We start from the raw sequence: 271,436 nt of genomic DNA, 5'->3' as shown, positions 1-271,436 counted from the left end.
GCAGAAAGCTTACCCAGAAGCTTCTCTTCCACCTCTGTGAGTCCAGATCTTCATTCCCAGCAAGTTCTATTCCCCATCCTTTTCCGTTTTCCCTCCCTTCATTTTTTCGCTGTTCCTGCTAGCTCCCAAAGGCAGAGCCATTTTGGGAGGAAATCTCTGTCTTTTGCTCTCTTCTCTTAGGTCTCTTTACCTATCCAGAGCTCTAGACCATACCTGTTCCTTATTCCCAAGCTCCTTGATTTTCAGCTGTGTATCTTGCTGCTGTAGGTCTGTGTCCACACTCCTTCAGAGCTGAAAGCGATCTGTATTCCTGGGGCTCTGCAGGAGATGAGGAACCTCCTGCCTACAGCAGAAATAACAGGCAACTGCAATTTCCACAAGCCTTTACTGAGCCCTTAGCTGCAGTTTTTCCTTATTCTGTGATCTGGCCAAAGCTGGGTAGATTTTAATAGGGATAGACACTTTACTATCACAAAGGCCAAATTTCAGAATTCCACTTCTGAAGCTGGAAATCCTCATATAAAAGGTTGTCTGGATTTATTTAACATGTGCCAAGAAGTATATTTCCCCCTTAATAATATTCCTGGAAATGGCTGAACTGTTTTGACTAAAGCAGAAGCCAAACTGTTTGGAATCAAATTCTCAGTGCTAAACTTTGGCAAATGAGTCACATATCACTCTCTGTCATTGACAGGCTGAGCATCATGGCAGAAGGGAGCAGAAGTGGCATTGCTGATTGGCAAGCCGACTTCAGTCAACAAGTGTTGCTTTAAGAAACTGCCTGCTTGAAGCCAGTGAGGACCATCCCTGTGGTCATTAGCCCAATGTGCTGTGTGGTTTGTACCTTTGTCTTAAATAGTGAACACAGCAGCCTAGAAGCATTAGTGCTGCTACCAGCTATCTTGAACTGCTTAAATCTGCCCTTCAAGCCACCAGGCTCCCTCTTCTCTTTCTTTATCACTCCTGGGCTTGAGGCCGGGTCTGTATGTGGAGTGTATAGAAATGTATTGGAGTTTGGCCTGAAGTCATTTATATTGCCACCTTGGTGCTCATCTCCCACTTTGGAATTCCATCTGCAGAACCTCTCTGTGTCAAACAAGAGTGTTGTTCATGGATGTTTCACCACAGTGTTCTATCTTTTGGGTTGAGGTCTTACTGTTGTGATGTAAATGAGGACAAGACTCCTTCTCTTTTCTCTCCTGTAGGCCCTGGCTACTTCCTCTGCTTTTAGGCCCTGAGGCATAATGACATAAAGCTTCTCCTCTTCTTCCTGGGAACATGTCCAGAGAAGGGCAAAAAAGCTGGGGAAGGTTTTAGAGCACAGCCCTATGAGGAGAGGCTGAGGGAGCTGGGGGTGCTTAGCCTGGAGAAGAGGAGGCTCAGGGGAGACCTTATTGCTCTCTGCAACTACCTGAAGGAAGGTTGTAGCCAGGAGGGCATTGGTCTCTTCTCCCAGGCAACCAGCACCAGAACAAGAGGGCACAGTCTCAAGATGTGCCAGGGGAGGTTTGAGCTGTCTGTTAGGAAGAAATTCTTCCCAGAAAGAGAGATTGGCCATTGGAATGTGCTGCCCAGGGAGGTGGTGGAGTCACCATCACTGGAGGTGTTTAGGAAGAGACTGGATGGGGTGCTTGATGCCATGGTTTAGTTGATTAGATGGTGTTGGGTGATATGTTGGACTCGATGATCTCCAAGGTCTTTTCCAACCTGGTTAATTCTATTCTATTATATATATAATGCTTTGGTACATAACTGGACTGTGAAATACTCTGGCACTTACCAAGCTGGCTTTGTCGCAGACAATACTGTTTTATTTTGGGAGCAGAGATGAAGCCTCTCTCGCTAGAATTTCTTAGTAATTTAAAATAAAAATGAATAAACAAATGACTGAACAAGAAAAACCTATTATACTCTTAAAAAATGGTGTGCCTGCTGACCTCAGCACCCCAAGCTAGATTATCATGCTCTTTCCAAGCTTGTGCTGTGCAAGTCCTTTCCATAGCTTCGCTTGCTGCTCAGCAGTTTTCTCTGATACTGGTACCAGAGCATGGGCCCAGTACTTTCATGAGCTGCAGAGCTGCCAATACATCTTCTGCTGGATGTGGTGTTTGCATGCTGTGGCTTTGGGCACAGGGTACCTCGGTGTTAGTGTGAGGCTAATAATAGACAAAGACAAATTCAGAAGGTACTTATTTTTTTCCCTGGGGAACAGGACAGGTCTTTGTATTTCCTACCTTTAAATATGCAGTTCCCTTGTGGGCTTGACTGCATAGCAAATACAGTATGAGACTCATCCTTGCCTTTTTTTTTCCTTTTTTTTTTCTTCTTCTCTCCTTGATGTTCTCCTTTCCCTTCTCAGTTGTTTTCTGCCTGTTCTCTCCAAGGCTCATGTTTTTGCAGCACATTATTGTTTATCACTAAGGCAAGGTAACGGGCAAGAAGCAACTGCTGTGCTAGGTAGCCTAAACTGACCCTGCCGCTGCTTTGGTAGGAGAAAGAAGCTGTTTCAGAACAGCACAGCTGTCCTGAGTGTGCCTCTGGGCTTCATGCACACAAGGACTGCTCAGAGTTGCTCCTTGACCCTGCGCCGTCTCTGTGACCTCTGCCACTCTGACTGATAACAGTGAGTGCAGTTTGTGTTGGGGCTTTGTTCTCCACTCTACAGAGAGAAACATTAAACTGCAGAATGACTAAGTGCCTATTCAAAGGCCACATAATGAATCAGGGAGTGAACAACCCCCAGCAGCTCCAGGCCCCCTTCTCTCTGCAGAACAATGCCTCTTTTCCTGTATCAATATGTGCATGTAGTGTATGTTGCGCAGATAATTATGTATTTTGGAATAAATCTGAATATTAATATTCATGTGGTAGTGATACCACTATCCTCTGGGCTCTGTAAATAGCAACACCATAGTAATGTGAATTATTCGTTTTATGCAAGCCCCTGGCCAGTGAAATGGCTTGTCAAAGCAGCAGAAAATTGCTTCATAAAAGTTTGACAGCTACATTAATTATAGATGTCAGTCAAAGGATCCTAAGGGATTTGTTGCCACTGTTACAATGCCTGAACAATTTAATATGCTGCAAAGTTATTTTCTTGCCACTCCTTTCACTAAAAAAATGGCCACCAATAACTTTTGTCAAACAGTCTGAGAAAATTGTGTGAACATCTGGGATTTTCCTGGGTGTCTGGGCTGGAGGTGTTCCAGGCTCACTTGGCTGAGAGAAGTTAACACAGCACTTACAGTAGATGTGGTCAGAAACACGGGGCACACAAACTTAATTACTACATAATCCCCAGAGCAGGCTGAGGCTGTGAACATGGCACAGTGAGTTAAAGAGGAAAGGTTACACTAAAGAGAAGGAATTCAATCACTTAACCTGCTTTTGGTCTGCTTTTGCCAGATACCAGGTATTTAGGCTCCTCTGTCCCAGGTCTCCATCAAGGCTGGGACTGGCCCTTTAAATTATCTCAGTTATTTTCTGAAATATGGGGGTTGGTAAGGTCCTGCTCTCAGTGGACTAGCTTGAGAACTGGGGAAGAGTTCTCTGTTTCATGTTCTTTTTTCCAGCTTGCTCTCCTTTGTGAGTGTGTCAAAACTCAGGCATCAGTTATCACTTCAGTCTGGTGTAACTGGGGACATGGGAGGGCGAGCGAGTGACCGTTTCCCCAGGAGGCTTGGAGGATAGGGAAGAAAGTCTAAAGCCAGAAAGGGTTGAGCAGGGGACTTTGACAAGAGCAACAGAAAGGCAAAGGCTGACAAATACAGCAACTCTGTCAGCCTCAGCCTCTACTTTGTTACCCTCCACTGCATCTAAACCCAAAGCCCCATTATCAGGGCAAGAGGAAGGCCACGTGGCTGGGGGGAAGTGTGTGAGAAAAGTGTCTCCACAAATCTGAGTCAGAAGAAAGCTTGTGCAGAAGGACAGGCAGGGGTAGCTGGCCCTTATTTTATCCCTCTGCAGTAAGAACACCTCAGAGGCAATACAGATATTAATGTTATACTTAGAGCATTGCACCTCTGGGGGGGAAACCCCAGTGCTTAGCATATTACTTTTGTCTCCCAAATGGCAGAACATTGTTTAACTCTGTCTAGTTTCAGGGTTGTGTGAGCATATACTGTGTCTACTCAGAGGAGGTGCTGATTGTCAGCAGGATGATTCTGGTTATGAGCAAACTATTGGGGTCAGACCTGAAGCAAAACCTGAGGTTCAAACACTTCTAAATCTTAGGTGAGCTCAACCCTACATCCAACTGCAATAGTAAAACATTTCTCAGATCTGAACAAATGGCACAAGAGGGATGTCTGGAGTGGGTTCTGATAGGACAAGGGGCAATGGGTGCTTCCGCAGCGGCGATACTAATCCCGGGCTGCTGCCCTGCGAGAGAGAAACCCCAGCGCCGACAATCCTGGCTGTGCCCAGATGTGAGGGCACAGATGCCAGCGCCGGGAGTCTCCTGCGCCTTGCCAGCAGAAAGCCGAGCAGCCGCGAGAGGGAGCCGGCACCGCTCCGGCGGCGACTCCCCGCTCCCCGCTCCCGCTCCTCAGCGCTGCCAGCCCAGCAGCTTCGTTTGACGCCGTGGTGGCAGCGCGCAGCAAGAAAGCTACCGTGGGAGTTCACCTCCCCATGTCCTCCCTGCAGATGAAACTGCGTCGTGGTCTTGTGCCACGAAGGACCATATCAAATCTAGTTTATGGGGGTGTTGTAACTTGAACAACTTTTATTTGCTCTGGGATGGAGCCTAAATTCAGTTTCCCAATTCAAAATATTTGGGAGGTTGATTGGTTGTTTCCTCTAAACAGTCAACTTGGTTCTTGGTGTGTGCTGGTGCATGGCTTTGCTTTCAAACCCTGCTCACAGGTGCCACAGCAAAACCTCAGGATGGTGCTTCCTGCACATGCCTCTGGCTGCACCTTTCTGGTGGCAGCACCTAGAATGAGATGCTGCTTTTGGCCTGAGCTAAAGAGTAGAATATACAAGAGAATAAACCAGGTTAGAAGAGACCTTCGAGATCACTGTATCCAACCTATCACCCAACACCATCTAATCAACTAAACCATGGCACCAAGTGCCCCGTCCAGTCTCTACTTAAACACCTCCAGGGATGGTGACTCCACCACCTCCCTGGGCAGCACATTCCAATGGCCAGCCTAAACCTCCCCTGGCACAACTTGAGGCTGTGTCCTCTTGTTCTGGTGCTGCTTGCCTGGGAGAAGAGACCAACCCCCACCTGGCTACAACCTCCCTTCAGGGAGTTGTAGACAGCAAGGTCTCCCCTGAGCCTCCTCTTCTCCTGCCTAAGCAACCCCAGCTCCCTCAGCCTCTCCTCACAGGGCTGTGCTCCAAACCCCTCCCCAGCTTTGTTGCCCTTCTCTGGACATGTTCCAGCAACTCAACATCTTTCCTAAACTGAAAGGCCCAGAACTGGACACAGGACTCAAGGTCACTTCTCAGCTGCTGAATTAAAAGTATTAATAATAGTCCTGCTCATATGTTTGGGAGTGAACCATGGTGATGCTCTGTAAGGATGCCCATGGAGATGTTGCAGCAGGAATGCTGGCTGTGACATCTAATTGTTTCTACTGAAAAAGCATGGGGAAGAAATGAAAGTTTTAAAAGAATTGTGGTGTTACTTCATGTGCTGAGAGAGCTGTGCTGCCAGCTCACCACCCTAAAAACTGTGTGACATTTCCCTGAGGTGCACTGCTCGCTGCTGCATCATGAGCATGTGTTTGATGATAGGCAAAATTAAACATGTTTTTTTTCAGTCAACAGACTCCACAAGTATCTTTGAGGTACATGGGAGTAAAATACACACACCAATGGTTTTCACAGCATTAAAGTTTGCACTTGTTGGTTAGTTCTTGCCTCACTCAGTGTTTCTGAGGACCTGCACAGAGAACTTTTATTAGGAGCAGATGTTGATCTGTTAGAGGGTAGCAGGGCTCTGCAGAGGGACCCTCATAGGCTGGACAGATGGGCAAAGTCCAACAGGATGGCATTCAACAAATCCAAGTGCTGGATGCTGCACTTTGGCCACAACAACCCCATGCAGTGCTACAGGCTGGGGTCAGAGTGGCTGGAGAGCAGCTAGGCAGAAAGGGACCCTGGGGGTGCTGATTGACAGCTGGATGAACATGAGCCAGCAGTGTGCCCAGGTGGCCAAGAAGGACAATGGCATGCTGGCCTGCATCAGAAATAGTGTGGCCAGCAGGAGCAGGGAGGTCATTGTGCCCCTGTACTCAGCACTGATTAGGCCACACCTTGAGTCCTGTGTCCAGTTCTGGGCCCCTCAATTTAAGAAGGACATTGAGACTCTTGAACGTGTCCAGAGAAGGGCAACAAAGCTGGGGAGGGGCCTCGAGCACAGCCCTGTGAGGAGAGGCTGAGGGAGCTGGGGTTGTTTAGCCTGGAGAAGAGGAGGCTCAGGGGAGACCTTCTTGCTGTTTACAACTCCCTGAAGGGAGGTTGTAGCCAGGTGGGGGTTGGTGTCTTCTCCCAGGCAAGCAGCACCAGAACAAGAGGACACAGTCTCAAGCTGTGCCAGGGAGAGTTTAGGCTGGAGGTGAGGAGCAAGTTCTTCACAGAGAGAGTCACCATCCTTTGAGGTGTTCAAGAGGGGATTGGACGTGGCACTTGGTGCCATGGTCTAGTCATGAGGTCTGTGGTGACGGGTTGTACTTGATGATCTTTGAGGTCTCTTCCAACCTTTGTGATACTGTGATTCGATGTGATTAATGATTTAAGTAACTGCCGCTGGTGTGGTGATGGTTTCGAAGTCTTTCAGTGGAATTACTTTGTGGTGAACACCAAATGACCTGTGACAGAACTGATGGCCAAAATGACTAACTTTCACTTCAGCTTTGCAAGCCTGAAATCAGTATAATTAGGTTACACTGACAGGGTGCAAAAGGCTTGCCATATGCCCAGTGAGTTGAGCTTTTGCTCACTAGGCCACCTCCAGCCAAGGAGAGGCTTCATAATGTGTGTTTTGGGCCCCTCAGTTTAGGAAAGATGCTGACTTGCTGGAACATGTCCAGAGAAGGGCAACAAAGCTGGGGAGGGGTTTGGAGCACAGCCCTGTGAGGAGAAGCTGAGGGAGCTGGGGTTGCTTAGCCTGGAGAAGAGGAGGCTCAGGGGAGACCTTCTTGCTGTCTACAACTCCCTGAAGGGAGGTTGTAGCCAGGTGGGGGTTGGTCTCTTCTCCCAGGCAACCAGCAGCAGAACAAGAGGACACAGTCTCAAGCTGAGCCAGGGGAGGTTCAGGCTGGATGTTAGGAAGAAATTCTTCATAGAGAGAGTTGTTAGCCATTGGAATGTGCTGCCTTGGGAGGTGGTGGAGTCGCCATCATTGGAGGTGTTTAGGAAGAGTGCTTGCTTGCATGGTTTAGTTGATTAGTTGGTGTTGCTTGATAGGTTGCATGCAATGATCTTGAAGGTCTCTTCCAAACTGGTCTGGTCTGGTCTATTCTATTCTATTCTATTCTATTCTATTCTATTCTATTCTATTCTAAATGTGGATGCAGTGATAAAGGCCTTGCAAACATTTTTCCTGCCATGGTAGAGTTGGGAGCATCAGTCGCTCTGTTTGGTGCTGTAGACAGAATAAAACCTTACCGAAGCATGAAGCCTCAGCCAAGACCATCAATCCTCAGTTTGTTCATTTTTACCCCAAAGAAAATCCTCCAAGAAGGACCTGGGAGATATATCAAAACAAGCAGTGAAAGTGAGGGGTACCCAGCCTCTGCTTCTGTGAATGCAGAGGTAGCAGTGACTTCCCAGGGTAGGGGTTAAACCTGCCTGTGCAGGGTGCTTGACTGTGTTTCACTGTCTTGGAGGAAAACATTATGACTTCCTCTGCTTGAACAACTGCTCACACTTCTGCACCTGCAGGGTTAGCTTACAAACTGCACCAGAAAATATCTACTGATGCTGGGATGGCTTTTGCCAGATAGGAGCTGTTTTCCAGCGAGTGTCACTGACTTTTAGCTGTCGTGTGGAACCACTGCGGTGTTTTCTTAATATTTAATGTGACCTAATTGTGCACTTCCACTGTCAGGGAAGATCAGCTCTTCTGCTGTGACAGTTGCTGTAAAATTGGTGACATTCAGGAGCCTTTCCAGCACTCACAGCTGGATGCAAGGTACAAGTGCTCGATTTTGCTGTATCAGCCCAGCAAAACATTGCATGGCTGCGTGTGCAGTCAACTGCTTCATGTTATGTCCAGTAATGGTTTGTCAGTGTTCAAAAGAAACATAACCTCCAGCTGTCTAATTTGCTCTAGGAAAGAAGAGGGAAAGTTAAAAAAAAAAAAAAAGAAAAGAAAAGAGGCTTTTGAATAATCTTCATACTCAGCACATTTGATTTGAAGCAGATGTAGATAATGGAGATGTAGATCTACATGATAAATAACAAAGCAAGAGAAGAAAAGGTGTGTGAATGGCTGCACTGTGTGGATGCAGGTGCTTTTGACACTGAGATCTCAGTACTGGTCTTTTCTGTGTGGTTTGGGTTGGTTGGTTGGTTTGGGTTTTTCTGGCAAGTCAGCTCATTGAAACTGCTGCCCACCAGCTTGCTGCTTTGAGCACTGACAGCTGTTTCCCTCATGTGCCCTTGCTGTCTTTTGCTGTCGTGTATAGTGGAGGGGAGGGTGCAGAGCCCTAACCAGGGCTCAGCCATACTGTGTCTTCATCCAGCCTAAACTTGGGGTGCAGGAGCCTCCCCCACTGCACCACCTACCCACTCTCAGTGGCTAGATAGGAGAGTCCCTGCTTCCTTTCTGCTGAGCTGGGAAATGGTCCTTTCTGAACCACTGCTGCAGGTATTGGCCCCTAGCAGGCCTGGGTCCTCCAGGTAGGCTTGTGCTGGGGCTCTGCCCTACCTTCCAGGACCACGCAGGCTACAACCCTGGCAGGCAGCATGCAAATTGCAGCATGCACATCAGCTTTTTGTTTTGTTTGGGTTTGGTTTTGGGTTTGTTTGTTTGTCTGTTAATTTTTTTTTTTATTAACTTGTGCAGCTGTCCTGGAAAGGGTTAGAAATCAGTTCTGGAAAACTCTGCAGTAGTTTTGGGTGGGGTTTTTTTTTTTGTTGTTTTGGGTTTGTGGGTGTTTTAAGAGTTCTGCTCTGTCCTTAATTATTTATAAGCATCAGAATATAAGGACATCATGTTCACCCTCCAGCAGTGAGCAAGACTGCAAATAATCTACTAAATTACACATACAAGCGTAAACTTTGAGTAGGCTTCATTGCAAGTTCTGAGACTCAAAAGCAAGGAAATATCAGGAATGAGGCTACTGCATAGTATTTTGTTTGTCAGGCAGCTTGTTTGGTCAGGTAGGTGACCTAGATCTTTGTACGTCTTTCCAGCTGAAATACTCCTGTTTTGTCCTGTCCTACGTTCCTGATGGCACAGCTTTCTCCTACAGGGTCACAGATCAGCTTCCCACCCCTGCCCAGTTTCTCCCACCACCTTTCACTACAGCAGATATTGCACAGGGAATGAAGCAGAGGCAGGGTGCTGCCCTCAGAGCCCCTGCCCGATGGCCTTGGGGCCAGGCAGGGCTGCAGAGGGCGTTCTGGTTTAGGCAGCTGGTTGCTGTCAGGAAAAGCAGGCTTCTTTCCTGACAGGTTTCCAGGGGGCTGCCAGGTAAGGGAAGCCCAACCAAGGCTCCTTCTTGGTCTCAGAAACCTGTGTTGTATGAGATGTATTAGAAGTAGTAGTCCCTACCCAGAAGGGCATCTGGAGAGACTTGCTGAAAATGCCACTTGTCAAGTCGTCAGGGAAATGAGCCTTGTGGCAGCTTGCTGCAGGGGTGAGGGTGTTTTCAGACCACTGGTATGCATTGTGCCCTGGGCATCTTTGCTCTAAGCATGGAGCACTGAATCCCCGATGCATCCTTGAGACTGTTATGCTCCTCCACAATTTAATCTACTGTGTGTCAGAAAATCTTACAGGCTTTAACAGATTTTATTTATTTATTTATATTGTCCTGTTGTGTCCTGAGTTGAAAGATCTTCATCACAAACTAATTCAACCTCAGCAAGCTGGAGTTGTATCAAAAGATACACAAAGATGTTCCATCAGTCTCAAGCTAGAATGTGGAGCACCAGCATACAGAGCTCAGTGTAGTTTATTTTAGCAGGTTTCTGAATGATGATGGTGTCAGTGGCTGGACCTGGCAGTCTTGCAGGGCTCAAACTACTGCTTCCACCTTAACAAATGCAGGTTTAGAGTATTTCTGAGGTGTTCTGCTACAGTGAGAAGAAGACTTTGGAGGTCACAGCTGGAGAGAGGGAGGTGCCAGAGGAACATCACCCTGAAGTGGTCTCTGCTCTGCTCTCTGATGATCCATGTGGTCAGGGTAGGGCAATACCTTGCTCCTCACACAAGTTAGGAAAATAGGGAAAGCTAATTTCCAGGTAAGGTCATTAAGTATTTTGTTCTCAACTGAACCAAGACATATCACTTCCAAACTTAATAAAGTCAGAAGCTCCAAAGCAAAAGCCTTGTGTTCTGTAATACCCTGGAGAAGAGAGGTGGGGATTAAAATAGACATTAGTCTACATCGTATCTTTGGAGCTGGATGTGTGCCCATAACTGTGGTTCTGAATTGCTTCTCAAGCTGGAAGGCGTGTGGATGGGAAATTTTGTGACATACTAAATCTCACAGGAGCTCTGCCACTTGAAATTAGTCATGTTGCAACAACTGGGCACTTTTGAGACTCAGTCCCATTTTAAAGTGAAGGCTACGAAAATCAGCCTAATGGTTAATTTGAACTGGATCTTTACACAGCACCTCCTCCAGCCGCTGCAATAACACCTGCTAGTGCAGCTACAAACTTTCCTGGGTGTCTTTGGAACTTACTCAGTTAAGACTGCAAGTCAAACCTCTGTTTCTGCGCATTCTTTCAATGTATTTTAGCATGTACTTACTGTTTATGTGTTCTTAGAATGAAATGTGGAGCTTTGCTGAACATAGACACGAGTTTGATTGTTTTCTTATTTTCAATATTGCAGCTGGTTGGGGCATTTTGAAGTAGGTGTTGTACACAAAACGATGGAGTGCTGCACAGTCTATTTCTGTAGGGAAAGGAACATGTTTTCCTACCTATTATAGGGCGCTGTGATGTAAACGACAGTTTATTTCTAGCTGTAGCTTTTTCTAGTGCTTTTTTTTAGTGCCATCAGCCTTGTCCTGTGCTATTAGGACAGTAGTTTTCAACACCACCCACTCTTAGTCATAGTACAATGAGATCATTCAGTTTCCCATTTTGTGGGGAGATTTGCAGTTTCAGATTTATTCCCCCATATAGGATGGAAAAAACCCCAGAAAGTGTCACTAATCTTGCTAATGAAGTGATGCATAGTGGCTTTTACTGTATTTCATGGAATTAAAACCAGTATTTTAAAATGTAAAATGGATCACTCCATCGCAGAAAGGTTGAATCAGTGCATTGAAATCTCATTAAATCTCTCTGTTATCAACTTGTAAACGGATTCTTTCCCCCGAAGCTACCACATTTTGTTTTCAGCTGTTCGGCGTTTTCCAGCAGCTTGCAACAGCCTTATTTGGGTGCCATACAAAGCTTCCTTCCAAATGAGCAAGGACTTCACAGGCAGCAAACTGCACCTATTCCATCTTCAGTCACTTTTGCCCTGCTGTGTTTTAGCTGATCTGTCTGAAATATGCTTTCTCAACACATCCCACAGCAGCTGATCTCTTCCTAACCTTCTTTCTACTTAACAGACATCGCATGGAATCTTGCTCATGCATAGTGTGGCCAGCAGGAGCAGGGAGGTCATTTTGCCCCTGTATACTGCACTGGTTAGGCCACACCTTGAGCACTGTGTCCAGTTCTGGGCCACTCAGTTTAGGAAAGATGTTGAGTTGCTGGAACATGTCCAGAGAAGGGCAACAAAGCTGGGGAGGGGTTTGGAGCACAGCCCTGTGAGGAGAGGCTGAGGGAGCTGGGGTTGCTTAGGCAGGAGAAGAGGAGGCTCAGGGGAGACCTTCTTGCTGTCTACAGCTCCCTGAAGGGAGGTTGTAGCCAGGTGGGGGTTGGTCTCTTCTCCCAGGCAAGCAGCACCAGAACAAGAGGACACAGTCTCAAGCTGTGCCAGGGGAGGTTTAGGCTGGATGTTAGGAAGAAATTCTTCATAGAGAGAGTGATTTACCATTGGAATGTGCTGCCCAGAGAGGTGGTGAAGTCACCATCATTGGAGGTGTTTAGGGGGAGACTTGATAGTGTGCTTGGTTGCACGGTTTAGTTGATTAAGTGGTGTTGGATGATGGGTTGGACATGATGGTCTTGAAGGTCTCTTCCAACCTGGTCTGGTCTATTCTATTCTATTCTATTCTATTCTATTCTATTCTATTCTATTCTATTCTATATTCATTGTTGCAGATGTGTAGAACACATCTGCCTTTCAACAAGTAGTTATGTTTATGGAAATTATGCTCTCTGGAGCTGGAAATTTAGGCTAACAGCTTCATGACCCTTCACTAGGTATTACATAGTATGACAGCACAGCACTTGTAAGTACAGCGCCCAAACATGCAACTTGGAAGCTACTCAGGAATCATATAGAGCATGCTCTCAAAGTTTGGATAGTGTAACTCCTGATTCCCCAAAGGGATAAAATGGTATTTCTTCTGTGCTCTGACCATATCTTTAAACCACTTAATATAAATTCTTTACCTTGCCTTGATATGTACGCATCCATTTTGAGAGGTAGAAAGAAGGCCCAGAAATTAGCTGAGTAAAGAAATGCAATTAAAGCCAGCAAAGGCTGAGCAGGTCCTTGTGGCAGAGTTGTTTTTTTCTACCTCATGCCTCTTTTTCAAGAACTTCTATCTTTTTCAGCCAAAGAGTACTTGGCATTGTCCAAAATGTTTGCATCTAGTCTGAGGATATTTCTGTACAACTGGAGATCTACATCTTTTAGGAATGTCAGGTTTTGACTGTGCCTTACTGCAACACCCCAACGCAGTGCTCTCACTGCAGAGGAGAGCAAAAGTTCTCGTGGATATGCACTCAGCGTTTTGGCTTTACCCAGTGTGTCATACCAACCAAGAGTGGTTTTCAGAGATCTTGGATCTAATTATTACCTTCATTTATAGGATACACATGATACATAGAGTGTTCCAAAATCTCACTGAGAGAGTCACTCAGACAAGGGAAAACAATCTTTCTAGCTCTCTGAGCTTTACAAAGGTTGCAGTATTCCTTCAGAGCAGAATGTGCATGACATCTGGAAGCAATTATTCCTTTAAAAATTACTCTGTGAGTCAACATTGAAAATACACTCAGCATTGAAAAAGGAAACTAATGAACACTGAAGTTTCCAGTTATCCTACACTTTGATTGACCTGCACTGGAACAAAGTCCTTTCTAGACAGCCTGAGCAGAATGGGCACCAAGCCAGTCTTGAATCCTAAGCTGTGCAAGCCATGCTGAGACAGAAATAACATTTGTATGAATTCAGATGGCTAAGGAGGTTTTCTTGATGCTGTATATGGGAATAGGGAGGTCTACAAGGAGCTGGGTTACACTGACAGGCCTTGCCCATCAAGGAACTGAGCACACTTGTGGATTTAGAGTGAAATCGTACTCTTTGGTGATATGACTCATAGTTCTCTGGTACTTTTAATGGTTTCTTGTCTCTCAGCAACATTAAGGTGTGCTTTAATGCAGCAATTCCCAGATAAATTGTTTTATTCATTAACTGGGGAAGAAAATGGGTCCTTACCAGGTTGTTACTAGCCTGGTTTCCCAAGGAAATGTGAGTTTGCTGGTTATGCTGTGTCAGTCTGCCTTTTGGCCACTCTTAAGACAAGACAAAAATATTAAATTGGAATCTTCTGAAAACAAGTGACTGAGTAAAAGAGCTCTCCCTTCTCCACCCAAGACAAGTGGAAACTGGGCCATGCTTATGGACATCAGAGACTGGCCCAAGTAATGGGGCTCTGGGGAGCCCTGAAACACACCAGGGAGCCCCCAGTGACATAGGCAGAGCTACAGGACGCCCTAAGCCAGCAGCTCCCAGTGGCACTGCCTTGTTTTATCCTAGCATTGCCCTCCAAAACACCTTTGGGATCTGGGACTCCCTCCTCCTCCAATGCATAAAAGAGCAGATTCAGTAGGGCATGCAGGCTTCCATGTCAACACAAAACTTGCCTGTCCCAGGGCCTTTCTGTCCCATCCCATTCCCTCCAGCCTTTTGCTGGAGCACTTTTGCACAGTGCTCACTTGGAGCAGGCTGGGATGGCCATGCACAATACTCATCTTGGGAGGTCCTTTTTGCAGTGCTGCAGTGTGTCTCCAGTAACATGCAGAGCTTGCTTAGGCAGAGAAAGGCTGTCAGAGGGTATGCATCACACCTTTATAATGGTGCCCAGTTGCTCTCTTTTCCAATCATGTGAACTTTTCTACACATTCTTTTACTCTGTAGCAGGGGCTCAAGTCCAGAGGTGGTCTTGAAATACCAGTTGAAGATAAAGGCTTTAAGTTCCTCATGTGCCATCTTGCAGGGCATCAGGGCAAAAGTCCTGATGTTGCTGCATCGAATGTATGATAGATGGTTAAATACCCTTTCCTATTTTACTTAAAAAAGGAGTAATATTTATTTTGGTGGTTGCAGGAAACTCAACTTCTCAATGGTCATGAAGATCCCTGACTACCTACTGTTCTCCAGAAGGGCTAGGTGATAGTCCTGCTGAACATACTCGTGCTGATATAAACACTGTGCCAAGTTTGCATGACAGCTGGATCAGCTACTTACTTGCTATTTTTTTGCAACCCTATTTTTTATCACAAATATTTTCCAGGCATACATCAGTAGCTCATAGTGCTTGGCTGGCAAGTCTAAGACAAGTCTGGTTTAGTAAGCCAGCCAGTCAGTCAGTCAGAAAACAAGCTGAATCTGTATCCCAGAAAGTGGTCATTTCCTGGTTCTTTTGGGTCTCTGAGCCCTTGCTCAACACCTATGATGCATCTGCAGGCAGATTATGGCAAGAATGTTGTAACTCCACCAGCATTAATGGAGGAAATAATATTTTACTAGCTTGCATTACAGTGAAGTACTACTTAAAATAACTTCAGGTTTGTTGGGAGTTGGAGGTTAGGACCCCAGTTCTTAGTCTTCAAACTGTAGTTTCCAGCAGCAGTAAAACATGTCACTGAAATGTAGATGTCACACCGTGTTGCACTTGTATATGGAGAAGATCTGGCAGCAATGGGTAACTCCTGTCATTACTGAAATGTGACCCATGTGAGCAAAGGAGGGCAAAAAACAAGCTAGGCTATAAGAAGGGAGATGAGGAAAGACAGGACTGCAAAGCAAGAATCATGTGGTGGGAGGAATGGAGCTGGTGTGCAGGAAAGGCGAGGGAGCAGAGGAGTGGTAGGACATGAAAGCAGAAGAAGTTGTGTAGCTTTGCTTTCCAGCCCACCAAGAGGCCAGAGCCAGGGCCCTGCTGAACAGACTTCAGGAACAGTTCAGGTCTGAATGTTGTGCTACAGCAAGTGAAGGAAAGCAATGGCAAGGGACAAAGCTGCTCCTCCCCTTCCAGGAAACATGTACAAGGGAAGGCAGGCAAAGTGTTTTGCTAGCCTGTCAGATTGTCATGCTCCCATTGAGGGTGGTAATCAGTGACGTCGGATCAGGATGGCAATTCCTCCTCACCTCAGGGTGCTGAGGGGATTTTTTGTTGTTCTCAGCACCCTGAAGCAAGACTAACTTCCGAGAGTCATCAAAGTGTTTTCCCCTCAAATTTCTGAGCTCTTGTAGATTGTGTGATGGCTTGTGATGAGAGCAGGAGGCATAGGTTTTGGGGTTTGTTGGCAGGGGGTGGTGTTTGCTTATTTGTTTTTATCCTCCTGCATTTTTGTTCTTATGATTAACTGTGGTGGTCCCTCCACAGTGATCCTTATGCAGCTAGCAGTGTGGGGCATCCTGAAGGCCCGTGGTAGATGAGTCTGGAGCAGTCCCTGGGCTTCAGTGGCTGTGTGATGAATGAACAGGTAACTCCATTTCAGCCTTACTAAGCAGGTGGTTCACAGACATCTCTGAGCTACAGGGAGAAGTAGAAAGTATAGTGAAGTCCTTGCAGACTTCTGCCCGGTGAGGACTGGTTCAGATTTCATTGTACTTTGGTATGTTCTAACTGCTCTTAGACTTATAAAGGCATGCTGAGAAGTTCTTGAAGGTACAGACAGTTTACTGATATGAGGGCAGAGGATGGGCCTTCCTCTCGCTGCCTTATTACCAATAGGGTTTTTGACTGCAAGAAGTCCTATGTCCAGGCTCCCCAGCTGCTAGTGGAGGGTGAAGAAGACAATACAGTCTCAAGTACCTACATGTTACCTTGATATGTGGAGCCAGCTCTGTGACCTGAGCTGTCACAGACAATCTGTAGTACCTGCAGGCAGTGCAGGGGCTGCAGAGATCCCTCATGATCATAGCACAGGCATCTTCTCTTCCTCCTGTGGCCCACAGCTCAACTGGTGATACAAGATGTATAGCAGGCTGAGTGAGAGTGAGGGAGTAACATTTCTGGTATCTTTGACTCAGATGCTTGGAATATCCTGGGCAGTAATACCCTCATCTTTGAATGCATTTGGTTATACACATGGATGGTTTGGGAGTGGGAACTGGACATACCCCAGTCACCTCTGCAGATGCTGTAGACCCTTTAAGCTGCCAGCACTCACTAAGAATTCTGTTTTCCTATCTGCTTCATTCCTAATTCAGGAATCAAACAGAAGTTTGATTTTTAAGCAGAGACCAGCCCCCACTGAGTTCTTCTCCCCTTTGTATTATGGTAAAGACAGCTAGTTTGGAGGCAAGCTCTTTCCAGAATCTTCTGCTTGTTTAGATGCCTGAAGAGGGGACTATACTCTTCTGGAAATGTAGCCTGCTCCACTGCTGCCTGGTGGTGCGGCCAGGAACTGGTACCCTAAAGAAGCTCATCCTTTCTGGCTTTTAGAGTAGAGTAGAATAGAGTAGAGTAGAGTAGAGTAGAGTAGAGTAGAATAGGAATAGAATAGAATAGAATAGAATAGAATAGAATAGAATAGAATAGAATAGAATAGAATAGAATAGAATAGAATAGAATAGAATAGAATAGAATAGAATAGAATCAACCAGGCTGGAAGAGACCTTTGAGATCATCGAGTACAACCTGTCAACCAACACCATCTAATCAACTAAACCATGGCACCAAGCACCCCATCCAGCCTCTTCCTAAACACCTCCAGTGATGGTGACTCCACCACCTCCCTGGGCAGCACATTCCAATGGCCAATCTCTCTTTCTGGGAAGAGCTTTCTCCTCACCTCCAGCCTAAATCTCCCCTGGCACAGCTTGAGACTGTGTCCTCTTTTTCTGTTGCTGGTTGCCTGGCAGAAGAGACCAACCCCCACCTTGCTACAACCTCCCTTCAGGGAGTTGTAGAGAGCAATGAGGCCTCCTCTGAGGCTCCTCTTCTCCAGGCTAAGCAACCCCAGCTCCCTCAGCCTCTGTTTCAGTGCTGCAGGAGCGTTTTCCTTCTCTGTTCACTGTCAGTCTCCCAGAAATCATCACTTACATCTCTTTCGCACATGCTTTGCTCTGGGCGGATAAGCAGAACTTGTTTTATTTTGGTGCCTTGACCTGAGTGATTCACTGGAATAGTCTGATGGTGCCTAGAAGGCATGATTAAATAGCTATGATTTTTTAAACAACAATGATGGCTCCATCCTTACACTGGCATGGACATTTCTTTCCACTTTTTAAATCCTGGCCCTTTTGATAGCTGATGTGTTATCTAAACTCTTTCACAGGGCTTTGCCAAAGTGCACCAGAGTCCATCTGAGAAATGCTGTGCTTGAGTCATTTTTTCAGATAAGGGGTGCAGTGAAGGAACAGCTTATCCAATTCTAAATATACTGTCCTTGACAGATATTAAAATAAGTCCACTGATTAAAATAGCTGCCTAGCTCCCAGTTCAAGAGCTTGCCATATAACATCAGTGTTTGGCTGCCCTTCTGATAAACTTGATAGGGACTGATTTCCATTCTGCTTCTTTCAAAAGGAAGAGGTTGCAGGGTTGTCATGCAGCAGGAATGCACCAATTCTGAGAATTCCTAAACAAGATCTGCTTTGCGAGTGGCAGCCGGAGCGGGGATTTATGGGGAGATTACTTGGTTAAACGTAGCCTGAAGGGATGAAAAATGAGCAGCCCAAAAAAGAAGCTTGTGGAATATCTTGGCAGTGAAATGAAGTGGCCAGATTTATGAGCAATACTAAGTTATCTTTCTGCAAACAGATCTGTGAGAGTAATTTCCCCCCCACCCCACCCATTCCCCTTGGAGGAGCAGATCTTAGTAAGATGAACAGTTGTATCTATTGCTTGTGAAATGTGACAGGACAAGCTCTCCTTTTCTCTACATGGTTATGTGGAGTGCTTAGTGGACAGTCAGCCCTCATAACAGGAGTGCTGCTGCTTGCTTGCCTTTGGGTCTTCCTCACTTAGTAGCTGTATAGGATGGAAAGGAGGGCCACAGATCTGCAAAGCCCTGGAGGTCCCTGCTGCAGAGGGAGACAGTGAACTGTGGCAGGATGGAGATGTCAAAACTCTCTGCTGCGGCTGAAAAGTTGTCTTGCAGGTTCAAGAAAAGCCCTAGAGATTGAAAGGCATTTTGATCCCTTTGCTATGTCATGCATTTCCAGAGCGGGAGCCTCTCCACCATGTCTGGAGAGGTGCCACCACCTCTGGGTGCCGCCACCACCAGTCACATACATGGCTAGTGTAGCCTGGGACAAGCAATCAGGAGACTTGCAGGGGCTAGGGTGACAAGTCCCAACCAACATGTATAAAGGTTGTGGATGAAACCATGGTTTCATTGGAGGCTAAGACTTCTGCTCTTGTCTTCAGTGCAATCCCTACGTTTCCTCTGATGATACATGCACCAACATACATGTGTATGTGAGTCCAAGATGCACACAAAACTGCTTGCCATTGGCAAGGCATCCTGTAGGTGCCAGTTCCTCTGAAATTTTCCATTTGGCTATCTGCACGAATTTAATCCTGCATATGCCTCCAGGAGTCTTGGTTTTGCCCATGTGAAGCTAACTGTCTGTAATGAAGTCATGAGTTATTTGATAAAAATAAGAGCTCAGACTTCAAAAATAAGAAACCCCAAACCCAAACCCACAGCTATTTAATTTTTTTCTAAAGCTCTAAAAAAAAATGTTCGTAGTTCCTTTTTAAATGAATCTCTCACCACTGAGTATGAACTTGCAGTTCTGCACATCAGGGAGTGCTTTTTTCAGCAAATGCTAAACCCAAAGTCAGTGGAAGACCTAAGCAAGTGGTTAAAGGTGAGCATGTGCTCAGACACTTGCTAAACTGGTACAGAGCATCCAATGTTCTCCTGAGTGGTATCCCACGTTTCAAAAGAAGGACCTTTGTTTTGCCACATGGTTCGGTTCTGTTCCATTATGTGCACAGAGCTCGGCATAATCCCATTTGGAGAGAAGCAGGGAGGAGGGAAGGTTACACTTGGGAAAAGCTATTTTCAGTATCTCTGTTTTCTCTAACCCCATTTTCCTAATTATGAGCAGCTAATGCTGACAGACTGGTTCACAGAGATTAAACCCCATTAGAGGGTACAAACAAATCAATGAGGGCTGAAGTCAGACCCTACTTTAACATAAATAAAATAAAGATCCCCCGTGGCTTTTAATTCCTTTTTATTTAGTTACTTAATTGAACCTGCACTGTTCTTCCTTTGTAATTGATCACCACACAGAAAAGGTAATGAAACAGAAAACTTCTTCTCTCTGGTCATTTTTGTGGTTGTCATAGAAATGTTTATACTGCTTCCTTTTGAGACATAACAATTCTTAATGTAGGCAAAAGGAAATCTATGCTAGTTAATTGAAGGCATTTATAGAATCATAGAATCAATAAGGTTGGAAAACACCTAAGGATCATCAAGTCCAACCTGTCACCCAACACCTCCTGACTACTAAACCATGGCTTCAAGTGCCATGTCCAATCCCCTCTTGAACACCTCCAGGGATGGTGACTCCACCACCTCCCTGGGCAGCACATCCCAATGGCCAATTACTCTTTCTGGGAAGAACTTTCTCCTCACCTCGAGGCTAAAATTCCCCTGGAGCAGCTTGAGACTGTGTCCTCTTGTTCTGGTGCTGCTTGCCTGGGAGAAGAGACCAACCCCCACCTGGCTACAACCTCCTTTAAAAGTTGTGAGGGTTTTGCTTTTGGAGATTTGGGGTGTGGGTTGGTTTGTTTGGGTCTGTGATATTTTTTTCTTTCTGGATGTAAAGAAAAGCTGCTATTAATTTGGCAGTTCTATCATTTTTTCCTCCCCTTAAATCTCATTTCTCCCACACTTCTCTCTTTTGCTTCTCTCTGTTTCTTTAATTTGTGAAGTCTGATTTTCTTCTTTGTGCACATGTGCCCTGTTCTCTATTCTCCCTTTTTATTTGGGTGTCTCAGCTACCTTTGGCAGGGCAACCATCTCCAGAACCCAGCCCTGCACTCTCTCTCCTACCCTTCAAGAAGCTATGGATATTTCTTGATGATGCACAGGGCTGGCTGAGAGTTAAAGAGCTTGAGTCTGAAAGTCTAAAGGAGTTGCCAGCTTTCCCCACCCCTTGCCTTTGTGCATGCAGCTCTTTGCCTTGATGCAGTTTGAATAAAGACTACATAACAACATGACATTGGCATAGCATGAGCAACATCATTCCCTCTGCTTCTAGGGGAAAAGGTAAAAATGTGTTAGTGTAACATTAATGTTCCAATTTTCAGCAGCTAAAAACTGGGCAACCCTCATGTTACAGACTGCTTTTCAAGGCTGTTTAGTGATTTTCATTGCCTTTCTGTTTTTGGAACTTGAGTTCTGATGCCTTTAAAAACATCTCTTATGTTTGAAGACCATTGAGCACACATCCTTGGAAATGAAGGCTATCTTAGCTGTTCCAGTTTGGGCAGATAGTGTTGCAGAGCTGATATTTTAAAGACTATTTAGTCTCTCACTGTAGAGATGGATGAGGGGAGGGCTGTAAAACTGTACTTGCAAACATTTGTCATGACTTCCATGGGAATTAACCTGGTCTATTCTATTCTATTCTATTCTATTCTATTCTATTCTATTCTATTCTATTCTATTCTATTCTATTCTATTCTATTCTATTCTATTCTATTCCATTCCATTCCATTCCATTCCATTCCATTCCATTCCATTCCATTCTATTCCATTCCATAAAATCTTATATTATGGGGGGGGACATGAGCACACTAACTTTAATAGAATACAATAGAATAGACCAGGTTGGAAAAGACCTTTTTGGTCATCAAGTCCAACCTATCATCCAACACCATCTAATCAACTAAACCATGGCACCAAGCACCCCATCCAGTCTCTTCCTAAACACCTCCAGTGATGGTGACTCCACCACCTCCCTGGGCAGCACATTCCAATGGCCAATCTCTCTTTCTGGGAAGAACTTCTTCCTAACATCCAGCCTAAACCTCCCTTGATGCAGCTTGAGACTGTATCCTCTTGTTCTGGTGCTGCTTGCCTGGGAGAAGAGACCAACCTCCACCTGGCTACAACCTCCCTTCAGGCAGTTGTAGACAGCAAGAAGGTCTCCCCTGAGCCTCCTTTTCTCCAGGCTAAACAACCCCAGCTCCCTCAGCCTCTCCTCACAGGCCTGTGCTCCAAACCCCTCCCCAGCTTTGTTGCCCTTCTCTGGACACGTTCAAGTGTCTCAATGTCCTTCTTAAATTGAGGGACCCAGAACTGGACACAGGACTCAAGGGGTGGCCTAACCAGTGCTGCGTACACGGCACAATGACTTCCCTGCTCCTGCTGGCCACACTATTTCTGATGCAGGCCAGGATGCCATTGGCCTTCTTGTCCACCTGGGCACACTGCTGGCTCATGTTCATCCAGCTGCCAATCAGCACCCCCAGGGTCCCTTTCTGCCTGGCTGCTCTCCAGCCACTCTGACCCCAGCCTGTAGCACTGCATGGGGTTGTTGTGGCCAATGTGTAGAACCTGATACTTTGATGTGTTCAGTCTCATGCCCTTGGATTCTGCCCATCTGTCCAGCCTGTGAGGGTCCCTCTGCAGACCCCTTCTACCCTCTAACAGAGCAATTCCTGCCCCCCAGCTTGGTGTCATCTGAAAACTTACTGATGACTGACTTAATCCCCTCATCCAGATCATCAATAAAGATATTGAACAGGATGGGGCCCAGCACTGATCCCTGGGGGACACCACTGGTGCCTGGCTGCCAGCTGGATGTGGCACCATTCACCACCACTCTTTGGGCTCGGCCCTCCAGCCATTTCCTAACCCACCACAGTGCTGCTGTCCAAGCCAGGGGCTGACAGCTTGGCCAGGAGTTTGCTGTGGGGGACGGTGTCAAAGGCCTTACAGGAGAACCAATTTTACCTGAAAATGTATTGCCTTGCAGCCCAGAACCCAGTGTCATGAGGCCAAAGGCCTTGCTGATGTCCAGGCAGACTACATCCACAGCCTGTCCCACATCCACCAGCCAGTCAAGTGGGCATAGAAGGAGATCAGGCTGGTCAGGCAGGACCTGCCCTTCCTAAATCCATGTTGGCTGGGCCTGAGTTTTGCTAAACTCAGATTGGGGTAAACAATGACTTTAAAAGGAATATTGAATGCTTCTCTGAATCATGGCTTTAATTTTCAAATTTGATTTTTCTTTTTTTTTCATGGGAATCATGAAAAAGATGCATCAGGCAGAGTTTTTACCATACATACAGTGATGACAGAATATGCTGTCAGTGTAGTTGTGGTTATTTGTGCCAAAAGTCTCATTTGAAGAGTTATGTTGGTACAGTCATGAAACGAAATGATGCAGCATGTGGCTTCTTGGCATTCATACCCAGTGGGAACAGCTTTCACTGTAAGTGCTGCAAGCTCAAAACAATGCTCATAGAGAGATATCCATCAACACAGAGCAATATTGTCAGAAAGTATGATCCCATACAAACAAGTGATTGAAGTGTGAACAACACAAGGTGCTTTGCTGGACCTCATACAGGAACAAGGAATAGCTGGAGACATGTCGTGAGATGCAGCCTTGTCTGTAGTGACCATGAGACCGTGGAGCCAAACACCTTAAGAAAAGGGAGCAGGACAAAAGCAAGTCCACAGAGCCGTACTCATCTGTTATGGGGTGCTCCCACCCCCCTCGCCCCCCCTCTCTCAGCAGAGGTTTGAATGGGGAAAAACAAAGGCACGAAATTGCCTTCCCCATTCTTCCCGCTGGGGTGGATGTCCCTCACAGGTATTTACTAGTGGGGGAAGCCAGCTGGGATTTGGGAGCTCTGATTAGCAGGGTGCTTCATGCCCAATATATATTGGCCTTGGAGACATAGTCTAGGAATGCCTTAAATAAAGTGACCAGAAAGCAGTCAGGGCTTTCGCCCTCATTTTGCTTGCTCCCATTTTCCACTTTCATCTTGGTCTCACTCTGCATTCGTGGCAAAATTGGAGAAACCAGCCCTGGGACCTGGCTTCCCCCCGCACCTGCCTGCCCTGGGGTGCTGCTCCCTGCCTGCTGCTGGAGCGACCCTGCCTGCCGTGAGACTGCAGCTGTTGGCTGGGACAGACCGGCAGTGCGGCTTGTCTTGCGCTGCTCAGAGAGTGCTACTGCACGAGTTTTCCCTCCTGGCAGCTGTGTATGTAGACACTTTGATTTTGGCGGGTGCCTTTCCTTCGGATTTGTGCCATGTTATCCATAAATGGGATTATAAAACCTGCAGTTCTGGAGCCTGCCACCGAAGAGAGACCCCGGGGACCATCACCAAATTCCTGCTCCGTCCTCATGAATACAACCTGCCATTCTCTAAGGTCCTGGCTTGCCTCTAATTTTATAAGTGGGGTGAAACTATTTTGTGGCTTAGCCTTTCCCATTTTCTGAAGTCTCTACACTGTATTAAAGTTGCCCCTAAGCATCCTGGTAGAATTCATGACCAAACAGAACCTGTAAATCATAGTATCATAGTATCATAGTATCATTCAGGGTTGGAAGGGACCACAAGGATCATCTAGTTCCAACCCCCCTGCCATGGGCAGGGACACCCCACACTAGATCAGGCTGGCCAGAGCCTCATCCAGCCTGCTCTTAAACACCCCCAGGGACGGGGCCTCAACCACCTTCCTGAATAATAATAATTTAATCGGTTTTATACATCATTTTGGAGCAGGTTTTTGGGAAAAATAAAGATAACTATATTTTGGTAATTCCCACCTCATTAATTTAACCCAAATCAAATCATCATCCTTTTCAGAGATCTGCTTCGAAGAATCCTATGGAATATGGCTGGAGAAAAGAGGTGTCCAGGAGAGATGGGTGCTCAGGAACAGACCAAAGAGCAGGAAATGAAGCAAAAGTGGCAGGAAGCCTGTTTTGGATGAACAAGGGATGCCAACATGAATTCATACATACAAGGGAGGTATATGACATTGTAGAAGGCTATTAGGTTGCTCAAGCAAGAATTCCCCTTCATAAATCCATGCTGACTGTTCCAAACCACATTCTACATGCATTTGGAGGTGCTTTACAGGACCACTTTCTCTATCAGGTTCCTAGCCTCAGTCTCCTTTTGAGACCAAGGTGGACATTGCTTTGCAGCCCTTGTCAGCCCTCTGTGAGGGTGGCCACTGGGGATCATTCACATTCCCCAGCCACTGGAAATGGCTGCTCTCAAATCTGCATCTCTTTTTTTTTTCATGGGGTGTGATTCATCAGCATTCTCTAACTGTGACGCTGTAAAAATGACTTTTCTAGAGCCATGGAAACTGCCAGGTCCCATTACAGGCCATTTCATTTCCTAATGGAAGATCAGCAGTAATCAGACAAGAAGAAATTCTTAATTCTTTCTCAGGTTCCCTTTTGCCTCTTTAGTAAAAAAAAAAAAAAAAAAGAAAAGAAAAGGAAAAAGGCACCAATAAATGAAATTCAGTTAGATGGGTGCCCAGTTCTGGGCCCCTCAGTTTAAGAGGGACATTGAGACTCTTGAACCTCTCCAGAGAAGGGCAGCGAGGCTGGGGAGAAGTATTGAGCACAGCCCTATGAGGAGAGGCTGAGGGAGCTGGGATTGCTTAGCCTGCAGAAGAGGAGGCTCAGGGGAGACCTTCTTGCTGTCTACAGCTACCTCAAGGGAGGTTGTAGCCAGGAGGGGGTTGGTCTCTTCTCCCAGGCAACCAGCACCAGAACAAGAGGACACAGTCTCAAGCTGCTCCAGGGGAAGTTTAGGCTGGAGGTGAGGAGGGAGTTCTTCACAGAGAGAGTTGTTGGCCATTGGAATGTGCTGCCCAGGGAGGTGGTGGAGTCACCATCCCTGGAGGTGTTCAAGAAGAGGATTGGACGTGGCACTTGGTGCCATGGTTTAGTAGTCAGGAGGTGTTGGGTGACAGGTTGGACTTGATCTTGGAGGTCTTTTCCAACCTTATTGATTCTATGGGTATTCTTTATGCACACTTTGCCAGTACCTGGTTAGCTGCGAGAAGACTGCCAAACATCTGTTCAAGTTTCTTCCTGCAAAACTTATATATTTCAAAGGCCTCAAACCAGCTCCTGCTTCTTTCCTTCCCTCCCCCCATTTTTTTTCCATTTTCTTTCTTTTTTTTTTCTCCCTTTTCATTTCCAGTTGTGATTTTATAAATCATACAACTGAAAATGATGAGCAAAGTACCAAAGTTGCAGACTGGGGCAGGTAAGCAGACCTTCACAGTCAGACAGTAGATCAAGCCAGTGAAGTCGGTGTAACCCAGTTCTGCAGTTCAGATTGCAGAGCTGAGACTCAGGAGGTCTCACTCATTAATTTAATTGTATCAAACACAAGCATTAATTTAGTTGTAACAAACAGATGCAAACTGCTGCTTGAGCTTACAAAAAACTTGAACTGCATCTACTGCTGGCCCTATTAATGTGATTCAACGCAGAACAACCTTCAGACCTATGCAGAGATTGTAAAATTAATGTGAGCAGTATGCTCAAAAATGTAGAGGCATGGGACTCATAAGCAAGGGCTAGGAACTGAACTAGTGGTTGGTGGTTGGCAGGACGGGCAGCACATGACTGGAAAGTGGTAGGCTGTGGAGCATCATGTGCACTTTAATTTTCAAGTGCTTTTTAATGTCTTTTGGGGGTCTGTTCAACTTAAGACACACTATATATAAATATATATAGTGCAAAGAGTCTGTAGTGTACTGGGTTCTGCACTGTGCTGAGGAGGGCTGTTGCTGGGATCATAGTCCTACCCAAGCAGAGCTATGTTGAGTGACCCTGAAGTCATCATGAGCATGTGTAATAACATTATAATGTAAAGGATTATCTGTCTCAAATTTTTCTGCCTGTTTCCCTATATTGCTTTTTCCATGTTGTTATGTCTGTTTTCAGCTCAGTGTGGGCCTGAGGGATAATGGCAGATGAGTCATGGACTGGACACCAATGGCAGCACTTACCCCACATCTGTTGGCTACTGGCTGAAATCAATGGCTCTGCTTCAATTTACAGCAGCAGATTATCTGGTAATGCTCAGATCTGCTTGAGAAATGGTACTTCTCCTTGCTCTCACCTTGTAATATCTTCAAGGGTATGTCAAACTCACGCATAGCTTTTTCTCCTTTATAGAGGTAAACAGATTTGGTGAAGTTCTAAGCAGGGAAGTGATGTGATTTTTATTTTTTACTTTTTTATTTGCCTTTGTGTAGAACAAACTCTGAGAACAGCTTAGAGTTGCAGGTGAGGAGATAACTGATAGGGGTAAATGAGCAGAAGCACAGTTTCCCCCCGTCCACAGACTGGGTCAGTTTAGGAAACAATGTAACCTCGGGGATGTTTCTTTTCTCCCTCAAGCAGCTGGTGCCATTACAGGATTCATTTTCTAGACTTTGGCCAATGCCTCTTGTAAACATTTTCTATGTGGCAAGTAAAAAGTGCAGTCTTTTCATTCTAACACCTGAACTTTACAGGGTCTGAGATGGGAATACCCCACAGTTCATTATAGTGCCTGGGTTCTGGTCACCTGGAGAGGCCCATGCCAGGCAGTGTTGTCCCAGGTGTGGGAAGAGGCTGCCCTTTCCATGCCCAGTGCCACACCCAGCTGGGATCTCCAAGCTGATGAGGTCTGGTGGATACTGTGGGAAATCAGTGAGTCACAAGAGTAATTTCCTGTAGCATCACATTGTGTGGCTTCTCACTTTGCCCTGTATAGAAGCAAAGGCTGTGCCGTCTCCAAGGACACACATGATGGAACTCAAGAGACTGATCAGGTGGCTGCATCTTCAGACAAACCAACTAAATGAAAAGAGCATTACCAGAAGGCCTAAGTCCTTTGGAGGGCCTGCTCAGTCATGCTGTTTAGTATCTATGTGCCTTTCATTTTACTGTAGTTTCATCAAGTAAGGAAAAGTGATGAAAACCAAGGAAATGAGTAAAAGTGACCCCTGAATATGAATATGAATAGGGTGACAGACTACAGACAAGGGCAGGCTTCTCTGACTAGAGCTGCTGGATCTGGTGAAATATACAAATGCTTGGAATGTGCTGCCCAGGGAGGTGGTGGAGTCACCATCACTGGAGGTGTTTAAGAATAGCCTGGGTGAGGCACTTAGTGCCATGGTTTGGTTGGTGTTGGGTGATAGGTTGGACTTGACGATCTCAAAGGTCTTTTCCAACCTGGTTAATTCTATTCTATTCTATTCTATTCTATTCTATTCTATTCTATTCTATTCTATTCTATTCTATTCTATTCTATTCTATTCTATTCTATTCTATTCTATTCTATTCTACCCTTCTACCCTACCCTACCCTACCTTACCCTACCCTACCCTACCCTATCCTATCCTATCCTATCCTACCCTATCCTATCCTATCCTATCCTATCCTATCCTATCCTATCCTATCCTATCCTATCCTATCCTATCCTATGGATTATACTGGAGTTAAAATCTTTCCTTCCTGTGGCAAGTGATTAGATTTTTTTCAGGTTTCTTATCTGTAAAATCTTTTATAATGCAGACATCTTCTGCATGGTGCTCAGTACCAGAAAAATAGGTGTTTCTTAGAAGCTGTAGAGAGAACCATGACAACATTTCAGCAAAGTAATGACTGACATCATTCTCTTCCCTATAAGTTGTTATTGATCCTCTTAATGGCCCTCATTTATTGACCTTTTTGTAGTACCAGGGGAGCACTGACTGGACATTCCTTGACATTTTCAGTCTGGAGGTTATTTGGCTAAAGATCCACGTAGTCAGACTTGCTTCTGTTGTTTTGCTTTTCACTGGCTGGGAATTTCCAGTAAAAAAGAAAAAATAAAATAGATTCTGTGTCCCACACACTGTGGTGATGAGTTCTGAGGAGAGAAGTAGAATCATAGAATCATAGAATCAATAAGGTTGGAAAAGACCTCAAAGATCATCAAGTCCAACCTGTCACCCAACACCTCATGACTACTAAACCATGGCACCAAGTGCCATGTCCAGTCCTTTCTTGAACACCTCCAGGGACAGTGACTCCATCACCTCCCTAGGCAGCACATTCCAACGGCCAACAACTCTCTCTGTGAAGAACTTTCTCCTCACCTCCAGCCTAAACTTCCCCTGTTGCAGCTTGAGACTGTGTCCTAAAGCTGCATCTTTTATTTAGTACAGAACATAAAGACTTAATTTAGAGATGCTCAAAGATGTGCCAGGCTGCACTAGAGCTAGAATTCCTCCATTCAAACCTGGAAGGTTAAAGGAGCTTCAAATGTCTGTAAAATGAAGTTAACTGCAGTCAGTGTTCTGCCTGGCTTTAGAATTAAGTGCTGATAAAGCCAATGCAACATATTGTGCTGTGTAACCATTCAAATCCTAGTGCAAATTCTGAGTATTTAAAGACATAAAGAAATTGACATCCTGTCAGGAGCAGAAATGGGGACAACGTCAACACAGAGAGTGTGAACTGGATCCTTTCCTGGGACATTGATTTATGGAGTTCAGACTGGAACGTCGATAAAAGTGACTTAAAAATGACCTCATAGCGATGGATTTATTGTTGTTGGGTCAAAGTGTATGTGTAAATGCACACATAACATATACAGCAGTTGATTAGGGGCTAAACAGAGGAAACTAGTGATGGGAAGTTCAGGTGTAAACCTAATTTCTTGGCTAGATATCTTAGACAAATTAAGCATAATAACCCAGAGACTATTTTAAACACTTATTTCCTAAAATCCTACTTTGTCTTGACCTTTTCAAACTTGCCAATAATTTCAAAATGTGGACAGATATTAGGATTATGAATATAAAATTTTACCTTGGCATTTCAGTTAGGTCATGCAGGGAAATTGTACATGGCTCTAAGGACTATTGTAATAAAATATAATACAAGCCCAGAGTGAATATGTAAAGTTTTGTGACATAGTATTTCATGAGTTAGTGCACAATTTGCACTTATCAGCTGATACCTAAAGAGATGGGTTGGTAGGCATTTGCTCAAGATCACGAGTTTGTCACAGATGTAAGCACCAGACACAGATGAACCAAAGCTGTCCTGTGATATTTAAGAAGCAAACTCCATTAATGACTGCAGGCATGCTCTGTCCATCTGTGGCTTGCCAGAATATACCTGAGGCTGGCACAGCATAAGTACTCATTGGAAGGACTAGCACATATGAGGTTGTGGTAGTTTGAGCCTTAATTGGGATTTCAGGGCTCAGATGGGGGCAAGGCTGAGAATCCCTCCCCTGCTCCCCCCTCCACTTCCCCAATAGAGAGAGAAAAATAGGGAGGGGAGCAAATCCACCAAGAAATAATTTGGAGTCAGCTTGGAAGTAGAGAGGTAAAGAATTTTCTTTAAACAATATATACATATATATATATAAAACAATAACAGGAAGGGTTCACAAGGGTAAGGAACAAGGATGGATGTGGTAAAAATAAGAATACAAAACCAGTCTCTTTGAAGAGGTGTGGATGTAGCAGGGAGAAGAATCAGGCCTGACCACATGGCAGAGAAGCAGGGAGCCAGCAGTAGTCCTCATCCAGGCAAAGGCAGGGACCAAGAGAGCTAATGGCTGCAGTGTCCTTTCTATAGGCTTGCTGGACAGGGAGGGGGAGTGAAACAGACTAACTCAGTGTCCCAGGGGGAAAACCCCCTACAGGGAGGGCAATGCTCTCACAAGCCCTCCCCCATCTGCTTCCAGGATGGGCATAACCCATCAGAGAAGTCATTTTGGCTTTGCCCTTAAACACCTGTTTTACAACATAAACAATGAACTAGACAGAGCTTTTCTTAATCTTAGAAAGTGCAAAAGGAGAAGAGAGATAAAGATGTGCATGAGAGGGTTTTTTTTTTCCACTCTTATCTAAGAGAAGAGTGTGTTAGGCAGAGAATAATTTTAATGTTTTTCTTTATTGAGAAGTTTGCTGTATTTTTAAGTAGATGCTGGAAATTATAAAATCACTTTCTTCCCTCATTTTAAAATATAATACTTGGAGGACACAGTCTTAAGCTGCACCAGAGGAGGTTTAGGCTGGATGTTAGGAAGAAATTCTTCACAGAAAGAGAGATTGGCCATTAGAATGTGCTGCCCAGGGAGGCAGTGGAGTCAGTATCACAGGAGGCGATTTGGAAGAGACTGGATGGGGTGCTTGGTGCCATGGTTTAGTTGATTAGATGGTGTTGGGTAATAGGTTGGACTTGATGATCTTTGAGGTTTTTTCCAACCTGATTCATTCTATCCTATTCTATTCTATTCTATTCTGTCTATTCTATTCTATTCTATTCTACTCTACTCTACTCTACTCTACTCTACTCTATTCTATTCTACTCAAGATAGTCTGAGCGTAGAAATTTCAGCATTGATTGGGTACTGGTACTATCAGCATAGTTCTGCACTGAATCCCACTACCTCTGTCGCAATGGATAGACTGGGAATGTACTTTCTCCTTTTGCACAGAAGCAGCATGGTTTGCTCTCCTGTTTTGTTTGACAGGCCAACAAGTGAATTAAGAATGATGTCAGCTCAGACAACCTCTTTAAGGCCTTCTTAAAAGAAAAGTGTCAATGCTCGCAGAAGTTGTGGCGCTTGATTTGTTTGTCTTGTAAGGCAGACTGTGAACATTCCCTGTGCTCCTCGTTACTGAAAGCCCTGTTTTGTAATGACTGAAGTGGGCTTTCAGGCTGTGCCTCTCCAGTCACAAACAGGTGTCTCCTTTGGAGAGAACATAAACATACAATTGTTCATGGGAACAATGCAGAGTTTTTTCCCCCTACTCTTAACTAGTGTGGAAAATGTGGCCCTAAGCATTACAGTGCACAACTTGTTTAGCAGTACTTGAGGTTTTAAGTCCTGATGTAAGTCTTTTAAGCAGGTGCCAGGTCATATTAATTGCAAACAAAAGGCTTGCTGTAGCACCTATCTGGTTGCATTAGTCAAAGTTAATGAATTCTTTATTTATTAAGATGTGTCCCCCAGTGGCTGCACATAGTACTCCAAACAGTTCAAATGGTAGCTTGGGCTCTTCAACTCAGCAGAAGCATAAATCCAGCAATCACCAGTGGAGATGGGAAGCACAGGAGACAAGTCTTCTATGCTTTTATTTTTCCAGCTCCTTTATCCATTTCTTCTCATGTGAGACTGACCAGTTTTCTGCACCCTTACCCTGTTATCTCCTTGGTAGCACCAGGGCTTCTCTGCATGCAACAGCTGGGGACTTACTGCCTTTGAGTCTTACCCACTTTCACCTATACACAATACATCTTTTTGTTCAATATTTCATAGAATCATTAAGGTTAGACAAGACCTTTAGGATCATCAAGTCTAACCATAACCATGACCACTAAACCATATCCTGAAGCGTCTACATGCTTCTGGAATACCTCCGGGGATTGAGACTCCACCACCTCCCTGGGCAGCCTGTTCCAATGCCTCACCACGCTCTCACTAAAGAATTTTTTCCGAACCTTCAATCTAAGTCTTCCCTAGCACAACTTAAACCCATTCCCTCCCATCTTGTCACTAGTTACCAGCCTCACTACAACCTCCTTTCAGATAGTTGTAGAGAGCAATAGGATTTCCCCTTAGCCTTCTCTTTTCTGGGCTAAACAACCCCAGTTCCCTCAGCTGCTTCTCTTATGGCCTTCCAGTATCTGAAGGGGGCCTACAAGAAGGCTGGGGAGGGACTTGTCAGGTTATCAGGTAGTGATAGGACTAGGGGGAATGGAATGAAGCTGGAGGTGGGGAGATTCAGGCTGGACATGAGGAGGAGGTTCTTCACCATGGGAGTGGTGAAACCCTGGAATGAGTTGTCCAGGGAGGTGGTTGAGGCCCCATCCCTGGAGGTGTTTAAGCCCAGGCTGGATGAGGCTCTGGCCAGCCCGATCTAGTGTGGAGTGTCCCTGCCCATGGCAAGGGGTTTGGGACTAGATGATCCTTGTGGTCCCTTCCAACCCTGACTGATATTATGATATTACGCCCTCCAGTTGCACCAAATAAGGTTTAAATTGGATGTGAGAACAAACTTCCTCAATGAAAGGGTTATCAAACACTGAAATAGGCTCCCCAGGGATGTGGTTGATTCCCTATCCCTGGAGATATTTAAAAGACATCTAGAAGTACTGCTAAGGGACATATTTTAGCACCAGACTCAGTAGACCTAGTTAATCTAATATGCAGGTCACTGTTAGATCAAGGAAAGGTGAGGAGAAAGAGAGATTTCCTGTGGGAAGAGACATTACTGCTATATAGAAGCCTACTGGTGATGCAGAGTGGATGACACTGACAGTTTCTGCTTCATCAGTATGCCAGGGTCATGACTTGCCTTCTGCAGCTGTGGAGAAAAAAAAAAACCAAAACAATCCAGAATGAATTATGTCAAATTCTTTTAATGCAGAGTGGAGTTTGGGATAGATGTTCCCAGGATAGCAGACCAATTGGGTCATTTGTCTGTACTAGTATGGCAGTTCAAAGGTTCTTCAACCTCCTTATTCAGGACCTTTTGCTTACTCTACAAGCACGATGTGAAACTTGTTCCAGTGGCTGGCAAAGGAGCCTGACCTATGGCCCCTGTAACCTCCCACTTCTATTGCTCGACTTCTCAGTGGATTCCCAGAAGTCTGAAGGCATGCACCAGCATGGATTGACCCTTCATGGCAAACAGGGTCCTTCTCCAGAGAAAATGCCTTTCTCCTTTTGTTTGCTAAATGTCTCCCTTTGCTAATTTCTTTACCTACACTGTCGTTGTCTGGAATTTGCTTTCAAGTTAATCTCTTCAGTTAATGTGTATACCACCTTTGAGAAACCTGAAGTACTACAATTTGTTGTTATTTCTTTTGTTTTCTTCCTGATAGTGTCTCCAAGTCAAGATCACAGGGCACATACATCTCCCTCTGTAGCTATTGCCTTAGCTCTGAACAACTGATCCCTGTTTCCAGCTCAGTTGGCGCCTGTGTAAACCCTGTGTTGCTGGAAATATGTTGCAGAAGCAATGCTACTGTGTGCTTCATATTGTAATTGTAGTGCTGGCTTTAGGTGTGCTTGTAAAAGCTTCTGGTTACACACCTACCTAGTGTAGGTCTGCAGTGTGTATATGTAGCACAGTGCTGTTTTCTGGTAAGTGAAGTGTCTCATCCTTTTCTACCTAGCTGTCTGTTGGCTACGGATGCACCCAACCTCACCCCACCCCCTGCCTCCCCCAGGCTCCTCTGTGTTTTTCCACCAGACCATCAGAAAAAAAAAAAAAAACCACCAGGAATGTGCCAAAAGTGGGTAAAGTTTTGGAAAATGAATTTCTGCTAGAAGATTCTTTGGAGCATGAAGTGTGGCCAGCAGGTCAAGGGAGGTGATTCTCCCCCTCTACTCTGCTCTGGTGAGACCCCACCTGGAGTACTGCCTCCAGTTCTGGAGCCCCTATTACAAGAGGGATCTGGAGGTGCTGGAAGGTGTCCAGAGAAGGGCCATGAGGATGATCAGAGGGCTGGAGCACCTCTCCTGTGAGGACAGACTGAAGGAGTTGGGGCTGTTCAGTCTGCAGAAGAGAAGGCTCTGAGGTGACCTAATTGTGGCCTTCCAGTATCTGAAGGGGTCTACAAGAAGGCTGGGGAAGGACTTCTCAGGATCTCAGGTAGTGATAGGACTAGGGGGAATGGAATGAAGCTGGAGGTGGGGAGATTCAGGCTGGATGTGAAGAAGTTCTTTACCATGAGAGTGGTGAAACCCTGGAATGGGCTGTCCAGGGAGGTGGTTGAGGCCCCGTCCCTGGAGGTGTTTAAGCCCAGGCTGGATGAGGCTCTGGCCAGCCTGATGTAGTGTGAGGTGTCCCTGCCCATGGCAGGGGGGTTGGAACTAGATGATCTTTGTGGTCCCTTCCAACCCTGACTGATCCTATGATTCTATGATTCTGTGTGTAAACTATTACAGGAGGGGGTTGGTTTTGCAGTTTCTTTTTCTTCCCCCCCCCACAAAGGCTTATAGTTAGGGGAATTTTTATATGAGTTTTCACTCTTTAGCTGCAAAGGCTGTGTCAGTGATAAATATCTTTGCTCCAAAACATGTGGTTCAGAGTTGCTTGTGCAAGGATCTTAGAAGCACAGAATTGCAAACAACAGCTTCTGCTTTGGAAACAGACCAACTATTTTGCTGAAAATATTCCAAAGAGATTTCAGGTTGGGCAGAGCCATTGGGATCATTTCATACCAAGTGGTTACAGCCTGGCAAAAGCAATAAAAATAGAGCAGGGGCTGAGAGCAGGAAGTCCAGAGCACCAGGCTCCATGGTATTAAAGACATTGGTTGCAACAGTGCTTATTCTGGAGAGCATGGAAGCACCCGACAGAAAGAATCCAGCTAGGGCAGAGAGGCAAACCATCCCCCCACCTTCCCCTCCCCCTGCTTTGTGGTAGTTTTGTTTCCTGAGGGACAGAACTATTTCCAACTGTGATGAATTCAAGTAACCTGCTCTTGTAGTATCAGAGTCAACATTTTTAGTGGGCACAAATGAGCCTGGTTGCAGTGGAAGTAGCAGCTGCCCAAATTTTCTTTTAACGTATTTCTTGCATCTGTCTTTAGTAATGCTCCATGTTAAGGGGAAAGACCCTGTGGAACATAGCATGGCTTTGCTTCTTGTCCTCATCTTTTAATTTTCCAGGCTAAGAAACATGGTAAAGGAGATTCACCCAACAATTAATATTAAGGTTTGTGGCTGAAGCAGCTCAGGTACAGAATTTCCCTGCAATCAAGAGGAGGACTCAACTCAGGCAGAAAATCCCAAGGCAGCCTCTTCACTGGTCTTTGAATCAGCACAGGCCCACTGTGGGAGATGCTTCTCTCTGGCACTGCTATGTCCTGGGTCGATCCACCTCTAAAGGGATGTTTACTAGCATGGGTCTCAACTGTCAGGCCACCAGCCAACACCAGTGAGTCTTGCAAGCGGATGTTTTGGAGTGCTCTTGTTGTGTCCAACATCCTGTCCTCCTGTCTTCTTGTTTCCTTGCACATCAGGTCTTTTTTCTTTCTTTCTTTTTTTCTCTGTCCGTCATGGTTCTTGCTTCTCTCCAAGTTACCAAACATCTGCATCTCACTTTCCCATCTTTGTCCTCCATATCCAGATTCTGCTCACACACAGAAAGGCAACACAGGCCATGAAGCTGTGAGAATCACTGTCAAAATTGTTATCCAGTCTGTGAACTCATTGAGTTTCAGAAGATAAAGAAACATTTTAAATATGGTGTTTGGGAAGATGAGTAGTTGCATAACAGAAGTCTTTGACTGTGTTTCTGGTAGTTTACTTGGCTCTCAGCTGTCACTTCTCCAGTCCCTAGCAACCCATACCTCTGACTTCATTCTTAAACTTTCCTATTTTGCCCACGCTGTTTACTTGCTGAGTAGCTTTGACTGGGGAGAGGACCTGTTTATACTAACACACACTGGACAAGTTTGGTTTCTTCCCAGGAGGTTTGCCAGCTGTGGCTAAAATCTCTCAGTTTGGGGTTTGGGAGATTTTAGCCACACACCATGATCTTCTTCGACCCCACCTGCAGGTCCTTATGCATACATTGCACTTCGGTGAAACCATCTCTTGTCAGACCCAAAACCCCTCCTGCCCTTGTTTCTGTTCTGCAAATGCAACCTGTGCCATTTTTCCATGCTGGGGCTCATAGCCCACATTACTCCAGGCCCTCTCCAGCAGGACCCTCCTGCCCTGCTGAATTTGCTAGCACCCATGGGATGATAGCTGCTCAGAAATTCAAATTTCCACTTTAATGAGGATTTTGAGTTGGTTTCTGGTGGGGAACAAAAGTTCATCAAAACCATGCATGTTGGCTCATTGACCCTTTTTTCCCCCTAAATGTATTCTTGAACCTGAAGCACCTCTAGCATGTAGGAGACTGCTAGAAGCAGCAAAAAATCACAGTGTGTGCCCAGACAGCAACAGAAGAATGCATCAGACTGTCCTTAATATCAAAAGACTGACCAAATCATATCCTGATGAAGCATGAAGTCACTCATGAGTCACACCCCACAATGAGCTAAACAGTAATAGAAAAACCTTCTTGTTTCATTTCTCTGCTGGGGCCAGAAAGTTGATTCTTCACTATTGACTGGTTTCTTTTCTCTCTTCAGTCAGTTACTAGCTGCAATTTATGATGAAATAATTTCTTTGGGAAATTATTCCTTTTGGAGAAAGAATTATGAAAAGGAAAAGAGATTTCCCCATCCCCATTTTGAGCCAGCAGTGTGCCTAGTGGCCTGGATCAGGAACAACGTGGCCAGCAGGAGCAGGGAAGACATTGTGCCCTGTACTCAGCACTGGTTAGGCCACACCTTGAGTCCTGTGTCCAGTTCTGGGCCCCTCAGTTTAGGAAAGATGTTGAGTTGCTGGAAGGTGTCCAGAGAAGGGCAACGAAGCTGGGGAGGGGTTTGGAGCACAGCCCTGCGAGGAGAGGCTGAGAGAGCTGGGGTTGCTTAGCCTGGAGAAGAGGAGGCTCAGGGGAGACCTTCTTGCTGTCTACAACTCCCTGAAGGAAGGTCTCTTCTCCCAGGCAAGCAGCACCAGCACAAGAGGACACAGCCTCAAGCTGCACCAGGGGAGGTTTAGGCTGAATGTTGGGAAGAAATTCTTCACAGAGAGAGTTGTTGGCCATTGGAATGTGCTGCCCAGGGAGGTGGTGGAGTCAGCATCACTGGAGGTGTTTAAGAAGAGACTGGATGGGGCACTTGGTGCCATGGTTTAGTTGATTAGATGGTGTTGGGTGGTAGGTTGGACTTGATGATCTCGAAGGTCTTTTCCAACCTGATCTATTCTATTCTATTCTATTCTATTCTATTCTATTCTATTCTATTCTATTCTATTCTATTCTATTCTATTCTATTCTATTCTATTTATGAAACCAATTAGAACAGCATTCAGAAAGATCTGGTATCAGGACAGGCTAGCCTTTGCTGCCAGTTTTGTTTGGCTGATTGTTCAGAAAATGGATTGAGCAGCACTCTTGAGTCTTTTCCCTCCTTTCCCACTGCACGTTAGCAAAGAAAAAAATGCACTGTGAAAACCAGCTTACATTTCACAGGTGAACTTTTATCTTTGGCAAGAAAAGGTTTTTGCCATATCTTTTTGGGAAGGTAGCATTGCATTATTTATGCTAAGGAGTTAACCAGGAAAACTTTAGGTTAAATCAGATTCTAGCAAAAAAGGTCCAGCTTCTGTGGCTTGAATTCAGTGCTGTCATGGATGGACATGCCTCAGCCAGGGCAAAGGATCAGGATTTTGGAGCAAAAATATCTCCAAGGTTGAGGTCAGAACAGAGATCTGGCATTCCATTCTCCATTTCAAGAATTGGTAGGAGGAACTTGCTTGCTTCTAACACTATTGTTACTGTGTTTGTGGTGGTGTATGTATGTTGAGGGCAGAGTTGAATCTGTATAGGTGAGTATTTTTGCCTGACTGCCTCTAGGAAAAACATAGAACAATAATCATAACCCTGCTGGAATCCAGGCTTCTTGGCAGGTAACAATGCATCTGTGACTTCCATTAATATGTTCAGCAATTAATTCAGTGTGCCTGCAAGATAAGCAATGTATCTTCCTTCATCACCCAGTGTTATGGGAAGCTATTTTGCTGACACCTCATGCAGAGCATGAAAGCTTGGCTAACAGAATCACAGAATATACCTGGTTGGAAGAGACCTTGAAGGTCATCCAGTCTAACCTTCAACCTAGTACTGAACACTAAACCATGTCCCTAAGAGGCAGGTCCACATGCTGCTTGAATATCTTCACTGCTCTGGGCAGACCATTCTAATGTTTGATAACCCTTTCAGTGAAGAAATATTTCCTGACATCCAGACTAAACCTCCCCTGGCACAGCTTGTAACCATTTTCTCTAGTCTTGTCACTTGTCATTATGGAAAAGAGATGGCTGCCTTCTCATTCCAGCTTCAGGTAGTTGTAGAGAGCCACAAGGTCTCCCCTCAGACTAACTTTAGGTCCAAGGGCCTAGAGTAAAGAGGCTGATTACCAGTACTGCAATTGTCATGTTGTTGTATGGTATTAAAGAAGATGAAATCATATCTTCATTTGGGCAGATTGTTTCTGTAATCTGAGAGAGAAGATCAGGTCATTGTTGATCCAAATTTTGTCATAAGTCATTTCAGAGTTCATTGTGAGATCAGCTGAAAAGCATTTCAGAGTCAAGGAAAAAATGCCCATTGATATACCTTGTATTTGGGTGAGCATTTGCTTGACAAAGCAGTGCTATGTGATCATACTGGTCCCATGGACACACCTCATAATGCAGTTCACAATTAATTTGCAAGCTTGGAATGAGTTCAATCACTCCTTTCTGGAGGATTTTTTTTTTTAAGCAACAAAAACCCCAAACCAAACCAAACAAACCCACAAAACCCCCCACAATACCATGACATGCTCAGCAATATGGCATTCAACAAGTCCAAGTGTCAGGTGCTGCAGTTTGGTCCCAACAACCCCATGCAGTGCTACAGGCTGGGGTCAGAGTGGCTGGAGAGCAGCCAGGCAGAAAGGGACCTGGGGGTACTGGTTGACAGTAGGCTGACCATGAGGCAGCAGTGTGCTCAGGTGGCCAAGAAGGCCAATGGCATCCTGGCCTGTATCAGGAATAGTGTGGCCAGCAGGATCAGGGAAGTCATTGTGCCCCTGTACTCAGCACTGGTTAGGCCACACCTTGAGTCCTGTGTCCAGTTCTGGGCCCCTCAGTTTAGGAAAGATGTTGAGTTTCTGGAAGGTGTCCAGAGAAGGGCAACAAAGCTGAAGAGGGGTTTGGAGCACAACCCTGTGAGGGGAGGCTGAGAGAGCTGGGGTTGCTTAGCCTGGGGGGCTCAGGGGAGACCTTCTTGATGTCTACAACCACCTGAAGGGAGGCTGTAGCCCGGTGGGGGTTGGTGTCTTCTCCCAGGCACCCAGCACCAGAACAAGAGGACACAGTCTCAAGCTGTGCCAGGGGAGGTTTAGGCTGGAGGTGAGGAGAAAGTTCTTCCCAGAAAGAGAGATTGGCCATTGGAATGTGCTGCCCAGGGAGGTGGTGGAGTCACCATCACTGGAGGTGTCTAGGAAGAGACTGGATGGGGTGCTTGGTGCCATGGTTTAGTTGACTAGATGGTGTTGGGTGATAGGTTGGACTCGATGATCTCAGGTGTCTTTTCCAACCTGGTTAATTCTGTTCTGTCCTGTCCTATCCTATCCTATCCTATCCTATCCTATCCTATCCTATCCTATCCTATCCTATCCTATCCTATCCCATTCTATTCCATTCCAGGCAACCAGGACCAGAACATGAGAACACAGTCTCAAGCTGTGCCAGGGGAAATTTAGGCTGGAGGTAAGGAGAAAGTTCTTCACAGAGAGAGTTGTTAGCTGCCCAGGGAGGTGGTGGAGTCACCATCCCTGGAGGTATTCAAGAGGGGATTTGACGTGGCACTTGGTGCCATGGTTTAGTAGCCATGAGGTGTTGGGTGACAGGTTGGACTTGATGATCTCTGAGGTCTTTTCCAACCTTATTGATTCTATGAGTCTATGATTCTGTGAGTAGGTCAGTCCAAGAGACTCCCTGAATGCCGTTAGGAGACATTCTGTATCCAGATGCTGTCAGTGTGAGCTGCAACTTAAGAAGCCTGAGCCAAACTGAGACAGACAGTTTTTCCTTCCTTCTTCCATCTATTTTTCACTCTTTTCCTCATCACTGAAACTAAAAATAACATGCCTTGCCTGCCTCATTTGCTAAGGCATGTGTACCTGATTGTTAAGCTGTAATTTTAGCTTCACTTTGATTGACAACCAAAGTAGGAAAGGTTTGAGTTTTCGTCTCGTACAGACACATTCAAGTTGCTTGGCAAGGATGTTGGATGCATTGTCTTTGTAGTCACCACACAGACTGGAGTTTCCCAAGTGACTGAAAAAAAAGTTTAATTTAATGAATTTTGGGTTCTTTGTCTTTTGGCCCCCTGCTTTTTAGTAGAGTGCTTTAGTAAAGCCCTGGGTATTTTGAAATGGTGAATGCATACCTTCTGAATGAAATGTAGCCAGAGCTACAGCTGCTCTCCCTTCCTATACACTGCTAAGTAGGCTTGTGGGAGCTGATGGAGCAGACTGGAGGAACTGCCAGGCGAGATGGCTTTGCTGTTTTTACTGGCTTGGGCCCAGTTTAATACCTTGTGCATAGCTGAATGTAGAAGAGATGTTGAAGAGGTGTTACTAGAAAAATGCTGCTTTAAAATGGGACCCTTAAGCCCCATCATTATGTCAGTGTTTGTTCTAACTGTACACTTTGGAGCATCATGTTAATACCTGAGGAAGCAGAGACTTTATTTTTAATGGTTTCATGACTACAGGCAGCCAGTGGGTTAAGTGCTTTGCATGTCTGCTAGTCTGGACAATTTGTCAACCACATGCACTGCTGTCTGTTGTGGGCTGGTATACCAGACAAGGAAAGTACTTGTGTGACTTCTAATGAAGTATTAATAGTGCTGTGACTGATGCTGTTCCTTAGCTGGGGTAGCTTAGCCTGGAGAAGAGGAGGCTCAGGGGAGACCTTATTGCTGTCTACAACTACATGAGGGGAGGTTGTAGCCAGGTGGGGGTTGGTCTCTTCTCCCAGGCAACCAGCACCAGAACAAGAGGACACAGTCTCAAGCTGCATCAGGGGAGGTTTAGACTGGATGTTAGGAAGAAGTTCTTCACAGAAAGAGAAATTGGCCATTGGAATATGCTGCCCAGGGAGGTGATGGAGTCATCATCACTGGAGGTGTTTAGGGGGAGACAGCACATTCCAATGGCCAATTACTCTTTCTATGAAGAACTTTCTCCTCACCTCAAGCCTAAACTTCTCCTGATGCAGCTTGAGACTGTGTCATCCTGTTCTGGTGCTGGCTTAGTTTCATAGTTTCATAGTTTCATTCAGGGTTGGAAGGGACCACAAGGATCATCTAGTTCCAACCCCCCTGCCATGGCCAGGGACACCCCACACTAGATCAGGCTGGACAGAGCCTCATCCAGCCTGGTCTTAAACACCCCCAGGGATGGGGCCTCGACCACCTCCCTGGACAACACATTCCAGGGTTTCACCACTCTCATGGTGAAGAACCTCCTCCTCACATCTAGCCTGAATCTCCCCACCTCCAGCTTCATTCCATTCCCCCTAGTCCTATCACTACCTTGCCTCTTCATTAGTGATTCAGAAGCACCAGGCTTCGGAATCAGTCTGAACCCTTTCCCTTTTGCCTTTTCTTGCTATCTCTCTGCTTTTTTTCTACTCTTCTTACAAAGGAAGACTTCATACCCCAACAGTACCCCACACCTATCCTGGAAGAATCAAGGCAGTCCTGCTCCAAAAAACAGTCTCTAACTCTTCTGCCAAAGAATAGAATAGAATAGAATAGAATAGAATAGAATAGAATAGAATAGAATAGACCAGGTTGGAAAAGACCTTTGAGGTCATAAGTCCAACCTGTCACCCAACACCATCTAATCAGCTAAACCATGGCACCAAGTGCTCCATCCGGTCTCTTCCTAAACACCTCCAGTGATGGGGACTCCACTACCTCCCTGGGCAGCACATTCCAATGGCCAATCTCTCTTTCTGGGAAGAACTTCTTCCTAACATCCAGCCTAAACCTCCCCTGGCACAGCTTGAGACTGTGTCCTCTTGTTCTGGTGCTGCTTGCCTGGGAGAAGAGACCAACCCCCACCTGGCTACAACCTCCCTTCAGGTAGTTGTAGACAGCAAGAAGGTCTTCCCTGAGCCTCCTCTTCTCCAGGCTAAGCAACCCCAGCTCCCTCAGCCTCTCCTCACAGGGCTGTCCTCAAGGCCTCTTCCCAGCCTCATTGCCCTTCTTTGGACACGTTTAAGTGTCTCAATGTCCTTCTTAAATTGAGGAGCCCAGAACTGGACACAGGACTCAAGGTATGGCCTAACCAGTGCTGAGTCCAGGGGCAGAATGACTTCCCTGCTCCTGCTGGCCACACTATTTCTGATGTAGGCTGGGATGCCATTGGCCTTCTTGGTCACCTGGGCACACTACTGGCTCATATTCAGCTGGCTGTCAACCAGTACCCCCAGGTCCCTTTCTGCCTGGCTGCTCTGCAGCCACTCTGACCCCAGCCTGTAGCACTGCATGGGGTTGTTGTGGCCAATGTGTAAAACCTGGCACTTATGTATGTTAAATCTCATGCCCTTGGACTCTGCCCATCTGTCCAGCCTGGCAAGGTCCCTCTGCAGAGCTCTCCTACCCTCTAACAGATCAGCTCCTGCCCCCAGCTTGGCTGATGATGGACACAATCCCCTCACCCAGATCATCAATAAAGATATTGAACAGGATGGGGCCCAGCACTGATCCCTGGGGTACACCACTAGTGCCTGGCTGCCAGCTGGATGTGGCACCATTCACCACCACTCTCTGGGCTCGGCCCTCCAGACAGTTCCTAACCCAGCTCAGAGTGCTGCTGTCCAAGGCAGGGGCTGACAGCTTGGCCAGGAGTTTGCTGTAGGGGACAACATCAAAGGCCTTGCTGAAGTCCAGGCAGACTACATCCACAGCCTGCCCCACATCTATCTGAAGTTATTTGTAAGCTCTTAAATCCATAGTTTCAAAAATGTGTCAGAATGGGTCTAGACTTTCCTAAAGTTCCTAAGTCTCTGAAACTGTTAACTTACCCCCATATCACTTGTCTAAGTCCACAGAGCATGGACAAACTCCCCAAGAATGTTTGACCATGTTAATGTTAATGGAGAATTTTGTATATCACAAGCAGTCTAGGTATTGCTTACTGGGTATATGAAGTCAGCAGCCTTACTTCATCTGGTTTCTCCAACACATACTAAAAACCAGCAAGAGACTAATAAGAAAGTTAAGTTCATTATGAAAAGAGAACTCTTAAAACACAGCTGTCTGTGAAGGATGGGAGTGTAAAAGCAATTTTCACTCTGAATAAATGATGGAAGGGGGTATATATTGAGGTTGACTTGCTTAATGGGTGGGAGATAAACCTGAATTAACATTTCTTATATCTTCTTTTGCTCAAAAAAGACAAAAAAACATTGTACTGGACAATGTTCTAGCCTTAGGCTCCAGTGAGGATCAAATGCAGTTGGATTTACTTTGGAGTGCAGTATCTGCTGTGGAACTATCTGCAGCTTTGTGTTTCATTATGTGTAAATCCAGCCATACTGCAAAGCTTCTCCTCCTCTTCTCTCCCCAAAGCATTTGTTGCTGTTGGGTGCTCTGTAAATGCCTATCAGAACAAAAATAGCCCATTCTTCACTACATTTATGGTGGTTTCCCTCTGGCTGACCTTGGAGCTGCAGTATCACAGTATCACAGTATCACTAAGGTTGGAAGAGACCTCAAAGATTATCGAGTCCAACCTGTCACCACAGAGCTCATGACTAGACCATGGCACCAAGTGCCTCACCCAGTCTCTTCTTAAACACCTCCAGTGATGGTGACTCCACCACCTCCCTGGGCAGCACATTCCAATGGCCAACAACTCTCTCCGTGAAGAACTTTCTCCTCACCTCGAGCCTAAACTTTCCCTGGTGCAGCTTGAGACTGCAGAACCACTCACTAGTGGCAGCAGCAGTCAGTGGGAGTGTGGTGGATATCCTGGCCTGAAGAGTTGGGCCTTTCTTTTTTTACAGGAGCATCTCTAAAACAATTGCTGGTAGAGGTGCCACAAACATGTTGGCAAAGGTTGAGAGCAGGCAGCCACTCTTGCAAGGCAGCGTAGTGTCATCATTCCCAGATTGGTGCTGCCTGCAGGGTGCTGCCAGGTGCCTTGGGGCAGGCAGAGCCTGCAGGAAACACCCCTGGCCCTTGCATTGTACTTAGTACTGATGATAAAGCTCAACCTGAGCAGGAGAAAGAGCTTTCTCAAGCTCAGTCAGGAGCCACTGAAAAAAATTCCTGTAGGACCTCAGCTCTACTTTAGGCTGATCTGCAATTTGTATGCCCTGCCTTTGCCCTGCCCATGCCAGCACAAACCACACCACACAGCAAGGTGACTAATAATAACTGATCCACACATGGTCTGTCTAGAGATAAGGTGCTTACCATGATTAGGGATGCTACTCAATACTGCAGTGTAAGGATGAAAGCAGAATGGGTTAAAGGATGTAAATGACAAGTAATTTAAAACATGGGCTAAGCTGTGTGCCAAGGAAAGGAGCTGGAAATGTTGCTGCTTGGTTTAGCAGCATGTGCGACCTCATCTCAGGGCTAACAACAAAGGGGAAAATCACAGCAGGGTTTATACTGAGCTTTAGCTCCTAAGTTCAAAGCTTTTGAAAAAGCCAAGTAGTGCAGGTGACAGCAACACAATTTTCTGAAGGAACCTCATTTTGCTAAACAGGGCTACTGAGAATATTTCAAAGTCACATTTGTCATCATTTCAGTGTACTTTTGGACACTAGCTGTCTCCCACTGAGAATATTTGTGACATTTGCACAGCCCACAGGAGCTGGACACAAGAGAATGCAGAGCTAGCTACAGGAGAGCTCACACAGGGGTGTGTCCTTCCCCTGGCTGATGGGTTGGGTAGTGGGACCCTCTCATCCTGGCTCATGAGGATGTGCAAACATTAACATGCTCCAGCTTAATGGAAAAGAAAGCAGGATGAAAAGCAGACATTAAAAACTTGAGCATTGATGAAGACAGAGAAGGTGGTAAAATATTGCCTGCTACAGGGCTAGATGAATGTGCAGAAAAGAGAGGTCCTGTGTGTTTTATATGCACAAGGTTACTGAGGTAAAAGAGAAAAATAAGTGGAAAAAAGTGGAAGCAGTCCACAGATTTTCCAACAGAGAGGAACCCAAGATATCCTCAGGCACAGCAAGGACAAGAAGGTCATTAGGAGTAGTCAACATGGTTTTACCAAGGGGAAGTCATGTGTGACCAACATGATAGCTCTTTATGAGGACATAACCAGGTGGATAGGTGACGGTAGAGCAGTGGATGTGGTTTATCTTGATTTCTGTCTCCCACAGCATCCTCACAGCTTAACTGAGGTACTGTGGTCTGGATGATCAGGTAGTGAGGTGGATTCTGAGCTGGTTGAAGGGAAGAAGCCAAAGTTGTGGTCAACAGGACAGTATGTAGTTGGAGGCTTGTATCTAGTAGAGTCCTTCAGGGGTCAGTACTGGGACCAGTGCTGTTCAATATATTCATCAATGACCTGGATGAGGGCACAGAGTACACTGTCAGCAGTGCTGATGGCACCAAACTGGGTGGAGTGGCTGACACACCAGAGGGTTGTGCTGCCATTCAGTGGGACTTGGACAGGGTGGAGAGATGAACAAACCACCTGGTATAGGTGATCCTGCTCAGGCAGGGGGGTTGGACTAGATGATCTTTCAAGGTCCCTTCCAGCCCCTAACATTCTGTGATTTTGTGGTTTGTTCATGTATTACTTGGGCTGGTATCTCCCTTTTCACACCAATACCACAGCCTGTGTGCAGCTGAGGGAATGAAAGAGTTGCTGAAGATGAGAATGTCTTCAAGCAACTTCAACAATTATGCTTCAATTAGGGTCACAATTAGGGGGAAAAAGAAAAGACCCCCTTCTCTCCACTGTTTTTCTCATTCCTCACTTGGTGTATGCAAACAGAAGACTGGGAATAGTTACTCTTTGGAGTCAGGCTTTACTTTCATGATAGCTAACAGATCTTAGTCCTTGTCTTTCCCCACACTCCATTCTTCATCTCAACCCAAGAGTGCGGTGTGGGCAACAGGTAATGGTACTTTTGAGTGTTCCCCAATACTTGATGCCTAAAAAGGTAACTCCACATGTTGCAGGTTAGTGGAAGCAGTTACTTTGCCTTCAGATGTCATCAAAGAAGCTCTTAAGGAGGCAAAGAAAGAAAGATTTTGAGTGGGCAATCTCTTTCATGACTAGTTTATCTCTCTCTACCACATTTTAGGAGCTGTGTAGTTCCTTCCAGAGTACTGTAATGCAAAAGCACCAGGAATACAAAGGTGACCCATGAAGTCATTAATACTGCCATGAGAATTAGCTAACTGTGATGGACAGTCCCAGCTAAACCAAATGCTGCCGCTGTGGAATTAGACGTGCTGCAAACACCAAGAGCCTGTGATAATGTGACCTTTAAAAAACACATTGCACAAATGGAAAAATGAAATAAAGAAGCTGCTAGTGAAGCTTTCAAGAAGTTGGGCTGCTTTCATTTTTCTTTCCCTTCACTTTACAGGGGGGGGAGAAGGCTGGGCCTTCCCCTCAACCCTCGACACATTTATACATTAGTGTCACACAAACTTTGCCAGCCAAGCCAGAACTGACAGGGGCTCCATGTTTTACTTTTTTATGCAAATCTGCACAAGAGCTGGTTAGCTGGGGGGAGTGCCTGCTGTAAGATGCAATGAATAGATCTGCCTGGAGCTCATAAAAATTGGGATTAATGGTATTACATTCCATACAATCATAGAATCAGTAAGGTTGGAAAAGACCTCAGAGATCAAGTCCAACCTGTCACCCAAAACCTCATGACTACTAAACTATGGCTTCAAGTGCCATGTCCAATGCCCTCTGGAACACCTCTAGTGATGGTGACTCCGCCACCTCCCTGGGCAGCACATTCCAATGGCTAACAACTCTCTCTGTGAAGAACTTTCTCCTCACCTCCAGCCTAAACTTCCCCTGGCACAACTTGAGACTGTGTTCTCTTGTTCTGGTGCTGGCTGCCTGGGAGAAGAGACCAACCCCCACCTGGCTACAAGCTCCCTTCAGGTAGTTGTAGAGAGCAAGAAGGTCTCCCCTGAGCCTCCTCTTCTCCAGGCTAAACAACCCCAGCTCCCTCAGCCTCTCCTCATAGGGCTGTGCTCAAGGCTTCTCCCCAGCCTCATTGCCCTTCTCTGGACACGTTCAAGAGTCTCAATATCCTTCTTAAATTGAGGGGCCCAGAACTGGACAGTAGTGGGTCCAGTCGAGGCACCATTGCTTGCCACTGTAGGGTGTGGGGACAGGTGGAAAAGCACAGACAAGGAAACAGAGCTGTGCCCGTGGAAAACGGGCAGCAAGGGTAGAGAGCAGACTGCCAGCCTTTGCTGGGGAGAAGGTTATTGTAAGCAGGCATGTCTCACCAAGCATGAGGGCAAGGTTTTGGACAAAGGGGAAATGAGTAATGTGTCAATGTGCAGTATTCAATGCGTGGCTTCACCACACCCACCTGCGAGTCCTGGGGCTTTTCACATAGAACAGGGACTGGGAAGGCAGCGGCTGCAATGTTGCTCTGACCAGCTGCGGTAAATGCCGGCATTGTTAGTGTGTGTGGCAAGTTAACAGGAGCTGGGTGTGTTCCTGTGCTGGGGAGCCTAGCACTGGGAAAGAAAAATGAGCTGTGAAGTAATAATGATAACAACATGATTCAATGAGGCAGATGTAATCCACATTTCTTCAGTTGATCCTGGCTTGCAGCACCAACACCGCTTGGCAAAATGTTATTCACAGGGATCTTTTCAGACGTTCATTCCTACGCTTGAGCTGTGATGTGGCTCAGGCTGATCTAGAGCCTTCCTCAGAAGTCATATTTACAGAGTACTTAAGTGAGGCAAGTACCTCAATACAACTGTCCACCAGAATCAGTAGTCTAGGGAGAGGTTTCCCACTGATTTATAAAATCTCTGAGTACATTTTTGCTCTCCTGGTTTTCCGCCAAGTAATCTTCATCGTTCAGAGCATCATGCAAATATGCATTTGCAGCAAGCCCATAGGAACCAGAGAACAGCAAATAATGACCCTCTTGTGTCAACAGAAAAGCAAGTTGAAAACTGACTGTGGGCAGGACAGATTTCACTTTCCAGACAAAGATTTGATGTAGTTTTTCTGCTTTCAGCTCAGCTCGATGTGTTGATGCTAAGAGGATGAGATCCCCCCTGCTGCCATTTGCATCTATGTAAGATGCTGACATGTCAGATTCTCTGGTATGCTCAGGGACCAGGCAGATACCATGCACATTTCATCTGACCCCTGATGACATATCTCAAACTGTCTCGTGCAACTTCTTTGGGGCACATTCCTGTACACTTCGGATATTCTGGGAAACACCATGCAGAGCTTGGGCACTTCTGAAGGTGATCTAGACCTCCAGCTTGAAGATTCAACACACTTTCCTACACCTTTTGGACACAAATTGCCTGTAAGCTACTGTAAAATAATTTTTATTTTAGTAAGGCTGAGGTAAAATGCTAGAACCAGTATTTATTTACCACATCCACAGTAAGCAAAACAGTAACAGACATTCAAGTGAGACATAAAATGGAAAAAAACTACACACATGCTTGGACCTTTGAGAATTTATCTCAGCAGGCTGCCTGGCTCTTCGGACTCACTCCTCACTGGGGGCTTTGCCTGCCTTCCCCATCTGTGGCCATAGCTCTCCAACAATTTGCCTGGGCATTAGTTATCACAGAATCACACAGAAACATTCAGATGGAAAAGACCCTCAGGATCACCAAGTCCAAACAATAACCCTGCTCTGCAAGGTTCACCCCTGAACCATATCCCCAAGAACCACATCCAAGCCACCTTTAAACACATCCAGGCTTGGGGACTCAACCACCTCCCTGGGCAGCACATTCCAATGCCTGACAACTCTTTATATGAAAAAGTGTTTCCTAATGTCCAGTAGCAGCTTGAGGCCATTCCCTCTTGTTCTATCACTAATTACCTGTGAGAAGAGACCAGCACCAGCCTCTCTACATCCTTTCAGATAGTTGTAGAGAGCAATGAGGTCTCCCCTCAGCCTCCTCTTATCCAGACTAAACAGTCCCAGCTCCCTCAGTTGCCCCTCACAAGATTTATTTCCCAGGCCCTTCACAGCTTCCTTGCCCTCCTCTGCACTCACTCCAGCACCACAAGGAGAAATCCTAGCACCTTCTTGCCCCTACCCACAGAGTCCCACCTTGGCAGCTCCCCTCTGGTGGCCTTGGACATGCTGGTGCAGTCATGCAGAGGCAGGGACTAGACCACCTGTCCATGATGAGACTTACATTTATTTTCTCTTACTGTCAGGTTACCTTTCACTGGATCAACTCTTTCACCCTGTGTGGTGTGAGACTGCAGGAATATTTGAGGCAACATCAGCAAAAGGGTAGGTGAGGGGCTGGGGAGGGGGCCACTGGTACATCCTGGCTTAAGGTCTCTCTGAGATAGTGCCTTCATTGTGAGTATTTCTGTCTGAAGCACGTCTTTGTTTGGCACCAAATATTTGAGGGCCATTTATCAGCAGAGATACTTGATACAATTGTCTAAGTAAGTTAGGTGTGTGTAACCCCTGACTGACTCTCTTGACCAAGAGCGGATGTGCCAGTCTGGGGCAGCTTCTTATTCAGAGAAACATGGGTATGATATGATAGATGGAAATCTCAGAATTGTGAGAGCCAGCTGCAGGTTCAGGTTCAAACTAAATATGGCACTTGGACTGTCTGCCTAACCCCAGAGACCTTCCTCTCCAAGTATATGTGAAGCTCACTGGCAGCTGCCACACAAAAGATTGCACAGTTGTACTGCTGTCTACTGATCACTATCTGCACAAACATAAGCATCTAGTCCTTGCAAGATACAAATTGCACTCCACCACATCTAATTTAATTCTCAGTCACTAGCTAGCACATGTTTTAAGTGCTCACTTGGTTTTCCTACTGAACAAAAGCACTGCACTGGTTTTAGCTATATAATTATAAAAAGTCAAGGCAGGCTATTTTTCTAGATCATCTTTACATGGGTAGCTAAAGTCACTTGGCTTCCTAAGTCCTGTCCTTGAGAAAAAAAAATATTTTAGCTTTGGCTAGCTCCACTACACCCACTAACATCATCAACAAGATTTAGCAGTGAAGCCTAGGGAACTTTGCTGTGGACCACAATTTCCTTTTTACCTGTGAAAACATAGAATCATAGAATCAACAAGGTTGGAAAAGACCTGGATCATCAAGTCCAATCTATCACCCAAGACCTCATGCCTACTAGACCATGGCACCAAGTGCCATGTCCAATCCCCTCTTGACCACCTCCAGGGATGGGGACTCCACCACCTCCCTGGTCAGCACATTCCAATGGCTAACAACTCTCAGTGAAGAACTTTCTCCTCACCTCCAGCCTAAACTTCCCCTGGCACAGCTTGAGACTGTGTCCTCTTGTTCTGGTGCTGGTTGCCTGGGAGAAGAGACCAACCCCCTCCTGGCTACAACCTCCCTTCAGGGAGTCGTAGACAGCAATATGGTCTCCCCTGAGCCTCCTCCAGGCTAAACAACCCCAGCTCCCTCAGCCTCTCCTCGTAGGGCTGTGCTCCAAACCTCTCCCCAGCTTTGTTGCCCTTCTCTGGACACCTTTCAGCAACTCAACTGGACACAGTATGGCCTAACCAGTGCTGAGTCCAGGGGCACAATGACTTCCCTGCTCCTGCTGGCCACATTATTCCTGATACAGGCCAGGATGCCATTGGCCTTCTTGGCCACCTGGGCACACTGCTGGCTCATGTTCAGCCTACCATCAACCAGTACTCCCAGGTCCCTTTCTGCCTGGCTGCTCTCCAGCCACTCTGACCCCAGCCTGTAGCACTCCATGGGGTTGTTCTGGCCAATGTGTAGAACCTGGCACTTAGATGTGTTCAATCTCATGCCCTTGGATTCTGCCCATCTGTCCAGCCTGGCAAGGTCCCTCTGCAGAGCTCTCCTACCCTCTAACAGATCCACACCTTCCCCCAGCTTGGTGTCACCTGCAAATTTACTGATAATGGACACAATCCCCTCACCCAGATCATCAATAAAGACAGGATGGGGCTCAGCACTGATCCCTGGGGGACACCACTAGTGACTGGCCACCAGCTGGATGTGGCACCATTCACCACCACTCTCTGGGCTCAGCCCTCCAGCCAGTTCCTAAGCCAGCACAGAGTGCTGCTGTCCAAGCCAGGGGCTGACAGCTTGGCCAGGAGTGTGCTGTGGGGGACGGTGTCAAAGGCCTTACAGGAGAACCAATTTTACCTGAAAATGTATTGCCTTGCAGCCCAGAACCCAGTGCCACGAGGCTGTTGCTGTATAAAAGAAGTGATAGAAAAATAGAGAACTCACAGGGAATTAAATCAAAATACTGGTGAAGTCATAACCCATGTTACTATAACAGAATAAAAATGAGGCCTGAATGTTTGTTGAGAAAAGCAACCCTGACTTTCTTCTTTGCAAAGCTGACTCAGTCTTAGGTGAAACAATTCTGGAGGGGCAAGTGAGTCACTGTAACAAATGTTCAGATTTTCCTTGGGACTTCTTTACAACATCTTTGCATTGGGCAAAGGAGAAGGATGGCAAAAGACTTCCATCAAAATTCATATGGCTATAAATGCAGATGAGATTATGCACCTGCAAGGAAACGACGTGTGTCTCCCTTTGCTTTAAGAACAGGGTAAGAGCCCGGACAAGGCAGTCCGCACTGGAGAAGCAAAGTGTAAGACTGTAGTAAGAAGAAAAAAGCCAAAAGTACTGTGCACATGATATTTGTGAAAATATGACACCTAGACAGTGAGTTTCATTGCTTCAGCCTTTTGGGAAATGGCTGATTCTGCAGCTGTTCAGTGTGTGTTGAGACCAGGCATGTTTGGAGATGTTATTCTCCAGTGTGGTGGGTTTAGGCCATGCCTTTAAAATTGAGTTACAGATTTGGAGCAGAAGAGTAGAAAAATATAAATAAATCACTATTGGGTGTAAAAAAGAGAACAAAAGATTATTCTAAACAAATTCATTGAGTAAATATCTGGAATAAGAGGAGCTGTACCATAACAAACCTTTTCTCTTCTGATCTCAGCTGTTTTGCTTTGCTCAGGCAAGATAACCTGCTTATTCGATAGCTTTGGCTAAGTCTAACGTCTGTGCTCCTCTCTCTTGTCCCTTTTCTACAGGGGTCTAGGGGAGGTAGGGAGGGAGAAGCAGGGAGCTTTCCCTGGTCTCTTGGCGAGGGGTGATTTTGTGTTGTTTGTCAGTTGTAAATATCTGTACAATATTGTAACTCCTGTATATTTTGTACACATTCATTGCATTCCAGTGTAGAGTGTAGCTTTTGCTTGTAAATACAGCTTCATTTGCTTCTAACTGAGTTGGTCTGGCAAAGTTAATGCTGCGAGGGAAAGTTCAAACCACCACATCCATGAGGGCAAATGTTTTCTGCGTGACCTTTGCACGCTCTTCTGAAATAGACACTCGTGTCTGAAAGCTGGCTAGTAAAATTAATGTTGCCATTCCAGGTGTATTTTATGGAGCAAGTACAGACACTGAATTTATACTGCTCTTGAAGGGTGTTTATCTATCTTAAAGCTTTGGAAGATGGCAGCCCTCTGGTTTCTTTTGTTTTGGTGCTCTATCTCTTTTCCTTTCCCTTTCAATCCCCACATTTGGGACTTGGAATATCTCTTTATATTAGAAAACAGTCATAAAGTGGCTTGGGCCACAGCTGAGCCATTTTCTAAAGCTTGCTGGTAAAGTAAAAAAACAAAACCAAAAACCAACCAACACCAAAAAAACCACACCCCCCCAACTCCTCAAAAAAAAAAGGGAAAGTTCCTTTGGGGTATCTCCTCACTGTCCAGCTAATACAAATCAGGCAATTGTAACTTAGTTTAACGTGTGGCCAGCAGCAGCAGGGAAGTCATTCTGCCCCTGTATTCAGCACTGGTTAGGTCACACCTTGAGTCCTGTGTCCCTCAATTTAGGAAAGATGTTGAGTTGCTGGAAGGTGTCCAGAGAAGGGCAACAAGGCTGGTGAGAGGCCTTGAGCACAAGCCCTACGCGGAGAGGCTGAAGGAGCTGGGATTGTTTAGCCTAGAGAAGAGGAGGCACAGGGGAGACCTTATTGCTGTCTACAGCTACCTCAAGGGAGGTTGTAGCCAGGTGGAGGTTGGTCTCTTCTCCCAGGCAACCAGCACCAGAATGAGAGGACACAGCCTCAAGCTGCTCCAGGGGAGGTGTAGGCTGGATGTTAGGAAGAAGCTCTTCCCAGAAAGAGAGATTGGCCATTGGAATGTGCTGCCCAGGGAGGTGGTGGAGTCACCATCACTGGAGGTGTTTAGGAAGAGACTTGATGGGGTGCTTGGTGCCATGGTTTAGTTGATTAGATGGTGTTGGCTGATAGGTTGGACTCGATGATCTCAAAGTTCTTTTCCAACCTGGTTGATTCAATTCTATTCTAATGCACAAATAGGTGTTACTTTTAAAGCTCAAAGCTGATACCAAGTTTTACTTGTTTTCTACTGAAAATTGGTCTCCTATGTCCAAATGGCTGGTGCCTTCATCTTTGCCTGCCTCACCTGTTCAAAATGATGGTCTTGTTCTTCCAGGAGAGCCAACTGCATCCCTGATGAACACTTCTCAGGATCAGTCCTGCTGGTACTTTGCACTGGTCATGACAAATTAAAATTCCTTGTCAGAAAACATCTCTGAAAAGGCAATATCAAATCTACCAGTTATAAACACCCAACAAAACTAGAAAGGAGAGGGTAGGAGTCACATGGAAAGTGTCATTTGGAGGATCTGGATAAGATTTCACTTTTGGTTTTCACTTGTTTTCTAACTCTGAAGAGCAAATGAAAATGTAACCAGTAAAATGAAGTTCCTGGAAAGAGAATCCAATTCCAGATGGCTAAAGCCACGCAGGCACCAGCTGTGAGGAGGTAGTAAACTCCTTTTTTAAGAAGAAATAGGCAGCGCCGAGCAGCTATTGCTGCTCTTGAGGGGTTTATGTCTGCTGAATTCATGTGGTTTTAAGGGCCAGACATATGTAGGTCTTTGGTATGAGTGTCCTCTTTTGGACTGCCATCAGACTACACAATGTGCAGCAAAAGGAATGTTACTTTGGTAGGAGTAGCCAAAAAGTCATTGGGGCACTGGATGTGTTTTCCCTGGAGGCAAGAGCTCACAACACTTGGAGAGAATCCTTGATGCTCTCTACAAGGTGAGAAACAGTTTTACCCAAATTTCACCTCTTTTTAAACAACTACAGTTGCCTTTTTTTTTAATATATTGAAAATGTTTTGACCATAATGTATAAGGACATCCTGTACTTTGGATGTTGATAGGGGCAAGGAGCAGGAGAGGCAGGGTCTGAGCAGCAGGTAGAAACTCTGCAGAAGCACCTATCTACAGCCCAAGGAGGAGCATGGGCTGGGAGGGAAGATAGGTATAGAGAACCACATCAGCTATGGCATAGGGAACAGGAAGCAGCAGAAGCTGAGAGCACAGCACACCACAGGTAGGCTGGACTGGGAATGGCTGTGATTTCAACAGATGAAGGTTTTAAAGGCTTTGTTGCTCAAAAGTGGCACCTTAGCTCTGGCTGTCAGGAAGAGATGAAAGAACCAGCCATTCAGGTCCCTTTTAGCTAATATAAGGTTTTGGATAGCCTATAGCTCACAGTGGAGATAACACTCTATTCCTGAGTCTGCTGAACCGTAAGGAGTCTGTGTTTTCACAGAATAACAGAATGGTAGGGGCTGGAAGGGACATCTGGGGATCACCTGGACCAACTCTCCTGCTAAAGCAGGTTCATCTAGAGTAGGTTGCATGAGAGATATCTCCAGTGAAAGTACTCAGTTCCCAGTTTTGCTAATGCTAGGTTATTACTAGACTATTTTGTGGAATAAAGGGAATGAAGGTATGTGTTAGTGAGAAAAGTTCAATTCTCACACACACACAACCCGGAGCTAACTCAGTCAGAGAAGCAAAATGGATAAGGCTATAATTTTACAAGCAGAATGAAATGCAGTGAATATATACACAATATACAGTATTTACAGTACATACAAAAATAGACATAAAAGAATGTAACACAGAAAACTCCTCCCCCCACCTCGATGGAGGAAGGTTCCCCCCAAGACCCCTTTTCCCCCTTCCTCCTTTTTTCCCAAAAGGATTAAAGAGAGAGAAATGGATATTAAGGGAAATTCTGTTAGTTCAAAGCAGTTGTTAAGGGAAGAAAAAAGAATTAGTCTCTTATCTCATTAGTCCAAGGTCAGGACTGCCAGGAACATAAGAAAGACAGCAGCTGTCCAGACTGAGACTGAAAACAGACTGAACTCAAACTAAAAATCCTTAAAGTTACATTGCTACTAATCTACCAATGAAATTCGTTTAGAATTACCTTTGCTTTCCTTTTTACACCAAAACATTCAGCTAGAGTGTTCAGTATCTGTCCTTTCTTAAAAGCACAGCCTAAAACTGTCACAGTATGGAACAGATTCTTGAAAGCAGAGCAGCTGAGATTAAAGAGGTCATAGGATTCCCTTGCTACTGCTGCTGCTGTTGTCACAAAAAGCGCAAACTACCTAATGCTCGAAAGGATACATTTGTGCTCCCGTGGTCAGGTTAATAATGAGCCTGAAAAGAGAGAGTAGAGTACAACTTGCCCTGTTGTTGTTTGAAACCAGTTTTCTTTGTTCCCTAATTGAAATAATTTCAGTGTTTTAAAAACAAACCTTTACCTTTCCATTTAACACACCAGGATTAAGCACAGAGATTTTGCTCAACTGTCCCCACCTGACCCCCCACCCCCTGCCCCAGATGGTTGAGGGTTTTTGAACAAAAGTTAAAAGCATTTGTAAGTCAAACATTTTTCATTTCAATTTGAGCAACTTGTTTCAAACCGAGCTGAAATGCTGTCTTGTTTTCCTTTTCACATTGTCGAGAAAAAGCATTTTTTGTTCAGTTCCCTCTGCCTTTGGTTAGAAACTTAAAGCTAAGAGTATTTGTCAGCTTTAAGTGGAAGTTAGTAAATATGCTATAGAATAGAATAGAATAGAATAGAATAGAATAGAATAGAATAGAATAGAATAGAATAGAATAGAAAGAATAGAATAGAATAGAATAGACCTTCAAGATCATCGAGTCCAACCTATCATCCAACACCATCTAATAAACTAAACCATGGCACCAAGCACCCCATCGAGTCTCCTCCTAAACACCTCCAGGGATGGTGACTCCACCACCTCCCTGGGCAGCACATTCCAATGGCCAATCACTCTCTCTATGAAGAATTTCTTCCTGATACCCAGTCTAAACCTCCCCTGGTGCAGTTTGAGACTGTGTCCTCTTGTTCTGGTGCTGGTTGCCTGGAAGAAGAGACTAACCCCCACCTGGCTGCAACCTCCCTTCAGGTAGTTGTATTAGTCACTGAATGAGATCTCTAACTGAGTTTGAGCATTATAATCCTCCTGAAGTCAAAGGAATCAGACTGATTTATTCCAGATGGTTGTCTGGACCTCTGAGGGGAATGAAATCATTACCATAGATTAAATTTGCCATCAGTACAAGAAGATTTGTTTGCATTAGCAAGATTGTATCTGTGCTTCCTCACAGACAGATTTCCTCCAAGTCTCCACTCCTGATGTTGTCATCTTCGTGCTGCAGGAGGTGGATCAAACTAGCAATTAGAAGCCCGGGAGGGTTTTGCTGGGTCAATACTTCAGCCTTTGGGCCCAAGATTTGCACCAGTGTTTGTGTGATCTTGGATTATAAGTGGTTTGTTATCATCTGTTCATTGTGTGTTTATGCCAGAAATGTACATGAAGACCAGAATGAACCAAATGAATGGGAAGATAATTTTGGGGTTGATTTTTTTAATAGGATGGACACAGTAGTATAGAATTATATATATTTATTTTTTTTTAAGCAAAGGAAACTAAATAACAGGAGTACTTTGTATGACTACCACCTGAATGACTACTGCTGTGAGCAAGCTGGTGGAGAAAGACTTCCCAGGGTATTGCATTCTAGGGCAGGAGTTGGCAGGGGTCATTGATAGGGCTGTCAACTAGATTTGAAGGGGGAAAGGGTTATTAATCTCAGGCTTGCCTGTGGCAAACACTGGGGCAGCTCACCAGAGGCAGAGGGATGGAGTGCTAGCAAGGGCTCTCAACTTGTTGCCCTGAGGCAAGCCAAGGATGAAGCACTGGGACACCCTAAGGGAGTCAAGGGGGATTCACCTAAGAGGGTGACACTGCCAGCACAGCTGAAGTGCCTCTATGCAAATGCACACAGCTTGGGCAACAAACAGGATGAATGAAGGACACTGTGCTGCTGGAATGATATGACATAGTGGCTATTACTGACACTTGGTGGGATGATTCCCATGACTGGAAGGCAGGGATAGACAGGTACAAGCTGTTTAGGAAGGACAGGCAGGGCAGGAGGGGAGGAGGTGTTGCTCTCTCAGTGACCAGCTGGAATCAGTGGAGCTCCATCTGGGGAAGGATGATGAGCTGGTTGAGACCATATGGGTGAAGATTAAAGGGAGGACCGGGGAAGATGATGTTACTGTAGGGGTCTGCCGCAGGCTACCTGGCCAGCAGAACCAAGCAGTTGAGACCCTCCACACACAGATAGAAATGGCTTCAAGTTCACAGGCCCTGATCCTCATGGGGATTTCAACCACCCTGACTGTGGCTGGAGGGACAACACTGCTAGGTACCAGCTGTGAGTAATGTGAGGCTCAGGGACAACCTTGGCTGCAGTAACCATGAAGCAATAGAATTTAAGATCCTCAGGGCAGCTAGGAGGACATATCTGAAGCTTACAACCCTGGACTTCAGGCATGCAGACTTTGATTGCTTCTGGGGTCTGCTGGCCAAAGTATTGTGCGACAAAGCCCTAGAGGGAAGTGGGTTGGCATTCAAGGATCACTTTCTCTGTGCCCAGGAGCAAAGTATACCCAGAAGGGGAAAGCAGGAAAGAATGCCAGGAGACCTGCAGGAAGGAGCTCCTGGACATGCTGGCACACAAAAAGAAACTGTGCAAGGAGTGGAAGAAAGGACAGCTGGAATGAGGGCATGTAAGGAAGCTGTCCAAGCAGTAAGAGACCTGGTTGGAAAAGCTAAAGCTCAGGTAGAATTAAATCTATCCAGGGAGAACAAGGGGAACAGTAAAAATATCTATAGATATATTAACGGTAAAAAGAAGATTAGGGAAGGTGTGGGTCCCCTCAGAAAGGAAACAGGTGAACTGCTTGTGGTGATAGGGCCAAAAGGGCCCAGTACAAAGCCAGACAGGTCCTGGTATGTCTAGACATGGTCCCACTCTACCCACTGCCTCCTGCAGGAGTCTGGGGAAACATGGAAAAAGGACAAAAGAACAGGCACCAAAAATCTGGTAAAGAAAGTCTCCCTTTAGGGTAAAAACACGTGCACTGTCCATGCTTCTCCTAGACCAGGCTATGCCTTTGCCTTTTATGACCATGGCCAGGCAGGGCTTGTGCTCGAGGCCTCTCCCCAGCTTTGTTGCCCTGCTCTGGACACGTTCAAGAGTCTCAATGTCCTTCTTAAACTGAGGGGCCCAGAACTGGACACAGGACTCAAGGTGTGGCCTAACCAGTGCTGAGTACAGGGCACAATGGCTTCCCTGCTCCTGCTGGCCACACTCTTCCTGATGCAAGCCAGGATGCCATTGGCCTTCTTGAAGCCGTGAGCCCTACTGGCTGCAAGCCTGACAAGCTGTGAGAAATTGTTCTATTTGGCTTTTGCGAGGGGAAGGTGGGTGCTGGTAGGTGCTGGTGGGTGCCCTGGTTAGGCCACACCTTGAGTCCTGTGTCCAGTTCTGGGTCCCTCAATTTAGGAAAGATGTTGAGTTGCTGGAAGGTGTCCAGAGAAGGGTAACAAAGCTGGGGAGGGGTTTGGAACACAGCCCTGTGAGGAGAGGCTGAGGGAGCTGGGGTTGTTTAGCCTGGAGAAGAGGAGGCTCAGGGGAGACCTTCTTGCTGTCTACAGCTACCTCAAGGGAGGCTGTTGCCAGGTGGGGGTTGGTCTCTTCTCCCAGGCATGCAGCACCAGAACAAGAGAACACAGTCTCAAGCTGCACCAGGGGAGGTTTAGGCTGGATGTTAGGAAGAAATTCTTCATAGAAAGAGAGATTGGCCATTGGAATGTGCTGCCCAGGGAGGTGGTGGAGTCACCATCACTGGAGGTGTTTAGGAAGAGACTGGATGGGGTGCTTGGTGCCATGGTTTAGTTGACTAGATGGTGTTGGGTGATAGGTTGGACTTGACCTCAAATGTCTTTTCCAGCCTGGTTGATTTTGTATTCTGTATTCTGTTTCTATAATAGGCCACAGCCCTGCTTCTGTTTTGCCCTATTACGAGTGAGTGTTAAAACCTAGAAGGAAATTATAGTTGTGCCTGGACCTTGTGTCCCAGCGTTGTGTTTCTATGAGAAGTAACATGTTGAGCCTCATGCACTCTTCCCAAACTTCTGTTGAATCTGTATTTTTAGCAGATGAGCCACTGCATTTGTGTTACTTTGAGTTGGTGGTACTGGTGCGGATGGTTCTTGCCTGAGTAATGTGAGCCTTTCTTTCACTACAGCATTCAGCCCCTTTCTGAATCTATTTCAGCTATTTACATGCTTGAAATGATTTTAAACAGCAAGCACAGTGGAAATTTTCTAGGGTATATGATTTGCTGTGAATTTTTGTCAAATTAGAGAAGAAAGTGAAGAATGGAGACTCTCAGCTGTAGTATCAGCATGGTCTCCATATGTCTGTGTGAATTTCTTGGATGAATCCTTTCATAAAGACAAAGACCTGTGCTGCACTAAGGATCCCTTATTGCTTCCCCTCCAAGGAGCACAGTAGAAATCCTTTTTAGCAGGACTATTCTGCTGGCTTCAGGCATCCATGAAACAAGGGTAATCACACTTGCCCATTTCCAAAGAGATCCTCATGTGAAAAGAACTAGTTGTAGCACAGTTACAGTATATAGTTATGTAGCTGACACAGGAAAGTGGGGGAATACTCTTGGGGCAGATTTTGTCTGAACGTTTTGGAGCTGTGTTTGTTAAAGAAGATGACAACTTCTCAAAGTGCATAGTAAAAGCAAGAAGGATTTGAGGTCTTGTTGTTGCTGTTCCCAGAGTGCTGCTCCTTCCTTATTCCCAGGGAGTGACAGAGCCAGCTGGCATAAATACCCCTCTCATCTGTTTCTCTCTGCTGTTTTTTCCCCCCATTTCCTCATTTCACTATTCCATCCATCCACCCTGCAAACTGAGTAATGAGACTTTCCCAAGTCAAAGCAGAGAGTGAAAGGCAGCTCTACCGTCTGTGGGGTTGTTTAGCACTAAGATGTTATGAGGATATGTTTTAACTCAAACGGTGTTTTCCTAACAGGCCTGCTACATAAAGAATTTCTGGCTGAAACGGTAAATTCCTGCAGGGAGATGTTGATCCTTTATCTAATGTTTGTTTTATCTGCTTCCTACCAGAGCATATTGCTGGTATGCAAGTAGATTGCTGTCATATGGCCCCAGATAGTTGCCTCATAGAGGAGTTCTACAGCAACTTGATAGGGAAATTGCATTTGTTTCTGTACTTTCTATACATCCATACTCTTTGTAATTCATTTGGGACAGATTGTTTTACCTGTGAAGCCACTTACATAGGTGGCTCTTTTGCCTACCACATTCTTCAACAATATCAACAGTGTGAAGGAAGCCAAATGTTCTCATATTCACTCCCTTCACTTAGGTAAAGCACTTGCTGAGGTAAAGGCAATACTGATGTGAACCTGGAGTGAATGGGGGTGTTTCTCATAGTAACACAAATTTTGGGCTATGCACTGTCCGCTTCTTTACCTTGCTTAAAAATCAGCGAGGGGACTGTGAGACAGGGGAACACTGCTTCCAGTGGGGTGAGGAGCAGCTGTTTTCCTGTAGGAGTGGGTAACTCTGGGTCACAGAATCACACAGAAACATTCAGGTCGGAAAGGACCCTCAGGATCACCAAGTCCAAACAATAACCCTGCTCTGCAAGGTTCACCCCTGAACCATATCCCCAAGCACCACATCCAAAACACCTTTAAACACATCCAGGTTTGGGGACTCAACCACCTCCCTGGGCAGCACATTCCAATGCCTGACAACTCTTTATATGAAAAAATGTTTCCTAATGTCCAGTCTAAACCTATCCAGTAGCAGCTTGAGGCCATTCCCTCTTGTTCTATCACTAATTACCTGTGAGAAGAGACCAGCACCAGCCTCTCTACAACATCCTTTCAGGTAGTTGTAGAGAGTAGTAGAGAGCAATGAGGTCTCCCCTCAGCCTCCTCTTATCCAGACTAACCATCCCCAGCTCCTTCAATCATTCTTCACAAGATTTATTCTCCAGGCCCTTCACAGCTTCCTTGCCCTCTTCTGCAATCATTCCAGCACCTCCACATCTCTTGTATAGAGGTGCCCAAAACTGGATACAATGCTTGAGGTGTGGCCCCACCAGTGCTGAGTACAAGGGGACAATCTCCTCTCTGCTTCTGCTGGACAGAGCATTTCTAATACAAGCCAGGATGCCATTGGGTTTCTTGGCCACCTGGGCACACTGCTGGCTCATATTCAGCTGCTTGTTGATTAGAACCCCCAGGTCCCTTTCTGCTAGGATCTGTAGAACTAGCAAAAATATTGGATAAAGCCAAACTTTAGTCAGCCTTGTAAATACTTTTGTTGTTCCTACAGTCTGCATGGGGTGATGACCTTGAATTTGGGAATGGCTGGACCAATGTCTGGAGTCTCACCCCATCCTTGGAAAGCCTTTCCACTGACTTGAAGATGACCCAGCAAAAGTCACTGGAGCTTTTTGTTGTGATACGGGCAGGGCTCAAAAACTTTCACTGCTCTGCTTGCCTTGCTACAAACCTTACCTGGCCTGTGAAAGCAGGCAGCATGTGTGAAGGTGCTGTTCCTGACTCCGACAGCCCTTCGGTTTTAGAACCTGCTGCTCAGTCCCTACTTGAGGTCAAGTAAAACAAGCAAGACTTTCCTGAATGTCACCATTTTCCCAGTTATGCTTGTGTTATGATCTTTCCCCAGCAAAGGCAAAGTATCCTCGAGGTCTGACATGTCTTTACTTCCCAATGGACTATTTTGGGCAAGTAATGGCAGCACACTGTCCAGCCTCTTAGACTCTCCTCCTTGAAAAGACCTTCAGGTACTAATTTTCAGGTAAAGGACTGCCTTATGTGGTTTGTGCTGAACCAGCCTTCAAGTAGAAAATATCAAAGTGATACTTAACAGTGGGAGTGACAAAAAGACCAAAAGACACTATAAAAATGTCTGTGAAATTGTCTGGTGGGAACAATGTGATTCTGGCTTGATACTGTGATAACTTGTAATTGCTGTGCTGCTTCTCTGTCTGGTGGCTGCCCAAGTCTTTCAGGAAGGCACAGCTGTCACAGGAGGTCCCTGAAAACCTAGACTTAGGGCTGATCCTGCTCTGTTGAATGGTTTTGCAAGGTGTGCACCCTCTGGGCTCAGTGCTACTGAGAATAGGGGAAGTGGCAAGACTTGGATCTTAAGGTGTTTCAGAGGGGGTATCTTGTACAGTTATTTCCCTATGGTAACTCTGCCCCTATTCAGCACTCTGCTGTGCTTCCCAATTAAACTAAGGCTGCTTTTGATGGAGCATAGTTTCTTGTACCAAGCCCACTGCCTTTCTGCTCTAAATGGCTAATTTCACAATGGAGAAATTTTAAGCATTAATAGCATTTTAAAATAAGCTCTTGATAAAGAAAGAGGAGTCACTTAGATACCATGGTGTCACTGTTAATAAGGTCACTCACTGGGAAAATAGTATCATCCATGGCTTGGACAGCAGCACTCTGAGCTGGGTTAGGAACTGGCTGGAGGGCTGAGCCCAGAGAGTGGTGGTGAATGGTGCCACATCCAGCTGGCAGCCAGGCACTAGTGGTGTGCCCCAGGGATCAGTGCTGGGCCCCATCCTGTTCAATATCTTTATGGATGATCTGGGTGAGGGGATTGTGTCCATCATCAGCCAAGCTGGGGGCAGGAGCTGATCTGTTAGAGGGTAGAAGGGCTCTGCAGAGGGACCTTGACAGGCTGGACAGATGGGCAGAGTCCAACATGATGGCATTCAACAAGTGCAAGTGCTGGGTGCTGCACTTTGGCCACGGCAACCTCATGCAGTGCTACAGGCTGGGATCAGAGTGGCTGGAGAGTGGCCAGGCAGAAAGGGACCTGGGAGTACTGGTTGAGAGCTGGCTGAACATGAGCCAGCAGTGTGCCCAGGTGGCCAAGAAGGCAAATGGCATCCTGGTCTGTGTCAGGACTAGTGTGGCCAGCAGGATCAGGGAAGTCATTGTGCCCCTGTACTCAGCACTGGTTAGGCCATACCTTGAGTCCTGTGTCCAGTTCTGGGCCCCTCAATTTAAGAAGGACATTGAGATTCTTGAATGTGTTCAGAGAATGGCAACAAAGCTGGGGAGGGGTTTGGAGCACAGCCCTGTGAGGAGAGGCTGAAGGAGCTGGGGTTGCTTAGCCTGGAGAAGAGGAGGCTCAGGGGAGACCTTCTTGCTGTCTACAACTTCCTGAAGGGAGGTTGTAGCCAGAAGGGGGTTGGTCTCTCCTCCCAGGCAACCAGCAGCAGAACAAGAGGACACAGTCTCAAGCTGCACCAGAGGAGGTTCAGGCTGGATGCTATAAAGTTCTTCATAGCAAGAGAGATTGGCCATTGGAATGTGCTGCCCAGGGAGGTGGTGAAGTCAGCATCACTGGAGGTGTTTAGGAAGAGACTGGATGGGGTGCTTGGTGCCATGGTTTATTTGATTAGATGGTGTTGGGTGATAGTTTGGACTTGATGATCTCAAAGGTCTCTTCCAACCTGGTCTATTCTATTCTATTCTATTCTATTCTATTCTATTCTATTCTATTCTATTCTATTCTATTCTATTCTATTCTATTCTATTCTATTCACTGGCATCCTACAATACTGCAGTTGTTGGGAAGGTGTTAGTGTAGCTCGGCAATGAAATTCTGTTCTCATGGAACATACTGGTGAAGTCCCTGCTGTGCTTAAATTGGCCAGAACTTTCTTGCTTAGTCTTTGGCTGAGAGGCATGAAATGGACAGCACAATTTGGGGCAACAGTTCTTCCTTTGCACCATGCAATTTATATCTTGTGCTTGCTATTCTCCTGTTGTCTTTGACCAGAAAATCACCTACAGAGTTCCAGGACATAAACCTAAAATATTTGTTGCTCTAGGGTCTATCATACAGTCTTAAAGACTGATATGGAGGCAGAGGTGGTCTTCTCCATTTAACTGATTTACACACCAAAACTGCCTCACAGCTGTTGTGTACCAAGTAGGGAGCCTGGTTTTCTTCAACTGATATTTTTGGCTAACTATTTACCTCTAGGTAGGTCCAGGAGCTATGGAGAGGTTGCCAATTCATAATAGTACCTTCCTATGCTTTGTACTCCTATTGACAGAAAAAACCCACACAACTCAGTATCAGGAAAGGGTTTTGCCTTGCAGGTTTCTGGCTGCTCTCTAAAATGATTCCCAGCTGATGGCTGCTTCAGGAGCCACTGCGAAATGAATTGGTGATTATAGTTCAGTTCCTGTTGACAGGCATCCACCTTACAACCTCCACAGCTGGCGGCATTGATGGCAGGCATGCAGACAGGTCCAGAGCTGAAAGAGCAGGAAAAATAAACAGTGCCCTCATAACAGGATATGACTGCCCTGCTTCCATGATTCATATCCTGAGCAGCATCTCCTGGACCAGTGCAGCCCAACAACAAGGTCCTTGGCCCACCAGTTTCTCTCTGAGGTCCAGGAGGCTTTCTGATACTGCTGCTGTTTACAGGGAAAGTGCTTCTGGCCTGGCTTCTTTTCAGAAACTCCCACTCCTGGCTCTCCTCTGAGATGAAAAGTTCTGCCTCAGGGAGGGCTCTCAAAGGGGCTTTGTAGTACTGCCAGCATTACCTGGGATTTTGATGTAAAAGCCATTTAAAGTTAGAGGCTGCCTCATCTTACAGCATTTCCTGTGGAGCTGGTCTGAGAATTCATCAAGCAGAAATGGTTGTCTTTGTCATGAAATGCTGTCCATTTGCATATGGTGCAAATGTCTGCCTCCCACTGTGTTGTCTTCTTGCACAGCTTTTCAGTTAGCTTTAGCATTTTGTGTCTGCCTAATAGTTAGGGAGATTTGCTGGGGTGCTTTTGGGATGGTGCCCCCCTGGGCACACCGATGTCCTCTCTAATCCACTGATGCCTCTTGCTTTCAGCATCTGAGTGCCTTCTGGGTAGATTTAGGTCCTTTCTGAACAACCAGAAAATTTCCAGCTGCTACTACACAAACTTGTCTGCCAGCTCCATGCCCTTCCTGAATGTTTGTCCTTACTGTTTACAACCCAAGTAATGTCCTGCAAAAGTGGAAGGTGGAAGATTCTTACTTGCAATTGAGGCCTCTGGAAAATGACTCTGGTATACTAACAGTGCCAGAAAAAAACCACAACTTTTTCTGGTGCATAGATACCTAAACACAAGCTCTGAAATCATACAACTGTCTCCTTCCCGGGTGACAGCATGGAAAACTAAGGATTCATCCATTTTCCTAAACATAATAATATAGCTATTTTTCTGATTGCTTGCATTTGTCCTTTTAGGAAGACCAAACCCAGAGGTTTCTCTGAACACGACAACAGTTTTTATAGCCTGTTTCATTTTCCATAGCTGAGTTTGGCTCTTGATTTTCCTCTGTCTCATCCCCTAGACAGACCTTACAAGTAGTTAAACTTGTTTTTGTTTTCTTCCTGGCTGCATCAAGTACTTTGTAGAAACAAAATGAAAGCTTTTAGATAAGAATGGGGGTGGGGGGGGAATATATTAAAAAAAGAAAAAATAAGAAAACCAAAATTCCTTTCTGAAGCTCTCATGCCACTGAAATACTCCAGATGGAGGTTTTGCTGAGGTTGAGTTTTTTCACCATCACAGAAATCTCTGTGAGAACTTGAATTTCTCACATATCTCATGTGAACTTCATTCCCAACCAGTCTCATGTCACTGACTATGCTTCTGACCTGTATTCATGTCCTGGGACTATGCTGCTGACCTGTATTCCTGCCATGAGAATGGAATGGAATGGAATGGAATGGAATGGAATGGAATGGAATGGAATGGAATGGAATGGAATAGAATAGAATAGAATAGAATAGAATAGAATAGAATAGAATAGAATAGAATAGAATAGAATAGAATAGAATAGAATAGTATAAGCCAGGTTGGAAAAGACCTTTGAGATCATTGAGTCCAACCTATGTGCCCTGAAGATCTGCAAGGAGTGTGGCAGTGCACCCAAACCCCCTCCCTCCACTGAGAAGATGGGATGGCAGGGAAACAGAGAGGCTGAGGTGAAGGGAGCCAGAGGATAGAGACCTCCCCCTCCCAACCCTGCAGTGGATTTCACATGGGCCTATCCCCCAAGCCATGTGTCCTGCCAGGCACAGACCCCATGCAGGGTCAAGTCTGGGAATGTTTTGGGCATGTTTGGGCATGTTTAAGCAGAGAGCTGATGGTTATCGGTTCCAGCCTTTGTCTGGTGACAATTCTAACAAAAATTAGCTGGCTGGATAAAAGAGGTAAGCTGCAGAGCATGAGGCTCTTCTCTCTCAGGTGTTTGCCCACCACACACAAGGACTATAAGCAGCAAATCTGTTGAAAAGGATTCTCCAATGAAAAGAGAGAGAAGAGGAATTCCCACAATCGGCACGCAGCAGTGTAATTGATATATTCCTAGTGTCTCCAGGAACTCCCTGCCTTTTGTTAGTAGGGCTAATCAGCTGCTTTTGGATCTATCTTTTTCCAAATACTGTTTCTCAAACCATTTGTAACCATTCCTACATTGTGAAGATATTCTCAACTGAATACTAGACCTTTATAGTCCTTAATAACTTTTGTATATAGTTACATGGGAGGCAAAGCCAAAGTAATAAATAATTTATGTATTCACCCTTTATGTATAATAATAATTTATATACTCACCCTTTATCAGTAACAAAAAAACAATAAAAAGACAGGCTTGCCTTCAAAATTACACAGTCCAAAATACATGAAAATGTGTAGCAGTCATGGAACTAACAGCTATAGACAAGCTACACTGATGGTAACAGAGCAAGAGAGAGGAGAAAATAAAGATGTTGACTGTCAGCCATAGGCTGGCACCCATTCCTTCCCTGTAGGCAATGCTTTGCAGGACAACCAGCAAAGAGAATGCTTTGAAGAACACTGCTTTGAAGACAGAAAGCTGGCATCTGGGCACTTTGGGAATCAATGGAGCTGCTGGTGCAATGCTGCTTGAGGTGAGGAGAAAGTTCTTCACAGAGAGCGTTGTTAGCCGATTTAAGAAGGACATTGAGACTCTTGAACATGTCCAGAGAAGGGCAATGAGGCTGGGGAGGGGTCTGGAGCACAGCCCTACAAGAAGAGGCTGAGGGAGCTGGGGGTGTTTAGCCTGGAGAAAAGGAGGCACAGGGGAGATCTTCTTGCTCTCTACAACTACCTGAAGGGAGGTTGTAGCCAGGTGGGGGTTGGTCTCTTCTCCCATGCAAGGAGCACCAGAACAAGAGGACACAGTCTCAAGCTGTGCCAGGGGAAGTTTAGGCTGGAGATGAGCAGAAAGTTCTTCACAGAGAGAGTTGTTAGCCATTGGAATGTGCTGACCAGGGAGGTGGTGGAGTCACCATCCCTGGAGGTGGTCAAGAGGGGATTGGACATGGCACTTGGTGCCATGGTTTAGTAGTCATGAGGTGTTGGGTGATAGGTTGGACTCGATGATCTTTGAGGTCTTTTCCAACCTTATTGATTCTATGATTCTATGAAGAGCAGGAGTTGACTGTTTGCTTCCAGAGCATTTGGCAGGGCACTAACCCAAACCAGTGAGGCTGCAAGGGTGAATCTCACAGCCTCTGTAGGGTTGTGGGATCTGCCTAGAACCCTGGGGAAGAGTACAATCTTGTAAGGTGATTGCATCTGCACAGCCAAATAATGGGGTAAAATTTAGGGTCATGAAAAGTTCAAGAACTCCTCAGTGAGGTTAGACTGAATGAGTTGGAAAAAACCAAAAATAAGCCTGCCCTGCCTGGAGCAGAGCAGCAGATGAAAAAAATTTGAGATCTCCCAGCAATATCCTATCTCACATGATCTTTTTCCATGCCATTCATTTATTTGGGCAAAAGATTAAGCACTTTTAAATGAATTATAATCATTTTAGTTCTGCTGTCCTTGCATAATGCTGCAATTATCAGTGCAGTCTTTCAGTTGCCCTACTCTCATCACAGAGCTGGAAAGGTCAAGAACAGGTCAAGCAAAAATTTCTGTAACTGTGTATATGTGTGATATGTCAGCATCCCATAAAATGAGCACCTCTGATATTTAGATGGAATTAATTTCATAACTCTGCCCAAGTAAGATCTGCTTTTCACTTATCAAGGGTATTTCAAGGTGAATTTTAGATGGGACTTGTACTGGTTTTTTCCTTTGGGTAAATTCCACTTCACTTGGATGGGTTCCTCTAGTGAGTCATCTAATGGACAAGAGAATATCTTAAAGGCTTCACTGAATTACTGAAGAAAAATTAACTTGATCTGTAGTCAGGTAGGTAGAAATTCAAGGCAACATTCATACAAACTTCCTGGCTGCCACCTAGGCTGAATAAATAAACCCAGGAAATTTAAACCAAAAAGCAGAAATTGAGCAGAGGATTTTTAGTGATCTTTGTGCTATCAGGGCATACACCTCTTTTAAACTGTGTCCCTTGAAAGCAGATGTACTACAGTCTGCAGTAATGCTACACACAGTACTAACAGCTATAGCCATTGGAATGTGCTGCCCAGAGAGGTGGCGGAGTCACCGTCCCTGGAGGTGTTCAAGAGGGGATTGGACGTGGCATTTGGTGCCATGGTCTAGTGGTCATGAGGTGTTGGGTGACAGGTTGGACTTGATCTTGGAGGTATCTTCCAACCTTATTGATTCTATGACTCTATGATTACTCGAGGACTTTCTGCAGGTAACTGAAGGGCAACAAGGCTGGTGAGAGGCCTTGAGCACAAGCCCTACGCGGAGAGGCTGAAGGAGCTGGGATTGTTTAGCCTAGAGAAGAGGAGGCTCAGGGGAGACCTTATTGTTCTATACAACTACCTGAAGGGAGGTTGTAGCCAGGAGGGAGTTGATTTCTTCTCTCAAGCAACCAGCACCAGAACAAGAGGACACAGTCTCAAGTTGTGCCAAGGGAAGTTTAGGCTGGCGGTGAGGAGAAAGTTTTTCCCAGAGAGAGTAATTTGCCATTGGAATGTGCTGCCCAGGGAGGTGTTCAAGAGGGGATTGGATGTGGCACTTGGTGCCATGGTTTAGTCATGAGGTCTGTGGTGACAAGTTTGACTTGATGATCTTTGAGGTCTCTTCCAACCTTGGTGATTCTGTGATTCTGTGCTGTGTGGATCCTCTGCCTGGCACTAACATACAAATGGTGGCCATGATGTCTGGAGGACCTTAATCACCTGACATGCTTGGACACTTTCTCACCAAGCTTTGTTAACTGACCCTCCGAACCGATTGAATTTATTGAGAGTTCTTGCACTGACGTAATTCGCATAATGCATTGTTTCAAAATGACTCTTAATGTCCTTATCCAGTCTGAAGCTCTTCCAAGTTAAATAGGAGCATACAGAGAGAAGGAAAAAAAGCCCACAAGACAAGTTCAAGAGATTTCTGGATGTCTGTTATAGGCAACCCTTGACTGATGCCAAGAAGCAGTAGGAAAGGGTGTATTGTGCCTAGGAATTCAGAGTCTGTGGGACTCTTTACAGCCAGAATAATACACTGCCAAGTTATTTTCTATCAGAAAAGGTAGCCAAACTTCTCATCCGGTAGTTAAACCACTAAGTGGTTAATGGACTAAACCCCTTGTATGCTTATGTTAATTAATTGTGTCAGCCACTGTATATTTCATCAGTTTTTAGTCTGGTTTTCTAAGGAGATGAGGGTTGTACAGTCACAGTGGCTGTTTGTCCATCTGTTGGTTCCCCCGCCTGCTCCTCCCCATAACTTTCAAACTGTCAGCAAATTTCAGCCAATCTGGAAAGAAAGGGGAGCATCTCAAAGACATTACCATTTTTATGAACTTCGTGAAGACTGGTGGAAATTTTCCCAAAGGCTTGATCAATGTCTCCTGACTCTTGCCCTGACACACGACACCATCTGCCCTATTGTCACGTGAATGGCTTTCAATCAGCCACAACCCAGGCTCTTTCTTGCTTACCACAAAGCAAGACAGAGATGTCACTGGAGACTTGCAAGAGAAATGTAGAGACATCAGCTGAGAAACAGAAATAAGTGATGCTGCAATGATGAACAGGTGTTGGCAACGAGGGAGGGATACCTATAAGGCATCCTGCAATGAGAGTGTTTCAGGAATATGACTATTTTAGAAGAATGAGAGTAAACCTCAGAAAACCTGAGAATGCTGTGGCAGGGGAGAAGGGCTAAGCCTGGAGAAGAGGATGCTCAGGGGAGACCTGAGGGTCTCCCTAAAGGGAGGTAGCAGCTGCACCTGGGGAGGTTTAGGCTGGCTGTTAGGAAGAAGATCTTCATAGAAAGAGTTATTGGCCATTGGAATGTGCTGCCCAGGGATGGAGTCACCATCACTGGAGGTGTTTAGGAAGAGACTTGATAGGGTGCTTGATGCCATGGTTTAATTGATTAGATATTGTTGGATGATAAGTTGGACTTGATGATCTCAAAGGTCTCTTCCAACCTGGTTAATTCTATTCTATTCTATTCTATTCTATTCTATTCTATTCTATTCTATTCTATTCTATTCTATTCTATTCTATTCTATTCTATTGTGAAAAGTAAACTCAAAGGTGTGTCAGGGAGGAGATACTGGGCTGTGGCAGGCTAATTTCAATGGCAGTGTAGGGATATGTAACAGAAATCCATAGGAAACTGAATCTCGTTAGCTCATCTGCTTGCAGAAGGTCTTGTTTTATCAACCTATTTGTTGTCAAAGTCAGACTATGGAATAACTGAAATTACTCAGAAACCATGCTTTCATGATTTATTTGAGGCTTTATAATTGTACTGCTAGAGATAGCAACTCTTTTTCTCCATAAATTATGGACAGAAAGCATCCCTACCCTCTGCTGCCTGCATTCCTCACAGCACCCACCGGGTTTCCTCAATTCCAGGATTTAGTTTTCCTTAAAAGAATGATTGTTTTGCTGTGCCCACGCCACTGAGATGGAGCTGTGCTGATTAAATAGAGCCTTTGTTATCAGTTCCTTGGGCTGTGTGAGGAGGATCCTTCCTTACAGCTATGTGAAAGCTTACACTTACTTGGATGGGAACCAACATGCCTTAGTAGATGAGGCACTGGCCGTCTGCATAACATTAAGGAGCTCGAAGAGTCAATTCAGTCCAGACAGTAAACAATGAATTGCTGACACTTTCAGCTCTGCTAGGGCTCAAGAATACCAGCACACACACCTGAGCCATACCACTGGAAATGCACAAGGATTAGGTTCTTTTGGTGGTGGCTGCATTTTTATTGTGAATGATCTGATGACAGCCTGATGATGTCCAACACTTCCATTCTCACCTTGTGATTCTTTTGCCATCTGAAACGTCATTAGTTTTAATGACATAATTATCCTTTATATATTCAGTAAGACATGTGGGTTGAGGTTTTTTCCTTTCCTTTTTTTTATTTTTTTTATTATTTTTTGAGTTATAATTAGTTTCCCAGAGAGGCAGCAGCAGCTTAGTAGCTTTAATGCTTGGATAGTTTTCTGAGGAGCTGGAACTGAAAGAAGCTTTTGGGAAATTACAATTATATGTCCATGGATTTTATTTGGTATGCTTTATTTTAGTCTTTGTCTGGGCTGAAAGCTTTTGTTGACAGGCAGAAAATGGATTCAGTCAGTGAGATTAGGCAATTTCAGTTTCCCTCCCCCCATGTGGTGGGTTGAAATTACCCCCCATCTAATTTGAGAGAATTACCCCTCAAAATAAAATTGCCAGACTAGCTCAGTGGGATGGAAGCAAATGAAGCTGTGTTTACAAGCAAGACTACAATCTAGAAATAGAAGCAATGAATATGCAAAAAAATTCACAATATTTACATGCATTTACAGTTTATAAACAACACAAGAACCCCCCTGGGAAAAACCAGGGGGTTACCAATGGCTTCTACCTCCCCACCTCCTTTCCCCGTGTACAAGGGAAAGGAGAAATGAGAAAAGCAGAGAGTAGCTTGTTAGTACTTAGCCACAACAAGAACACAGCCAAGCTCAGCAACAGCCAAGCAAAAGCTACCAGCTAGTATCAGCTAGAGTGAAGAAGCAGAGAAAGAGAGAAGTTATAGAAAGTGTAGAAAGTATAAAATTAACCAGGTTGGAAAAGACCTCAAAGATCATCAAGTCCAACCTGTCATCCAACACAACCTAATCAACTAAACCATGGCACTAAATGCCCCATCCAATCTCTTTCTAAACACCTCCAGTGATGGTGACTCCACCACCTCCCTGGGCAGCACATTCCAATGGCCAAGCTCTCTTTCTGTGAAGAATTTCTTCCTAACATCCAGTTTAAACCTCCCTTGGTTGAGAGTGTGTCCTCCTGTTCTGGTGCTGGTTGCCTGGGAGAACAGACCAACCCCCACCTGGCTACAACCTCCCTTCAGGCAGTTGTAGACAGCAATAAGGCCTCCCCTGAGCCTCCTCTCCTCCAGGCTAAGCAACCCCAGCTCCCTCAGCCTCTCCTCACAGGGCTTCTGCTCCAAACCTCTCACCAGCTTTGTTGCCCTTCTCTGGGCCAATGGGATTATTTAGACCTTATCATTATTTCCCCTTTACATCCAATGGTAATTTATTTGCTTTCTACTCAAGATCTGTGGAAACTTTCCTAGGTGTGGTGGGTTGAAGTTTCCCCCCAACATTAACTTTGCCAGACCAACTCAGTTAGAAGCAAATGAAGCTGTATTTACAAGCAAGAGCTACACTCTACACTGGAATGCAATGAATATGTGCAAAATATAGAATAGAATAGAATAGAATAGAATAGAATAGAATAGAATAGAATAGAATAGAATAGAATAGAATAGAATAGAATAGAATAGATCAGGTTGTATACAGGACTTACAATATTATACAGATATTTACAATTAGCAAACAACAGGAAACTCCCCTGGTCAGAGACCAGGGAAATTATTCCACTGTCTCCCCCTGTCCCAAGAGGGAAGTGGAGCAGAGAGAAAGCAGTGGGTTAGTCTCAACTAAACAGCTCAGCCAAGGCCAGCCAAAACAGGTTAATCTCTCCTGAGTGAAGCAAAACCAGCAGAGATCAGGAAAGGAAAGAATTGTTTACGTGCAGCCTGTCTTATTCTAGATATTTATACAATGAATTTATTTAGAGTAATCTTTAGTTTTCCTTTCTGCACCCAGTAGTGATTTATTTATATTTGTCTACATTTCTGCTCAAAATCTGTTAGCTAAATTTTAAAGGCATAGCCTAAAACCTCCACACCAGGCATCAGCCTAAAGCTGCCACACCCCACAAACAAAACCATAGAGAACTTGTATATTGACTGAAAGTGCAGTTGGTTTGCTGAATTTACATGAAGTACTGGTGAGAAAAAATGAATGCCCCTTTCCCTCTGACTTCACAGGGTGCTGACTGAATTCACATGGAATATTTTGCTGAACTTTTCTTGAGGTTTATCTCAACAGAAGATGTTGTGATAGATGTTTGTATTGAGGTAATTCCAGCATGATGAGGCTATTTAGTCAGTGCATCTTAGAAAACAAACAAACAAACAAACAATGCTGTTGACTGTTAGATGACCTTGTAACCTTCTTTTATTTTCTCCTTTCCATGGTCAGTGCTGGATGGCCAATGTCTATCTTGGGGACCTTGTGCTATCCCACAGATTCCCCTGAGGACTGTGGCATTTAGAATCATAGAATCGATAAGGTTGGAAAGGACCTCAAAGATCAAGTCCAACCTGTCACCCAACACTTCACAACTAACTAAACCATGGCTTCAAGTGCCATGTCCAATCCTCTTCTGAACAGCTCCAGTGATGGTAACTCCACCACTTCCCTGGGCAGCACATTCCAATGGCCAATCTCTCTTTCTGGGAAGAACTTTCTGCTCACTTCAAGCCTAAACTCCCCTGGTGTAGCTTGAGACTGTGTCCTCTTGTTCTGGTGCTGGTTGCCTGGGAGAAGAGACCAACCCCCACCTGGCTACAACCTCCCTTCAGAGAGCTGTAGACAGCAAGAAGGTCTCCTCTGAGCCTCCTCTTCTCCAGGCTAAGCAACCCCAGCTCCCTCAGCCTCTCCTCATAGGGCTGTGCTCCAGACCTCTCCCCAGCTTCGTTGCCCAGATTTACACAGATGTAGTTAAAGAAAACATTTGTGGAAACTTGTCAGAAGCCATAGAAGCTAGTACTTTTTGAAACTTGATAAGTGCTGTTAGTTACCAATTGAGTTACACCTTGGCTTCACACCACCAATAGGAAAAAACAACAGTGAATGATTTTTAGAGGATTTCTAAAGCTCCTGGGGGAAGGCACTGAGGCAAGGGCTCCCCGACATCAACAAAAATCCCTGTGGGTTTGCTGGTAGTTTATGGTGCTGTTCTGCAGCAACAAACCAGAGGAAGAAGTTTTGAGAGCAACTGAAAGGCCTTCTTATGTTCTGCCTGAGTGGAAAGTTCCATTATTACATTACTGCTTTCTGAGAAGGGCCAGGGGCACATGCCCCCCATCCTCTTGTAGTGCCCAGAGGAGCACTGTCTCCTCCTGTGTTGGAGTAAGGGAGAATCTGTTGTGTGGGGCAGGCTGCCCATTTGGCCACTGTACTCATGGCAAGAGAAACAAGGGAGGTAATGCACAGCTCTTTTTCTCCTCCGCAGCAGGTGCAGGACCCCTGGCGGGGGCAAAGCATTGCCCAACCTCCTCTGCTCCCTTCGCTGCTCTCCCCTTCTGGCCCTGGCTGCTGGGGAGTGAAAGAGCAGCCCTCGGAGGCAGCAGGGGGAGCATCTTACTTGAGATAAGAAGGAAAAAGAATCAGTACTACTTTTAAGTTATTTCACCCATCCAGTTTCTGTAAGCAAAGCCAAGGTTTTCCATCACTTCTGGGAGACAGCAACTGTTTTTTCTCCAAGACAGCCCATAGCAGATAGAAATGGAAAAGCCCTTGTAGGTTTCTTAGTTGGTCTCCCTCTCTCACTAACTTTTTTGATTGATTTGGTCTGTTTGTTTGTTAGCATATCTGAGAATGATGTGTCTGTGCTAGTTTCACCTGTCTCTTGCAAAGGGCTACCAGTCTCTTATTTCAACTGAGGTATTATTCCAAGATGTAAACACTCACCTACTGGCAGTCAGTGATAGCATTGCTTTATATAGATTCAGTGCCATCAAAAAAGAGAGAGAGAAAGAGAAGAAATTTCCTCCACCATTTCATACTTGTTACTTGTCCAGTTGTGTGTACTGTCACAAAAGCTGGGCTCTTAAACAGTCAGAGATGATGTGACCCCAAAAGGCCATTGGTAGGGAAGAGGGGACAGGATGTCTGCCCTTCTGACTTGGAGGGAGTGTGCTACATGGTCTTCATTTTCTGCAGGCATGATTAAAATTAAAGGGGAAAAAAAATCTTGACTCTAGCAGCAGGAACCAAACAGATGTGAAGTGAATGAAAGCTGAGTTTTCTGTGACACAGGCAAAGACATTAATTATTCTTTTCAAGAAACAGTGGAAAAAAAGTTCCATGTTTAGTGTTTCATGGTGTACTTTCTGTGCTTTCCTTTAGCTTGGTCTAACACTTTTCCAAAATCCCAGATCTGTTAGGGATTTTCTTCCTTCCTTTGAAGCTGAGGATCCTGAGCCCTTTGCCAAACTGATCTGTTCAGCCCCTCATTAAACCAGGTAAGGCACACACACAGACCATGGGCCCTGTGTGTCATGTGGAGGAAAGCACAAGTGAACCACATGTATTTATATACTCTGATGATGAGATTTGTACATGCCACCTTCCTTCTCTGTCAGGGGACTTCATACAGCCAGTTATAGTTCTGTGATCAAACATTACACCAGCTATCTATATATTTCTTGGGGAGGGATCCTTCTAGGGACCCAAAGGCTCTCTTATCTGCAGTGGTTGCTTGGTGTGGTGGTATCCTTACCACACAGTGGTGTAAGAAAGCAGCTGGGCCTGACAGAGCATATTTCCATAGTTGTCTGTGCTTCCTTAGACCACAGCCCCTCCTATGTGCATAGGCTCCTACTCCATTCAAGTTACAAGCATTTTTGCCCTCACACACTGTACAGGTATCATCAGCCATCAGCTTGCTGCTAACTGTGTCCTTCAGAGATCTCCATGCAACCCCATGCAGTGCTACAGGATGGGGTCAGAGTGGCTGGAGAGCAGCCAGGCAGAAAGGGACCCGGGGGTAGTGGTTGACAGTAGGCTAAACATGAGCCAGCAGAGTGCCCAGGTGGCCAAGAAGGCCAATGGCATCCTGGCCTGTATCAGGAACAGTGTGGCCAGCAGGAGCAGGGAGGTCATTGTGCCCTGTACTCAGCACTGGTTAGGCCACACCTTGAGTCCTGTGTCCAGTTCTGAGCCCCTCAGTTTAGGAAAGATGCTGAGTTGCTGGAAGGTGTCCAGAGAAGGGCAACAAAGCTGAGGAAGGGTTTGGAGCACAGCCCTGTGAGGAGAGGCTGAGAGAGCTGGGGTTGCTTAGCCTGGAGTAGTCTCAGGGGAGATCTTATTGCTGTCTACAACTCCCTGAAGGGAGGTTGTAGCCAGGTGGGGGTTGGTCTGTTCTCCCAGGCAACCAGCACCAGAACAAGAGAACACAGTCTCAAGCTGTGCCAGGGGAGGTTTAGGCTGGATGTTAGGAAGAAGTTCTTCATAGAAAGATTGATTGGCCATTGGAATGTGCTGCCCAGGGAGGTAGTGGAGTCACCATCATGGGAAGTGTTTAAGAAGAGACTGGATCATAGTATCATAGTATCATTCAGGGTTGGAAGGGACCACAAGGATCATCTAGTTCCAACCCCCCTGCCATGGCCAGGGACACCCCACACTAGATCAGGCTGGACAGAGCCTCATCCAGCCTGGTCTTAAACACCCCCAGGGATGGGGCCTCGACCACCTCCCTGGACAACACATTCCAGGGTTTCACCACTCTCATGGTGAAGAACCTCGTCCTCACATCCAGCCTGAATCTCCCCACCTCCAGCTTCATTCCATTCCCCCTAGTCCTATCACTACCTGAGATCCTGACAAGTCCCTCCCCAGCCTTCTTGTAGGCCCCCTTCAGATACTGGAAGGCCACAATTAGGTCACCTCGGAGCCTTCTCTTCTCCAGACTGAACAGCCCCAACTCCTTCAGTCTGTCCTCGTAGGAGAGGTGCTCCAGCCCTCTGATCATCCTTGTGGCCCTTCTCTGGACACGTTCCAGCACGTCCTCATCCCTCTTGTAATAGGGGCTCCAGAACTGGACACAGTACTCCAGGTGGGGTCTCACCAGAGCTGAGTAGAGGGGGAGGATCACCTCCCTCGACCTGCTAGCCACACTTCTCCTGATGCAGCCCAGGATCTGATTGGCCTTGCTGTGTTGATGAGGCACTTAGTTTAGTTGATTAGATGGTGTTGGGTGATAGGTTGGACTTGATGATCTCAAAGGTCTTTTCCAACCTGGTTAATTCTGTGTTCTGTATTCTCTGCATGGGCACCATACATGTTGCATCTTGCATCAAGAGATGTAGAAAGCCTTAGCCGGAGAAGCTAGGAATTTCACGTGGTGCCTTAATGTGAGGTTACCAGGCTGAATAGAGTTTCACCTCCAAAGAAATATGTTAGAATTTTCAATTTGGTTGCAGAGGCAGCTATCTTTAGACATATTTTAATCCCTTGGGAAGCTTTCCAGTCCACAGGGATATCACTGCTTAATCATACACTCAACCCAGTGCTGGGTCATTCTCAAGATTGGGCTTGTTCAGGGACTTTTACAGATTGTTGTTTGTTTGCTTACTTCCTTTTTAAGTGGAACTATTTTCCAGTTTAATTTAAGGTTGTTTGTGAAAGGTTGTCTGCTTTCAGGGGGCTGCTGAGAGTTTTTTTTAGTGTAGAAATAGTTGAACATTTTTTTTCTGCTGTTAAAAGGTACATAGCACCAGAAAAATGTAACAGAGTGATGGAGGGAGGTGTGCAGAGGAGATCAAGGAGCATGAGCAGCCTGAACCACCATAGTCAGAAGAGATCCAGGTGAATTTCCAAGTTGAAATGTTCTGGATTTTGCTTTTTAAATGAATTATCACATTCCTCCTAGTGGAAGGAGGGAAGAAAGTATCTGGTGTGCACCAGAGCTGATGTAGCTATCTCTTTGCTTGCTTTTTCACAGCTCCTATGCTCAGAGTTGCAGTTATACTTTGAATGAGGTGTGCACCCAGAAACGTAAGGAATGACAGATGTCTTAGCCCCTGCCTGCACCTTTACATTTCAGTTCTGGACTCAGCAGCCCCCATGTATGATACAACAGGAACATATTTTGTTCTGCTCCAGTAGCATCACTCAACTGACTGTTACAGGCTCATTAGAAAATGAGATGATCTGTCTAAAGCTTTAGGCAAGGGACACATTTCTTCAGAAAGCATGGAGTGTTTGAGTGATGCCAGCAATAACAATCTGTAAATTACAGATGAGGTGTACTGAGCAAGCAGTGTGTTATCTCTCTGAATGTTTAAAATTTTGCACATTCTGGCAACTTCTTTAAAGAAGGCAGGAGCTGGACTGTCAGGACTGATTTTAGTTTTGCAGTGCTATGGCTTTCTATTTATAATGGACATGAAAGAGGTCCTGAAGGCAGCATTTCTTGCCAGTGGATTAAAAATTCCCTCACATCTGCAGTGTTTTCTTTAACTTAAGTATTTACCATGGGTAATGAAAGATATCCTGTGAAAGAGGGAGCAAAATGGGTTTGCCAGGTCCCATCCATTTTGTAGTCTTTTTCCTATTTGTAGTCAAAACTACAGCCCTGTATGAATGGCTGTGGCGCTCCATGGATGGCAAAGTGGATAGCAGTTCATTCCTGAGGGGATTTTACTTCATGCTGTTATCAAGCAGCCTTGGATGCCAATGTGGAAACTATACTAGCTTACTTGCAGCAGCTGATCAAATGTAAAGCACCTACCTTGAAAGTGGTGATTCTGTGCTGAGGCAGTTTCCTGATGTCATCCTTAAATGGAAGACATGCCCAGCAAGCAGAAAGATGCAGGGAAGAGCTCCAGCCATGCTTCCAGCTGCAAAACTGCCCACTGCTCTCTGGTGCAGGAGCTGTGTTGTTGCAAAGGAAAACCAGGAAAGCTCAAACCATGAAATGAGCCTTGTAGGCTTCTCTTGTTTAGTTCACAACGTATACCTTCAGGCAACATTCAGACTCTCCAGTGCCTGCTAATTAATTTGTTTTCTTATACTTTGCTGAGATCTGGATTGACATCAAGGCCCCAGAGGGAAGAATCTAGCTGTTAAGAAGTGAATGTCTATAATGAGCATAAGATGTGGATGGAAACCACAGTTGTCACACAGCAACTATGACATAAAAGATGCTATTCCTTCCATACTGTTTCCCATAAAAGAGAGAGATATTTTGGGAGGGCAGAAGATGTGATTGTGGGAGACAGCTACATGGAAGATGTCATTGAATGCTCCATGCACTGCAGTGGAGTAGGGTGCAGGAACAAGGTTGCCAGAAATATTTTAATAAATACTAAGTTCAGGGATGAATAAGAAAAATATGTAAGCATCCATTAAACATGTGCAACATTGTCTGAGGAACACAGGATTCAGAGTGCAAAGCCTTGGTTTCCCTCCTGGACCTGAAACTAGTTTTCCCTAAAACCTCAGCAAGTTGAATTTCCACTCATTTTCTATCCTTTGGACCAGAAACATGTGCCTTAGTTTCCTCATCTCTGCAATGCTGTTTTTTATTAATATAATCCCCAGAGTGTTGTCAGATATTGATTATAAATTTTATTAGGACCCTAGAGTAAATAGCCATGAAAATTTGAGATATAATCATTGTTTTCAGGCTCCTGGCTCTTGGCTGTATGATGGTAGACTTTGCAGCCCTGTAAGAGCCCTATATAGAGACCAGACTTCCATTTCTCTGCCTGGGCCTCCACCACCAGATTCAGGCAAGCCCAGGTACTCCAGGCTTCTCTGCCTGCTGTAGTGCCACCCTGGCTGTTACTTCACTGCTCCCAGGCAAGTGCATTCATGCCTAGTGCCAGGCTCCTGCAGGCAGTGTCAGCTGGTGAAATGGCTTAGTAATGAATCCTAGGGCAGCCACTCTATAACAAGTTAATCTTCGTGCAGTCTGATATCCATAAAGAGTAATCCTAACATGTAGCCCCTCCTTCTGTAGCAGTACAGCACCCTTGGTTCTCCCTGTGGCCAGTATGTAGAGTGAGCACTGCAGTGTTGCTCTTGCAACATCCTATCTTTCCTGTGATGCTTCAAGTGTCCTTGAAAAAAGTTCAAGTGAAGTAAGTAAATCTATTCTTTAAATAGGCTCTGTTACTGAAAATGACTTGAACGATGAAGCAAAAGACAAGAGTGTGCCCATGACTAGTAGATGGCAAAGGACAAAAAATAGGAGGCTGATGTACAGCTCATTCAGCACTTGTGAGTCTTCTGGGTGTGTTGAACAAAGATCCATACTGTGCATTAATTCTTGCAAACTCCAGCAAAGCAGGCACAGCAACCAACATCTCAAACCTCCTTGCAGTCATAGCCATAGGGAAGTGGTGGTGGTGATTTGCATGACTGATTTTTCCAGACCCCATTGTGTAACTGCTGAAATACCAAGCTGTAGTCTCTAGGCATCTACTGGAAATACAGAGACAGCCCTTACATGGGATGCAGTGGGAGGTGTGGGGGCTGCCTCGTGCTCTGTTTTAGCAAGAGAACATCTCTACAGCTCCCCGTACCACCTTCTGCAGAATGACAACCAACATATGACTTGGGTTTGAAATCCTTGCAGTTGATGGAAAAACAAGTAAGACCTCATTAAAATTCTATGTAGGGAGCCAAGAGAAGGAAGATAATATCAGCAGAAAGGTGTTACATAGGACAGGACGGAGAATTCTCTTAGCTTAACCCTGTGATTAGGTGGGAGCACAGAAAGTGCTAATTGTACAGTGCGTTCCATTCATTCCACAAAGAGTAATTAACGCTTTCCCTTCTGCCTTCCCTGTCACTGAAATTAATGGATTCAGTACATGTGCTCTCTTGTTAAGGCAGGAGTTGTGATATCCTGGATCCTTACGTGCAGAAGAAATTTACCGCTGGGTTTCTTCACCTCCTGACTGTTGAGCAAGAATCACTATTAGTCACATGAAGGAATGCTGGTTTCATCAATCTCTTGTGTGTCTTCATCTGTTATTGGTACAGAAACTATTGACCCAAGATGGGAAGCATTGGAACTGGCTTTTAGGTAAGCACATGCTTAAATATTGCCCTAAACAGAAGGCTGAACAGAGATCGCTCATGTCCTGAGAGAGTGCATAACTGTTCTGGTGGGGAAGGAGCACAGTTCAAACAAGCACTGCTTGGTCCCATGTGGGCTGCCAACAGCCTGGCAGGGTGCTGAGGATTTTTCATTAAGATTTATTTCCAGGATGATCCATCAGCTGACAGAGAAAGCAAAGCTCTTGCAGTGTGTGGACTCTGACCTGCCTTGCTGCCCTGATCACTATCAGTCCTGAGCAGTATTATTGTGACAGGAAGACAGCTGCTTTGTAAAGCAAATCTTAGCCTCACCAGGTCCAGCCTGAGTGTTTACACACAGCTTCCTGACCTCCCAAATGCCTCATGAAATTGAACTAGGGGTGACAGTCTTCATTTCCTTTTAAACTGGAAAAGTTATCATTGTTACTGTGTGTACTGGTTTAAGGCCAAGCAGATCCTCTCTTGCCCCTGAGAGGGGCAACACTCACACAAATGGATTGCAGAAGTGATGGGAAGTTTAAATGGAAAAGCAATTAGTGTTTTACAGAAACTACAAGCACAGTGACGAAGATACCCCAAAGCATACAGAGTCCCTTCCAGCACACCCAAAGGTCCCCAACTTTTCCCATCTCCCCACCTGAGAGAACACCCAAAACCCCCAGGGCTCTTTCTCCTCCCCTGCCCCACTGCTAGGCTACGCTCAGCTGGCCAGGTCTGAGACTGCCCCTCTCCCTTCTCCTCCTGGCATTAGGCCTAGCCAGGCCTAGGAGGCATTGTGATGACTCCCCCACTCTTACCCAATAGGGAGCATCTCCCACAGGCGCAAAGAGGGCAGAAAGAGGAAGAGAAGGACTTTGCAGATGGCTTTAGAGGGTGCAGGATATTATGGGCATGAAACATACTGTTTCTTGCGTCCACCTACTGGGCTAGACCCTTGGGACACTGGAGGTGTGACTTATGTTGCAGGAACAGGAGGCACCCAGCCTAAACTGCCACACTATACAGCCGATGCTTTCTACTCCAGTGAAGACTACATTTCAAGGCTGGGATGAAGTGACCCATGTCCATGTGGCCTTCCTATTTCACAGAAGTAGTCTAGTTAAAGGTTACAAAGCACTCTGACATTGCTGGCTGAAAATCCTATCTCTGAAGTATAACAATAATGATACTTTACACCCTTTGATCATTTGACAAGAGTCTGCAACAAAAACTATGCATGTGCAAGCTGGAGTGCTTGGTGTTAACCAAAGTTCCTCCCAGTTCATGCCAGCGACAGCCCAAAATATGACTGTTCCCCTCTCTCTCAACTTGGGCACACCTCACCTGTCCAGTTTCCATATGGCCCCTTCTGACCTACCATTGCATCCGCCTAAGCAGGCACACAAGTCATTTCTAGCTGAAATGGAGCTTGAGAGAGAAAAAGAGTTCAGGGGGATAAAAAGAGATGTTTCAGAAGTGTCAGAAACAAGCTTGCTCACATTTCTTAAAGCACTGAGACTATTCCTAATCTAGGCACAACTAACTGTATATGAAGCCATTTAGGAAGGATTGCTTTTGGACCAGTCTACCTGTTGCAACATAGTCATCACTTGGTCGTAGTCACCTGTTCTCATCCACCAACCACCTATGAAGCTTATGTTCCTCTGAATGATTTGGGAAACTAAAAGGTAACCAAATGTGATAATTGGGCAGGGGGGAAGTAGGGGAAGGAGATTCCTCTGGTGCATTGTAGAAAACCAAAATGGATATGGTTGCTCATGCTGAGAGTAATCAGTGTACCAGTAGGTCCAGAGTACTGTGAGCAAGTGGTAAAAACATGCAGGCTGCCCCTGTAGGAGTCACTTTCTGTCCAGTAATGAAGAAACTCCGTTCTATTGGAGTCAGGGAGCTGTTGCCTTATGAGATCAGGAAAACCTGCAGATATAGATCATCATCTTCATACAGTGTGGCAGAAACAGCTAGGGAAGTTCCTAAGCAAATGAGAAGCCATTACTCATCCCAATCTCTTCAACGGGATGAAGTGCCTGTCTTGTTCCATTCCTTTGTAAATTGAAACAGCAGATAAAGGAAATGAACCCCCAAACCTGCAGATTAATGATACCAGAAGTAGCCAGAAATAGGTCATGGCATTACAAAAGGCCATTGTGATTTTTGACACAAATCCTGTTTGGCTACCAAGAGGTTTTTCTGCAAGAGCTGTGAATGCAACTCAGTCATCAGTATAGGAGAGGGGAAAAATCTCTGTTGGTTTAGAGACAGGAGGCCACCAGTCTCCATAGTTTTGGATGTGTTACTAAATTTCACATGCCTAACAGAAAAAAAAAAAATAATCTCATGCTTGGGCACCTGATTTCTTTTAAACCTTGTTTTGTTTTTTCTGTTTGAAGTAGAATAAAAATCTCTAACATGCAGTCCATTCTTATGGGCATGTTGACTTGCAAGTTAATCATAGCTCTGGCCACAGATGGTTACAGTGCATCTGCTTCTCCATCTGTGGGAGCCTTAAAGGATACTTGATATCTGTCCAAATAAGTGCCTAAAAATTATGTAATTAAGAGACAGATTAATGGGATAGCAGAATCTAGAATGATCTCAGAGGAGATAGAGGTGGAATAAAGGTTTCAATCCCTTATCCATGCCATATAGATTTTTCCTGGAATGCAGATTATTGCATGGTGTGCATGAAGTGTTATTCATAGCAGATGTGCACTATCCCTTAATAGTTATGCAGTTAGGGAACAATGATGTTGCAACCAGAGGTCCCAAGGCAATCAAAAAGGACTTCAAGGCTCTGGGAGAACTGGTTGAGGGGTCAGGGGTACAGATAATTTTTTCATCAACACACTTAGTTCCAGGAAGGAATACCAAAAGGAACAGGTCAGCAGCTGTAATTAACAAGTGGCTCAGAGGCTGGTGCTGCCAACAGAATTTTGGGGGTTTTGATCTTGGGGAACTTTCTATGGCGCTAGGTCAGCTAGCAACAGATGGAGTACATCCATCCCAGAGGGGAAGAAAGATCTTAGTGCATGAGCATGGCCTAGCCCCCAAAGGGAAAAGGGTTCTAGGAAGGGAGTTGGCAGGTCTCATTGACAGGGCTTTAAACTACGTTCAAAGGGGGAAGGGGCTGAAACCAGCTCTGCCAGACAGGAGTCTGGGGGTGGTAAGATGGAGTCAGGGGTGAAGCCAGCAGCCCAGCTAAAGTGCATGTACATTAATGCACGAAGCTTGGGCAACAAACAAGAGGAGCTGGAAGCCTTGTTACAGCAGGAAGGTTACGATGTAGTTGCCATCACAGAAACCTGGTGGGAGACTGGCTGGGGCACTTGGTGCCATGGTTTAGTTGATTAGATGGTGTTGGGTGATAGGTTGGACTTGATGATCTCAAAGGTCTTTTCCAACCTGATTAATTCTACTCTATTCTAAGATGTTCCTAACCAATTTTGATGAGGAAAATACTATAGAAATGCACTTCCTGCTTTACCATGGACAGGAATCTTACAATTAGGTAACCTGTGAACAAATGTAAGCAAAATGTTTTACAGCCATATGATGTTGCATACAGTATTGCAACTTGGTGTGGCTGTCTGTAAGTAAGGTTATCTTGCATATTGGTTTCAAAACAGTCAGCACTCTTCCATACCAGAAGCTCTTGGTAAATCAAGAGGAATGGTGCAAACTATTTAGTCTCCTTCTGCCCTCCCTGTAATCCCTGGAAGATAAATATAGAAATCTTTAGGGCTGAGATGTGAGATGCAGTGTTGAACAAATGTGGAATAGGCCTCACTCAAAACATTATTAGATCAACTGGTGAATTAAGATAGAGACAGAGCTAATTGAAATCCTGTTTGGAGGGATGCTGCTGGCTCTCTTGCAGGCTTGTGGTGAGGCCAATAACACTGAGGTCTGAGACCATGGGAAGTTTCAAGTGACATGAAGCTTGATCCAAAGCTCAGTGAAGCTGAAGAGAATCCCCCATGATGCATGAATATTGCATGGGTTATGAGAATGTCTTTTTTTTGGAAGAACAATTATCTAAAATGCAGAGACAAGAATTCCACTGAACCTCTGTCTTTCTTTTTTAGCATGAGGGTTATGATGGATAAGAAGGAGGAAGGAGCTGCTTTTGCTCTCAAGGTGAATATGATGATTCAGCTTATTTCTGGATCATTCCTCAGAGTCATATCCAAGGGGACAGAGAAGTCAGTAATGCTCTCTAAGTTCACTTGCAAGCGCTCAAGAAGATAAGGAGCCAAGTATGCTACATTTGCCATGAACAAGCAGAGAAGGAATAGAGGGAAATGGGCATGAGTGTTTGCCTCATCCTCACCACATTGCTCAGCAGACGCAAACCATCACAGGCAGTCAGCAAACTGCACGTCTGCCATGGACATGACACATTCCTCTCTTGGAACAAGCTGTGAGCAGAAAGTTTTACAGTGTAAGTAAAACCTCTAATGAAGTTGGAACATTTCAACTATACGTACTAAGGCCCTGTAGTAACAAACAGGAATCATGTGTTTTGCTCTGTCATCAGTGGTACTCAGGAGCTGTTCTACCATCAGAGAAATTCACTGCTGTGGCCTGGAAAATGTTCTCTTTTCAATAAGACTCAAAGAAAGGCTGCTAATCATGTACCTGATCACTTGGCAAATGACATGGCAGAAGCCCATTGATAACAGGCCAAGTGGTACATTCACTACCCTGGGAATAAATACCATGGTGTGTGACACCATTGGACCCAAAATGTTGATGCAAAATGTGTGCATAATACTGTGAACAGCCCTAAGGGATAACTAACTGTATGTACAATACCCTTACTAATGCCACACTCAGCAATTCTATATTAAAATTGTTTTTTGTTGTTTAATAGATTGCTGAGGACTGATTTATGATTGGATTCCAACTTCTAAATGAGTTGCAGTTATTTTGGCAGTTATGAATTGTGTAAATTGACATGCAGGAGTTTATCTCACAGTCCTCAAATCTGTTTTTCATGGCTACTGTTTTATTACTGCGTGATTATTCTAGGATTCTCTTTGCTTGCCAATACTTACAAGTTAAAAACAAGTGGGAATGGAATGGAATGGAATGGAATGGAACGGAGTGGAAAGGAATAGAATAGAATAGAATAGAATAGAATAGAATAGAATAGAATAGAATAGAATAGAATAGAATAGAATAGAATAGAATAGAATAGACCAGGTTGGAAGAGACCTTCAAGATCATTGTGTCCAACCTATCATCCAACACCACCTAATCAACTAAACCATGACACCAAGCACCCCATCCAGTCTCTTTTTAAACACCTCCTGTGATGATGATTCCACCACCTCCCTGGGCAGCACATTCCAATGGCCAATCTCTCTTTCTATGAAAAACTTCTTCCTAACATCCAGCCTAAACCTCCCCTGGCACAGCTTGAGACTGTGTCCTCTTGTTCTGGTGCTGGTTGCCTGGGAGAAGAGACCAACCCCCTCCTGGCTACAACCTCCCTTCAGGGAGTTGTAGACAGCAAGAAGGTCTCCCCTGAGCCTCCTCTTCTCCAGGCTAAACAACCCCAGCTCCCTCAGCCTCTCCTCACAGAGCTGTGCTCCAAACCCCTCCTCAGCTTTGTTGCCCTTCTCTGGAGACCTCCCAGCAACTCAACATCTTTCCTGAACTGAGGGGCCCAGAACTGGACACAGGACTCAAGGTGTGGCCTAACCAGTGCTGAGTACAGGGCACAATGACCTCCCTGCTGCTGCTGGCCACACTGTTCTTGATACAGGCCAGGATGCCACTGGCCTTCTTGTCCACCTGGGCACACCGCTGGCTCATGTTCAGCCTACTGTCAACCAGTACCCCCAGGTCCCTTTCTGCCTGGCTGCTCTCCAGCCACTCCAACTCCAGCCTGCAGTGTGGCCTGAGGTTTTTGTGACCAATGTGTAGAACCTGGCACTTAGATGTGTTCAATCTCATGACCTTGGACTCTGCCCATCTGTCCAGCCTGTCAAGGTCCCTCTGCAGAGCTCTCCCACCCTCTAACAGATCCACACCTTCCCCCAGCTTGGTGTCATCTGCAAATTTACTGGTGATGGACTCAATCCCCTCATTTAGATCATCAGTGAAGATACTGAACAGGATGAAGCCCAGCACTGATCCCTGGGGGGACACCATATTTGTTGGCTTAAACATAAGGCTGGGGGCAGGTGTTGTTTTGTTTGTGATTTGGGGATTATTCCTCTTCATCTTCCTAAGTTTTTTCTATGAATTTCTAATGCAGTTGCTCCAAGTCTGTGGTGTACTGGTCTGTTTCATATAAAAGAACAATTTTTGCTGAATGAGTAACAGCACTTGGTGATGTGGCTTCTATTTAGGCAAGAAGGAATAATTCACGAAGGAGCAATGCTCCCCAGGGTTGGTGAGAAATATCACCCGTGGACTCTCATAGCACTGTTATGTCTATTTTAGCCTAGTGGTGCAAGGGCACAGGAAGACCTTGGCCTATGCTGACAGTCTTTATCCTCCTCCCTCAAATACAATTTTTTTTAATTTCCTGAAGGGATTCCACCACTGGGGAGGGCAGCAGTCAGAATCAAGGAATCAAGGAAACCACAGGAAAAGGGGTCTTTCTAGCACACCTCCAGCAGTGTTGAGAAGGTTGGGATTAGCTGCCCAAGTCAAGGTCAGATGCTCTCTAAAATACATGAAAGGCATAGTCTGTAGGGAGGAAAAAGACCTATTTGAGCAAAGGGCATACAAACAAATGCAATGCACACACCCCCACACACAATTTCTGACTGTCAAAACAGTGACAACCTAGAGCTAGTATGAGAAACGGGAGGAAGAAAGCTACCTGGTTTTAAAGTGGAGCTGAAACAGATAATCTCAAATCTTTCTGGACACTGTGTCTCTGGAGAATCTGGACTCAATACTTGCTCACACTGCTACATGAAGGCTCCCCAGCAGCATGCTGAGGTCCTGGCACTTATGCACTTTCCCACCATCCTGCTTGCTCCTGTGGTGACAATGTCTGGCAGAAAGGATTACCCAGATCCTACCTTTCAAGGATCTTGGGATTATTCTAAAGGGCTCTGAAATGGCCTGATCAAGAGGAGACTGAATTTATAGTCAGCCCAAGCTGAGGCTGAGAAAATCTGAATGTCAGATGCTGGAGATAGTCAATTTCAAAGTACCTTGGAAGCACTCTAGCAGGTAGAGCACAGACAGAGTCTGTTACCCTCAGTTCTTTGTGAGTTTTGCAGTGGTTAATTATGGTGCTCTGATGTTTTGAGTTGTGCTGGTCTCTGTATAATTCCCAGTCTAAAGACTGAATTCATTATTCAGCAATGCACATAAACAGCCTTGGGCTTTGCTAAAGTGCAAAAAACCTTTAAACTAAATTTCTGTAACACTGCATGAGTGTTGCCTTAGCCCTGTGCCTCCATCCAGCCACTAGCTAGGAGTTCTGTGGGAAACAGGATCTTGATGTCAATGCAGAGTGGCAAGTGGTTCCCTAACGTTGTGGGGTGAGATGAGGCTTTGATCATGAAACTTCACAGACTGGAACTTTGAGAGGAAAGAAGGAGAACATGCAATATTTTGCCAAAAGGTGTAGAGTTTCCCTAATGTCTACCCCCTAGAGCCATATGGAGATCTTGCTAAGCCACCCAGATGCTTTCCAGAGCTTTTGCTGCACAGGAGTGTCCTTAATGCTGTATTAAAGGCTTTGGCTTATAGACAAAATTTTTATTTCCAATAATAATGATCTGATTGATTGCTACCATCCATTCTTGGCTGCTAGAAATGATGAAGAAACATATTTCAATTGTTTTCCTAATAACAGGATAGAAAATAAACAAGCCCTGCCATTCTGGGAATAAAATATCAGTTGACCTGGTCCTGTAGAGTGGAAAATTCTACTTTCAGATTCTGAAAAGTTATTTACAAAACATGACTTCACTGTGTAAAAGTTAACAGAGTAACTGAACATAATCTTAGAGGCTCAGAGATACAGAATAGACATGTGATCATAGACTCATAGAATCAATAAGGTTGGAAAAGACCTCAAAGATCATCAAGTCCAACCTATCACCCAACACCTCATGACTACTAAACCATGGCACCAAGTGCCACATCCAGTCTCCTCTTGAACACCTCCAGGGATGGTGACTCCACCACCTCCCTGGGCAGCACATTCCAATGGCCAATCAGGCTCTCTGGGAAGAACTTCTTCCTAATATCCAGACAAAACCTCCCCTGGTGCAGCTTGAGACTGTGTCCTCTTGCTCTGGTGCTGGTTGCCTGGGAGAAGAGACCAACCCCCTCCTGGCTACTACCTCCCTTCCTCCCACTGTCACAGGCAGTCCCAGAGTGGGATGAGAGTGGAGCAGGGAAGGGTGACAGTGCTTGACTCAAGATGGCCCTTTCTTCTGCTGAGGCTCTCAGACATAAAAAACCTGTTCTTCCCCATTGTTAGGAAAGGTGGTGCTGAGGCTATTTGTGGCTAACAGCATCTGCCCTGCTTGGGGCAATTCCACAATAATGTAGTTTATATCCTCCCTTTACTAGCACTGTTGGATTTGTCCCAGAACAGCTGGAGGTAGCTCTATCTGCACAACCTGCTTCCTGACCAATCCCCTCCTGGCTACAACCACCCTTCAGGCAGTTGTAGAGAGCAATAAGGTCTCCCCTGAGCCTCCTCTTCTCCAGGCTAAGCAACCCCAGCTCCCTCAGCCTCTCCTCACAGGGCTGTGCTTGAGTCCTCTCCCCAGCCTCATTGCCCTTCTCTGGACACATTCAAGAGTCTCAATGTCCTTCTTAAATTGAGGGGCCCAGAACTGGACACAGGACTCAAGGTGTGGCCTAACCAATGATGATGTAGTGACTAGTAGCAGTCTTATGAATAGATACCACTTATCTCATAGTATATTGATGTCTCCACTAAGCGTGCGCTTGTTAGACATGACACTTCAATCTCAGAGCAGATTACCACAGTACCTTTTAACATCAAGACATGCAAACTCCATTCTACTAACTTCACCTCAGATAAATTGTCATGATACATATGAATTCCCTATTGTGTACAGCAAAAAACCTGAATGTCAATATGGAGAATATGAGAATGGTTTGCAAATCTTTCATACTGCTGGGCATACTTCTGTTTTCCCACATTTATACATACTTTTTATTCAGGGAGGAAAGAAGCAATAGTCTTGTAGTATGTTGAAAATCAAGAAGACATGAGAATACAACCTGAAGAGAGGTTGTAGCCAGGTGGGGGCTGGTCTCTTCTCCCAGGCAACCAGCACCAGAACAAGAGGACACAGTCTCAAGCTGCACGGGGGGAGGTGTAGCTGGGTGTTAGGAAGAAGTTCTTCACAGAAAGAGTGATTGGCCATTGGAAAGTTCTGCCCAGGGAGGTGGTGGAGTCACCATCACTGGAGGTGCTCAAGAAGAGACTGGATGGGGTGCTTGGTGCCATGGTTTAGTTGATTAGATAGCATTGGATGATAGGTTGGAGTTTATGATCTCAGAGGTCTTTTCCAACCTGGTTAATTCTATTCTATGCTATGCTACACTATGCTATGCTATGCTATGCTATGCTATGCTATGCTATGCTATGCTATGCTATGCTATGCTATCAATATTTGCACTTTTAAATCTAATGTGGTGCAGAATAGCCTTTTAGTCTTGAATAGGACCATACTTTTTTGCCTAAAGCCAAGGAAAAATAAACAAAGGAATATTGGCATTGCAGAAATTATTCCCACCAGCATGAGCTGCCAAGGAAACATAGGCTGAGGAAATGTTTACAGAGGCAGCAAGAGAGAAATCTGTGAATTTTACATGCCTGGAGGAAAAAGTATCAATAAAACAATAAACCACCATCTTCTGCTGAAGGCTTAATCAAGTTTGGCCAGAGCCTCCTGGCTTGAGGAGGTTTGGCTCCTCCTACCCAAATGACTGGTCATTTGCCTAGCTGTAGAGCACTGCTGATTGCCTGGCTTCTTTGAAAAATAGACAAAGGCTCCATTTCAGCATGGAACTCATTCAGTGGTCAAGGTAGTGAAGTGAGTGTGGCTCCAATGATGGTTGAAGGAAAACTGCAAATGATGAATGAGTGTGATGGGTTATGCCCATCCTGAAAGCAGAGAGGGAGGGGTTGTGAGAGCCTTGCTCTCCCTGGAGGGGGTTTTTCCTCTGGGAAACTGAGTTAGTCTGTGCCACCCCCCCTCCCTGTCCAGCAAGCCTATAAAAAGAAAGACACTGCAGCCATTTGCTCTCTTTTGCTTCTCCCTCACTGGGACAAAAGGACTAACAGAGTTACTGCTGGCTTCCTGGTTCTCTGCCACATGATTGGGCCTGGCCTTTCTTCCTGCTGCATCTTCAAAGGACTGTTGGTTTTGTATATTCTCCTTATTCCTTATTCTCCTTGTTCCTTACCCTTGTGAACCTTTCCTGTTATTGTTATGTGTGTATATATATATATATACATATATATGTGTATATATGTATATATATGTATATATAAACATATATACATATGTATATATATGTATATGTATATATGTATATGTATATGTATATGTATATGTATGTATATATAGGGGTGTATATATATATATGTATATATGTATATATATATACACATATGTATATACATATATACATATGAACATATATATGTATATATAAACACTCTCTCTCTCTCTCTCTATATATATATATAGTTTACAGAGAATTTAACCTCTCTACTCCCAAACTGACTCCAAATTATTTCTTGGTAGATTTACCTCCTCCTTTTTTTTTCCCCCTTATCCCCCTTTTTTCTTTTTTTGTTTTTAGAGGAGGGGGGAGGGGAAACAGGGGAGGGATTCTCAGTCTTGCCCCCCCATCTGAGCTCTTAAAACCCAGTTAAGGCTCAAACCACCACAAAGAATATGGGAACAAGGAAGAACCTGGTCATCTCCACTGATTTTTTTTTTTTTTTTGAGAGATAGTAGTTTGTCTGAGGATGGAGAATGTGAGGAGACTTGGAGGCACCAAGAGAAATTAGTCTGTGTACAGAGTTGAATACAGATTCATCTGAGAGGAGCACAGGCACAAGGCGAATGCACCAATCACAGGTTGTATTGTGAGAAACTCTCATTCGTTTTAAAGAAGTTTTTCTCACTGGGAGAGTAGTGCAGCACTGAAATCGGTGCCCAGAGGGTCTGTGGCATCTCCGAGCTTGGACATACCCAGGCCTAGACTATATGAGGCCCTGAACAAACATGACCTCAGCAAACCCTGCTCTGGGCCAGTGGCTGTCCCACATAGCCTACAGAGGCCCCTTCCAGCCTGAATTATGTTTCAATCTGAGTCAGATCCTACAGATGGCAATGAAAGAACTTTGGCTATCATGCTTGAGGATGAGGCAGTGTGAGCCTCTGACTCATGACGAGGCTGGAGTCACTGATGAATTCAGGGTGTTCCACAAGCGTTTGGCAAAATTTATGCTAATAAATGTTGATATTTATCCTTTCCAGTACTGATGACTGATCTCTTCAAACTTTTCATGATGCTTTGGACTAGGGTAACAGAATAATTCCTTTGAAAATACCTTTTCCATGCATGGTCAGGCCCAAACTTTCAAAGCCTCCAGGTCCCCAGCTGAAACTTAGTCTGCAGGGGAAAAGCTTCAAGCAAATGGCTGCTGGATGGATCATTGTGACAGTTTCTGAAACCATGGCACCAAGTGCCACGTCCAATCCCTTTTTGAACACCTCCGGGGATGGTGACTCTACCACCTCCCTGGGCAGCACATTCCAATGGCTAACAACTCTCTCTGTGAAGAACTTTCTCCTCACCTTGAGCCTAAACCTCCCCTGGTGCAGTTTGAGACTGTGTCCTCTTGTTCTGGTGCTGGTTGCCTGAGAGAAGAGACCAACCCCCACCTGGCTACAACCTCCCTTCAGGGAGTTGTAGACAGCAATAAGGTCTCCCCTGAGCCTCCTCTTCTCCAGGCTAAACAACCCCAGCTCCCTCAGCCTCTCCTCACAGGGCTGTGCTTGAGGCCTCTCCCCAGCCTTATTGCTCTTCTCTGGACATGTGATCTGGGCTGCACTCTTGAGAGATGCTCTGGGAACAAAGCTGTTGGTTGGTCCTTCATTGCAACAGCAATGCTGCAGGTTGCAGCAGATTCCTGTATACATCAGTATTCTGTGCAGGAAAGCAACATTCTGGGAACAGGTCTGGTGATTTATGTGCTTTATGTGGAAACATGGGCACCAATGCAAATAATTCATACAATGGTATGATGGTGACACTGGAATGTCACATAGCATTTCAGAAGCAAGAGGGACAACTTCAATTAATAAGCTTAGCTGTGGATATGTTTTGTTAACCGTATGATGTATCTATAACAGCTTTTCATAGCTGAGGAACAGGGATTTGGCTTCTCTGACTGGACAAAAGCTACTAACAAAGAGGCAGATGTACTTTAATTTGGACAAAAAAAACCTATTTCAGTTGTGTTCAAAATGCAGAATTTCATGGAGATGTATTTTCCTTTGCATTTCCATAGCACAGCAAGGAGGTTGCAGGCACTGACAACGGGACCACAGATTGCTGCAGCAGCTGCTTGTATGTGTGTGCCCCAAAACCATTTTCTCATCTTGGCATGATCAAGTGCATGTGGGTGCAGTGCCTGCAGACCATTTGATCACTCCTGTCATTCATAGCCTGGCAGAGACATGGTGTTTCCTACATGAACTGCCATCTCTTCCCAGCTTGTGAGTGAGAGGCTTAACATTAAGCAGAAACTAGCAAGTCTCCAGCTCTGCAGCACATTTTAATTTTCATCAGTTTGTGTTCTGCCACATACCCAACACTCTCTCCTAAGGGGAAAAAACAGCATCATTAACATGGGATAGATTTTGTTCAGTGTATTCTGCTTCCTTCCATTATTGTATTTGTTAGAGGAACTATTTAAAGGGAAGGTTTTTCACGGTATTTTGTATCGTCCAAGGTTCTTTTCCTTGTTCAGGTTTGGGGTTGGGTTTTGTTTGGTTGGTTGCTTTGTTTTTTAAAGCTGGTCAGAGGATTTTTTTTTTTAATGTTGTTTTTAATTTCTTTTGATTTTAGAGCTTACATTTTCAGAAGCCATTGGATTTCAGCCATTTCAGATACACAGTAAGAAGGAAGGAGACATTAAGGACTAAAAAAGATTATTCTTCCTATTACCAGCAGGAGCATCCTCATCTAAGTCCCATTAGATAGGTAACTGCCTATGTTAATAAAATAAACCAATATATAATCTGGGGCTGAATGACCTAATTTAGTAGCTCATTTATGCTGTGTTTTAGTAGTGTGACCTCCCTTGTGTTAGCTGAGTAAATAGAACAGATGCAGATGCTTGCCAGAGGTTCAGAGTCTCATAAAGTTGTCCCTATGGACCAGCTTGAATGTACCTTATAAATTCACTGGTTTTCACTTACTGGACTCAAGCTTCAAAGCAAGGATGAAAGCCAGAAATGCAATATTTATACTTACAGATCTAGATGTTGTAACTCAGATCAGTCATACAGCAAGAATGAGCTGGAGGGAGAAACAAGAGTAGCAAGTAAAACCCTTCTCTTAATTTTTCACTGGCTTTACTGAAATTGTCTTCCTGAGGCATGGTGAAAAGAATTATCTTGGGCTGGGTGTTAGGAGGCAGTTCTTCACAGAAAGAGTGATTGGCCATTGGAATGTGCTGCCCAGGGAGGTGGTGGAGTCACCATCACTGGAGGTGTTTAAGAAGAGACTGGGTGAGGCACTTGGTGCCATGGTTTAGTTGATCAGATGGTGGTGGGCAATAGGTTGGACTCGGTCATCTCCAAGGTCTTTTCCAACCTGGTTAATTCTGCATTCTGTATTCTGCATCTCACTGTCTTTGTAGAAGCATTTTCAGTCTCTTACTGCTCTAACTACCTATGTGGTGGTTTTAGGCTATGCCTTTAAAATTTAGTTACAGATTTTGAGCAGAAAAGTGGAAAAATATAAATAAATCACTATTGGTTGTGGAAAGCAAAAACCAAAGCTTATTCTAAACAAATTCATTGGAGAAATATCTGCTATAAGATTGGCTGTACCAAAACAATTCTGTCTCTCTTCTGATCTCTTCTCTGCTTGCTTCGCTTGGGAGAAATTAACCTGCTTGTTGGCTGACCTTGGCTGTGTTGTTTTAGTTAAGTCTAACCCCTGCTTGGTCTCTGCTCCTTTCTGTCTTGGGACGGGGACGGGGACAGGGGTGGGGGGGAGGCAGTGGAACGACTTCCTGGTCTCTTTGACAAGGGGGGAGGAGGGTTTGTGGTGTTTGCCAGTTGTAAATATCTGCATAATATTGTAACTCCTGTATATTTTGTACATATTCATTGCATTCCAGTGTAGAGTGTAGGTCTTGCTTGTAAATACAGCTTCATTTGCTTCTAACTGAGTTGGTTTGGCAAAGTAAAGCTGGGGAGGGGGGAAATTTCAACCCACCACAACCTAACAGCTAATTTAGAGAGGAACAGGAGTTATGTATTGTGTTTCTTTCTGTGATTCCTTCTCATATTTCTTTACTTTTTCTATATATGGGGAAACCTGTGTGCTTTAGAGTGCATTTGATAAGGATGAGAAGCCATAGCTACTTTGTCAATAGTTGTAAATAAAAGCATAAAGATACCTGCGAGATCATTGAGTCCAACCTATCACCCAACACCATCTAATCAACTAAACCATGGCACCAGGCACCCCATCCAGTCTCTTCCTAAAGACCTCCGGTAATGAGAGAGAGTTGCTGCCGGCTTGCTGCTCCCCTGCCACGTGGTCCTCCCTGCTGCTTCCACACTTTGCAAAGGACTGGTTCTGTATCTCGTATTTTTCTTTTCCTTTTCCCATCCATTCTTGTTCCTTACCCTTGTGAACCCTGCCTGTCATTTTTACATAAATATATATATATATATATATATATATATATATATATATATATATATATCTGTTTAAAGAAAAACTATTTGCCTCTCTACTTCCAAGCTGAACCCAAATTATTTCTTGGTGGATTTGCTCCCCTCCCTCTTTTTCTCTCTCTATTGAGGAAGAGGAGGGGGAGAAATGGGGGAGGGATTCTCAGCCTTGCCCCCATCTAAGCTTTTAAGCCCCAATTAAGGCTGAAACCACCACAATTTTTGGCATGCAATGTGGGACTCGAACCCATAATCCTGGGATTGAGAGTCCCATAAAAAATCCAGTAGCTAATCTAGTTCTCAAAACACAACTGATGGAAGTAAATATCGCAAAGCATGTCACCCTTCAGCCTCTGCACCAGGATGGCTCTCAGGTGAAGGCAGGTAACAACATTTTTCTTGAGCAGGTCTCTGAGCATACGGAGGGCTGTTCCAGTCTCACAGCAAATTAACTGGGCACAGACCACCAGCAACTTGGAGGTCAGTATGGATTCTTCGTGAAAGGTAGGTGGGATGCTGGGGGAGGGAGAGGCACTGCAGCATTCTTCTGCACCTGGCAGCAGTCACAAAACTTGCCAGGAGAATGGAACTCACCAAGGGTGAACACTGTCATCACAGCTCAGCACCAGCTCTTTGCCAGTGGGAGAAATTATGACATCTGTTTTAAGACTTGTCTTTTTAACACCAGCAATATAATTTCTTCCTCTTCCAAAATAGATTCATTTGAAGCCTTTTCAGCTGGTTTTCCATGAGCATTTTTTTGTTTCTGAGAATTAACTCAGTTTTTCCAGTCATCTTCTTGATTAGTCTAATGAATTTTCCTCCTTCTCTTCCCATCATTAAATACACTTTCCCAGATGATGAGACGGCTCTTCTCTGAAAGAAAAAAGATCCTTCTCTGATGCAGAAAAGGTTTTAAATAAGGATTTTTTTTTAAGTGCCTGGTCATGTAGAGGCTCCTAATATTTAAAGTACTAAGTTTGAAACATTGTAAAGTGACAGCAAATACTGGGGACAGGCCCTCTGGTCCATAATGCTACTTATTTGAGGTATCCTAAACTGGCATACAAGATTGTGCTTCATTTTTAGCCCAAATGTATCTCAGGCATTCAAAAATCTCCTTCCAAAACTTCTACTTCAGCCCCAGATCAGGACGCTGGCTGGAAGTTGCAGAATATGAAGTTTAAAACAAACAAATCAATTTTTGGACCTTTTTTGTTGCTTCCTCTTTTCCGAACTTTGGTAGAATCATAGAACTGTTGAGGTTGGAAGAGACCCTTTGAGATCATCAAGTCATGGTTCGTATTTTCAATCTCATTCCTTCTGGCTTTTGGAGAGAGATTTCCTTCCTGGCTTGGTTTCTAAATATCTAGGCTAAGGAGTTACCAGAAAAAGTAATAAATTGCACAAGTGAAGGAACTTTCCTAAACAGGATGTATCTGCCTACAGCCCAGGCTTGAGCGCAGAGCTTAGATCCTGTACCCACCTTAACTCTCTGCATCCAAGCCAACTTGTCACTGTACAGGCATGGAAGCAGATCTTCCCAGCCAGCATGGGTTTAGGAGGGGCAGGTCCTGTCTGACCAACCTGATCTCCTTCTATGATCAGGTGACTGCCTGGTGGATGAGGGGCAGGCTGTGGATGTAGTCTGCCCAGACTTCAGCAAGGCCTTTGACACTGTCCCCCACAGCAAACTCCTGGCCAAGCTGTCAGCCCATGGCTTGGACAGCAGTACTGTGGTGGGTTAGGAACAAGTGGCTGGAGGGCCGAGCCCAGAGTGTGGTGGTGAATGGCGCCACATCCAGCAGGCAGCCAGGCATTAGTCATGTCCCCCAGGGATCAGTGCTGGGTCTTATCCTGTTCAGTATCTTTATCAATGATCTGGATGAGGGGATGGAGTCCATCATCAGTAAATTTGCAGATGACACCAAGCTGGGGGCAGGTACCTCCGTCAGAGGGTAGGAGAGCTCTGCAGAGGGACCTGCAATGGGACCATCCCAATGGGATGTCAATCAACAAGTCCAAGTGCTGGCTGCTGCACTTTGGCCAAGGCAACCCCATGCAGTGCTACAGGCTGGGGTCAGAGGGGATGGAGAGCTGCCAAACGGAGAGGGACCTGGGGGTGCTGATTGACAGCTGCCTAAATATGAGCCAGCAGTGTGCCCAGGTGGCCAAGAAGGCCAATGGCATCCTGGCCTGCATTAGGAATAGTGTGGCCAGCAGGAGCAGGGAGGTCATTGTGCCCCTGTACTCTGCTTTGGTTAGGCCCCACCTTGAGTGCTGTGTCCAGTTCTGGGCCCCTCTGTTTAAGGACATCTAGACATTTGAACGTGTCCAGAGAAGGGCAACAAGGCTGGTGAGAGGCCTTGAGCACAAGCCCTGTGAGGAGAGGCTGAGGGAGCTGGGATTGTTTAGCCTGGAGAAGAGGAGGCTCAGGGGTGACCTCATTGCCCTCTACAACTCCCTGAAAGGTGGTTGTAGCTGGGAAGGGGTTGGTCTCTTCTCTCTAGCAAGCAGCACAAGGGGACACAGTCTCAGGCTGCACTGGGGGAGGTTTAGGCTGGAGGTGAGGAGAAAGTTCTTCACTGAGAGAGTCATTGGTCATTGGAATGGGCTGCCTGGGGAGGTGGTGGAGTCACCATCACTGGATGTGTTCAAGAGGGGATTGGATGTGGCACTTGGTGCCATAGTTTACTCATGAGGTCTGTGGTGACAGGTTGGACTTGATCATCCTCGAGGTCTCTTCCAACCTTGGCGATACTCTGATACCTTGCCAGGCTGGACAGATGGGCAGAGTCCAATGGCATGAGATTGAACACATCCAAGTGCTGGGTTCTACACATTGGCCACAACAACCCCATGCAGTGCTACAGGCTGGGGTCAGAGTGCCTGGAGAGCAGCCAGGCAGAAAGGGACCTGGGGGTACTGGTTAACAGATGGCTAAACATGAGCCTGCAGTGTACCCAGGTGGCCAAGAAGGCCAATGGTATCCTGGCCTGCATTAAGAACAGTGTGGCCAGCAGGAGCAGGGAAGTCATTGTGCCCTGTACTCAGCACTGGTTAGGCCACACCTTGAGTCCTGTGTTCAGTTCTGGGCCCCTCAGTTTAGGAAAGGTGTTGAGTTGCTGGAACATGTCCAGAGAAGGGCAACAAAGCTGAGGAGGGGTTTGGAGCACAACCCTATGAGGAGAGGCTGAGGGAGCTGGGGTTGTTCAGCCTGGAGAATAGAGGCTCAGGGACCTTATTGCTGTTTAAAACTCCCTGAAGGGAGGTTGTAGCGAACTGGTGGTTGGTCTCTTCTCCCAGACAAGCAGCACCAGAACAAGAGGACACAGTCAAGCTCCACCAGGGGAGGTGGAAGTTCTTCACAGAAAGAGAGATTGGCCATTGGAATGTGCTGCCCAGGGAGGTGGTGGAGTCACCATCACTGGAGGTGTTTAGGAAGAGACTGGATGGGGTGCTTGGTGCCATGGTTTAGTTGATTAGATGGTGTTGGGTGATAGGTTGGACTCGATGATCTCGAAGGTCTTTTCCAGCCTGATTAATTCTCTTCTCTTCTCTTCTCTTCTCTTCTCTTCTCTTCTCTTCTCTTCTCTTCTCTTCTCTTCTCTTCTCTTCTCTTCTCTTCGCTTCGCTTCGCTTCGCTTCTTCTGTATACATGTCTTCTCCTCCCTGTCTTTCTGCACAGAGTGTCCTGTGATGACATGTGAGACCCTGTGGTGCTCAGCTGTTGTTTTTTGCTCAGTCATTCTGTAGGACTCTGTTGTCTGCCTTGGCATCTCGTGGGAAAAGGACAGGGGGAGCTGCCTCCCCAGCTTCACATACAAGGTATGAATCACATTGATTTTTGCCTCTCCTGCTTAATACAATTCACATATTTCCATTTTTTACATTTATTATTTACTCTTGCTAAAAACTGAGAACATTAATACAGCCTTTCTTGCTCCTTAGACCTGAAGGCCCAAAGACATGGTGAGTTTTCACCAAGCATTGCTTAAGGCACAACTTAATAGGAGAAATTCTCCTACGAATCCATGTAATCAGCCCTGCCAAATCCACTGCAGACTGCAAACAGACACGGAAAGGATTCCACCCAGCACATTTCTAATAGCTCATTTTCTCTCATCCCCACAAATTCCTGTCAAATTTCTTTGCATATAAACAACTCAGAAACTTAATGACATGCCTTTCAGTGCAAGACTAGTATGGCTTTTCAGTCTGAGCAGATAAACTGCAGTTTGTGACAACACAGAGGGATGCCGTTGGGTTGGAGTTTTTATTCTTCAATGCACTCTGTTTCTGTGCATTCAGGATAAAATATTACATGTGAATGTAAAGCCCAGTTTTCTGCTTGAACAACTTTATTGACTGCTGTGGAAAAATAAAATGCTCATGGAAAATCCATAGTACATAATTGTCCATGTGCTGTTATAGTAAATAAATTTTATAACCTTTCATAAATTTGTTGTACCAGATCAGATTCCAGACCAATGGAAATGGTATTGTCAGTTAAGTGAGGTAATAGGAATATTTTACTTTGGAGCAGGTATTTCTGAATGAATCTTTCAGTATTTTAGGATTATGAAAGGGTCTCCTGCTTTGGTTCCTATATATACTCTAGATGTGCTTTTCTGTTCTTTATATAGGCTGGGGAGAGGTCTTGAGCACAAGCCCTATGAGGAGGGGCTGAGGGAGCTGGGGTTGCTTAGCCTGCAGAAGAGGAGGCTCAGGGGAGACCTTATTGCTGCCTACAGCTCCCTGAAGGGAGGTTGTAGCCAGGTGGGGGCTGGTCTGTTCTCCCAGGTAACCAGCACCAGAACAAGAGGACATAGTCTCAAGCTGTGCCAGGGGAAGTTTAGGCTCGAGGTGAGGAGAAAGTTCTTCACAGAGAGAGTTGTTAGCCATTGGAATGTGCTGCCCAGGGAGGTGGTGGAGTCACCATCCCTGGAGGTGTTCAAGAAGGGATTGGACATGGCACTAGGTGCCATGGTTTAATAGTCATGAAGTGTTGGGTTGCAAGTTGGGCTTGATGATCCTTGAGGTCTTTTCCAACCTTATTGATTCTATGATTCTATGTTTTCACAGGTAAAATGATCTCTATGAAGATCCACATTAGATACTCATGAGCGCAGGTCTGCATTGTGAAAATCTTGATGGTGTGCAGCACTCCGAACTGACATCAGCTAATGGTACATAAGGACCTCTTCAGACAGGGTGGACAGATGGGTAGAGTCCAACATGATGGCATTCAACAAGTCCAAGTGCCAGGTGCTGCACTTTGGTCACAACAACCCCATGCAGTGTTACAGGCTGGGGTCAGAGTGGCTGGAGTGCAGCCAGGCAGAAAGGGACCTGGGGGTACTGGATGTGGCACTCGGTGCCTTATGACTCTATGAAGTGCTGCAAGCACATTGAGGACAGGCACCTTTTTCCTGCCTGTGTTACATGGGTCAGCTGGCACCCCACATTGCAGGCCAGCACCTTTCACAAGCGATTCAGGATTAGCTGCAAAGGCTTGTAACTCAGACTAATGACAAGATGTTTACAGGAGGTCTACTCTTGGAAAAATCAGAGTATAATCTTTTTTCCTGGTATGTGGGTGCATTTTGTTGTTGAATTGGTTTTGATATGTTTGTCTTCTTTTTTGGTTGATGTTTTGTGTTTTGTTGGTTTTGTTGTGTATTTCCATCATGTTTTCCTTTAAAATAGGAAAGAAAGTTTTGTCTGTTTGGTTTTTTATTTTGGTTTTAGTTTTGGCTTTTTTGTGTGTAAGAAACCTGGGAATTATTGCTTAAAGTCAAGCAATATTATATAACATTTTTAAGCCTCGTTAGAAGTTACCTATTCACCCTGTTAATAAATTTAGCTAATTCTAGCACTGTAGAACATGAAGCTGCAGTTCCAATGGATGTGTGAGGGGCCTATCTGGAGAGCTGAAGTAAAGAAAGCGAAAAAAAGAAGAGTACATAGAATCATAAAATCATCGACTCAATAAGGTTGGAAAAGACCTCAAGGATCATCAAGTCCAACCTGCCACCCAACACCTCATGACTACTGAACCATGGACCAAGTGCCACATCCAATCCCTTTTTGAACACCTCCAGGGATGGTGACTCCACCACCTCCCTGGGCAGCACAATCCAATGGCCAATTACTCTTTCTGGGAAGAACTTCCTCCTCACCTCACATGATTGGTTCTGTACTGACACAGCTTTGTTTGCTGCCAAATATAGCATTATGGTCGTGACAATGGGCTTTTTGCAGGTAGAAGCAAAGAATGTAGAAAGTAAGGGGTTTGACCCTAAAGCTTGAAATACTCAAAGGTTAGTGTTTTGAGTAAGGTGATGATCCAAAGTCTATAAAGGCAGAAGAAAAACAGCCTTTGGCTTCAGTTGAGGAGAGGCTGAGGGAGCTGGGGTTGCTTAGCCTGGAGAAGAGGAGGCTCAGAGGAGACCTTATTGCTCTCTACAACTACCTGAAGGGAGGATGTAGGCAGGTGGGGGTTGGTCTCTTCTCCCAGGCAACCAGCACCAGAACAAGAGGACACAGTCTCAAGCTGCACCAGGGGAAATTCAGTCTTGAGGTGAGGAGAAAGTTCATCACAGAGAGAGTTGTTAGCCATTGAAATGTGCTGCCCAGGAAGGTGGTGGAGTCACCATCACTGGAGGTGTTTAAGAGGAGACTGGATGTGGCACTTGGTGCCATGGTTTAGTTGCTTAGATGGTGTTGGATGATAGGTTGGACTTGATGATCGTGAAGGTCTTTTCCAACCTGGTTAATTTCTATTCTATTCTATTCTATTGTATTCTATTCTATTCTATTCTAGTCATTGCATTGGGTTTTTGGATGACTAGAGATCAGCAGACTTCAGTCTGTGTAATTCTGTATGAAAGAAACATAGAATCGTAGAATGAACAAGGTTGGAAAAGACCTCAAAGATCATCAAGTCCAACCTGTCACCCAACACCTCATGGCTACTAAACCATGGCACCAAGTGCCACGTTAGTCCATAAGTCAGCTGTGGAGGAATGAGAGGCTCTGTGTCTTTTCAACTTCTGGTCAGCAGACGTCCCTGTCTCTGAAGGCAATGGACATGTTTTTGCACACCTGGTGGAAAGGCATCTAGCTGTGCTTTTCAGCTGCTGCTTCTAACTAAGCCATCACCAGAGGGAGAACTAGCAGACTGCATCGTCACATACCCCATATGTGAATCCTGAGATACAATGAAATGAGCACAGGAAAGAGCCTGAAGACTCTGTCACCCCAGTGAATTGGAGCATCATTTTTTCTGAACTGGAGATGAATGTCAGGAGCTCAGATTGCAAGTGTCTACCTGCATTTTTGCACTGCAGTGTGGGTCAGCTGGAGTTCAAGCTCTGCAAATCCCAGGCAGATGGTTCCAGAGCACTTCAACAATTTCTAGCATCGGTGATCTCAACATGGGAAGGATTTCACACCATGTCTGGAAGCCAAAAGCCTCTGTGACTGTTAAATTAATAAAGAAGAATGAACTGCTGGGTGAGTCCCTAGAAGATAGACTAAATTGGGGCAATTTGTCACATAATCCCTTTATAATATGGAGAATTAAGGTAATGTCAAGAACGCCATGCGTTTAATTCTCCAAGTAATTACTAGTGAGTATTGACATTAAATATGAGAGACAGCAAGTTAATTTCCACTTGCTGTTTTCAACATGTGCCAAACTCTTACTTCACACCAGTGAGAAGAGGCTGGAAGTTGTGCGTTTCATGTGCATGAAGTAACACTTGGCACAGAGTACTAAGGGGAGAAAAATAAAAACCACTGAAGCCCAGCAACCAAAACTGTCACTTGCTGACAAATTATTCACTCTATGCTGAAAAAAAACACCCAAAAATGGTAAATGAAGGCCTCATGCACAGTATTCCACCTGAGTAAACCCATGTGTCTTGTCATCCTCAAGGCAAAAAACATGCTGAGAAGGCAGCCAGGACCTACGTTTTTCCAACCTTCTCCTCTCCCTTCTTAGAATCAATAAGCTTGGAAGAGACCTCAAAGATCATCAAGTCCAATCTGTCACCCAACACCTCATGACTACTAAACAATGGCACCAAATGCCACGTCCAATCCCCTCTTGAACACTTCCCGGGATGGTGACTCCACCACCTCCCTGGGCAGCACATTCCAATGCCTAACAACTCCTCACCTCGAGCCTAAACCTCCCCTGGCGCAGGTTGAGACTGTGTCCTCTTGCTCTGGTGTTGGTTGCTTGGGAGAAGAGACCAACCCCCTCCTGGCTACAACCACCCTTCCTAGGAAGCACTGTGACAGGCAGTTCCAGAGTGGGATGAGAGTGGAGCAGGGAAGGGTGACAGTGCTTGACTCAAGATGGCCCTTTCTTCTGCTGAGGCTCTCAGACATGAAAAACCTGTTCTTCCCCATTGTTAGGAAAGGTGGTGCTGAGGCTATTTGTGGCTAACAGCATCTGCCCTGCCTGGGGCAATTCCACAATAATGAAGTTTATATCCTCCCTTTACTAGCACTGTTGGATTTGTCCCAGAACAGCTGGAGGTAGCTCTATCTGCAGAACCTACCTCTAGCTCCTCGTGCCTTCAGCACAAGAAGGACAGGAATCTGTCTGAATGGGTACAGAGGAAGGCTACAAAAATGATCAAGGGGCTGGTGCATCTCTTTTTTGAAGAAAGACTAAGACAGTAGGGGTTTTTCAGCCTGGAGGAGACTCAAGAGAGATCTTGTTGCAACCTTTCAGTAGTTAAAAGGGGTCCAGAGGAAAGAGGGACAGTCTTTCTAGCTGGGCCTCTTGTAGCAGGATAAGGATTAATGGATTTAAACTAAAAGAGGGGAGATTTAGACTAGCTGAAAAGAAGAAATCTTTTGCAATGAGGATGGTGAAACGCCAGCACAGATTGCACAGAGAGATAGTGGATGCCATGCCCCATCCCTAGAAAGATACAAGGTCAGGCTGGACAGGGATCTGAGCAACCTGATCTAGTTAAATAGGTCCCTGCTCACTGCAGGCATATTGGACTAGATGACCTTTAAAGGTCCCTTCCAGCTCAAAGAATTCTGTGATTCTAAGATTCTAACTAATGTGTCTTCACACAGGCCTAGGATATCTTTAGCATTTAGGCCATGGCTGATAGGGTCCTGGAAGCCCTGAGGGGCTTTAATGTTCCTGCCCATGCCCCTGCTTATCCTGCCTAAGGCCCAGGAACCTAAGCCAGCTGCCTTATTCTTCTCCTTATTCTCTCTAACATAATGGAAGAAGAGGAGCTGAGGATGAAGTCACGCAAGAGGTGACACTGTACAAATCAATATTAAGGGTTCACTTCAACGTGTTTCCTATGAAATAATTCAGCAATCACACAGATAGAAACTCCTGTTTTGCTGATGGCTAGAATATTACTTTTAAGTCAAAGCCTCCCTGTTCAAGTTGCTCCCTTGTTTTATTTTTAAGAAAAGAAACTGGTTTTGCAGTTTGTCATGCTTCTTGTTTTCAGACTGGGAGGATTTTCTGTGAGGTTCACTCTAGGCTTCCTAAAACTGACAGCTTATTCTCTCACCTTATAAAAATCATGCATAACTTCTGGGAACCACTTATCAAAACCAGAGAACACACTGAGAAGCTGGTACCTTCTCTCTAATTACTCAGGTTGATGGCTGCTCAATGGACCAATTAACTGCCTGAAGTTGCTTGCAGCTTTGCAGGTACAGTACTGCATGATCTTCCTCTGCAATGTTCAAATGGCAAATGCTATCCCTGTGCAGTGTCCCAGTCTTACCTCACCTCTGATCTGATGGCTCCCAAATGCATCTGGCTTCACTCACATTGGATATTAGACCCCTCCTGGTGTCTTCAGAAGTAATGCCTGTAGGTGAACGTTCCCTCCTGTCCTCATCCCCAGTCCTCTAACAGCTGCATCAGTTGAAGGTTTATGCCTTTCAGTGAAGGACTAGAGCACACACTTAGCTCTAAGCACTTCATTCTTGTAATTTCTTTGAATAAGGATGGATTTAAGTGCCTACTGGTAGTTCATGGCTTACCAGCACTTCAACACTTTCTTTTGCAGTGATGAAATAAGTTAAAAGTTAGGAGCCAGTCCTGGACCTGGGGATACAGTTTGCTTTCTGGTAGTGATGGACAACATCATTCAAACCTTTTCATGATACCCTGTAGTAGGGATTGATGAAGCCATAGGTCCAGCTGCTCACTGAGGATGGAAGAAAGGTGCTCTCCAGAAACCTAGGTCCGACCTGCAGAAAATTATGAGAGGGAAAGATTCTCCCACTTTCTCTGATTGTGGTCCACTAGTAGCACCGTGGTCTGCTGGTGCAGGGTACCCCAACAGCACAGCAGAGAGTCAAGGCTTCTTGCTGAGTCCATGGTATCTCAATTTCCCAGCACAGATCTGGTGGAGACAGCTGTGCCAAATCCCTTCCAAATCCTATACCACCATTGCCAGTCAACCACACAGATGTCTTCTCTGCTGTGGCTCCTCTCAAGATCAGCTCACCCATGAGAGTCAAGAGTATGTATGTTTAAAGGCAGCTCAGGAAGCAAAGAGCAAAAGGAAAAAAATCATTTATGTTGTTTAGGGTCTGACTGAGCTAAAAAATCTGAGCACACTGGGATTATGGACAAACTGCATTTGAGCCCCTGTACCACTCTGATTCTAAGTGTGGCCATCAGAGATGGCTAAAAGAAAAACTGGGCAATTTCATTGGCATGAAGCTTTTAAGTTGTGTAGGTAACAGTGGATAGGTTAAGTTGGGGAGGAAAGACACTAGTCAGCCACCTTGGGAATCCCTCTGTTTGAAGGTGGATGCACTCTTTTGTGGCACTGCTTTGGATAGCTGTGTTGTGCAAACTCATGGCTCTTCAGGCGTCATTCCGGGTATGTACTTTCTGTGACTGAATACAAAGATGTATTCATCACTGCTAGTGCTTGCATAACTGACAGATTAAATCACTCTCTGGCTATGAAGATGACAGTGGCCTAATAGCTAATGCTGTCTAAGTTTCCATTAAAAGACCTTTTTTTTCCAATTGTTTATAATTTTGCCAGGCTTCAGATGCTTGAGATGGAATTTCCCATGCTATGTGTCACCAGAAACTGAAGTTTTGTATGTGGAATGGACTAGATGAAGAGTCATGGCATTCACAAGTTCACATATTGTGGAAAAGTCACTTGAACACACCTGTCATGAGTCTGAAGTTAGATGCTGCCCAGTAGTCGGTGCTCAAGGCTGAAGTTAGGGGCTGCAGCTAAATAGCCTAAGTGCAAGACGTTCCGTGTCCAAGGCTCTGAGCTTGGTAGACATTCTTGATAGCTTTAATCTTGTCCAAAATGATCAATGTCTTTGGAGGCTGTACTTTGGTTCACTGACATTCTTGGTCCCATATTGTAGCTCATCTTGCTGACAGAAGTGGTTTTCAGCAGGCTGAGATTACATTACCAGGGAGTATAATTCAGGAAGATGTCATCTAATGATTTAAGTGTGAGCACATCTCAGGTTTTGGTATGTATGATGGCCTCACAACTCTCCTCTGCTCACCCTTTATCTTTTCCACTGCTATCCAGTTATATTTCAGACTGGCATTCCCTGTCACATTGGACCAGGACCAGTTTTTTAGATCTCCTTGCTGGTGTGAGCACCAACCTGAAGTTGCTCATTTCTGAAGATGAATTCGTTTGGCAGCTTTTAGAATAGCTTTAATTTGGTCCACCAATACTTTTTTCTCCATCTTTCCAAACAACACTGGAGGAGTCAACAGGAAGAGTTTCCAGGTGGAACAGTGTTGTTCCCAGGTGAGGTGGTTGTGTCAGGAGGCCATTTGGTAACCAGAATTAAAAGGCATGGGTGTGGGTTGGGCATGGGATGGAGTTTAATGGACTTAAGTAACTGAGGGTAACATGCTACTTCTGGGAGTAGCATCCACAGATGACAGCTTGGTAGCACTTTGTGTGGAAATGTGCTTTCTAATCTGCAGCTTTTATAACCCTTTCTTTACAGATATTTTTATTAGAGTGAGGTTTGCAGGGCCCCAGAAAGGACTAACTGCCATAGGAATCTGAAAAGGCTTGTGCAAGGTCCCTAGAGTTTTTGTTTCAACTGTTGTGCAACCCAGAAAATTTCCAGATCTCAGTAAAACCTCAGTGTGAGCTATATTTTCCCAAACTGGTCATCAGTGTGAATTGTAGGACCTATTGGCTAGGAACTATCCAGAGGCAGACTTTATAGCCACCCAGAATGCTTTTGTTTAACTGCCCACACTGCTGGGCCTTCAGATGATTCAGAGCTGTGGCAAATCCGAATTCCCATTAAATCAGATAGCTTGGGTCCAATTAGTAACATGAGTCCAGAAAGACAGTGTTCAGGATGGCCTGCAAAAAATATCTGACCATTTACTCTACTCTGTTTTATAGTGGGGTTTGTAGTTGTCCTATATTCTGAAATGGCATTTCCATGGTACCTTAGCTGGCTAATTTAAAGCTATTTGGGTGTGTCAAAGCCATGCTGCATTTTTAAGGAGGTCTGTGGTAGAGACACATCTGCAACCAGAAACTGTCAGCATTTTGTACCACGAACACGGTGCAATACTCTGCACAAATCCTCCAGCCAGGTCTGAGGAAATGCATCTGGGTCTTACAAATATTTCAGTGGAAGGAAGCAAAAATACATGCACGACCTGCCAGGTCTTTTTGTCTCGTTGGTAGGACTTCATAAAGAGGAAGTGCTCTTTTCCCTTTGTGATAATAAAAGCACTTTATGCATTTTCTGCCGTTGAGAGATCATGCATTATAGTATATAGAGCATGCTGAACAGTATTCAGTAAACTGCAGATGTCCTTAAGTTTCCATTATAAACCTAATTTTGTTCCTATTCCTTGCTTTGCCAAAATTAGCCCTATACACCTACGACTTCACAGGCATCATCTTATTCTGGAAAAGATGTTTTTGGAAGAGTTGAAGGAAACTAGTCAAGGTGTTTAAGAGACGTGATGGCTAAAAGTAATGAGATCATCTGCTTGGAGAGTTTCCTACACACTTCTTGGCTGATCCTGAGCACTCATTTTACCTAGAGATTCAAAAAGTATTTCAAATCTATTTGTCTTGGCTGGAAATTGTGCCTTTGAATAGTTTTAGGCTGTCTGGTGACAATATTATTTGATTACTGAAAGCAGCTCCTACCTCAGAGTGTGTATGTGTGTATTACGTGTTCCCTGGAGATCTTAGCTCAGCTGGACTGTACCTCTGTGCTCACAGACTTATGGTGGCATATCTAAGGTTTCTAAACATCTCTACATGCATCCTAAGCAGGAATGTGTTTTCCCTGAGACTAGTCCTATCTGCATGTACTGCTAATATCTCCACCTGTATGGCTCCTGACTCCCACTGCACTCCATGCTGAAGCTGACAGCATGGCTTTACAGGTCCCTTCTGTGCAGTCCCTGGAGAACAGCATTCAGATCTCATTCTTCTCGTCCTAGTGCTCTCTCCTGGGTCAAAAAGATCATACCTGCCATGATTTGTGCCAATATGCCAGTCTCTGATGGCTGCTAGCCACAGGGGATGAGACTTAAGTCAATACTTGTTTTTTTTTCAGCATATGTTTTGTGGCCTATTTCTGGTTTTATGACAAAACCAAGTTCTGAGGCCTAATGTTCTGTTCTTAAAGAGGATGTATTTCAAAATATCTGCTTAGGGCTTTCTCATAATTGGGTCATTTTTAAAGAAGCTTCTTGAAGTGTGACCAAAACCAGAGACAAAGAGATTAATTAGATAATTGCCAGTGTCTCTCATTTTAAGTAAGAAGTATGTGACATCTGGAAACAGTACAGTTGTGCTACACAACTGCATTCATGCAGTCTCCTGGGATCGCTGCTTACCCACTGCATCATCCTCCCAGCTTGTGCTGAAGGTTATAGCATAGCAGCATCAACAGTAAAGTCTGCCCAGCATTCACCATGTCCCATGGGATTTGGGGTTTAGTTAATAATGTTGCCAGACTTTAGTATTTTATCCTTGATCTCTCTGAGCCAGTTTTGTGGTTGTTGAAATCAAGCCCCTGACCTACAAATTGCTGGAGACTCTGTGTGTATGACGCTATACTTTCTCTGTTTATTATTCCATCAGCATCTGTTCTTGGCCACTATTTGCAGTAAGCTCTTGGTCTTGATGGGCCTTTGTTTTGACTCAGTGTGGATGCTCTTACACTACATTCTCAGTGTCAACAAAAAGCTGACTATTTGCTGAGAACAGGGCTAAGAATTCACTTTGCCATTTTAAAGACTCTTCAGTATTTTTGCTGTTCTTTGTGTGAAGAAGCTTTAGTATTGCTGTTCTCCAGAGCTAGGACTTGAATCCCAAGCAAAACATGATCTTGGAGTCAGAGACATGCTTTTTCTCCCATTCTGGTTCAGAGCGCTCATTCTGGTGCTTGACAACCACATTTTGAATGTCCCCAGTAGCAACTTAATAGGGATTTGCACTCTGATGACATTGATAGTGAGCATACCCTGACAGGACTGAGCAGGACATTATTGGTTGGAGACTGTTCTGCCACACAGCACAGGAACTGAGTGCAGCAGGACTCAGCAAACAGCCATTGTGTTCTGATGAACTGCCTGCCTGGAAGGCAGAAGTGACAAACAAGTTTTCAGGGGCTTTCAAAAGATAAAACGGGTGATCGTGGTAAGAAGATGAGATGTAAAACTGACAATTAGTTTAATTAAGAGAAAAATGAGTATTGCTGGCTCCGTAAGGGTCTATAAGTATCATAAGATGAGGAAAGGCTTACAGCAGAGGGAGAGGAGGATGGTCAGTGATCTTGGAGAAGAATTCTCTGAGACATGGAACTGAGCACAGGCTTCTACGCTCAGTTCCTGTGTTTGGCTCTCAGCTGGGGAATCCACTGTAAGGCACTTCTCCCAGTACAAGTTCACAGAGATGTTAATGGTGTCTTTGCTTTACGGAGTGAGACAGATGCTCTTCACCCCTTCCCAAACGAGTAAAGAAACTGCTCCACACTGGACTGGAAAGAATTAGATGTTTAAATGGAAGTACTGTTCATAACTACATACAACAGTACAAAAGCATATAAAGTACACAAAGCTTCATAATCCACCTGGGCCACGGTGCTCAAAAAAAACCTCCGTAGGCCAAAGCTTTCTACAACCTCCCTCCAAACGAGGCCAAACCCCCAGGCCTCAGATGCCACCTGCCCCCTGCCTGCCATGCCTCTCTACCCCTCTCTATACCAAACCCGAGTGACACAGCTGCAAATTCAGCTTGCCAGCTCCAGGCTCCTCAAGGCCCCACTCCCCCACATCACCAGAGATAAGGGAGCTTGTGTCAGGAAGGGAGCAGGGAGAAGAGGGGTGAACAGCTTGGGCTGTTCCTTTATAAAGGGGAGATGCAGGCATTATGTGAATGGAATAACACTATTTCCTGTGTCCATGCACTGGGCTGGGCCGTTCAGCCTTTTGAACCCTCTGTACTCTGAAGGAATCATCTGTATGGTTAGGACATAGTCCTCAACCTATCACAACAGTCATAGAATCACTGAGAGACAGGCTGTCACCAGAGGGGATGTGAAGAAGCCATTAACTCCACCTTTCTATCCAAAGACCAAATTATGATAATATTACCCCAAGCTACAGTATATTATTGTTGAAGATTTGACCAATGTCTAACCTAAATCTCCCAAGCTGTTTGGTTTATGTTTTATTCCTCCTGATCTTTCCACCAAGAATTTATCAATTCCCGATTCTTTGCAACAGCTTTTAGTTGAAGACTAAAGAAACCCCTCCTTCTCATTTCTACACCAACCACTCCCCACAACATTTCTTGCAGCCTTTCCTCATGTTTTTTAGACCTCTGGCCACTTTTGCTGATTTCCCTGGACTGCTTGACAGCTAGTTCATATTTTTCTTGAAGTGCTGTGCCCTAAACAGGACATGGTCTTCCAAATGAATCTTTAATGGTGGGGATCAAGCTGTACTGACTCTTTCAGTAATCTTTAAAACCCTTTAGACATCCTGGTGTGAGGGGTCTGCAATTCCCATTCTGCTTGTTCCACCACAGCCCTTGGATGTTTCTCTTGTGAAGTAGTACCTAGACAGTTATGAAAGTGCACATTTTTGTGTCAGTACAGTACAGCACTGTTGCATTCCATCCACTTTAGATGATCTCTAAATATATCAACATAATTTTCAATTCTCATATTCTAGCATCTCTAACATCTGCGGTCCTTCCTTCTTCCATCTGAAAGTTTAATAACCATACTTCATATTCTGTCTTCTATGTCTTCAATGAAAACATCAAATAATATGGGACCAAAGGCCACATAATTCCTTGCAAAACATGTCTATTTTGATAGGTCATACGGAATTAACTTGTGGATACAATTACTTAGCCAGACTTGGCCTTCTGCCCCTTCCCACAACAGGCAGAGTCCAACATGATGGCATTCAACAAATCCAAGTGCCAGGTGCTGCACTTTGGCCACAAGAACCTCATGCAGTGCTACAGGTTGGGATCAGAGTGGCTGGAGAGCAGCCAGGCAGAAAGTGGGGGTACTGATTGACTGCTGGCTGAACACGAGGCAGCAGTGTGCCCAGGTGGCCAAGAAGGCCAATGGCATCCTGGCCTGCATCAGGAATAGTGTGGCCAGCAGGAGCAGGGAAATCATTGTGCCCCTGGATTCAGCACTGGTCAGGCCACACCTTAAGTCCTGTGTCCAGTTCTGGGCCCCTCAGTTTAGGAAAGATGTTGAGTTGCTGGAAGGTGTCCAGAGCAGGGCAACAAAGGTGGGGAGGGGTTTGGAGCACAGCCCTATGAGGAGAGGCTGAGGGAGCTGGGGTTGCTTAGCCTGGAGAAGAGGAGGCTGGATGTTAGGAAGAAGTTCTTCATAGAAAGAGTGATTGGCCATTGGAATGTGCTGCCCAGGGAAGTGGTGGAGTCACCGTCACTGGAGATGTTCAAGAGGGGATTGGATGTGGCACTTGGTGCGATGGTTTAGTAGCCATGAGGTGTTGGGTGACAGGTTGGACTTGATGACATCTGAGGTCTTTTCCAACCTTACTGATTCTATGATTCTATGATCAGTTTTTGACAGGTGTAAACCTATAAATGTGAGCACCATACTAGCAATGTCATTTCAGGCGACAGAGAAGCAAGCCTTGCCTACCATCAGAGTAGCAGTGACGATCTAGAGAAGTGCAGGATGCTTCATCACTCCGAGTTAAATACTGCAGGGAATGAATGCAGTGTCAATACGCTATCTAGTGGCTGTATCAGTTATGACAGTATCCTGAATTACTGTTCCACCTGTGAATTCAGTATAAAATATCTCAGATGGAATTGGGAGTTTTAAGTCTGTAACCATCCCTTAATGTGTCTAAAATATTTTGAGGTTATAGATTATCAATTAAAAAAAAAAAAAAAAGGAGGAGAAGAAGGTAGTAAAGTTCTGTGTGACTATGCAGGCAAAACTTGCTGGAAAGCTCTAGGCACTTCACAGAATCACAGAATCACCAAGGTTGGAAGAGACCTCAAAGATCATCAAGTCCAACCTGTCACCCAACACCTCATGGCTACTAAACCATCGCACCAAGTGCCATGTCCAATCCCCTCTTGAACACCTCCCAGGATGTTGACTCCACCACCTCCCTGGGCAGCACATTCCAATGGCTAACAACTCTCTCTGTGAAAAACTTTCTGCTCACCTCCAGCCTAAACTTCCCCTGGCACAGCTTGGACTGTGTCCTCTCGCTCTGGTGCTGGTTGCCTGGGAGAAGAGACCAACTCCCTCCTGGCTACAACCTCCCTTCAGGGAGTTGTAGAGAGCAATAAGGTCTCCCCTGAGCCTCCTCTTCTCCAGGCTAAACAATCCCAGCTCCCTCAGCCTCTCCTCGTAGGGCTTGTGCTCAAGGCCTCAAGTTGATACTGTAATGAACAGCATTCTGACAAGCACTGGACAAACCATTAAGATCTGTCTCCATCATATACAATATTCTAGACAAATTAATAAAAAAAACTGCTTGGTGTAGGAGTGCTTCAAGAACAACTTTAAGTTGTTCTTTCTTTCCCTGCTACAAGTTACTACTACCTACTAAGCTTTCTTTACCTGCTAATATATGCAGTATTTGGTGAGGTAAAAGCAGATAATCTAAATAAAACTGGGTGCATGGTATACAGTAAGGCAAGACCAGATGTGTTCTCATCTACTGGGGAAAACTAATCCCCACTCCTGAGTTCAGAGAGTAGGAAGCAAAGATCAAGCATAACAGCATTCTCCTGGTTTTATTTCTGCCAGGGATGGTGTTGACCATCAGTAAATTCCATACCCCTTCTGCTATATTATTTATCTGTGAAATGGATATAGTACTGTTCATGTGAGCTAAATGGGATTTAGAGTTGATGAGTAATTCAGCTGTAAAGGCTGTATTTTCTACATTACACAGAAATAGAAAATAGCCTGGAGAAGAGGAGGCTCAGGGGAGACCTCATTGCTGTCTACAACTACCTGAAGGGAGGTTGTAGCCAGGAAGGGGTTTATCTCTTTTCCCAGGCAACCAGCACCAGAACAAGAGGACACAGTCTCAAGCTGCACCAGGAGAAGTTTAGGCTGGAGGAGAGGAGAAAGTTCTTCACGAAGTTGTTAGCCATTGGAATGTGCTGCCCAGGGAGGTGGTGGAGTCATGAACCCTGGTGGTATTCAAGAAGGGATTGGATGTGGCACTTGGTGCCATGGTCTAGTAGTCATGAGGTGTTGGGAGACAGGTTGGACTTGATGATCTTTGAGGTATTTTCCTACCTTATTGATTCTATGATTCTATACTCTGTGTATGCATGATCTGTACCAGGATATTTAGGGTACTACCTGAATTACAAAGTTATATTTTTTAAAACTGCAAGTCTGACTCTCCATTGCTCTCAGCAATTCTGTACTTTCTACCTAATAGCTGAGAGAGTTCCCTAGACAGCTGTTAAGCCATTCATCTTTAAGTGCACTTAATTAAGTACATGTATTTGTTTCAGGAGGCTGAGTAGAGACATGCTGATACAGGTTTCAGCTTAGGAAGAATTTCTTGACCTGTCCTTTCTAAGAGAGCAGAAATTTTGGGTCGATCTTTCTTCAGGCATCATGAACTCAAAGGTGCCAATTTTGTTCTCCATTTTTGGTAAATAATTCTTCTATTTTTATAGAGTTCTGAAACCTTTAAAACAAGTTCGAAATAATAAACAGTGTTCATGTTACCTGCATTTATCATAATTATTTCTGATCTAAAGCTTCTACAGTGTGTGCTTTTTGCCACATGCAATAGCAGTTAGCAAGTATCTATAGAAATACAACATATGTACATATACTGGCCACTGGAATGTGCTGCCCAGGGAGGTGGTGGAGTCACCATCACTGGAGGTGTTTAGGAAGAGCCTGCATGAGGTGCTTGGTGCCATGGTTTAGTTGATTTGATGGTGTTGGGTGACAGGTTGGACTTGGTGATTTCTGAGGTCTTTTCCAACCTGGTCTGGTCTGGTCTGGTCTATTCTATTCTATTCTTTCTGTCACAGGTTGGACTCAAGATCTCAAAGGTCTTTTCCAAGCTATTGTGTACTCTATAAATGCACCCCACAGGCAGCTTGACTATATGTAGAGGTAGCAATTGATAAGAAAACCATGACTTGATAAGAAAACCATGTCTCTTAAAAGCAGTGAATAGAAGTCAGTTCCTTGCTTTGCTTTTTCATACCAAGTAAATCCAAAACTCAGAAGCTGCTGCAATAAGCATGTAAGAGCTCATGAGACTACAAACGTTGTTAAGTGCTGAAAGTTCAGGAGCTTAACCTCCTCTTCTCTCCTATCTGCAAGCAATTTCTATACTTTCTTCTGACTCAGCATTAACTCCAGGTTAAATAGCCTCAACAGAAAGACTTACAAAATGCTTTTAACTGAAAGATGAACTTTTTTCCACGATGACTGCCAGGAATAAAGATAAGCTTAAAAAATACACCAAAAAAATCAGGTGTATTCCTCACTAGGAGTTTGAGCCTTGCGTTTCTAGCTCTAGAGTGCATGAGCCCCTATTTATGTTTATTGCTAACCAGCACAACCCTGGCCATAAAATAAGTAACTATATCAAGAAAAAGTTCTGACACTCAGGATTCATTGCACAAAAATTTAAGCAGAAGAAATAATTTCTTTTACAAATGTGTTTCTCTTGTATAAGAATAATTTTGTACAGAAAATAGCTCTTCATACATTTTACAGTAATATGCTAACATTTAGGTTCTTGATTAATGGATAATGATTTAATGCAGTTATGCTTTTGAGTCACCAAATACTATTAACACAACAAGACATCACTTCTCTAATATCTTTAAACTGCTGGACTTAAGAACTGAGTCAAGACACTGGAAACATTCCCAAAACCCTGCTATTCTGCAAACACTCAAGTGTCTTGAAACTGTTAGCTATGAAGTACTTCCTGAAAGTAATACTGTAATTTAAATGTCAAGGAATATGAACTTAAACCTTAACATGGCAGCATTACTTGTTCACTTATGATTATGCTGCTGGCTAACACTGTGAGACCCAAACTGAACAGAACCTTTGATACTAAACTGGTTTACTGTTCATGTGGCCTTCAAAATGACATAGCAGAAGGTACTCTAATAAATGCAGTTTTAATACAACATAAAAAGGTAATAAAAACATTTTCATTTTCTTAAGAAAACACCACAGAAGGTAAGAGAGGAAAAATAAATCAGTAAATTAAGATATAAGAAGTAAATCTGTGAAGAACAGGAAGCAACTGAAAAACACACATATATATTTGTATGTAAAAACTAAGGGTATGCTAGCAAGTACACACACGTAAACCAACTCCATTTCTTCAAAGACTGTGTTAAAGCCCATGTGGTATCATGTGGACCTCAAACAAACCACATTCAAAAGTTTTTTCCCTGTACAATTGCTGTTTCAAGCACCTGTACTTGTATGCAAATTTCCTTTGATGTAAGTGGGGAGGTAAAGATATTTATCCTTGAAATACAACTATATGCAGTAATCTTTTCTTGCTTTCCAGGTACTTTTAAGTAGAAGCTGTAAGCAAACCAATAGTATATAATCCCATGATGGAAAGCCCCTGAAATTTAGGTTGTGCCTAAACTATTGAAGTATTCATACACAGGTACTTAAAAGAGTTTGCCAGCTGTACTCTATGTACTTCCATGCTTCAAGAATTAAATATGTAGCTACATTTAGTGAAATGTGGCTCTTGCTCCAAGTTAGCCAGTCTCTTCACACATACAACTTCCACAGAAATTCAGGTGGAACTGGTACACCTCTCCTTCTCACTGCACAGTGGTTGATACAAGATGGTAATGAATCACATTAGACTTGTTCGCATTTCCCTGTAGTCAGAAGGAGAAACAGGCCCCCTGCAAAACTTTATTCCAGTGATTTTGCAAATTCTGCATAGTCAATATATCCATCATTGTTCTTATCATCATCTCTTAAGACATCATCTATCAGACTAATCAATTCCTCTTCTTTCATTGCCTGGGTGTGTTCACCACCTTCCTACAAAAACAAAACCACATTGAAGAGTTTAGCAGATGACTGATCACTGACAACCAATTCTTCAGCAAGCTGTTTGTTTGTGGCCTAATTTGGCAGCGAGTTTTCTGTAATCCCTTACACCAATATGAACAAATTCCAGGGGCAAGACAGGAAGTCCAAGTTCTTTGGACTTCAAAACACGTGCAATGTATCCAGCTAATATTCTTAGACAAAATTTCTAAAAGCTGAGTAGTACAGTGTATAAGGATGGATAATAATCTTACAGATGGATTCTTAAGTTGAATCTTGTGTAGTATAAACACTGTATTTTCTATACAATATAGAGTATCTTCCTGTGTGTCAGGACTTGCAAAATGCAGAGCTTGACAGGAACAGAGCAGTGAAAAAATCCAGCACTGTTGCTTAAAGTCAGTAAAATTTTAGCAGCATCCCTTCCAAGCAAAGGGGACTATAAAGCTGTGCCTTTACACAAGGAACAGCAAGTCACTATTCTCTTTTTGAGTAGTTATTTTTTGCCACAGGCATACACAGAAGTTATGCTACTCTCAGCTGTAACTTCCAGAAAGCGTTAGTATTGTCTTCTTAACGATTCTGTCTTCCTACTTTGTCCTTGAACATTCCTAAATGGAAAGGGAATCTGTGTTCAGAAAAAGGGAGACCATGACTTGTGATCAATTTTGTGCAAAGGGTCTTTTAGAGTTTGTGTATCCACAGCAGCACAGCCTGGAGTTGAAAACAGTAGCCTTAGAATCTTAAGTAGCATCATATCAGGTGGGGAGATTCAGGCTGGACGTGAGAAGGAAGTTCTTCACCATGAGAGTGGTGAAGCCCTGGAATGGGTTGTCCAGGGAGGTGACTGGGGCCCCATCCCTGGAGGTGTTCGAGCCCAGGCTGGATGAGGCTCTGTCCAGCCTGATCTAGAGTGAGGTGTCCCTGCCCATGGCAGGGAGGTTGGAACTAGATGATCCTTGCGGTTCCTTCCAACCCTGACTGATACTGTGATACTATAATCATATTGCTATTTCTATAAACTCTCCTGAGCATTATCCCATTTTAGATGATATCCCTTTCTTCCCATCCCTACCTATCGAAGTATCCTCTCTGTCAAGTAATTTTCACTCTGCAGTCCTTCCTCACGAGTAACTTTAAACTCAGTGGAGACTCCCTGAAAACTGCAGTGTGACATGAAAAGCTGTGGTAAAACTATCACATTCACAAATCAAACCAAAACTATCAGGGGGAAAAATGATGTCCTTTTCAGGCAAAACAGTATCTGCACTGAAGATAACGTAGTAACTGTTCTGTGCTATTGTAAAATGCTTTTAGAGAGTCAGAACTGTTGCCAAACACACAGAGTCACAAAATTCCACCTACCTCTTTGTGGACATGTGATATAGCAGTAGCAAGCTCTAACCCATCTAACAAATTATTGCCATCATAATCATGCATTTTGAAGTAATGAAGCTGCAACTCGTGGGGAGACATCTCCGCTTCTGGTTTCTCAATAACACCTTCCAAATGTTCCATGATGTGGCTAAGGAAAAACAACAAAAAAACCCCCACAAACGACATATCTGTCAGTTAATATTTAATGCTCTGTTTACATCAAATTTAGTCTTTGATCAGGCAGTTAAGTACACAGGAAATACTGTTTCTTTAAAAGCACCCTGAACAAGCAGGATAACTGAAAGCTACAGTTTTTACCAAGACGACAGTGATGAAAAGGTTGTTACAAGTGCTGTAATGGCCTCTAATACCTTAGACAGCTATTTCTATTTCTTCAGGCCTACTTAGCAGGTTATCAAAACAACTGAAGCAGTGTCCAAAGATCTCTTTCTGGCTGTTTTCCAAAGCACAGGAACTAGAGGGAGATCTTTCCCAGATAAACATTTAAGAATTCATTTGCTGTTAGCACTGTTTTGTCTGTATGAAGAAGCAAATGAGAAAAAAACCTCAGACTACCTGTTCAGAATGTGATTTTGTCTAAAGTAAGAATTCCTGTAAGAAATTCTTTATAGTAGTGCAGGGCTAAAGGCTCTAGAAAGACCTTTCGAGGTCTGGTATGCCTGCAAACTTACTGAACAATCACGTCTCATATCTGCCTCCAGCTAATCATACAACATCCTAAGAAAAGAGGGCATCCCCAGGCTTAAATCCAACTCACATAACAAGACTTAAGAGATAAGCAAATCAATAGGAAGTAAAGTTTACAGTTTTAGAACATGGAACACATACTCTTTATCTTGTACCAAGTTCTTATCAAGACGAATATTTGTATGTTGACTCTCTCCTACGTGTTCTTCAGTTAGGGCAGAGATGAAGAATGCAGCCAGAATGCAAAACAGGAAACATACTCTAAATATCCTTTGGGCCATTATGATCTCCTAGAAGAATGAAAACATTTCCCCCCCCAAAATAAAAAAATCAAAACAGATGACAAACACAAACTACTTTCAGCAGATTTAGAGAGTGCTTAGAAGTAACACCATTAAGTTGTAAAACAGAAGAATTTACTTCAAGAACTTAGCAAGCAAAAAAAGAGAGCTCTGATTAAGAATTGCTCTGAAGGTCCCAATTTCATGGATGTATGCAGTAACATTCAGAGAATAACTTTTATTTCATGCAACATATGTGCACTCTTCAGCCATGCTTGGATTTTCGTATAGCTTCTAGGCAACCAGCCGTGCCGGCTTCACGCAGACCTGCCCCACAGCTATGGGAGCAAAGGTCGCTTACAGTATCAGAGGGGCTGCATCCAATTCAGACTGCCCTCAATAGCGGTCTTTAATAACGCAGCGCTCACTGCACAGGCAAGCGAACCGCTGAAGCCCTTCGGCAGGATGAGCAAAGCGTCTGCTAGGTTTGAATTCTCTGTTTTTCTCTCACTTCTAGCAGCACCCGCTAAAACAACTCCCGATATGCAGCTAGTTGGGCACGGAGAGGTGCCGGACGCCCTGACAGCTAGCACCGCGTTGGCTGCCCGCCTCCCACCCGCGGCTCCTCGGCCGGCCGGGTCACCGAGGAAAGCCCCATCTCGGCGGAAGAGGGCTGGGCCCGCCGCCCCTCCACCCCAGGGCCAGCACAGCCCGCTCCAGCCCTGGCTGCCAGGACAGAGCGGCCCCCACCGCCGCCAGGGTACGCACCCTCAGGTGGATGGCTGCCGTCCCTCCGACAAGCTGCGAGCCTGGCGCAGGCGGAGCGAAGCCCGGAGCAGGCCTGTCACCATTCCCGGCGTCACCCCCGACCCGGCGCACGCGCCGCGCTCCCGCCCCGCCCCCTCCTCCCGCCCATTGGCTGCGCCGCTCCGCGGGCTACGTCATCGCGTCTCGAGCTACACGTGGAGCTTTCACGGAGGGACAGGTTGGGGGGGAGGGAGTTCTTCCCAGCGCCGGTGTCCTGGTTCGGGCGGCTTCGGCCGGTATTGCCCCTTATTGGGGGCGGAAAACCCTTTACTGGTCTCTGGTGAGAAGAGTCCCCCTTCCAGAAGACGCACCGTGAAGATCCAAATAGCGATGCCCTGGTAGGAGGGCGAGTGCCTCCAGCGGAGCCGACAGGAAGGAGGACGGTGGGGCATGGAGAGCGGGAAGGGAATCGGCGTGTCCCCTGTTGCTTCTGCCCCGTGCATTTTCGTCGTCGCCTTGAAAAAGCCTTCCACAGAGGACTACCTGTGCTTTCCCTGCCCCGCTGCTTGTTTGGGAACCACAGCGCTGTTATCTCTGTAGTTCATGAACTGTTTGCTTCCTCATCTCGCCAAATGTTGAGGGTCTCGTTATTTTTACACTTGCCTAAATAGTACTTGCTTTTCTTGTCTCACATCTCACCTAGCTCCCTTTTCTTCCCAGAACTGGACTAAAACATCTAGACCATGTATGTTTGGGTTTTGCACACCGAGTGAAGAAACCACATTTAGAACAACTACTGTGTCAAGGTTATAACCCTCAGAGCAAATGCCGGCCTCGGGAAAGAATGTGGCTTTTGGCTCATTATGGAGGTTGGTCATTCTGTGCTGAGGTTGTTACTAAAGTGTGTACGGGGTGTATGGCTGTCGGGAACAGCTGACAGAAGTGGCTCGAGGTTTAGGTGGCTTCCGAGGGTCTTGGCAAAGATGCAGCACCGCAGCCTATCCCGCCGAGGAAGAAAGCCCAGGATCTTCAGTAGTAGCGCCACAGCAGAGATGCCAGCGTTCCTCAGGTCCCGCAGGTCCGCCGTGTGTAGCAGGCCGAGGGCAGTCGGGTGGGTGCAGCGCACTTGGAGGGACAGCGGCTCGCCGTGTCAGGGGCACGGATTTGTCACCCGGGCGTCAACAGAAGCGGCAGGAAAGAACCTCTCCCCCCGGCCGCGGGCCTCGGGCAGGGAGTCGCCCCGCCCGCGTACGCCCACCTAGTGGTGGGCGGGGCCGGGGATAGGCCAGGGCCGCCCGCGTGGAACCGTGGTCCCGCACACGCTTTGGGCACCTCCCGGGCGCTGCCACCGGGCACTCCTGGCCGGGCGGACGGGGAGGGCCCGACGCTAAGATGGCTGCCAAGGGCTTACACTCGCACTCGCAGATGAAGCTGGAGGGGGAGATAGAGCGGTGCCGGGCGGAGGGGCACTGGGAGCAACTCCAACACCTAGCCCAGCAGCTGCTGCAGTCAGCACGGCCCCGGCGCAAGGCGGCGGCGGGCGCGCAGGACACGGGTAAGGGGCAGCGGGGGGTGGGCAGGGTGTAGTAGAGCGGCGGGGCAGCCTCCTGCGGGAGGGCTAGCTTGTTGCTCCGTGCTGCCGCCCGGGGCTCGACAGCCCCTGACCTTGTGGGCTGACGATGGCAGCATCTGCGGCTGACCCATCAACCGGCGTTGCAGTAGAGGGCTGAGGAGCGCCAGGGTGCCGGTAGAGGAAGCGAGGTGTTCTCCTAGTGTCCCCTCTAAGCGCTTCGGTCCCGTGGCGTAAGGGAGAGGAGGCAGGAGCCCAGAAAACGGCGTTCAGGGAGGTTACTGCGCTTCCTCTTCATGACAACGCTTCCGAGCTCGTCGGGCTGTGAGGGGAAATGCACTGCTTGGGGCTGTCAGCGGGAGCAAGAGAGAGCAGCGCCTGCTCGCTGGCTTCGGTGCGTTTGGGATGTTGCTGTCATCTCGCTAAGCCCCTGGGCGCGGGCGGCGGCTGCTGAACTCGGTGCCCGCCTTTAATTGAGTAAGCTCGGATGGGCCGCGGCCAGGCTGCCGACCGAAATCTAATGTGTTTGGGAATGTCTCTTCTCAGCTTCTCATACGTGTGGTGCTTATTCCTTCTTGCCTGCTCCCCACCCTCTTCTGGATGCCCTTGCATTACTTCCCTCCGTTTCTGTAGAGGATTGCTTTATTTAAAGGCTCGAGTACCCAAGTATCTTTTCATATGTAAGACAAGTTTCATAAATGGCAAATGTATTCTTTTTTTTCTTGTTTTAATAAGCTGTGCTTTCTTTTAAATGAAATCACTTGTAAGAAATGAGGCAGCCTAACTCAGAAGTATACATTTCTGTATGTAGTGAACAGCAGTAGGCTGTGAAGAGGACCTGATCTTAGCCCCCAGAGTGGTGCAAGAGATTCTGCTGTTGAAAGTCAGAGGAGCTATTTTTATGAAGCAGCCCACTTCTCTAGAGGAGTGTTTCCAGGATGTGGCCTTAAGAGTAGGTTGAAGCTTGCTGAGGTGCAGCAAACTTCACAGTAGTAAACCACTGTGAAAGGAGATGTTAGTAGCTTTGTATATGTTTATATACAAGGCTTTCCAAGTGTGTATGTCATGCAGATTGCACCCTGTGTTGAGAACTGCACAGCCAACCTTTGACCTGTAGTCAGGCAGTACTGTCCCCATGCACAGATCGTCACGCAGAGATCATCATGCAGTTTCAGGGCATTCATAGTTGAAGAGTTCATATTAGTTTGTTCCCTTGTAATTAAGAGGCATAACAACAGTATAATTGCTGTAAAAACATTATGTGTTAATTTGCTGCTATGTCATCATCACTTGCTAGTTATGAAAGCGTAATGGCTTTGTTACTGCCACAGAACTTTTCTTCCAGCAAGGGACTAGCTACAGTTTTGTTTCTAGAACCATGGTGTGTCTGAATGGGATTTTTCTAATAGTAGTGTTTGTTTTGAGTGATTGTCTATATTAGTTTCTTAATTGTGTATGGTTTTATGGGATTCCTTTAGTTTGGTTAAGTGATTAGTGACTACCTGAAAGCCCCCCAGTTCTAGAGGGACAGGGATCTGCTGGAGAGAGTGCAATGGAGGGCTACAAGGATGATCAAGGGACTGGAGCATGTGCCCTATGAGGAGAGGCTGAGAGACTTGGGGCTTTTTAGTTGGGAGAAGACTGAGAGGGGGTTTAATAAATGTTTATAAATATCTGAGGGCTGGGTGTCAAGAGGGAGGGGACCCTGTGATAGGGCAAGGGGTAATGGATATAAACTACAGCACAGGAGGTTCCGCCTCAACATGAAGGGAAACATGAAGGTCACAGAGCACTGGAACAAGCTGCCCAGGGAGGTAGTGGAGTCTCTTCTGGAGGCTTTCAGGACCCATCTGGATGTTCCCCTGTGTGACCTGTGCTAGATTTTATGGTCCTGCTCTGGCAGGGGGGGTTGGACTCAATGACTTTCAGAGGTCCCTTCCAACTCCTAGCATCCTGTGATTCTGTGTCTTCAGTAATGGATGTATAGAATGTGTCCAAATTATTTGTGTTTTTGTTTTTTTTCTGTGAACTTTCAGGAAGATCTTTAGAGTTTCTAACGTGATTACTGTTCTGCAGTGAAATTTATAGCTTATCTGTGGCTTGAAGTGTGCTTTTCATGCTTGTGTATTTGGATGCACTTAAATACTTGCAAAGTTTGTTCTTACACTTTTGAGTGTGAGATTTGTGGTGAAACTTTTATATATTAGGAGCATTCATTAGGGAAAATCTTCAAGTTAAAATGAAATGTTGCTTCATTATTTTCATAGAATCAATAAGGTTGGAAAAGACCTCAGAGATCATCAAGTCCAACCTGTCACCCAACACTTTGTGACTACTAATCTATGGCTTCAAGTGCCATGTCCAGTCCCTTTTTGAACACTTCCAGGGATGGTGACTCCACCACCTCCCTGGGCAGCCTGTTCCAATGGCCAATCAGTCTCTCTGGGAAGAACTTTCTCCTCACCTCAAGACTGAACTTCCCCTGGCACAGCTTGAGACTGTGTCCTCTTGTTCTGGTGCTGGTTGTCTGGGAGAAGAGACCAACCCCCACCTGTCTACAACCTCCCTTCAGGTAGTTGTAGAGAGCAATAAGGTCTCCCCTGAGCCTCCTTCTCCAGGCTAAGCAATGCCAGCTCCCTCAGCCTCTCCTCACAGGGCTGTGCTCAAGGCCTCTCCCCAGCCTCGTTGCCCTTCTCTGGACATGTTCAAGTGTCTCAGTGTCCTTCTTAAATTGAGGGGCCCAGAACTGGACACAGGACTCAAGGTGTGGCCTACCCAGTTTTCATAGGAAATTGCCTGCTTCCTATATCTAGACTTTAGTGGAACCTTTTTCTGTCTGCTAGTTCTTCCTCATTCCCTCATTGGAGTTACTTTGTGTGTGTGTGTGTCAAAGATGTGCTGTTTTGTAATGCTCTTGGTTAGCAGCATGGCACTAAGCAGTGTTTCTTGTTGGTTGTTATGTACTTTCAGAGGACTACAGGAGTATGCTGCTTGCTGAGGCTCTGCTGGAAGAATGTTTGAAGGAAAATTTTGCCAAACTGAAGGACTCCATTCCACTGACAGAGAAGAATGAACCGAAACTGAGTGATGCCAAACAGTATCTGACTAATATCTTAAGCAGAGGAGAACTGCGAGTAAGTGACCTGTGCCACAATTCCTGCTAACTGGATGCTTTTTTAATATGATGATTAGTCTGATACAAGGTACTGGTTTTGCCTGTTCATGTCCCTTATGTGTTCAGTGCTGTAGTGTAGATATTACGAATGGGCTGGTCATTCAATACCCCTTTGCAATGTCTTCTGTTGGGAGACTTCCATATGCAAATGAATCATGGGCTACAAGGATATATCTTGTTTGTTGGGTTTTTTGGGTTATTACTTTTTTCAATTAGAACAAAGGAGGGTAAATATTTAGGCATGGTGTATACCTGGTCAGCTCCAGATCAGAGGTGAAATGTGCCACAAGCTGCTATCAGACACTTAAGGCTGTGGTGTGAGCCCAACATTACCTTTATTAGAATAAACCTTTATTAGAATAAACCAAACCAGGTTGGAAGAGACCTTCAAGATCATCGTGTCCAACCCATCAACCAATCCAACCCACCCAAACAGCTAACCCATGGCACCAAGCACCCCATCAAGTCTCCTTCTGAACACCTTCAATGACGGCGACTCCACCACCTCCCCGGGCAACCCATTCCATAGCGCAATCACTCTTTCTGTATAGAACTTCTTCCTAACATCCAACCTGAACCTCCCCTGGCGCAGCTTGAGACTGTGTCCTCTTGTTCTGGTACTGGGTGCCTGGGAGAAGAGACCATCATCCGCCTGTCTACAACCTCCCTTCAGGTAGTTGTAGAGAGTGATAAGGTCACCCCTAAGTCTCCTCTTCTCCAGGCTAAGCAGCCCCAGCTCCCTCAGCCTCTCCTCATAGGGCTTGTGTTCCAAACCCCTCACCAACTTTGTTGCTCTTCTCTGGACTCGTTCCAGCAAGTCAACATCCTTCCTAAACTGAGGGGCCCAGAACTGGACACAGTACTCGAGGTGTGGCCTAACCAGTGCAGTGTACAGGGGCAGAATGACCTCCCTGCTCCTGCTGGCCACACTGTTCTTGATGCAGGCCAGGATGCCATTGGCCCTCTTGGCTGCCTGGGCACACTGCAGGCTCATGTTAAGCCTACCATCAACCAGCACCCCCAGATCCCTCTCTGCCTGGCTGCTCTCTAGCCACTCTGACCCCAGCCTGTAGCACTGCATGGGGTTGTTGTGGCCAATGTGCAGAACCCGGCACTTGGATGCGTTCAATCTCATGCCGTTGGACTCTGCCCATCTGTCCAGCCTGTCCAGGTCTCTCTGCAGAGCCTCTCTACCCTCCAGCAGATCAACTCTTGCCCCCAGCTTGGTGTCGTCAGCAAATTTACTGATGATGGACTCAATGCCCTCATCCAGATCATCAATAAAGATGTTAAAGAGCACAGGGCCCAGCACTGATCCTTGGGGCACACCACTAGTGACTGGTTGCCAGCTGGATGTGGCACCATTCACCACCACTCTCTGGGTTCGGCCATCCAGCCAGTTCCTAACCCATCGCAGTGTGCTCCCGTCCAAGCCATGGGCTGACAGCTTGGCCAGCAGTTTGCTATGGGGGACGGTGTCAAAGGCCTTGCTGAGGTCCAGGTAGACTACATCAACAGGCCTCCCCACATCCACCAGGGCTTACCAAGGCTTGCGTTACTTTCAGCCTCTGACAGAGAAGTTATGTGAAGTTACAATTTTACTTTGTTGTGTGATCTGGGTGAATGGTTGGCAGCTGCCTATTGACTCAGCTGCAGAGCTTTAGGAGTGTTTTAAGACTGCCTCGACGGCTGTGCTGTGCTGGTGTCCTTAGACACACAGTTCCGTAACTGGCTTTAAAAAGATGATGAATTCCAACTTTCTGTTCTAGGCCTGTATTGCTTTTAGTCTTGAAACTACAGGCTAGTTTCAAGGTGTATGTTACACTTTTATCCCGTTTCTTTCCAGGGTGCAAGCCTGCTGCTGCTTTTCTGGAGCACTTCCTTATTCTTAACTTCTTGAAAGTTGGGGTGGTTTAAGAAGGAGGAGAGAATAAAGGGGATTCCAACCAACCATTTTTTTTTTGCAGTTTAGCCCCAGTTACAGCCTGAACCACTGAATTCTTCCAAGTCTTGGGTGTTAAGTCTGGCTGCATGAATTGCCATTAGTATTTCTTTTGTTGCTGTTGATTTGGCTACTCATGCAGCAGGGACCCTGTGCTGACTGCATGTATTAAAAAAAAATTAGTATGAAGGCTTAGGAAACTTTTCATGCTTTCCAAAGCATAAAAGTGTTCTGGCAGGTGTATTTTACTGACATTTTTTGATATGTATGATATCAATCCTTAAGAAACTAAGCACATCTTAGAAATAGCAGGTGTGTCTTCTCGGTGTTTTTTTCCTGCTGTTGCCAGAAAATCCTTTGATAACTTCAGAAAATATAGGAGCTTTCCTGCTATTTAATTAAATGTACAGGGGAGAGAGGTTCACATGACTAAGTGATGCTTTCTGCCAAGTATAAGAGCATGGGATTTCTTTGATGTGTGTGTAAGTAGTTTTGACAGCGCTAAGCTTTTAAATGCTATCTGTGGCTGGTAAATCAATAGAATAGGTCAGCTGAAACCGAAGAGGCAACTTGGAGGCTGTGTATTTCCAAACAGTTCCAGAGCGGTTGCCTGACCTTTGTCACTTGCTGCTTTCATGAACATAGCCTTAAGATCTCTATGCACTTGAGGTCTTCCAACTCTGACCTTTGGAGCTAGCAGTGTTGAGAGGAAAACATTATGAATCTGCTTAATTTGTTCTGAAGCACCTCATTCTTGCTGCCTGGTGTTTTATTGTGTGAACATTCTTTTTCTCTCTTCCTTTTCAGCCTAAGTATATGGTAGAAGCTATGCTGATCCTAGGAAAGCTTCATTATGTGGAGGGATCATACAGAGATGCCATCAGCATGTATGCAAAAGCAGGAATTGATGACCTCTCAACGAAAGGTGAACCTCTGTACGTGCTGCGTATGGTAGCTGAAGCCTTCGCTATTAAAGGTAAAGGACTACAGATGCATATTCAAAGTGTGATGTGTTTAGGTTGAAGTCTCCAAGTGATTTGATTGCAGCAGAATTAAGACAGTGTTGTATGCTTTAGAAACTCCTGCTGGGTATGGTCTGTGTAGTTTAAGTGTAAAGGCATTATGGAGTCTTAGTCCATGGCTTTTAAACTTGGCTGGCTTGTAAATGAAACCTTGAACTGGAAATCCTGTGCTGCAAGTCAGCAGTACACTTGAGGCTTGTGTATCTGTTTTGGGGAAATCTATATCAAGCACCCAGCTGAGTTTGGGGTCTGTGCTTTCCCTTACATCTATTAGTAAATTTTAATGTTTTGTTTGAATTAGGAAAGGATGATATTTCCAAATTTTAATCTCTGGACTAGCAGAATATGTGCTTTCAGAGCAGGTACTATATTTTTGCAATGCATAGTCACAGTATCAGACCTTACGTACAAGCAGGGATCTCTCTTCCCCTTTGTAATTCTTTAGGCTGAGAGATCCTAACAACAGCTGCCTCTGTGGGCAGTGAACCTGCGTTTCCTTTTTGAGTGGGGCAAAGGAAGACCCTAGTCAGTTTTTTGACCTGGGAGGGGAAAAAAGATCAGTAATCTTTTCCTTCATTTGCTTTCAGTTCCTTTATAAATGTTGCTCAAGTACTGCTACCTATCTACTGCTTTCTACTCTTTTCAGCATGTCCACCAGCTAATTAGGTGAATGAGAGCTCTGATGATCAGATACCTTCAACTGGTATGTAAAAGAGTGAAACCAAATCAACTCAAAATACCGTTTGACTGGCCTGCTAGCATCACTGATAATAACTGGTTGTTTCGTGATCTCACACAGTCATTCAGCTGGTTTTGGAAACCTGTGTGTGCTGCTTTGCTTGCTTGGATTTTGTTTTCTGTAGCACCGTTTGAATATGCTTCATTAAAGAGGACTAATTTGCTTCTAATTTGCACTGGCGCTTGCATGGCATAGAGGAGTGAGTAACTACGAGTGCATTCACACAGCAGTTTAGTTGTGAGCAACTGTTGGTGCACTCCAGTCTGAAGCAGATGCGCTGTCCTCACTGGCACCCGGGTAAGGCCCTCGGTGAGGTGTAATGATAAGGTATGCATGAACACTGATGGAATAACGCTGTTCCTGTATGCATGAACACTGATGATGGAATAACGCTGTTGCTGTATGCATGAACACTGATGATGGAATAACGCTGTTCCTGTAGTGCTGCTTCTGTTGTATTGGCTACCTCAGATACTCTTGAAAATTGTTAGTAGTACAATTTTTGCAGGGATCATATAGGCAACAATCCAGAAAAGCCAAAGTCTTGTCTTTATTGCAGGGCACAACTTGGTTTTCCTGTTGAATTTCTTACTCAAGTTTTCAGTTGGTTTAATTGAATGTCCCTGTTCATGCAGCATTAAACACTGGAACTGTGTGTCACTTCTTAGTATGAACCTGAAACTACCTTGGCTTTGTACAGCTAGTACTGCTGGGCAGTGTGTATATACAAGGCAGGCGCACTCAGGATTATGCTGCAAAAGGTCATGGAAGAAAGAAATGTCAAGTGAAACATACTAACACCTTTTACTATAGGAAACAAAAATGGAATGAGAAAGATAAGGGCTATACTGGAAAGAGCTATGTAGTTGAAATCAGTGATAGAAATGAAATATGAACCAGCACCACTTTGCTTTTTTCAGAGCACCTTTTGAGCGCTGCAGCACTGAAGGTTTGACATCTCTGGGGCCTTCCTCTGGAGATGCATAGCTTGTAGTAGGTTTATACTTTGTTAAGAAGCAATGTGGATTTACACCCTTCTGATTGGACTGCAGAAGTTGAAAGGGAAAAGTTTCCATCTTGTTTTAGTAAAATTCCATCCAAGTAAAGTATCAAACAGTAAAGGCTGAAGTTCTTTACAAGTGATAGGGCTTTAGCTGTTGCCAGATTACAAGAGAACTAGCAGAAAAGACAAGACTTGTCTAGTTTCTCAGATGACTGCTTCTGCTTGTTCTGGTTATAAATCCTCATGTGAGGAGACAAGAAATTCTGTGGGCACTGTGAGTGGAGCTCTGACAACAGTTTGATTTTTCACTATGACTAATCTCAGCGTCTGTGGTTACTTAATAAGTGGTTGGTATGTACTTGCCTCCTTTCTCCTCATCCTCTGTGAAGATAATTCCTCCTTAAACCCTTTGCTCATTTCACAGTACTGCAGGTAAGCTCTGATGTAAGCAGTTCTGTCTGTTGCATAAAGCAAAATTTGAGTGAGTGAACTAAAACCAAATGGAAATCAAGCTTACTTGGGGCATGCTGTGGCTTTGTAGCCTTGTATTGTCCATTTGAAACAAGCAAGCAGAAAAGAGTTCAGAGCAAGGTGTGTAACTTCCAGAGCCCATTGGTTTCCCTCTGGCTGCGCTTGTGGCAGAAAACCTGTAGACATCTCTTTCTGGATAAATCTTCCTGGTAATAGAGTAGGTCACAACCTGATCCTTTCAAAGTACAGTATAGCTCTAGCCAGAGCTTCAGCATACCTAAATTTGAAGTTTGTAGAAAGGCTTCTGTGTTGTTGCAATGTTTGTTGCACAGCCTTTTTTTGCTGTGCTGTGTAGAGTGGGCTTAGAGTTGTGTTACCTGAAGGAGACTCTTGCCAGCTTGGTTGATGAAGGCCCAGGCAGAGCAGATGTGGCATGTGGGTCCTGTCTTTGTCATGACTTGAAAGGTTCTTTCAGTCTTTCACAGTCAGGATCTGTAATGTCAGAGCTGCTGAAAGGTGAGTCAGGACTATGTGGAGGAGCTCCCTGTATCCACTAGATCAACTGTCAGGCCAGGCACTGGAATTCTGCCACCTGGGGTAGGGTAGCCTGGAGATAGGTAGCTATCTAAATCTGTGCAGTGATGGCATGGGACTGCAAATAGCATCTAGCTGGTTTTCTAGTGAGTTAAACTTTTAACAGCCCCGTCTGCCTCTCTTTCTCCTTCTCCTCCAGTCCATCCTGCAGTAACATTTGTGTTATTTGCCATTCTCAGCTCTGGGTGGGTTTAGCTCATGCAGGCTGGAGCCTGCATCCAGGATTCTGGGTTTGGTCCTGTTTATTTGTGATTTTTTTGGGTTTTTTGTTTGTGGTGTTTGGTTGGGATAAGTCTCACTTAAGCATTGGCATCTTTGAGGAGATGGATTCCTTTAAACAGGACCTAAATAATAAAAGTGGTTTTCTTACCTGGCCATTACAAAAATTGAGTCCTGGCCACAAGGATGTGTGATGCAATATAACATTAAAAAGTGAGTAACTGAGGATAATGAGCAGTGTGCCCAGGTGGCCAAGGCCAATGGCATCCTGGCCTCTATCAGAACAATGTGGCCTGCAGGAGCAGGGAAGTCATTGTGCCTCTGTACTCAGCGCTGGTTGGGCCACTCCTTGAGTCCTGTGTCCAGTTCTGGGCCCCTCAGTTTAGGAAAGATGTTGAGATGCTGGAATGTGTCCAGAGAAGGGCAACAAAGCTGGGGAGGGGTTTGGAGCACAGCCCTGTGAGGAGAGGCTGAGGGAGCTGGGGTTGCTTAGCCTGGAGAAGAGGAGGCTCAGGGAAGACCTTCTTGCTGTCTACAACTACCTGAAGAGAAGTTGCAACCCGGAGGGGATTGGTATCTTCTCCCAGGCAACCAGCACCAGAACAAGAGGACACAGTCTCAAGCTGTGCCAGGGGAGGTTCAGACTGGATGTTCGGAAGAAATTCGTCATAGAAAGAGAGATTGGCCATTGGAATGTGCTGCCCAAGGAGGTGGTGGAGTCACCATCACTGGAGGTGTTTAGGAAGAGACTGGATGGGGCACTTGGCGCCACGGTTTAGTTGATTAGATGGTGTTGGGTGACAGGTTGGACTTGATGATCTCAAAGGTCTCTTCCAACCTGGTCTGGTCTGGTCTATTCTATTCTATTCTACATTGTATTGGCAGAACTTGGTTTCTCTTTTGCCTGACAAAAGTGGCATCTGCTAAATGTTAATCCACATCAGAGAGAGAGGCTTTTTTCTATACCTAGTATGTACTTCGAAGTGTTAGTTGTCACAGTTGTGACAGCTAGACAGGGAGCATGCTGTTTGTTCATGTTGGCATCAGAGTAGCTGTTTGATAGGCAAAAGCTGCAGGCTGTAGAAGGTTGTGTCTTGGTAAAAGATCCTGGTATTAACATGTCTTGTTTTTGGATTCCAGAATAGAAGTTTAAGTTTGAAGTTGCTCTCATGACTTTGGAGCTGTTGCGTTTTGGTGAGTTGTGTGCCATGGTGCCATTGCCTCCCATCATGGATGTGAAAGAGTTGTCAAGCCCAGCTTTGGCACTTTCGGTGCACTTAGGCTTTGCTGGTGCACTCCGTGATTTCTCCTCTGCTGTTGGATAGTTTACTTTTCTATCTGCATTTTAGAAGTAGTGTGTTTATCGCTCTGAATAGAATACAGAATTAACCAGGTTGGAAAAGACCTTTGAGATCACCGAGTCCAACCTATTACCCAACACCATCTGATCAATTAAACCATGGCACCAAGTGCCTCATCCATGTTTTTCTTAAACATCTCCAGGGATGGTGACTCCACCACCTCCCTGAGCAGCACATGGTTTAGTTGATTAGATAGTGTTGGATGATAGGTTGGACTCAATGTTCTCAAAGGTCTCTTCCAAGCTGGCCTGGTTTGGTCTATTCGGTTCTGTTCTATCAGGTAAGAGCAGTGACAGTTTAATCAGATCTAATCAGTGCTGTTGGAAGTTCAGTGACACTCAATTCAATACTTAATTAAACTTTTACAGAAGCCCCTTTTCAGATTCTTACATGACAGCAAAAGTCAAAAAAACTCAGACAAACCTTTCATGTGGTATGTGGGAAAACGTGTTCTTCCTGCCGTGTCAAAAGGGCTGACAATACACAGAAACAAGGTGACAGCAAACTAAAATGCATTCCTTTTGAAGGACACATAGAAACCATTGCCAAAGACTTGAGGGAAACAAGCACTAGAACACAGTATTTGGTGTGGAGGCTTAGCTATCCAGTTGCACAAGAGTACATCTGTTTCTAATGACTCTCAAGGAGTTTGGTAGATTCTGGTTCACTAAGGAAATGTGCTAGGAACTACTTAGGAGCAAAGTGGGAGTCTGAAGTGCAAGAGTCATCAATAAGGCTGACTTTGTAAACACGAGACTTCTAAATAAAATCTTTGCAATACTTTGTAATGAGATGGGGGGGGGGGGGACGACACAATGGACCATGCAAATCTTCCATAGTAGACTAGAATAGAATTAACCAGGTTGGAAGAGACCTTTGAGATCATCATGTCCAGCCTATCACCCAACACCATCTAAGCAACTAAACCATGGCACCAAGCACCCCATCAAGTCTCTTCCTAAACACCTCCAGTGATGGTGACTCTACCTCCTCCCTGGGTAGCACATTCCAATGGCCAATCTCTCTTTCTATGAAGAACTTCTTCCTAACATCCAGCCTAAACCTCCCCTGGTGCAGCTTGAGACTGTGTCTTCTTGTTCTGGTGCTGGTTGCCTGGGAGAAGAGACCAACCCCCTCCTGCCTACAACCTCCCTTCAGGTAGTTGTAGACAGCAAGAAGGTCTCCCCTGAGCCTCCTCTTCTCCAGGCTAAGCAACCCCAGCTCCCTCAGCCTCTCCTCACAGGGCTTGTGCTTCAAACCTCTCCCCACCTCTGTTTCCTTCCCTGGATACCTTCCAGCATCTCAACATCTTTCCTAAACTGCGGGGCCCAGAACTGGACACAGGACTCCAGGTGTGGCCTAACCAGTGCTGAGTCCAGGGGCACAATGACTTCCCTGCTCCTGCTGGCCACACTGTTCCTGATGCAGGCCAGGATGCCATTGGCCCTCTTGGCCACCTGGGCACACTGCTGGCTCATGTTTAGCCTACTGTCAACCCATACCCCCAGGTCCCTTTCTGGAGAAACTTCAACCTACCACACATATGTTGGGTGTCAGTGTTCAATAATAATAAATTTTTATTCCTGGGGGAGTGTATGACCAAAAAAGTTTGGAGACTCTTTTATTACAAGTTAAAGCTAACCTTCAAAGATCTACCATGAAGCTGAGCAGCAGCCAGCTGATAGGCAGTAGGTCTTGATGTGCTCATTAAAATGAACATCTTGGGTTTAAAGGTTTCAGATTTCTGCTATGCAGTCAGATATGCAGTGTAATACAGAGCTTAACACATTATTGATTGGGGGTTGGTGGCTGAGGTTCCATCTCAGGAATGTTAGCTATCTTCTGGCTTCATAGCCACTCAGGTAAAAAGCTGTCATAGTTTTAACAGTCAGTTTTAACTGTAATTAAAAATATAACCTGATGGAGTTTTTTGATATCAAAATTACTGGGGCAGTATTAAAATTGGTACATTGCATCTTGTGGGAGGGTTAGGAGTAGGGGTCTTGAGTTCTGCTTTCCTGCAGCTGATCAGCTTTGCACAGGTTATGTAAATTTTCATCCTTCATTCCCAGTTTATGGACAAAAGGGTCTTCAGGTAATTTTATGTAGAGTTACTAGAATTTCCTGCCTTTCTACCTTGGAGACTTTTACATGAAAATACCTCAAGATTACAATGGATTGCTGTGAATATACAATAATCCCATACAATAGGAGGCAATATATGCAGGTTTCTTGAAAAGCAAAACCTCTTCTCCTAACCCACCTGTCATAATTTGCAGTATGAACAAAAGTGCTAAGAATCAAGGGCTTCTAGGCCTTTTTTCTTCCTCTTCTATTTTCAGTGAAAATAAATCCTGATGAAAAAGAATACCTTAATTGTTGTGGATGTGAGTATCTAGACCCATGATGTGAATTTTTTTAGCTGCCATGAATTGTAGCAGGAATAATGCACACTGGTGGGTTTTGCCTCTGGTAACCTAATTCCAGCTGCTGCTTTGATTTATTGAGGTTCAGGCTATTTTGCTTTGCAAGGTGATATACTATAATAGTTTTGATTGAGGGCTGTGCTTCTAAGCTCAAGCCATAGTTGGAGAGGCAGGCTGATTTTAATTCCATCTCTAAAGTGATTTAGTTGTGCTTTTGAATTTTGTCTTTGAAAAATGTTCAGTATTCTCTTGAACTTTGATTAGTTGATGTGGCTGTGTATATATTTGAATAGCCAGTGTTAAAAATAGTCTTGTTTCAATTCAAGTTGATTTGTCTGGAGCCATACTTCTGAGCTAGGCTGAAGGCCACGTGCTAGAAATGAAGTTCACTCTTCCCTTAGGGATGACTGTCCAAAATCACCTGGTATTTGCATAGAGTGAGAACATGCATACAACCAGTTCCCTTGCAGCAATTACCATGCACTGTATTCACAACCAGGTGACCTCAAGACAATTTACTTGTCTGCCTGCAGCTAGAGTAAAAGTACTGCATGCTCTTCATGTTGGAGAACACTAGCTCCTGGCTGGGATGTGTGCCATAGGAGAATAGAAGTTACCAGGTTGGAAAAGACCTTTGAGATCATCGCATCCAACCTATCACCCAACACCATCTAATCAACTAAACCATGGCATCTCATCCAGTCTCTTCCTAAACACCTCCAGCAATGGTGACTCCACCACCTCCCTGGGCAGCACATTCCAATGGCAAATCACTCTTTATGGGAAGAACTTCTTCCTAACATCCAGCCTAAACCTCCTGTGGCACAGCTTGAGACTGTGTCCTCTTGTTCTCTTGCTGGTTGCCTGGGAGAAGAGACCAACCCCCACCTGGCTACAGCCTCCCTTCAGGTAGCTGTAGACAGCAAGAAGGTCTCCCCTGAGCCTCCTCTTCTGCAGGCTAAGCAACCCCAGCTCCTTCAGCCTCTCCTCACAGGGCTGTGCTCCAAACCCCTCCCCAGCTTTGTTGCCCTTCTCTGGACGCCTTCCAGCACCTCAACATCTTTCTTAAACTGAGGGGCCCAGAACTGGACACAGGACTCAAGGTGTGGCCTAACCAGTGCTGAGTACAGGGCACAATGACTCCCCTGCTCCTGCTGGCCACATTGTCCTGATACAGGCCAAGATGCCTTTGGCCTTCTTGGCCACCTGGGCACACTGCTGGCTCATGTTTAGGCAGCTGTCAATCAGCACCCCGAGGTCCCTTTCTTTTTGGCAGCTCTCCATCCACTCTGACCTTAGCCTGTAGCACTGCATGGGGTGTTTGTGGCCAGCGAGCAGCACCCAGCACTTGGACTTGTTGAATGCTGTCGTGTTCAACTCTGCCTGTTGTGGGAAGGGGCAGGAGGCCAAGTCTCTCCAGCCACTCTGACCCCAGCCTGTAGCACTGCATGGGGTTGTTGTGGCCAATGTGCAGAACCCAGCACTTAGATGTGTTCAATCTCATGCTGTAACCTTGCTCTGCACCCTGGGACTGGTGCTGTGTGCTGCCTTGTAATTTCCACTCTTAGCAGTCTCCTGCTTCAGGTTGCTGTACCTGTGTTCAACAGGAGTATACCAGCAGGACACAACCCATAAGGTAGACTCCAAGCTCTGTGTTTCATTTGGTTTCTTCTTCAGACGGCCAGCTATCTCTTTTCTAGGCAATGGGGGTTTAGTAGCCTCAGGCTAACACTGTTGGCGGAAGCAGTCTGCTGCTGCCACCCTGAATTCTTGTGTCAGTGATCCCACCATTCCCCAGCTGTCTAAATCAGTCCAAATACAGGAGGCTAGAAGTCTGTGTCAAGAGGCAAATTCAAAGAACCTGTGAGTGGATTGGTATGTTCCTCCTTCTCACAAGGTGGAATGCTGCTGTATGGTGAACTAGTTTATAAACTGCAGGGAAGAGAGCAAGCTGCCTTAGCCTCCTCTTCTCCTGAGCAGTTGTACAGTTTCCACCTATGCACTTAGGTTTTAAAAACTAGGCTTTAAAATATCCTGAGCTGGCCCAGCTTTGAGCAGCAAGTGGGACCAAAGACCTCCTGTGATTCCTTCCAGCATGAACTTTCATCTAATTTACGTGGCTGAACATCTGATACTGCATGTGCATGTATGCATGTATGTTCCAGTTCTGATAATACCATCACCTTGGAGCATCCAAGTTACAAGTCTTCCCTTGGCAAGGACTTAGAGATGAAAGCGGAAGTAAGCCTTAATAAAATCTCCCCATTCAGGTTTCCATAAATAAGAGAAGTGCATAAATAAGAAGAGGAATGAAAGCCTTTTTTTTATGCAGGAAAGAAAAGTGGTGTATACATAGAAAATTAATGTCTCTGAAGTGGGTAGAAAGATTTTGCTCTTTTAAAAAGGAGAACCTGAAAACATGTCTCTCTTTATATCTTGAGCTTGGGCCATACTGTATTAGAAGTCTGTATCTTCACTATATATTTAAAGCATTCTTGTCATATATATATTTTAATTTGTATACTGGATTCATATGAGAAAAATCTTAGTGTAGGTAAGTTTTAAGTTGGCTTTATCTTGCCATAACTGGTTGTGAAAAATACCCAAGTCCCCTTTACCTTAAGCAGCTACCAAGAAAGCATATGACTGCATGTTTTACTTGGAAGCTAATTCTGGACACATAGAATAAAATAGAATTAACCAGGTTGGAAAAGACCTTCAAGATCATCAAGTCCAACCTATCACCCAACACCATCTAATCAACTAAACCATGGCACCAAGCACCCCATCCAGCCTCTTCCTAAACACCTCCAGGGATGGTGACTCCACTGCCTCCCTGGGCAGCACATTTCCAATGGCCAATCTCTCCTTCTGTGAAGAACTTCTTCCTATCATCCAGCCTAAACCTCCCCTGATGCAGCTTGAGACTGTGTCCTCTTGTTCTGGTGCTGGTTGCCTGGGAGAAGAGACCAACCCCCACCTGGCTACAACCTCCCTTCAGGTAGTTGTAGACAGCAATAAGATCTCCCCTGAGACTACTCCAGGCTAAGCAACCCCAGCTCTCTCAGCCTCTCCTCACAGGGCTGTGCTCCAAACCCCTGCCCAGCTTTGTTGCCCTTCTCTGGACACGTTCAGCAGTGAAAACCTGTACTTAAAGGAACTCAACCTTCTTTTGGAATAGAAAGCTGAGCTGGCATGCTTCTTCTGAAGCAAGCACTTTTACAATGTATAGTAAGGTTTGATCCAAAGCTCATTGAAGTCCATGGAGACCAATGTGAATGAGAGAGGGGTAGGGAGAAGGAAAAACACTGGAGAACTTCAGAAAAAGAAAAGAACTGAAGGGACAGGTTAATTAGAATTTTATCACAGCTCTCTGTGTTTAATTCCCATTTATTTTCCCCACCATTACTGTTGTTTTTTCGTATGTCTTAGCAAGAGAGATACTTTTCTTCCTAAATCCGGTGTGGAAGCAGCATGCACTTTCATGGCTTTCTGACACTTTCTGGGAACTGAACTGAAGATAAAATCCATATTGGGCTCAAAGTTTTTTCGGTGCTGTGAATTGGGGAATGGTGAAGAGTTAGTGGAATTTGTGCTCTCAGGACTGCAGGACTTGTATACAGTCTATCCCACAGCACTTTGAGGGAATCTGTAATTGTTAAAGTTTTGTACTGTTACAGCTGGCACCTGCAAGAGTAGGAGTCTTGTTCTTCACTTTGTCTACTAGATTTGCAGTCTCCTTGCTCTAATGTTTCTTTTCATTGCATGGCTGTGGTAGGGAAGTCTGGCCCTTTTAGCATTCTGCAGAAGATTTCATACTATAATACCATCAGGTCAGTGCATATAGTATTAGCAGAAAGAACCATGACTAACCCCATACCATGTGGGTCACTTTTTGTTCCTACCCTTTACAAGCAGAAAAAAAGTGTCTGCAATGTAGCATAGTTTATGTTTCAGTGCACTCTCTATGCCCTGTACTTAGGTAAGAAGCCCTTCTGGAGATGTTTGTTTCCCTGTCTCTCTTTTTCTGACCACCTGGATGGTCATGTTTGTTATCAGTACTTGGTGCTGGTGAAGGCTGCTTGCTTTTCTCTTCCCATATCAAAGCTTAGAGATAGCAGCTCCTTGCAATGGGCTGTAGCATGTATGTGACTGGCTTTTTATCAGCCTGTTCTCTCTGTGTGACATCTCCCATGATAACCACCCCTGAGCAGACCATTCCAGGATGGCTTTTACAATTTGATTAAATGCTGCATGTGCATGAATGTCAATGGGTTGTGCTGAACTTCTTCCAGGGCCCTCAGCCTCACTTTGCACTTAAGGAGATGGTGACTCTGAAATACTTCTTCAAATATATTTTCAGTTGAGAGGAGTTACTAAAAAATGCAGAGGATGATAAAACTGAAGTAGTTCTAAGAATATTTGTAGACTGATTGTTCTGTCTTCACCAAATGGTTTATTTTCCTGTGCAGAATTAACCTTCATTACCCTTCATTACATAGCAATAGTGTTAGGAAGCTTTGAAATAATAGGAGAACAATTCATACTATAAAACCAGAGACTTCATAGATGGACTCCAAGACAGATTCTGGTTTATGTTGAATAGTATACAGGCTATATGTAAGTAGAAAGGAGAGAATACAGAATGGACATTAATTAAAAGCAACAAAATTATTGTCATCCCTGCTCCCCCCCCCCCCCCCCCCCCCCAGCCCCATGCTGTCAGTTTGAATTAAATCCATTCCACTATACTCTGGTGTGGTGGTTTGAGCCTTAACTGGGGTTTAAGAGCTCAGATGGGGGCAAGACTGACAATCCCTCCCCTGTTCCCCCCTCCTCTTTCCCAGTAGAGAGAAAAAAAAGGGAAAGGGGCAAATCCACTGAGAAATAATTTGGAGTCAGTTTGGAAGTAGACAGGTACAAAAATTTCTGTAAACAATATATATATATATATAAAACAGTAACAGGAATGGTTCACAAGGGGTAAAGAACAAGGATGGATGGGGAAAAATATGTATGCAAAAACAGTCCTTTGGAGTCCTTTAAAGAGGCGTGGATGTAGCAGGGAAGAGGACCAGGCCTGACCACGTGGCAGAGAAGCAGGAAGCCAGCAGCAGTCCTCTCCTCCAGGCAAGGCAGGAGCCAAGAAAGCCTTACTGGCTGCAGTGTCTTCCTTTTTATAGGCTTGCTGGTGAAGGAGGGGGAGTGGAACAGACTAACTCAGTTTCCCAGGGGGGAAAACCCCCTCCAGGGAGGGCAGAGCTCTCACAACACCACCACCACCCCCCCCCGCATAAGCCATCACATCTGGTCAGGATTTTCAAAGGTGACTGAAGATACTAATGGGTTCCTCCAAAGTATAGTCCTTGAGAAAATGTGCCAGGCACTTTTGAGGTGGGAGAGGGCAGATGGAGAGGGGAGCCAGCTTCTGAGCTTCCAGCACTGGGGTGTGTTCTCTTCTCAACACACTGAACTAACCACTTGTGTCTGGCTCAAATGCAAGACATGAGAGAGGGAAACTCCTAACAGCGTAACCAAGGGGACAAAACACAAATGTTGAGCATAAGGAGTAAACATATCCGAGACTGCCTAGGCACTTTTGGTTTCACCAGCATGAGCTGGTTGATGGCATGAGGTTCATTGTGAGAAAACCTGATTTCCCAGTGCTGCCTCACAGCAGTTTGTTGCCAAACTCCTGAAATGAGCTGTGCTGAGTTGCTATGCCCCTCAGGGTTGTGGGTTCACAGGGTAGCGTGGCTTGTGGTATGCATGGTGGCTTCTCACAGGGTGCAGAATCCTTTGCATATGCTGCAGCAGCCTGAATTGCTTCCTTGGAGAGGCTGTCCAAACAGATGAACTCTTTCTTCTTTTCTCACCTCTGTGTATCTGTGTTAAGAAAACTAGGATTTTGAATTAAATCTTACACATTTCTCATTGGCATTAAAGAATGTTGTTTTATATAACATTTATTGGGAAGCATGTGCTGAACTTACTATAACCTGTCGTGGGCTACTAGACATCAGTGCAGTTGTGTTTGGTGTAGAAGACCTGAGTTTCAAAGTGGTGGTGTATTGTAAAGATCCAGTGTGGCAAAAGCTGCTACATTGGTAAAACTAAAATCAATATGTGGATGTGTAGCCTTTCTGAACAGATGTAGAGATTTAAAGGATGCCATGGTGATGCCAGACAAGGATCTGTCAGTAAAAGGTTTTCATGTAGGGACAATAGCCAGGAGTATTCAATTAGAATAGAATTAACCAGGTTGGAAAAGACTTTTGAGATCATCAAGTCCAACCTATCATCCAACACTATCTAATCAACTAAACCATGGCACCAAGCACCCCATCCAGTCTCTTCCTCAACACCTCCAGTGATGGTGACTCCACCACCTCCCTGGGCAGCACATTCCAATGGCCAATCACTCTTTCTGGGAAGAACTTCCTCCAAACATCCAGCCTAAACCTCCCCTGGCACAGCTTGAAACTATGTCCTCTTGTTCTCTTGCTGGTTGTCTGGGAGAAGAGACCAACCCCCACCTGGCTACAACCTCCCTTCAGGGAGTTGTAGACAGCAAGAAGGTCTCCCCTGAGCCTCCTCTTCTCCAGGCTAAGCAACCCCAGCTCCCTCAGCCTCTCCTCATAGGGCTGTGCTCCAAACCCCTCCCCAGCTTTGTTGCCCTTCTCTGGACACCTTCCAGCAACTCAACATCTTTTCTAAACCGAGGGGCCCAGAACTGGACACAGGACTCAAGGTGTGGCCTAACCAGTGCTGAGTACAGGGCAGAATGACCTCCCTGCTCCTGCTGTTCCTGATCCAGGCCAGGATGCACTTGGCCTTCTTGGCCACACTACTGGCTCATGTTTAGCCTACTGTCAACCAGTACCCTCAGGTCCTAACCCAGCACAGAGTGCTGCTGTCCAAGCCATTGGCTGACAGCTTGGCCAGGAGTTTGCTATGGGGGACAGTGTCAAAGGCCTTGCTGAAGTCCAGGTAGACTACATCCACAGCCTGCCCCACAGCCACCAGGCAGTCGCCTGATCATAGAAGGAGCTGAGGTTGGTCAGGCCGGATCTGCCCTTCCTAAATCCATGCTCTTTGTTTGTAATTGGGAATAGAGGATTACAGAAGAACAAAGCCCTGGTATTTTTTTATTCTTTAGAAAAGAGGGTGATCATATTTTCTAAGAGAAGGCTTTCAACTTTGTTTTGGTATCACTTTCCAATGTTTTTTCCCTCCCTCAAAACTGCTGGTTGTTGAAAACTTCACTTGGAATAGAGGATGCTTAGAAATAATCAAATCTAGTCAAATTCAGTGCTGGGGTGTTTCTGGAACAGCTCCCGTGTTGAAGCCTCCAAAATCTATTGCCATCTTTGGAACCAGAGGCCTTAATTTCTCTGTACCACCCCTACCAGGGTGCTTGTATGTGCTTCCTTCATAAAGTGTGTGAAAGGGACTGGAAAAGCATGCTGTGGCACTGTGTGTTAGAGCAGCATGACAAAAATACCTTGCATGTCTAGGAATTGTACTTCCCTAGGGGAAACCCACATGTGGATAGACTTTCCTGTGAATGAAGGAATAACACAGCCATGCTGCTCGTGGTGGGCTTCAGTTAAAGCCAGCGTTGCCCTTTTGCAGGTCTGTCGCTGGAGCGCTCAACCAACTCGGTTGCCTCGCGTGCTCGACTGTGTGAGAGGGAAGAGGAAGTCATGGCTTGTTTTGAAACAGCATGTGTCATTACTCAGGTATACTTGCAGGAGCTTGAAAAGGTAAGACTGAATTTACTCAGGATGTTACCTGGTGGCCTTGGTGGGACTTCCAGGGTTTTGACAGCAAAAATGATGGGGGAAACAACAAGAGATCACAGACTATGCAGTGTGAGAACAAGTTGTTAGGAGTGAGATGTCTCAGTATAAGCAGTTCCAAACTAGCAGCTTCTCTGTTTTCTGCCTCTTTCCTCTACGAATGGTGCCTGGAAACCAGTTTTGCCTGTGGTAAAACAGAATACTGAAAATATGCTCAGGTTGTATCTCAGGTTTAACACTTACTAAAGGGGAAGTACAAACTTTGCATAGCAAGCGGCATCTTGAAAGAGCTCCAAGGCATTCTTTGTGTCTCTGCTGTCTAAATCATAGAATCCTAGAATCAATACACAGGTCTCCAGCGAGCTGAAATTTATCCTTTTTGGGTCAGCCGCAGCAGTATAACAGGCAGTGTTTCACCTTCCTTATGTGAAACTGGAGGCACCTAAAGTATTAGTAGCAAGCAGCAAGATTCCTTATGCCCCTCTGTCCCAGTGGGGGGCAAGGAATCTGGGGCAAGAGTTGGCAGGGCTCATTGATAGAGCTTTAAACTAGATTTGAGGGGGGAAGGGGTTAATAATCTCATGCCTGCTTGTGACGCACAGCAGAGGCAAAGGGATGGAGAGCACGCAGCTTGGGCAATAAACAGGGTGAATTAAGGGCCACTGTGCTGATGGAAAACCATGACATCATGGCTATTGCTGAAACTTGGTGGGATGATTCCCATGACTGGAATGTAGGGATAGACAGCTACAAGCTCTTTAGGAAGGACAAGCAGGGGAGGAGGTGTTGTCATCTACATCAGTGACCAGCTGGAGTCAGTGGAGCTTCACCTGGAGAAGAGCATATGGGTTAAGATTAAAGGGAAGATAGGGGAAGGTGATGTTATAATAGGGATCTGTTACAGGCCACCTGACCAGCAGAACCAAACAGATGAGGCCCTACATAAGCAGATAGAAGTGATTTCATGTTCACAGGCCCTGGTCATCATGGGAAAGTTCAATCACCCTGACATCAGCTGGAGCGACAGCACAACTAGGCACCAGCAACTCGGGATGTTCCTGGAATGCATAGATGACAGCTTTCTCCTCCAAATGGTGGAGGAACCAGCAAGAAAAGGACCTTGTTGTTGGACCTTGTGCTCACCAACAGGGCAGGGCTGGTGACCAATATGAGCTCAGGGACAGCCTTGCCTGCAGTGACCACAATGTGGTAGGATTTAAGATCCCAGGGAAGCTAGGAGGATGTATTCCAAGCTTATGACCCTGGTCTTACACCATGCAGACTTCGATCACTTCAAGGATCTGCTGGCCAAAGTATGGTGGGACAAAGCCCTAGAGGGAAGAGGGGCCCAGGACATCTGGTCCATATTCAAGGATCACCTTCTCTGTGCCCAGGAGCAAAGTATACCCACAAAGAGGAAGGCAGGAAAGAATGTTAGGAGACCTGCCTGGATGAGCATGGAGCTCCTAGACACGCTGTCACACATCAAGAAACTGTACAAGGAGTGGAAGAAAGGACAGCTAGAATGGGGGCCATGTAAGGAAGCTGCTCGAGTAGCAAGAGAGCTGGTTGGAAAAGATAAAGCTCAGATAGAATTAAATCTATCCAGGGAGATCAAAGGGAATAGCAAAAGCTTCTACAGGTACATTAATGGCAAAAGGAAGACTAAGGAAGGTGTAGGCCCCCTCAGAAAGGAAACAGGAGAACTGGTGACAAGTGACATGGAGAAGATCAAGGTTCTCAATGACTTTTTTACCTCAGTCTTCACTGGCAAGAGCTCCAGCCACACTCCCAAAATCTCAGAAGATGATAGCAGGGGCTGGAAGAAGGAACTGCCCATTGTAAGTGAAGATCAGGTTCATGACTATCTGAAGAACCTGAGAGCGTACAAGTCCATGGGATCTGACAGGCTACACCCACAGCTACAGAGGGAATTGGTGGATGAGGTCTTCAACACCAACATGGACAGTGGCACTGAGTGCACCCTCAGCGAGTTCACTGATGACACCAAGCTGTGTGGTGCAGCAGACACGCTGGAGGGAAGGGATCCAACCAGAGGGACCTTGACAGGCTGGAGAGGTGGGCCCAAGCCAACCTGATGAGGTTCAGCAGGACCAAGTGCAAGGTCCTGCATCTATGTCAGGGCAATCCCAAGCACTAATATAGGCTGGGCAGTGACTGGCTTGAGTGCAGACCTGACGTGAGACCCCACCTGAAGTACTGTGTCAAGATCTGGAGCCCCTATTACAAGAAAGATATGGATGTGCTGGAACGTGTCCAGAGAAGGGCCACAAAGATGATTCGAGGGCTGGAGCACCTGGCCTATGAGGACAGGCTGAGAGAGTTGGGGTTGTTCAGTTTGGAGAAGAGAAGGTTCCAAGGAGACCTTATTATAGCCTTCCAATATCTGAAGGGGGCCTACAAGAAAGTTGGGGAGGGACTTTTTAGGGTGTCAGATGGTGATAGGTCTAGGGGGAATAGGTCCAAGCTAGAGGAGAGTAGATTTAGAATAGATGTCAGGAAGAAGTTCTTTACCATAGGGTGGTGAGATACTGGGACAGGTTGCCCAGGGTAGAAGCCCCATCCCTGAAAGTTTTTAAGGCCAGGCTGTATGTGGCTCTGGGCAACAGGATCTAGAGGAGGGTGTCCCTGCTCATGGGAGAGGGGTTGGAACTAGATGATCCTTGAGGTTCTTTCCAACCCTGACAATTCTGTGATTCTGTGAGTTAGCTGCTTAGTTGCTGCTTGGCTGGAGTACAAAATAAGATGAATACTGTGAGCTCTCCACTGAGCTGTAATGTGTGGCACTGGGCACATGATTAGTGGTCTCTGTAACTCTGAGCAGCTGAGTTATAGAATCATTCGGGTTGGAACAGGCCTCTGAGATCATCAAATCCAACCATTGACCCTACTCTACAAAGTTCACCCCTGAACCATACCCCCAAGCACCACATCTAAATGACCAACATCCAAGGGATGGTGACTCAACCACCTCCTTGGGCAGCCCATTCCAAAGTCTGAGTACACTTTCAGTCAGAAAAGTTTTCCTAATTTAACAGAGCACACCATGTGCTTCCATGCCTTTCATTTGCCATGTGTTATGCTTGACACCAGAAGCAGTGATGGAGTGCATGCTACCTTTTCTTCTGTAACTTAATGACCATTGAGCAGGTATTTCTGCTCTTCTCAGCAGCAAAGGTGTGTGTCTGTTCCAAGTTTTAGTTTTATTGCATTACAACAAGAATAAAGTGAGCTTAGTGCATGTACAAAGAATCATTAGGATAGCCAGCTAGCTACCAGCTAGTTACCTGGTCCCTACAGGAAAAAGTTGCATGTTTTTCTTGTTTCAAACAAGGCATTGTCCTTCCCTCACACAAGGATGAGCTCCTGCCAGTACTGGGCACTACAAATGTTTTTATCAACAGCTTGTGTCTGTGAAGAGTGGAAAAAGTTTAAACTGTAATGCATTTGTCTTCTGGACACAGGGATAAGGATGTAGCATTACTGAGAGATGAACTTAAAATCCATAGGCTTTCTCCTTTCCTGGATGTAAAACTTGGATTTGAAGAGTCCACAAAGGGTAACTTCCAGTAATGAGAGCTGTTAGCAGTAAGGAAGCAAAAGCGAGAAGGGTTTGATAGGAGAAACAGAGGGGATACTACACAAGAGAATCTTAATTCTTCCACCAGGACTCCTGATATCTCAGTAACTCTTACAAAAGATTTGGTAGGATAGATGTAACTACTCAAATATTGCATTAATATTTCTGTGCAAGATGCTGGATCTATGTGGTAAGCCCTGGGCTTACTTTATTAAAGGTTAGAGAGTAATAAGAGATGATGTTTCAAAACTCATATTGCATGCAGAATATTACATGGAAGTCACTGTATAGTTTATTTTTAAATTGACTTTGGCATGTTTTTTAATAGCTAATGAAGGAATGTTTTCAAGTAGTCTGTGGAGGAATCTGATCACAGAAGCTACTTTATTTTTTTTTTAATCTCTGGCTCACGAGGAGCTGGCTAATTTCAACAGTTTTCTGTGTCCAGTTCTGAGCCCCTCAGTTTAAGAAGGATATTGAGACACTTGAAGGTGTCCAGAGAAGGGCAACAAGGCTGGGGAGGGGTTTGGAGCACAGCCCTGTGAGGAGAGGCTGAGGGAGCTGGGGGTGTTTAGCCTGGAGAAGAGGAGACTCAGGGGACACCTTATTGCTGTCTACAACTCCCTGAAGGGAGGTTGTAACCAGGTGGGGGTTGGTCTCTTCTCCCAGCAACCAGCACCAGAACAAGAGGACACAGTCTCAAGATGTGCCAGGGAAAGTTTAGGCTTGAGGTGAGGAGAAAGTTCTTCACAGAGAGAGTTTTAGCTATTGGAATGTGCTGCCCAGGGAAATGGTGAAGTTACCATCCCTGGAGGTGTTTAGGAAGAGGGGATTGGACGTGGCACTTGAAGCCATGGTTTAGTAGTCATGAGGTGCTGGGTGATAGGTTGGACTTGATGATCCTTGATGTCTTTTCCAATCTTACTGATTCTATGATTCTGTATTTCTTTCCTCCCCTCACAGACCTTAAACAACACACATTCAAGGAGTATCAAAAGCGGCAATGTGACTTACTCTGAGTTTGAACTGTCCTACTTCCTGGAAGCAGCACTACAGAGTGCCTATGTGACTCATCTGAAGAAGGGGTAGGTGGATGGAGATATTAATAAAAATAAAGTAGCATGTTTTGTTGCAAAACAGATGAAGGCTTACTTCTTTGTGTTCTGTTGTGACTCTTGCTGCTGGCTCACTTCATGTCTCCTCTGTGTTGTTCCATTCCTCCTATTTGTATTTATCTTTCTCATGAACCCTAAGCCTTGTTTTTGCAGGCCCACAAATAGGGTGGAGTATGGAGCAATTTTTTTGTCCTGAGTCAGCTCTGTTCCCTGTGGAGACAAGGAGAGTTTGACTGTAAAGAGAGGGTGGGATTTGTGCTGCTGTGTGCTTTTAATGTGTTTAGCCACAGGGCCTGGTTTAAAGCTCAGTGATGTCTTATGGGTAGGTGTTTGTTTTTTTTCATTTATCTACTTGCTTGTTTGTTTGTTTAAGGTCTTAAATATCTTGGTCAATCCTCCAAATCTGTGTGGTTTTACTAGAGAGGATGCTTATGGGAACAGTGCTCCTCCAGGGTATTTATTATGCCTCTGAAGTAGAGCTCCCAGTGAACCTTGGAAGGGGCAGATGATCTGGTATCTGCAAGCCTACAGTGAATTTCACCTGAAGAAAACCTTTTCAAGAACAGTAATAACAGGCATTGTAAATACCCACTTCCTAAGGCTGCTGATGAAGGCACACTGTTCCCTAAACCATACCATGTCTTCATAATCAACTCTCTCTCCCCAGCCTTGTTGCTCTTCTCTGGACATGTTCAAGAGTCTCAATGTCCTTCTTAAACTGAGGGGCCCAGAACTGGACACAGGACTCCAGGTGTGGCCTAACCAGTGCTGAGTACAGAGGCACAATGACTTCCCTGCTCCTGCTGGCCACACTATTTCTGATCCAGGCCAGGATGCCATTGGCCTTCTTGGCCACCTGGGCAGTGTTAGATGATAGGTATGTGGTTTTCCTGGATGAGTTGGTGTTTGACCAGCTGTGGCACAGCATGTGCTTTCCTAGACTTTTGCCATTCTCATGACAAACAAAAAGCTCAGCTCTTGCCATCAAGAGGTCATTAACTATGTAATCAAATAAAATCTTGTTTAGAACATACGGCTCTGATGTCCTCTAGGCACCTTTTGGATATCAAATGAGTCATTCTATAGGCAGCTTAAGGCTGTCTCAAGATCGCCTGACCTTGTTCTCATGGGTGACTTCAACTTGCCTGATATCTGCTGGGATCTTAACATAGCAGAGAAGAGGCAGTCTAGGAGGTTCTTAGAATGCATGGAGGACAGCTTCTTATCCCAGGTGCTGCGTGAGCCTACCAGGGGTAAGGCTATGCTTGACCTCCTCTTCACCAACAGGGAAGGGTTGGTGGGTGATGTGGTGGTCGGAGGGTGCTTAGGGGCCAGTGACCACGAGATAATTGAATTCTTGGTTTTTGGTCAAGCTTAGAGGGGTAGCAAGAAGACCTCCACTCTGGATTTCCGGAGGGCAGACTTCAGGCTACTCAAGGAACTAATTCAGAGGGTTCCTTGGGATAAAGCCCTTAAAAACAAAGGGGTCCAGGAGAGCTGGACCTACTTCAAGGAAGAATTGTTGAAGGCTCAGGGACAGGCTGTGCCAATGTGCCGGAAGATGAGCCGCCGGGGCAGACGGCCAGCCTGGATGGTTAAAGAACTTTTAATGGAACTAAGGGAAAAAAAGAGGGTGTATCACCTTTGGAAGAGAGGGGAGGCAACCCGTGAAAAATTTAAGGATGTTGCTAGGTCTTGCAGGAAGAAAATTAGGGAGGCAAAAGCGCATTTGGAGCTTAGTCTGGCCTCTGCTGTGAAGGACAACAAAAAGTCCTTCTATAAATACATTAATAGCAAGAGGAAGGGCAGAGACAACCTCCACTCCTTGGTGGACACGGAGAGGAATGTTGTGATAAGGGATGAGGAAAAGGCAGAGATACTTAACACCTTCTTTGCCTCAATTTTTACTAGCAGGACAGAATGTCTTCCAGACAGCTGGCCTCCAGAGCTGGCAGAAGGAGTCAGGGAGCAGCATAGTTTTCCACTGTTCCAAAACGGAGTAGTTGGTGATCTGCTCAGCCGCCTGGATCCCCACAAGTCCATGGGACCAGATGGGATTCATCCTAGGGTGCTGAGGGAGCTGTCAGAGGAGCTGGCCAAGCCGCTCTCCATCATTTTTCAGCAGTCCTGGCTCACTGGAGATGTCCCAGAGAGAGGACTGGAAGCTGGCCAACGTGGTGCCCATCCACACGAAGGGCCGGTTGGATGAGCCAGGGAATTATAGGCCTGTCAGCCTGACCTCAGTGCCAGGCAAGATCATGGAACAGGTCATCCTGAGTGCATTAACACAGCACTTAGAGGATGGCCAAGGGATCAGGCTCAGCCAACATGGATTTAGGAAGGGCAGGTGCTGCCTGACCAACCTGATCTCCTTCTATGATCAGGTGACCCGCCTGGTGGATGTGGGGAGGCCTGTGGATGTAGTTTACCTGGACTTCACCAAGGCCTTTGACACCATCCCCCATAGCAAACTGCTGGCCAAGCTGTCAGCCCATGGCTTGGACAGCAGTACTCTGAGCTGGGTTAGGAACTGGCTGGATGGCCGAACCCAGAGAGTGGTGGTGAATGGTGCCACATCCAGCTGGCGGCCAGTCACTAGTGGAGTCCCCCAGGGATCAGTGCTGGGCCCCATCCTCTTTAACATCTTTATTGATGATCTGGATGAGGGCATTGAGTCTATCATCAGTAAATTTGCTGATGACACCAAGCTGGGGACAGGAGTTGATCTGCTAGAGGGTAGAGAGGCTCTGCAGAGGGACCTCGACAGGCTGGACAGATGGGCAGAGTCCAACGTCATGAGATTTAACGCATCCAAGTGCCGGGTTCTGCACATTGGCCACAACAACCCCATGCAGTGCTACAGGCTGGGGTCAGAGTGGCTGGAGAGCAGCCAGGCAGAGAGGGACCTGGGGGTGCTGGTTGATGGTAGGATGAACATGAGCCTGCAGTGTGCCCAGGCAGCCAGGAGGGCCAATGGCATCCTGGCCTGCATTAAGAACAGTGTGGCCAGCAGGAGCAGGGAAGTCATTCTGCCCCTGTATACTGCACTGGTTAGGCCTCACCTCGAGTCCTGTGTCCAGTTCTGGGCCCCTCAGTTTAGGAAGGATGTTGACTTGCTGGAACGAGTCCAGAGAAGAGCAATGAAGTTAGTGAGGGGCTTGGAACACAAGCCCTATGAGGAGAGACTGAGGGAGCTGGGGCTGCTTAGCCTGGAGAGGAGGAGACTCAGGGGTGACCTTATTGCTCTCTACAACTACCTGAAGTGGGGTTGTAAACAGGCAGAGGTTGGTCTCTTCTCCCAGGCAGCCAGCACCAGAACAAGAGGACACAGTCTCAGGCTGCGCCAGGGGAAGTTCAGGCTGGAGGTCAGGAGGAAGTTTTACACGGAGATAGTGATTGCCCATTGGAATGGACTGCCCGGGGAGGTGGTGGAGTCGCCGTCACTGGAGGTGTTCAGGAGGAGACTTGACAGGGTGCTTGGTTACATGGGTTAGTTGATTAGGTGGTGTTGGATGATAGGTTGGACGCAATGATCTTGAAGGTCTCTTCCAACCTGGTTTATTCTATTCTATTCTATTTTATTCGGTAATGTTTTACATTCAGTCTTTATCAGTTCAGTATTTCCCCTGGGTTGTTCTAGCTCTGACTGTGGCCACTGCTTGCTTCCTTCTCATGTTATTTTAATGACAGCCCAACAAAAAACCCCACAACCAAAACCAACCCACAAAAAAGCCCTAGAGCAGAACAGCTTGGAATAAAAATACATTCACTTTGATTATATGCTGAATTGCTGCAATAGTAGCAAAATGTTCTCTGTAGCTGTCTCAATTCCATGGTTGGAAGGGGAACAGAGCCCCATGCACTCCTCACCTCCTAACTGTGCAAGTGAGAAACAATGCCACGGAAATGCAACATCTGGTGGGTTGGGAATGAAACCAGAAGGACTCTGCAGCTTCTCTGTACCCCCAGCCGGTATTAATGTGTGGTTTCCGCCAGCAGAGGGCATAGACAGCATTGGGATATATTGAAGAGAGAAGGGGGAAGTGGGAAGAAGCTTTTCAGGATGCTTCATGTGCATCATAAATTTCTCCACCCAATATGGAACAGGGCAAATAAATGTTTTTGTTATCCTTGTTGCTTGCAGTGCTTTCAGGTAGGAAATAAGCCTTGGATGATGAATGCTCAAGCTGGCAGAGGGGTAGCTTCTACCAGATGGGATGTACTTCCCCAGCAGCACCTGTCTACAAAAGGAGAATGAGTGTTTTGTCCTTGTGTTGCCAGGTGGAAGAGCAGAAGTATATCAGTGGTGCTGTCCTGCTTTTGTTCCTGCTGGCAGCTACAGCCATGCCCCTACTGAAGCATGATCAGGGATGTCCACTTCTCTTGTAGTGTGTAGTGGAAAGAGGGCACCAGCACAAAACAATGGTCTGTCTCCCTTTCTGATGCCGAGCTGCCAGCTGCAATGACCAGCAAGCTTTGCAGCTGTGGGAGTCCCAGATGCTTTTAAATAAGATGTTTAGTTAAGACATTGTACTGCTGAAGACATGATTCTTGCAGTTGTTTGCCCTGCTGCATCCCAAGAAAGCTTTCTTTTATTCTGGCAGTGAGCAATGTTGATGCTGTGAGTGCAGAATACAGGCAGTCAGTTGCTCTTGTACTGTTTGAGGCAGTCAGTTGTCTTTTGTGTTAGCATCTGCACTGGATTTGGGTTATTTTTGTTCACTTACTTTTGTGGGGTGTGGGATTTTTTGTTTGGTGTTTGTAGATTTTTGGTTTGATTTTTTTCTTTCTGATGTGGGTGTGTGAAGATTAGGCTCATTTCTTAACTGCCTTTCAGTGTGTTGAACAACTATTACTATTTTACACTGTTATGGGGTCTTTGGTCAAGATGCTCTTAGTATTTTCTTGGGGCAAGCAGCCTTAGTTTGAATGAAGGAATGGTTATATGTATGCTACTGTCTTAATGGCAGAAAGAGGAAGACTTACACAATTCTTTATATTCCCTTCTCCTGCCAGTTTTCTGTTGCTTAGTTCCTTTTGGAAATATTTATAGACTTCTGTTGCACGGGAACTTCAAGAGTAGCTGTTTCACAGTAGAATCTGATGTAGAAAGGTAGACTTGGCAATCTCTGACAGACTGATCATCTGTTCTGAGGAGCCCTAATGGCCCCCATCCTGTTCAATATCTTTATTGATGATCTGGATGAGAGGATTGAGTCCATCATCAGTAAATTTGCAGATGACACCAAGCTGGGGGCATGTGTCGATCTGTTAGAGGGTAGAAGAGCTCTGCAGAGGGACCTTGCCAGGCTGGACAGATGGGCAGAGTCCAAGGGCATGAGATTGAACACATCTAAGTGCCAGGTTCTACACATTGGCCAGAACAACCCCATGCAGTGCTACAGGCTGGGGTCAGAGTGGCTGGAGAGCATCCAGGCAGAAAAGGACTTGGGGGTGCTGGTTGATGGTAGGATGAACATGAGCCAGCAGTGTGCCCAGGTGGCCAAGAAGGCCAATGTCATCCTGGCCTGTATCAGGAACAGTGTGGCCAGCAGGAGCAGGGAAGTCATTGTGCCCTGTACTCAGCACTGGTTAGGCCACACCTTGAGTCCTGTGTCCAGTTCTGGGCTCCTCAGTTTAGGACATTGAGATTCTTGAAGGTGTCCAGAGAAGGGCAACATAGCTGGGGAGAGGTCACAAGCACAAGCCCTATGAGGAGAGGCTGAGGGAGCTGGGCTTGCTTAGCCTGGAGAAAAAGAGGCTCAGGGAAGACCTTTTTGATGTCTGCAACTACCTGAAGGGAGGTTGTAGCCAGGTGGGGGTTGGTCTCTTCTCCCAGGCAACCAGCACCAGAACAAGAGGACACAGTCTCAAGCTGTGCCAGGGGAAGTTCAGGCTGGAGGTCAGGAGGAAGTTTTACACAGAGAGAGTGATTGCCCATTGGAATGGACTGCCCGGGGAGGTGGTGGAGTCGCCGTCACTGGAGGTGTTCAGGAGGAGACTTGACAGGGTGCTTGGTTACATGGGTTAGTTGATTAGGTGGTGTTGGGTGATAGGTTGGAGTTGATAATCTCAAAGGTCTTTTCCAACCTGGTTAATTCTATTCTATTTATCTTCTCTTCAGTCCTCACAATCTGCACCTTATCCAGGACACCAGGACACTGCAGCTGTTAATTTGGCAGTTATCCTTACTGCCTACTGGATAGATCCAGCTAAGCATTAAGCTTTTGTTTTGTATTGGTTTTTTTTATAACTCCCTACTTTTGTGAGACAGGCTGGCATTAGGAAACTCTGATGTGCTTTGTTGTAGTTACTTGTCTTCATTCATAGAAATCTGAAGCTTACTTCTTCAGGTGCATGAATTGCCACTTCAAGGAGAGAGTATGAATGAATGTTTAGAGATGGAAATATGTGAAAGGAGCTGGCAGAGGCAATGTCGATGCTGTTGTTTGTGTGCTTCAAGGACCACATGCCCTGGAGAGGTATCTCTGCAAACTGGCCACGTGCTCATCTTGAGCTTAGTCTCTTCCATCTGGTAGCAGAATAAGTGGGGATAAACCTGGGTCTTCTGGTGCCCATGTTTTTGGGGAACTGTCATTGCAGACAGTCTCCTCTGGTTCACTATCAATGTTTTTCTCGGCGATTTGCATGGAAACACAGAGTGTTTATTGTTGTCTATCTTAAAGTTTTGTGCAGTGTTAACCAATCAGTATGACACAAATGTGATACGACTGGTTTGGTTCTTGGACAGCAATTAATTGTCTTGTGTTATTAGCAGGGTAGTTGAACAAACAAACCAGCTTCTCATCCCGGGCTGGACTGACTGGACTCAACATGCCCTTTATCACAGTTTGTGCCTATGATGTTCTGTGTACTCTTTATTGCATTAGTTGCAACTGAATACTAAACTACACTTCAGCATGTTTTATTACATGCCTCTCTTGCCACTTTTGTGGCTAAACCCAAGGCAGATTGCTGAGCATGTGCTTTTCCCTTCGAGTTCTCCTTATTTTGTTTTCTGGCACCTTAGCGGTGCAGTAGGAGTCCATGGACTCTTTCCAGTTCATTTAATTCCCATGATGTGATGTTCACTTACACCGTGGCTTGAGGCAAGAGTACCTGGGATTTCCAGATGGTCTTCTATTCAAGTCCTGCAGAGGCTCAAGATTTCTTAGTTTCTGATCTAGACGAGATCAAATGGATTCACCGTGGATTGCCAGAGGCTTTAGGTTTGCATCCCACCATCCTCTTATCTCCACACATGTATTTCTGTTCAAATACATACCTCTGCTCTTGCTAATTTTTTCAGATCTAACTGAAAAAAGTACTCAGGTTTAGTATAGGAAGGACATCTATTAATGGAAATTAAGTTCCATATAATTGCAAATAGAGCAATTTGTACACTTCAAATGAAATGTGTTCTTGGATGGCCTCCTAGCTGGGAACAGTAGAGCAGAAAGACAAACTCCTGTAGTGAGATACGTTTGCAGACTGCTGACAGGTGTCTGCTTTCATGGCTCAATAATGTTTGATAGAGTTCAAGATACAAAAGCTGCTAAACCAAATCCTCAGTCCTGTAGAACTGGTATTGTTGTCAGATGCTTTCTGAGTGAAGAGTTCAGAGTGTGAAGCAGATGGCTCTGTCGGGAAACCTAATCACTCAAGCAGCTCAGGGAGGTGGTGAGTGCTTGATGCTCCTCCCATGCTGCCCATTTTGCACTCCTGCCTCCTGTTCAAGGTGTTCCTAGGCATTTATCATGGCGGTTTTTGGTTTCAATGATGACTACTTGCAGATGGGCAGCAGTCTGCCATTTCTTATTCTCATTTGCTTTAGTATGTCAAAATTCCTTCATTTCCTTGTTTCATTCATGCCAGACCAAAGTGTTTCTGCCGTGAAGCTTCACTTGGTTTATGGCCTTATCTGGAACTGAAATATGAGGCTGGTGAGAGGCTTTGAGCACAAGCCCTGTGAGGAGAGACTGAGGTAGCTGTGGTTGTTTAGCCTGGAGAAGAGGAGGCTCAGGGGAGACCTTATTGCTCACTATAACTCCCTGAACGGTGGTTGTAGCCAGGTGGGGGTTGATCTCTTCTCCCAGGCAACCAGCACCAGAACAAGAGGACACAGTCTCAAGCTGCACCAGTGGAAGCTTAGACACAGGTGAGGAGAAAGTTCTTCACTGAGAGAGTCGTTAGCCATTGGAATGTGCTGCCCAGGGAAGTGGTGGAGTCCCCATCCCTGGAGGTGTTGAAGAGGGGATTGGACGTGGCATTTGGTGCCATGGTCTAGTCATGGGGTCTTTGGTGACAGGTTGTACTTGGTGATCTTTGAGGTCTCTTCCAACCGTGGTGTTTCTGTGATTCCAGTACTCTGGGACCAAAACTGTCTCTTCTGAGCACATTCTCTAGGTTTTTCATCTCTTAAGAGATTATGTGTCAGATGTAGAATTAATTGGCTTTGCAAGTGGTCACTAATCTTTCTTCTGATGCTAGCTAATAGAATTCATTGATATTTTATTAGGACAAATACCATAACCACAAGAAGAAAGCAAAGTATGCATTTTTGAGAATGTTGTAGAAATGTCATAGACCATAACTCTTCTGTATTAAGGAGCCCAAGGAAGTACAGGGAATCCCAATAGTTCCCAGTAACTGAGGAGAGCAGTTGTGCAGGTGCATGTTATCTAGATGGGGACATTTCTCAGGTTTTAGGACCTGATAGTAAATAGCATGTAAACAGTTCTGTTGGATTTGGTTTAAGAACTACCCATGCAGAAATACCACCATGTGCTTTGTTTTCCTCAGTTTAAGGTCCAGAACTGCATCTTTGTTGGGAACGTTCAACATGACCAAGTGCAGGGTCCTGCATCTGGGTCGAGGCAATCCCAGGCACAAATCCAGGCTGGGCAGTGACTGGCTGGAAAGCAGCCCTGAGGAGAGAGACTTGGGGGTGCTGATAGACGAGAAGCTCAACATGAGCACTTGCAGCCCGCAAAGCTAATCAGATGCTGGGCTGCATCAGGAGAAGTGTGGCTAGCAGGTCGAGGGAGGTGATTCTCCCCCTCTACTCAGCTCTGGTGAGACCCCACCTGGAGTACTGCCTCCAGTTCTGGAGCCCCTATTACAAGAGGGATGTGGACATGCTGGAAGGTGTCCAGAGAAGGGCCACGAGGATGCTCAGAGGGCTGGAGCACCTCTTCTGTGAGGACAGACTGAAGGAGTTGGGGCTGTTCAGTCTGGAGAAGAGAAGGCTCTGAGGTGACCTAATTGTGGCCTTCCAGTATCTGAAGGGGGCCTACAAGAAGGCTGGGGAGGGACTTCTCAGGATCTCAGGTAGTGGTAGGACTAGGGGGAATGGAATGAAGCTGGAGGTGGGGAGATTCAGGCTGGATGTGAGGAGGAGGTTCTTCACCATGAGAGTGGTGTAGCCCTGAAATGGGTTGTCCAGGGAGGTGGTTGGGGTGCCATCCCTGGGGCTGTTTAAGCCCAGGCTGGGCGAGGCTCTGGCCAGCCTGATCTAGTGTGGGGTGTCCCTGCCCATGGCAGGGGGGTTGGAACTAGATGATCCTTGTGGTCCCTTCCAACCCTGACTGATACTATGATGCTATGTTCTTTCCTAGACCCACAGAAAAGGACCTCATGTCTTGGCCCTGTAATTGAGGAGCTTGCTAAATCACATGCAGAAACAACTTCTGGAATAAGCCAAACTGACAGTTAATATACCAGTGCATTGCATAGCTAGTTGTCTTTATTTCAGTGCATCATTGCTCCTTTTAAAATAGTTTGCATTTCTTTGAGTAGCTTCCACCTAGCCTTGAAAGTGAGCACTGGTTTGGCCACACCTTGAGTCCTGTGTCCAGTTCTGGGCCCCTCAATTTGAGAAGGTCATTTGGACACTTGAATGTCAGAGAGGGGCAGTGAGGCTGCGGAGAGGCCTCGAGCACAGCCCTATGAGGAGAGGCTGAGGGAGCTGGGGTTGCTTAGCCTGGAGAAGAGGAGGCTCAGGGGAGACTTTATTGCTGTCTACAACTACCTGAAGGGAGGTTGGAGCCGGGGGGAGGGTTGGTCTCTTTTCCCGGACAACCAGGACCAGAGCAAGAGGACACAGGCTCAAGCTGTACCAGGGGAGAACTGGGCTCGAGGTGAGGAGAAAGTTCTTCCCAGAAAGAGTGATTTGCCATTGGAATGTGCTGCCCAGGGAGGTGGTGGAGTCACCATCGCTGGAGGAATTTAGGAAGAGACTGTATGAGGCACTTGGTGCCTTGGTTTAGTTGATTAGATGGTGTTGTGTGTTAGGTCGGACTCCATCTCAAAAGTCTTTTCCAACCTTGTTGATTCTGTGAACCATTTTGTAGTTACTCTGGTGGTAGGGCCATGTCCTTAGCCTTGGAGAGCTTATGGGCTTCAAATGTATTGACTACTCTGTCCATTGTTTTAATCTTCCCTCTCCACATCTCATTTAGAGCTTAGTCCTACAAGATACCATTTGGCAAGTAGTCTGCTTTAATTGCTTCTGGTGTGTGCAAAGTAATGTGATTGATTTTGTGTGTGTGTGTGCGTGAGTCTAGCCCTCTTTTATTGCAGGTTAAGCTGTGCTTAGAGTTACTGCAACTTAGCTGCCTCACAATAAACTGTTTAAACTACTGTAATTTCATCATGTGTCTGGGCCATCAGATAGAGGGCATTTAAGCACCACCTAAAAGGAATCATCATTTAATAACATCATGTAAGCTCGGTGTAATTCCAACAAGTGCAGTCTGTGTGTACGGAGGAGATTTGGATGCTTTTAGGGAGAAGCATCTGCTTTGTAAATACAAGCTAAGAGAGGCTTCCAAGTATTCCCTGTTCGTTAAATGTGCCTCTCCTCTTCTCTTCAGAAGCCATCTGGAGCAGGCATGCTACAGGCACTGCCTTGCTCCATGGCATTGTCCTGCCTGTGCCTCGGCGTGACTTGTCTTGCTACCGCATGCTTGGTGTTAGCGATCCTTTCAGCGGTTTGTTTGAATGTCAAATTCGTTGCCAAGCTTTGGCACATTGCAAACATATTTTGTCTCAATGTGCTGTCTTTTGGGTGGGGGTTAGGATATATAGATGCATTTTTAATCTCATTTTTATATTTTCTGCTTTGTCCATAGAAATATTGTGAAAGGAATGAGGAGTCTGCGAGAAATACTCCGAACTGTGGAAACAAAAGCTACTCAGACCTTCAGAATGGTAAGGGAAGTGGGAGATGGGAAGATGGGATTATCTGCTCTGCAGGAATTCTCTTTATTAACCAGGGCAGTAGCGCAAAAATGTATTTGTCTTCACTTGACTGGTCGCTGCCTTACCTCCTGCTTGGATTTTTGGAAGTGATGTATCAAGTGATGCACTGAAGTCAAAGACCTGCCTGCTTCAAAACTCCTGGCCATGTGGGTTACTTGTTTGTTATTAGAAAAAGCCCTGGTAGAAGTGCAGATAGGTTTAATTGATCCTGCTGTCCTTAGGTGTCTTGGTTTTGTTATTGCTTTTCAGTGTGTATGCATGCACTCTTTTCTGCATTTGCCTGTAGAAGCATTCAGTTCTTCTGGCTCTTGCAACAAGCAGTGCTTTGTTAGACTCAGGTGCTTCATTGCTCTTCCTGTAAAGCTCCCTTCAATACAGTACACAGTGATTGTAATTTTTATTATTATAGAATTATTTATATATATAAAAATATATATAAATATATATTATGTAAATATATAATAAAATATGTATATATGAATATATATATCTTTTAAAATTATTTATTTATTAATGTTGGCATTCTGCATCCTGTTATCCTAAGTGTCTCTGGTAAAGAAAACGTGGAGGAAATTATTTATGTGCCTGCTTTTAACTTCATTAGACCTTCAACTGGTTCTTCCTTGTCTCTCCTTCAAAAGATCTTATCCTGAAGTTACTCAGGAGGTGACAAGATCAACAACATGCAGAATAGCAGTCTTGGAAACTTGCAGCCCTAAAAGCATTAATTTTGTTACAACTGAACCTGTTTTGTGCTTTTGTGTAATTCCTGAGAATCTTGGCAAGGGAGGTAGGCATGGGCTTGCAGAGGTTTGCATGGGTTTTGGAGATGCAGAGTACCAGGTTCCAGGGGATAGACCACCTATGTATGTAGCTGCCACACAAATGCAGAGCTACAATCAAAGTGCAAGAGTATAGTGGGTGCTTTTTTGCACATCTCTGTGTTTTGGAACTACTGTTACAGTGAATCTTCTTGTTGTTTTGGGGATCACTGTATATGCCTAACTGAGAATTCAGATGCATGCAGAAGTTTGTGCAGGGAATTAGAAGAGGTGGCTTAAACAATTGTCACACTCCCAAGAGCTGCATCCTTTTCCAGATTGAGATCAGAGTTCAGGGGATTTCTGTCGCACGCCCGTTGTAGCATTTTGCTGAAATGAGTCTAACCATCTGCTGTTCCTGTACCACTCCAGAGCATGGCATTCAAATGCCCCTGTCCCTGTGCAGCTGGGGAGATCTCTGTAACACCCCTGAGGAATTTATCCCTTAAGGGGAAATCTGAAGGTATTAATCCAATTCTTCTTCTTGGGAATTCCCTTTTACTAGAATTTTCCTTTTCAGACTTATTTTTAAAGAGCTGTCAGAGAGGGCAAAGTAGGAACGTGCCTAATTAAATAAGTTCTTCAAGCATGAAGGTGAAGCACATAATTAAAAAAAAAAAATAATTCCCCCCCCCCTAATTTATGAGATCACAGTGTTCTTCAAGCATAATGATGCTTTTTTTAGCCTAAGGCAGCAAAAACATAAATCAGAGTCTTGTTTTTTTCTGGTTTGTTTGCTCTTACTCAAAACAGGAGCGAAGTTAATTTACAGAGCTGCTGTACTCTGTGTTAAAATCAAAGACACCAAAGGTATTTGGTGCTTGCCTTTTGAAAGGCTTAGCAAAAATTGTACTCCTACTTCTGCATGAGCCAGTAGAAATCTTTCTGTGGCTGGCATATTATTGTTCCCTCCCTTATTAAACCATAGGAAAACAATATAGGAGAGTTGGCTTCTCAGGGTAGCACTGACTAAATAATTGCATACTGAGATGATAAAATTATACTGGCTAATGTTGCAGAACCCTAGGCCATTTTGCTCGTGCTTACTTGCTATAAAAAGCATAGAAAAGCCCACTTAGTTGGCTTTCTGTAACTTGTCAGTAGGGATGCATGTCTTGGGGTTTCAAGAGAGTTGTGTGTGACAATATTTCTCTGAGGCACTGTTGTGCATTTAGATTGCTTTGCCATTTGCTCGGCACACCTACGAAACCTCTCTTTCTGGTGTTTGATGAACAGCACACACTGCTGTGGCTACATTTTAGACTAATTCAGTGATTGCTTTTGTGGTGAGATGGATGGAATGAAAGGACCTTGGATGGAACTAAAGAACCTTGCACCCAAATAAGTTATTTTTCTGAGTCTGATAACAGGGACTTAGAATCCCAGAATGAATAAGGTTGGAAAAGACCTCAGAGATCATCAAGTCCAACCTCTCACCCAACACCTCATGACCAACTAAACCATGGCTTTAAGTGCCACGTCCAATCCCTTTTTGAACACCTCCAGGGATGGTGACTCCACCACCTCCCTGGGCAGCACATTCCAATGGCCAATTACTCTTTTTGGGAAGAGCTTTCCGCTCACCTCCACCCTAAACTTTCCCTGGCACAGCTTGAGACTGTGTCCTCTTGTTGTGGTGCTGGTTGCCTGGGAGAACAGACCAACCCCCACCTGGCTACAACCTCCTTTCAGGTAGTTATAGAGAGTAATAAGGTCTCCCCTGAGCCTCCTCTTCTCCTCCTCCCAATTTTCCAGAAACTTTAACCTCTGTATGATTCATTTGGTGCTGTAGATGTCATATCTTAAGTGAAGTAATGTAATAATGTTTGTGAGATTGTCTCTGCAGTCTCTGTGGAATTCAGTTGTCATCATTCACCAGTGTCCTTTGCTGTTAGACCTTTTTGATACTTTTTTTCCCCTACAGCGTTGCAGCTAGACTATGTAAATATAGAATACAGAATTAACCAGGTTGGAAAAGACCTTCAAGATCATCGAGTCCAACCTATCATCCAACACCATCTAATCAGCTAAACCATGGCACCAAGCACCCCATCCAGTCTCTTTCTAAACACCTCCAGTGAGGGTGACTCCACCACCTCCCTGGGCAGCACATTCCAATGGCCAATCTCTTGTTCTGTGAAGAATTTCTTCCCAACACCCAGCCTAAACCTCCCCTGGTGCAGCTTGAGACTGTGTCCCCTCTTTCTGTCACAGGTTGTCTGGGTGAAGAGACCAACACCCACCTGGCTACAACATCCCTTTGTGCTGGCTATTTCAGAGGAGGGAGGACTGCCACTGTTGAATTTTTAGCAGCTGTTGAAGCTTTTCTAGCTTTCTGAAAAGCAGTACTGTCATGTTGTTGGTCCACCTCCTTCCCAAGGTGGAAGATGGGAGAGGGTGAATCTTTTGTGTCAGAGAAGGCTTCACTGATGGATCTTTTTCTGTACTGTTTGCTAATCTCTAGACTGCAGCCAAACAACTGGCCCAAGTACTTCTCCATTCCCTCAGTGAAGACTGTTACTGGAGCCCTTTATCTGATCCGCTTCCTGAGTTCATGAGCAAGGAAGATCAGTCGTATGTTAGCAATGTTCTTTGTCGGAGGCCTGAGCTGTACACAGAAGAGAAGTAAGTGTTCTGTTTTTTTATTTCAGTTTATTGGAAAGAGGGAGGAGAGTGTCTGAGTACTGCTAATTATGTCACTGGTTCATGTAATAGTTTTTTGTGTTCCTGCCTCCCCATCAGAAAGCTTGATGGACAAACAAAGCATTAAAACATGAGTGATCTTTATTGTTTTCCAAAAGGAAGAAAATCCAACCAGATAACTTTCTTTGCTATGAAATGGAAATGACCTGTTTATGCTTCAGTGTAGCTCAACTAGGAGCTATTGCAGAGCTTTTAATTGTGTGAACCTGCAAAAGAAGGTATTGCCTAGCAAATGAATTATGCAAGAGACGTTTCAAGTTACTGCTCCTCTTGTGAAATGAGAAAGAGGCTGACGGGATAACTCTTGACCTTCCTCAGAAAAATGTTCTCTCTTCCAGTGCATACTGCCCTCAAGACAACGTAGAAGAGTCTCTTCTTCTCCTCTTAATTAGTGAATCCATGGTAAGCCAAAAATTAGTTTCTAATACTAATAGCACAAAGGAATATCTACTGTTTTCATGTCAGGTCTTCTGGTTGGTTTTGTTTACATAATCTTCTCTAGATAAAGACAAGCAAGGACTCAGCTGCTGAACAGGAAATGCTGTTTATTCCTTCATTAGTGACACTGCAGTTATTAACTAGAACAACAGTGAAGGGTTTTGGTGATTGTCAAGAAGAAAGTGACTGTGTTCACCATAGTTGCATGCAAGTTCTGACATCCAGATATATTGGCAGGAGGTAGATGTTTCCATTCAAAACATCTATGCGGATTTGCAGACCAAGAATGAGAAGAAGGGAGCTTTGCCTAAAGCCAGGAACGATGGTGGTATCCTCTGTTTAGCATTTGCAGGATTCTGCTTGCATTTCTTAGTCTGCAGGGTTGATATTTTAACTGGTTTAGTCCCGAGTGATCTTTAGCAGTTTCTGATGCTGATGGTACAGGGAGCTCTGTCACATGCAGAAACATCTGTAATGAACTACAGTGAAATAATTAGATTTCTTCTATTTATAACATCAGTTGCCTTAAAAAAAAAACACCTTTAAGAGGAAGGGGAAAAGATGGTTAAGGACAACTGCATGGAAGACTGCATGCTAATAGCTAATTTTTCTCATGTTCTGGGAGGATGCAAGCATGAAGAAAATTTGTAAGCTATGTTTTCTGAAAATGTGTAAGGGAAGTTGCTTTGCTTTAAACACTAAGTACTTACAGCTCAAAGTGAGATTTGAAAACCTTGGAGCATCAGTGATCCACTTAGGATCTTTTGTACAGTTTTCAGACAGCTTGCAAAGAGATATTGTAGCAACTGTTTTGTTTTAGTTTTGTGTTTTTATTTCTGGTTCTTCTGTCACAAGCCTGTCCTCTCTTCTGCAATCTTCTTCAGGTCACAGCAATTGAATATTGTTTGCTTTTAAAATTTTGGGGAATTCTGGAGCACCCCAAAATACTAAATTGACATAAACCCCACATACTTCTGAGCATTACTGTGGTTTGTACTTTTCAGTGCTTTCTGGAAAAGCCTCTATGGTACATATGCTTCGTGTTTTCAAGGCCTTTTCTGCCATTAGAAGTTCTTCTTATCGGTCAGAGTGGCTGGAGAGCAGCCAGGCAGAAAGGGACCTGGGGGTACTGGTTGACAGTAGGCTGAACATGAGCCAGCAGTGTGCCCAGGTGGCCAAGAAGGCCAATGGCGTCCTGGCCTGTATCAGAAATGGTGTGGCCAGCAGGAGCAGGGAAGTCATTGTGCCATGTACGCAGCACTGGTTAGGCCACACCTTGAGTCCTGTGTCCAGTTCTGGGCCCCTCAGTTTAAGGAGGACATTGAGACTCTTGAACGTGTCCAGAGAAGGGCAATGAGGCTGGGGAGAGGTCTGGAGCAAAGCCCTGTGAGGAGAGGCTTTGGGAGCTGGAGTTGCTTAGCCTGGAGAAGAGGAGGCTCAGGAGAGACCTTCTTGCTGTCTACAACCACCTGGAAGGGAGGTTGTAGCCAGGTGGGGGTTGGTCTCTTCTCCCAGGCAACCAGCACCAGAACAAGAGGACACAGTCTCAAGCTGCACCAGGGGAAGTTTAGGCTCAAGGTGGGGAGAAAGTTCTTCATAGAAAGAGAGATTGGCCATTGGGATGTGCTTGCCCAGGGAGGTGGTGGAGTCACTGTCCCTGGAGGTGTTCATAAAAGGACTGGACGTGGCACTTGGTACCATGGTTTAGTAGTCATGAGGTGTTGGGTGGTAGGTTGGACTTGATGATCTCTGAGGTCTTTTCCAGCCTTGTTGATTCTGTGATTCTGTGACTCCAGGAATGAGGGCTTGTAGAACACTGCATGCACTTGTATTAAAATCGTAACTCATGTCAGTGGGGCTTCTCGGGGCCAACCCAAGCAGGATGAAAATGCTACTGATAGCAGCGAGGCTGCTGTGCTGACCTCAAGGTTGAATAAATAAGTTTGTCTTTGCTTACGTGCTGTCTTCTATATATATAAACTTTCTGGAAGTGGGTACAAGGCATTTGGATTTTGCCTGCCAGGAGTTTGCTTTAACAAAAGTGCAGGACAATTGTGTAGGAATATAGCTGTGTCTAGAGATAACCTTAGGAACCACAGGAATGTGTTTCATAAGTGAGAGAACACAGGGAGCAATCTGATTCTTACCTGTGTTTGCTATCCATAAATACTTTCCTGTAGTTTTACTGTTACAGTATTAAGAAGGGGAAGTTTTGTCTGATTTATGACATGACACATCTTTTCTCTGATGGCTTTGTAGGCTCATGAGTTTTCTCAGGTGCAGGTTTGTTGTTTGTTTGGTTGTGTTTTGTTTTTAAGACTTGCCCAAACTTGCAGAAAATGGGTTAACCAGCAGCAGATTTCCACTTGAGGTCTCCCTGATGTTATAATGTTAACAACTGAATAAAACATTTTCCTTCCTGGAGAGCATGTCAGTGGCAAGCGATAATGATCTGTTTCTGTAGGCCAGTAAGCAGCATAGTTAGTGCTCTTGGATTTTGGCTGGATTGTGCATTCTTTCAGTATTCATAATTATGAACCCCTTAAAATGAAAGAGAAGCATACAATTAGGTTGGCTTGCTGGGAGCTCTCCTGCTTCTCTGACACTTTGATTGCCCTGTCAGAGCAAAACTTGCCAAAAAGGTACTTTTTCTGTCTGATTTTTAAAGAGACAAAAGAGCAACCATGCCATTATAACTCTTTTGCAGGACCATAAAGCTTAACAGCTGCTCCACATGCCTGCTCTACTTTTGCCACTCCAAAGTGAGCACAAGGGGGACAAAATTGGGGGAGGAGGAATGGAAGAGTTATCAACATATGGAGGGGACACAGAGCAAAGATGTACTGCAGAGTAGCAGAAAACATCAGAGATCCTCAAAGTAAATATGTCATAAATGTAATGAAAAGGAGACATGGCAGCTTTTTCAAGAACTATAGATCTGGAACACCTTTCCCTACTCTGAGACACCCACAGGTAGGGTCTAGGTCAGTGCTAGGTAGTCTGATGATAAAATTCACTCTATTTTTCTGTTTGCTTGTCTTACTAAGTTGAAACTAACATCTACTTCACTAGGATCTGTGTGACTCCGTAGGAGACCCTATAGGGCTTACAAGAACTGTTCCTGTAAGGAGGAGAGGGAGGACAGAAATCACCTGTAAGGTGTTGTGAGTCTGATTCTGCATTGTAGAAAGCCTTCTCTGTTTCTTACTGATGCTGGGTTTTGGCTTATGATGCTGCTCCAGCTTTTCCTCTTATGCCTTTACTGGAAGGGAGCCACTTTGCATGTTCTGATGAAATGAGAGTATCTTTTGAAGGGGTAATTAAGGGTCCTTTCCCCATTTCACTCATCCTGCCTCTAAGCCTGATGACCAAATAACATGGTAGCCTCTTTCACAGCTTTGAAGGTGCTTCTCTTTGGTACATTAGCACAATGAAAGCTTGGGGCCTGTTTCTTCCTGGCACTCTCCTGATTTTGCCTCCTGTGTTCTTTCTGTCCTATTGAAAATGTGAACCTATTTTCATAAGCTAAGGCATCTCCATAAACAATGAAAAGCATCTCAGTTGTTGAGTTTGGCAAGTGTTTCTCCTTCAACCCAGCTGTTATTTCGTCAGGGTGGTTGGCTCTAGAGTTCTCATGAAGGAATCTAGTGAAACAAATCAGGCAGCCTGAGGATTACCACAGTCAGGACTTTTAGAGGGGTTTGTGGCCTCCTGGCTAAATTCTCATTCGTTAGGCGTAGCCTGAGTTATGGCATGGATGGGCTGCCTTTGTGAGAGGAGGAGAACGCTCTGTTTCTGTGCAAGGAGGAGGCCAGCTGGTGACAGCCTTTACAGAGCTCAGGCTGCGGCAGAATGACGTGTTCCTGTCACGTGTTGGAAAAAATCGTCTGGCCTATTCTTAAACCACTAGTCCCCTTTCTTACTGTTTTTAACCCATCAAAATTGGTGTGAGTGTGTTTGGGGGGGGTACTGAGCATACCTTATGATCTGTTGCAGTGCGGTTTCCCTGCATTGCACTGCCAGTGGCGATGGCACTGGCTCTGCCATCAGGAATTCTGCAGGGGAGGTTTGACAGGACTAACCCTTAGATACAGTTTTGTTTACTTTAATAACTGTTCTCAGAAGTGTTCTGAGCTGACTCCACTGCCTCTTAACATTAGCTGGAAGTTTCCCAGAGCCAGAAATAGAACACTTTCTATTACTTTTTGTGCTTACTTTTGAGATAAAGCAGAAAAAAACTGATGTTCTTTATTTCCACGTATAAACTTTCCCTAAAATCCCTTTATTCATCCCTGGCAATGATGCTTCTTACAGCTGGGAATTCTGGCTGATTTGGTCCACCAAATATACCAGGTAGCATGGACTTTTTTTTTCCCTTGGCTTCTGTGTTCACTTCATTCATGCTAGAAATGAAACTCCTGGTATCCAAACCGAATACATTCTATGCCTGTGCAACAAAGCTTAGAAATGTCACCTCCCATCTTATCTGCAATTTGAATCCCTAAAGGCAGTTTGACCTTGGAGAGCCCGAGTGTACAGAGCAGATGGTGAGGGTGGAAGATAGAGGGGCTTGTCCTGTTCTTTTTACTGGTGAGAGGCAAACTCATGGTTGTGAGTGTGCTTTTGAACAGAATAAAATTAGGCTTACGTAGTTGTAAACATAAATATAATGAAAACCTTTTAGCTCTATGGCTCCTAACTTTATAAAATAATGCTGTCCCATGAATGGCTTGGCAAAGGAGAAGGGTTTGTTTTGTTTTGTAGAGTTTATTTTGCGGTTGTTAGGTTTTTGGGGTGGGGTTTTTTGGTGTATTTAGTGACACCAAGCCCAGTGATGATATAACAGCTGAATAACCATCATGAATATTTTCTTGAGAGCTAGTGAACTATGACAGCTGAGAGACAACTGGGGGCAGGATTACCTGCTCCATTGGCTCCTGCCAAATCATGATCATGCACTTAAAATAGCAGACCTGACTGTCTCTTTAACTGCTCTGTGAGGCAAAGCTCTGTGTTTGGGACCTGCAAAGATGCACTAGGGGATGTTTCTAGGGGGAAATAGACCACCTTTGTTAGTTGCTTCTTGAATAAATAGTTACAACATGAGTTGCTGGAGGCAGGGTAGAGAACTTGTTTCTTCTCCTTTGCAATACTAAGTCTTGTTTCCAAACCTTCAAGGGGGATGCAAATTTTGGGAAGACAACTTCATAAATGCAGATTATTGGCAAGAAATATTTAACTTTGTTACCCAAGACAGTATCCATAAACAAACTTCATTACTTTCTCCCTCTCTTCTGTAGGGTTGTTGGACTGTTTTGCTTGGGGGGACAAGTCTGTCTTGTTTTCAGTGATGTTTTCAGAATTAGTTCTGCTACAGTATGTTAAAATATAGAATAGAATAGAATAGAATAGAATAGACCAGACCAGACCAGACCAGGTTGGAAGAGACCTTCAAGATCATCACGTCCAACCTATCAACCAATCCAACCCACCTAAACAACTAACCCATGGCATCAAGCACCCCATCAAATCTCCTCCTGAACACCTCCAATGATGGTGACTCCACCACCTCCCCAGCTGCTGAGATATAAAATATATCTATAAGGTCATATTTGATAACTGTTATCAATGTGCTATTTTGCTGAGACATCTGAATGGGTTACCAGTAACTTGTGATCTGTTGCTTACCAGAAATGAGACAGATGCCACACAGTTCACAAGGCAGTAAGCTTTCATTTGCTGTGCTTCTGGTCTGAAGTAGAGCAAGTTGTGGTATGTCTGTAAGAAGAGTTTGAGAGTGGCTAGACTATGGTATTTCCTCCCTGTCCTGCTTGCTTCCCATTTTCACATCAGACTTGCAGTCAACCCTGAATATTTTCTTTGTATGTGTTAGTGAGGGGAACATTCAAGATCTGTGTAGAGATCATCAGTAACGTAGGTGAAAAGCCCTTTCCACATGAATGGGACCTTGCCATTGTGCAGAACTCATTCATTTTGTTGGCAGTACAGGCAGAACAGCTAGAATGGAGATGCAGAGATAAAAGGCTAAATATGTCCTGTTTCTTTGCAGTAGATGCATCAAACCACTGCATGATTTCAAAGGCTTGTTGTCAATCTTGCACACATAGCATTTGTTTTTCTCTCTTAATGCTAGTATTGAATCACAGCAATTACATTATTACAGTACACTGGGTAAAACATGCTGCTGTTCTGTATAGTTGGGTTGCAGTGGATCTGGCAATTATGTCTATTATGAAAAGACACAAGTTGAACATTAGAATGCCCATGAATTAGGGGGCAGGCAGCAGGCACTCATTAAAGATTTTAATTGCATTATTTTTCTTCTTTGAAAAAAAAAGCAGGGAGAACCATGTTTAAAAGTGAGCAATTGAAGGATACTTCATAGCTAATTACTGTGAGAAGGGGCTGCTATGTGGAATATGCTCTTTGTAATTCATGTGATTGCTTGATATTTTACTAAGAAGCACATCTATGTACTGGGGTAAAATTAATGTTCTACAGTGTAACTGCATGTGTGATGACTCCTGAGGTAATGGCTGCTCAGATTTGCTGTGGCTCTTTTCAACACGTAATAAACATCCCATAAATAAGATTCAATAATTGGGGTCATGATGTACAGCACCCTCCATAGATAGGTGGCACATCTAGTTTGCAGGTAAGAGCCCAGAGAGTGGTGGTGAATGGTGCCACATCCAGCTGGCAGCCAGTCACTAGTGGTGTCCCCCAGGGATCAGTGCTGGGCCCCATGCTCTTTAGCATCTTTATTGATGATCTGGATGAGGGGATGGAGTCCATCATCAATAAATTTGCAGATGACACCAAACTGGGGGCTGGAGTTGATCTGTTAGAGGGTGGGAGAGCTCTGCAGAGGGACCTTGCCAGGCTGGACAGATGGGCAGAGTCCAAGGGCATGAGACTGAACATATCTAAGTGCCAGGTTCTACACACTGGCCACAACAGCTCAAGCAGTGCTACAGGCTGGGGTCAGAGTGGCTGGAGAGCAGCCAGGTAGAAAGGGACCTGAGGGTACTGGTTAATGGTAGGCTGAACATGAGCCTGCAGTGTGCCCAGGCAGCCAGGAGGGCCAATGGCATCCTGGCCTGTATCAGGAACAGTGTGGCCAGCAGGAGTAGGGAAGTCATTGTGCCCTGTACTCAGCACTGGTTAGGCCACACCTTGAGTCCTGTGTCCAGTTCTGGGCCCCTCAGTTTAGGAAAGATGTTGAGATGCTGGAAGGTGTCCACAGAAGTGCAACAAATCTGGGGAAGGATTTGGAGCACAGCCCTGTGAGGAGAGGCTGAGGGAGCTGGGGTTGCTTAGCCTGGAGAAGAGGAGGCTCAGGGGAGACCACCTTGCTGTCTACATCTCCCTGAAGGGAGGTTGTAGCCAGGTGGGGGTTGGTCTCTTCTCCCAGGCAACCAGCACCAGAACAAGAGGACACAGTCTCAAGCTGTGCCAGGGGAAGTTTAGGCTGGATGTTAGGAAGAAGTTCCTCTTAGAAAGAGAGGTTGGCCATTGGAATGTGCTGCCCAGGGAGGTGGTGGAGTCACCATCACTGGAGGTGTTTAGGAAGAGACTGGATGGGGTGCTTGGTGCCATGGTTTAGTAGTCATGAGGTGTTGGGTGATAGGTTGGACTCAATGTTCTCAAAGGTCTTTTCCAACCTGGTTAATTCTATTCTATTCTATGGATAGGAAGGCACAAGCTGTCTGTTGCTTATCTGGGTCATTAGTTAAAGTGCACATCCCCAGAAAGATCTCTTCCCTGCTGTCACAGACAGCATGGGTCTGAAAGTCTGTCCTGGTTTGAATCCAGGCAGATCCTCTCTTGCCCCTGAGAGGGGCAAAAGAGTGGCACTCAGACAATTGGATTTCAATAGTGATGGGTAGTTTAAATGGAAAGCAGTTAAGTGTTGTACAGAAGCTACCAAGCACAATGACAAAAGAATCCCAAAGCATACAGAATCCCCTACAGCACACAACCAGAAGCCTCCCAATACTTCCTTTCTCTCCACCTGAGGGTATACCCAAAACCCCCGGGGCTCCTCTTTCCCCCACCACTGCTAGGCTAAGCTCAGGCTGGCCAGGTCTGAGACTATTCCCTCCCTTCTCCTTCTCACTTTAGGCCTATTCATGTCTAAGAAGCCTTGAGATACTCCCCCACCGTTACCTAACAGGGAGCATCTCCCATGGGAGCAGAGAGGGAAGAAAGAGGGAGAGAAGGACTTTGCAGATGGGTTTCTAGGGTGCAGGATTTATGGGTACAAATAATCTGTCTCCTGTGTCCACCTGCTGGGTTGGACCCGCTGGACACTGGAGGTGTAACTTATGTGGCAGCAACATGAGGCACCCAGCCTCAACTGCCACAAAGGCTGATGCAGTTGTATTGCTGTGATTTAGAACCAGACCTAAAAAGCCCTGAACCCCAGACAGTTCTGTGCCTGGCCAGGTTGAGCTTCGATGGTAATGCAGAGACATCGCAATGACTGAGTGCTGGGCTGGCTGGATGGGACCAGTCTGTGCTGGATGTGTATGGCCTGCAGGTTGGCTGTCTCGCTGGACTGCAGAAAGGGGAGGGCTGAAGGCGCTTGCTGTCCTGCATGCTGCTCGCTCTGGGCTGACTACACAATGTGTCTTATCTCCCCAAGTAAGCTGGATGTTATGTCTGAGCCATCTGTATGCACATCTGATTGTGTAATTGTGAGAGACTAAATCTTGTCTCTCTTGATGTGACTCAACAAAGATAAAATCACCTTTGCTGCTTGCCCAGATGATAGCTGATGTGTATTGGGCAGATGCCACTGGAACAACTCTCGGGAAGGTGCATAGATAAAGGTTGCTCACCAGACTGCAGCTGCCCTGGAAATAATAGGCAGAGGCCACTGCTATCCATACTCTCTGGAATATGCATATTCACCCCCTGGACTCATACCTAAAAACTGTATAAAAGATCTGAGCAACTACTGGCTGGAAAGCAGCCCTGAGGAGAGAGACTTGGGGGTGCTGGTGGACAAGAAGCTCAACATGAGCTCTCAATGTGCACTTGCAGCCTGCAAAGCCAATCAGATCCTGGGCTGCATCACAAGTGTGGCCAGCAGGTCAAGGGAAGTGATTCTCCCCCTCTAACTCAGCTCTGGTGAGACCCCACCTGGAGTACTGCCTCCAGTTCTGGAGCCCCTATTACAAGAGGGATGTGGAGGTGCTGGAAGGTGTCCAGAGAAGGGCCATGAGGATGATCAGAGGGCTGGAGCACCTCTCCTATGAGGACAGACTGAAGGAGTTGGGGCTGTTCAGTCTAGAGAAGAGAAGGCTCTGAGGTGACCTAATTGTGGCCTTCCAGTATCTGAAGGGGGCCTACAGGAAGGCTGGGGAAGGACTTCTCAGGATGTCAGGTAGTGATAGGACTAGGGGGAATGGAATGAAGCTGGAGGTGGGGAGATTCAGGCTGGATGTAGGGAGGAGGTTCTTTACCATGAGAGTGGTGAAGCCATGGAATGGGTTGTCCAGGGAGGTGGTTGAGGCCCCGTCCCTAGAGGTGTTTGGGACTGGGCTGGCCAGGGCTCTGGCCAGGCTGATCTAGTGTGGGGTGTCCCTGCCCATGGCAGGGGGGTTGGAACTGTATGATCCTTGTGGTCCCTTCCAACCCTGACTGATACTATGATACTATGGTACAATGCAGCTCTGAAGTAAAACAAAGAAAATACCAGGAGACAGAGACATCACCATGTAGCCGGGAAGAAACAGACCAGGAGGAACCCTCTCTCTCATTGTCCTAAGTTCCACCTGCTGCAACTCATGGAACTGAAGAGGCTGCTCAGAGAAGGGCTTGGACTTGGATTTTGGGATCTCTCCTTTCCCTCCACCAGTGGGGGACAGCACAGCCAACAAGGATGACCTCTCCTCCATGCCAAAGCTGCAGCAGCCTTCCTCCACAGACCCAAACCTGTTTTGGGGGTTGAGGGGTGTGGTAACATAATTCCTTTCCTCTTCTCTCTCCCTCTTCTTTCTCTCTCTCTCTCTCCCGTTCTGATCCATCTACTTTATTCTGTTAATAAATAGCCTCAGGGCTGTTGATATTTTGGCCTCATTTGTGCCTCTAATTTCATGGGAATATTCAAAAGAACCAAGTCTCTTTCCCTCTTTGGATTGAGACAGTAAGGCATCCCAAAATACACAGAGGTGGTGCGTATGTGTGTTTCTCCGTTACCTAAAGAATACCCCAAATAAAGGGACATTGTATGTTTTTGCTCTGTGTAGTGCAAGTTACACTGATTCCTGATGGTGACACTCCTCTTGGAAGCACTAGTGACCTTCTCCATCCCACACAACAGCCTTGAACAGAGAATCTCTTCTTTTAGTGGTATGACTCACCATCTCTCTCCATCCTTCTTGTGTTCTGTGAGGCGTGTCTGTGTGACAGTGGAAAGAGGTTAAAGGGAAGAGTCATGCTGGGGGTGTTGAAAATGTATGTGTAGCTACAGTTTGTTGCTGCTTATAGTGGAGGATGAGGAAGTAATGCAGTAAGACAGTTTAGGAATTGCTGCTTATACACCATTTGGAGCTTAGTGGTCTACAAATAACCCTTTTCTGTTTGTGTTCAGGAAAATTAATGATCTGAAACAACAAAAAAAAAGATCCTTGGCGTCCCCTAGGGATCATTGCTGGGTCCCATCCTCTTTAACATCTTCATTGATGATCTGGATGAGGGGATTGAGTCAGTCATCAGCAAATTTGCAGATGACACCAAGTTAGGAGCAGATGTTAGTCAGTTAGAGGGTAGAAAGGCTCTGCAGAGGGACCTCGACAGACTGGACAGATGGGCAGAGTCCAATGGGATGGCATTTAACAATTCCAAGTGCCGAGTGCTGCACTTTGGCTACGGCAATCCCATGCAGAGCTATAGGCTGGGGTCGGAGTGGCTGGAGAGCTACCAAACAGAGAGGGACCTGGGTGTGCTGATTGACAGCCACCTGAATATGAGCCAGCAGTGTGCCCAGGTGGCCAGGAGGGCCAATGGCATCCTGGCCTGCATCAGGAATAGTGTGGCCAGCAGGAGCAGGGAGGTCATAGTGCCCCTGTACACTGCACTGGTTAGGCTGCACCTTGAGTCCTGTGTCCAGTTCTGGGCCCCTCAGTTTAGGAAGGACATCGAAACGCTTGAACGTGTCCAGAGAAGGGCAACAAGGCTGGGGAGAGGCTTTGTGCACAGCCCTGTGAGGAGAGACTGAGGGAGCTGGGGTTGTTTATCCTGGAGAAGAGGAGGCTCAGGGGAGACCTTCTTGCTGTCTACAATTACCTGAAGGGAGGTTGTAGCCAGGTGGGGGTTGGTCTGTTCTCCCAGGCAACCAGCACCAGAACAAGAGGACACAGTCTCAAGATGCTCCACGGGAAGTTTAGGCTGGAGGTGAGGAGAAGGTTCTTCACCGATAGAGTCATTAGCCATTGGAATGTGCTGCCCTGGGAGGTGGTGGAGTCACCATCCCTGGAGGCGTTCAAGAGGAGATTGGACGTGGCACTTGGAGCCGTGGTCTAGTCATGAGGTGTGTGTTGATATGTTGGACTCGATGATCCTCGAGGTCTCTTCCAACCTTGGTGATACTGTGATACTGTGAAATGTTGATGCAAATGTTTTAGAACTTATGCATTCTAAAATGCAAAACTAAATATCACAGAATGATAAGGGTTTGAAGGCACCTTTGAAGATTATCCAGTCTGACACCCCCACTCATTGCCAGAGCAGGTCCGGCTAGAGTAGGTTGCACAGAATAGTGTTAAAGTGAGCTTTGAATGACTCCAGAGTAGTAGATTCCACCACGTCTATGTACAGCCTTTTCCAGTGCTCAGGGATGACCTTATTGCTCTCTACAATTACCTGAAGGGAGGTTGTAGACAGGCAGAGGTTGGTCACTTCTCCCAGGCAACCAGCACCACAACAAGAGGACACAGTCTCAAGTCTCACCAGGGGAGGTTTAGACTCGAGGTGAGGAGAAAGTTCTTCACCAAGCGAGTCATTCGTCATTGGAATGTGCTGCCCAGGGAGGTGGTGGAGTCACCATCCCTGGAGGTGTTCAAGAGGAGATTGGACGTGGCACTTGGTGCCATGGTCTAGTCATGAGGTGTGTGTTGATAGGTTGGACTCGATGATCCTCGAGGTCTCTTCCAACCTTAGTTATACTGTGATACTGTGGAATGTGCTGCCCAGGGAGGTGGTGGAGTCACCATCCCTGGAGGTGTTCAAGAGGGGATTGGATTGTTTGTTTGTTTTAGTGTATAGAGTTAGCAATTGGAAATATTTTCAGTGTTAAAAATACTGTTGGGGTAGAGCTGACAGTTTGCTCAGTGGCAACTTTTATGTGTGCGAGTACAGAGAGTAATAGATTGCAGACCTTCTATGCCTTTGAGATTTGAAACCTTGAACAAAATTGTATTATAACTGATTTTAGTCAGTAAAAATATTTATCTCATGGAATTATAGAATCTAAGCCTTCTTGCCCACCTGGGCACACTGCTGGCTCATGTTCAGCTAGCTGTCCACCAGTACCCCCAGGTCTCTTTCCGCCTGGCTGCTCTCCAGCCACTCCGACCCCAGCCTGTAGCACTGCATGGGGTTGTTGGGACCAAAGTGCAACTCTCTTTATCTCCCTCCAGGGTTCTTCTGTGTTACTTCGCCCTCACTTTCTGTGAGGCAGGTTAACTCATTTATGGGTGTGTGAAGTGTGTCTCAAGCTGTGCCAGGGGAGGTTTAGGCTGGATGTTAGGAAGCAGTTCTTCCCAGAAAGAGAGATTGGCCATTGGAATGTGCTACCCAGGGAGGTGGTGGAGTCACCATCACTGGAGGTGTTTAGGAAGAGACTGGATGAGGCACTTAGTGCCATGGTTGAGTTGATTAGATGGTGTTGGGTGCTAGGTTGGACTCGGTGATCTCCAAGGTCTTTTCCAACCTGGTTAATTCTGTAAATAAGCAGGTTTATGACATTGTTGGAAAGAATTATTAGTCATGCCTATGTTGTTTTTTAACTGCTGTCTGATTAGGTAAAGTATGTACAGTATGAATACAATTTTAGAATGTTGCATCCTTGTAATATGTCTCACATTCCTGCTTACTGCAGGATGCAGAGATGGTCTTCCCTCTAGTACCAGTATCTGTTAGCAGGCAGTAATGGGAGCTCACCAGTTGCGATTAATTTTCTGTCTGCAGTAAGGCATCAAGTTAAAAATCATAGCTCAGCCATGGATACCCCATGGTGGGTACTCTAATAGTAGGCTGATGATGAAATTGCAGAGAATGGGAGCACTCTCAGTAGCTGTTTTCTACAATCATCATAACAATGTAATGGGTGCAGAAAAAGTTGTTCCTGTTGTTGTATCTATATGTAGGAGGGTTCACTTGGAAATCAGGATTGTTCTGTATATGCTTTAACTCTCTTAAAGTAGCTGTCTCAGAGTTGTTTTGCATGGGCCTTTAACTCCATTTTTCCTTTTAAAGTAGCAGTCTTGGTTAAATCCACACAGAGCTGAAACTTTAATTATTTTTTTTTTTAATTTTGTTTATTTAATCATACCGACAAAGGTAGACATCTATGCTTCTGCTTGCAAAATCTCTTTTCCAAATGGGCTTCCTTTTCTCATGCAGTAACCCCATGCAGTGCTACAGGCTGGGATTGGAGTGGCTGGAGAGCAGCCAGGCAGAAAGGGACCTGGTGGTACTGGTTGACAGCTGGCTGAACATGAGCCTGCAGTGTGCCCAGGTGGCCAAGAAGGCCAATGGCATCCTGGCCTGCATCAGAAACAGTGTGGCCAGCAGGAGCAGGGAAGTCATTGTGCCCTGTACTCAGCACTGGTTAGGCCACACCTTGAGTCCTGTGTCCAGTTCTGGGCCCCTCAGTTTAGGAAAGATGTTGAGTTGCTGGAAAGTGTCCAGAGAAGGGCAACAAAGCTGGGGAGGGGTTTGGAGCACAGCCCTATGAGGAGAGGCTGAGGGAGCTGGGGTTGCTTAGCCTGGAGAAGAGGAGGTTCAGGGGAGACCTTCTTGCTCTCTGCAACTCCCCGAAGGGAGGTTGTAGCCAGGAGGGGGTTGGTCTGTTCTCCCAGGCAACCAGCACCAGAACAAGAGGACAGAGTCTCAAGCTGTGCCAGGGGAGGTTTAGGCTGGATGTTAGGAAGAAATTCTTCACAGAGAGAGTTGTTCGCCATTGGAATGTGCTGCCCAGGGAGGTGGTGGAGTCACTATCACTGGAGGTGTTCAGGAGGAGACTGGATGGGGTGCTTGGTGCCATGGTTTAGTTGATTGCATGGTGTTGGATGATAGGTTGGACTTGATGATCTCAAAAGTCTTTTCCAACCTGGTTAATTCTAATTCTAATGGGCTCCCTTTTCTCATGCAATCTACTCTTCTGAACAGGTTTTTTATGTCACAAATTACTTGTTTTGCATGAAAAACATGAAAATGAAAAATTCTTTTGTGGCTTCAAGAATTGGTGAAAGTATATTTGTGCAAAGACTACACTGAGTCTGACCTGTCAGTTTACCTTTAACTGCAGTCACTGTTTAGCTCTTGCTTGTGATTGTGTTAGTTGTCAGTAATTGTGTTTGCTGTCTCAGCTGGAGGCTGTGATAAAGAGTGCTTGGAACCAGGGCTTTACACAGATAATATTATGATGCAAGAGCTGCAGCTTGATTGTAATGATTGTAATATGTGTAGGCTTTAAGGACTGTATGTTGTGGAAATTTTTATTACACTTAATTCCTGCATTTAACCTTTTTAGGGGGAAAAACATCTTCCTACAATTAGAAAATAAATAGATGTAAGGTTATAGTAGTAAGTATTGTAAAATAAATCTCCTAACCTTCCTGCTTCAGGGAGGGAATGTTTTGTTTGCCTTAGCCCCAGGTGATACTCCTGCTCATCTTCTTAATTTCAGATCTTTTGCATGTCTAGACTTGAATGTCAGATGTTGCACCCCTTTCAGCTGAGGAGCCCAGGGCAGTGTACCTGTGCTATCAGTCAGTGCTGGTGCTCAGTGGGATCCAACACTGCTTTTCTCAGAGGTTAGGCAGTCTGAGTGAGATCCTATGTGCTCAAAAATCAGAGGGATTTTTCTGTTCACTCTGGATTTGAAATCTGCCTCTTTGTGCTCAGAAAACAGGCTGGACCCTTGAGGTAAATCAGGGTCTGTGGTATATGGGGACATTCTTGCAAGCTGCTGGAGTGCTTGTTTGCTTTCAAAAGCCGTGTTTCATTATGATTGAAGCTGAACAATGCACTGCTGGCTGATGCAAAATTCACCCCTTTCAAAAAAATAAAAATTACTTGCTGTTGTGTGACTCAGGCCTCTAATTGCATTAAATTGATGACAGGCAAATCTGATTACTAAGGCAACTCACTCAAAAATAAATAAATAAAATAAAAGAGTAGCAGAAAAGCAGGACAAACCCACATGCTATTAGGGAGAAATGATGTGCTGAGCCAGAACATAAAGTATCAACCGTGGAAGCAATTCTTACAGTTCTGGGAAATTGAAGTAATGAGGGACTGTGTTTCAAGGATGGCCTTGAAGTTCTAAATATTGGGGAAGTAGAATCTGCTTCCTAATTCTGTGAAACAAGGTCAGATGAGATGTACCTTGCAATTCCTCTGTGTGCATACAGCTATCATCTCAAAGTTGTTTCAGGTGGGTAAAAAGTAACTCTATGGAAACACCTTCCTTATGTTGGGATGAGTTAAAGTAAACCTGCTACACTTCGTGGGTGGAAATTCCTATGGGGAGGAATCCGTTCTCTTGCTCTTTTGGGGTCTGAGGCTTCATTTGTTGGACTCTATGATCTCTGAGGTCTTTTCCAATCTTACTGATTCTATTATGATTTGTGTCTGTGCCCAGGCAAACCGGGATGCAGTGATCAGCCGAGCTCCAGACCAGCAGGATGATCGAGCTGTCAGCCTCCGGGATGCTTCTGCAGTCTACGACCTCCTCAGTATCACGCTGGGCAGAAGAGGGCAGTATGTCATGCTTTCTGAGGTACCTTCCCCCGACTTCTGCAGAAGCTTCCTCTTGAAACTTCCAAGCAAATTTGTTGGGGAAGCTGAAAATGAAGGACACTAGTTGGCAGTAGAAACAGCTACAGACCTGTTGCAGCAGAGGGCAGAAATGTGCACCAACTGTTTGAGACATTAAAGTAATTGATGTGTGGGTACAACAAAATGTCTGTCATCTGAAGTGATGGTGTATACTGGCAAGCCCCATTAATTGAGAAAAGGGAATTGATCACATTAACAACAGCAACAAAAAAATCACTTGGGGGGTCTGGGCCGCAACAGATTGTTTCCTCTGATTTGATTACTAAGCCAAGCAGCAGTGCTGATAAAAGATATTAATAAAAAATAAAGTAGTCTGATATTTATCTCAACATTTTTTCTCAGTGCTTGGAGAGAGCTATGAAGTTTGCGTTTGATGAATTTCATCTTTGGTACCAGCTTGCCCTGTCCATGGTGGCTTGTGGAAAGGTAAGGTTCACACCAAAGGACTGAGAAAAGGCACCTTTCTCTCTGTTAGAGCATACAGTATCACACAGTATCACAGTATCACCAAGGTTGGAAGAGACCCCGAAGATCATCAAGTCCAACCTGTCACCACAGACCTCATGACTAGACCAGGGCACCAAGTGCCACGTCCAATCCCCTCTTCAACACCTCCAGGGACAGTGGCTCTACCACCTCCCTGGGCAGCACATTCCAATGGCCAACAACTCTCTCAGTAAAGAACTTTCTCCTCACCACCTCCAGCCTAAACTTCCCCTGGTGCAGCCTGAGACTGTGTCCTCTTGTTCTGGTGCTGGTTGCCTGGGAGAAGAGACCAACCCCCACCTGGCTACAACCACCCATCAGGTAGTTGTAGACATCAATAAGGTCTCCCCTGAGCCTCCTCTTCTCCAGGCTAAGCAACCCCAGCTCCCTCAGCCTCTCCTCACAGGGCTTGTGCTCAAGGCCTCTGACCAGCTTCATTGCCCTTCTCTGCACACGTTCAAGTGTCTAGATGTCCTTCTTGAACTGAGGGGCCCAGAACTGGACACAGGACTCCAGGTGTGGCCTAACCAGTGCAGAGTACAGGGGCACAATGACTTCTCTGCTCCTGCTGGCCACACTATTTCTGATGCAGGCCAGGATGCCTTTGGCCTTCTTGGCCACCTGGGCACACTGCTGGTTCATGTTTAGGCAGCTGTCAATCAGTACCCCCAGGTCCCTTTCTTTTTGGGAGCTCTCCATCCACTCTGACCCCAGCCTGTAGTTCTGCCTGGGGTTGCCGTGGCCAAAGTGCAGCACCCAGCACTTGAATTTGTTGAATGCCATTACGTTGGACTCTGCCCATCTGTCCAGCCTGTTGAGGTCCCTCTGCAGAGCCCTTCTGCCCTCTAACAGAACAACATCTGCTCCCAACTTGGTGTCATCTGCAAATTTGCTGATGACTGACTCAATCCCCTCATCCAGATCATCAATGAAGATATTAAAGAGGATGGGGCCCAGCACTGATCCATCAGGCAGCTGGGTGGAAGGACAGTGCTCTCCTTATGGATTCTGCTCTTTGCAATCAATTGTGCGCATTTGATATTGAGTAACTGTTCTTTACCTCTGGTGTTTCCTTCTCATTATCAAAGAGAAAACTGATTTTGTGCATGGCTGTGAACTAAAAAGCATCATGCAGCTATCCATTCTCTGCTAAGTTTGAGAAAGATGCTGATGTCTAAAGCTGTCATCAACTCACTGTGCCTTTGGGCAGTTGACTTAAAACTCTCTTTAAGCTATGGTTTCTCCATTGGATGAAGGAAATGTTGATACTTTTCCAAAGAGAGCCTACAAGGATTAATATTTTTTTTAAGTGCTTGATGCAAAAGATGCTGTAGAAGAAGAAATGATGTGTGAATGTTTGCATGGGCATATGCTATAGCTTTTTTCTGTTTTTTTTTTTTTTGTAATAAGTGTAGTAGTTGTCAAAAACTGTTACCAATTAACCACTGAGATGACTGAGGTCTGATTGCAAAAGGCAGGCAGAGGCAGCAGTCTGCCATTAGTTTTAAAAGAGTAGATTTACTTCAGGAGATATGGATGGTACAAAATCTAAACCTTTAGGAGTCATGAGCAAATTGATGCTGTATGAAAATAGCCACTTCATATGGTTCAATGCTGCATGCCCGTGAAGTGCTGGGGAATCCATGTGGAGCTGGACAGAGACCACCAAATAGCAGATATCTGCCAAAATGATAATTCCTGCTGGCCTGGAATGGCTATAAGCTGAGTTGGAAACAAAAGTTTTGATGTGGAAGTGGAAGTTAAATATACAGTGGCATGCTTTTACACAGCATACATCATAATATGATGTATAAGTGGCAGCAAATCTTGGAAGAGGCCTGAAAGGGATTCCTTCACATTTGTGAGCATAAGCAAATGGAGTCTACCTGGACTTCAGCAAGGCCTTTGACACCATCCCCCACAGCAGACTGCTGGCCAAGCTATCAGACCATGGCTTGGACAGCAGCACTCTGTGCTGGGTTAGGAACTGGCTGGAGGGCTGAGCCCAGAGAGTGGTGGTGAATGGTGCCACATCCAGCTGGCAGCCAGTCAGTAGTGGTGTGCCCCAGGGATCAGTGCTGGGCCCTGTGCTCTTTAACATCTGTATTGATGATCTGGATGAGGGCATTGAGTCCATCATCAGTAAATTTGCTGATGACACCAAGCTGGGGGCAGGAGTTGATCTGCTAGAGGGTAGAGAGGCTCTGCAGAGGGACCTTGCCAGGCTGGAGAGATGGGCAGAGTCCAAGGGCATGAGATTGAACACATCCAAGTGCCGGGTTCTGCACATTGGCCACAACAACCCCATGCAGTGCTACAGGCTGGGGTCAGAGTGGCTGGAGAGCAGCCAGGTAGAGAGGGACCTATGGGTGCTGGTTGATGGTAGGCTGCACATGAGCCTGCAGTGTGCCCAGGCAGCCAGGAGGGCCAATGGCATCCTGGCCTGCATCAGGAACAGTGTGGCCAGCAGGAACAAGGGAAGTCCTTCTGCCCCTGTACACTGCACTGGTTAGGCCACACCTTGAGGACTGAGGCCCCTCAGTTTAGGAAAGATGTTGACTTGCTGGAAGGTGTCCAGAGAAGGGCACCAAAGTTGGTTTCACTGTGAGGCACCAAGGGTATATGTTGTTGAACCTTGAGAACTCCGACCCTGTTCTGGGGTTCCACAGTTACCCGCTAAGTCCGCCAGATCTGTTGTAATCAAAAGGAGATGTCAGAATTTTTGACAAAGCATATTAGGTCGTCAGGGAGCTGAAAGGAGATGTTTAGTGAGATAGAGTCTCACAGATTCTGTAAGAATTCAAAATTTCATTTATAAAAGCCAGTTGTGAATATGAAATCATGGCCAGACTCAGTCGTGGAGGGAAATCCGAAGCTACTGTTGGAAGCCTTAAACAATAAACTTGTTGCCATAGTGCTAATACCTTGTACTGGCATATATCAGGTGGGGGAGTTTGCAGTCAGGTGCAACTTCCCTTGGCATTCAGCTGGAGTTAGCACATTGCTGCCCTCTGCATTTGCAAATCCTCCAGCTACCTGATCTCTTGATACTGAGGGCAACAATGACTAGATAGGCTATGATGGAAAGGCACAGTGTCTTCCCATAAACACAAGACTTGTCTGTGACCTAGGGATTGTGCAACCTATTTCTCAACAGCAGACAGTCATGTAGCTCCAGTAACCTGGAGCAGGAAAGCATATCTAGTTTTTAACAGCTGATGGTTGAGAGAGTGAGTGTATCCAAAGAATGGTTGTGGGTTGGTCTTAGGTTAATATGGGACAGAGGGGAAATTCTGGTTAGGCCACAGCTTGAGTCCTGTGTCCAGTTCTGGGCCCCTCAGTTTAGGAAAGATGTTAAGTTGCTGGAAGGTGTCCAGAGAAGGGCAACAAAGCTGGGGAGGGGTTTGGAGCACAGCCCTATGAGGAGAGGCTGAGGGAGCTGGGGTTGCTCAGCCTGGAGAAGAGGAGGCTCAGAGGAGACCTTCTTGCTGTCTACAACTCCCTGAAGGGAGGTTATAGCCAAGTGGGGGATGGTCTTTGCTCCCCGGTGGCCAGCACCAGAACAAGAGGACACAGTCTCAAGCTGTGCCAGGGGAATTTTAGGCTGGAGGTGAGGAGAAAATTCTTCACAGAAAGCGTTGTTTGCCATTGGAATGTGCTGCCCAGGGAGGTGGTGGAGTCACCGTCCCTGGAGGTGTTTAGGAAGAGACTGGATGTGGTGCTTGGTGCCATGGTTTAGTTGATGAGATGGTGTTGGATGATAGGTTGGACTCGATCTCGAAGGTCTTTTCCAACCTGGTTAATTCTATTCTATTCTCCTAACAATTCACATGTCCTTGTTCTTATGTGTTTACATACCTCTTCACCTTCCCTAGAAGATACTGTCCTATAACTGTCCTATATTTTCATATTTTCAGGGATGTCATGTCTTTTTGCCTCTGCTTTAAATATTTACAAGGCAAAATGGCTTAATCTTGCCTGTTGATGTAAAAGCTCTAAATGTTTTAAGCCTTTTATGGGACAGAGGGAATTCCCTTACCCAACAGTCCCATCTGTGCAGTATTTCGCTTCTAATCCCAAAGCATTCCCTGAGGATTGCTGTCGTATGCTCTGCAATGCGTCATCCTGTTAATGGGGAGATGTGGCATACATTGTTCTACTGCTTCACAGCTTGACAGAGTTCATTTAAAAGTAAGTGCTCCAGTGTAGCAGAAAGAACTGATGAGAGAAAAGTGTGGTCTGTCTAGACTGCAGAATGCAAACTATCCTTGAGCTTTTACATGTAAAAGATCTGTTTTCACCTGTCTCAGTCACAGCCAACTCCTAATCTCATCTCTTGGTAATGAAATGCCACATCCGCCAGTGTTGCTTCTTCTGCCGTACAGCAAATCGTGCTCGTAAATCCGGAGTGTGACAGGAGCACTTTTGTCAATGTGTAAATGCTGGGAACTTTGGGCTCTCTCTCTCTATTTATTTATTTAAACCAAACCAAAAGGTATTTTTAGGATTTGCAAACTGTGACCTTGTTAAAAGTGCTGCAAAATTCTGTCCTGCTCTCTACTCTTCACTGCATTTGTTACTTCTGCATCTTGTGGTGGGTTTTAGGCTATGCTGTTAAAATTGAGTTACAGATTTCAGGCAGAAAAGTAGAAAAATGTGAAAAGGAAAACAAAAGATTATTCTAATCAAATCCATTGGTTAAACATCTGGAATAAGACAGGCTGTACCATAAGAATTCTCTTTCTTCTCTTCTGATCTCTGCTGTTTTTGATTTGCTCAGGAGAGATTAACCTGCTTTGGCTGGCCTTGGCTGGCCTTGGCTGAGCTGTTTAGTTAAGTCTAACCCACTGCTTTCTCTCTGCTCCTCATTCTCTCCTGACCAGGGGGGTGGAAGGGCACAGTGGAACGGCTTCCCTGGTCTCTGACCAGGGGCGTTTCCTGTTGTTTGCTAATTATAAATATCTGTATCACATTGTAACTCCTGTATATTTTGTACACATTCATTGTATTCCAGTGTAGAGTGTAGCTTTTGCTTATAAATACAGCTTCATTTGCTTCTAACTGAGTTGGTCTGGCAAAGTTAATACTGGGGGAGAAACTTCAACCCACCACACATACTCATCCTCAGATTGAGTCAATCAAGCTAAATTTCAAACTCTTCTCTTTCCTGGTGTTTGGCAAAACATTGCCAAATGGTAACTGCATTTTTCACAAGTAATCAGTCTGAATATCAAGTCCACCATCTAGGCATATTACTGTAGGTAGGCTTGAGTTTACATGTTCTAAAAAGCATGTGTCTTTACAAAAGCAGGTATGTAACTTTAGGGAGTTCTTGCAGAGGAAGCAAGGCCTTAGGGCCTCACAAAACAGTGAATTAAAAAGCTCAGAGAAGCATAGCTTTCCTGGATGTCTTCTATCCACTTCAGTGGTGGAAACAATGGAGTGACTCCAATTTCACTTTCCTGTGCTTCTCTACTTGCATCATGAAAAAGATGGGGTGGTCTGGTTGTTTTTTCCACCTATTCTTAGAAATGCATGTATATTGAGCAATAGACTTTCTGAACAAAAAGAGCATTGGTTGTTTAAATGACTACAAAATGATTACAATTCTCTGTGACATTCAAGTAGGCAATTTTAAATGAAATGCTGGGAAAGCGTAGATAATGGCAAAGACACTGGGAGAGGTGTCCTGTGTCACCATGTACAGTTCTGGGTAGGCAAGGGAAAGCAAAGACAATGGCAAAGACACTGGGAGAGGTGTCCTGTGTCACCATGTACAGTTCTGGGTAGGCAAGGGAAAGCAAAGACAATGGCAAAGACACTGGGACAGGTGTCCTGTGTCACCATGTACAGTTCTGGGTAGGCAAGGGAATGGTTTAAATAAGTCTAATGCAGCACCCCTGTTCTTCTGGAATGCTCAGCTCTTCACAGCTGCTTTAAGTTGTTCGTGCTGATAATAACCTTTGCAATGTGGTACTACAACAGCCAGAGGCTGAGTGGACATAGCAGCTTCCTGGCTCTGCTGCCAAGCACAGACAAGCTGGAGTCTGAGTGGTGAGTGGTGTGATAGTCGGGTGCCATCTGGCAGAGTCCTCAGGCGTTGAGATGAGCTGCTGTTCTGCTGCCAGAGTAAAACGAGCGCAGTAGATTGCATCTGCTTGTGTCGAGGTTTTGCAGGAGTGACCCGTATGCAGCCCGACGGGGAAAGTACGGACCAAATTCTTACTTGCAGGGTAGAGAGGACTTGGTAGTCTTCACAGTAGTGCTGAGAGAGACAGCTGTTTGGGGTGTCTACTGCTGTGTGGCAGCTTAGGCTGTGTGCCTCCTGTTTCTGCCACACAAGCTACACCTCCAGTGTCCCGAGGGTCCAGCCCGGTAGGTGGACACAGGAAACAGCATATTTCATACCCATAATATCCTGCTCCCTATAAACCCATCTGCAAAATCCTTCTCTTCCTCTTTCTTCCCTCTCTGCTCCTGTGGAAGATGCTCCCTATTAAGTAATGGTGGGGGAGTATCTCAAGGCCCCAGGAGGAGTTGGGGGGAGGGCAGTCTCAGACCTGGCCAGCCTGAGACTAGCCTAGCAGAGGGTAGGGGAAAGAAAGAGCCCTGGGGGGTTTGGGAATGGAATGGGAATGGAATGGAATGGAATCAATAAGGTTGGAAGAGACCTCAAAGGTGATCAAGTCCAACCTGTCACCCACCACTTCATGACTACTAAACCATGACTTCAAGTGCCGCATCCAGTCCCCTCTTGAACATCTCCAGGGACGGTGACTCCACCACCTCCCTGGGCAGCACATTCCAATGGCCAACAACTCTCTCTGTGAAGAACTTTCTCCTCACCTCCAGCCTAAACTTCCCCTGGCTCAGCTTGAGACTGTGTCCTCTTGTTGTGGTGCTGGTTGCCTGGGAGAAGAGACCAACCCCCTCCTGGCTATAACCTCCCTTCAGGTAGTTGTAGAGAGCAATAAGGTCTACCCTCAAGTGGGGAGAAGGGAAGTGTTGGGAGGCTTTTGGGTGTGCTGTAGGGGACTCTGAATGCTTTGGGATTCTTTTGTCACAGTGCTTGTAGTTTCTGTACAACACTTACTGCTTTTCCAGTTAAACTTCCCATCACTTTTGCGATCCATTTGTGTGATGAGTGTCATTCTTTTGCCCCTCTCAGGGGCAAGAGAGGATCTGCCTAGCCTCAAACCAGGACATGCTGCTTTTCAGCTAAACAGTTTCCACTGGAAATTGCGAGAGATTAGCAGCACACTGCACTCCTGCAGACTAGGGTAGCTCTACCAGGGTATCTGCGGTTGGATGATGTATTTTGAGCACAAAGGATTTGAAACAGGATCCCTGAGCACTTGCAGGCATTCCCCTGGCCTTGGAACAGTTGGATCAGTTATGTAATCTTTTTATTCAGTTTTCTGTCCCCTTCTGCACCTAAAGGCCTCACATGAGACTCACCATGGGTATCCTGAAGTGTGGCTGGAACTCTATGAGAGTAGAGACTCAGAGTGTATTGTGGGATTGGGCACTAGCTTTGATGGACAGTGCTTCAGAAAGCCTTGTGGATCTACATCGTGTCTTCTTTTACCTGTGATACTGTTTAAGAGGAAGGTGGCAATACTGATGCCTCTTTTCTACCCATCAACCAAAGAGACAAGATTCTTATTTAGAGACTTTCATGTACCGTTTTCCTAAGGGGTAGTGAGGGGAGGGATTCTTCAAGGATAGCTGTGAAATTGTTCTGTGAGCACTGATTCTACTTAGCCTAAAAGTGCTGAGTACCCTAACTGAGCCACTGAACTCACAGCAGTCTTACACTCATCTGTCATATCCAGTAGATGTTTCTTATGATTTGTGTATGCAGTGCACAAACCTGTTTTCCTGCTTATATTTAATGTTTCTGCCCAATAACACCCCCCACAACACAACATAGTTAGTGAATTAAAACCTTTAGGGTTTTTCTTGAGGGTAGAGATGGAGAGTGATACAGATGCAGGCAATCTGAGGGCAGTCTGAAGCATCAGCTAGGAGAGGATAGTCTGCTCTTACCAATCACCCTTTAGGTGATGAAGTGCAACAGAAACTAAGTAAAGAAAGGGCTCAGCAGTGATTGAAGTGGCCGTGGGAAGACCCTTTTGTGAAAGCCCAGTTGAGCTGCAAGCAGTTACCTAGGGGCAATGGTTGTGCTCAGGAGGCCGGGTGCTGGAATTGATGGGTGGCCATCATGAATTTCAGGGTGCCTCGCGTACAGCTATCCAGCTCAGTATCACAGTATAACTAAGGTTGGAAGAGACCTCGAGGATCATCGAGTCCAACCTATCAACACAGACCCCATGACTAGACCAGGGCACCATGCCACGTCCAATCTCCTCTTGAACGTCTCCAGGGATGGTGACTCCACCACCTCCCTGGGCAGCACATTCCAATGATGAATGACTCGCTCGGTGAAGAACTTTCTCCTCACCTCGAGTCTAAACCTCCCCTGGTGCAGCTTGAGACTGTGTCCCCCTCTTCTGGTGCTGGTTGCCTGGGAGAAGAGACCAACCCCTTCCCAGCTACAACTACCTTTCAGGCAGTTGTAGAGAGCAATGAGGTCACCCCTGAGCCTCCTCTTCTCCAGGCTAAACAATCCCAGCTCCCTCAGCCTCTCCTCATAGGGCTGTGCTCAAGGCCTCTCCCCAGCCTTGCTGCCCTTCTCTGGACATGTTCAAGCGTTTCGATGTCCTTCCTAAACTGAGGGGCCCAGAACTGGGCACAGTACTCAAGGTGTGGCCTAACCAAAGCAGAGTACAGGGGCACAATGACTTCCCTGCTCCTGCTGGCCACACTATTCCTGATGCAGGCCAGGATGCCATTGGCCCTCTTGGCCACCTGGGCACACTGCTGGCTCATATTCAGGTGGCTGTCGATCAACACCCCCAGGTCCTTCTCTGTTTGGGAGCTCTTCAGCCACTCTGACCCCAGCCTGTAGCTCTGCGTGGGATTGCTCCTCTCATCCAGTGTTGACAGAACAGCACTAGGCTTTAGCACAGCAATTCCATGACTTCAGAAACTGCACCCTTGTTGATCCTCCCCCCCAGCCCCTTCTAGCCCCTAACGAGGACACCATAGAGGCAATTACCATGCAGATAAGATAGGCTGGCAGTAGAGAGATTTAAGATCCAGGCATGGGACCCTGCGAAACCTGGCAGGTAAAACAGTTTCCAGCTACACAAAATGCTCCTCTCTGCTTTTATCTCTTATGTTTGTTCACCTTTAAGGCAACTAGTAAAGAAAGAGTCATGCTTGTCTACCTGAATGGCTTTCTTTATAACATAATGCTTCAAGAGGTTTGCAGTGTTACACAAAGGGAAATAATCATCTGCATCCTGGCATCTGTCATTCAGCTGTTTCTCTGAGGGAGTGGGCTCCACCTCTTCCCAGAGCCAGTCTTGCAGTGTGTTTGTGCTCTCCTTGGCTGCTCAGCAGCTGGAGATACGACAGCCCTGCTCAGGGCTTGTGTTGGCGGCATTTTCAGAGTTTTGAAACCTGTCTTTCACAGACATGAACTCTGATTTTGGAGACCTTTGCAAGTTGCTGATACATGCTGGTCATTGCCAAACAACGACAAGCTAATGCCTGCACTGCTCATACATCTGTGTTTCACCCAAAGAAAGGAATACTTTCCCTTATTTCAACCGTGCAGCAAAAGCAGATGTCTCCAACAGCTTCAAGGAGCTTCAAGTTTGACTCAGCCAGGCCTGTACTGCCAACATACAGCTTTCCAGAAGGTTAGAGGGAAAGTTAAAAATATATTTGATACACAATTCGGCAGCAACAGCAGACAGATTTTATGGTTTAGGCTGTTCCTTCTGTTGGTTTCCTTGCAAAAGCTTAGGCTTGTTGCTAGGCAGCCAGCACACACAAAAAAAGAGTATGCTTCACTTTGCAAGGCAGGAACCTTGGGAGCAGCAGAGGGCTCAGATGGCTCCTTAAATAGCATTGCTGAGGAATGAAAGTTAAAATATTGAACATTCATTGGTTAAAGATCCTGATAAAAAGGTCAGCTGTCTTAGGAATATTCAGTAGCTTGGTTTCCTCTGGTGCAAAAGAAAGATTAATAGGGAGTTTGCCTGTGTGCTGTAGATCAGTACAAAAACTTGAAGTTTCCAAAGATAGGATGGAATGGAATAGGAATAGGAGTAGAATTGGAATTGAATTGAATTGACCAGGTTGGAAAAGACCTTTGAGATCATCGAGTCCAACCTATCACCCAACATCATCTAATCAACTAAACCATGGCAGCAAGCACCCCATCCAGTCTCTTCCTAAACACCTCCAGTCTTGCTGACTCCACCACCTCCCTGGGCAGCACATTCCAATGGCCAATCACTCTTTCTGGGAAGAACTTCTTTCTAACATTCAGCCCAAAATTCCTAAAGATGCCTGACCGTGGAGCAGAATACCTAGGTGGGCTCTATAATTGCCTTTAAGCTCAATTCTCCTTTCTTGACAAAGTGTGAAGTGGGGCGTTTGTCACATTAGCAGGAACAATTTTATGCTTGTTGATCTTGGAATTTAAGAGGTACTTTAAAAAAGCAAATATTTGAGGCTAATAATTCCAGTGCTCTTATTTGCTAAAAATAAAACACAAGAAAAGGGAGAATTGGTGCCTGTGTTGAGAGAAGTAAGTGTCTAGGGGGAATAATGTTCATGCTGAAGTGTTCACAGAAATCTAGAAGTTCAGTGGAAAGCTTAGGCCAAACTGACTGGAGAAGAGAGGGCTCAGGGGAGACCGTATTACTCTCTACAGCAACCTGAAGGGAGGTTGTAGCCAGGTGGGGGTTGGTCTCTTCTCCCAGGCAACCAGCACCAGAACATAGAGGACACAGTCTCAAGCTGCACCAGGGGAGGTTTAGGCTGGATGTTAGGAAGAAATTCTTCACAGACAGAGTGATTCCCCATTGGAATGGGCTGCCTGGGGAGGTGGTGGAGTCATCATCACTGGAGGTGTTTAGGAAGAGACTGGATGGGGTGCTTGGTGCCATGGTTTATTTGATTAGGTGGTGTTGGATGATGGGTTGGACTCGATGATCATGGAGGTCTTTTGCAACCTATTCTATTCTGTTCTATTCTGTTGTTCTGTGCTGTTCTATTCTATTCTATTCTTTTCTATTCATTTGGACAGCACCTGTGTGTTTACTGTAGTTGATGGCAAGATTTCTTGAGCCTTTTGGAAAAGTAAGGAAGGTAATTAACTGTAGATTGCTCTTCATTCTGTAGTGCTCATGTGCAAGCATCTTTGAGGAGTATGCTTGTATGCTTCATTATATAATGAAGTGGGGAGGGGGAGTTGTGCTTTGTATTAGGATAGAAGTTTTTCCGTTTCTTACTCCCCTTATAGGAGAGGTGTCCTCTCCATCCTTCTCCTTTCCCACACCTTGCTTGTTTTTTTTCACTGTGGATCAAGAAATGTTCACTCCACCATATTGGATGTGGTATCTCTTTCAGAAGTCTGTATAGAAAGCAGACTTTTGTCAGTATTGCTTGCTGCTTCTCAGAAACTGCCTTTCACAATTTCCTTCTCATAAATTATGTGGAACACGTTTGTGACCTCTGCAGAAGAAAAATATTGTTGAATCATAGAATTGTTTCAGTTGGGAAAGACCTCATCAAATCCAACTGTCAACCTAAGAGCATCATGGCCACTAAACCATGTCCCAAAGTGCCATGCCTGTGCATTTCTTGAACACCTCCAGGGACCCCACCACCTTCCTGGGCAACCTATTCCAATGCCTGACTATTCTTACAGTAAAGAACTTTTTCCTACTATCCAGCCTAAACCTTCCCTTGCACAATTTCAGGCCGTTTTCTTTCATTCTGTTACCTGATGCTAAAGAGATACTGATGCCCACCTCACTACAACCTCTTTTCAGGTAGTTGTAGAGAGAAATGAGGTCTCCCCTCAGCCTTCTTTTCTCCAGACTAAACAATCCCAGTTGCCTCAGCAGCTCCTCATAAGACTTGTTCTCTAGACCCTTCATGAGGTTTGTTGCCCTTCTCTGGACATGTTCCAGCAACTCATTGTCTTGTGTGCAATTATGCAAGTGAGGAAGAAATGAATAAAGAAAAACTTCTTCCTGTAGATAATGGATTTAAATATGGAACTGTAGGGCTGCATCCTTCACCATCTCCAGAGCAAAACCAACAAAGTTGTTGGTATGTGAAGGATGAAAGTGCCCAACTCAGGTAATTGAAGTTCTTAAGTCTCTTCAAAAGCTCATGCTTTTTTGAGGGCTGAACACTAAATCATTGTTTTCACTCCACAATCTGATTAAAGCTTTGTTGGTCATAACAAAGGGAGGATGGTTGTGAATCTCCTTAAACCTGATGAGGATCCAAAGGCTGAGAACTCCTATATTAGACCTCCCATAAATAAAGGGCAGCTGATAGCAAGCTTGCCATTTCTTTCAGCCATGTCTATTTAAAAGGTTTGTGTGTGTTTGGAGAGGTGTAAAAGCCTCTTACCTAGAAAGAAGCCAAGTGAGTGAAGCAAAACAGCCAGAGACCAGAAAAGGAAAGGATTGTTATGGTACAGCTCATCTTATTCTAGATATTTATCCAATGCATTTGTTTAGAATAATCTTTTGTTTTCCTTTTTACACCCAAGAGTGATTTATTTATATTTTTCTACTTCTCTGCTCAATATCTGTAAAGGAATTTTAAAGCCATAGCCTAAAACCACCACACTCAGAGGCAAAATCTTTGGGAACCAAAGACATCTGTATTCAATTCAAAGTGGATGATATTTGTTCCCTGCCTATTAATACCTGTAATGAATATCTTTAAGACACCTTAATATTATATGCTATACCAGTCCCCCTGACTTAGGTCACTGTGAGAGTGGGATACTCTTTCACCTGTCATTCCTTGGCTAACATTTTCACCAGTTCTGGGCCCCTCAGTTTAGGAAAGATGTTGAGTTGCTGGGTTGTATCCAGAGAAGGGCAACAAAGGTGGGGAGAAGCCTCGAGCACAGCCCTGTGAGGAGAGGCTGAGGGAGCTGGGGTTGCTTAGCCTGGAGAAGAGGAGGCTCAGGGGAGACCTTCTTGCTCTCTGCAACTCCCTGAAGGGAGGTTGTAGCCAGGAGGGGGTTGGTCTGTTCTCCCAGGCAAGCAGCACCAGAACAAGAGGACACAGTCTCAAGCTGTGCCAGGGGAGGAGAAAGTTCTTCACAGAGAGAGTTGTTTGCCATTGGAATGTGCTGCCCAGGGAGGTGGTGGAGTCACCATCCCTGGAAGTGTTCAAAAAGGGATTGGATGTGGCACGTGAAGCCGTGGTTTAGTTAGTCATGAAGTGTTGGGTGACAGGTTGGACTTGATCTTTTAGGTCTTTTCCAACCTTATTGATTCTATGATTATATGAGATATATAGTTTTAATATGTAGCTGGGGAAGAAAGGCTTCATGTCTTCTGCTCCACTGCAAATACTGTAAACTTCTTTAAAGTGATATTGAAACTGTTATAGAAGCAGTGTGGAGACTAAGGTTTTCACTCTGTCAAAATCTTTGGGAACTGTTTCCAGGGAAGTTGTTATAATCCAGCAATTAGAAAGCCAAACAGAAAGAACTCAAACCTTGGCTTGAATTTTGATGTGGGCTCCTCTCAAGCTTAGAATTATGAGTAGGAAGTGTGCACTTACTTGGAGTTCAACTTCTCTTCTCACAACATGCCTCACCAATAAATTTAATTATTATTGCCTTGCAGTGAATCTCACAAACAATACACTTGGCTGCCTGCTCCACCCACACTGAGTGAAAGAGTTTGTACATTTTAATTATCATATTCTTTCAGTGTTACACAAACACTGTTTCATATTAAATATTTTTACCAACGAAGACATCTGTATTCAGTTCAAAGTGGATGATATTTGTTCCCTGCCTATTAATATCCATAATGAATACCTTTAAGACACCTTAATATTATATGCTATACCAGTCCCCCTGACTTAGGTCACTGTGAGAGTGGGATATTCTTTCACCTGTCATTCCTTTCCATTCCATTCATTAAGAGGACACAGTCTCAAGCTGCACCAGGGGAGGTTTAGGCTGGAGGTTAGGAAGAAGTTCTACACAGAGAGTGTGATTGCCCATTGGAATGGGCTGCTCAGGGAGGTGGTGGAGTCACCATCACTGGAGGTGTTCAGGAGGAGACTTGATAGGGTGCTTGGTTGCATGGTTTAGTTGATTAGATAGTGTTGGATGATAGGTTGGATGTGATGATATTGAAGGTCTCTTCCAACCTGGTCCATTCCATTCCATTCCATCCCTTGGCTGTCATTTTCACCATATATATATATGTGTGTGTATAATTTCTGCTAAAAAATTATATAGATTTCTTGAGTTTGAATATGTAGCTGGGGAAGAACGGCTTTGTGGTGGTTTTAGGCTATGCCTTTAAAATCTAGTTACAGATTTTGAGCAGAGAAGTAGAAAAATATAAATAAATCACTTTTGGGTGCAAAAAGGAAAACAAAAGATTATTCTGAGCAAATCAACAGGGTAAATATCTAGAATAAGAAGAGCTGTACCATAACAATTCTTCCCCTTTCTCCCTTCTCTTCTGATCTCTGGCTGTTTTTGCTTCACTCAGGAGAGATAACCTGCTTATTGGCTGGCCTTGGTTAAGTCTAACTTCTCTGCTCCTTTCTCTTGTCCCTATTGCAAATACTCTAAACTTCTCTAAAGTGATATGGTAAATGTTGTAGAAGCAGTGTGGAGACTACAGTTTTCACTCTGTCAAACCACATTCAGAAGCTCCTGAGAGCATGTGATGAGTGGCTCCACACTTGAGATGTTTGGGGGTAGGCACAGGGGACTTCCTGCTTTGCAGCATTTAGTAGTTGCCTCCTGAACAGACTCAGGACAGACATGTTAAGTGCTCTGTGGTTTGTAACTGTTGGAGGTTGCAGGGCTGCCTTGTCCCAGTGAACATCCTTACTCAATACAGGCTGCAGATGGGGAGAGCGAGGTATTCATGAGGAACTGCCCAGGAGCTGAGTTTCATAGAATCATAGAATCAGTAAGGTTGAAAAAGACCTCAGAGATCATCAAGTCCAACCTGTCACCCAACACCTCATGACTACTGAACCATGGCACCAAGTGCCATGTCCAGTCCTGTCTTGAACACCTCCAGGGACAGTGACTCCACCACCTCCCTGGGCAGCACATTCCAATGGCAAATTACTCTTTCTGGGAAGAACTTTCTCCTCACCTCCAGCCTAAACTTCCCCTGGCACAGCTTGAGACTGTGTCCTCTTGTTCGGGTGCTGGTTGTATCACTTCTTCTCTGGTGTAGACTCCTGTAGGTCCTACAGTTGTGGCCCAAGTTAGGACAGGCCTCTCACTGCTCTGGCTTGTGCTAGTGCTGGCTGTGCTGTCCCATGGGGCAACTGTCACCAGCACCTAGGTGCCTCCTGCTTGTCCTTCAGTCACACTGCTGATGAGGAGCTGAGAAACCACTACTGAGTTCAGTTTATGTACTGGACAGTGTACATTCTTTCACCTACTCATCCTTTTCAGTTCACTTTTGCATGGTGAGATGGCAACAGTTGGGAGAAAGCTCTTCACAGAGAGAGGTGTTAGTTGTTGAAATGGCTGCCCAGGGAGGTGGTGGAGTCACTGTCCCTGGAGGTGTTCAAGATGGGACTGGACATGGCACTTGGTGCCATGGTTTAGTAGTCATGAGGTGTTGGGTGACAGGTTGGACTTGATGATCTTTGAGGTCTCTTCCAACCTTATGGATTCTATGATTCAGCTGCAGATACACTGACCAGCAATGTGCATGTTTTCCTGGTGTGCTCTTTGATTGTCTTGTCTGGAAGCACCTATGGGGCTGGAATATATGCAGGAGGGCAGGAAGTTGACTTACCAGGCTAGGGCCCTTATGGAAGGGTGCATTTCCAATACACCCAGTAGTGCTCCTGCGAATACCAGCTTCCTGCAGTGCAGTTAGCTTTTGTGAGAAAGAGGTATTAGATGCCACTAAAACCTGGGATGCTGGTTGTTCTGAACATCCAGGTGTCTGGGAGGTTCATTCTGAGGGAGGCTGGCATCTCCTGACAGCACAGTACAGTGATGTGGTTCTTCCTGTACCTCAGGGCTGAATTACCCGAGTCTTTTTGTGAGAGGGCTGAAGTAACGGTTTAAGCTCTGGCACAAAGTTTATTGATTCCGGTCTTTGCCCTGAGACAAGGTTCCTTCTGGCTTTAGAATTGCAAACAGGAAATACTTCCTTACTGTTATTGATGACACCTGTCGTTTAGGTAGGTGGGAACTGCCTGAAGAACGTAGAGCACGTTGTTGCTCTTCTTCAGGCTGGCTTTTCAAGCAGGAGAGTTTGCTCTCCATTGTTGCAGAGTTTGCATCTTTGGTTATGAAACCAATCCTTGCCCTATCATGGGCCATGCTGCTGTATATCTGGTTTTCCTTTTTCCCTTTCTCCCTTCCAAGTAAATTCTTGTACAGGCTTTTGAATATCCTAGCAAAAAGTGGACCTTCAGTTCTGTGGAGAAGGGAGACAGCAGGTGCAACTCACTTTGGTGTTGTGTGGGAGAGGGCAAGTCCGAATGGCTAGTGGGAGCCTCAAGCAGTAGTGCCAAGCTTTGAGGGATTGAAGCAGACACCAGACCCAGCCACCAGTGCCGGTCAGAGCTGTGCTGGGAAGAAGCCATGGGGGTTGGGGTCAGGAGGAGATGACCAGGACTTTATAGGAATGGCATTTATTTTGACCCTGCAAGCTTCTGATGCTACTCTCCTGTAATACAGAAAGGCTGTGACTAACATGTCTGAGAGGCAACACTGAGTGAGAGATTTATGTATGTCTTGGGACTGTGTGGAAGAGTTTCAGTGGAATGAGGCATCTAAGGAGAAATTCTGAATGAAGAAAACTGTCTCTTCAGCCCAGGGATGAGATAATGTGGGGGATCAGGGTTCAGTAGTCAGGAGATTTAGAAACAAAAAATCCCTGTGGCGCAGATAGGGTTGGACTGGGAAACTGTGGCAGGGCACCTTCTGTCAACTTCTCACCAGCATCTTGCATCAAAGCTTTATTCCTTTGCCTTTAAACCTTCTGAAACGTGGCAGCAATGAACATGTGCTGTAAAAAGGATGTTTGTAGAGAACGTTGAATCCAAAGGGCTGTGTAACTGTTAATAAACATCATTCATTACTGGTAACCTAGCATCAGATAGACAGCAAGAGTTGTATGGGCTTTCTTTATAACATGCTACTCTCATCACCTGCCTAACAATGTATTGCTCTGCCATTACTTGCTCCACCCTTTGGTGGGATCCTAGTTGTATACTTGTATGTTTTAGAGCTGGAGAAATAGAATAGAATAGAATAGAATAGAATAGACCAGACCAGACCAGACCAGGTTGGAAAAGACCTTTGGGATCATTGAGTCCAACCTGTCATCCAATACCATCTAATCAACTAAACCATGGTACCAAGCACCCCATCCAGTCTCTTCCTAAACACCTCCAGTGATGGTGACTCCACCACCTCCCCGGGCAGCACATTCCAATGGCCAGTCTCTCTTTCTATGAAGAACTTCTTCCTAAAATCCAGCCTAAACCTCCCCTGGCACAGTTTGAGACTGTGTCCTCTTGTTCTGGTGCTGGTTGCCTGGGAGAAGAGACCAACCCCCACCTGGCTACAACCTCCCTTCAGGTAGTTGTAAAGAACAGTAAGATCTCCCCTGAGCCTAAATGTAAATGAATAGAATAGAATAGAATAAACCAGGTTGGAAGAGACCTTCAAGATCATCGCGTCCAACCTATCATCCAACACCACCTAATCAACTAACCCATGGCACCAAGCACCCTGTCAAGTCTCCTCCTGAACACCTCCAGTGACGGCGACTCCACCACCTCCCCGGGCAGTCCATTCCAATGGGCAATCACTCTCTCTGTGTAAAACTTCCTCCTGACCTCCGGCCTGAACTTCCCCTGGCGCAGCCTGAGACTGTGTCCTCTTGTTCTGGTGCTGGCTGCCTGGGAGAAGAGACCAACCTCTGCCTGTTTACAAGCCCCCTTCAGGTAGTTGCAGAGAGCAATAAGGTCACCCCTGAGTCTCCTCCTCTCCAGGCTAAGCAGCCCCAGCTCCCTCAGCCTCTCCTCATAGGGCTTGTGTTCCAAGCCCCTCACTAACTTCGTTGCCCTTCTCTGGACTCATTGGTGGAGGGGGGTGTAGGAAGGGAAAGGGGATGCCTGCAACTCCAAGCAGGAACCTGCTTCCACCTTCCCTCATTTTTTATGTTATTGCTAACCTGGTGGCAGGAGGGCAGGGGGCTCTCTTCATGTGTCTCCCAATGTACCTGCCTCAGGGATGGCACAGGGGCCTCTTGGTGCTTTGTGGCAGATACTCCCATTTCTATTGCAGGCAGGACAGAGCCTGGCTCCACTAGTCTATCTCTGTTTCAGCCTCCTTAACACTCCTAAGCCTTTCCACTTTGTCTTGCAGCTGTGCAGCTGAGATCACCTACCTGCTCACACCGCACAGCACCCCTGCTACCAGGGAGAGGCTGTAGCATTCCCTGTAGCCTGTGACCTGCACCAGCACATCCTTCTGTGAGAGCTCTGTCTGGGTTCTCACCTCCATTTTGGATGGTGTCAGGAGCCTGGTCATCTTCTGCTGGGTGGAGGCCATTGCACTTTGGCTGAGATGGTGATTTATTTATTTGTTTATTATATTTTTAATTCCTCTTTCTCAGCATCCAGCCTGCCTGACTGCTGCCGATGTTTTTGTCAGGCTACCGTTGAGACTGCCGCACTCTGCAGCCCGACCCCACACGCACCGCTGGCTGTGCTGCAGCCTCCCCACTGCCTGCTTTGCCGCTTTCAAATCTCCTGCGGTTTCCCTGGCAACGCCCCCGCCCACGTCAGCCTCTCAAGCACAGATGTGAAAGATGCCAGCTAGTGGCAGGTCTCCCCTCTCTCTTTGGGCTTCCCTGTGTCCGGGAAGCCTCCGATTGCCTCTAATAAGAACAAAACCACATGGCCGCAGAGGTCGCCGATCCGATGAGGCTGCCTCGCCGCTTGCGGCTACATTAACCTCCTGGAGGATGAGCTTTTGTTGATACTCTCTGTCTTACTGGAAGGTGGTTGTGTGCAAGGGAGACTATAGCACAATTCCGGTGAACTGGGAGGGCTGCATTAAAATAGCCACTGTGCTAACAGTGGAGGGAAACTGTTTCGTGTGAAGTGCCTCACCAGACCTGGTCCCTGGCATGTTTCCTCGGAGGGTGGGCGGCTGGAGTGTGTGTTCCTGTGTGCACACGTGTGTCTGTGCCTGTGGAGTGCCTGGGTGATGAAGTTGCTAATTTGTTGCTGACGTGATTCTTTACTTGGTAGCACTTCTGTGTTTATTTCACTGAAACACCTTGTTTGGACTCTGAAACAGCATTGTCTAACCGGCCTTTTTTTCCCCCTCCTATTTTATTTCCTCCTCCTTCTCTCTCCCCTTCCACGTCCTCCAGTCAGCATATGCCGTGTCAGTGCTGAGAGAGTGTGCTAAACTACGACCTACAGATCCCACCGTTCCTCTTCTGGCTGCCAAGGTCTGCATTGGTTCCCTGCACTGGGTAAGCAAGCTGATGCAATTCTTGTTATGTAATGGATCATGTGCTGCAGTGACAGTGCCACAGTGTAGTTGCAGTGCGGAGAAAGGGAATCCCAGTTAAAAATTCATATATACATTCATGCCTTAAAAAGGTTTAAAATCTTAGCAATGAATTTTGCAGTGAGTCACCAAAATGTGTTTTGCTGACATATTAGACAGTGGAGGAGGGGAGAAAAGCCGTAACAGCCATTCTGGAGACTGCTTCTTCAACTGAGTATCAAGTTGAATTGGCCACTCTTGTAGCCCCTGGAAGACAGCAGTTAATTATAATTGGACTGTTAGACAGTTCAGGTCTACTGGATAGCTTGGTCTTTTATTCTTGAGACTGCTATGTCAGTGTTTTGTGATCTGGATGTATTAATGTATGTTCCAGAAGCAGAGTGGGAGTGGAAGCCTTTGCCTGTGAAATCCTGATTATAACAAGGATCAGAAATATCTGTCAGTCTTTTGCTGCTTCGTTTAATTAATTGAATGGCAGCCTGCTGTTTTCACCTGTCCTCACCACGAGGTGTCCCTGCAGTCAGTGAAGGATTATAATTGCTAGTATAAGTAAAGCCAAGAGGCAAGAAAGCATGAAAGAAAATACTAGAAGAATCTGCCCAGATTTTGGTGAAAAGCTGTAGAGGCTAGATTTGCTGTTACCGTGCCCTGGTAGCCCTCCCCCATCCTTCCATCCTCTGCATTGCTATCTGGTGGAAGTTGGTATTCGGCTAAACTTAGTTGAGTTGAATCAGTTTACACTACCATCAGTGAGGAAATCTGGTCATGTGTGGTTTTGAATGAACTATACTGTTCCGACTATAATGGTTAAACTTATGTGTGAGTCAGCAAAAACTGGGAAGTACCTTGTTCTAGGAAAAATCTTTTGTGCCTGTAGGCTCTATAAAGAGCAATTTAACTCTTTTATACCTTCAGCTTGGTATCTACATTATGAGAGCTGAAAGTCACTTAGTGATACAACATTCACAGTGAGTGGTTTGTTTTGTAATAAAGCGCTTTTTTACCCCCTGTTTCATAAAGATAGTAAAAAAACAGGAAAGCTGTGTTGAACACAATTATTAGAATAGAATAGAATAGACCAGACCAGGTTGGAAAAGACTTTTGAGATCATCAAGTCCAACCTGTCATCCAACACCATCTAATCAACCAAACCACGGCACAAAGCTCCCCCATCCAGTCTCTTCCTAAACACCTCCAGTGATGGTGACTCCACCACCTCCCTGGGCAGCACATTCCGATGGCCAATCTCTCTTTCTGTGAAGAACCTCTTCCTAACATCCAGCCTAAACCTCCCCTGGCACAGTTTGAGACTGTGTCCTCTTGTTCTGGTGCTGGTTGCTTGGGAGAAGAGACCAACCCCCACCTGGCTACAACCTCCCTTCAGGGAGTTGTAGAGAGGTCTCCCCTGAGCCTTCTCTTCTCCAGGCTAAGCAACCCCAGCTCCCTCAGCCCCTCCTCAAGTTTTCAAAGCAAGATTACCTTGTCATTAATCTAAAACATCAACAAGAATATTGATAATTTGGACTCTGCAGGCTCTGAAGCTAGAGGAACTTCATGGGCTAAATTCCTGCATTCACTTGGATCCACAGTGAGGGACTGTAAGACCCTGATAGCTTCCCCTGGCACTTCTACTGTCTCAGTGATTGCCAGAAGGCAAAACAAAACCAATACCCCAAATACCAACCAACCAAACCAACCACAAAAAAACCCCAAACAACAGCGATGAAACAAATCCCAACTATAACAGTGATGCTGAATGTGAGGAAAATCTTTTTCTGAGATCTGGCTAGTTTTGCCTCTGAGCCTAAATTTTAGTATGGGAGACAAACTTAGGTTCTCTCTATTGCAAATAGATCTTCTATTCTTCTGCCTTCCTGCTCTGTAAACATGAATTCAACCAGGGGAAGGTGCTGGAGCCGTGAAGCCAAAGAAGGAAGACACTCTGTTGGACCTGAAGGAAGGTTGTAGCCAGATGGGGGGGGGTTGGTCTTTTCTCTCAGGCAACCTGTGACAGAAGGAGAGGACACAGTCTCAAGTGTACCAGGGGAGGTTTAGGCTGGATGTTAGAAAGAAGTTCTTCAGAGAGTGATTAGCCATTGGCATGGGCTGCCCAGGGAGGTGGTGGAGTCACTGTTCCTGGAGCCATGGTTTAGTTGATTAGATGGTGTTGGGTGATAGCTTGGACTTGATCATCTCAAAGGTCTTTTCCAGCCTGGTTAATTCTGTGATTCTGTGAAGAGACTTAACCTGATACTTACAAACAAGGAAGAGGAGTTGGGAATGTGAAGTGTGGGGGTAGCCTTGGCTGCACTGACTATGAGGTAGTAAAGCTCAGGATCCTGAGAAGGCAACAAGGCAAAGAGCAGAGCAGTCCTTTCAGATGTGCTTTGACTGACTGACCACTTTTAAACACAAACAGTAAGTTCAAGAAGGCTGTGGTCTTTTGCTACTTGCTAAATATGTAACCTCTGCCATAACTAGCCTTTGAACAAAACATGTCTTGTATTACTCCATGCTAAAATCAAGCTTCATTGGACATTCTTAAGTTCATCAGAAGCACTGAAGTTTTAACAGAGGCATTATACCAAACACTGAGTCATTGATGTATGCTGAGGTGAAAAGACAATGTTTCTATACTGTGAGAAAACAAGTGGCATAGAATCCTTTTGCTTTTACGTGTTACTGTGGTATTTATGCGACTCACGCTATTAAAGACTACATTTCAAATGGTGGCATTAAGGTCTGTTGTCTGTGGTGGATGAGAGGTTGAATATGGAATTATGAACCCACATTGAAGATACTGCTATGCCAGGAAGTGGGCAGAGTCAAGATTTATCTTTCTCATTGGTGTTTCTCCCTAAAACCTCCACTAGGACAGATAGCATGTGAAAAAACCTTGTTATAGAGAGAGAACATGGTAAAACTGTAGAGTAGAGTAGAATTAGAATAGAATAGAATTTGAAATAGAATAGAATAGACCAGACCAGACCAGGTTGGAAAAGACCTCCGAGATCACTGAGTCCAACCTATCATCCAACACCATCTCATCAACTAAACCATGGCACCAAGCACCCCATCCAGTCTCTTCCTAAACACCTCCAGTGACGGTGACTCCACCACCTCCCCGGGCAGCCCATTCCAATGGCCAGTCTCTCAGTCTGAAGAATTTCTTCCTAACACCCAGCCTAAACCTCCCCTGGTGCAGCTTGAGACTGTGTCCTCTTGTTCTGGTGCTGGTTGCCTGGGAGAAGAGACCAACCCCCACCTGGCTACAACCTCCCTTCAGGTAGTTGTAGACAGCAATAAGGTCTCCCCTGAGCCTCCTCTTCTCCAGGCTAAGCAACCCCAGCTCCCTCAGCCTCTCCTCACAGGGCTGTGCTCCAAACCCCTCCCCAGCTTTGTTGCCATTCTCTGGACACATTCAAGAGTCTCAATGTCCTTCTTAAATTGAGGAGCCCAGAACTGGACACAGGACTCAAGGTGTGGCCTAACCAGTGCTGAGTACAGGGTTCACTTCTAACTCTGTCCTCAAGCAATCCAGTGGCTCCGGGCTTCTCATACATGGAACAGCTCATAAAGCAACAGTTTAGCCCTAAAATATAGGAGAAAGTAAGTTAAAATGAACTGGGTTAGATTTACTGCAATGTAAAAGGATTTTTCTTCTGTGTACTGTTTTTTTCACTGTGTGGAACGCCATGGCTCAGAAATGGGGTGCAGTATGAAATCCAAAGGTGATTTCACAGCAGGCTCATTTTACTGCAGTATTCTAGAGCACAACTTTATGAACTCAACCCAAATTTGAAATAATCCTCTCCCCTCTTACTTTCACTCAGTGTCCTGTGCTTTACCCTGATATCAAACTTGATAATGTTACTGAAGAGCTTTAATTAAGGGCAGTTAGAGGAAAATCAGAGTGAGCATCTTTTAAAAGAACTGAAGTGCTAAGTTCCCTCATCGCATATTCGAAGGGAGGCTTCGGATATTACTGGCAAGCTCCTGTGCTTAATAAAGACCTTCCTGCTTAGCAGACCTGTTTTTCTAAATGTCATCTTTACAGTAATTATTTGCATTTAAATTACATGGCAATCAAATCAGAATTGAATCACTTAAACTGAAAGTGAACAAGATGATCAATGTCACCATAAATAGAAAGGAGGATAGACATGGTATGGGAACAATCTAATGGACAGATACTAACAGTTAAAAGTACTCAAATATATCTGGCTTTTCAGAACATATAAAATATGATTAATTTCTACATTAGGAAATACATCAACGTCCTTGATTGCTGGCTAGGCAAGAAAAGGGTGAAATCAGTTCGCCATTTATCCAAATGAAACAGCTAATTTGTATGTCCTGCATCTGTCCACTTACAGGCCTTTGGCATAGCATTGTACTCAGTTTGTTTATTATCTGTGAACAAGCAGTACTTTAGTCTTATTTCAGTTAAAAGCAATAACAAAATTCCCAAAACATTGATGCAGCTGGGTGATTACAGAATGTCATAAGGAGCAGAGAACAGTTTCTTTCTTGATTAATCTAGTGGCTACTTAACTTGTTTTGTTGGCTTTGTACGTGGTGTCTCAGAATGCTTTAAGAACCAGGGAAAACAAACAACTAATTGAAATGTGCCATAATGATTTAAATCTATTGTGGCACTTGAACTGGTTAGGCCACACCTTGAGTACTGTGTCCAGTTCTGGGCCCCTCAGTTTAAGAAGGACATTGAAACTCTTGAATGTACCCAGAGAAGGGCAACGCGTTGGGTGACAGGTTGGACTTGATGATCTCTGAGGTCTTTTCCTTACTGATTCTATGATTCTGTGAAATCATTGAGGATGCTGGGATCCCAACTATGAAATAATCTCTCAGTGCAGAACAAATCAAACATACATACACTCATATTGTGCTGTGCAAATCAATATATAACAGAGCCTGATGTGGAAAAGAACTAAACACCCCCAGCTTCTGTTGTGACAGCATGAACAGATTATTAGCTGATGTAATTTGGCACTACTCCACTAGCGTATTACTGGCAACTGGCACCCTGCTGACTTACATCATCAGATGATCTGCCCCATCAACCGCTAGCTTTCATGATTGGGCCTGCAGTAAACAGCTGAATGATCCAAGCACTGTTTTGGTTACCTTTTTTAGACTCTTTTGCACATTAATAAATTAAAAGAATAAAGCAGAATAAACAGTACATCAATATTTCATTAATTCTAAAGCTTTTGCCATTTGGCTTGTGTGAGGGTTTGTAGTGTGATGGTTTAACCCACTGACATCAACAGAACCTGGGCTGAGTTCAGTTGGAGAAAGCGAATGAAGCTGTATTTTACAAGCAATAATGGAAGACAATTAATATATACCAAATATACAGGATTTACAATATTATACAAGGATTTACAGGAAAGAAACAACACAGAAATCCTCCCTGGGAGGAGGATTCCATCTCGCCTCCCATCAACCCATTGGAATGGGCTGCCCAGGGAGGTGGTGAGTCACCATCATTGGAGGTATTCAGGAGGACACTTGATGGGGTGCTTGGTGCCATGGGTTAGTTGACTAGGTGGTGTTGGATGATTGGTTGGATGCGATGATCTTGAAGGTCTATTCTATTCTATTCTATTCTATTCTATTCTATTCTATTCTATTCTATTCTATTCTATTCTATTCTATTCTATTCTATTCTATTCTATTCTATTCTTACTTAGGAATACATAACCTCTCCCATCCCTTTTTCTTCTGTTAATTAGAAGAAAAGAGAAGAGGAAAGATGTTAGGGGAATTTCAGTTAGCTCAAAGTATGGTTAAGGAGCTAGTTTTGCTTATCTCAAGTTTGCTGATAAGCGGTCTCTGTCCATGGGCAGCATGCATGCATTCCAGCAGAAAGAGATGGAGTGAGAGCGAGAACAGAATGTAAGATTGCAAAACTACATCCCACTCATCTGACCAATGAAACTCATTTAGAGTTATCTTTTCTTTGGTTTTCCTTTTTACACCATCCATAGCTCCTAGCTTAAAGGCACAGCCTAAATGTCACAGCTTGGAAGACCAGAACAACTCCAAAATTACTGCATTTATATACACCACACTTGCCTTGTCAGAGTGTGACTGGACCTGTACTTTATAAAGCTCATGAGCTAGAGTAGTTTTCAGCAACTTTGGAGCTTTTATGCTATATCTAGCCCATTACAGAAATGTTTTAAATGCCTTTTGTAGTGGGCTTAAAATTACTGCCTGTCCTTCCAGTTCAAAAGGGTTTCAGCACAACAGTTTGCTGAACTTGCATGTGAACACAAAGCCCCTTTGTCTTTAGCTCACTGTCTTGTAGCTTTCCAGAATGTACTACAAAGTTTTTGATTATTGCAGTTCAGAGCATTGTTTCAAATTTAAATTGGAGAGTTGATGTAGCTTACAGTGTAACATGGATTTAGGAAGGGCAGGTCCTGCTTGAGCAACCTGATCTCCTTCTATGCCCAGGCGACTGCCTGGTGGATGTGGGACAAGCTGTGGATGTAGTCTGCCTGGACTTTAGCAAGGCCTTTGACACTGTCCCCCAACTCAAACTCTTGGCCAAGCTGTCAGCCTGTGGCTTGGACAGGAGCACTCTGTGCTGGGTTAGGAACTGGCTGGAGGGCCGAGCCCAGAGAGTGGTGGTGAATGGTGCCACATCCAGCTGGCAGCCAGGCACTAGTGGTGTCCCCCAGGGATCAGTGCTGGGCCCCATCCTGTTCAATATCTTTACTGATGATCTGGAGGAGGGGATTGAGTCAGTCATCAGTAAATCTGCAGATGACACCAAGCTGGGGGCAGGTGTGGATCTGTCAGAGGGTAGAAGGGCTCTGCAGAGGGACCTTGACAGGCTGGACAGATGGGCAGAGTCCAAGGGCATGAGATTGAACATATCTAAGTGCCAGGTTCTACACATTGGCCACAACAACCCCATGCAGTGCTACAGGCAGGGGTCAGAGTGGCTGGAGAACAGCCAGGCAGAAAGGGACCTGGAGGTACTGTTTGACAGCTGGCTGAACATGAGCCAGCAGTGTGCCCAGGTGGACAAGAAGGCCAGTGGCATCCTGGCCTGTATCAGGAATGGTGTGACCAGCAAGAGCAGGGAAGTCCTTCTGCCCCTGTACTCAGCACTGGCTAGGCCACTTCTTGAGTCCTGTGTCCAGTTCTGGGCCCCTCAGTTTAAGGAGGACATTGAGACACTTGAATGCGTCCAGAGAAGGGCAACGAGGCTGTGGAGAGGCCTTGAGCACAGCCCTGTGAGGAGAGGCTGAGGGAGCTGGGGTTGTTTAGCCTGGAGAAGAGGAGACTCAGGGGAGACCTTACTGTTGTGTACAACTACCTGAAGTGAGGTTGTAGCCAGGTGGGGGTTGGTCTCTTCTCCCAGGCAGCCAGCACCAGAACAAGCGGATACAGTCTCAAGCTGCACCAGGGGAAGTTTTGGCTGGAGGTGAGGAGCAAGTTCTTCACAGAGAGCATTGTTAGCCATTGGAATGTGCTGCCCAGGGAGGTGATGGAGTCCCTGTCCCTGGAGGTGTTCAAAAAGGGACTGGACATGGCACTTGGTGCCATGGTTTAGTAGTCATGAGGTGTAGGCTGACAGGTTGGATTTGATGATCTTTGAGGTCTTTTCCAACCTTATTGATTCTATGACTCCGTGTCTATACTGAGGTTGTTCTGCCTGGATTCTCTATAAAAATTCCACTTACTCAAAGGTTTGCTGTAATTTCCTCTTTCACTCAGTCTTCCCTGGCATGGCCTCAGCTGAATTCTCATTTTCCTGTTTTGGCAGTGACTTTTAGATGGAGCATAAGTAGTTTTTTTTAATAAGAACAAATACTTCAACAGTACAGCTAATTGTGATTTCTCCAGGACCCTGCTACAGCAGGCATGTGTGAAAATACTAAAACCAAGACTGCCTATGGGCGAGTGTTAAATACCGAATTTCTCCATTTCTCCAATTTAGGAGCTTTTTTAAAGGCAACCTAGAGATACTAGAGATACTATTATGCTTTCTTGCTCCTTTTACTCCATTGGTTTCAAAACATGCTATAGTCCTAGGATCAACTTGAGTCTTCTAGGATCCTGGACTGACAGAAAGTGGGAAGGCATTAGGCATCCTCTTAGTATTTTTGTTGCCCTACAGTTGATACAGCAGAAATAGTGGTGTTGTGCTAAACTCATGTAGCAACAAATGGTGCCAGCATTATCAGCTGTTAGGAGCTTTTGAAGACACTTTGCCCCATGGCAAAAGCTGCAGCATTCTTTTTAACTTGCTCGTCCTAGTGATGCTCAGCTCGAGCACTTAGCTCAGAGGGCAGAGACATAGTTTCATAGTTTCATTCAGGGTTGGAAGGGACCACAAGGATCATCTAGTTCCAACCCCCCTGCCATGGGCAGGGACACCCCACACTAGATCAGGCTGGACAGAGCCTCATCCAGCCTGCTCTTAAACACCCCCAGGGACAGGGCCTCAACCACCTCCCTGGACAACACATTCCAGGGTTTCACCACTCTCATGGTGAAGAACCTCCTCCTCACATCTAGCCTGAATCTCCCCACCTCCATCTTCATTCCATTCTCCCTAGTCCTATCACTACCTGATATCCTGAGAAGTCCTTCCCCAGCCTTCCTGTAGGCCCCCTTCAGATACTGGAAGGCCACAATTAGGTCACCTCGGAGCCTTCTCTTCTGCAGACTGAACAGCCCCAACTCCTTCAGTCTGCCCTCATAGGAGAGGTGCTCCAGCCCTCTGATCATCCTTGTGGCCCTTCTCTGGACATGTTCCAGCACCTCCACATCCCTCTTGTAATAGGGGCTCCAGAACTGGACACAGTACTCTAGGTGGGGTCTCACCAGGGCTGAGTAGAGGGGGAGGATCACCTCCCTCGACCTGCTAGCCACACTTCTCCTGATGCAGCCCAGGATCTGATTGGCTTTGCGGGCTGCAAGTGCACACTGAGAGCTCATGTTGAGCTTTTTGTCCACCAGCACCCCCAAGTCTCTCTCCTCAGGGCTGCTTTCCAGCCAGTCACTGCCCAGCCTGTATTTGTGCCTGGGATTGCCTCGACCCAGATGCAGGACCCTGCACTTGCTCTTACTGAACTTCATGAGGTTGGCTTGTGCCCACCTCATGAAGTTCAATAAAACATGGCACTTGGTGCCATGGTTTAGTCATGAGGTCTGTGGTGACAGGGTGGACTTGGGATATGTGTGTGGAGGTTGGCAGCATGTAGATTTAGAGCTGCATAGTTCTGAGGTAACAGTTTATCATTCATTTCTTTTGCAGACCACTTAATCCCAGAGTGCTTCTCTTTCCTTCTGTCTGTTGTTGAACCTGTCAGTGTAGATAACAACTGCTGTGCACGTGCTTGCACTCAGTTGCCTGAGAGCCCTGGAGCTGCATGGAAATGCTCAGTAAGAGTAATACTGAAAGACCAAATCTAGTCCCATTCTTTGAGTTACTTTGCCTGCCAATAAGACTATCAAGAAAACAGGCATTGCTAGGGCAGGATGTTACTGAGAAAGCAGTGAATGGTGAGGAGCTACTAGAGATTTTTTTTCCATCTTTCAAAAGACATTCTTGCTTTCATCATAGCTCCTGTTGTTGGGGCAACCCCAAGGAGTTTAGACATGAGCAGTGTCTAAAAGGAGCAAGAATTTTGCCTTATATACATCTCCCCTGTGAACGAACCACTCTTGTTGCAGTGTAGGAAGGGCCCAAGTACTCCTCAGTGCTGAGGGTTGAGCTTCCATGCTGAGGAAGTTGGTGGGCTTAGCACTGGTGACATGGAGAAAATGCTGACTAGACCAAAAATAGAGAGCCTGGGATTGTTGGTTTTTTTCCTGACGTATGTAACATGATTTGCTTTGTATGCTGTAAACTGCTGTGGGATAAAAGCTTTCAATTAATTATACTATGCTTTACTGACCACTTTCTTCCTGCACATTTTCCCTCTTTTGCCAATATTTAATTTTCACTCATTAGAATTAGTCTCTGCACTTACAACCCAATATAATGAAAATTATGCATGATTTTATGTAGATAATGTAGATAACCCTATATGATTTGTGTCTCTTACATGCTTGGGTATCATGTGGTCTCATTGGTGTCCACACTCCACTGCTTCACTGACCACATCTGCTGGCCTGAGTCCTATGCCACTTCACATATTTCCTGCCTCTCCTTTCTGCACTCTTTTTTGATGCATTTCTGTGCTGCTGTGCTGCTGTACATCATCAGTTTGCTTCTCCCCAGTTGTCTTAAGTCTATGCTGGTGAGAGCTACAGCTCTCACAGTCCTGGAGGGCATAGATTCAGAGGGGTAGGGCTTGAGCTTTTCTAAAAACAATCTGAGTGGCAGTTGGAAACCTGCTGGGTAGCAACAGGCCAGAGGACAGCACCTGCTGTTCCCCAGCATGCCCCCAGGCTTGGCTTGAGCACACACCAAAAGCTACGGTCAAATAACAAGAGCGTGTGGAACAGCCATTCTCTGTTTCAGTGAAAACATCCCTCAGGGCTCCACAGCTAACAACTGTTCGTTTTCAGTCAAAGATGATGGAGGGGGTGGAAGGGGAAAATAAACCAAACAACCCCACAGTATTAGTCTTGCCAGCGTCAGGTCAGAGTTTGGCAGCTCATCTCTCTGCAGGTGCCAGGTGTGTGTTGTGAGTGGTGCAGAGGTCGATTACTGGTGCTTCCAGGTGCCTGCTGGCAATTTATACACCTTGAGTTCAAAATACAGAAAGTTCCTGTTAGGTTGTTTTTCCATACCTGCTTTATGGCTTTCTTCCATGCAGGTATGTGGTGCTGCCCTTCACCGGCTATTAAGTCCAAAGCAAGCAGAAGAATAGAACAATAGTAAGGGCCAAATCTGAAGTGCATTTATGTGGCTTTGAGACTTGGATTTTTGCTTTGTTCTGAGAGAATAACAAATTCAGAAAACTGAAATTAAAAGTTATGTTGGTACTACTTGATGCCCAAGGAAATATCTTTCCCATGGTGTTGTGAGCTACTCTTGGAGCCGAGCTGGGAACAGCCACACACTGTGTTTCCAAATCACAAAGTGAGGCTATTGAGGAGGACGTGTGGCATCCTGTGGTTTAGAGCTTGCTAGCAAGGACATAGCTGTAAGGTGCAACAAGAAGTTTTGAGCCATGTTCTTTACCCTTCCAGTGCAGTGTTGTGTCACCTTAAAGACTGGAGTCCTCCTCTGAAGTGAATTAACCACTTAAGTTCCTTTCGTATTGAGGCTGAGCCCTGGCTGTGCAGTAGGAGTGGGAATGTACATCTTGATTCTCTTGATAAGCTGTCTGCCACTTAGCTCCTTTCTGTGTACCTCAAGCTCACAACTTTTGGGAGTCCCACAGGGTGAGACTTTACATACCTGGCAGCATGTGTAGAGAGGAGAAAGAGGGAGCATCTCCTACTGCTTCAGGTCATATGGCAGCATGCAGAACCTGCAGCTGGGAAGGATTTTACCTGGTGGACTTCAGAGGGCTTGATGCCTCATTTGGAGGTCTTCCTCCCCCTTCTCATCACTACAGCAAAGTGCTACAGATGTGGCATCTGCTTAACACCCCTATAGACACAGCTTTACTGGCAGATCACAGCTCAAACTGTGATCAGCCCTTACTCAGGTGTGTAGAGGATGTTTTCATCCAGACTGCAGTCTGGTAGCCCCTGCAATTTAGTTGGTAGCCTCAAGTATGCCTCAAGATGGGTATTCCTTTTTCACTCAAGAATTCCTTTCTCACTCAGTAGTTTCTAGATTTGTGGCTGACTAGGCAATCAGCAAGACTGATGACCTGTAGAGCTGAAGCTTTAGTAGGTAGTATGAGTGAAAGGTTTCACTTTTCAGACATTACCAGAATGATGGAAGAGTTGGAGAATGAGAGAAGAGGGGGCAGATGGCAGCCACAGCAGGGATGGCAGGCAAAGTGGCTGTGTGCTTCAAGAAGTAGATGCTGCCATGAACAGAAACAGCTGTGTTAGGAGTTTTCAAGGCCACTTATTTTCAAAGCAGCCTTCAGCTGACCCAAGTTTGCATTCATGGGAATCTTTGTGGCTGGTCCAAGTGCCATTAGTGTTTAGTATGAATAAATGTGTACAAGAATGTGCTAGAAGAGCTCTTTCAACCATTCTGAAAAGTTGTAGGTTTCATTATTCATGCAGTAGATTAATCTGACACTCACAGGTGGCCCTGGGTAACTGGCAGGCAAGAAAGCCAAATGGTGAGCTGCTGATTTATGCAGTGTAGGCCATCATTCAGAGCCTTGAAACACCATCAGGTGACCATTCAGAGAAACAATGGAGCAAAATCTCTCCAATTTTAAATGTCTTCATGTCAGCTCCAGACCTTTCATTTAATCTCTTTTATTCATCCACTCTACCCACCCCTACCCCTGTTTGCTAGGCATTAGAATTCCTTGTATAGCTCTTTTCTTCGTATAATGGATGGCTGCTTGGGCAAAAGTGTGTGTGGAGAGAACAGGGGAAACAATAAAGAAAGAGTGGAAATGTAGATTTGTGATGGCAAAAGAATTACAGAATCACCAAGGTTGGAAGAGACCTCAAAGATCATCAAGTCCAACCTGTCACCACAAACCTCATGACTAGACCATGGCACCTAGTGCCATGTCCAATCCCTTCTTGAACACCTCCAGGGATGGTGACTCCACCACCTCCCTGGGCAGCACATTCCAATGGCTAACAACTCTCTCTGTGAAGAACTTTCTCCTCACCTCCAGCCTAAACTTCCCCTGGTGCAGCTTGAGACTGTGTCCTCCTGTTCTGGTGCTGGTTGCTTGAGAGAAGAGACCAGCTCCCTCCTGGCTACAACCTCCCTTCAGGTAGTTGTAGACAGCAATAAGATCTGCCCTGAGCCTCCTATTGTCCAGGCTAAGCCACACCAGCTCCCTCAGCCTCTCCTCATAGGGCTGTGCTCAAGGCTTCTCCCAAGCCTCATTGCCCTTCTCTGGTCATAGGGCTGACTGATTGGAGGTTTCAGATATTGGGCAACTATTGTTCTATGTGTAGTTTGAATTGTAAGGCCTCAGGGAGCTGTACAAATGAAAAGACCCTAAGCAGTGGAGATTGTTTCTTTGCTTGCACTTTTCAGCCTTTCTTCATGATTACATTAGCAGTAATTTTTTTCTTATGTTTGGTATAATCTAATAAATACTAGCTCCCTTGTTTATGAAGCTGTTAGTTAATGTTGTCACCCAATTGTCTTCAAGTGAAATAACTAGGAGGCCCATTGGCAGGATATTACATCAAGTCAAGTAGATTCTGTTCCTAGTTAGCATATTAACAGGTCATTGCAGATGTTATATTTTGATTCCAGTTCACTGCACGTGTTTCCTTTTAGAGATTTAAGAACTAAGAGGGGCTTAAGTCTGGCAAAATTGAGTATTGAGAGAGTGCATTGCAGTTACACCCACACTATTTGAGTCTAAACTAGTTGGATTTGAAACAAAAATGTATTGTGCCCAGAACTGGACACAAACAGCTTATGGATTTCACCATTTTGATGGCTGATCCTGAGTAGTCATGATTGCTATCTCTTCCTGTCATGGAATGGAATGGAATGGACCAGACCAGACCAGGTTGGAAAAGACCTTTGCTAGTAACACAGAATGCATTTTCAAGGAAGTGATATCTTCACAAAAGATACAAAGATCACAATTTGTGTCCTGAGTTTTCTGCCTCCTTGTGGCAGCAGAACTGCAAGCAGGAGCTGAACTCACCTTGTAGTGAAGTGCTTTGTTACTTTACTCGTGTTGATGTTTTAAAAGGAAGTGAAATTTGCTAATGTTTAAAATACATTGTACACCAAACCAGGAGGCTCTTCCTTTGAAGGAACTTGTTAGCACTTTTAGTGTACTGCTAGGATAACATGTAAGTAGTCAGTTGGGCCAACATTTGTGCTTATGGTTATGTGATTGAAGCATATCTGAAGGAAAAAAATAAAATAAGGTAGTATTCTTCATTAACCTTAAACAGATGTTTAAGTTTGGAGTGGATACTCAAAACAAACCCAAACCCATGCAAGTGCACCTTCTGTGCCCACCTTCTGTGTCCTTCTTTGTATGAGTGTTTACTGTGATCACTGGAGGCCCTTGTGTGAATGGCTCTCAGGATCACTTACAGGTAAGTTTAGTGGGGTAATCTTACTGAAACAAATACAGAGGAAATGCCAGTAAGTCTCAGCCTACCTCTTTTACAGCTGGAAGAAGGAGAATACTTTGCTAAAACAGTGATAGACATGGGTGAGGATGCTGGAGAGTCCCTAGCAAAGGGTTACCTGGCGCTGGGCCTGACATACAGTCTTCAAGCTACTGATGGTGAGTTATCTGATAGTGTTTGTCAAGTGTCTTGTTTGGAGAGTGTCTCTTCAAAGTCTTCGGTATAAGCAATGGAAATTTATGAGAAACTTTGCTTTTAGTGCTGAGTTGCCATAAAAATGAATCAGATTGCAAGACAAATGGGGACTGTTTACTTGCTCAGAGAGCTGTCTTCCACAGTAATAAAAGTGAAGTTCTTAGGTAAAGGAAAAAATGCAAATCATTACTTAGGAGGTGATAATCTGACTGTAGCCAACTGCTTGGTGTGCTCTCCATCTATTTTCATGGTTTTGTCACCTGCTTGTAAATCCCATAAAGAAATACAGTGCAAGAACTGTAGTCAGTAATGCACGTCTTCTGTTCCTGGCATGATTCTGAGTCCCTGCAGAGATTCAGCCTCTCTGTGATGTCATTTCTTTCTGTCCTTAGGAGTAATCAAGATAAAAATATTTACCTCACTGGTAATTGTGGATGTTGACTAGATAGAGACCACTGAATGTAAGAAGTATTTTGTTTTAATGCTGTTTGCTTGGGTTTTTAATGACTGGTCAAATGAGTTCCTGCAGATTTGGTGCTTAGTAGTCAAAAGGTCTTGAAGTCCCAGTACTTAGGAGAATTCTAGCTCTGACCTTTATCAAGCTCACAGGTGGGAATAGTATTTTTCTTCTGCATTTCCTAACATCAATATAAGGCCTAATATATCTCCTTTTAATAATGACTGAGCTACCGTGTTTCCTAATCATTTTGGCAGTCCTGCCCAATGACTTTTGTGTCAGGCAGGTCCCACAGAAACAAACCAGCTTCTTCTAGCAGATGAGCCTGTAATAAAGGTAAAATGACTGTATGGTATCATGGAAGCATTCTGACCTTGCAAGTTACACCAGAATTTTGCAAGGCTTGTGTGTGAGGAAGTGACTTGTGCTCTTCAGTAGTACAAGTCAGTGTATCTTTTTCAGCCAGCTATCATAGAATCATAGAATTGTTTGGGTTGAAAGGGACCTTCAAAGGTCATCCAGTCCAAACCCCCTGCAGTAAGCAGGGACATTCTCCACTAGATCAGGTTGCTCAAAACCTTGTCAAGCCTGACCTTGAATTATCCCCAGGGCTGGGGCCTCAACCACCTCCCTGGGTAACCTGTTCCAGTGTTCCACTAGCATCATGGTAAAGAACTTGCTCCTAACATCCAATCTCAATCAGCTCATCGCTAATTTCAAACCATTGCCCCTTGTCCTATCGCTATATGCCATTGTACACCGTCCCTCTTCAGCCTTCTTGTAGACCCCCTTCAGGTACTGAAAGCCCACTGTTAGGTCTTCCCAGTGTCTTCTCTTCTCTTCTCCAGCCTGAAAAGTCCCAGCCTGTCCTCACAGGAGAGGTGCTCCAGTAGTTAGTAGTAATTAATTAGGTAAAAAAGGAGAGAGAAAAGGATATGAAGGGAAATTTGTTAGCTCAAATCAGTTGTTAAAAAGTTAGGTTCCTTATCTTATGAGTTTCAGTCCAGGGTCAGCTGCATGCTCTCTGGCCAAGAAGCCAAAGACAGAACAGACTGAAGCTGGAGTGAGTGAGAAAAAATAATGTGAGAGATGTTTTCTATGGTACATCTCGCATCTGACCAATGAAATTCGTTTAGAATTAATCTTTGTTTTCCTTTTTACACCCAAACATTCAGCTCGAGAATTCTGCAGCTGTCTTTTCCTAAAGGCACAGCCTAAACCGTCACAACATGCAATCTTTAATTACAGTTCTGGGTGCTAAAACTGTACACCTTGCCATATTAGATGTCTTGGCAAAACAGTGTGTGAAGTACACTGATGTGTGCAAGAGGATGCATGCACATTGGTGTCTTAGTTTGGATGAGAAATGTATTTATGAAGACCATCTCTCAGTCATCCTCAGTTGTGATTCTTATAATAAAGGTTTTGCACAATGCAGACTGATTTCTTTCCCTTAAAACTAATACACCACATAAATAGACCTGATTATGCTGCATTGGCTAATGGGTATTCAGTCTGTGGAACAAGACAGAGAATTAGACCCTTGTTCCTGTGTTTGTGGTGCTGATGCTGATCTCAGCATTGGGTGTGGAGGCATGGAGTGAAACACTTACTGTGCTTCACCTGTTCACTAACACAGAACTTTGTGGCAATGCCAGCGACGAGCAGTGCGAGCAATCTGGCAGTGCAGGCCTAGAGCCTGACATGGTGGTAGGCCGTGCTCAGCATAAGTGCAGAGCCAGCTAGCAGTGTAGCAAAACAGTGCTGTGCCTGCAGCATGTAACTAAAACAAGACACTGGTAGCTATAAACATGGACAGTTATCTTGGGACAACAGGACATGCACCTGCATCAACAACCTCGTTGTGTCATTAGTAGTTGGACCAATAATCTGTAATAGTGCAATGTGTGGTCACTCAGAGGGAACCAATGGAGCTATGCCAACGAGGCTCTTCGAGTTTATATAAGTTGTAGCAGTTGCCTTGCTACGCACTTCTGCCTTTCCTGTCTCCTGTTTCTTCTACACTTTACTGTGCTATACTTGCACTACAGGCCTGCTCCATAGGCCTGCACCTCAGGCCTGCACCATAGGCCTGCAACACTGGAACAATAAAGGAACAATACTTGATCATATTGGTCAGCCGTATTGATTCCTATCTCCGTCGCCCCGTTAGAACTTGTCCTCTCTTATTTTCAATTGTGACTTCAGAGCTTTGTATTTAGGTACCAAAATGTTGATGAAGATCCTGGTGACTTTTCCTAAGGCTTAAGCTCCTTAAAAAGAACTCAGAGTGCTTTAGAAAATACATCTTGGGCTCTTCAGGTGGCATTTGCAAAAATACCCTCATGCTTAAATCTCCTGTGCTTTCTGCCTTACTGTGGTCAGACTGCTTTGGAATTCATTTTAATTTAAGTAATAAGTCATACTGCATTTTAGTTGGTAGAACTGCAGCAGCCATTCTTACACTGGGTAAAGTTATGTAGGGGCTGGAGAATTCAGCAGTGCTGTCAACTGTGCAAAATGCAGCACAACCTCAAAAAGTTTAGTCAGACTCACCTAATTCTGTCTCCTTGGTGTAAAATTTCCTTTCTCTGAAGTGATAAAAGTGGGTTGCAGTGATGATGACTCCTTTGAACACTTCCAGAGGTGGGCCATCCACATCATCTTTGAGTATCTTGTCCAGTGTCTTGCCATCCTCATAGTAAAGACTATCTTCTATAGATCTAATCTAAATCTATTCTGTTTCAGTTTAAAACTATTACCCCTTGCCCTGGTGAAAAAAAAACCTTTTCCATCTCTCTTATAAGCCCCCTTTAAGTACTGAAATGCTGCAATAAGGTCTTCCTGGAGCCTTCTCTTCTCCAGGCTGAACCTAGATTGTTTCATATGGAAAGGACCTCTAAGATGACCAAGTCCAACTCTCAACTTGACATCACCATGGCCATTAAACCATGTCCCTAAGTGCCATGTCCACAAGTTTTTTTAACATCTCCAGGGACGGTGACTCTACCACCACCCTGGGCAGCCTGTTCCAATGCCTGACCACTCTTCCACTAAATCAGTTTTTCCTAATATCCAATCTAACCCTGCCCTGGCACAACTTCAGACCATTTACTCTCCTTACCAGTGCAGAGCACTTCCCTGGTCCTGCTCACCACACTATTCCTGACACAGGCCAGGATGCCATTGGCCTTCTTGGACACCTGAACACACTACTGACTCATGTTCAGCCTTCTGTCAACCAGCACTCCTGGATCCTTTTCAGGTGGGCAGCTTTCCAGCCACTATGCCCCAAGCCTGTAACATTGCTTGGGGTTTTTATGACCCACATGGAGGATTTGGCACTCAGCCTGGTTGAACATCATACAATTGACCTTAGCCCATCAATCCAGCCTGTCCAGGTCTCTTTCCCACCTTTGAGTAGATCAACACTCCCACTCACTTTGGGGTCATCTTCAGACTTATTGAGGATGCAGTCAATCCCCTCATCCAGATAGTTGATAAAGATACTAAGCAAGACTGGCCTGAAAACAGCCCCTTGTGACTGACCGACTGGATTTCATTCCATTCACCACCACACTTCGGGCTCATCCATCCAGCCAGGTTTTTACCCAGCAAAGAATCTACCCATCCAAGCCATGACCTCTCAGCCTATCTCTGTAGGAGAGATATTCTATCCTTCTAAAAATTTTCATGGTTCTCCTCAGGATCTGACCCAACAAGTCCATGTCTGTCTTGTGCTGGGAGCACCAGGGCTGAACATAGTACTTCAAGCAGAGCCTCACAAGAGCACAGTGGAGGAGGAGAATCACCTTCCTTAACCTGCTGGCCAAGCTTCTTTTTATGCATTCCTCCCCAGATCACTTTTCATTGCCTTTTTCATTTTTTTGTATAGTTTACCTCTGTTAGCTGTAAATCTCTGTAAAAAGCAGGGTCAGCTTCCAACATCAGTCTTCGATGTTGTCAAACACAAATTTCAGCATGTTTAGCTAAGTCAGACACAAATCTAGAGATGGGCCATTGGATTTCCTACTTAGTTGTAGCTGAAGATGCAGCCTGTATTGTGAGAGGTGGAACTCACATGCTGTTTCCCAGCAGTGCAGAAGCAAAGCTGACTAACTGCAATCACTTCATTTCCATGATGTATTTAGGGCTCTTTCTGACTCAGCCTTAACATCAGTGAAATGCCTTACCAGGTGCAACCTAGAAGTTCTCCCAGCTTTTCAAGCTGATGTTGATTTTGGGGGACAAATAATAATACTAGTTTCCCCATTCTGTGGCATCTCTCTTGAGAACCACTTTGTAACTTTGTAACGTAAGGAATTCCATGAGAAGCAGAACCTTAGAGCAGATTTTGTAGTGTATGCAGTTTTTAATCTTCAGGATTGGGGAAATCCTGAAGATTGCTGCTCTTCCCCAATGAACTTGCTGTTTGGGTGTTGGAAGATACAGGAGTAAGAGAAGTCTGATCACTGTAACTACTTCAGCAAGATAAATCACTAAGTTTCACTCACTAGTGTGTTGCAGAATCCAAAGAAAATTATTACCTTCAATCTACCAGATTACGTCTTGTAGAAGAACACAACTCTTTCCTCTTCATAACTTTTAAGAATACTTGAATTTTATGTGTGGTGGGTTGAAGTTTCCCTCCAACATTAGCTTTGCCAGACCAACTCAGTTAGAAGCAAGTGAAGCTGTATTGACAAGCAAGAACTACACTCTACACTGGAATGCAATGAATGTGTACAAAATATACAGGAGTTACAATGTTATGCAGATACTAACAATTAGCAAACAACACAAAAACCCTCCTAGCCAAGGACCAGGGGAAGCCACAAGCTTCTCCCTCCCTGCCTCTCCCTTACTCCCTGTACAAAAGGGACAAGAGAAAACAGCAGAGAAGTTAAACTTGGCCAAAGCCAGTCAAAGCACGCAGATTATCTCTCCTGAGCAAAGCAAAACCAGCCAGAGAAGAGAAGAGAAGAGAAGAGAAGAGAAGAGAAGAGAAGAGAAGAGAAGAGAAGAGAAGAGAAGAGAAGAGAAGAGAAGAGAAGAGAAGAGAAGAGAAGAGAAGAGAAGAGAAGAGGGGAGGGAAGAAGAGAAAAAAAGGAAGGATTGTTATGGTACAGCTTCTCTTATTCCAGATATTTACCCAATGAATTTGTTTAGAATAATCTTTTGTTCTCCTTTTTATGCCCAATAGTGATTTATTTATATTTTTCTACTTTTCTGCTCCAAATCTGTAACTCAATTTTAAAGGCATAGCCTAAAACCACCACAATCTGGTTTTGTTGCTTAAGTATATTTGTTGCCATGGTTTGGTTGATTGGATGGTGTTGGGTGATAGGTTGGACTTGATGATCTCAGAGGTCTCTTCCAGCCTGGTCTATCCTATCCTATCCTATCCTATCCTATCCTATCCTATCCTATCCTATCCTATCCTATCCTATCCTATCCTATCCTATCCTATCCTATCCTATCCTATCCTATCCTATCCTATATGCTATCCTATCCTATCCTATATGCTATCCTATCCTATCCTATATGCTATGCTATACTATCCTATATGCTATGCTATCCTATCCTAACCTATATGCTATGCTATCCTATATGCTATCCTATCCTATATGCTATGCTATCCTATATACTATGCTATGCTATCCTATCCTATCCTATCCTATATCCTATCCTATCCTATGCTATCCTATCCTTACTAACATTCTCTTCTGGAGCTTGCTCAATGTATGAAGTCAAATACATTCACAGATAGATGTTTGGTAATGGATTAATTCCTCATCCCTACTTTGTGCTGTTGATCGATACCTCTCAAATATGGGATAGGCAGAACAAGAAACAGCTGCTACACAAAATCGGAAAGCCAAGAACCAGACAAGACAGACAGTGTTCTTCTAAAAATTGTCACTATCTTTCAAGATGATTCTGATCTAAGCAAGTCATGTTTCTATAAACTCTTCCTTCATTCACCTTCTACTTGATGATCTTCTGATACTCCTGGCATAACAAGCACTTGGTCCTTTTCCTTTTGTATTTTGGTTAAGAATTAATTCATACATTGAGAAATAAATGTAGTGGGCAAGATCCTTTAGTCAAGCAATTAGAGGCACCGCGGAGGACATTAATGGTGATACAACAACTGAAGTAACCTAGAAGTCACTTCTGGTCTTAATGGAGGTGGTAGGTTGTCAAGGGTTTTGCCATAGATCTGTAAATTTGGCTTCTGGTGCAACCTGCAGCACCTTCCTAAATGGAGATGATGGTGGAGGTGGTCTGTATGTGGATCAGAATAAGCTGCTAGTTACTGCTTTTAGCATATGCTCCAACCTGGCAGAGGGCTTTTTATGCTCTTTTGTATTTAGTTAGCGTGTGTCCCCTTCTCCTTCCAGGCCCCTTCAGTGGCATAAATAAATAAAAAATGTGTTTTACATTTTAGACAAGGGAGTTGGAAGAGTCTGTAATAAAAATGAAATTGAGAATGCAGGTTCAAGTACTGGGTTTGCACTGTTCTTCAAAACCAAACCGTCATGTTTTCCAGCTGTGAACGCAGGCACCACTAGATTTCCACAGAGTTTATGCCCAGGTGAAAATACTCTGTGCCTGTGTAACTAATTATTTATGCTGCACCATTGAATTGATAGACCCATAGAATGGTCTGGGTTGGAAGGGACCTCCAAAGGTCATCCAGTCCAACCCCTTCTGCAGGAAAGTGGAGCATCCTCAACTAGATCAGCTTGCCCAGAGCCCTGTCGAGCCTCACCTTGAGTATCTTCAAGGGTGGGTCTCAAGTACCTGGGCAACCTGTTCCAGTGTTCTATCACCCTCATGGTAAAGAATTTGTTCCTAACACCCAATCCAAATCTACTTGTCTCTGGTTTGAAAACCGTTGCCCCTCATTCTATCACTATGGGCCTTTGAAAACAGCCTCCTGCAGGTACTGGAAGGTTGTAATTAGGGGTTTCCCTGGATCCTTCACTCCTCCAGGCTGAACAACCCCAGCTCCCTCAGCCTGTCATTGTTCTAACCCCCTGATCATTTTCGTGGCCCTTCTCTGGACCTGCTCCATCAGGTTCCGTATCTTTCCTATATTGAGGGCTCCAGACCTGGATGCAGTACTCCAGGTGAGGTCTTACCACAGTAGAGTGGCCACCTCTCTGGATCTACTGGCAGTGCATCTTTTGATGCAGCCCATGATGTGATTTGCCCTCTGAGCTGCAAGCACACACTGTCTGCTCATGTCCAGCTTCTTGTCCATCAGCATCCCCAAGTCCTTTTCCACAGGGCTGCTTTCTACCACCTCATCCCCCACTCTCTATTGATAGTGAGGATTGTTCTGGCCCAGGTGCAGAGCCCTGCACTTGATCCCGTTGAACCTCATGAGGTTCACTTGGGCACACCTCTCCAGCTTGTCCAGGTCCCTCTGGCATATTGGCAGCACCACTCAGCTTGGTGTCATCTGCAAACTTGCTGGTGGTGCACTCGATCCACTGTCTGTATCATTGATAAAAACATTAAACAGCACAGGTCCCAGTGTGGACCCCTGAGGGACACCACTTGTCACTGCTCTCCACCTGGACTTCAAGCCATTGAGCACTACTCTCTGGGTGCAACCATCCAGCCAATTCCTTATCCACCAAACTGTCCACCCATCAAATCCATATCTCTCCAACTTGGCAAGTAGGAGGGACTGCATCAAAGGACTCGCAGAAGTCCAGATAGATGACATCCATAGGTTATTGCTTGTCCACTGACATAGTCTCTTTGTCATAGAAAGCCACAACATTACTCAGGTAGGATTTGCCCCTAGTTAAGCCATGCTGGATGTCTTGAATCACCTCCCTGTCCTCCACGTGCCTCAGCATGGCATCTAGGAGGATCAGTTCCATGATCTTCCCAGGCACAGAGGTGAGGCTGACAGGTTGGTAGTTCCCAGGGCTCTCCTTTCTACCTTTCTAAAAAATGAGTGTGATGTTTCCTTTCTTCCAGTCCCCAGGGACCTCACCTGACTGCCAGGACTTTTCAAATATCATGGAGAGTGGCTTGGCAACTACATCAGCCAGTTCCCTCAGGACTCTGAGATGCATCTCCCAGTTGTGTATCTTCGGGTTCCTCAGATGTTCACACACCTCGTCTTCACTCACAGTGGGAGGGACTTTGTCTCCCTGGTCTCCATCTTGTGGGCCATCAACATGAGAGCCATGAGGAAAGGGGTTGCCAGTGAAGTTCACCACTGTTGCTCATTCAAATCTTAGATGACACTGTATCTTGTTTTACAGCTACTCTGAAGGATACTCAGGATGAATTAAACAAGAAAGCACTTCAAACTTTAGAAAGGTGAGTAGGGATCTTGGGGATGCTTGCACTGTGTATTTCTTTGAACAAAATCAGAGTAATTGTTGTTTTTTTACTGGCTTTTGATCAGGGTTTTGAAAACCAACAGTTCAGTAGATTTCAGCAATAGTCTGTCAAAACCATCCCTGTGATGGCTAAATGCAGTCATTGTTTGTTTGAGTATCCAGGATTTGGAGTACCAGTTCTGCCACTAAATGGAAACAACTTTAGCCCCAAGTTAGCAGCAGCGAAATCTGCAGTGCTGGGAGATGCAGCTTTTTTCCATGATGCCAGCAGGCAAATGGGGAAAGCTGGTTTTGTTTCCATTGCTGTGTGAAGCTGGCTTACATGTTTCTTTCCCTCATGGTGGGAATGTACCTTCACTAGCAGGGTGTAGGTGGCCATGCGATGACCTGGCCTGAGGAGGGGACGATAGCTGTCCTAAAGGGTGTTTGTATGAGCTGTTGTGTGGCTGCAGGGCTGCAGAGCTAGTGGTACAAAGTGTTCACCACTCATATATTCTTCAACACTCTGTTTTGTGGGGGAGTCTGATCCAATGGCTCTGCCCTGAAAATATGTGAATTAAACTCCTCTGCAACTGCTGTTACCTCAAGTAAAACTGCTTGGGTTAAAATCTGGTTGTGTCAGTTCTGTTGTGGTAGTGAGGTGAGGTGTGAGCTTCCTGACCCTGTTACAAGCAGTTTACACCACCCAAAATACACTAGGTGGTGTTTGAGCAGTTAACATGGTAAATGTATGTGCCCACAGACATCTGAGGTCTGTGGGCATATGCATTTACAATGTAATATTTCAACTGCTGCCTAATTTTGATGTAATTGCTTTTAAACTGCATTGATTTTTTTATTCTTTGACCTTTTTCACTGGCTGTGGCTGCTTTTCGTTGTATCTTGGATACATATCTTCATATGGAGCCCTTATTACAAGAGGGATATGGAGGTGCTGGAAGGTGTCCAGAGAAGGGCCACGAGGATGATCAGAGGGCTGGAGCACCTCTCCTATGAGGACAGACTGAAAGAGTTGAGGCTGTTCAGTCTGGAGAAGAGAAGGCTCTGAGGTGACCTAATTGTGGCCTTCCAGTATCTGAAGGGGGCCTACAGGAAGGCTGGGGAAGGACTTGTCAGGATGTCAGGTAGTGATAGGACTAGGGGGAATGGGATGAAGCTGGAGGTGGGGAGATTCAGGCTGGAGGTGAGGAGGAAGTTGTTCACCATGAGAGTGGTGAAACCCTGTAATGGATTGTCCAGGGAATTGGTTGGGGCGCCGTCCCTGGAGGTGTTTAAGCCCAGGCTGGATGAGGCTCTGGCCAGGCTGATCTAGTGTGAGGTGTCCCTGCCCATGGCAGGGGGGTTGGAACTAGATGATCCTTGTGGTCCCTTCCAACCCTGACTGATACTGTACTATGATATGTATCCTAGCTAGAGTTCTAGGAAGCAGGCAAGCTTCTAGCCAAACATTAGGTGGTCAAACTTCAGCCAGTAGGAGTGTTGTGCTAGTGATCTGGTTACTAGTGTCTTCCTAAATGCCAGAATGTGTTTGGATTTTGAGGGTTTGGTTATTGGTTGGTTGTTTGGTTATGGTTTTGTTTTTTCTTTTCTCTTCCTTGGCTTTTCACCTGGTTTTGAAGTACGTGTATGATTTCTCAGGCCATGGTTTGGCCTGTAGCCATCATTGTAAGTGGCCTTTTCATCTGGCAGATTGGATCAAGTATTTTTAATACCTCTTGAGGAAACTGAGCAGTAAAGTAGCAACCCATTGTTTATGTTCAAAAGCACTGTCTCCTGTGCACCCATGTGAACATTTCTCTCATTTGTTGTTGGAGAGACTATTGCAGGATTCATAAGAGCCACTTGTTACAGAGGTGGCTCATCCTGCTCCAACAGCTTAGGTTCCATCTCATTGAGTCTTGTTATTTGGTTTGATGTGAGGGGTTTTGGTTTGCTTTTGTCGCTGGGTTCTGGTTAGGTCTTTTCTTTGTTTGGGGTTTCTTATTATTAAAACAGGAGGAGAAATTAGTCAGTTGCCTGTACAAATTGCACCTTGATAGCTTTGGCATCACTTCAGAATCCTTGAGTGCCACCTTGACTTGCAGAGTTACAGAGTTACTTGTTCTAAAGCCATTAGTTGTAACAGTCAGCTCTATGAGCTTACTGCTTACAGGCCAAGATGGCGTTTGACAAGTGGCTGCCATTAAAATGGTGGTGGTTTTTTCCTGAAGTAATAGTTTGACTTTTGTTTATTTGTTTATTATTAGGAAATTAATGGTTTTGGCAAAGTTTTGAACCACCATCTTTGTCAGCCTGTTATTTTCTCCTCATAAGGCTGTTAAACGTGCTTGCTTTGGGCAGAGTGATGCAGGTGTAGACTTCCCTGGTATGTTGGAATGCAGCCCAGAAAGAAGCCAGGGACATTGTTGACCTTCCTCTTCCCCATCTTTCCCATGTGAAATTTCTTCTCCATACCACAGAGCTAGGAGTGAGCAATGTGGTTGAGCAACAGAGTAAGCCACTGATCCCTGGGCTAGACTGCCAGTGGGGCATGATCCAGTGCCCAATGTTGTCCCTAGGTTAGGTTTCCAAAATACTATCTTCAGGTTGCCTTGGATAATGGCTTCTCCACAGGCTGTCAAGCTCAGAGTGCCATTTCATGCTTAGCATAGTCTGAGAGGCATAATTCTGCCTTGGTTGTCCATCCCTGTTCCCTGCCTTGCACAGGCCTGTGTGGTGGGCCTCCACATTTGGTTCTGGAGACACTGAAGCCTTCACTATCCAAGGGATCACTGCACCCTGTTGCCTGCTGCAGACTAGAAGGTAGTATCTAAAAGGTATAAGCTTGAGAAGTAAGGGCCTTGATTTTAGTCCAGGCTCATTTCCTGCCATCTGATCTTTAGTCCTCCTTCAGTGTCTTTCCTTTCCTAATTAGGAGTCTACCAACATCAATTAGACTAGAAGCTGCAGTGTGAGGCACGTTATGTGTGAGCACCAGCTCATGTCATGGGTTCCTGATATTTAGTCCTCTGTATTTAGTCCTCAGTCACAATAATAGCAGAAACAATTCCTACTCTTTTCAACGCTAACCTAACCCTGTCTTATTGTTTCAAAAGCAGCAATATAGAAGCAAGTTGGACAACTATCTCCCTTGCCTAAATTACTTAAGATAATGGTTTAATGGATCTGTAATGTGTTAAGAGCTGTTTTTTTCTGTATCAGTTATCCAAGTCCGAAACACTAAGTGGCATTTAATGAAGGAAATGTAAGTTGTATTAACATGCTGACAGTTGTTTTTCTTACACTTGTTTCTGTGGGCCTGGCTCAGCCAGGCCAGTGTGGATCAGCTTTTTGTCTCATTTGTGTGTTTCTCCCTTACGGAGCCAGTTCCCGGCAGGAGAACGCTGGTTTTGTTCTGTGCTCGCGCATGACTCATGCCAAAGAAGTTCTGCAAAGAACAATCTAACAGTCACTTTTCTTTTTGTATTGTGTGGTCATCCTTAAAGAGCACGTGACTTGGCCCCAGAAGATCACCAAATCATCCTCTACCTATCACTGCAGCTGGCTCTAGTCAGACAGGTATGTGCAACAACTGACCACTGAGTCATGAGAGGGTGGGAGAGCGATGGTCCCAATTGAACAAGCCCCAGACTTGCTACACTTGGTCCCTTGCTTCCTACATTGTAATTGATAATAAGCAATCAGAATGTTCATGTAATATATGCTTTTATTAATATTTTTTTCAATAGTAATTCTGCAGCACATGTAATGATCTACCCTGGAGCATGCTTTCAACCCTAACTCCTGAGCAGTGCTATTCCCACTTGGGTCAACTTTGTCTGTGTGGGGCCAGTGAGGTTTTTATTCCTGTTCCCTGGATGTCCCTGTGTCAGACTTCAGGCTGCTCCAAAGGCTCTCATTACTGCCTGGTTCTGTATCGTGCCAGGCTGCATGCTCTCTGCACTGAGTATTGGTTTATTCCATACTTGGGCACGTTTGGCATTAAGCTTTGATGGGTGCTGGAGCTGTGCAGCAAGTGGGATTAGCTGGCATATGAATGCTGCTGCAGGTGTTAACTCCTAAAATTTAAGATGATCAGAAAATACATTGTGCTGCTTTTCAGCAAAAAAAAAAAAACCACCACATTTGGGCTGTGCTTTATTTTTCTGTCCCTCCTTTTTATAATTGGAATCTGTTTTCTTTTTCTGTCAGTTCTCTTTAAAAGCCAATTTCTTTATTGGAATAGCCCCTATTTTTTTTTAAGTACTGCTCTAGTGAGATTTGAAATTTCATCATCATAGGTTCCTTCTTTGGCAGGCTTTCTGCTTGCTGCAGTTTTCTCTCCGGACTCTGCACTATGGCGTCAAACAGTTGGATCCTTCTTCCTTTCCTGAGCTAATTAGAGGAGTTGTGTGTTCATTAGGTTAAAGTAATTGTTCCAAGAGAGCACACTCTTGATAATATCACTTTTGTAACCTTTTCATAATGAGTGCAGTGTGTTGTGAGGAGGCCTGCAATAAGAAAGGATAATTAAAATGGCTTATTTAACTTTCTCATTGGCCTAGTGGCTGCTTTATGATGCAGTTTGCTCAGGGTTTTTCATTAAAAAAATATAGAGCTACCCTTCCTCCTCTCACAGCTTTTGCCTCTTGGGGAGGTTGTCTAGTCTACTGCCTCTTCTGCTTCTTGCCATGAGTAAAACCATTACAGCTTTTCAGCTTCTATCCTTAAAATCAAGATTATTATGATCATTGGTTCTTTATTCTTTCTACTGTTATTGGTCCACTGCATTTTAACTCATTAGTTTAGGAAAGATGTTGAGTTGCTGGAGCGTGTCCAGAGAAGGGCAACAAAGCTGGGGAGGGCTTTGGAGCACAAGCCCTATGAGGAGAGGCTGAGGGAGCTGGGGTTGCTTAGCCTGGAGGAGAGGATGCTCAGGGGAGACCTTATTGCTCTCTACAACTACCTGAAGGGAGGTTGTAGCCAGGTGGGGGTTGGTCTTTTCTCCCAGGCAACCAGCACCAGAACAAGAGGACACAGTCTCAAGCTGCACCAGGGGAGGTTTAAACTGGATGTTAGGAAGAAATTCTTCATATAGAGAGTGATTGGCCATTGGAATGTGCTGCACAGGGAGGTGGTGGAGTCGCCATAACTGGAGGTGTTTAGGAAGATGTTGCAGTGGGAAGCAGACAATCAATATGATTGGTAATCAGGCTTCAACTTTATTGTTCGAAAACACAGCTTATATAGTATATTCAGCAGCTAAATATGCACACGTGTCATTATTCTATTAGCTGTTAGTCCAGGGTTACATCATATTATCCAACCTACTTGCAGTTAGGCCTACGTGCAACTTCACAACCTCCTTTCTCAGTAGGTCTTTGTTTCACACATATACTTTGTTTCACATACTACTGTCTTGTAAGTAACTATTTCACATGGTGTTATCTTATGAGAAACTGCAAGCACAGTCACAGGGCTGTGGTGACCTTGCTACATCAGCATACCAGCTAAGCTGTGAGCAGTAAACAGCAAGATGGAGTCTGGCCTATACACTCTGATCAAACAGTTGTTCCATAGAACCATGTCCCTGCAATTCAAGCCATTCCTCAACAGGAAGAGACTGGATGGGGTGCTTGGTGCCATGGTTTAGTCGATTAGATAGTGTTGGGTGATAGGCTGGACTCAATGATCTCAAAGGTCTCTTCCAACCTGGTTAATTCTATTCTATTCTATTCTATTCTATTCTATTCTATTCTATTCTATTCTATTCTATTCTATTCTATTCTATTCTATTCTATTCTATTCTATTCCATTCCATTCCATTCCATTCCATTCCATTCCATTCCATTCCATTCCATTCCATTCCATTCCATTCCATTCCATTCTTTTTTTCTCCCCTTATAGGTGTCTTTACAGTGTTGTTCCATAAGTCTCACTTAGTTCTCTCCCTTCCCTCCTGTTCTTTCCATTTAGTCTCTTGTCCTTATGTTCACTCTCTCTTTTGTCTACCTCACCTTTATATTTTCATCCTCAGTGTTCTACCAGTTGCCCCTGCTTCCACAGACGTGTGATATAATTGTGTTATGTAGTGTCAGCCTGACTCTTGCCATGCTGCTCCTGCTCTTCTCCATCGAGTGAGATATAAATCTTTAACACATGCTTGGAGAGACAGGAGATACCTGAGACATCTTTATTTTTAGACTGCTGTAAAACTTCCTACTCTCCTTTGGCCAGTTTACTTAATGATAAACATTTGGTAATGCATTTTTAATACTCTTAACTATTTAGAATATCTAATATATTCTCTTTCCTATTAACTGAAAGATAAATGATACCTTTGTTTGACAGATTGCATTAACTATTGAACAGCACACTTTGTGCTTTCATCAGGTGGTGCTACAGTAGCAACAAGTCAGGCCGCTCCTACACAGTAGATTATACTATAATACCTGAATGTCATTCTCAACAAATAGACCTTTTTGTTTCCATAGTCAAGGTCAGTAAATGAAGTAACTCTACCCAGCACTAGAAGTGTCGGTATCAGCTTACATAGGTACAAGGGTGTTTACATGGAACAAAGCAAGAAGCAGATGACTAGCAGGGTGCCTAACAAAGTTGGAAGACATCTTCCTTGGAAAACTTTTAAAATCTTTCCTGTGGCTCTTGCCTCTCTCAGCATTGGGAAAAGGAAAGGGGAAATGGAAAAGTGTGAGCTTCCCTCTGGCACAGAATGAGGACATGACATGAAGAGGAATGGTTATGGTGGTGAATGGTGCCACATCCAGCTGGATGTCAGTCACTAGTGGTGTTCCCCAGGTATCAGTTCTGGGCCCCATCCTGTTCAATATCTTCATTGATGATCTGGAGGAGGGGATTGAGTCCATCATCACTGAATTTGCAGATGACACCAAGTTGGGAGCAGGTGTTGATCTGTTAGATGGAAGGGCTCTGCAGAGGGACCTTGACAGGCTGGACAGATGGGCAGAGTCCAACAGGATGGCATTCAACAAGTCCAAGTGCCAGCTGCAGAACTTTGGCCACAACAACCCCATGCAGTGCTACAGGCTGGGGTCAGAGTGGCTGGAGAGCAGCCAGGCAGAAAGGGACCTAGGGGTACTGGTTGACAGCCAGCTGAACATGAGCCAGCAGTGTGCCCAGGCAGACTAGAAGGCCAATGGCATCCTGGCCTGCATCAAGAATAGTGTGGCCAGCAGGAGCAGGGAAGTCATTGTGCCCCTGTACTCAGCACTGTGTCCAATTCTGGGCCTCTCAGTTTAAGAAAGATATTGAGACTCTTGAACATGTCCAGAGAAGGGCAATGAGACTGGGGAGAGGCCTTGAGCTCAAGCCCTGTGAGGAGAGGCTGAGGGAGCTGGGGTTGTTTAGCCTGGAGAAGAGGAGACTCAGGGGAGACCTTGCTCTCTACAACTACCTGAAGGGAGCTTGTAGCCAGGAAGGGGTTGGTCTCTTCTCCCAGGCAACCAGTACCAGTCTCAAACTGTGCCAGGGTAAGTTTAGGCTCAAGGTGAGGAGAAAGTTCTTCACAGAGAGAGTTGTTAGCCATTGGAATGTGCTGCCCAGGGAGGTGGTGGAGTCCTCATCCCTGGAAGTGATCAAGAGGGGTTTGGATGTGACACTTGGTGCCATGGTTTTGTTAGTCATGAGATGTTGGGTGACAGGTTGGACTGATGATCTTTGAGGTCTCTTCCAACCTTATTGATTCTATGAATCTATGATTCTATGAACAAGGTTTTTCCAGAGTTGGCAGTTGAAAACCTCCAGCACCCAAAGTGAAAGATGATGATGTGTCTCGCTCTTGTATTGGTATGTGTGTCTCTGTGTCTTAAGGACTACTGGAGTTACTGGGATGACTCCAGTGATTCTCAGGAGGCTCAGTCAGCCCCACAGAATTTTAGGGTGGATTTTTTCATGAAAATGCAGAGTAGAATACCCTTTTCTGCAAGCAGGGTCTTAATCTGTTTTCCCCACACACTGGAGAGGGCAAACTCAATATTTACTGTGGTGGTTATCTCCACCTGCGGTGCCTGGCTGGCAGCCGGCTGAGGCAGTCAACAAATGAGCCTCGTCACTCCCAGCTCCCAGTGGCTGGTTCAGCTGCTTCTCCTGTTTCTGTGGTAACAGCAGTTGGATCAGCAAAACCAGAGTAGAGTGAATGTTTTAAAGCTCACTGATTTTAATGCCCTGCCTTGTTTTTAGCAGGCCAGTTTCTATGGAAATGACTCTAGAGAGTCAGCGCTCTTGGTAGTTTCAAGTGCCAGTTCCCTTCTCGTTTTGGATGATGATGTTGGTTTTGACCTTGAATGCCATATAAATCGGTATCAGATACATTAAAATGACATACAGGGGTTTGTACCGTTTTAATGTCTGATACTGATATTTGATTTGACCTTTCTTTGAATGAAAATAGGAAGGGAAAGACTGCTAGGAGCTAGCAGCTGAGAATTAAAGATCTCGCTTACCAATTTCATCTGTGGGCTGCCAACAGTCAAGTGCCAAGAGCCAAAAAACTTCTACTGCCTTTCAGAGCGTCTGGATGTACGAAATCGCAATGTAAACATCAGCTAAGACACCAGAGAAAATATTTCTGCTGTTTTCTCCACAGTTTTTATTCTAGTTTCAAGAAAGTAACTGCTGACTTGTCTTTGCCTCAGAAGGGGAGCTCTGTTGTAGTAGATATTGAGAGGTGCTGCTTTTAGCAACTGCTGGATGTGCATAGTTCTGGTCTGGTTTTCTCCCAGCCCAGCTACCAGCGCCTCTGCTGAGCAGCAACATGCTGTTTTTCTATCTAGATTCTGGCCTAGATTTTTCTGGTGATCAAAACCAGCTGGTAGTTAGAATAATAACTCACAGATACATCCACGCCTGCTCTCCTGAACTGGTGCTCAGTAGCAAGCTTGTTTTCAGTGGAAGCTTTTGTCAGTCATAAAAGCTTTCTCCTTTCTATAATCCCTGTGGTACAGAAAGAGATGGAAAGGGTAGTTTCAGTTGTTAATTAATTGCAACATACAACTGATAGGATATTCTAAGGCCTGATAACTCTTCTTATGAGATCCTGTTTTATTTAACATTATAAATATGTCAGTGAATTCTACTTTTGGAAATTATTTTTAACACTCCTACTGTTTTCATTTTGATACTTACAGCTGTAACAGCATTGTTTTTAAGGAAGCATGTAGCATTATTGAAATAAATCTTATTATATAAGAGGCAATCCAAGCTATTCATATTTTGGTAGTGCCTCAACATGCTATTTCTGGCTTACTGCAATAGCTCTGCTTTCTAATCAGCGTGATCTGAATATACCTGTGTGTCATACAGAAGACGTGGTATATTTATTAGCAGAGGCATGAATTAGAGCAGGGTAGCATCTTTGAATTGCAGGCCCCAGTCAGACTTGCAGTCAAACTGAAATAAGGTTATTTTAAAGAACAGCACTTGTAGGTAATTTAAGCTGGTAGCCTACCTCTGATACAGCCCTGAAGTTTCAGGGTGCCATCTGGGCTGCCAGCTTCCATCTTTCTCGTATTACATAGTTACTTAAATAAATAAACTGTGGCATCTGTCAATAGATGGCTGAGCTCTGCTTTTCAAATGAAATTTGTGTTGACTGATGCCAAATATTTGGCTTTTGTTGTTCTGGAAATGTAGTTTGTACTTCATTGCATTTGGTCTGTTGCAGGTGGTTGTTTTGTGTACTGCCTCCCATAAAGACACAGGGTCTCTTCAGATTATTAAAGTGGTTTTTTTTTCTTATATCTTTTTTGTCCACAGTTTCTGATTATGCAGCAGTGCAGTGTAGGCTGCTAATGGTATGAAGTACAAGGGAATCTTTTGGGGCTCAAAATGAATAATCAGATGTCAGGGAAGCTCAATTAATTCAACACCAGCCATTGCCTGTGCCTTCAATGGTAGTAGAGGGAAGCACTGAAATGAGATGCAGCCATTGCAAGCCCTATGCTGCAGTGGAACGGGGGAAAATTCTTTCAGCTTGTGGCTATTTCAGCAGTTCACAAATGCCTGTTCAGCAGGCACAGGTTTGTAGGAGAGGCCGCAAGTGACTTTTGTGCTGCTTTATTTTGTGTGTGTTGCAGCACCTGGCCTCTGTTAAGGCCATGCATTAGCAGCTGTGTAACCATCAGATATTTGCACATATAAAGCAGTCTCTGACTTAGTTTGCATGTTCATGTGCAAAGTAAGGTCAAGTACTCTTACCATTTTGAAATCCCCCAGTGAAGACACTAGTTGTAGCTATTATTCTTTGATCCATACTAGGATCATTCTCCCAAGTCCTTGAATAGAATCATGGAACAGTTGAATGTGGAAGGGGCCTGTAGAGATTGCCCAGTTCAATCCCTGCTCAAAGTAGGGTCAGCTGGGATAGGTTGCTCAAATCCCCCTCCAGCTGGCTGGTTTTCTTCTAATGAGTTTATTTTTCCTCAAACTTGGAATTCTTGTCTCCTTGTGCAGGTCTGAGAGAGAGGAATTAAAAAAACAAGGGGTGCTTTTAGCCCTGAGTGCAGGAAGAGTCCTGATAGCAGCTTTGTTTCCACAAGTCAAGTGTATATAGCTCTGGTATAGCTACATGAAGAACTATGTGAATGGACAGGTCAGGACCCACCTCAGTCTCATGCCTGTTGCATCGCTTCCAAGTTGCCTTGTCATTGCTGCTGATGGGAACATTGGTCAGTTAAGCCAATGGGTTTAGCTTTGCTGTAAGCTCTAATAACACATGTTTAAAGTAGCTCCACTGACAAGAAGAAATTAATTAAAGCTGAGCACTCAGTCATATATCCCAACCTGAATCTAAGCCAGGACATTCAGCAGTTTTGAAGCTGTAGGCCAGATGCCAGTTTGGAGTTATGTCTGTGAACTTGTTGCACTGATCTCCAGACATGCATGGAGTCACCAATAACAGAGTAGTTAAATGCTTTGGCTTGCAAATAGAATAGAATTTAGAATAGAATAGAATAGAATAGAATAGAATAGAATAGAATAGAATAGAATAGAATAGAATAGAATAGAATAGAATAGATCAGATCAGGTTGGAAAAGACCTTCGAGATCATTGAGTTCAACCTATCACCCAACACCAGCTATTCAACTAAACCATGGCACCAAGCACCCCATCCAGTCTCTTCCTAAACACCTCCAGTGATGGTGACTCCAGCACCTCCCTGGGCAGCACATTCCAATGGCCAATCTCTCTTTCTGTGAAGAACTTCTTCCTAACATCCAGCCTAAACCTCCCCTGGTGCAGTTTGAGACTGTGTCCTCTTGTTCTGGTGCTGGTTGCCTGGGAGAAGAGACCAACCCCCACCTGGCTACAACCTCCCTTCAGGGAGTTGTAGAGAGCAATAAGGACTCCCCTGAGCCTCCTCTTCTCTAGGCTAAGCAACCCCAGCACCCTCAGCCTGTCACAGTAAGAGGAGAAATGTCACCTGGACATTAAGTTGAAGTTGTCCCATGAACAGATTATGTACCATGCTCCCAGAAGCATAGCTGGGATCTAGATAGTCAGCAATCTCTGTTGTAAGTGTAGGTAGTGTAGTTGCTGCTTTCCTTATTTATGTGTGATTTGTTTTCCTGAGTGATCTGTGGAGGCAGTGGGAATTTGGCACTGGTGGTATGACAAGGCAGAGGAATGTCTGCAGAGCTTTGCTGGGTGGGAAGTTCATGTAGTGGGAAAGAGGGAACTATGTTCTCAGTCCCTTGAGAGAAAGAGAGGAAAAATATAAATGAGGAAAATAAATTGGTAAATTTTTTTCCTTTTTCTTTTTTTTCCTCTTCTTCTTTCCCTACAGTCTTCCAGGGCCTAACCTAGGTCTGAAAGTACTAAGTACTTAGAAGTCTTCTTTTGAAGAGATAGCCTAAAATAGGATATTGGATCACACAGAGCACACAACACACTTTGATTCATTATAGACTTTTTCTGCCAAGTGAAACTCGATTCTAATGACATGCTACTGCTGTGAGTGTCAGGACTGCTCTTTACATTGCTGCTTGCAGAGATGTTTCTTCATCTGACAGCATTTTGAATCTTGACTCTCTTATCCTTGAACATTCAACTAATTTCTGTGATTTTGATCCAAGTCATGAATGGCCTTGTACACCTATCAAAGAAAAAAATGCAGTAGAGATGTCTCGCTCATGTAAAGAGCCAACCACCCATCCTAGGAACTGCGGTTGGGAATTGGGCCTCTGAAGTGGATCTGTTCACAGCACAGGAGTACCATGACAGAGTAAGAGGGGTTTGATTGGATCAGGTCTGCTGCTCCTGTTTATGAGCAGTGGTTGAGTAATGCTGCAGACTCCTTTCCCTAGAATGTGTAGGTTTTCTTCAAGCAGTGCAGTCTGTTATTTTTGGCAAACTGTTCAGCTAGTAGAAATCTTTCTCACAGGTGTGAAAGCAGATATTCTAGTGATTGTATTTGTTCTTACCTTTGAGATATAATGGAGGACTGACGAAGAAATATATTCTCTTTTTCTTTCTACCCTACCTCCCAGATTTCTGATGCTATAGAGCATCTTCAAGAAGCACTGCAACTCTGCAAAGATGACATGAATTCACTTCACCTACTGGCTCTCCTCTTCTCAGCTCAGAAGCACTATCAGCATGCACTGGAAGTGATCAATATGGCTGTTGTTGAATACCCAGAAAGCTTTAGGTAAGAGTTATTGTATGATGCAATGCATACAGTCAGGAATGATCTGCTCATTAGCTCTGTTGTCCTCAGGTATACACAAGGAGCCCGTTAAATCAGATGTGCTACTTGTGTGTTGCTCTCCTTATGGCTGTATTGTGAAGCTCAGAGTGTTCTTTTGATTTTCTGTCTCCATGACCTTTTCTTTTTAAACTAATCTTTGTGCTTCTTTGCTTTTCCAGCATTTGGGCATGGTGCTGATAGCTCTCCCCCCCATGTATCTCCCTGTACTGTTCCTGTTTGTCACTTTACACATGGAGAAATGAGTGTGAGAGACAACTATGATGGTGTCTGTCTGCATCACAAATAAATTTAGGTTTGGTAAACTTCCTGATTAAAGACAAACAAATTCCTCATCTACTAGCCATTCTTTTGATAGTCACATGTGACACATTTTGCTGCAATAGTACAGCTGGGGAAAAAGATCAGTTGGAAGATGTAATAAGGTATAGCTGGAAGGATGGTTTGGATGCTCAAGAGCAGATTTGAACCAGCAGACTTCTTGGAGCCAGACATTTCAACTGTTCTGTGTTTGACTTACCCTTCATGTAGCCAAGGCAGAGAAATTTAATTCCTTGCAATTTACTGTCATGACCTTTCAAGACAATGAATTTATCTGTTCTGTGCAAAAATTCAAGCTACTGTAAGGTTTCCTGGTCAGTGCATACTAGATGAGTTTCTCAGCCAAGCTGCAGAAAATCTCATTGCATTGCTGGAAGACCAACTCCCATTCAGAATTGCCTGTATTTAACTGATGTTTTAACCCTATGCAGCACTGTCTTCAGAATGGCATGGAATGGCATGGCATGGCATGGCATGGCATGGCATAGAATAGAATAGAATAGAATAGAATAGAATAGAATACAATACAATACAATAGAATACAATACAATACAAAACAATACAATACAATACAATTAACCAGGTTGGAAAAGACCTTTGAGACAGCTTGCTTTCTCAGTGGAGAGAGGGACAGGCCTCCACAGGTGGAGTGGAGCATGTAAGCAGAATGTTGTCTGAACCAGAGCAAAGGAGGGTTGCAGATGAGATTGAGGCTATCTAAATGTGAGCTTGAATGCTTTAGGATCTTTTGGAACTATGGTGCTCTATCAGCATATAATGGTTTTCATTGTAAGCTGCGTGGTGCCATTTAAAACTCTGCTGCCTGTGTTTTTGAGATTAGGCTGTGTGTGAGGAGCTAAGACTGAGTCCACATCTTTGAGAACAAGTGAAACTTTGTGATGGAAATGCACTTATAATGATGCCAGCATCTCTTAAGAGTGTGAACATGGGTATGCTTGGAACAAGAAATACTCCAGTTGCTGCTGAATTGTATTTTGTGGTTTGAAAATAATAAGTGTAGTAAAAAAATAGAATAGAATAGAATAGAATAGAATAGAATAGAATAGAATAGAATAGAATAGACCAGACCAGACCAGACCAGACCAGGTTGGAAGAGACCTTTGAGATCATTGGGTTCAACCTGTCATCCAACACTATCCAAGCAACTAAACCATTGGCACCAAGTGCCCCATCCAGCCTCTTCCTAAACACCTCCAGGGATGGTGACTCCACCACCTAAACTTCCCCTGGTGCAGCTTGTGACTGTGTCCTCTTGTTCTGGTGCTGGTTGCCTGGGAGAAGAGACCAACCCCCACCTGGCTACAACCTCCCTTCAGGGAGTTGTAGACAGCAATAAGGTCTCCCCTGCTTTCCAGGCTATGCAACCCCAGTTCCCTCAGCCTCTCCTTATCGGGTTTGTGCTTCAAACCCCTCCCCAGCTTTGTTGTCCTTCCCTGGACACCTTGCAGCAACTCATCATCTTTCCTAAACTGGGAGGCACAGAACTGGACACAGGACTCAAGGTGTGGCCTAACCAGTGCTGAGTACAGGGGCACAATGACTTCCCTGCTACTGCTGGCCACAAGAAGGAAGAATGAGAACTAGCTGTGTAGGATGTATTGCAAGATGAAATGAACCAGAATAAATGAACAGTCTTGCCATGACTATAAAAAAAGGATAGAAATAATAGCAACCTGTACTTGGGAGGCATCTTCTGAGAAATTGCTGACTTCTGTGAGTGCAGACTGCCCAGGATAAACTCATCCTGTCAATGGTGGTATGTTTTTAAAAGAAGTTCATAAATGCAGAACCAAGAGTTGGTTTTGCTGTTTGTTTCCAAGCACTAATTCCAGCACATGTGGGAGAGGAGACTCCTGACAGCATCAAGTATCTCCCCTCCAGGTCAATGATATTGATCATAAGCCTTTCTTAACGTTAATGCCTTCAAAAATTTGTCCGACTTACATGCCATCTTTTTGGCCAGTGTTCTGCCTGGGACTGGCTGTGATTACCTCCCCAGGCTTTTCTCGAGGTTAAATCTTATACCTGGAAGAAATAATGTTAGTAGGCACTCCTTTGGCCCTCCACATGACCTTCTTAAAATAATGCATTGTTTCTTTAGGAAGAAAGTATTTCCCTTTGTAAAGCCTGTATTCATACCTCACAGTACTCCATGCAAAAGTCTCATAGGTCTGGTAGCCGTCAGAATCCACCACAGATCCTGTCTGATGTGGTCCTTTATCTCAGCTGGTAGTACTTACTCCTTCCTGTTTTGCCTGTGTGAAATTGAGTTTGTGCTCCTGACTCACTCTTCCAGAGACTGTTTTGAAATCTAGTCATCTTTTAGCTGTAATTGGTTATCTCCTAGCAATTGGGAGGAGGGGAAAAAAAAAAAGTTCTGTATCTAACCCTGAGGCTGCAAACAGGATATCAATTTTATGGATATGCTATTGCTCTATAATTGCTCCCAGACTACTTATCAAAACCTATTTTGCTGTTTCCCAGCTTGGTTTTTGTCTTCTGGATGACTCTCCATTAAGTTAGAACATTACATCCTTGTGGCATAATGTACAGCAACTTCTAACTGCTGCCCAATATGCTGGGGACATTGTTGTATCTGTAGCAATTCTGCATGAGGCCCAGGAGCTGAAAGACTCTTACATGAGTAGCTGCTAATGTTTCTTCTCTGTAAGTCACTATTCTGTTGCCTTCAGCTTCTCAAAACTAGTTTTAAAGAGAAAAAACAAAATTTTTGGGAACCACTGTTATTCTGCACTTAAACTCTCAAAAAGAAGAAGGTGCTTTGATGTTTTCATAGAATCATAGAATCAATAAGGTTGGAAAAGACCTCAGAGATCGTCAAGTCCAACCTGTCACCCAACACCTCATGACTACTAAACCATGGCACCAAGTGCCACATCCAATCCCTTCTTGAACACCTGCAGGGATGGTGACTCCACCACCTCCCTGGGCAGCACATTCCAATGGCAAACAACTCTCTCTGTGAAGAACCTTCTCCTCACCTCGAGTCTAAACCTCCCCTGGCTCAGCTTAAGACTGTGTCCTCTTGTTCTGGTGCTGGTTGCCTGGGAGAAGAGACCAACCCCTTCCTGGCTACAACTTCCCTTCAGGTAGTTGCAGAGAGCAATAAGGTCTCCCCTGAGCCTCCTCTTCTCCTGGGTAAGCAACCCCAGCTCCCTCAGCCTCTCCTCACAGGGCTTGTGCTCGAGGCATCTCTGCAGCCTCACTGCCCTTCTCTGGACACATTCAAGTGTTTCAATGTCCTTCTTAAATTGAGGGGCCCAGAACTTTTGAAGCAACCTACCTGTACAATGCAAATGCTTTTATTCTTTGCAGATATTTGCTATCACTAAAGTAATTGCTGTAAATGTAGTGCAAAAACATTTCAGAAGGTCAAGAAATATTTAATTTATATCTTGGAGACTATCAACAGAAAGGAAGTAAGCTTTGTGTGGGGAATTGCCTGTGTCGTCTTGGTGTTAGCAGAAAGGATTTTTCACTATGGCCACCCTTCAAAAAACAAAGTTCTTTCCTAGGTTAAAAGTTGTTTATTGACAGCAGGTGTCCTTGACTTCATCACCACTACATTAGTTCATTAAGGATGTATGAAGTAATAGTCTGGCAAGATTTATTTCTCATAGACTGGTGCAGACTTACGGTGGGAAGTGCTATTTTATAGCATGTAACAATGCTGTTTACCAGCTGCTTCCACTTGCTACTGAAAGCCCCAGTATATAATATCTGCATGAGTGAACTGGCATTTCTAGTTCAAATTCTTTTTCTATCACTTGTCAAGCTATTTCTTGTGTGTTGAAATTAAACAACTCATGCCTTCTTTGAGCAATATCTTTATGGGCATTTGTGATGTACTACGACACAGTCTCAAGCTGTGCCAGGGGAGGTGTAGGCTGGATGTTAGGAATAAGTTCTTTTGTAGAAAGAGTGATTGGCCATTGGAATGTGCTGCCCAGGGAGGTGGTGGAGTCACCATCACTGGAGGTGTTTAGGAAGAGCCTGGATAGGGTGCTTGGTGCCATGGTTTAGTTGATTAGACGGTGTTGGATGATAGGTTGGACTTGATGATCTCGAAGGTCTTTTCCAACCTGGTCTGGTCTATTCTATTCCATTCCATTCCATTCCATTCCATTCCATTCCATTCCATCCCATTCCATTCCATTTCTTGACAGTCATAAAGTAGAACTGTCTCCTTGCCTATAATCTTCATGGGGAATAAGAAATCAGTTGTCTCTCAGCCAGTGGTTTGCAAACCTTTGTGTTGTGCCTAGGCTGTTCTACAATTTTTGTGTCAAGGTAGTTGTACCTCCTACCCACCCAGCTTACCTCCCAGGCAAATATGATTGTCTGTGCTGCTGTAGAGTGGTTTTAGCACTTTTCTCACCAAAGTGGTGGTGAGCTTACTCAGCCTTAGAAATGCACCTTCAGAGAATCAGATTAGCCTGTTTTCATTTTTATTCCAGTTCATCATTAGGCAAGAGGCAAGGAAGCCTGCTGTATTTTGTGAGTGGACAGGATGATAAAACAGCTTACTAAAATTCTCAGAATATTGTTCTGTCTGAATTCCTCAAGGGTGTAAGATTTGAGGATCTATGGGACTGGAACACTTCTTCTATGAGCGCAAGCTGAGGAAGCTGAGGTTGTTCACCCTGGAGAAGACTCCAGGGAGACCTAATAGCAGCCTTCCAGTACCTGAAGGGGGCCTACAAGAAGGCTGGAAAGGCCATAGTGATAGGACAAGGGGCAATGGTTTCAAACTAGAGAAGAGTGCATTTAGATTGGATGTTAGGAACAAGTTCTTTACTGTGAGGGTAGTGGAAGAATGGAACAGATTACACAGGGAGGTAGTTGAGACCCCATCCTTGGTGATAGTCAAGGTCAGGCTCGATTGGGCTCTGGACAGCGTGATGTAATGGAGAACGCCCCTGCTCACTGCAGAGGGTTTGGACTAGATGACCTTTGGAGGTTCCTTCCAACCCAAACTATTCTATGATCCTATGATCTAAAGCAGGGATAAATGAATGTTTTGGTTGTAGCATTTGATCATGCTAGACAGCTTTTATAAATAGGCTGTTCAAAACTCTGGAAGGTGGAGCTTCTGTAAATTGACTTCTTGAAGCAGTGTGTCCACACTCTGGCTGGTGAGAGTGACCCACAAATGTTTTTATCTCTGTATTGATGCCCCAGGCAACATTATAAAGTAATAAAAAATGGAAGGAGGTGCGTGGGTAATATGACAATAGTGTGCTGCAAGAACACAGAACACATTAGGCTTCTGTGGTTCACTTAAACAAAAGAGATCTCTTATGTGGAGTCTGAAGTGATGAGATGGGTTTTTTGCTACAGTAACCATGAATTTTGTCTTTGACAGTGTGTTATGACCCCCTGCTGTGTTTATAAAATTAACCTAAAAAACCCTTGGTGATGTATTGCAATATTCAGAACTATACTCTGTGGAATGGGTAATGATGTTAAGTATTTGTATGCCAAATATATGAAGGGAAATCTTTAGGCTCATTTGCTGACTCTCACTAATGATAACACAGATACTTAAAGCTAGGAAAAAGTGAGTAAGAAATCTAAGGGACTTTTCTGCTTTGGATTGATTTTCATGTTTTCAGCTTCTTTTTCTTCTTTTTTTCTCTTTCTTTCTTTCCTCCCTGTATGATAAGAAAACAAAATGAATTATCGAGTTACAGTATTTCCATTTTTGGCAGGTCCAAACAGATACATCCACCCCTCTCTAAGGAGCTTGAGACTGTGTCCTCTTGTTCTGGTGCTGGTTGCCTGGGAGAAGAGACCTGGAATGGGTTGTCCAGGGAGGTGGTCGAGGCCCCGTCCCTGGGGGTGTTTAAGAGCAGGCTGGATGAGGCTCTGTCCAGCCTGATCTAGTGTGGGGTGTCCCTGCCCATGGCAGGGGGATTGGAACTAGATGATCCTTGTGGCCCCTTCCAACCCTGAATGAAACTATGAAACTATGAAACTATGAAACTATGAAACCAACCCCTACCTGGCTACAGCCTCCCTTCAGGGAGTTGTAGAGAGCAAGGTTTCCCCTGAGCCTTCTCCAGGCTAAACAACCCCAGCTCCCTCAGCCTCTCCTCACAGGGCTTGTGCTCAAGGCCTCTCCCCAGCCTCGTTGCCCTTCTCTGGACGCATTCAAGAGTCTCAATGTCCCTCTTAAATTGAGGGGCCCAGAACTGGACACAGGACTCAAGGTGTGGCCTAACCAGTGCTGAGTACAGGGGCAGAATGACTTCCCGGCTCCTGCTGGCCACACTGAGGTATTTTACTCTTTCCTTTATTAATTTTTGCCTTGGCTGGAAGCTTTCCATGGCATATATTTAGTTCAGCAATAAGTTTGTCATAAGACTATTTTAGGAGCAAAGGTGAACACGAGGATGGAGAGCTATGTGGTCTAATCAAGTGTCACAGTCATTTGCTGAGTTCTTCCTACACACATACACCAACAATAAATTAGACTCAGAACTAAGTATGTATAACATAGAATTATGTTTCTGAAAGCTGTGGCTGGAAATGTGAACTGGAGATCTAGCAGGCTAAGAGGTGAATGCAGTGGTCTCTACTCCATATGACTCTGTCAGCTGGAGAAGTGGCAGGAGGCTGATAACTAGCACCTTAAATGAAGGTCATACTAGTAAGCAGTTGCACTGAAATGCATAGTGGAAAGATTCCTGAATGTTTTAATTAAATTTTTTAATTATTTTTTTGTACTCCTGGAATCTCTTCATTTTTATCTACTATCTGAGATGACTTCAGATTATCCTGTAGTTTGTCTTGCATTTTATCAGGGCAAAGTAAATTACTTTCTGCAGCTGATGAGTATGTAGCACAGTGGGGCTCTGAACCCAGCTGAGAGTATAACATGCCATTATAGTCCCTGTAACAAAAAGGAGAAATGGCCAATGGGCATGGGAGCTGCAAGGAGCTGTGCTACTCAGTGAAGGAGGAAGCAATGCCTCTCACCCTGTGAAGGGAGGTTGTAGACAGGTGGAGGTTGGTCTTTTCTCCCAAGCAGCCAGCACCAGAACAAGAGGACACAGTCTCAAGCTGCACCAGGGAAGGTTTAGGCTGGAGGTTAGGAAGAAGTTCTACACAGAGAGTGTGATTGCCCATTGGAATGGGCTGCTCAGGGAGGTGGTGGAGTCACCATCACTGGAGGTGTTTAGGAAGAGACTGGATGGGGTGCTTGGTGCCATGGTTTAGTTGATTAGGTGGTGTTGGGTGATAGGTTGGATGCGATGATCTCGAAGGTCTTTTCCAACCTGGTCTGGTCTGGTCTGGTCTGGTCTATTCTATTCTATTCTATTCTATTCTATTCTATTCTATTCTATTCTATTCTATTCTATTCTATTCTATTCTATTCATTTCAGCAACCAGTCATTTTTTCTGATTCTTCAGAAGTTAAGCCTTTGTTGTGTTGGGGGGGAAGGGGAAAAATTGTTCCACTTGGCTGAATAAATTTCTAATTCTGCAATGTAGCAAAGTAGAAATGACATAACATGAGTCAAAATGGAAGTTCTTGGAGAATGTTGCAAAAATGCCATTTGAGAGTTATGTGAGGCACCTACCCACCCCCAGGTGTGTCTGCCAGTGGCCATGGCCCCACCAGGAGGGGTGGAACTCCCTGCCATGTAAGGTTGTAGAAACAATAGATAGCAGCTGCTAAGCTGAATTCACTGGGAGTGAGAAGCAGCTGGTGCATGCAAGGGAGCACCAGTTGCAAAGTGTATGTCTGTCCTGCTGGGGCTGCTCCTTGCAGAGATGTGTTGGGACCGCTCCTTGGGTGGCTGCTGACAGTCTCCATAGAGATGCAGATCTATTTGGGAGAACTGCCTAGCTGCTTGCACTTGCATTCTTGATCCTCCTGAACCTTGTGGGCTGCCTTGAACTGCACAGTAGCTCATCAGCTAAGAATTGACAAGCCTCAGTGTATCAAGCTGCAGTAACTGCCAGCAAGGCAGGCACAGCTTTGGTGGTACCTAACACTAGGGATCAGACAAAATCTGAGACCAAAAGGATCAGAGATTTTCCTGACCTGCACAAGCAAAGCACGTGCCCATGCACAGAGTGGTCCCCAAGGCTTAGATATTCTGGGTGCTGGGTTGAAGCTACCAGTAATGTACACCTCAGGAAGTGGCATGGGACCAGTGTTCCTTTGGTGTAGCGCATGCTGCTGCCAGCCAGCTGTGCTGATCTCACCCTGGGGAATTTTTAATGTACCTGGGATTGCTTTAATCTGTGTTCTTCCTACACCTCCAGAAGGAATGGCTCCTGGGAGGGAGAGCACAGAAACCTCCTCTGCCCCTGAGCTGCCACTGTAGTGCTGTGCATGGTACTCTTATGAGTTTATTATTTGGAGGTTTGGGTTTTCTTGCATCCAAAATGCTTGTGTGGATTAATGCTTTCTCTTACACAATTGCATACAGGCATCAGGATGCATATACTAAATTATCTTTCCTTCAAAAACATTCTTCTGAAACTAAGCCTCATGGTACATTTTTGTTTATTGCTCTAATGTTAAAGCAGATGGAAATGCTTGAAGCCTCCTTTGTTGCCAGGGGTATAAACTATATCACATATTGAGAAGCTGCACCATGTCCACTTGGAAATGCCAGATGGAAAGAGGTTTTGTTTTTGAAGTCCACTTCAGAAAAAGAAAGGAAGAAAGGAAGGGAGAAAGAAAGAGAGGGAAGGAAGGGAGGAAGGGGAGGAAGGGAAGGAAGGGAGGGAAGGAAGGGAGGGAAGGAAGGAAAGGAAGGAAGGAAAGGAAGGAAGAAAGGAAAGGAAGGAAGGAAAGGAAGGAGGAAGGAAAGGAAGGAAAGAAAGGAAGAAAGAAAAGAAGGAAAGAAAGAAAAGGAAGGAAGAAAAGAAAATAAATTAAATTCTATATATATGCTCCTTGGAGCCTTCACACCAGATGATTTTCAGATATAATAGAGATTGAAACCTTCTTTACCAGCAATTCTGGGGTTATGTTGCTTCTTACTCAGTGGTAACCAGCAATTGCCTACTGCTTCCCTGGCCATCTGCATACCAGGGTTGTGATGCTGTGCAAAATATCTGTAGGGAAAATCCTGTAGGGTAAAGATATCCACGTGTGTGCAGTGTGCACTGAGGTTCTGCAGGGCAGGAAAGCTTGCCTTTGGTGCTATCTCTCTTCTCTCTGAACCACTTCAGAGACTGTGTATTTCTTATTTTTGGTAGTCATATTTTGTCACCCATCTAAGGCTGCTTTTGAGCAAAGCTCCTTTAACATTTCTTAACAATTAAAAAAAATAATAAATCCAGAGGCAAAACACATCAGAATCAATCCTCCACTGCTTTAGAAAGGATTGACCAGTACATGTAGAAAAGAAGAGAGCAAAGCAAACTTGACTTAAGATTCATCATTATCTGTGGTAGTAACACTGGAAAGCATATAGAGTTCTAGTACAGATTTTTGATGTTCTAAAGGCCATACTTGCCCTAAAAGAATAAACTTGTTCAGACACCTTACCAGCCCAGAACATACCTAATCCTTGCAATGTGTTTGTAGTTTGCTGTTTTCCAATGAGATGTGCATCAGGTATTAATTTAGCAATATCGCAGCAGAACACTAATCTGTTGGTTTTTTTCCCTTTAGCACAGTATAAGCAGCAGTACAACACAAAGTTTCACTGCTGCAACAACCTAGAAGGAGCACTCACAAATTACATGTTCCAGCAGGTACTTATTATTTGCCTGTATACACTAGGCCATTAGTCTGGGTTTACCTGTAAGATATGGGAGAGACCGAAATCATAATTCAGTCATTGTGCCCCTGTACTCTGCACTGGTTAGGCCACACCTTGAGTCCTGTGTCCAGTTCTGGGCCCCTCAATTTAAGAAGGACATTGAGACTCTTGAACGTGTCCAGAGAAGGGCAATGAGGCTGGGGAGAGGCCTTGAGCACAAGTCCTATGAGGAGAGGCTGAGGGAGCTGGGGTTGTTTAGCCTGGAGAAGAGGAGGCTCAGGGGAGACCTTATTGCTGTCTACAACTACCTGAAGGGAGGTTGTAGCCAGGTGAGGGTTGGTCTCTTCTCCCAGGCAGCCAGCACCAGAACAAGAGGACACAGTCTCAAGCTGCACCAGGGGAGGTTTAGGCTGGATATTAGGAAGAAGTTCTTCCCAGAAAGAGAGATTGGCCATTGGAATGTGCTGCCCAGGGAGGTGGTGGAGTCCCTGTCCCTGGAGGTGTTCAAAAAAAGATTGAACGTGGCACTTGGAGCCATGGTTTAGTTGGTCATGAGGTGTTGGGTGACAGGCTGGACTTGATGATCTCTGAGGTCTTTTCCAACCTTATTGATTCTATGATGTTAAGTGTCACTCCCAGCACTGTTATTACAAGGAAGAACCAGTGACTCACTTCTCTTCTGTCTCCAAACAGCACCGTAAGGAAATCACGTTTCTTAGGGCAGATTTGCTCCTCAGCACTTATGAGGCTGTAATAAGCTGTAAGAATGGTTGCAAACAATATCACAGCTAAAAAAAAAAATTAAATGTGTTGCTGTGTCACTAAGGACAAAGCCATATGCATGTTCTCACAAATGAATTAATAAATTCTAAATGCTTCCTCTGATGTGTGAACTCCGAAATTAACACCACTGATTTCTGCACACTAATAATAGTACAGGGTGTCAGCACCAAGGGAGGAAGGGAAAGAGAAAGATACCGTTCCAGTCCTCTGCAGCATTCAGATCGCTTGAAGCTGAAGTTATGTGGCATAAATGGCTACAGCTGCCATTTCAGAAGTTAACTGAACAGTCTGGTATCAGTACTGTAGTAGAAGAGTCCTTGGTCATTGGCTTGGCCCCAGCCTGAGCAATGCTTACTGCAGGAAAACAAACGTACAGACGGATGTGTTTGTTGTTGCTTGTGAGCAGGTTCTGTTTGGGCTGTTGGCCTGGTAAGAAAAAGCTTGGTGTCTGGATTTCAAGCTCAAGAGAAAGCAAGCCATGTTGTCTTAACCTGCCCAAGTAGGGGAAAAAAATACAGCTGAGAATCATGCAGATGGCCTGAACTGGACTGGCACATAGTGCTGGAGTATAAGCATCAGATGACTACCTCAAAAAGTGAGGTCATGTCATCGCCCTGTTTTCACTGGGGATCTCATAAGCCACTTTTCAAGATTATGCATAATAATAGTTTGTCTGGCTGAAAATATCCCCTGGAAGAACAACAAAAACAATCCTGTGAAACCAGAACACATTAAAGGCCAAGGAAGAGAGGATATAATTTTTTTACCTTACTGATGTTAAACTTTATCAAACTAAGGTGATACAAAGGTAACAAAACAAAAACCTGCAGTGCTGCAGGGTGTGTTGGGGTTTTTTCACTTGATGCTCTTCTAACTGGCCACAAGCATTTTTTTTTACCTCTCATTCAGCAGTCTCTCTGCAAATTTTATTAAACTTGATTGCCAGTTTCTCTTGTGCATGACAGCCACTTCTAACAGCATAATCGTCTGGGGAGGAAGTCACTGCTTGTCTGGCTTAGTTCATCATCTGCCTAAATTCCTTGGTGGTTTTAGTGCATATCGGGGACAATGCTGACTGTTTTCAGTGCTTTAATAGTGTCATTAAACTGTGGCTCAGGAGTATGCCCTGACCAGCGTGAAAGCATTCTGAGTTTAGACTTGGAATAGAATTTGCAAGCGAGACTGAGCACGGAGCTAGTACTTGATGTAGTTTAAGGCTGCAGTTGTGTTGAGGTTTTATATAACAAATACCTCATGCCTTAGTCAGGTCCACTTGTAGTCAGAGTAACTATAGTAACAAAACAAAGTTTCTAGCTAGGGAAGGAATATTTCCAATGAGCCTGGCATCAGTTTCTGAACCAGTGCCTCCAATATGCTTATTTATCAGTTTGGTGTGCAGTGCTATTTTGATAGCTCCTACTGTATTTTCAAAGCTTTTTAGAAAGCTTCATTTCTTTGCCTTCAGTGTGGTGGTTTTGTATTTGTTGTTTTGTTGTTGGGTGCTTTTTTTTTTTGCCTAAAACCTTTGGAAGGGTGCTCTTTTTGCCTTCAGATGGGAATGTTCTGATTATATTCCTGCTTTTTTAATTTGTTTTCCCAAAGAAATGGAGATTTTGCAGTTGGGGTTTTAATACCTTGAGCACTTTGGAAAATACTGGCTGATTTTAAACAAGTTTTTGACAGGCTGTTAGAAGTCCCAGAGATCATTAAGTTTCTGCAAGCGTCCTAAAAGCAGCTGGCTGAGTCAAGGCCAGAGGGGGCAGGCAGAGCTGAGCCGCACTGTGCCAGGGTTGGCAGCCACCAGCAGGAAGCATGCAGCAAGTATGAGACATGGGGACATGGCGGCTCTGGGAGAAGGGCTGGCAGGAGGAAACAGATTGCAGTGTGGGACAAGGGCAGATCCTAAAGAAGTTGCATACCACCTGGCAAGGGACAGTTTGTGGCATTTAAGTGAGGGGGATATAAATACATACTGCTTCCTTCTGTGTCTTGAATGCTCATTTGCATGTGTAACAAGTGATAGCAGAATGAGTAAGGAAGGTAATGAGGGATGCTGCAAGTGGTAATCAGCACAGTTTAACCAAGTCTACCCATGCTGGAGGTGCAGTGAAAAGCTGTGGTCTCAGCACAGCCTGCAGGAATCAGCCTCCTTTGGAAGCTGGAGAATTCCACCTCTTTTAGGGTTTTTTTCACAGAAATCCTAACCTGGAAGTGACAGCCTGGTTAAATAACAGCAGAAATAATTATTCCATTTATGAAACACTCTTGTAAAACCTCAGTGGAGAGCTTGTCTGCTGCCAAACCAATGTTTGATGGGAAGCAGGAAGATATTTTTAAAGGAAGCACAGCACTGGCTGAAGCAAGCTGAGAGCACACTACTGGCCCCAAAGCTGTGATTGCATGTGGACAGCCTGGGACTGACTTTGTTTATCATGGTTTCATGAACTTAAAAACAGCATTAGTTTTTAAAGACATCTCTGATCTCTTTTCTGTTGTCTGTAAATAATTGTATTTTCTAAAGTTCAGTAACTTTCTGTTAAAAGGATGTGACATCACATTATGAGCCTCCAATGAAACAAAATGCAGAGTCTGCCGTTCATTGTGTTTCCTCTTTCAAGCAACAGCTTCTTGTTCTTACTAATTCTTTAGCCATCTGGTGGCACCACATAAGGAAATGGAGGTGTGGAAAATAGAAGGGAAAACTAAGTGAGATAAAGCCAAAATCTGCTCTTTGGACCTGAGGGAAGATAGAAAATCCATATGAATCATAGAATTACCGAGGTTGGGAAAGACCTCAAAGATCATCAAGTCCAACCTGTCACCCAACACCTCATAACTAATTAAACCATGGCTTCAAGTGCCAGGTCCAATCCCTTTTTGAACACCTTCAGGGACAGTGACTCCACCACTTCCCTGGGCAGCACATTCCAATGGCCAGCAACTCTTTCTGGGAAGAACTTTCTCCTCACCTCCAGCCTAAACTTCCCCTGGTGCAGCTTGAGACTGTGTCCTCTTGTTCTGGTGCTGCCTGCCTGGGAGAAGAGACCAACCCAAAGCTTTTATGTACTTTTCTGGGGCTGTTCCTGCAACTCAGAAAATCCAGTAATTCACCTCTTCTGCTCAGTAAAAGACTGTTTGTCCACCAGCAGACAGGAAGCATAAAGATGTTCTTTTCCAAGAGTATGTTTCCTAGATCTCTTACACAGATTTCTTGCAATGATACTCTGAACTATTAAGCAGCCCTCTCATGCATCAAGCGTGTTGTAGTGACTTTATACACCAGTGAAACATAGCTTTGGTTGGGGAAGAGCAGAACAGGTGTTATGCAAGTAATAACAATATCATGTATCAGATTAGGATTGGGGGATTAGGAATAATAATCTGGTAGTTGAAGTTGTCAAGACCAGAGCTGGAGTTTCACCGTATCACATGAGCTAACACCTATGCTCATGTTAAAATGGGACTTAGGCTCCTTAATATCATCATTTAATTATAACTTGGGCTTTACATTTGATTTAGCATGAATTAATGTTCCTACCAAGGGATGGGATAGATACTAAAAAGGATGATTCTTAAGGGGACAAAAGCAATCTTAAAAGACCCAAATAAAATAATTTTAGTTCAACGTATTAAGGAGAACTGGATAGATACAATTGAATCAATCTCCTTCATTTGACAGTTGGAAAGATAATTTTGTGTCACACACACACCCCTAAACTCCCACCCCCAGTCAGTTTCCACATTAATTCCCATGGTAGAAGTGTCCTAAAATTAGAAGAACTGACTGGGTTTGGAGCACAAGCCCTGTGAAGAGAGGCTGAGGGAGCTGGGCTTGCTTGGCCTGGAGAAGAGGAGGCTTAGGGCAGACCTTATTGTTGTCTACAACTACCTGAAGGGAGGTTGTAGGCAGATGGGGGTTGGTCTCTTCTCCGAGGCAACCAGCACCAGAACAAGAGGACACAGTCTCAAGCTGCACCAGGGGAAGTTTAGGCTGGAGGTGAGGAGAAAGTTCTTCACAGAGAGATTGATTGGCCATTGGAATGTGCTGCCCAGGGAGGTGGTGGAGTCATCATCATTGGAGGTATTTAGGAAGAGACTGGATGGGGTGCTTGGTGCCATGGTTTAGTTGATTAGATGGTGTTGGGTGATAGGTTGGATGCGATGATCTCGAAGGTCTCTTCCAACCTGGTCTGGTCTATTCTATTCTATTCTATTCTGTTCTATTCTATTCTATTCTAATCTTTGCACAGTTCTGGTTAGGATTATTACTGAAAAACTTAACTTCTGAATTTCTCTCTGTTCTAATTAATCAATAACAGGATGAGTTAATGAAGGCAATAAGTTTCAGCCTTCATTCTACATTGTGTCAGTTTGTTTTGCTTTCCCAAGAGAAAACTTTATGTCCTTGTATAGCAGTTGTAAGACCACAGCAGTTTCTGCATGGTGTCTCCTGCATAACTCAGCCTGTGGTTTGTGGTCCACAAACTAATGCTTGTGGTGGATTCTCTAGAATAAAATAACCCAAAAATGCAGATCAGTTCCCTGCAGGATAGTGGTAGTGGTCAAACCAGGTTGCAATACAGCAGCCAGTATAGATCAGTTCTATGGTTACAGGGCCCTGAGATGCAGCTGTAATTGCTGCTGCTAAGATTGTTTCTTCAGTTCACTGTGCTCATAAATTCTTTGAGGACTGGTCTGCCTTCCAAAACTAAAAGGAAAAATCAATTGAGGACCCAAACAGAGACACAACTTAGAGCACAGATTAGAGATGCAATTAGGCTTGCTTCCTGACTAGCAACAAACTGTGCAATGATTCATTTGACAAGGTAAGCTGCGGTTAAATTCTTATGGCAGAAAACAATAAAAATTGTCAGGTAGATGTGCCCTGAGGCACAGCCCAGAGGAGAGGAGAGGCAGAAGAAGAACCCAGTGTCCTGGCTGCATTTTTTCAGTTACACAGGTGTGATGGGTTACACCCATCCTGAAGCAGGGGGAGGGGGGTGAGGAGGGCTGGGGGGAGGGCTTGTGAGGGCCTTCCTCTCCCTGGAGAGCATTTTCCCCCTGGGGAACTGAGTTAGTCTGTTCCACTCCCCCTCCCTGTCCACCAAAACTACAAAAAGGAGGACACTGCAGCCATTTCTCTCTTTTACTTCTGCCTCACACGGATGAGAGAGAGCTGCTGCTGGCTTCCTGCTTCTCTGCCACGTGGTCAGGCCTGGTCCTCTCCCTGCTACATCCATGCCTCTGCAAAGGACTGGTTTTTTATACATGTTTTTCCCCATCCATCCTTGTTCCTTACCCTTGTGAACTCTTCCTGTTGTTGTTCATATATATATATATATACATATACACTGTTTTTTACCTCTCTACTTCCAAACCAACTCCAGATTATTTCTCGGTGGATTTGCTCCTTCCCTTTTTTTTCTCTCTATTGGGAAAGAGGAAGGGGGAATGGGGGAGGGATTCTAAGTCTTGCCCCCATCTGAGCTCTTAAATCCCAGTTAAGCCTCAAACCACCAGAACAGGGCACCTTGCATAACTTGGAACAGAGTCTACTGCTGCAGATGCTGCCCACAGTGAAACCTGCTATCTTAAGTCAGGATCGAGCGGTTCGCAGCAGTGCAGAGCTATGATGAGCCATGCCAGGCTACCCCATCAGTGTGATTAGCTGGGTTAACAAGAGGGAGCACACAGCTCACACAGAGAGGTCAAATGTTCCAGTGGTTTAACCCATTTCCCAGGATAGTCTTTGCAGTGTTAACTCCTACAGAACTGCATCAGATGTCTTCTTCAGTAGTGTCTAGATAGCAGCTGTTACGGTCTATATGCAGAGCTATAGGCTGGGGTCAGAGGGGCTGGAGAGCTGCTAGACAGAAAGGGACCTGGGGGTGCTGATTGACAGCTGCCTAAACATGAGCCAGCAGTGTGCCCAGGTGGCCAAGAAGGCCAATGGCATCCTGGCCTGCATTAAGAATAGTGTGGCCAGCAGGAGCAGGGAGGTCATTCTGCCCCTGTACTCAGCACTGGTTAGGCCACACCTTGAGTCCTGTGTCCAGTTCTGGGCCCCTCAGTTTAAGAAAGACATCGAGACACTTGAACGTGTCCAGAGAAGGGCAACAAGGCTGGGAAGAGGCCTGGCACACAAGCCCTACAAGGAGAGGCTGAGGTAGCTGGGGTTGTTTAGCCTGGAAACGAGGAGGCTCAGGGGAGACCTCATTGCTGTCTACAACTACCTGAAGGGAGGTTGTGGCCAGTAAGAGGTGGGTCTCTTCTCTCTAGCAACCAGAACAAGAGGACACAGTCTCAAGCTGTGCCAGGGGAAGTTTAGGCTGAAAGTGAGGAGAAAGTTCTTGACTGAGAGAGTTGTTCGCCATTGGAATGTGCTGCCCAGGGAGGTGGTGGAGTCACCGTCCCTGGAGGTGTTCAAGAGGGGATTGGATGTGGCACTCGATGCCATGGTCTAATCATGAGGTCTGTGGTGACAGGTTGGACTCGATGATCTTTGAGGTCTCTTCCAACCTTGGTGATTCTGTGATACTGTGATCCCTGAGCTGTGGTCATTGTGATGCAATGGCTTTGTGAAAGGGATATTTTTGTACTTAAGGCTTCATTTGTCCATGGGTTGTAATCCTCAATATACGTATCAGTATTTGTGCCCATTGGAAATGGGAAGCTGCTCAGAAGAGCTGGCAATCTGTAATAGGTGGATGTGCAGGGTTTGCTGAAACAGATGTCACTAGATTTGAGTGAGTCAAGCACATTATTGTTTACAGTTTTAGGAGAGAAGTGAAACAGTTTGGGTAGCTGGAATCACGCTAAAAATGCTGTGTGGAGACTGGGTCCGTGGCAGACAGGACCTGATAAATAAATGTATACCTGGAGATATGTGACAGGTAGAGCTGTGATCTTGAGAGTGGGAGGAGAAGAGGGCTAGGGAAAATGTAGTGGAAAGACCTGTCTATGTATCAAATCTCTCCAGTGCAGCTACTTTAGAATTTCATTTCAAATAAGGAACAAAGTGGAAGAAATATACAGGGGGAAGAAAATCAGTCATGCCATAAGCAGTCACAAATCTGATGCATTAAGATGCATGTCAGCTTCCATCAGAGCTAATACTTCTCCAAATCAGTTCATTCTCTGTCTCATTCATGCTAAAAGTGCACTGCAGCTCAAATGGCTGTGCTGCTACTAACTTCTCTAGAGCCTCCAGGAAAAAGATGCCAAAGAAGTTTATTGACTGCTGTCCTGAATATTCTGTACAGGAATTGACCTTAAGGACATAATTTGCAGTACTATTTACTCAGCATGTTGGATTTTATGATGCCATTTCTGTTGGAGAGAATCATTCATGCAGCACTGGGTTGCAAACATTGTAGTTACCCTGAGTAAGGATATAGTTGCACTGTCCTGGGATTGCACAAGGTAAGTATTTGTATGCATCTCCTGGTAGTGGCATGTGGGGTTAGGGGTAGGCTGTGCCTTCTCTTTATGTCAGCCACTAACTTTCCCTTCTCCACAAGCTCATTATCCTGGGTAGTCACACAGCTCATGACTGAGTCAATCTCACAGGTTATGTGTGTAAAAACATCCAATTCACTTCACATCAATTCATTTCTGGGCCCCATGCTCTTTAACATCTTTATTGATGATCTGGATGAGGGCATGCAGTCCATCATCAGTACATTTGATGACAACACCAAGCTGGGGGCAGGAGTTGATCTTCTAGAGGGTAGAGAGGCTCTGCAGAGGGACCTCGACAGGCTGGACAGATGGGCAAAATCCAACGGCATGAGATTGAACACATCCAAGTGCCGGGTTCTGCACATTGGCCACAACAACCCCATGCAGTGCTACAGGCTGGGGTCAGAGTGGCTGGAGAGCAGCCAGGCAGAGAGGGACCTGGGGGTGCTGGTTGATGGTAGGCTGAACATGAGCCTGCAGTGTGCCCAGGCAGCCAAGAGGGCCAATGGCATCCTGGCCTGCATCAAGAACAGTGTGGCCAGCAGGAGCAGGGAGGTCATTGTGCCCCTGTACTCTGTACTGGTTAGGCCACACCTCGAGTCCTGTGTCCAGTTCTGGGCCCCTCAGTTTAGGAAGGATGTTGACTTGCTGGAACGAGTCCAGAGAAGGGCACCAAAGTTGGTGAGGGGTTAGGATCACAAGCCCTATGAGGAGAGGCTGAGGGAGCTGGGGTTGCTTAGCCTGGAGAGGAGGAGGCTCAGGGGTGACCTTATTGCTCTCTCCAACTCCCTGAAGGGAGGTTGTAGACAGGCAGACGTTGGTCTCTTCTCCCAGGCAGCCAGTACCAGAACAAGAGGACACAGTCTCACGCTGTGCCAGGGGAGGTTTAGGTTGGATGTTAGGAAGAAGTTCTATACAGAGAGAGTGATTGCTCATTGGAATGGGATGCCTGGGGAGGTGGTGGAGTCACCGTCATTGGAGGTGTTCAGGAGGAGACTTGATGTGGTGCTTGGTGCCACGGGTTAGTTGTTTAGGTGGGTTGGATTGGTTGATAGGTTGGACGTTATGATCTTGAAGGTCTCTTCCAACCTGGTTTATTCTATTCTATTCACTGCTGTAGCTTTGAGAAGCTACCTCACCTAGTCAGCATCCCTCCCCACCCTCACTCCTTTTTTTTCTCCAAAGACCCTATTATCTGGTGAATGGACATGACCCTTTCACATACTCTTGCCCTTTCTTTTCTGTTCTAATTTTAGTGTAATTTAGGTCTGTGACTTGACAAACACCTGCAGAGTGCTCTCATCAATATTCAGCTTGGTGTATATATATATATATACACACACATATATACCGAGGCTTTCATAGCTGGTCTGTCCATTTCTCTTGTGCTTGGCATCATCTTGTGCTGAATTCAGCTTTATGAACAGGGTAATTATTTGAGAAAGGATTAGAGCTCTGAATCTTTTCCAGTAAGGCTGAAGGAAGCTATTACTTCATCTTACATTAAATGGCACATGGCAGTTTTAAACACCTTCTGGATTTCTAATGAATTAAACCCAATCTGTTCAAGAACAAAGAACACTGACTTTTATCTGTATGTTTCAACAATTTTTAAGCTAGTCTCTTTGTGACAGGTGTGGCAGTTTTAGGCCTTAACCCACCACAGACAGCGTTTAGTTTATGCCACGTATCTACAGTATGCCAGAGCTCCCATGGATGCATCTCACTGTTGGGAATCTGATTCAAACTGTCAAATTTCAGGTGTGCGCTCCGTATTTGAGCCATGCTTCCTCTGGATGTCATCCCCTGAGGGAATTAATTAGGGTAGGATAGATCACATACATAATGACAGGCTCTGCTAAGCCTTCCAGAGGCAAAACTACAAATCAGGTCAGCAGAAAGCCTGAACACATTCAGTTGCTGTCTCGGAGTAAGTTCTGCGCAGTGACTTTGGATATCTGTTGAGAAAAGTACCCCAGGAAAGGTGTGAACATAGTAATGCAAGTACAGTGCCTTCAGTGTGGTAGGACCTATGTTTGGGATATATTGGTTTAGAAAAGACAGGAAATAGAAATTAGATTCTGTGCTCTGAATTGGAGCAGGCCTGCACAATATTCCTAACATGAGGGAAAGCAGACACATAAGTAAATACAAAGTGATTTTTATGCCTAATGGTAAAACCAAGGGTAGTTATAATGTTCTGTTACAATAGAGTAGGATAGGATAGGATAGGATAGGATAGGATAGGATAGGATAGGATAGGATAGGATAGAATAGAATAGAATAGAATAGAATAGAATAGAATAGAATAGAATAGAATAGAATAGAATAGAATAGAATAGAATAGAATAGAATAGAATAGAACAGGTTGGAAGAGACCTTCAAGATCATCGCGTCCAACCTATCACCCAACACCACCCAATCAACTAACCCATGTAACCAAGCACCCTGTCAAGTCTCCTCCTGAACACCTCCAGTGACGGCGACTCCACCACCTCCCCGGGCAGTCCATTCCAATGGGCAATCACTATCTCCGTGTAAAACTTCCTCCTGACCTCCAGCCTGAACTTCCCCTGGCGCAGCCTGAGACTGTGTCCTCTTGTTCTGGTGCTGGCTGCCTGGGAGAAGAGACCAACCTCTGCCTGTTTACAACCCCCCTTCAGGTAGTTGTAGAGAGCAATAAGGTCACCCCTGAGTCTCCTCCTCTCCAGGCTAAGCAGCCCCAGCTCCCTCAGTCTCTCCTCATAGGGCTTGTGTTCCAAGCCCCTCACTAACTTCGTTGCCCTTCTCTGGACTCGTTCCAGCAAGTCAACATCCTTCCTAAACTGAGGGGCCCAGAACTGGACACAGGACTCGAGGTGTGGCCTAACCAGTGCAGTGTACAGGGGCAGAATGACCTCCCTGCTCCTGCTGGCCACACTGTTCTTAATGCAGGCCAGGATGCCATTGGCCCTCTTGGCTGCCTGGGCACACTGCAGGCTCATGTTCAGCCTACCATCAACCAGCACCCCCAGGTCCCTCTCTGCCTGGCTGCTCTCCAGCCACTCTGACCCCAGCCTGTAGCACTGCATGGGGTTGTTGTGGCCAATGTGCAGAACCCGGCACTTGGATGTGTTCAATCTCATGCCGTTGGACTCTGCCCATCTGTCCAGCCTGTCGAGGTCTCTCTGCAAAGCCTCTCTACCCTCTAGCAGATCAACTCCTGTCCCCAGCTTGGTGTCATCAGCAAATTTACTGATGATAGACTCAATGCCCTCATCCAGATCATCAATAAAGATGTTAAAGAGCATGGGGCCCAGCACTGATCCCTGGGGGACTCCGCTACTGCCTGGCTGCCAGCTGGATGTGACACCATTCACCACCACTCTCTGGGTTCGGCCATCCAGCCAGTTCCTAACCCAGCTCAGAGTGCTGCTGTCCAAGCCATGGGCTGACAGCTTGGCCAGGAGTTTGCCTTGGGGGACGGTGTCAAAGGCCTTGCTGAAGTCCAGGTAAACTACATCCACAGGCCTCCCCACATCCACCAGGCGGGTCACCTGATCATAGAAGGAGATCAGGTTGGTCAGGCAGGACCTGCCCTTCCTAAATCCATGCTGGCTGAGCCTGATCCCTTGGCCATCCTCTAAGTGCTGTGTTATTGCACTCAGGATGACCTGTTCCATGATCTTGCCTGGCACTGAGGTCAGGCTGACAGGCCTGTAATTCCCTGGCTCATCCAACCGGCCCTTCTTGTGGATGGGCACCATGTTGGCCAGCTTCCAGTCCTCTGGGACCTCGCCAGTGAGCCAGGACTGCTGAAAAATGATGGAGAGCGGCTTGGCCAGCTCCTCTGACAGCTCCCTCAGCACCCTAGGATGGATCCCATCTGGTCCCATGGACTTGTGGGGATCCAGGCGGCTGAGCAGATCACCAACTACCCCATTTTGGAACAGTGGAAAACTATGCTGCTCCCTGGCTCCTTCTGCCAGCTCTGGAGGCCAGCTGTCTGGAAGACATTCTGTCCTGCTAGTAAAAATTGAGGCAAAGAAGGTGTTAAGTATCTCTGCCTTTTCCTCATCCCTTATCACAACGTTCCCCTCCGTGTCCACCAAGGAGTGGAGGTTGTCTCTGCCCTTCCTCTTGCTATTAATGTATTTATAGAAGGACTTTTTGTTGTCCTTCACAGCAGAGGCCAGACTAAGCTCCAAATGCGCTTTTGCCTCCCTAATTTTCTTCCTGCAAGACCTAGCAACATCCTTAAATTTTTCACGGGTTGCCTCCCCTCTCTTCCAAAGGTGATACACCCTCTTTTTTTCCCTTAGTTCCATTAAAAGTTCTTTAACCATCCAGGCTGGCCGTCTGCCCCGGCGGCTCACCTTCCGGCACATTGGCACAGCCTGTCCGTGCGCCTTCAACAATTCTTCCTTGAAGTAGGACCAGCTCTCCTGGACCCCTTTGTTTTTAAGGGCTTTATCCCAAGGAACCCTCTGAATTAGTTCCTTGAGTAGCCTGAAGTCCGCCCTCCGGAAATCCAGAGTGGAGGTCTTCTTGCTACCCTTCTTAGCTTGACCAAATAATGAGAATTCAATTATCTCGTGGTCACTGGCCCCTAAGCACCCTCCGACCACCACATCACCCACCAACCCTTCCCTATTGGTGAAGAGGAGGTCAAGCATAGCCTTGCCCCTGGTAGGCTCTCGCAGCACCTGGGATAAGAAGCTGTCCTCCATGCATTCTAAGAACCTCCTAGATTGCCTCCTCTCTGTTATGTTAAGATCCCAGCAGATATCAGGCAAGTTGAAGTCTCCCATGAGAACAAGGTCAGGCGATCTTGAGACAGCCTTAAGCTGCCTATAGAATGACTCATCAACATCCTTCTCCTGGTTGGGTGGTCTATAACAGGCTCCAACCAGGATGTCAGCCCTGTTGGCCTTCCCTCTAATTCTTACCCACAGGCACTCAACCCGATCATCCCTAATCTCCGTCTCAATGGCATCTAGTGCCTCCCTGACGTACAGGGCCACCTCTCCACCCCTTCTTCCTTGCCTGTCTCTCCTGAAGAGCCTGTAGCCATCAATTGCAGCACTCCAGTCATGTGAGTCGTCCCACCACGTCTCTGTGATGGCAACTACATCATAACTTTCCTGCTGCAGCAAGGCTTCCAGCTCCTCTTGTTTGTTGCCCATGCTTCGTGCATTAGTGTACATGCACTTCAGCCGGGCTGCTGGTTTCACCTCTGGCTCTGGCTTATGACCCCTAGACTCCTGCCTGGGGGGACTGGTTTCAACCCCTTCCCCCTTCGAAACCAGTTTAAAGCCCTATCTATGAGACCTGCCAATTCCCTCCCCAGAATCTTTTTCCCTTTGAGGGATAGGCCATTCTCGTACACTCTGATCTTACCCCTCCTCTGGGACAGATGTGCTCCATCTGTTGCCAGCTGGCCTGGTGCAGCAGAAAGTTTTTCAAGATCAAAAAACCCAAAATTCTTTTGCCTGCACCAGCCTCTAAGCCACTTGTTGACTTCAGCTGCTGACCTGTTCCTTACTGTATTCCCACCTGCAACTAAGGGTATAGACGAAAAAGTTATTTGTGCCCCTGACCCCTCAACCAGATCTCCCAGGGCCCTGAAGTCATCTTTGATAGCCCTGGGAGTTCTGGTTGCAACATCATCATTCCCTAACTGCATAATTATCAAGGGATAATAGTCAGAGGGCTGCACCATACCAGGCAGTCTTCTGGTAACATCTCCAACCATAGCTCCTGGAAGGGAACAAACCTCCCTGTGAGTAGGGTCTGGCCGACATATGGGGCCCTCTGTTCCCCGCAGGAGGGAATCGCCAATAACAATTACCCTCCTCTTTTTTTTAAGGGAGCAAGTCCTGATAGGATAGGATAGGATAGGATAGGATAGGATAGGATAGGATAGGATAGGATAGGATAGGATAGGATAGGATAGGATAGGATAGGATAGACCAGACCAGACCAGGTTGGAAAAGACCTCTGAGATCACCTAGTCCAACCTGTCACCAAACACCGTCTAACCAACTGCACCAAGCTCCAATCACCCCATCCAGTCTCTTAAACACCTCCAGTGATGGTGACTCCACCACCTCCCTGGGCAGCACATTCCAAAGGTCAATTACTCTTTCTGTGAAGAACTTCTTCCAGCATCCAGCCTAAACCTCCCCTGGTGCAGCTTGAGACTGTGTCCTCTTGCTCTGCTGCTGGTTGCCTGGGAGAAGAGACCAACCCCCACCTGGCTACAACCTCCCTTCAGGTAGTTGTAGACAGCAAGAAGGTCTCCCCTGAGCCTCCTCTTCTCCAGGCTAAGCAACCCCAGCTCCCTCAGCCTCTCCTCATAAGGCTGTGCTGGAGGCCTTTTATCAGCCTCATTGCTTATGGAAGAACTGAATGTGAGATTTTTGGTGTTTATTTGGATTTGGTTGGAGTTTTGTTTGGGTTTTTTTAGGGGTGGGGTGAGGGGGTTGTTTGCCTTGTTTTGGGGGGTTGGTTGTTTTTTCTTTGGTTGTTCTTTTTGTGAGTCACTGAGAATGTTTCAAGCAGCCTTTTTTTTTTTTTCTCCATTAAAAGAAAAAACGTTGCAGAATTCTGCACATGAATGAGTTACTTAAAGGGATAAGGTAGGAAGTCAGCTGATCAAAGTGCACTGACCCAACATTTCATTTCTATGTTTATCTGATGCATGCTCATTTTTAGGAAGTAGAAGACAGCCTTCTTGAGCTTTTCTAATATGAAAATTGTACAAGCCCTATGAGGAGAGGCTGAGGGAGCTGGGGTTGCTTAGCCTGGAGAAGAGGAGGCTCAGGGGAGACCTCATTGCTCTCTACAACTACCTGAAAGGAGGATTTAGCCAGGTGGGGGTTGGTCTCTTCTCCCAGGCAACCAGCACCAGAACAAGAGGACACAGTCTCAAGCTGTGCCAGGGGAGGTTTAGGCTGGAGATGAGGAGAAAGTTCTTCACAGAGAGAGTTGTTTGCCATTGGAATGTGCTGCCCAGGGAGGTGGTAGAGTCACCGTCACTAGAGGTGTTCAAGAGGGGATTGGACATGGCACTTGGTGCCATGGTTTAGTAGTCATGTGGTGTTGGGTGACAGGTTGGCCTTGATGATCTTTTAGGTCTTTTCCAACCTTATTGATTCTATGATTCTTCAGCTGTCTGGCCCTGAATGTTTTGTTCCTTTTACCTGTTACATTGCAGCTTTTGCCTTTAAATTTTGGAGTAAAGTTCAGTTTTATAAAGCACTGTGGTGCCAAAAAGATGTAAAGGTCAATGCTGGACTGCTTCTCAAAAATCCACAAACAAACAAAAGATAAAGGAAACAGACAAACAGCAAAACCCAGCAACAAGCATACCAAACCAAAAACCCAGGAAAAAAGCCTTGCATTAATTTGTGGGTGAAGAATCCAAAATAAAGCCAAACCCACTAATCACAGAATCAGAGAATCACCAAGGTTGGAAGAGACCTCAAAGATCATCAAGTCCAACTTGTCACCACAGACCTCATGACTACTAAACCACAGCACCAAGTGCCACGTCCAATCCCTTCTTGAACAGCTCCAGGGATGGTGACTCCACCACTTCCCTGGGCAGCACATTCCAATGGCCAACAACTCTCTCTGTGAAGAACTTTCTCCTCACCTCCAACCTAAACTTCCCCTGGTGCAGCTTGAGACTGTGTCCTCTTGTTCTGAGACTGACCCCCACCTGGCTACAACCTCCCTTCAGGTAGTTGTAGACAGCAATGAGGTCTCTCCTGAGCCTCCTCCTCTCCAGACTAAACAATCCCAGCTCCCTCAGCCTCTCCTCATAGGGCTTACCTGCACTGTACTGCATAGATGAGATCTGTTTTTTCACAGTCAAGCCTGTTGTTTTCTATCCAGCATTTAAATCATAGAATCAATAAGGTTGGAAAAGACCTCAGAGAGCATCAAGTCCAACCTGTCACCCAACACCTCATGACTACTAAACCATGGCACCAAGTGCCACGTCCAATCCCCTCTTGAACACCTCCAGGGACGGTGACTCCACCACCTCCCTGGGCAGCACATTCCAATGGCCACGTTCTATCTGCAGTTTTACACTGAGGTGCATTTTCAGGCTGTTACTGAAGGAAGGCCAAATATTGCTACTTTTGAATTTTAAAAATGTAATGAGTGTGCATGTTTTCCCAAAGGATTTTCTTTAGTCACATGTGCAGTGCTTGGGATCTGTAATACTGTCTCATCTTTTCTCAGCAGATCTGACATTCTGCCGGATTGGATTGTAATAGATCCTGCAGAAAATAACCCATTAATTTGATTTGAGGTTCACTCTGGCATGAATTCTCTCTTTATTTTTGTTTTTCTTAACCATGCATATACTTCTCACCTTCCTCTTGAGGCTTGTAGGTTTTGTTGGCAGTTCTAATTGAAATCTTTTGGATATTTCTGACAGGTCGAGAAACTGCTGATTTTTATTTGTTACTCAGGAGCAGTGACTCAGTTATTTGTACAGTAAGGTGTGCCTGCTGGATTCACATATACAGCAGGAAAGTTGCACTTTCCAGCAAGGCTAAGAAATGAAGCTTTGCATTTAAAATACAGCCTGCGAGATCCTGAACTATATTAGTGTTCAGCTGAACTGGGCACAGCTCTCTGCTAGGAAAACATTGTGCTAAAGTAGTAGACCCGGATGCAGACTGTGGCAGTGGGTTGTGTAAGTAGGCTATATCCTTGATGAGTGTAGGTGAGTATATGAACATATATGGGTACAGTTGAGAACTATTTAGGGAGAAATTATAAAGAAATTTATGTGTTTAATTATATTTTTTGCCAAGAAAACAATATTTAGATTAACTGAAATGCTTATGCCTTAACTGAGGCCACATCTTGAGTACTGTGTCCAGTTCTGGGCCCCTCAATTTAAGAAGGACATTGAGACGCTTGAATGTGTCCAGAGAAGGGCAACGAGGCTGGGGAGAGGCCTCGAGCACAGCCCTGTGAGGAGAGGCTGAGGGAGCTGGGGTTGCTTAGCCTGGAGAAGAGGAGGCTCAGGGGAGACCTTATTGCTGTCTACAACTCCCTGAATGGAGGTTGTAGCCAGGTGGGAGTTGGTCTCTTCTCCCAGGCAAGCAGCACCAGAACAAGAGGACACAGTCTCAAAATGCCAGGGAAAGTTTAGGCTGGAGTAGAGGAGAAAGTTCTTCACTGAGAGAGAGTAATTGGCCATTGGAATGTGCTGCCCAGGGAGGTGGTGGATTCCCTGTCCCTGGAGGTGTTCAGGAGGGGATTGGATGTGACCCTTGGTGCCATAGTTTAGTAGTCATGAGGTGTTGGGTGACAGGTTGGACTTGATGATCTCTGAGGTCTTTTCCAACCTTATTGGTTCTATGATTCTATGTTTCTATGAACTTGGAGAAGAATGTCTCTATGCTGGACGAGCTGGGTTTAATAAAAAATATGGTTGGCTGGCCTGTGCTTGCAGTGTCTATTGAAATCACAGTGACCCTGTACAAAATTACAAGAATCATACAAAGCTGTTGACTGTTACATCTTCAGCTTGATTTTTGTCTCAGGTTAAGAAGAGCTATTATTACACCAGTTCAGCTGACTGGTCTGAGCTCTGTGGCAAGCCTTTACTGTGTGGGAGGAGTACAGCCTGATAAAAAGTGATGTTGTTGCCAGAGTCAGTCTGCATGGTCTCAAACCTGATAAGGATTAAGGACTACAAATCCTCACCCTGCAATTAGCTTTTTATGGGATGAAAACAAACTATGAAATAACTTTATATTGGAATACAGTGCATCTCCAAAACCAGTGGTGAAAAAGCAGCCCAGCTCTACCATGAATACAGAATCATAGAATCACAGAATCAACCAGGTTGAAAGAGACCTCAAAGATCATCCAGTCCAACCTATCACCCAGCCCTATCCAATCAACTAGACCATGGCACAAAGTGCCTCATCCAGTCTTTTCTTGAAGATCTCCAGTGATGGTGACTCCACTACCTCCCTGGGCAGCACATTCCAATGGCCAATCTCTCTTGCTGGGAAGAATTTCTTCCTAACATCCAGCCTACACCTCCCCTGGTGCAGCTTGAGACTGTGTCCTCTTGTTCTGGTGCTGGCTGCCTGGGAGAAGAGACCAACCCTCACCTGGCTACAACCTCCCTTCAGGTAGTTGTAGGCAGCAAGAAGGTCTCCCCTGAGCCTCCTCTTCTCCAGGCTAAGCAACCCCAGCTCCCTCAGCCTCTCCTCATAGGGCTTGTGCTTCAGCACCCTCACCAGCCTCATTGCCCTTCTCTGGACATGTTCAGCATCTCAGCATCTTTCCTAAACTGAGGGGCCCAGATCTGGACACAGTACTCAAGGTGTAGATTGCCCAGTGCTGAGTACAGGGGCAGAATAACCTCCCTTGTCCTGCTGGCCACACTATTCTTGATACAGGCCAGGATGCCAATGGCTTTCCTGGCCACCTGGGCGCAGTGTTGGCTCATGTTCAGCCTACTATCTACCATCACCCCCAGTCCCATTCTGCCTGGATTATGATTTTGTCCATCTAGTTTTTCTGAATCAGTGTGCTTTGTCAAGCCAAATGGTGAGCACAGGGGGTTTTAGGTTAACTTAAATCATGCCAGTGAAGGAGTGAGTGAAATTGCAGTAGCACAGTCTTCAGCACATCTGTCTGTTGAAATACAGGCTTGAGTCTGTATGCTCATTGGTTGCTCTGCATGATAGGTCATGCTTCTGTGTCTTCATGCTGCTGTTACTGGGTTGTGTTCAGCTGGTGCTAACACTGACTGCAATTACATCATAGCCTTGCTTTGTAGACTTAGACTAATTTAATTCCTGCCACTAGTGAAATATCTATTTCTTTCTCTAGGATTTTCTTTGGTGAAGCCAGCACTTTTCTGTCTACTTAACACAACACAGGTTTGTTCTAAGTCATGAGTTGTTTGTTTTTTCTGAAGTGAAGGAGCTTCTTTCTGTCTTCACTTCTGTCACTTCTTTCACCTTTTAAGCAGACCTTTTTCTGTCTTTTTTCAGGTTGGGGTAGAAACCTCCTCTTCCATATCTTACTGAAAAAGCTCATCTTAATAAAATGCACTGACTGCACTGTTTTAAGTACCTGGTTTGTTTTAGCCAGAATGTAGCTTGAAATATGCCTGCATGTGCCCCAGAACCAATATACTGTAGTGAAATTCAGTGGTGTTTGCCAGACTGATTTCCATCTTTTTCACCTCTGCTGAGACATACAGTGAGTGCTAAATATTGACTGACTCTGACCTTTTTTGTGTTACCCATGTTTATATTTTTCCCCTGCAAAACTAAGCAGTTAAGAGATACTCTCATAATCCTTCTCCTCATAAAGAGATGGATCTACCAAGGTTCTTAAGCACATGGTTAGTTTTAAGGAGGGGAATAACTGACTTCTTGTTGACTTCAGCAGGACTTCTCAAATACTTAAAGATGAAGACCTCTTATAAGTGCTTTTCTGGAGTACTGCCAAAGTGGCATAAATTGAGTACTGTATCCAGGATATTGAGACACTTGAACTTGTCCAGAGAAGGGCAACGAGGCTGGGGAGAGGTCTTGAGCACAAGCCCTGTGAGGAGAGACCGAGGGAGCTGGGGTTGCTTAGCCTGGAGAAGAGGAGGCTCAGGGAAGACCTTATTGCTGTCTACAACTCCCTGAAAGGAGGTTGTAGCCAGGTGGCAGTTGGTCTTTTCTTCCAGGCAAGCAGGACCAGAACAAGAGGATACAGTCTCAAGCTGCACCAGGGGAAGTTTAGGTTTGAGGTGAGGAGAAAGTTCTTCACAGAGAGAGTAATTGTCCACTGGAATGTGCTGCCCAGGGAGGTGGTGGAGTCACCATCCCTGGAGGTGTTCAAGAGGGGATTGGACATGGCACTTGGAGTCATGCTTTAGTTAGTCATGAGGTGTTGGGTGACAGGTTAGACTTGAGGATCTCTGAGGTCTTTTCCAACCTTATTGATTCTATGATTTTATGAAATTGTATTGTCCCAAAATAATAGAAAGAGTGAGGTCTGTCTAACACTGTAATGCATTCTGAAAAAGAAAACCTTGCTTTATACTAGGCCTGTTGTTTTTATAGCAAACCCGATTTTGTGTGGTTCTAATTTGCTAATGTAGTGGACTTGTGATGCAGTTTCAGGCTGTTGGCTCCAGGTATCAGTAACACACAAGAGTTCATAAATGTGTCAAGTTGGCTAGAAATGTTTTGTGAGTCCTCTCGTGGGGTTCTTCTTTCCTCACATAATTTATCCAACTGGAATATGACTATGCTATCACTGCTTAGTACTGTGACACTAAGCTAATTAGGAGGTATTTCACTCTGTTTTAAACGCGTGAGTCAGGACTGTGACATACCTTTCCAAACTGAAGGTGTATTCTTGATTGTAGATTGAGGTAACTTGGAGGCTGATGTTTGTGGTAGTTTTAGGCAGTTGATGTTTAGGTAATTTTAATGTTGGGGGGAATTTTTCAACCCACCACAATGTTGAATGTTACTTTATTATCCTTTTCTCTAGAAGCTGCCTAAGCTGCACATCATAGAAGCTCTTCTGAAAAAATGCAACGGTTTAGAAGTGTAAGTGAAGCATTTAGTTCTGCAGTCTATGGGGAGAGAAAGTATTGACAGCATATTAAGTACTTCAGCTTAATCCTGTTAATGCTCTATTCTTGTCTGGCAGGATCTCAGCTCAGCAATTAGAGACCCTAGACCTGTTTCCTTTTCCCTTTCTTTAAACCAAGAGTCATTCCGGTGATTGTGACAGCATGATACTTCTCAGCTCTGCCCTTTCAAAGGCATTCCTGTATGATAGGGCTGTCTGGATTTGCCCAAGGGCCTATCTGATGAAATTCTGAAGAACTGGGCACAGCAGATGAGAAATGTTTCAAATGTGATGTCAGTTACAGAGAAACTCAACCTGCTCTCCTTTCTGTCTGTGAATAACTGAAGTCGAGGCACCAGTATTAAGAGATCAAATGTAAAGTATATGAGGAAGGCAGTGATGAAGAAACTAGTTCTCTGAGTGCCTTGCAAAGGTCATTCATGGTATCTGCTCTGCAATTAGAAGAATTGAAGCACAGAGAGCTTCAGAGAGCTTCAGAGCACAGTGGCTTGACCAAGACTGGCATAGAATAGAATAGAATTAGAATAGAATAGAATAGAATAGAATAGAATAGAATAGAATAGAATAGAATAGAATAGAATAGAATAGAATAGAATAGAATTTACCAGGTTGGAAAAGACCTTCAAGAGCTGAGAATGTGCTGCCCAGGGAGGTGGTGGAGTCACCGTCACTGGAAGTTTTTAGGAAGAGACTTGATAGGGTGCTTCGTTGCATGGTTCAGTTGATTAGGTGGTGTTGAATGATGAGTTGGACTTGATGATCTCAAAGGTCTCTTCCAACTTGGTTTGGTCTATTCTATTCCATTCCATTCCATTCCATTCCATTCCATTCCATTCCATTCCATTCCATTCTATTCTATTCTATTCTATTCTATTCTATTCTATTCTATTCAGCTGGATAGCTGTTGTCATCGAAGCCTGGGGCTCTGAGCAAGGCATTCTTTTAAAGGAGATGTCAGCTCTGAGCCTTGTAGTTTTCCTGGGCTGGGAAGACAAAGTCCTAGAATCATAGAACCAATAAGGTTGGAAAAGACCTCAGAGATCATCAAGTCCAACCTATCACCCAACACCTCATGACTATTAAACCATGGCTTCAAGTGCCACATTCAGTCCTTTTTTGAACACCTCCAGGGACAGTGACTCCACCACCTCACTGGGCAGCACATCCCAATGGCCAATTACTCTTCCTGGGAAGAACTTTCTCCTCACCTCCAGCCTAAACTTCCCCTGGCAGAGCTTGAGACTGTGTCCTCTTGTTCTGTTGACAATTCTTTGGACATGCTACCAGGGTTCTTGTTTATATTTTGTGCTTATCTTGTGGGGTAAATGGGTACTTTGTCTGTGTATGATCAATTGATTTATGTAGTGAAAGTGCTAGATCAAGTTATAACAGGATCAAGTTATAAAAGGAGGTTGCAGTCAGCGTCACTGGCATTAATTTAACTGGAGAGTGTGCCCTTAAATGTCAGGAGACTGCAAGAAGCACTGAGTTATTTGAGAAGACAGCAACTTTGACGTTGATTTTATCAACAAAGATGTAGGAGATGAAAAGCATCTTTCCAATTTTTGCCAACTTTTTTTCTTTTTCTTATAGAAAACATGGGTAAGGCTTTAGCAGGTGTTTTAGGAAGGTTAGTGAAACCATAGTGATTATGGTGAGAGTGTACTTCAGCTAATTGGCTTGTATAGATGACTCACCATTGAAGCTACACTCAGCAAATGATAAACTGAGCAGCTAATTTGCTGTGTAGATACTACAGCTCCAGATGCACTGTCCTCTCATACTAGCAGATAAAACAAGATGAGACAGTCTGTGTTACCAAAAGAACATGGGCTGCAATTATATTTCTGCTCTATTGAAATGTAAGAGTGGCCATTCTTGATCAAACTAAGGGCTTGTCTGGCCTCAGCAGTGCATCTGGCGAATGCACGGGGAAAAGCATGCAGAAAAATGGCAGCAGGGGTGGTTCTACCCCTCATATGTCATCCCTGGTTTTGTCAGATGAGTGGTTCAGAGGCTTTTGGAGCCAGAGGTTATAGAACCATAGAACCATAAAATAAACCAGGTTGGAAGAGACCTTCAAGATCATCGCATCCAACCCATCAACCAATCCAACCCACCTAAACAACTAACCCATGGCACCAAGCACCACATCCAGTCTCCTCCTGAGCACCTCCAGTGATGGTGACTCCACCACCTCCCCGGGCATCCCATTCCAGTGGGCAATCACTCTTTCTGTATAGAACTTCTTCCTAACATCCAACCTAAACCTCCCCTGGCACAGCGTGAGACTGTGTCCTCTTGTTCTGGTGCTGGCTGCCTGGGAGAAGAGACCAACATCTGCCTGTCTACAACCTCCCTTCAGGGAGTTGTAGAGAGCAATAAGGTCACCCCTGAGTCTCCTCTTCTCCAGGCTAAGCAACCCCAGCTCCCTCAGCCTCTCCTCATAGGGCTTGTGTTCCTAACCCCTCACCAACTTCGTTGCCCTTCTCTGGACTCGTTCCAGCAAGTCAACATCCTTCCTAAACTGAGGGGCCCCAGAACTGGACACAGTACTCGAGGTGTGGCCTAACCAGTGCAGTGTACAGGGGCAGAATGACCTCCCTGCTCCTGCTGGCCACACTGTTCCTGATGCAGGCCAGGATGCCATTGGTCCTCTTGACTGCCTGGGCACACTGCAGGCTCATGTTCAGCCTACCATCGACCAGTAGCCCCAGGTCCCTCTCTACCTGGCTGCTCTCCAGCCACTCTGACCCCAGCCTGTAGCACTGCATGGGGTTGTTGTGGCCAATGTGCAGAACCCAGCACTTGGATGTGTTCAGTCTCATGCCGTTGGACTCTGCCCATCTGTCCAGCCTGTCGAGGTCCCTCTGCAGAGCCTCTCTACCCTCCAGCAGATCAACTCCTGTCCCCAGCTTGGTGTCGTCAGCAAATTTACTGATGATGGACTCAGTGCCCTCATCCAGATCATCAGTAAAGATGTTAAAGATGATGGGGACATCATTGTATGGGGCCCAGCACTGATCCTTGTGGCACACCACTAGTGACTGGTTGCATTAGGTTGTGTTTAATGCCCCCCATGGGCCTGTCATCTGTGAATCTGTCTAATCTCTTCTTTAAACTATTTATGTGTACACTCCAGAACATCTTGCAGCAACAGATTTTGCACTTTACTTTTGCACTGTATGAAAAAAAACACTTCATTAGCTCATTTTGAATCCACTGCTTGATTGCTTTAATGGATATTCCTTGCCTCCCATTGAAGCAACACAGGCTGCTTTGATTTCCCAGTCTCCTTCATGCTATTCATTTTCCGAATCCATCACCTCTTCTTTCATCTTCTTCTCCAGGCTAGGAAGTCTGTTTACTATCTCCATATACAAAGGCATTCCAAAACTTTGATCATTCTTCTTGTCGCCTCTCTCCTCTTTCCAGCACTGTTATATCAGTCTATGTCCTGAATCCACCTCTATGCTCCTTTTGCATCAGATACCTTAAAGGGAAAGTAAGTAACTCAAGAGTTCAGTGATGAAAGTGTTGAGGTTTTGAATCCATGCTTCCCAGCTTGTCAGAGAGCATCCTTCGTTCATCTACCCGTCCAGGTCGTGACATTCCCTGGTTTTTCATTTGAGCTGGTATGGAATATTTATGTAGGCTTCAGAGAGCTGAGATGGTGAGCTGGTCTCTGCTGTCCAGGGGCACTTGCATGCTGCTCCAACACCCCATCAATCAGACACTGGATAAAGTGCATTTGCTGTCCTCAGAGCCGTGACAAGGATTCTGGTTTCTCTCTCCAGGCAAGTGTCTGTAAACACACACAAACAAACAGGCACATGCATCCTGTCACTTAATGGAAGAAAGAAGCAAAGTACAAATACTGCTTGCAGAAGTTCGGTGTCTTCATCGTAATGTACACAATTTTCTCTGTGGATTTGGACAGATTGCTGCAGTTTTGAGTGTTTTGTGTTGTTTCACTTTGTGTTTAAAGTAAAAAATAACCCAGCAGCTGTGTGCAGGCAAATCTAGGTGAAAAATGAAAGCATTTGGGCCATAATGGCCCCAATCTGGTAAAGCTTGAAGACATGTAGATCTTTGAACGGCTGCTGACAAACTGAAAACCTGAAGGAGTTACAAGAAGTCAGTGAATGGCAAAACATACAGATAAACACCTGTATAATACCCATTATTCCTAATTCAGTTGCTCAGCCTTAAATCGAGTAGAATATGTTCCTGTTTGTTACAGTATCAGCACTTCTTTATTGCTTGTCAGATGATAGCGCACAGTGATCCCACGGGGATGTTATATAAATATGTAGTTAAAGGGCTATGTTTGATACTAAAAAGTTCATTTTAAAGGAACTTTTAGAAATCCAAATAACTGATTGATAAATCTTTATGTAGTTGTACAGTGTTCAGTAGGTTATTATTATA

The 271,436-nt window shown here is 45.2% G+C and overlaps 2 protein-coding genes across 2 annotated transcripts; one reads left to right on the top strand and one right to left on the bottom strand.

The window, feature by feature from the left end:
* Positions 1–117,683: 117,683 nt before the first annotated feature.
* On the bottom strand, positions 117,684–121,683 carry MCFD2 (multiple coagulation factor deficiency 2, ER cargo receptor complex subunit). Its single transcript, XM_068158828.1, has 4 exons — positions 121,601–121,683; positions 120,693–120,841; positions 119,832–119,991; positions 117,684–118,457 (listed from the first exon to the last, which is right to left on the bottom strand). Exons 2-4 carry the CDS (start codon positions 120,830–120,832, stop codon positions 118,326–118,328), a joined length of 432 nt encoding a protein of 143 aa, XP_068014929.1. The 5' UTR covers positions 120,833–120,841; positions 121,601–121,683; the 3' UTR covers positions 117,684–118,325.
* Positions 121,684–122,507: 824 nt separating this feature from the next.
* On the top strand, positions 122,508–265,285 carry TTC7A (tetratricopeptide repeat domain 7A). Its single transcript, XM_068158827.1, has 16 exons — positions 122,508–123,134; positions 126,120–126,283; positions 129,074–129,242; positions 143,737–143,867; positions 148,468–148,589; positions 159,752–159,830; positions 163,167–163,327; positions 163,744–163,807; positions 179,742–179,879; positions 180,281–180,364; positions 199,942–200,046; positions 214,327–214,444; positions 223,230–223,287; positions 226,796–226,868; positions 235,817–235,977; positions 265,233–265,285. The coding sequence occupies exons 1-16, from the start codon at positions 122,972–122,974 to the stop codon at positions 265,270–265,272; spliced, it is 1,830 nt and encodes a 609-aa protein (XP_068014928.1). The 5' UTR covers positions 122,508–122,971; the 3' UTR covers positions 265,273–265,285.
* The last annotated feature ends 6,151 nt before the right edge of the window (positions 265,286–271,436 follow it).

The sequence above is a fragment of the Melanerpes formicivorus genome, unplaced genomic scaffold, assembly GCF_026170545.1.
Source record: "Melanerpes formicivorus ecotype bairdi unplaced genomic scaffold, bMelFor1.0.p_v2 SCAF_43, whole genome shotgun sequence".
NCBI lineage: Eukaryota > Metazoa > Chordata > Aves > Piciformes > Picidae > Melanerpes > Melanerpes formicivorus.
The sequence above is the reverse complement of the archived record's forward strand: the minus strand, read 5'-3'. Positions and strand labels throughout refer to the sequence as shown.

Coding starts and splice junctions, on each gene's coding strand:
- MCFD2 (XM_068158828.1), bottom strand. CDS start 120,832: ATGGCCCAAAGGATATTTAGAGTATGTTTCCTGTTTTGCATTCTGGCT. Junction 119,992..120,692: donor AACTTGGTACAAGATAAAGA/GTATGTGTTCCA, acceptor GTTTTTCCTTAG/CCACATCATGGAACATTTGG. Junction 118,458..119,831: donor TATCACATGTCCACAAAGAG/GTAGGTGGAATT, acceptor TTGTTTTTGTAG/GAAGGTGGTGAACACACCCA.
- TTC7A (XM_068158827.1), top strand. CDS start 122,972: ATGGCTGCCAAGGGCTTACACTCGCACTCGCAGATGAAGCTGGAGGGG. Junction 159,831..163,166: donor CTACTCAGACCTTCAGAATG/GTAAGGGAAGTG, acceptor GCTAATCTCTAG/ACTGCAGCCAAACAACTGGC. Junction 214,445..223,229: donor CAGTCTTCAAGCTACTGATG/GTGAGTTATCTG, acceptor CTTGTTTTACAG/CTACTCTGAAGGATACTCAG.